At 41.8% G+C, this 255,436-nt stretch overlaps 8 protein-coding genes across 10 annotated transcripts; 4 read left to right on the top strand and 4 right to left on the bottom strand.

The window, feature by feature from the left end:
* Nucleotides 1-3,746: 3,746 nt before the first annotated feature.
* Nucleotides 3,747-18,430, top strand: LOC306694489 (GRAM domain-containing protein 2B). 3 transcript variants are annotated; one of them, XM_079157368.1, is made up of 13 exons: nucleotides 3,747-3,896; nucleotides 11,954-12,124; nucleotides 12,720-12,786; nucleotides 12,913-12,985; nucleotides 13,075-13,178; nucleotides 13,284-13,382; nucleotides 13,545-13,616; nucleotides 13,911-13,979; nucleotides 14,154-14,250; nucleotides 14,561-14,650; nucleotides 14,958-15,063; nucleotides 15,564-15,671; nucleotides 16,112-18,430. In XM_079157368.1, the coding sequence occupies exons 1-13, from the start codon at nucleotides 3,805-3,807 to the stop codon at nucleotides 16,125-16,127; spliced, it is 1,164 nt and encodes a 387-aa protein (XP_079013494.1). In that variant the 5' UTR covers nucleotides 3,747-3,804; the 3' UTR covers nucleotides 16,128-18,430. The 3 variants fall into 3 exon arrangements, with proteins under 3 accessions (XP_079013494.1, XP_079013496.1, XP_079013495.1); XM_079157370.1 differs by lacking the exon at nucleotides 3,747-3,896 and adding an exon at nucleotides 10,775-11,015 and having other exon boundaries at nucleotides 11,957-12,124; XM_079157369.1 differs by lacking the exon at nucleotides 3,747-3,896 and adding an exon at nucleotides 10,775-11,015.
* A 1,081-nt stretch (nucleotides 18,431-19,511) lies between these two features.
* lim2.2 (lens intrinsic membrane protein 2.2) lies at nucleotides 19,512-21,111 on the bottom strand (the record flags this gene model as incomplete). Its single annotated transcript, XM_079157809.1, has 4 exons — nucleotides 19,512-19,582; nucleotides 19,715-19,849; nucleotides 20,098-20,238; nucleotides 20,934-21,111. The coding sequence occupies 4 exons, from the start codon at nucleotides 21,109-21,111 to the stop codon at nucleotides 19,512-19,514; spliced, it is 525 nt and encodes a 174-aa protein (XP_079013935.1).
* Nucleotides 21,112-24,635: 3,524 nt separating this feature from the next.
* LOC306694661 (WD repeat-containing protein 47-like) lies at nucleotides 24,636-33,319 on the bottom strand (the record flags this gene model as incomplete). Its single annotated transcript, XM_079157594.1, has 15 exons — nucleotides 24,636-24,778; nucleotides 25,015-25,233; nucleotides 25,361-25,492; nucleotides 26,619-26,789; nucleotides 27,014-27,183; nucleotides 27,661-27,818; nucleotides 28,004-28,079; nucleotides 28,403-28,648; nucleotides 28,750-28,922; nucleotides 29,903-29,999; nucleotides 30,949-31,388; nucleotides 31,566-31,874; nucleotides 32,213-32,297; nucleotides 32,853-32,936; nucleotides 33,162-33,319. The coding sequence occupies 15 exons, from the start codon at nucleotides 33,317-33,319 to the stop codon at nucleotides 24,636-24,638; spliced, it is 2,661 nt and encodes an 886-aa protein (XP_079013720.1).
* A 4,347-nt stretch (nucleotides 33,320-37,666) lies between these two features.
* On the bottom strand, nucleotides 37,667-77,100 carry camsap2a (calmodulin regulated spectrin-associated protein family, member 2a). The gene is made up of 19 exons (XM_079158439.1): nucleotides 76,906-77,100; nucleotides 72,404-72,663; nucleotides 60,700-60,861; nucleotides 59,361-59,444; nucleotides 55,011-55,043; nucleotides 53,810-53,951; nucleotides 52,936-53,075; nucleotides 46,970-47,066; nucleotides 46,720-46,816; nucleotides 46,465-46,496; nucleotides 46,263-46,332; nucleotides 44,077-46,108; nucleotides 43,002-43,138; nucleotides 42,477-42,697; nucleotides 41,822-41,918; nucleotides 41,136-41,201; nucleotides 40,073-40,188; nucleotides 39,572-39,690; nucleotides 37,667-39,035 (listed from the first exon to the last, which is right to left on the bottom strand). Exons 1-19 carry the CDS (start codon nucleotides 77,042-77,044, stop codon nucleotides 38,730-38,732), a joined length of 4,350 nt encoding a protein of 1,449 aa, XP_079014565.1. The 5' UTR covers nucleotides 77,045-77,100; the 3' UTR covers nucleotides 37,667-38,729.
* Nucleotides 77,101-78,054: 954 nt separating this feature from the next.
* ddx59 (DEAD (Asp-Glu-Ala-Asp) box polypeptide 59) lies at nucleotides 78,055-82,657 on the top strand. The gene is made up of 8 exons (XM_079158403.1): nucleotides 78,055-78,079; nucleotides 78,245-79,118; nucleotides 79,248-79,430; nucleotides 79,524-79,613; nucleotides 79,847-80,098; nucleotides 81,318-81,470; nucleotides 82,045-82,173; nucleotides 82,262-82,657. The coding sequence occupies exons 2-8, from the start codon at nucleotides 78,258-78,260 to the stop codon at nucleotides 82,520-82,522; spliced, it is 1,929 nt and encodes a 642-aa protein (XP_079014529.1). The 5' UTR covers nucleotides 78,055-78,079; nucleotides 78,245-78,257; the 3' UTR covers nucleotides 82,523-82,657.
* Nucleotides 82,658-83,489: 832 nt separating this feature from the next.
* On the top strand, nucleotides 83,490-99,043 carry kif14 (kinesin family member 14). The gene is made up of 29 exons (XM_079158056.1): nucleotides 83,490-84,542; nucleotides 84,796-85,050; nucleotides 85,172-85,259; nucleotides 85,459-85,557; nucleotides 85,745-85,797; nucleotides 85,900-85,930; nucleotides 86,155-86,262; nucleotides 86,392-86,508; nucleotides 86,904-87,022; nucleotides 87,152-87,324; nucleotides 88,101-88,248; nucleotides 88,691-88,754; nucleotides 88,886-89,070; nucleotides 89,289-89,391; nucleotides 89,583-89,740; nucleotides 89,821-89,968; nucleotides 90,247-90,393; nucleotides 90,978-91,110; nucleotides 91,788-91,881; nucleotides 92,005-92,146; nucleotides 92,652-92,758; nucleotides 93,730-93,830; nucleotides 93,930-94,160; nucleotides 94,275-94,462; nucleotides 94,735-94,887; nucleotides 95,489-95,611; nucleotides 95,702-95,776; nucleotides 97,204-97,351; nucleotides 97,892-99,043. Exons 1-29 carry the CDS (start codon nucleotides 83,560-83,562, stop codon nucleotides 98,239-98,241), a joined length of 4,824 nt encoding a protein of 1,607 aa, XP_079014182.1. The 5' UTR covers nucleotides 83,490-83,559; the 3' UTR covers nucleotides 98,242-99,043.
* Nucleotides 99,044-99,823: 780 nt separating this feature from the next.
* LOC306694526 (adhesion G protein-coupled receptor D2) lies at nucleotides 99,824-185,011 on the top strand. The gene is made up of 25 exons (XM_079157425.1): nucleotides 99,824-99,929; nucleotides 100,041-100,077; nucleotides 100,680-100,704; nucleotides 101,441-101,665; nucleotides 101,987-102,622; nucleotides 104,809-105,006; nucleotides 105,305-105,378; nucleotides 105,875-106,156; nucleotides 106,374-106,485; nucleotides 106,913-107,059; nucleotides 108,275-108,377; nucleotides 108,978-109,089; nucleotides 109,371-109,426; nucleotides 109,739-109,865; nucleotides 110,526-110,629; nucleotides 112,063-112,165; nucleotides 112,907-113,060; nucleotides 113,474-113,607; nucleotides 114,338-114,453; nucleotides 116,439-116,559; nucleotides 143,217-143,258; nucleotides 147,547-147,600; nucleotides 150,908-151,052; nucleotides 167,174-167,256; nucleotides 184,293-185,011. The coding sequence occupies exons 2-25, from the start codon at nucleotides 100,042-100,044 to the stop codon at nucleotides 184,440-184,442; spliced, it is 3,339 nt and encodes a 1,112-aa protein (XP_079013551.1). The 5' UTR covers nucleotides 99,824-99,929; nucleotide 100,041; the 3' UTR covers nucleotides 184,443-185,011.
* Nucleotides 185,012-186,420: 1,409 nt separating this feature from the next.
* Nucleotides 186,421-251,982, bottom strand: nr5a2 (nuclear receptor subfamily 5, group A, member 2). Its single transcript, XM_079157525.1, has 7 exons — nucleotides 251,862-251,982; nucleotides 248,695-248,813; nucleotides 244,940-245,081; nucleotides 236,708-237,420; nucleotides 215,420-215,539; nucleotides 210,367-210,514; nucleotides 186,421-188,446 (listed from the first exon to the last, which is right to left on the bottom strand). The coding sequence occupies exons 1-7, from the start codon at nucleotides 251,941-251,943 to the stop codon at nucleotides 188,199-188,201; spliced, it is 1,572 nt and encodes a 523-aa protein (XP_079013651.1). The 5' UTR covers nucleotides 251,944-251,982; the 3' UTR covers nucleotides 186,421-188,198.
* Nucleotides 251,983-255,436: the final 3,454 nt, after the last annotated feature.

Here is a 255,436-nt window from a genome sequence, read left to right as displayed (position 1 = left end):
GGGCCTTCTCAATTTTGGTCACACTTTGTCCCATGTGATGCATTACTCATGTGCAATACAACGACGCAGTCATACCAGGACACAACAAGATTTCTATCTAGCAACTCTGGAATTTCCACAAAAGTCACAAATTAAAATGCCAGCTGGGATTGTGTCTCCGGTATGTACCAAAAGAGGTTAAAGATGCTCAAGTAATTGGTTAATTTGAATGTCTAAAGTAAAAACTAAATATCTATCCTATTTGAATGGTAATCACGTTTCCAATGCAAGCTACTACATGACTTTACTGTTTTGAATACATGTTTGCATCTGCTGATTTCTCTCAGACATTTACAATGTATTATACTGACATATATTGGGATTTGTTTGGAAATAGAAAATATTATTTGATAAATACATGATGTTAATATTAAGACAGAAATGTACAAATCATCATTGTATAATAGGGACACAGCCTAAGATGTACTTTTTTGTACTGCTTCATAAGCATTCCTACACACCTGTGCTGTAACGTGCGTGGCTGCAGCTGTGTGTGCGTCATAGCCTCGCTTTCCAGGCCAAGGTGTTGTCAGCCTCCCAAGGTCAGTGTTTACACCAGCAGCTGATAATAAGGATCTCACTGACAAAACATTCCTTTTACAACAGATAATCCTCATAGCAAAGGACATCTCACTCTCTCTACTTACATGGCAACTTCTATCTATATTGTCTAAAAGCAAACAGATGCCTGAGTTTGGCAACATCAGAGATGACGGACTGACTGTGGTTTCCCAGATGTGTAACTGGCAGCACTATTACAAATGTATTTGTTGGAACTCAGCTATCATCCTATAGGGCCTTAATTTAAGGCAAAGGCTTTGTTTGCAAATGTTGTAGATAACTGAAAGACAAAAGTCTAAATTAGAGGGATAAATGCAGGTAAAACGGAAACTTTATATTAAGATGCAAAAATAATAAAACATGCAAGATTCACAACAGCAACAGCCTGCCAAAGCTTCCTTTCTCTGCAATTGGTTATGTACTAAAGAGAAGTACAAAAGAAATCAAGAGCCATCAAATGAAAGCTGCAATGATAATTCTACTGTTTGCAAAAGTACATTTTAAATACGCCCTTCTTATGTGACTCTCAGCTCATTGGCCCTGAAGAGATGGTGTGGCATTTACAAATATTGACTATACATCAAGGGTGAATAATTCAGGATTCATGACTCAGAGTGTTAATATTGGCAAAACGTGTGGTCTTATAGGACAAAGAGCATTTGCAGTGATGAATTAACGTTTTTCTTTTATTCTATTTTCTTATTTGTTTTGTTTTGGGGGCTGGTTGACACTTGGAAATACAGTTCTCATTCAGCAGTGACAGCCTACTGCGCTGAATGTAAATTTCGCATCAGTATTACATCCCACTGACACACAGTGTCTTCACTACAAAACAGGGGCCTCATGGTCATGGTATTGTGCATGGTTTAAAAGGACCTCAAACCAATTGACACATGTGATGGGGCTTTCGTGAGCCCTGGATCCTTGCGTAGTACCCCACTTTGTCCAATTATACAGCCAGCTTTCTCACTGATGAATCAACACCGAAAAGCCTGTCATTGCCTACGCTGCATCACCCCCGTGTTGCATCACATACTTCCTTATGAAGCGTGATTTCCTCCTCTCTATCTGCTTTGTTTCCTGCCAGGGGAGACGGAAGGGAAGACCGTGGGGTGACTGGCGTAGGCCAGACTGCGTGAGTGGGTGAGTGGGTGGGTGGTGTGTTCGCTGTGTCATGTGGCAAATAATACCTTTTCTGTTCCTGGTGGCGTGGCAGCGCCTGAGCTGCCTGATCAGAACAAAAGGGCTTTCAATGCTAGGATGTGTGCGCATTTGTCATAACAGCCGCCTGATAATGATTGGTTATCTTTTTTTTAATTATGATCAAGGTCTCCATCAATACAGTAGGGAAATACTGACAGCTGTGTTTTAATCAGAGTGAAATGTGTTTCAACAACCCACTGATTTGTCATGATGTGACGTATCGGTGACGTAAAGACACATTCTCAGAATCAGCTTTATTGAATCAGAATCAGCTTTATTGAATCAGAATCAGCTTTATTGGCCAAGTATGCGTATACGCATACATGGAATTTGACTCCGGTTTTCACTTTGGTCTCAACGTACATACACAACTTTACAAATAAACAAGAGAAATGTAAAAAAAAACATAAAACAAGGACAACTAAAAAAGTAGAACAGATGTAACAATAAACATTCAACGTTTAACGATTATGTACAAATAAATATAAATATATATCCAAAAGTATATATGAACATAAACCTTTGTCTGGGACAATTATTGAAATTTACTAATAAAGTCCATCTCCCAAAGAATGTCATTGCTGAAATATTGCTGTTAAAAATCATGAATATTCAGTACACACATTTGAGGAACTTGATAGCCAAGGTTGTAAAACTTTGTTGGCCAATATAGAAACTTGGAAACATCAACTGAATTCCAACCATAACAGTTACAAAAACAGGATATCCTTCTTCTTCAGCCACGGTCTGTGTTATGTCATTTTATTTTTCAAAGGGGAGCCCGCCTCACGTGGAGGTCAAGGTTCAGGGTCCGCTACAGAAAAACAATCCTTGCTTAAGGACCCTTTGAATAATTGCTGTAAAAAGGAAGCGCAAACCATCTTATGATATTACATCTTGTTTTAATAAAACACCCTTTTGGAGCACATTACATTTTTAGAACACAACATAACATTTTACAAAAACCCATAAGGTAGTCACAAGTAACACACAGACAACCAGTGTGACTACAGTGTGACTTAGCTGACGATTTAGCTGTATTTAGCTGATTGTACGGTCGGCTTGTGACTTTGCCATTTGTTGATGCAGTTATTGCACAAAGCTTAAGTGATTCATGCATTAGAAAAAAAGCCATCAACTGAGCAATTGACTTGCCTTCGGAGTCACTGACCACTTCCCGAGAAAGAGGATTGAGCCTCACTAGTTCTTGGGCTGATTATGATTCATGAGATAATTTCACTTTTTAACTTCATGGATGCTGCCAGCTTATGCGGGGTTCAGTACTTGTTCTACAACTGCTTTTTTTTTTTAGAGGAATATCAAGGTTTAAAAGATCAAATGTAATATCAAACATAACTGACAATAACAGTAGGCTTATACCTTATTCAGATGAGCATGTGTGCTATTTTCCACTGTCATTATTCATATTATTGTATAGCATATGGTATAGGTTAACCCTCTTACAATACAATTCAACTAAGTTTGTAGATGTAAACCAGTATGTAAAGCAGCCCCACCCTGGTGTACCAGTAGTTATTTTTTCTGACCGATAAAGCAGTGTCATGTGACAAATACAATTAAACCATACTGTTAAACCACAACATGTATATATATATATTGTTCACATGTTGAAATTACATATAAGCCCAAATCATTATTTAAAAGGACCTGTGGACACAACACTGTGTTCCCTTCCATTCACATCTCAGAAGGTGACGACATGACTACCATATAAGGTAATGGGCGGTCGGTGAAAGCCAACTACCCCGTTTTGATTGGATAACCGGTATGACATGACCACTTTTCGCAAGTCGTCGGCTACGTTGATTGGACGGCTGACTTGGTCCGATTTGGGGCTCATTATCTTAATCAGCCGTGGATGGAGTGAGGAGGAGAGCAAAAAAAAAAAAAAGAGCCAGAAGCCAAACAAGAACGGTGTGGAGGTCTGGCGTGGAAGCGTCGTTTCTCTACACGAACCGGCGACCACTGGCTGAGGGAAGAATGCTTGAAAACAAGAGAGAGAGATTGAAAACCTTCCTCAGGAAGATCGACGAGAAGGCCATCGTCAAACTCAAGCACTTCATGAAAGAGAGGTGAGTGCAGTGAATGTGGCTGAACCGCTATCTGCCGGGTGAGCAGCATCAACGGGGTGGATGCTAACGGTTAGCATTTATTTCATGACAACAACCGATACGATTTGATAGCTTTACCCTTCTTATAGACAGTCTATGGTGTTACCTCATGTCAATGTAACCGTTTATTTAACACAGAAACGTGAAATGTGTTAACGTACGTAAATGGAGACAAGCGACGTCTTTCAGTTAATTAGTAGATCATGCTAGCAGGTTAGCACACGCCTCGCCGAAGATGTGTTGGCATTTAAATTGTCTTTAGCTAACGGTACAGTGTCACAGTCAATTACATCCTCTACAGTAATGGTTCATCTTTGGATTCTGACTTAAAACACACTCGGGAAGTTAGCCTTATTTCTAAAATATGGCTGTTGCGAGCATCTCTGCATTACAAGTGTAACGTTACATGAATACCACCAATATCGCAGCATCTGCACTGTTTTAGCATTCGCTTAACGTCCTATTGACTCTGCTAACATTGGTAACTGATTGAGGTGTCGCTGACACAATCACCTGACATCGATGGTAGAGCATGCCTCGAGACGGACTTGAATAACTGAGTAAAATGCGTATTGAAGATGGCCATTTATCTTTATTTTAATGTTAACGCGAGGCTTGTCTGCGAGGTGTGGTTACAGACACAATGCTAGGGTTTCTTTTCTTCTTGGTCCATTTCCATACAATGATTGGCCCACGTTATTGCTGTAAAGTGTTGTTTATGTCTATGTTAGTAGCCAACTAAACTAGTCCACGCAGTGTAAATAAACAGCATTACATATAGTAGACTGGCAGAAAGGGGAACTTGGTCCAGATGTGGTCGGTTCTTAATCTCGTCTATGCCTCCTTGCTTAAAAGAGTGCTTAAAATGTGGGTCAGATTGTCATCACCTTTTTGTCCTGGATTATCCAGCCCTGTTGAGATCCAGAGCAGACGAGCCTAGCAGACAACCACATTCAATCGTGCACTCTTTTAAACCTGCACATGTAGTGTTACCCCCAAGGAAACACACACACACACACACACACTTGTCACACACGGGACAAGCAAGTATATGTTTTCCCAGAACGGACTATTTTTAGCTCCCATGAGTCGACCACAGGTGGTACATGGTGTTATATAAATGCTCCCTGCATCTCACTGATGGTGCTCTCCGGCCTCTGAGCTTTGCCTTTCGCTTCCCTCCCCATAGATAGCCAGTACAAGAGCCCCACCAATCAGACTGGCCTGCTGCTTATCAGCAAAGCTATGGTGTGTCTGTAGTATGGTATGTATGGTGATTATCTGTTTCCACAACACACACACACACACACACACACACACACACACACACACACACACACACACACACACACACATATAACTATGTTGTGGCATTGTCAGACCTCATTGAGCCAAGTCTCTGACCATGTATGATCTACCACTATCCACTCTATATTCTAGTCAGTTTGTTCTTACACTTGAATCTCTCCTATGAGGATAAGAAATGCCAGACTAGCCATGTATTTGAACAAATGAGTACACCACATGCTTTAACACCGAGCACCTACTTGCTAGCTCGTCTTTGCATACAGGTTCGCCATGCACACAGTGGTGACATATGAATAGCCTTGTTTCGATAGGGAGGCCTCTTATTGCTGCAAAGCTTGCTTGGATGGAGGAGCCTGGAATAGGCTGGGTGGGGCCGCTATGCAGGCGCTCTGTTGGCTCCGGGAAGATGCTCGTAGTACAGAGCGTCCTTGCTGCTGTGGGCAGTGAAGACTTGTGTGGGTCTAAATTATGAGATGTGCTGCAGGCGCAGAGGAAGAGCTCAAGTTAGAGGTTTGAAAAGCCACATCTGCAGAACTGTTTATCGCTAAATGAAGGGGTGCATGCTGGCCAGTCACGGTTGAAGTTAAGTGCTGCCTCTGTTGGGCTGGTGCTAATGACCACTCCTCTGCTCTGGTCACAGAGCCAAGAAAAAGGCTGTATTCTTCTTGGCCGCTTCACCTTTTGGTACTCTCAGTAGCCTGGTGAATTCCACCACCACGTATTTGCCGTAGGTCAGTCACATGAGGCTATATGCAAGCTTATCTAAACGATTGGTGTTTGGCTAAGCTTTGATCACCAGGATAACAGAATAGTCTGTAAGTGAACTTTTTTTTTTACATAGTGTAATGATTTCAAGATAAGCCCAGTCCTTTTGACAGTGGGAACACTGCGAGTAAAATCACCTGCTGTAGACTACTTTCATTGAAGATATATTTTGTTTTTCCAAGATGGATGGTATTTCAGCCTTACGCAGGCTTATACCAGGTTTTAGAGACTCGTTTAGACTCAGTGGCTTTCGCACACGTCGTACTTGTTGATATGACACAGACGACCTGCTGTTCTGTGGAGCTGAGAGCAACAACATTCTGCTCTAGATTAATTCCAAGACCCCCCCCCCCCCTCCCCCTTGTGACCTTATTTTAAACAATTTCAAAAGTCAGGTGGAATTTTCCAGCCGCCACAACGCACCATGGATGTCCTTGAAAAGTATTTTTGAGCCGCCTTGAAGAAAGACCCTCTCTGTCTCCTGCGTCCAGTTAGCACTGAGGAAGTGGAGGGAGCTGCTGCATGCACGAGGCCACATGACTTCCCACTCGCACACAGTTGTTCTGTAACACATGTACACAGACACGCTCTGTTCCACTTGGCACACATGCACACACACAGTTCTCCTGCAGATTGAGGCCTGGCAGGCCACCACATGGCGTGTTGTTTCGCCACCACTACTAGCTTGCTTCCCTTCCTGGCTGCTCTGTCGAAGCTTACGCACACACTTGTACGTCCAACGTATTCATTTTCAAATGTTGGCTCGTCTTAGTTTCAAAGTAGGTAAAAAATGGAAAACAAACCACATTATCACAGATTAGGACTCTCAGATGCTGTTTGCGTAGTTGATTTTTTTGTTTACGTCTTTACTGTCTCATTTGGAGCAATGAAGCCCAGCTGCAACAATCTGTTGTTTTGCTTTGGAATCGGCTGGTTTTGATTGGCTGATGGGGGAATCGGCTGTTCTCATGACAAAAAAGGATCCACAACTCTCCAGGAGATGGTGCCCTGACGCTATCTGACTCTGCAAAGTCTCAGGTGATCTCACAGAGATTACGTGGAAGTGTAGCCTCGCGTCAGCATAGCGTGTGAACCTGGAGGCTCGTGTTGTTAGACCAGTAATGTTGCCTGTTGCAAAGCTTCTACACAAGCATTCAACACAGAAGCGATTTTGTCTTCCGGGTGAGTTCAGTGAAGCGCTGACGTCTGCAGCAGGACTCCCGGGATCATATGTCTCATCTCGGGACCGCAAACGGAAGCACCGTGACTCCCAGGGGAGTTATTCTGTCGACTGGAATGTCGAGCTAGTTTCCAATGAATTTCAACAAGTATGCCTAACTTTCTGCTTATTACCTTTTTCAATTAATGAAATTAAATGGAAAGAGACGTTTCCTGCCCTGTTTTTATATCGTTAAAGGGCCAGTCTAAGCATTACATGAATTTATTTTGTGCAATCCAGTATCTTAAGTTAAGTATTTCCACCATGAGTGCTTTTTCTAGAACAAAGATGAACATGCTATCAGGTGCCCTTGCACCACCTCACAAGCAATGTGCAAGTTTTATCTGTAGATAAAACGGAGACTTCTCATGGGTATGTACACACAGGCAGTGAAGTGAGGTGAGCGAACAAGGAAGCGTTGTGATGCAGATGTATTATCTGTTCAGTATACTCAGTAATTATCTAACTGGTCCGAGCCAGAAAGGGACCCCTGTGACACCGTCTTCCTGCTTAAATGTCACCGTGATGAACTGGTGTGTTAAGAAATGAATTAGACTTTCCCTCGGTTTGTAGTGATCAAAGCACCTGTCGATAAGCCAGCAGGAGGTTTGCTTTCAGGCTGGAGAACTCATGAGGCCACATGGCTGTAGAAAAGAGCGAACCGGTGCTGTTTTTGATTCTGCCAACATGTATTTATAACCCAGCTGTCTCACAGCATTCCTCCTGCAGATCAACGCCAGGAGGTGTACAGTGAAAACTTGGCAGGTGGTAGTGAGACAGGCGAGGTAAGGAGCAATGCTCGCTGGCTAAATATGGACCGACGTCACCCAGTGCAGTCGTACTTAATCTTTCTGCATGGCGCTCCAGTACAGTGTCACAGGTACAGCACTCAGACGAGGGTTGTGAATGAAACAGTCTGTTGCATTAAGCCTACAGTACGTAGTCTACTGAGTTCCTCTATTTTCATTCTGTAATCTGAGCTTTTCTTCCCATTTTGCCCTCTAGTCAAACACAACTATTCCTGTGTGTTCTGGCTCCATTAGCATGGTACACAAAGAGGATGCACTAGCTATTGTCATGAACATTTCAATGGCTGCTTCTAAAGCCACCCCCCCCCTGTTGTTATTGAGAAAAGGCTGTTGAATGTCGTCGTCGGGCCTTTTAAACTGAGAATAACCTGGCAGTGTTTCTATCATCGACCCCCTACTGGGAGGGCGTTTCAGGCTTAAACCCCAGTCTATTCTTCTTTTTTTACTCTATTCACCTCTCCTTCTCGTTGTCTGTCCTGCTGCGTGTTTCCGGAACCATCTTCACGTTGAACTCTGTGATGCTTTAAAGCGTTGCAGTAAAACAGACCTTTACACCCTTTGTGATTCGGCCGTCGGTGCTCGGGGTCCAAGTGCAAAAGATACAACTGCCGTACTCGTTGAGTTGCCTTGTCCGGTCGTGGTTACAAGCTTTTTAGAGATCGAGGGAGCGAGTGCAGAGAGACCTCCGTTGGTCATGGGCAGAGGGAAAGGCTTGTTGAACCAACAGGGCGCTGAGAATCTGGGAAGGTAAGGCTAGAAAGCAAATCCCCGTTTCTTTATTTTCAAACCGTATCAGATGAGGAAGGACTGACTTGAGCAACATTGATTACATGTAGTCTTATTATTTGGCTATCATTTCTCCCTATTTTAGTTTTTTCACCTGCCTGTGGGAACAACTCTTTAAACTTTCTTTGTGGACTTCTGTCATGGAGTCGTACAGAAACTGGGGATCAACAGTCTTTGTACCTGGAAAAATGTGTTGTTCTTTTCAATAGATCCTTTGTAAATCCAGGAAAATGTGCTAACATGGCAGTGGTCACAGTTCTGTGACTGTGAACGAGTGCTATGTCTAATGTTTTAACTTAACACCAGAGCGAATGCAGATAAAGAAACGTATCAAAGTGTTATGTGTTCGTCATGTGAGACGAGTTGTACTCTGAAGCGAGTCCTGATTCATATGCTCCTGTAACCTCGCGCATGTAACTTTTTAATCCGCTGCTGCTGATAATTTGATATGATTTGAAATGTCAAGGGTGGCAGTGCAACTTTAACCGACATTGATTGCGTCAGGTGGTGTGATGTAGCGCTCCAACAAGGAAGTAGGTCAGAGGTCAAGGCCTTTTGTCTGGCTGTTGCAAACCCATTTCAGGTAGTCCGCCTCCTGCTTTGTAAACATGAAGCAGTCCTTAAGAAACGCCACTTTTATGGAGTAAATCATTCATTTCACAATATGTCTTATTTTGTTTTCTCATGTTGTAACCTTTTAGTGATAACACGGTTCTTGTCACTCACCTGTTAACCTTTTGATTGCTTTGGCCTTGAACACTGTACGTTTTTTTTTAAAGCACATCCTACTGAAAGAAGCGAGGAGTGCAGGTCTAGCCTGAGTGTTACAGGAAGCGGTTTCAACGTGACCGTGTTAATGCTTCTGGTTAGTCCTGAGTAAAGAGAGGAAGTAGTTGAGAAAGTCAGTCAACAGTCTTTAAATACGGCCTATATTGCCCTGCCACTTTAACCCCCTGCCTCGTGGAAATGGCTCACAGACTAACACCTGGTCCCTGATTATGAAACACACATAATCAGTGTTTCATTGAGCCAAACACCAGCTCCACACACCTTAGCAGTTTTACTTGCCCCAAAGTTGAGTTTTAAGCATTTATATTTTAGAATAAAGGATACCTGTGAAAGTGTTGTTTACCTCTCTGGAGACAGCTACAATTAGCCTCCCACAAAGGGTTTTAATTTAGCATGGGTAATAACTGGCTTATTGAGCTTTAATGACTCTTAAAGATGTAAATCGATTCCACTACCCAGGAAAACATCTCTTGAATGGCGAAAGCTCTTTTTGTACTGATGTGAAGAAGTGTTGCTGGTCGGTAAAGACTTATTACGGAGTAGCCATCATTTCATGTTTGCCTCTCCTCCAGTTACTCAGGTGACGCGGTGCAGAAATAGTTTTTTGCAGCAGTGCAGCACCCTATATGCACTATAAGTAATGTGTATTTTATTAATATGCTGCCATCTAGTTGTTGAGTCAGTCGCTTTAATCGAAAGTCTGACTCGTTCTAATCCCCCGAAGTTCATGTAGGGAACACTTGAGGTTGTTCTGTCTCCGTGGTATTTCATTCGTTGCCTTCAGGCACACAGATAATGCACCACTCCTACATCGGTCCAGATGGGCCAGTCTGAGCACCTCACAAGTATGTGACCTCAAGTTTTAAAAGTTTCCAGAACAAATCCCAACAAGACAGGATTTTGATGTTTTTTGTCAGTGGAAAATTTCATTCCTTAAACATGTCGGTGCGTGTGTTGCGCACCGTTGAGTGTGTGTGGGTGTGTGTGTGTGTGAGAGACACGGAGAGATTGTGTGTGTGTGTGTGCGTGAGAGATTGTATACTCTCATGCTTGTCTAACTGTGGGGGAGTGGCCGAGTTTGACGTCAGCCTACGGAGTATCACACCATTCTTAACACAAAGTGGCTTCCTCTTACCAGCACACACTGAAATACAGTGGTTTTCTGGCAGCATGTGGCGAAAGATCTTGACTTAATGAGGACAACAACTCATCTTGGACCATTCAAAACATAAAGATAACTGTAAAAGATCTTTTTTGTGATCTTAGTCTTTTATTTTGTAACTTTTCCACTTCGATGGTGTGAAGCCAGTCTGTACGGCTTTATTCTTTCCTGTAAGAAGAGGAAATGCCTACTGTCAGTAGGTACATGAGTTTCCGTTCATCAAAGCGATTGAAATTCACCAGGTAAGCTGTTCTTTGTTGTTGTCTGTCTTTAGTCGTTGAGGGTGTTTTTTTGCTGAGATGAGGCTTAGTCTTGTGTAGCCTCATATTTGAGCTGCATCGTATTTGTGTCATAAGCTTTCGGTTCGTTGGACTTTTTAATGAATTTTCGGCTCGTTTGTTCCGGGTCAAGGACAGGCCATGGTCTCTTTAAGAGCACGCTGGCTGTAGTAAACCCTGCAACCTTCCTTTTTACAAGCCAGTTTATTCTTTTTTTTTATTGAAATGTAATATGTGCAGCGACTTGTCACTTTTAGAGCAGGAGTCTACCTTGATCAGCCTGTAAAGCAGCGAGGAGGTGGAATCGTACAGCCACAAACGGAGCACTGACGCAAAGGATATCAATAAAACCTTCCCAACACATCGTAAAGATAAACCCCAGGTCTGCTGGATGTCAGTCCAGTCATCACACAGCCTTTCATTTAAGTAGAGTGGAATATTTTTAGCTATTAAGATCTGAAAACAATGATAAGTAACCCAAACCCAAGGCGAGGTAAAGCCTGATACGTGCTGTTGAAGTTCAGAGTGTTTAACTCTGCTAATCTTTGGTGATGGACGATGACTGTGCAGGAAATTGTGCCGGGCGTCTTTGCACAAGAGTCATTTATAGATTATAGATTTATTATTCCGGTTGAGACTGTTGTTGATTTCCCACACTGACTTCCTCCGGTTTAATATGTTCTCATCAGTCAGATCTTTCATTTACGATCTGTGCTTAATGCTTTTAGCTTGGCAGTGTTTTTTCACATAGTAGTGAAATTGCCCGTAATTGTGGTCTCTTTTGCAATAACCTTGCAAGAGAAATTCCGCATGCTCATTGTACGTGCACATTAGACTGGCTGTCAAACAATATCTTGAATGTGGCTCAACCTGCCTTCTTTCTCTCTCCCCGCCATTTCCAGCAGCTACCCGGTAGAGAGCAGTGGTGGCGGGCTGCCAGCCAAAGTGAAGAAAAGCAGGAGCAGCTTAGGCAACGGCAGCATCAGGAAGGCAGAGACCAGGAAAGCCTTGAGTTTGGAGGCTGCCCTGCTCGACCATCAGCACAAAACCATCACCAGACAAGACGCCATCCGGTAGGACTGACGGGAAAATAATAAATGATACAAAATACCAGAAGAAAACAACTTTAAATGTGTTAAAACTGTTGAATATAATCCTGAACAAGCACACACAGAGGGGCCAAACTCAGCATTTTACAGATAATCATGGACCACTTTCATAGAAACACAGATCTACATTCTGACGGGCCAAATTTAGATCTTGAAACTGAAATATAAGTAGTGAATCAGATGTGTATTGCTCAATCTAGAAATGCAGTTAATCACACGTTGGACGTAGTGGAGACACGGCTACTCTGAACACGCATCACAAGACCAACTGGTGTTCAGCTGTGACACACTCATGACTGTGTGAGCGGCTCCTCACATGGTTCACATGTTTGAGGTAGATTTGTGATGTGGTATTCATCCCCACTGCTGCCTCTGTGACCGTGTAACTAGCCAGCCACTTTCAACACACATCATTTTGGATTGAGGAACATCAACACTAACCATAGTTCCAATTATTTTATTATCAAATATTTCTTTGACGCGGCCAGAAGACCCTGAGGTGTCAGGGAGTCATGTAGCGCCTCTAGTAAACTGACGGCTGTGATCGTTGTCTCCGCAGGTCGCAGACGTTCGATGACGACAACATCAGAGGCTTTGAGAGGACGGAAGGCTCCGGATCACAAAGTGTAAGCACACATTTGAAGAAATAGATGTTTATACTTGCCAGGTGGAAGTACAGGCCTCTGTGGTTCTTTTAGGACCTTTCGTTGAAAGATTTTTGCTTCATTTTCTTTTTTCTCTTTCTTTTTTAGAGTTTCATAAAGCACAACAAGACATTCCACAAGTTATTTCCAGACATTCCTACGAGTGAAGACTTGATACACGGTAGGTAAACCCAAAGGAAAGAGAGAATGCACGACTGAATGAAAGAACCACATAAAACTAAAGGTGTGTGTGCTCCTCTCCTCTCCCAGCATACATCTGTGCCCTGCAGAAGGAAGTGCCCTACCACGGTCGACTGTACATCACCGACACCCATGCCTGTTTCTACTCCTCGGTTCTGCTAAAGGACACTAAGGTAGGCTGACGCTCTGCCCTTTTTTACATTTGTTTTGTTGTGATATTTCCCCCCATTATTGCACTTTTCCTAACATTTTCTGTTTGTGGTTGGGCGCTCTTCCAGGTTATTATTCCAGTTTCCTGCATCCACATCGTGAAGAAGCAGAACACAGCTTTACTAGTACCCAACGCCTTGTCCATTCGCACCACAGAGGGAGACAAGGTCAGTTTCTCACCTTCTGCCCCACACAGCCTTCTTCTGATGGCCATACAGTCTATAAGTAGAGATGTTCAAAATCCAATGTATGTAATCTATTCAACGACTGTGTATTTGGTGGTTCCGATGGCTAATATTCCTTTTCTTATTTTCCCTCTCATTGTTTAGTTCCTGTTTGTGTCGCTGCGTAACAGAGAATCATGTTATCAGCTGCTGCGATCAGTATCTCCTCAGCTAGAGGTGAGTTGCTTTTTAGATCTTCAGAAGTTCTGCACTGGTTCATGTGATTTCAAAACAAAAAAATGTACATTTGCTCGTATTATAAGCCAATATTCAGTCAATAATGTAGTTGTGGAACTGTATAGAGTTTTAGAGTGGGAAGAGGGCAGCAACCCTGCTATTGTAACCTTGTTGCATATCTCTTTAGTTTATTTATATTATGATGATGATGATGATGAAACTATCAAAATGAAAGTTGCTTTTCAAAAATACAATGTCGAACAAGTCGAATGGAAACATTTCTCTGTGTTACAGGACGGCAGCACAAACAGCAGCCCTGTCTTCTCCTCAGCTGAGAACAGCTTTGATAAGATCAAACTTGTGGTAAGAGACCGTTTCACAATATAATAAAAACAATGTGTCGACGTTATCTTCATAGCGCGCAAATCCAACATATTTCTCGGAGCACATGTTGTCCTTTTATTAGCACTGAATGTGGATATGGCTGAATTATAGGATAGACCCGCATGTAACGGTGTTTCTCGCTCACCTCAACAGAACTCCAGCCAGTCCAGTCTGGACGACAGCTTCTACCACTTCGATGGCTCCGAGTCCCCATCTGTACAGGACCAGCCTCTGCACAGACCACACAGAGGTGAGAGGCCTTAACATTATGTGTACGTGCCAAACGGCAAAACCTAAATAATAAAATGTTACCTGGACCTAGAATCCTCCTATGATGGAGAAATCCAAACATTTCCAAGTAACCCACGGTGCATTGAAGTGTCTGCAAGAATCCTTTTGGAAAGTACATCAGCTGGATTAAAAACTGTTGTTTTTTCGGTGCAGTTATCTCTCATTCTCATGTCTGTTCAAGCCCGTTGACATGCAAAGTCCAAGGTCTGATAGCCGGCTGTCGCTGATTCCATTTTTTTTTTTTTCCTCTCTCTCTCTCTCTTCCTCAGAGGCGGTGCCTGATGGGAATGACCCGACTTTCAGGAACCTACACATGCAGCAGAGTGATAGCTCATCCTCAGAGGAGCTGTCAGTATCGGGTAAGACACACACACACGCACACACACACACACACACTGCAATTTAATACTAGATTCTTGCTGAGTCCTGGAAAAACTCTGATAAATCGACTAGCCAACCAGTGAAAGTGGCTGCTAGAGTAGACTGTCCTGTTAGGCTCTGCCATAAAACCTGGCTTGTGCTTGTGTTAGTTGGAAGATGTTTATGTTTGAATCTACAAAATGTGCATATATATATATATATATATATATATACACACTGTGCATTCGTAAGCTGCAACCTGCCAACACGAGAATGTTGATATTCATGCTGTATTTCCTTCTCCAGGTTCATATGGATCGTGGGTTTGGAATGTGACCGAAAAGGCCAAGTCCCTGCTGGTTCAGAGAGAGGCCAGCACCCTCAACACTCTACTCTTTATTTACTTGATTTTGTGAGTAGCACTTCCTCTCTATAGCAAGTCCCCTCTTCTTCCTTTAATCCAATGCCTTATCGTCCTTCGGGATTATTTTAACATGCTCCTCACTCTCCTCGCGTCGGTAACAAACTAGGTCATCTTGTCTGATACATGAAAGAAAATCCAAGCCTGACAACTTTTGAATTTGTTCTTGCACACAGTTACTGAACACCAACACACAGCAGCCCCTTAAACTACATTTGACCCCATTAATTATGCCCAAGACTCCTTTTCCCCGCCTGTTTAAATAAGTAGTTCTCCCGTTTGATGTTTGTACACTCTAGTGTTTATTGGCTTTATTAGCAGAGTGACATCCTTTTTTAGTACCTTCTGAAAGGACCATACTAATAAAGTGTTTGGCTATTGTTGGTTCCCTATGTACCTGCAATAAGCCAATATTATTGAACTTTATCACGGCGAACGTGTCTGCAGGAAAAAGACAATAAAGGTGACTCATGTGTGTTTGTCGGTTACAGGGTGGTGCTGCTGCTGCTGTCGTCCGGTTACATCGGTTTACGCATCGTGGCCCTGGAGGAGCAGCTGACCTCGCTAGGAGCTCTGTCTGAGTTCCCTTTACAGAGCGGGTGAGAAAGCCGTCTCTGACTAACAGCAAGCCTTATAGGGTGGCCAAAAAGATGGGAGCACAGAAGTTCTGCCTCACAACTACACAATGTTTTTAAAGATAAATTGAGTATAGTCGGCCTTTTTTTTTGTGCCCAGACAATCCTCCATTGGTGGTCAGTGTATTTATTAGAATACCATGAAAAACAAAAGACTGACTTCTTTCTCTTCCCTGTTACAAACTAATCTCTAATGTTTGATATGTTTGCAGAACATATCTAACGTTGATATTAATCTGGTGTTTACTTTGTTGTGTAATTGGCTTTATTCTCTCGGGGCAAATAGATTCCTGTAATAGGCGGAGCTTTGTTGCTAAGTAACGAAATCATTCGGTATAGTCGGGTGTGTTTAGTTTCCTTTTGATACGCACGCTCTCAACTGGTTCCCTCTTGTCTCTTCACAGGTACCAGGACACATAACACTCAGCGACCCAAGGAGAGATTTGGAGGATTATTTCGACATCTTCCAGCAGAACGCAGCCGGGGGAAATTTAATGTACTCGAGACTGCGCTGCTGGCGAGAGGAACAATGGGGCCAACCTGTGCAATTTCAGAGACTACTTGTTAACTCGAAGGGCTACACCTCCACCCAGTGCAGTAGACAAACGGACATGCCATGACGTGCCAAAAAGCGCACAGACACACTGCCCGGTTGCAGCGCGTCTGAAGTTCAAAAGCCAAACGGCTCTAACTTTAGCAAGGCGCCACGCTTAACCAAGTTGACGGGCGCTTTCTCGACAGAAACTGTTCCACATCTGAAGTTTATGTTATCCACCATCCTTCACACAGACGCCTGTGCGTGCAGTCTGAACAGGGCTATACCGATCAGCATCAGCCTGCTGTAGTACTTATTTATTGCACCTCGGAACACCAGAGACGTAGCGCTATGCATAACCAAAGATGCACCACTGTGCACGTCTTTTGCATGAGTGCACGGAGATGATTTCAAAGATGATTTTCTACTTACCTGTCAATTAATCAGCTCAATGCATCCGTCTCTGTCCCTTCGGTCGTGTTGAGTACTTCTCTCCGATTGGTTCCTGTCTTGAAATGCTGATCGCTGAAACCTCAAAAGCAGATCAGCCTGTGGAGGCTCGACACTCTCCTGATGGTCTCATCCGTTCTCTCTTTCTCCAATCAGCGGCGAACGCAGTATCACTTTCCTCGTCTTTGGCATGATTTAAACCAATTTAATGATCAATGATCAGAGGGTTCCCCCTCCCGCCTTGCAGCCTGAACTGCGGATGAATGCATAATCAATGCACAATTATTTACTACAATAGGACACGAGGAGGTTGTCGTCTCTGAAGCGTCGGTATGTTTTTGTGTTTAGCTTTTCTACGGCTTTGGTCTTCAAGAGTAGACTTAAAATGTGTCCTGTCCGTCAGTCTGGCCAAGTTGTGTTTAAAAGTACAAACCTCTCTCGTCGACGGGCCTCTTGAAGACCAAATGGCAATTCTAGAATTTTCAGGTTATTTAAAGTAGCACAAACGATGTATTTCTAATGTTCATGCATGTGTCTGCAATACCGACACTTGACTGATACTGTATGTGCACATTCTCGCTCCACAAGAGGAGGTTTTGCATCCAACCCTTGCTGTACGGTCCAAGTTTTGAACAAGCAAAACGAGAAATTTCAATATGCAACAAATTGTTATGCATGGCAAAAATGTAATTTATCTTGTGTGTGTGCCGTTTTTTTTTTTTTTTTTTTAAAAGGGGCTTGATGTTTTGTGGGGAAGAAATTGTTTAAGAAAAAAAAAGGTTGAGTGAAAGCAACGGCTCGATCGAGCGAGTGCACTTTAAAAAATGTGTTGTGCCTGTCGCAATCCAAGGCGTTGTGTTTTGGAATGAAAAGAAAATGGCAAAGCTGGCGTTGTGTGGTATCTGACGGTGCTAAGACCTTTTTTTTAAACTGTTATCACTCAGGGGTGGTGGGCACCAACCGCCACAGTCTTTAGGTCGTCATCTTTTCCTTTTCTCAATTTCAAAGTGCTTGTGATGGGTTTCACATGTCATACGTCTTTGGTGATTTCTCAAATGTACCTTTTTGAGAAAGATCACTACTTCTCTTTGAGATTCACCTGACTTCATCCGTTCAGCTGTTCTTTTTTTTTTTCTCCCTCCCTCCCCGTCTTATAACCCTTTTTAAACTAACCCATCCACGCTACATCTCCATGATCTAACATCACCCTTGTTGTGGAAGCTGTTCTCGGCGATGTGTGGCGATATGGTTACTTTTGCTCCATCCCATCTGTAGTCATTCTTATTTTCAGCCGAGGTTTTTGTTAACATGCCACGTACTGTACTGTCAGTTGTTCTAATCCCCCACAAGGGGGCAGCACACACACACACACACACACACACACACACACACACACACACACACACACACACACACACACACACACACACACACACACACACACACACACACACACACACACACACACACACACACACACACACACACACACACACACACACACACACACACACACACACACACACACGTCCACTCTCCTGGATGCAAGAAGCTCAATGATGAGTCAGCATTTGTGTGGGGGCTTTGCACTATTCAAAGTGTTGTAAATAATTTTCTATCAACTGTTCATGTCCTTAATTCGAATGGTCCTATAAATATATTTATTTGCGTTCTGTGTAAATCAAAGTAGTCTCTGTGAGATGACTTTGCTATTGTTCAAAATAAATCGAGTATTGCGAAGTAATTGACCTGTTGTGTTTTGTGTATGGAAAATGAACTTGATCACCTGAAGTTGTTGGGAGTGGCACCGGTAAATAGAAAACATTCACAAAACCCGTAATCCCATTTGTATTTAATTAACATTGCATTTTTTTTTTGTTGGTAATACCGAAACAGTAACTTCTAGAAGTTTTGACAGTTGCTGCAAAGTGTTTGCAGTGCAGATGTTCTGTGGTTTGACGGAAACTTGTTTTGAGTGATTTAAACTCGACTGTGAATCAGACTGAATCTGAAATACTGTGAACACTTGATACTAATTTATACTCTTGCTTTTGATATTTTATCATTCTTACATCTGTAAAAAGAAATCCATATTAATTTAGAAGTACAAATGCATCTGCCTTAAGTTTCCCAAATACATTTGTCTTCTATAAGATCTACATCTTCAAGCAATCTGGAGCTATAGTCCCGTTTCCTTATATGCCATGAATGAGCAAGAGGGGCCGAACCACTTATCTCCTGTTAAATGTGCTGTTTCCAGCTGTGGTGTTTAGAGGCATAAGACCACCATCTAGTGGAGAAACTCTTATACACACATTTCAGTTAAAAAACGACGCTGCGTTTGGAATGGGCATTTTAATTCTGATTAGTGGCACACACCACCCAAGGAATGTCAAAGGAAGTCCTTGTTATAGTTTTAGCAAAAATCAAAAATGGTTAATGTGTCATTTCATTTAGTGGAATTAAAAGTATTATGATTAAGCGTTTCTACCTTTTCATTGTTTTCTCCAAACCTGGAGACATTCAAAAATGTTTTAAAATAACATAAAAATAATCAGTGGCCTAACAAATTACATGTGTCTGGGTCACGTGGTCCTAGATATAAGGAAAATGGTGTTTGCTCGTCTGTGTGGTGTCAAATTAGGGGATCTGACAATTTCCCCTTAAAAGGGTGTGTCAACATAAATAAAATGGTGTCAGTGAATCTGATTTTCAGTGAAACCACACGGGAGTTTATGATTTCTATTTATTCCATTCTTGGTACTCAAACGCAGCAGGGACATCCTATGCAACCGTCCTAGAGCCAATCAGCATCTCGCTCAGCTGTCCGGGTTATTTGAAGGAGCGGGTTCTGCAGTGGTCCGCTGGTAAGCACAGAGCTGAAACACACCTGGAAGAGAAATGCCCATCATTGCAATGCACACCTTTTGATACTCTCATCAAGGATGCTAACAAAGACTTCAGTCCCCCACGGTTTACTCACAATAAACATTTTTTTATAAAATGAAAATACAGTAAATACCCGCAGCGAAAGCCAAAATGATGGCCACCCAGCCGATGATGTAGGACCAGGAAAAGCGCCAGTCCAAGAAGCGCTTGCCAAAGAAAGTGACAGTCACGCCGGTGTAAATGGCCAAAGCCAGCAGAGCAAGAAAACCTGAGAGTGAAGGGTGAGAGGAAAAAATAAAGCATGAATATAAGCAAACCAGACACAGGAAATGAACTCCAACCTGTATAACCTGTCATTTAAACCTACCATCTAAAGTGAAAAAAGGTCTGACAGACAAGTCTGATGCAAGGAAAACGGCAAACCTTTTTACTGACTGTTGATTTCACTAAAATGACTCTGCAATCTTATAATCCCATTGCTTTGAAGAAGTACATCTTGCTTATTGTGAGTGTTACCTGACAGGACCAGGGCGATGCCGCCTGTACGGACCCTCCTGTTCTTGGTGCCGTTCGTGAAGGCGCTCAGGCCGAGCACCACGCCGGCGAAGCAGCTCAGCACCGCCAGTAACATGAAGGCCCGCGTGGCGTCCCAGAAGGCTGGAGACAAGAAGGACAGGACCGCATTCACGTCAACAGATACTTCGACTTAACATACCGCTATTTAAGCTTGAATGTCATGACATTTTTAATGTTTAATGTCAATTTGTCATTTTGCCAGCGTGAGCTTATTTCACACTCACAATGCAAAGTTTCATCTGCAGTAGGGCCTGTAGGCTACTATGTGCAGTTGGGTCTTTTTGACTATTTGAATGTGTTCTCTTTATTTGAAAAGGTTTCTTGTTATTTATGGCGAATTCTCGTCTTCCTTCAATCTGCTCGCCTTTTCTTTTTTCTCTCCTTTCAAACACGTTTGACACAATTGAAGTAAGTGGTTTTTCAATCAGTAAAAAATGAGGTTGCCATGTCTTTAGACAACCTAATTCATGTCGCTATTAAATCTACAGAGATACTTTTAAACAGGTGTAATGTGCTTTGATTTGCAGGAATTACTACCACATTTTATGTCGTTTTCTGGACAGATCAGCATGATATTGGTCTTTGATAAAAAAAAAAAAATTGGCTATGCTGTCAGTGCATTGGATATCATTTGCTTTCACATTTACAGTCTAATTGATCAATAGGACACTAGATCATATCAGATTGTAGAGATAAATGTGTTTATTCACATTCTGAAGGAGTAGTTTCCCCCAGACACACGCAGTTGGTCCAAATGCCACTTCAGAAGTACTCACCTACAGTTATGGTGTGGGCATGACATTTGTGGTTGATGCAGAACCTCCAAAGCCCCTGATTAGCTGAGCTGCCCGAGTATCGATACTGCATCCAGAAGTCCGTAGCCGTAGAAACAATGAGAAGCACCAGGGCAGCCACACCGCAGAGTGTGCCCCCTCCCGCTAAAGTGTACAGCATCTTATAGAAGCCAGGGGAAGCGCTGTCCTCCTAAACATGCAGGAACTGTTCAGGGAAGAGAGGACAGGGTGAGACATCGTGCATCATTTAGACCTCATACTCCATGATTTACTCATTTGATGCCCTGGAAGCCAAAAATAGCCATTATACATTATTATCAATGTTCACTCAAGTTTCCTCGCCAGTTCTACTATCCTCTCTCCCATCCGCCCTTATGCAAATCAAGCCCTTTAGTCAGAGCAGAACTTGAGTGTCCTGGATGTGCAAAACGTTGGTTATGGGAGGTGTCCATGATACCTCCACTGACCTGCTGCACAACTTGCTGCATCTCCTATACTATCTGAGCCAGGTCTAAGCGCGTTTAAGTGCCCGCTGTAGTTTCAGAGCAGACGGATCACACTGACAACACAAAATGTCCAAGATGAAACCAGTTCCTACCCTTTAAAAATGTTTTAAAACAATAGCTAGAGTCACTTTTCTGGTTTAGGAATTACCAGAGGGTCCTTATTAAGCATGTTTCATATTATATAAAAGCCAGAGATTTGACATGAACATTTTCAATCATACATGCCTGCTGCCCATTAGACGAGAGAATGAGTCCTTCTTTGGTGACGCTGTCAAATCAGTCACAGCCAGCAAAGCACTAGACCCAAACCGCTGTAGTACAATAAGCTTGCCTATCAGGCAGTTCAGAGCTATTGTTCAACGCTAATTCCCCTCTACAAACTAATCTTCCAATACTGAGCAACTGACCCGTCAGCAGTGTTGCTCTCTGTCACACAGCCAGCAAAACCAATGGTTTCATCCACTGATTCTCAACTGCCACTGCAGCGCTTGAAAACCCCTAAAGTCCAAAATCACATCCCAATCAGACCGATACATCTGAGTCCCAAATCTGTGTGTTCATGTAGCATGACATGATTAAACAACAACATCGTCAAACACCAGGGACCAGGGTTTGTTAGCAGTAAAGATCTTTTCCCTAGAGAAAGGTCTCCGAACTTCATCTCTTCTTCGTGGTTCCGCTTGTTCTCCAAAGAAGCGGGTTCTTATTTGTTGATTTGCCTTTTAGACCCTCAAAAGAAAGTAGAATCTTCCTGGAAGTAGAATAAAAACAGTGTTCTGTGTAAGTCCAATTTCTTTTTTTCTGGTACCTCAGGGTTGGCTGGTGTCTCTCCGGGGTTGCTGTCTGTGACAGTGTGCGTATCCTTTTTAAGCCCGGTACCCCTAGCGCTCATTGTCCGTCTAACAAAAGAGGGAATGATCCAGCGCAGCATGTGAGTGATGCTAAATCCCTGCTTGCGCTCTTCTCTGCAATTACCTCCATCCCTCTATCACCCCCCTTTCTCTCTAACCTCTTGCACTTTGTCTATCTCTTTGTGTCCTGCATGACTTCTTTTTATTCTTCCCATCTTCAATTTATTTCTCATGTAGCTTATCACACTTTTTTTCTGCCAAAATGCCATGAGCATGTCTCAACCCGTACAGTCTAGCCACGCTGGTGATGGGAGTGTGCAGGACAGTCCTACGCATACCCAACATAGGCAATGACCTGGAGGAGAAACATGTGTGGTGCGCCCGGCATATGTCAGGGAACTAAAAAAAATAATCGTATTTTTGTATTTTAATTTGTGTTTCTAGTTGGCAAAACATAAGACAACAGCGAGCGGTGTGATGACACTTTGTAACTTTATTCCATCAGTTAACTGACAGCTCCAAAGTCCATTCATTCAAAAGCAACAACATGAGGTATTGGACAGCCACCATTTTATTTTTTTTTAACAGATTGAACCCCAATGACCCCTTGGCAGGTCCATCGTTACACATTTGTGTGCACAAACATTGTTTAAAACAGCACAGGTTTCAAACGACACTCAGCATGCCATTGTGAGCTACAGATAATGTGAAACATGAAGCATAACACCCTCTTCTCTCTCTCTCTCTCTCTCTCTCTCATCCATCAGGTGTCTGCATAGCTGCTATGTAAAAGTGAAGATAAAATCAGAGCCTTATTTGTATAAGTTAAAGATGTGACCACAGTTTTCCCTTCACATTGTGCAGTCCAGCAGCATTCCTATCTTTAAAGTGCCTTATAACCATTGTCTTGACTTCAGCCTTCTAACTTCTATGATAATTTTCTATCTTTCTTTTAATAATCTTTTATTTTGTGGGATAACAATTGCATACCTCCTCTCCTAAAGTCTGAGGAGCTGATCAGTGATTGAGCTCTTACCACAACTACTGTTATTTCCCCTTTTACAACTGCACTAAGCTTTGCTTTTACTGTGCTCATCCTTTGGAATTAGCCTGAATCCAGACCTGAATCTACACATCGAATGTGCATTTGATAGAATCCACAAAACCAGGTTTCTGAAGCTCCAGACCCAACCGTCTTCCCATGTTGCAATCTGTCTATTTAGCGTGTTTAGAACACAACATTGAAATGAAATCGTGGGTCTGAGACACAAATGACTCATCACTGAATTTCTTTGTGTAAAGCGCAGATTGCTCTCACTTTTTCAATAGTAACAGACGTTAGGAGAAACACTGGGAATCTATACAGGTGTGCACATTATTATTATGGGTGATCATTTTCTGCATTACAGTGACAATACAAGATTTTACATATGAGACGGCATATGAGAAAATATCAAAATAAAGCTGCAAATAAATAAATAAATCTCTCAATCTATCCACACCCAAATAATCTCTAAAAATGTTACAAAAAGGCACATTATGATATGCATAACCAAACGTGGCTTCTCTCCACAACATGAAGAGCTCAGCTCACTGCTTCCTGTCGAGGCAGCAAACTGCTTTATGTTGCACCAAGTTGGCGTTTTTTTGTACCAGGTTCTGACTATAATGTAGTTTGGCATTGTGAGAAAAACTATTAAACTAACTTGAAGGTGTGCTTGCAGTGAACTTACTCATGGCTTTCAATATCAGTCATCTCTATATTCTAACTACATCTTTGCAGGCTCCATAAGGTTAATCTGTATGCTTTACTAGCCAAAATTATTAGGTATTACACACACACACACACACACACACACACACACACACACCCCCTAAATTGGTACTGAACCTCACATGAAAACTGAAAAGAAAACTTAACACTAAAATGTCATGTTTCCTCATTTACAGCATTTGCAAAATGTTCTTATTAGTTTCCATTAATTATTTTACTTTCAATTACACAAATATTTTCAGAACACACACACACACACACACATATACAGTAGTATGCAAACACACACACACACACAACCAAGAATTTCAACCTCAACACATCGTTCACACAATGTACACGCACACACACACACACTGTTAACTCTAAACTGAGCAGCATATAAACAGCTCGATGCTCACGGTATGTGTACACAAACGCACACCGCAGCAGTTTAGCGATCCCATGCTGCCAAGTGTGGTACACTGTGTTCTTGTGCTTCCTGCTGCTGCTGCTGTTAACCAGCGGCTCTCCAGTGAACAGCTCAGGGGCCCGGTGCTCAGGGGCCCGGTGCTCAGGGGCCCGGTGCCCAGAGGACGACAGTTCGATCTGCGGAGGAGGAGACGAAGGTCCGGTCATGGGGGTGCCACCTACACTGGATCACCTTGTCCCAGTGCTCCCCTGCCACTATCTGAGGGAGGGGCTTTGTTAGGTCACCTGGGGGGGGGGGCAGAGAAAACAAACACGTCACACAGGGGTGGCCAATCCAGTCACAAGACAGTGTTGTGTTGCACTAACACGGTGGCCAAATGATCACATAAATGCGAGTGTATCACTCTTCCAACAGTTACTGGTCGTTGGCCTCCAGGAAGTTTAACCTTTTCAAAACGGGAGTACACAAACTGTACACGATATGTATTCTTTTCTTGGTCTCCCCATGTGGGCGTTGCTACCTTGAAGGTCACTGATGATAACTTTGTTGTCGTACGAGCCGGTGAGAAGATGATGGGCTCCGGGTGAGAAGCGCACTGAGCGGATATCGCTGCTGTGAGGGCGGTACGTCTGAACTATGCGGCCCCCTCTGATGTCGTACAGCATGCAGGTACTGTCCTCCTGACCCGTGGCCAGCAGGCGGCCGCTGGGATCCACCGCCACTGAAGCAACTGCACTTCCTGCGTGAGACACAATGGTAACAAGTAGCAATGTTTGCTGCAGCTTAAAAACGTCGGAGCGTGGTAACAAACCATTTGCAGCCACATATAAGATCCGCCGTCCTTAAAGAGTCGTGATGGAACTCACCTGAGCCGTGCAGCGTGGTGCCCACAACCCGGACACAGCTTGGCACCCGCAGGTCCCAGAAGCGCACCGTCTTGTCCTGGGAGCCGGAGGCAATCATCCACCCTCCCCACGTGTACAGAGTAAGAATGTGACCTGTGCAAACAAAGCGGTGACATATTAAACACTGTGCATGCTATAGCTGTGCTATTTCTTTACGGCTTTGTATAATATAATGATCAGGGAAGCAGTCCAGCTCCCTCCAAAGTCTTAAAACAACGAGGAAGGAAATTGTTCAAAAGCCTTCCTTATAGAGACTTTTTAATCAGCTACTTATAGACATGACAGTCCTGCCCATTCTATCAATTAATTTCAGTCTAGCCTTGTTGTTCTTGTCCCTGGCTGTTATTTCTGTTTTTGTACATTGAAAGAAATGCAAAAATATTGAATCAAATCCCTTGTGCACACGTTCTGCCGATAAAGCAAATTCTGATTCTGTCTTTTTTCTGAAATTCTATTCTATGACTTCAGTGACAATTTGATGAAAAATAATAATAATTGAGAAACACTTTTCATGATATACTACACCATTATATTTTGTATGACATACTAAACCATGGCTTTTTATGACTTTTTCACTACAAACTTGTGTGTTTCATGAGATTTCATGAGATACTATAATTTATTTACTTTTTTATGACATACTGTACTATGGCTTTAAGTTGACATTTCACAAATTAGTGTAATTTAATTTTGTATGACATACTATACATTGGCTTTTCATGATATACATAACTATAACTTTTTCGACGTACTTTATGACTTAACTATTAAAACTATACTATTACTTTTTATGACAAATTACACTATGATTTTCTCATTACATACTAAACAATAACTTTTTATTATTTTTCATGTCATACTATATTATGCCATTTTTATGACATACTATATACTATGATATTTTTCATGTCATACTTTTTAATGATTTTGTTAAAGGCTGTCTATGCCTTTTTATTACATACTTAGGAAATACTATACGACTTGTTATTATATAAAACCTTTTATGACTTACTTTACTATACACATATTTTAATAACATCGTATACTATAGAAGATAGAATATATAGAATGTTCATGACATTATACTATTACTTTTTATGTCAATCCTTAAAGATGTATTTCGGTGATCTACCATATCTGCAAACTCATTTCAAAACCTTTGAATTTCCTCAAGGCTGTTTCTTTCACAATGGCAAGGCATGATCTGTGGTTAACATACCGGTGTGTCCACTCAGGGCGTGAAGCCCCTGTCCTCTCTGACAGTTTGTTGTGTAGATGTTGCAGTCTCCGGCCCCTGCACTGATCAAGATGGATCCTCCGCTCTCAGGGCCCTCCATGAAGGCCAGGTCCCTGATGGTACCGTCATGCATGCTGAACTCCAGGTCTGGGCCTAAATCAGAGACGTTCATTTAGGGTGGAAACAACACCATTGCATTAATATGCGGAGAAAGATGAAATGTTTTTTGATCACAACAGCGGCAACATGCTCTTTATTCAGAAGTTGAAAAATGCAAGTCAGTAAGTAAGTAAGTGATAATTCAAACCAAAGATGAGGTGTGGTTGGGGAAATGGACATTGCTTATCACATACACACTAACACACATACATCAATACCTGTGGCATTGCAGCTCTCTGCATTGAATGGCAGGACTTTGACAAATTTGTCATTGGAGCCAGTGGCCAACAGTTGTCCACAGTGGCTCCAGGCTACGCAGTAGATTGAGCCCTTGTGGTGTTTGTTCCTCCTAAAGCGTACCACCGGCTGTTTGACTGCACCAGAACCACTGGACAAGTCAAGAAAATACAAGACAGACGAGGCGTGAATTCTAAAATGTTATGTAATAATTGTGGGAAGAATTGCGACCTGGATTCAAATATTACGAGGATTGACTTTTCTTGGTGTGAGACAACCGTGTTTCTCAAAGTTTCGTTGACTTTTTGTCAGATTAGAATGAATAGAATTGAAGACACAGAACAGGAATGTAGCAGTTTTTTGCTTTTCGCTTTCCTTGGTCATAAGAGGAAATTGCTCACACAATGTACATATCCCCAGTGTACTTGTATGTACATTTACAGTAATACCCATGCTGCCACCACAAGTTAAGTTGAAACACACTGTAGCTTGTTTTCTGTGTATGAACAAACTTTAGTAACATTTTCTAAGACGCTACCACCATCTATTTTCTAGTGCATAAACAGTTTCTCATCTCGTAAGAATATCTCACGGTTTGGATTTGTAGGCACATGTAAATAGCTCCTACCTGACGTTCAGTGTCTCTGGGTAGCCACAGACTCTCAGGGTTTTTGAGTTGGAGCCGACAGCATAGAGCGCCCCAGAGGGATGGAAGGCCACTGCACGGACAGCCTGTGTGTCCTCCAGCTGGTTCACTCTGACAAACTGGGCTTTGGATTTCTCCAGCTGTACACGTTTAGACAAATTACCTTTAGAACTAGGATCTACCTGTACATCAGCATTGAGGTATTGTACAGCATTTTTTGATAGTTCGGATACATAGGTGGTTACAAAGAACAATGGACCTGGTCAAAAATTTAAAAAAAACTATGAAAATAATATAAAAATAATACTTAAGCAGTTTGCTGTACCTCTTGTGAGTTACGTGTCGCAGAGCAGCCAGAATCCTCTTGGACTGTGGGACAAGATCCTCTTATCCTGTCAACACTGATAATAAAAATGGCCACACACACACACACACAAACACAAACACACACACACACCAGCTAGAAAGGTAAATTCATTCCAAAGCAGTATAATTCATTTTGTACACTTGTCATTTTATAATTGATAACGACTCTTTCATTTAAAGATCAGAATTTTGAAATCAATTTATATGCGGTGTTACAACATTTGCTTAAGAGTTTGAAGAGTGAGTACTAGTCAACATCAAATGACATAAAATCCTATCACAACTGTAGCCAAACAAATAAGTTCCTGGGAGTTGATGTTGTGGTAATGACTTGACCACATGGTCGGCCGGCTCTTACCTCTGACCGGCAGGAACCGGGGACTCGATGAGGGAAGGCAAGCCGTGGCTCCCGGTCCTTACCGGGGTGCTGCTGCCCCCTCCCCCTGGCTTTTCCCTTAGCGGCCCAGTGTCTGGTGTGTGGGAGGTGTTGGTGGTTCTGGGACTGGATGTGCTGGTGCCCTCTGTCAGTCCGTTCCACTGTGTCATCCCCTCATCTCCTCTGTGGTCTATGCCCACATTCATCTCCTCCAACTTCTGAATGGATCTGGACAAAATCAAGATCTCTTTGTCTCAATAAAAAGGTAGCACTGAGGTTGCGCTCTCTTCATTTAACCGATGTTCAATATTTTAATAGGACTAGCTCACCTACTGAGGAAGGTCTCAGTGAGGTTGTTTTGGGCTCCGTCCTGCGGCTTCACCCCTCCCTCCAGCAGCATCTGCTGGTAAATCTGTCTCTGCTGCTGCTTCTGCTCCAGATGCTGCTGCACACGGAGACGCTGCCGGTAATACTCCTGGATGTGCTCCGTGGAGTCAGGATGCTGGACAAACACACGTGCACACAGCGAGTCAAAAATAGACAGCTGTTTTTTTTTTGCAGAAGATATAGAAAACTGTCACACATTTTTGACAGGGTTTGTTTTACCTGAACAAGCCCTGTAACCTGAATGGCAGAATATTTATAATTGCATTTAAGTATTCTCTGCTTGAACACTTGGCAGTGCTCATACACACATGCAATAGCACACACACACACACACTAGATTATAATAGACAAACTCTCTCCCAAGAGCCACTACTGATAACTCTTCAACTCCCAAGGTCTCATCCATCATAAACCCCATAAAAAGTTTTCAAGGACCTCATCTTATCCAGCAGATCTACAGTACATTCCCCTTCACCTCTCTCACCACTTTTCAAAACACACACACACACACACACACACACACACACACACACACACACACACACATACACACAAAACAATCCAATCTCAAGCTACTTTGCTCCTCTGGATGGGATCTGGGGTGCATAAAGATGAACGATGATGGAAGCAGCAGGCCACGTTGGGTGAGACCGCACATCACGCCAGATTATCTGCCTCCAGTGTCCGTGACCTCTGGGCTGGAGGGCGATAGTGCCCCTTGGGCAGGTGTGGTAGAGAATTGGGGAAGGATTTATGAGGCAGTGGAGATGAGGTGGTCCAGGAGGTTCAGGGGGAATCTGTTCTAAATCTCTTTAATCTGGAGTCATAACTGTGGAGGGAAGACAGACTGAAAATCTAACTTTGACTCAAGTGACCAGACAGACAACAACGGCTACTTCTTTTTACAGTCTTCACACGAGTCATGAAACCAATTTAGACTGAGCTACCAAGGTGAGAGACACCACCACCCCCCCCCCCCCCCCCCCCCCCCCCCCCCCCTAATAGGGATCTTGATAACCTTTATTGTCTCTACCACATGAAACACGTATTTACACATTCAGCTAGACACTGCTTAGAGTCTGCAGCTCTTATTACCTCATGTGTTTCTGTGCTGCAGGGTGGCCCACCATCTTTTCCAGGGGTCAGAGGTGTGCGTGTGGGGTTGGGTCCATCCGGCCTTTGTGAGTTCTTCCTATAGTCAGGGAAATATACGTACATGTCAATTGACAACAATTGTGTTTATATTTAAATTAATTTAGGAAGTAGGAAGTAAAACAATACAATATAAGCCGAAAATACTACATGTATAATAAACTTGAGTATTATTCTATGTCGCAAAAGGAAAGGAATAGAACTAATGTGGGCTACTCATTTTGTACGGTTACTTATTAGCAAACATGAGAAATGTGTTTATATTTGTTTTAACTTAAAGAATACGTTTGTTCTTTTGCATATCTGATTCATTGTAATCATGTCTTAAATGCACAACTTACTGCAAGACTATTTCTGTTGTTGAGGATGACAAACTCCTGCACTTCATCACTGATCGTAGAGATCTCCCTTTGTACCAGTTGTTCACATTAATTGTATCCAGCAGGTGGAGTCAGAGAACCTTGCAAAATCCAACAGTCTGGTAACTTCTCAGTTGACAGTATTCCTTTCAATTGATGCCTCAGAACGCTGTCTACACCTTTTCATTAGTGGTGTGACATTGTATTTGTGGTAATCTTGCCTGACTTCCTAAGCGTTTTCTAACCCTAACCCTTGAGGCTGTAGTAATGACCCAATGAGCTCCGGAGAACCTACTAAAAAATTCAGAAAATATCAGCATTTTCATAAGGAAAAGCATCTTAACCTTAATTTAGTCTATGGCTCAGTAGTATATTTTTCAATAAAGGGTTATAAGGTAAAGGCTTTAGATCCTATTGCATCCATCAGCACTCAGAAGCAGTGTAATATGCGTTGTGCAGCACAATAGTTAGTATGTCTCTGTTAAAGCAGTGATAATGGGATTAATTCAGCTACAGAGTGCGTCATACAACAAGACCTACCATGGGTTTAATACCTAATGTTGCACGTTACACATGCTTGGTAAACTACTACCATGTAAAAAGTCATGAGTCTCAGCTTAGAACCCTTACTTTTCTGGCGAATCGTCCTGCTGATGCACATTGTTCTCCACTAGGCTCCGGCTGAGGGCGGACTTCATGTTCGCCTCCATGCCTCTCTTGTCCTGGGCTGCCAGACCGTGGGACAGGCCGTCCAAAGCCGGGTTGAGGGATCTCGACATGTAGGTGTCCGCTGAATGAGGCCTCTGGTGGAAGGGTGAGGTAGGGCAGGGGGACAGGCGGTTGATCAACGGAGTGAGGAGGTCGGCGTGGCCGGCCTTGCTGGGCTTCACCAGGCGGTCCACGTGGATGTTGAGGGTCTTTTGCTGGAAGGCGCAGGAGAAGGCACCCGGAGAGACATTCTGCAGCCAGGAGAGCAGCGACAAGTCCAGTTCATCACAGCCGTTCCCGCACAGCAAATCCACACCGAGCAACACCTCACCCTCTGTGATCGCCTCACCAGTTGCTTTGCTCTAGAAAACACAGAAACAGAGGTGTTTCGACCATCAACCATGACTGAAAGTTTCTGTTCAACTATGATGGTTTTGAAATAAAAGTAGGACGTACCATGTTTTAATACATCAAATAGGACACTTTGCATTAAAATGGACCGTAACACATCTTTGTAACCCTTCTATTTGTCATGTTACCTGACAGAATTCGACACAGCACTCATAAAGAATCCCCTTGATGAGCAGCTGGAACAGGCGGTTCCCACTGGCCCTGAAGCCCGCCTCGCTCAGCTTCCTGTCCGCAGGGATGAACTCGGCCACCATAGCACAGGCTTCTTCAAAGCAATGGACACGTGCCGTGCTCGGGTTCCAGTCTTTGAACTCTGCGTGGGAGGTGAGGCGCGGCAGGGTGAGGAGGAGACACAGCTTGCTGTAGTCGTCCTTGGTCGGACAGAACTCCTCCAGGCTGTGGAGGCACCGGACTGCCGCCTGCATGGTGAGCTCGAGCTATAGTTGACAGAAGATTCGGAGAGAAGTGAGGATGTGGCTGTTGTTAAAGATGCTCTCTCTGAATCTGAGGTCTGTTTTTTTGTAGAACCACACTGGTAGGTGTGTATACGTTTTAGAAGAAGCTTCATATTCACACATAGCTGCATCATATCAATTAAATCACAGGCTTCTTAGGGATTAGGTTGCCATGTTTAAGGGCATTTTGAATGTATTTGGTTTCCCAGCTAGTGACCTTTTAGAGTGAGCCCACTCTAATGAGGCTACTGTACCATCATCCTAACTATTTTTCAAATTGTCACAACTCATACTAATTTCCTCATTACATATTTACGTACATTATGAGGGTCTTCAGCAGCAGACATAGCATTATTTACACACAGAGCTTCCAGAAACTTCTGCTTCAGAATGATGTAGCGAAACCTGGAAACACAAATCTCAGTATTATCAAATACCCTTCATAAAACACAAACGGGTTAACCGGACTGTGACATTTCCTGGTCGGGAATATTTTGATAAACTTGTTATTTAATTAGGTAGGACAACCGAGTTTAAAATATTCTGTTTGTGTTGAGTACTTAGTAAGAAAGAAAGAAGTCAGTAATATGACATGAGTATACTACAATATGACTTTTCTATGACATACTATGCTATACTATACTATGACATTTCTTATGGTATACTACAATACAACTTTATTTTTTATGACACACTGTACTGGGAATTGGCCTAAGGCTACCAGTCTTAGTGAAGAGAAATACTATCAATACTGTACTTATTATTATACTTGAAATACATACAAACAAGCAATACAACTGTACGGAAAATAAGAGATTTTCTAGCTGCAAGCATCCGTCAACTCGAACACATAAAGCTGTGTTTCAGTCAGGCCTAATGTTCTCCTCATAATGCCTCAACAATAAATCAAAACTACTGCTTGCACATTTTTAAGACTAATGCCGTCTATATTTCTCTCACCTTTTCTTGTCAAACTTGTCCATTCCTTCGAGAGGTTGAATGAACTGCATCACCTCCTCCCATTGGCCGTCCAGAATGAGTTGTCTGTTGAAAGCAGCAAATGGACAATTTAAGAGGCCACTGATAAGCAATCGGACATAAGACAAATGCTGGCAAATGCTGGAAAACTGCCAGAGACGTGTACAAACCCAGATCCTAACAAACAGCACAACATGCTACACATTTCTGTAAAGCTGAAAGTCAACTCTTCCCTTTCAGGACACTATGGTCTTCTTCTATGTGCCACAGGTCACTGCTGTACAGTCATACCTGAGGAAGAGCATGTCATCAGAGTAGAGTCCATTGATGATGCCGCTCTCCTTCTCTAGGGCCAGCATGCTGATGTGCAGCTTCCTGGAGTTCAGGAAGTCCAGTACCACCTTGATCACCTCTGCCTCCTTGATGCCGATCGTCTCCTCTGCCGTCATGATTAAAGCTCTGCGGTGGCAGCTTACAGCTGGCTGGAATACAGACAGAGGGAAGACAAGATGGACATGTTGTTGACAAAGGTGCATCAAAGAAGAAAGATGCACATGCTTATGGTTTGTAACCTGAATTCAACGTTTCATTTTAAAATGACTGTACATATCCAAGATTATTGACAGATGTTGCCTACTTCCATATTACATGACGTTGGAACTGATTTGTTGAACCAACAAAGATTATGTCAGTACATAGTTTCTGTGTGAGTCTCATAGTCATTGCTTAAAGACAATCGTTTTCATAGTGCATGGATCTCAAATCATTATTAACATGCAATGGGTTGTTGCCTAATCCAAAATTAAACATTTTATGAAATGTTCTGCTGACAAGTTGTGTAAAAGGAAAAAAAAAATACAAGCTTGTTATTGGATTTAAGAAACATGGTAAGGGATTTGTTGACCAAACAATAATTGATGTAAACAAATGCTCATGCACACCTCTATTGATGCCCACAGGTCTGTTTACAGACGGCATTTACAAGGACTTCTAGTGTCCAGCTGCTCAGTAAAAACACTGACCTCATGTTTCAAATGTCATTTCATATCAACACTTCAACACTTGCTTCTCCTTTAAATACTTTGAAGTGAGTTTATTGTGCTCTTCTCTGGTATCTGTTCACCCCCAGTGGCACAGCATGTCCAAACTGTAGCATCTGTGTAATATTTATCAGTGTGTTGAAAGTGGTTGCATCCACAATAATAACCCTTATGATGGCTTACACTACAAACATTTAACCTTATTGCAACAAAAGGGTGGGTCGCCTCTCTTATGATCCTGGTAAGAAATATGACAGAATGCACTTCTGAATAGTCGGGTTTGTAAATGGTTAATCACAGCAACATCACATCGGCAGCTGTACCAGGACATAAAGAGATCTCTCTCCATTATGCATGAACCACTCACGCGCCCTTGAGATGCCGTGAGAGCAGGGATGCCTCCGGGTGTCTGTGCCTGGTGACACCGCCCTGTTCCTCCCCAGCACACAGGACCAGCATCCAGGTCTGGTCCCGGGGATGTGACAGAAAGGTCTGCGGCCCAAAACCTGACAGCCTCAGCACTTTACCTGAGCGCAAGACACACCTCGAGCATTGGGGCACGTAGCGCACACTCTCACACACGGCCAGTGTAGCGGACCAGCACGCCTGACAAATAAAAGCGAACAATGTTCATTCATTTCCCTTCTCAATGTGCAGGATATCGCGCATGTGCAAGCTGGTGCAAGCTAACACGCCGCCCGTGAATCAGTGCCGAACTCCTCACCTGTCAGTCTGCGCCAACAACACGCCGCATTAAAGTCGCTGCGGTCTTTTTTTGCAGTTTCCAAAAAATGCGACGATGTCTACGAAGAAACGGAGAGGAAAAAAGGCTGTTTGTGTGTCGATATCCCAGTCAGCGTCCCCAGAAAGGTCCCTTCTGCCCTCTTTCTTGTACACAGCTCGCGGTTGCCATGCGGACGCAGCCGCAAACCACCCATCAACTGTAGTGATGACGGCCGGCAGTAGTGATGTTCAACCGCTGTGCCGCGGCACACCAGTGTGCCGTGAGAGATCGCCAGGTGTGCCGTGGGAAAATGTCCAATTTCATTTAATGAGTCCAACAAAATATTATTTAGTTGTTGCAAATAGTTTGCCATTGTTGAGCGCCTGAGCTGCAATATAGTGGCTGGCTAAGTAATACTCTTCCATGCCAGTGGGTGGCAGTAGGTAGCGCAATAATGACCGTGTTAATTTAAGACAACGTCATTTTGTACATTATATGAAATCCAACAATAATAAAATCTGAAATAACACTGCTGTACTATATTTAATTGAAAAAGGGTTCGACAATTATAATATTATCTAATAATAATCTTTGATCTGTAATAAAAACATTTCCTTCATTGGTTAGCTAACATTTCCATTGGAGTTCTGTTCAGAATATATGTCCTTGTCAAATTTAATGTAATTTTACTGTACAGTCTTTGACAAAATTAAAGGCAAAGTTAACTCAAATGGCATTCACAATGTCCCTATATTTGACAGGATATTTCAAAAACATCCTTAACAAATGCACAAATACAATTAATTACAACAACTGCTTCACCAATGGTGTCAAATGGCCAGTGTCACTATCAGCTGCATTCTCCAACACTTCGTGGAAAAATAAGAGATGGTGGGTGTCATTTAGAAGAAAAAAATAAATAATTGTTTTATTTACATTCTAAGATAGTAGCTACATTAAATGCTGAATGACTTTCAGCCTCTTCTTTCGAGCAGTGACTGTTTTCCCGTTGCCGACCCTGCCTGTTTGGACTTCTCCGCCTTGCCTCTGCCCCGGTAAACGACTCAGCCTTCTGTGCCCGACCAAGAGATTCTGCCTTTGCTTCCTCTGGTTTCTGTCTGCCTTCTCCCCTGACGGATTGGCATTCCACTGAGTGGATTTCTACACGTGTGCAGATCCAAGACTGTTGGCCTGTTGTATGTTCTGCCTGGAATAACTTCGTTCCAACTATTCCGTGTGTCCGTCGTACTGCGTCTGGGTCCTTACCACACCCGTTACAAGTTATGAGACCATGAGATAGAAAGTCAAAGTTATGAGATAGAAAGTCAAACTTATGAGATAGAAAGTTAGGAGACTATGAGACAGAGAGTTATGAGACAGAAAGTTACGAGATTCAAAGTTCTACAATAATAACATTTTGCACAAACAATTGATATACAGTGAACCTGGGACTTTTATGTCCACATTAGGTAACTTCATCTCCGCTGAGGTGTCCTCCAAGGCCCACTCTTTTCTCAAGATGTAGTCATTTTTTCAATTTGCATGTGGGTGATATATCATAATTATTTATTGTGAGCTTGTAAACAATGTATTATGTATTATTACCCCGATTACTCATAGAAATTGTTTCTCAAAATGAAGTGTTTGATGTCTCACCATTTTCTCCAGCTCAAGGAGTATACGATTGAGCTTAAAGAAAGACATTTGATACTGCTGCTTCACACAAAAGCTATAATATATTGTTTCTCCAAAATGTATAAAACTGTAAAAAATAAGATGAAGTGGTCTTTACACCTCCTTAATTTCTATCAATCGATCCAAAATGAAACCATACAAATATCAGCCCCCCTGATTTTTCTTTCACTTTGTCTGTGGTGATTGACAGATCCTTTTCTCCTTTACAAGAGACTCTTTGTTTTAAAAAGAAATACAACATAAATGCTGAGGCCATGCTTTGTTTTATTAAATGCCAAAAATAAAAATGACATGTTTCAGCAATATGTTGAATGACAAACAAAACAAAGTAATCTTAGTGAATAGGTATGAGCTCACATGAACACGCTGTACAATATTATTACAGTTAAAATAACCTTTTACCGTGGCCTTAAACAGCCATAAGCAGGTGGACAGAGCTTCTGTGGACAAACCATTCCAATAAGCAAAAGAGAAACACTCCATCATACTAAATTACATTTATAAAAACATGAACATGCTCTCTTTTGGTCATAAATATCCCCCAGCTGAAAACAATGCACCACGTTAGCAGATTTATTTTTGTTGGAAATCGTACCTGCAAATGATGTTGATTTGACATTCGGTGGCAAAAGGAACACGATACTGACACCAATGAAACTCTGTGGTGAGTTTCTACCCGTATGCAGCAACAAGGATCTTCCTTATTCTGGCATTATTTTGTGAAAGTCATTCTCTTAATAATAGAAACAAAAAAAGAAATCTAACAACTGGCCTGTTTAGGGTATGTTGCATCTATAGGCAACAGACAAATATGCTGCTAACGCTCTGCACTTAATGCTTAGTTTGAGTCAATGCAGATTTGTTATGTAAGAGCAACAGCTGTACAGATGTGTTGGAAATAACACCATGGAAACAGTGTGGCCTTTACTGAATCAGAACACTTGCTGTGATGTATGACTGGTTTTTTTTTCAATTGGCTTATCAGCAATCTAAACTTTGTATTTATTACATTTGGTGTTTGGTGGATGCTTTTACCAAAAGTGGCTTAGAGTATCATAAGTGCAGACTTTAAGGTAAGTAAACTCAGTGTGAACTGAAGAATTTAATACTGCCAAGAAAGTACTAGTACAAAAATGTAATGTTAAAATCCTGATATTCATATAAAGAGAATACTTCTGTCTTGAGTCATATTACTGATACCAGTTGGTGAGAGTGTAATCACACATTATATTAACTATCTGTGAAGACAATGGACATGGTTCAGGCATTGTTTAACAATTAAAATAAAAAAAGTACTTTTATTTATTCACAAACTTGCTGTGAACCAGCAGCAGCGTGATCTATAACACTGGTTCTCAACCTTTTTGGCTGAAGCAATGCCTCCTCGTAAACCCCCAAGTGAAAACAAACCCGGTGGTTAACTTAAGGATGATTTTTATTTTCACTGGTCGTCAATTTTACTTCTTGAGGTTGCAACTACTTCTGTGTTTCATGAGGAAAGGGGTTTTTAACAAAACAATCACAAACATGACAGCATATTTGTATATTAGAAATATATTTGTCACACATTATAGATTAAATCGTCTGCAGGTGTCCCGACCCACAGGTTGAGAACCAGTGATCTACAGTAACGTCCTGCATTCTTTAAAATTACTTTCTCAAAAAGGCTTCTGAAAAAGCTGAAACCGCTTGACTTTGTTAAGCTGAGCACACATGTACTGTGTGGCTAGTGCTAGCTGTATGCAATATGTTTTTTGGCCCTTTGTAGTTTTACATACATTAATATACAAACTGTTTTACCCACAGAGACGAAGAAAAAAAAAAAAAAAAGCATTCTCCAATTACAAAATAAAAGCCTCTGTATATGCTGTTTTACAATCACCCCATTGCACTCACACGCCAAAACATGCTTAAGGCCACACATCAACAGCATAATGCTAACAAAAATCAATCTGTACATGAATTAAAAACATTCAGTGTTTCAGTAAAATGTCCGAGCATTCACACTGTCTCTTTTTTGATGTTTGGCACATAGGAGACAATAAACAACACTCACACATGCCTTCATTATTTGACTCAAACATGACAATCTCCAAAAACACAGAAGTGGGAAGCAGTTACATCATTCTTCAACAGTGGCATACATTCCAGGAGTCCATAATCATTGAGTCCTATTGTCCCCAGACTACATTAAGGAGGAAAAACAAGTGACAGGAATGCATTTAGAGGAAAAAACAAACAAACAAACATGAATAGTCAAAGATGCATTCATCTAACTGGCATTGCAGGTGCTTGAATCTTCATGGATATGTACAATGAGGTGCAAATTGAAATGGGTATGTTCCATTTGAGGAGGGGGGGGGGGGGGGGGGATGGTGATGTTTGTGGTGTCAAGTTCCATTAGGACTGGGCAGGCACTACTTTTTTAGGGGTGGCCAGCTTCTTGGTGTGCCAGAGATGGCTGTGGATCGTCACCGCGTCCACGGTGGCCGACATGGTCTTGGCTGGTATCTGACTGAACTGCTTCTTGTCCGAGTTGTACTTGTAGAGGCCGTCGATCATCTTGCGCGTGATGCTCTTGGGGCCGATGCCTGTCAGCTTGTTGATCTCATCCATCTCGGGGCAGTAAGTGTAGAGAGAGCGGAACTGGCAGCCGGAGTCTCGGAACAAAACCAAGAAGTTGTTGGCCTCCGATTTTTCCATTTCCTGTTAATGTCAGCGGAGAAAGGCTCATTAGATACAGTATGAAGGTCATGAATGCTAAAAGGAAGGCAAGGGTTTTGCTGACATTTGACTCATTCTTTGGACTCTCACGAGCATAAATGTAGCCATTTAAAAGTGCTTCAGACTGACTTGAATGCAAAAAATGTTCTGCCCTTCCCTTCTGCAATTATAACACATGCATTTCGACATCACTAATTCTATCAGTACAACAACAAAGTCCTATCATACTTTTTAATTTGAATACGGTTTTGGTTCAATTTGTACATTTAATATCCTGCAGCCTTCCCTTCATTGAGGGGGCTTTAACTGTGATACAACAACGCCATTATTTACAGTCAGTACTTTTGTGAGACATGATGTGCCTTTATTTCATACCAGTAAAAAGCAGACAGGAAAAATGGGAAGAAGGACAATCCACAATGTTAAAGGTCCGTGGCGTTCATAATAAATACAGCCACCGGGACACCCCGACCCCTGCAAGTGTATAGAGCGATATATTAAAAGCCCCCTGCCGGTACCTCCAGGATCTTGTTCTTTGGCCCCTCATTAACCTTGCCTGCGAGGCAGCAGTGGGCCAGAGCGTTTTGGATGATGTGCTTGTTAGATTTGGCACTGGGCTCCTTGTATAGCTTTGGTCCTGAATGAGAACAGAGGAGAAGAACATCAGGATGGGACTGTTGCCACGGTCAAGAGAATTTGAGCCATGAATGCAGCATTTAGATTTAGATCTACTGGGGTAGGAAACCAAAAAGGCAGTGAGACAAGAGGTTGACTTCCCTTTGAAACAATAAATAAATTACACTTTGTGTATGAATATTAGCCGCACTGGGTACAAAGATTCAGAAATTCATAACTATGTTTAGGATGTCATTCCATAACATTAATGCATTGCACCATTTATGCTTTCAAATTACATTTATTCCCCAAACTATTGTTGCTCAACTTAAACTGTAGTCAGCTAGTTTTCACATTTGCATTGACAACCAATGCTAAAGAAGATATGTCTGAAGTTGTCCTACCAGTGTACTCCGTGTTAGATGTAACAGAGGAGGTTGTGGAGCCATTTTCCCAATCCTTCTCTCCATTCCTGCTGCTAGATCGACTCGGGGACAGAAATCCATCTGCAGAATCTGGTCTAGAACCCCCCCCACAAACACAAACACACACACACACACATGGTGTTAGGTTACCTTTCTGCATGGCTGCTGAACACTCAGCAAAGTATACTGTAGACAGGGCAGGAAGCTACTGTACAATTACACAAGCCAACTAGATATCAGGCTGGTGGCTGGTGTCCTCTCTCCCGCCCCGTCTACATCACGTATAGATTCATTCTGTAGAGGAAACTGCGTGCACTATACCAGCACAACGTTTGGTTTTGGTGTCTGTTGTACAGTAACTAGTAAAGAAGCAAAGCTTTGCAAGCACAGGCAGTGAGTGCAGTGATATGAAGCAGTCTGGTGCATTCAAGGTCAACAAAATAGGTCAATTAATTATAGTGCAGCACTCGGCATTTACTTGCTCTTTTTTTCTGAACTGCAACTGCATTATGTGTCCCTTATATACGTGAACAAGTGATTTCCAAGTGAATGCAGCTTATTCCACTGGGGTCATAATGCTTAAAGTCAAACTTCGCTCGAATGTAAACTGCCCACATTAACAAGTCATTTTAGCTTTAATTTCTCAAAAGGCCTGATCATCTTCCAAAGCAAATGATATCCTGAATCTTACGAGCAGATTTCAAGACACAATTTAGGCTTAAATGACTTGATAAAATGGATGTCTTATGCAGGGCGTGTTCTACAGAACCGGTCTGAGACGTAATGACTAAACTAAACAATTCACTTTGATGTTTTATCAGGTGTGAATAAGGCACAGCGGGAAGGCAAGTGGAAAAGGACAAGTGATTGTTTAGTGGTGGAGACAAGCGCTCTGAAGTTAATCATAAGGAAATATGTTACTATTCCTTTAAGATTTTGATCAATCCCTAAAAATCTCAGCGTGGAGACAGGCGTTCAGTGCAGGACTGTGCTCAGGGCAGCGTGAAGAGCCTTCAGGTTTAACTGCCGAGCAGAAACTAACCTTCTCCTTCTCAGTTTAGGAGATCTCAGAAAGAAGAAGAGACCGCCAGAGGCTAAACTAGCACTTCTGACGTTTGTGAAACAGCAGGAAAGAAAGTATCGAAAGAAGGAAGGTAGAAGAATACAGGACACATGTTAAACCTAAGAACCGGAGTTAGTCTGGAGAAAGAAAATATTACCATGCACATGAAGAGAAATTAAAGAATTATGTTTCAAATTCACACCAAAGTAAACATTTCTAAGATTTTTTCAGGTCTCAAATCAAATATTAAAAGTATAATATGCCATAAAATGTCATAACATTGTCATAACAAAAAAAATCACTCTATATATTATACATGGATTTGATGCTCATTTACAATAGCTTAGTAACTGTAATCCTTAAAACAAGTGAACCAGGTTAAAATGATGAATTATTACCAATATTACTATTATTGCAGGGTACCATGTCTAAGTTTTCAGATTTTGTGACTACTATTTTTGATTGTACATCACACAACTAACTGGCATGAATGCACATTTTCACACTTAGCATGTTTAACACATTCCACTTCTATATTCCTGAGTGAATCAGAGTTATGCATCCAAAAGTATGACATCTTGTGTAATCTTAAATTAAAATCAAAAGGCTCCATCATTTATTTAAAACGCCACATGTTACAGCAGCGGCTACAGAAAACATCTCACCTTGGTGATCTCTTCTCAGAGTGAACGCTGTCGCTGTCTCCCAGGTTGAGGGAAGCAAGCGACAAGCTGGAGACTGAAAAGACACGTTGGCGTGAACCTGGATGTGAGACCAGATGTGACACAGCACGACACCATGAATAACAACAACAACAACACCAGGCTGTCCACTGTGTTTTGTGCCAACCCCGTCACAGAGCAATGCAGCCTCAGTGTTACGAATAAAATGAACTCTAACACCTAACATTCACATGGACACACCCTATTATACATGCGTACATATGTATTAACACACTATAAAATGCCTAATATTATTGACCTATAAAAACACATGCAAACACACACTAGCATTACATTGCTCCTTCAGTACATCATCATATTCAAGCTCAAATTTGAAATTCGGCTGTATTATTTTGGGCTTGGTAGACATTAGACGTTATACAAAACATTGCCAATAATAATACAAATATCAAAATGAACCCAATTACATTTTTTAATTGTTATTATTTAAAACAAAAAGAATGTATTATGTAAGAGTTATGTAATAAATATGATTAAGACATTCCCAAGTGGCACAAAGCAAAGTGGCAGCAGCACACCCATTGGACAGATGGGATGACCGTGACCTCACTGAGAGGGGGGTCTTCTCCGTGGTTACCTGTAGCAGCTCTGACAGGGGTTTTGGGGGAGTCCATGCTGTCGCGATGGATGGACTTGGGACGCCCCCGCCTCTGCTTGGTCCCGACTGGTCGCGGTTTGATGACGGTATCCATGTCCGCCATCAGTTTCAGCTGCTTCCTCCTGAGATATTCCTGCTTGATGAACTCCCTCCTGGCCTTGTCTTCCTCCTTCCTGGTGCGCTCCTCCTCTGCTTTCATTCTGAACCGCCAGTCAGGAGTCAGTGCAGACAAATACTGTTTGGGCTTTTTATTCAATAAATGGTGTAATCGCCAAAATAAATAAATAAAGTTCTAAATTGTAAGTTTAAATCTTCATTTAAAAACATTCAGCACTGCGGTCAGACTTTCTGCACAGTAGTGGAGCGATCTAATATACATGTTTCAAGATTTAAAACAACAAAGAAGAAAGAAAATAGAAAAGATGGAAAAGACTAGAAATCATGCTTATACCTAATATACCTGTGTGTTCTGAAAATGTGAATGGACTTATTTCCTGAACATACCGAGCTTCCTCCTTCTTCTGCTCCAACTCGGCCTCCTGCTGCATCTTCCTCTGCTGGCTCTCCTTCTCCCTCCTCATCCTTTTCTCTAACAGTGCAGCCCTCTTCTGAGCCATGTTCTCCTCTGGCTTTCCATCCGCCTGAGTCATTTAGGAAACAAAAGTCAGTCACTTTGAACTGTTTGAGGTACAGTGTGTTCTTTGCAGGGTGAAAATACGATAACCTTTAGTTAATATTATACATTACTGTTTTGTAATTGCTGCTCATTAAGCAAAGCTGACCTGATATCGTTGTGACACAGATTATTGTGTGACGTTATCTAAATCATTGTGAAAGGTCAACTCTCCTTTGTGTAATTAAATGAGACAGTAAAAAGGCTGGCAGAGGAACCACAGTAGAGGTATTCATTTTGTATCCACGTTCTTCATATTATGGGACTGTTTTGATTCCAACACAGGCACACAAAGCTGCTAATTTCAGTACAAATCGGTTTCATCTTAAAGTTGTCTTTCATGTGAACATCCTTTGCTCATCCCCCAGCATCCACCATCTATTCAACCCTTCTCCAGCCCCACATTTCCACAGCTGTGCGTGAATTATTCACAACAGCCCCAGTTTTATGACCTACATCGAAGCCCAGACTGCAGCTAGCAAGCTATCTTACAAACCCACAAATGGGAAGATGGAGCTTTTTTTCAGCTGACTTGTTTCCTGAACCTTTCATCATCTCGTGTTAGCAACGAAACATGGCTGCCTCAGGTTCAAATGCAACTGCCTTTTTTCCCCCAGAAAAGGGACACTACATTTTAAGGCGTGCAGTGGCATTGCATGGCTGCAAGCTGGTTGTTGTTGATGTTATGGTTTCTATAATCTATATTGGTGGTTCTTTGTTCTTATTTGTTGACTCCACCCTTCAGTTCCAGTGCAGAGTCCAAAGAAAATTTGGGGACATATAAAGTACATATCATCTTATCTAAAGAAGCATTGACTGGTACATTTTCATTCAACTCTCTTGAATGTGCAAATAGAGAAAGCGCTTCAAAACATAGACATTGGTGACTTTGAATTACCAGCCTACCTTGAAGAAGAAACCACGAGACATCTTATGTTCGTGATCCGGGCCTTCCACATCCTCCCGCTGCATCTCCAAACCATCATCCAGTGTCAGATCCTCCAGTGGCTTCACCACTGACAGAGGGACCTCAATCAAGCTACTCTTGACTTGGCCTGAGGCTTCTGGTCTGGGAGGAATCTCTGTAGGTGTCACCGTGAAGGTCTCTACCACAGGGTGGGCCAGAACCTCAGGGAATGATGACTCGATAGGTTTCAGGTCTGTAACTGACTTCTGAACTGAATCTGGTTCTGTGTTTTCTAGGTTGGAGGAGCTGGGCGGTAGGCTGGCTACACATGTACTGGCATTCTCCTTCTCTGGGGAAAGGAGGGACTCTGTGTCCTTGTTTTTATCTCCATCCGAGGCTATGGTCTCTGGATTGGCGGTTCCTGGTTTCTCCCCCATGTAAACGAAAGCACTAGCCAAGGGCTGGCAGGGAGAAAATCGCCGTAGCCTGGGGATGCTGTCGACAGAATGTGGGGCAGTTAGGACCCGATTGTACGGGGCCAGCTTTAGCTCGTTGGGTCGAACGGTGCGAGGGTTGCGTGAGTGGAAGGAGGCGGATTTGCGCTTGATGCTGGTTGGAGAGCGGTGGGTGGAACGAGGGGAGTCGGCAGGAGAAGATGGTCCTGAGGACCTAGTAACAGCTCGACTCTGTTTTTGTGGCGATGGGTTCGTATATGGAGGCGGGATTACCCACGCCTGCTGATGTTGTTTCTCCCTCATGGCCATGATCACTTCCTGCTGCTGAGCCAGTCGCTGCATCTCAGTCTGAAGGAAGGCTAGTGAATGGTTGAGTTTGTCAATAGAATGCGTATACTCAGTGAGATCTACCTCTGTTAGCTGAGCATGGCTTTGACCCCCTTCCTCTCCTGCACCAGGGGACTTTGTCCAACAGGAGGCTGTGCTACTTTGCTCTGCCCCATCAGGCGTGTCTGCCTTGCTCCTCCCGAAGCTGAAGGTGGGACTTGTTTTCCCTCCTTCCTCTCCACTGGCAGCCCCGTCTCCTTTCCTCTTAACCACATTGAGGAACACCGAGTGACCCATCTTTTGCCGATGCCTGGTAAAAGCAGCCTCCACTTTCTTCTTCTGCGCTTCGATGGCTTTACGTTTCTCCTCCAGCCTCAACCTCAGCTCTACCATCTCCGTAGCCATGACCTGAGCAGGGTCATTGGCTGGAAGTTGCACGGGTGTGGGCGATGCTTGAGCAGTGAGGGGAGGTGTGGTCTGTTGATGGATGGGGCTGTGCTCAGGGGTCGGGGCCCAGGAGACAGATAACGGGAGGCCTAACTCAGAGCCCTCAGGAGTGGTCTTGAGGGAGCTGCTGCTGCACCTACCCGAGTCTGGCAGTGATGGAGTATGCTTCCACTTCTTCTGGTCGGCAAAGCTTGTCATCTTAAATCCGGAGGGGGATTTGCTCTGACTGCTTGGGCAGGGGCTTGGCGTGTCTATATCCAGGTCCATGTTCACAGAGCAGTCTTTCAGAGAGGAATCCTCATCCAGCATGTCTTCCGTTCGGATATGGATGCCAGTGTCCACCTCGGCGGTGTCTGTGGTGCTCAGAGGCCCTCTGGAGTCCGACTCTGACACTGGCTCCAACAGACCAACACCAGCCCTGTGCTCCTGAGTGTGCAGAAAGAAACTGTTGTTGATCCCCTCCGCTGGGGGCCTATTTGGGCTTTGGATAATCTCAAGGGCTTCCTCAATGGAGGGAGTTGTTGCCTTGACACTTCCATGTCCGTTGGGGTAGGCTCGTCTGCAAGGCTCCTCATCCGCCAGGCTGTCTGGGCAGCCCTCCTCCTCAATGCCGACATTCTGACCGTTCACTGGCTGGAAGGACAGGTTACGCTTCATTCCATGGGGCAAGTGGTGGACCTTGAAACCAGAAGCGTCATCACTGCTGACGGACCGGACCATGCCACGCGTAGAGGACAGACCGGCGGAACCAGAGTCCTCTTTGTCAAAGGGGATGTCAAAAGACACTCCATAAGGCCCAGACCTTAACAGAAAAATAAAAAAGTAATTAAATCTTTTTTTTTTGTCTGGTTTGGCAACATCACAATACGCTTTTCTTAATACCCATGGGGATAATCATTTCTCTTGGGGATTGGATCATTTAAAGGAGCAGCACATAAACAGGACAGTAATGTTACCTCTTTTCTTTGGGCCAGGTGCCGAGGTTGCCATCGACAAAGGACATTGAGGTTGACCTCTTAATCTCTCCTGGATGACACAAATTAGCAAAGTAAGAATCAAAACTGAAGTTGTATTCTACAAGTATTCATATTCTAATATTCGTACCTACTCATATACGTTGGTATAAAAAAAACCTTGAAATAAGTAAACAAAGATTACCTGAGTTTCGAGGCTGGGGACGGAGGGGCAAACTAGAGAAAAAAGAGAAAATGACAGACGTGTTAATGCAAAAATCGTAAATGTAATATATTCTCATCGTCCTTTTTAGCTTTAATTTGTCTAGATAAAGGTGTTGCGGTACAAGCCAATCTTATTTGGCTTAATCATATTCACATCTGCCAGCTGCCCATCAGCCGGACCAAACTACGAGCCAGAGTTTCACAACGAATACCATCATTTTTTGGACGAGCATACCTCGGTCTTTCGGGACTTGGGGGTCTTTCCATGAAGCTCCTCTTGGTGACCTTGGAGATGGGGATAGCTGGTATAGTCTTCAACAAGGATGAGGGCTCTGAGGTGACACAACAGAGACAACTGACCGAACTGTGCTCGGTCCTCTTCGACCAACATTACCTCTAGCATTACCACTACCTCCTTCTACACACATTACAGTTGCTATTTGCTACTATGAAAGTTTTCGTGTCGTCAGAATTCAAGACCTTACCTGCGCCTTCGTCGTTCAGCATTCTGGGTTTCACAAAAGACGGCTTGACCACCTCAAACCACCCAAACAGCTCTGCCATGAACACTAAGTAGTTATTCTGGGAAAATATTCAAACAAGACTAAGATTAAAATCATGAGATTGGGTAATATAGAATCACTCAGTACAACTTCTGTTACAGTGAACAAATTCAATACACCAACTACACCGACAAAAACAATTGCATTGCACCTATTTCTCCAGCAGATGTCTCTGTAAACCCTGATAGAGAATCTGAGTTAATGAGTATTAATATCTCTCAGTCTGCATAAAACAATTGACCAATCTTGCTCCATTTCAGAGTATTCTCTTAAGATTGTATAGTTATATAGTTCAACCTACAGTAGAGTAATTTACAAGGGAACCATTTTCATCAACCTTTTCAGCAAGGGATTTTCCAAAAAATCAGTGACATTTATGTAAAATAAAGAACGGATTTCCTGATGTATTAGGAGTCAGACTTCTCACACTGTAAGAGTTTATGCAGGCCAACATCACGGCTTCTCACATGCTAGATAAGCTAATCTTCCACTTAGCTAATAATGTCAACAGTACCTGTGGCAGTGGAGAGGAGTGATTAAGGCATTAACCTAATTTTGTAAAACAGAGGTCAGCTATTTATTCTGTTCTCAATCTCCAGCATGCAATCCAGCAGCCGACCTGAATTGGGTCGGGGAAGAAATGTTGGGAGGGATTTTTGACACTGCTGAGTCTGGTCGTGTCCGTGTCCTGAATCAGGTCAACGTGCAGCGGGAGGTCAAACTGCTTGAGGACACTGCGCTGCATAAATGCCGATCTTACAAAGTAATTTCCCTCAGTACAACATTTGCGCAAACCCCAATGTTTTCCCCTCTTATAACAGAGGAAATGTGTGTGGACTATGACTGATCATTACACTAGAGGTGCACTGTATAGCGAAAAGATGTTGCCTTTAACTGACAATACTCAAAAACACCACATGGCTCACACTGATTATTTTGTCTGCCTCGTTGTCAGTGTTGAACATCCAGTCAGTCGCATATTCGGTCAAACCACTGCATTTTTAAGATTTGTGCCGTCATGAGTGAAATAAAAACAATATAAACAAAAAGTCATGGTCTTGAAACAAAGCAAAGAATAAGTCAAATTTCCTAAAGTAAAAAAAAAAGAAAAGTTATTTCGTATTGCAAAGGAAGATTTCTTTACCGCAGTCACATCTTTCAAGAATCCATATTTAATCAATTATCGTGCCAAACTGGGCGTTTATGGCTGGGAACATGCCGGCACTCACAAATGCACATGTGCACACAATATGCAAAACGAGTGCAGTGAAGCGGGGGGCGACCTTGAGGAATCCCGCCCCCTCCCCACCCTCAGTCCACGGTCGCCAGACAAAGACAGTGCTGCATGGCTCAGCTCTAAAAGGTACCTGATTTACCTCATCAGCAACATTTCACTCTCCCAAGCACACACACATCATTCATGCAGCCCCCCCCCCCCCCCCCCCCCAAGCCCCCCAAGTACAGCCCCAAAGCACACCAGGAGGGGCAGAGGCAATTAACACCAGTAGCAGTGATCTCCCTTGGGTGTTACTGCAGCATTTTAGCAGGTTTTGTGGACTCTTTTTTTGTTTTATCACATGCAAGAAATTAGAGGTGCAAACGTGTGAAAAGGTGTGTAGATATGACACAATCTAGTTGTGAGGAGCTCTAGCGCACATGGTTACCAAAGCAATTAAAATAAAGCAAAAAAAAAAAGAAAAAAAGAATGAATTCTCATCTTTACGTGCAAATTAAACGTTTGCTTCCTACAGAACGCTTTTCATCAATCAGTCAATTAAGGATTATAATCTTTTCCATCGTGTTTTTCGATGTACAGTATATCACTTTTGCCATTTTCTTACAACTCTCATAACTAACTTAGGTTAAATAACACTTCAGCATCGAATTACTAACAAATAGCTGGTTGAATGCCAAAGTGCAGGTTACCTTTAGGTGTGTTCAGCATGTAAACGCCTTCCTCAAGATGAACAGAAGAAGAGAGAGCCAGAAAAAAAAAGAAAGAAGAAGAAGCAGGAGAGACAAAGATCTCCTATCGTCCGCCCAGATTTGTAGCAAAAGCCCTCCCTGACTTCTCCCTTCCCATCTGCCCGTCTGACTACTACTGACACACCAGGTGTGTGTGTGTGCGTGTTATCGCTTTTTACCACCAGTCAGCAGTCACACCCGCTCACAACGAAGCCCAAACAACCAGCCACCGCTCCACCACTACACCTATCTCCTCACTGACTGGCTTTACTTCCCCTGCCACAGTCTGCAGTGTTGCCAAATCGGTCTTGTCTGGAGATTTGAGTGTCAGAGTGTGTCACTCTCAGGATGAAAACAGGAACCTCATTGGTGATTACGAGAAGAGAGCTCGGGGGTTGGAGGGCGCTAATCCACTGTACATGCACGGGCACAAACAGCCCAAGCCTGCATGTGCTACACATTCAAACACAAACTGTGTATTGCAATACCAATGTACGGGGTTTGAGAGCATAAAAAAAAAAAATTACATTATCCAACTCAGCAAGACACGGAGCTTAGACACACACTGAGCTTTTCTCTGGGCATAAATGTCAACAATCATTGAGCCAGAGGGTTAATTAAAGGATCTAGGTCCTGCAGCCAGACACTCATTCTATTGATTTATCAGGCTGCCCTCAGAGAAACCTTTCTAAGAGTAGAACAAAATAATCTAAAGAACAATGATCTTTTCATGTGAAAATTTGACAGACAAGCAAGCATAACGTGTGTTTTTTACTTAGTTTGTAATACAGTTTCAGCCGATACCTCACAGTGGAACAAATACAGTACACTTCATTGCTGATATCCAACAGTCAGACTGTAGGTGACCCACAGACTTAAAGCCACGTTGAAGAGGCAGCTTATGAATTAGAGTAAGTGTGTTAATTGCCTTCCTCGGGGCAACCTCAGCACGTCTGCTGCCATAAACCTCCTGGTAAAGAATGCTGGCGAAAGCCCAAAGAAGGTGAATTTCATTTCTCCCTTTTGGATCCGCAGATGGTAATTTAGATGTGCTGTGAATTAATTAAATGAAGAGCCAGTAAACGGGAGTGGGTTGGCGTGATTTACTAGCCCGGTGTCCATTAGGAAAGGACGGCCTGAGTAATGTGTGTATGGCTTTGGGGGTTGGGCACTGAAGGCTAGTTTATTGTCTGATTCAGATACATACTGAATATAATGTGGACGGATCCCGCTTTCACCAAACATACAAAACACTGTGTTTTATGTAGACTTTCACCCCCGGAGGGAAGGGAACAAACCCTGAGCTCACATGGAATCCAACACAGGGATGCCACATAACTGTCATTGTTGTATTTATAGGAGACGTGCATAACGATGTGTTATGTTAGTGTATAGCTGAGAGTACACTCTCAGCTGTGTGTGATATTGTCATGGTGTGTGTGTGTGTGTGTGGATGCTTCAGTGATGTCTAAACACATCCTCAAGCTCCCAAAAGATGCGGTACCTCTTTCTCTATTTCCTCCCCTCAGTCCCTCCCGTCTCCCCTCTCACCGTTTCAAAAACTCGCTACTGGTGTAAGTGTTATCGCTCTTCCTCATCTCTTCTCTCCTGTTTCCATGTTCTCCCACATCAACACCTCTCTCACTTCCCCTCCCCACTAATGTCTCGGCTCGATCTCTATAATAAGATCTCCATTAGTATGACGGGCCACCACGTACAGCTACTGACTGCCTGGAAACTGGGTCAAGGTTACAGAATCTAACTGGTTCTGGTCTCAGGGAATAGCGCTGCCCTGCTGGGATGTTTCTTTATCCTTCATGAAATCAGTGTCAGCAGAATACTGCTACTGGCTGGTTCACACGACTCAATTATTTCCTTTTTGATGCCGTGTGTTTTGTCAACGTGTGTGAGTTTTGAGCTGGTCGGGGTACAGTTATCATCTCACTGGAGCTCTATCGTTGATTTACAAATACAGAATATACATATTACTATAATATTAGTACAAATATCAACATTGTCGCTGCTGTTACTGAACTCTATGTCTCTGCTCGAATACTCCAGGACTGTTTCATGACAGAATGAAGTGAAATGATTTGACTTTTTCTCTGTTTCTCTCAAATCTGTTTATATATATATTAAAAAGGGTGTTTCCATCTCTATTACAAAAGTTGTATCAGTGTCTATTGAATCAAGTGTGTGTAAAATGCTCTCAAAGGCAGTGTGGAAACACAGCGATAACTTTTGTGTCAACAGCTTGTTTTTAAATGTAATGTGTCTCGAAAGCTGACGTTGAGTCAGTAGACAGTCTACTGATGTTTGTCCTTTCAGTGGCCTGTGTTCAGTCTGTGCTGAGGACAACAGCTCTCCGTCAGAGGACATGCTGAGGCACAGCCAAAGTCATCCAGACACATCAGCTGTTTTTTACTGATTCTGCAGCTCTCACTGAGATGGACTCAACAGGGACAAGCACAAACACACAGCACTGGAGGGAAAGTTACAACAAACCACCAGACCGATTGTGACTTTGTTGTGGCAGAGTGGTAGGAGTCGCTGTTTTAGACGTTGTGGCTATTTGCTGCTGACAAAAATACATCTACGGACACAAATAGAACGAGATTTTTAGAGCGAACACTAATCTTTTACACACACATATACGAATATATATATATAATCGTCATGCACACCCGCACAATGCATTTATGGAGAATGTGTTTGTCCACTTTAAGACCTTGTTTCCCATAAATATTACAACACGGGTTTTGAGCAAGAAGAAGGATAAGGACAAGGATAAGAACAACCAATAGTGACCCTGATCAAGTAAAACAACATGTAGCTGAAACTACAGGAAAGCTAGAACAAAGCCTGTGTATTACTTGTAATAATCTCCTGAGTCAGTGAGAGACACACAGAGAAAGAAAAGGACAGGACACAGAGAGACAAAGTATGGCAGTAGAAAATCCCAGAGAGTCAGAATGAAGAGGGACAGAAATGACGAAAGAAAGAAAGTAAGAATGGGCAATAAAGTTTTGAAAAGGAAATTAGGAAAGGAAGGCAATGAAATAAAAAGGAAAAGGAAATTAAAAAAAGGATGAAAAAACACTTGCAGACATGTTGGGAGAGCAGTGCAGATCTCCAGGATTGTGGTTTTTCCACAGCATGACTCACCACACTGGCCTACAGAGTTGCTCATTATCCTCTCTCACTGCAGACCGCACCATATGGTTTTATAATCAGATTTGTCGAAAAACCCCATGAATGAATGAACACATACATGGTTTGTATTGGTTCACGGAATCAATCGTCAACTGGATTTTACCTTTACACTTTGATTCATCTGTTGTTGTGTCAATGTGCCAACTGGCATAACTCAAAGGGTTAAAAAAACTTTAACAGCCATTTCAGGTGAGGTCATATTTTTTCAGATGGTGGTTTTTATACTAACTACAATTGGCATTTCTTCTTCCTGCAAGCACACACACACACACACACACACACACACACACACACACACACACACACACACACACACACACACACACACACACACACACACACACACACACACACACACACACACACGGCCTATTATAATAGCTCAGTTTCAACAAGTCTGTAGCTGAGCAGTTTAAATTCTGGGAGATAGATCTCCAAGGCTGTTACGACGATTACACACTAACTGTAATGCACTTTCAGCGTGGAGAATTGGTTTGCAGAGAGAAGCTTTGGACGCCAACCAAACAGGATCAGTATCACAATACAAGCATACAAGCATGGAAGTTCTTTGCAGTCATTGTTTTGACTGGAAAGAACTTAAAGTCTTTTAAAAATGATCATTGAGCTCAATTTACAAGACCACTTTAAAATAAAGAAACTAAATAATGATTACAGCCTGCACAGCTTAGAAGATAAAACAGGTTCAAAGCAATGATGTTGGAGGAGGCGTACAGCATGTCCTCCAGGCTGAAATGGCAGCAGCTGTTCAGGTGGTCTTTGCAGAAGTCCTGTATGAGCTGCAGGTTGTACAGCCGATCAGCCAGCGTCATGTTCTCCTTCAGACAGACATCTGGGAAGGCAGAGGGAGCCATCAGGTGTCAGTATGGATTTGATGGTTAAAAGGGGTTCTGGTTAGAACACACACCTCCGGGGTTTTCACTGCGCTTTAAGATCAGAGATTAGTGCAGCGTGTTAAGTACAATGTTGAGGAACTTTAAGTAAGGAACTGCTGAGGTGTCAAAGCACAATGGTTTGTGACTGACCAATCGTGACATCATGCCTCTGTGTGTCATCAATCTGCAGGCGGAGCTGTGTGTTAATACGGCATCTTGTGAGTGATCTTTTGTCCCTGATGTGTGTGTGTGTGTGTGTTGGCCACACTGTCAACACACTTCATTAGCAAAGTGATGTGATTATGTTGCATCTTTTGTTCATGATTGATCTTTGATCTAATGAATAAATCATTCGGGGCAGGAGCCAAAATGGCACAAATCAAATCCCCAAACATTGTAACTACTGTAAAAAAAAAGAAAATCTAAATAAACTGTTTCCGATTTTGTCTTCCATGCTAAAAATGAAAACAAACAATGTATAAAAAAAGAGAGAATCACCCTAAGCTCAGCTATTTGCTTTGGGTTTGAAAATTGTGTTTTTTTTAGCGTGTAGTTGAAATGTGTTCTGAAAGCAGATGTTTAGCATTTTTGGTTTCAATGGGCAGAAACAGTATAAGAGCCACACACACACACACACACACACACACACACACACCCTTACTTCAGCCCACACCAACTGTAAGCTCCTTACCCTCCAATGGCAGCAGCTGAGGGCAGTAGAAGTGTAGCAGAGCGCCCAGGGCCGAGCCGTCTGTGCTGTCTTTCAGCAGGTTGTCCACTGGGGGGATCCAGGGAACCAGCTGGGTCGACGCCTGCTCCTTCCTGTAGCGAGCCTGCGTTACATAAAATACACGCCTATAAATCAAACCGCACTGTGCAACATTAACCTGCCTACATCTGTAGTACCCATTGGGCCTACTATTGTTTCTCTTTCAATCATTAATTACAGCTGTTAAATTAGTCATGTACAGTAGTTTAACCACCATAACAGCTGTATCTTTATTGTCTCGTTAAACACTTTAGAACACATTTTGGGGCTTCATTAGATTTACTCATGAATGAAGGTAATTGAATTCTTGCGGTGCTTTACAGTGAGAGTTGTAAAATGTTGAGAGGGAACAAAACCCACTATGGTAAACATTTGTTCTGCACAAAAAATTATTTTTTGAGGTGTTGTGATCTTTGTTAGTCCTAATGGTATAACAGAAAACTATTATCTACAGTACATGTTGAGCATTTTCAATTAAACTTAAATATCGATTTACAAACAGCACTCTAAATAAACAGGTGTCAACATTTCATATGGATGTGCCAGTTGTTTACGTGTGGTTTTGTGTTTTAATGGCATTAATATTTACATATGGCTTTCCACTAAAACCCACACTATGTTTGAGGCAAAGAGAGACAATGTTACACGAGGGCCTACAACGAGAGCTGGTGCAGGGAGTCTGAAACAATTAACAATGCCAAATGCTCCCAGAGCTCCCAACTCTGAAATTAAATTCTACTAAAATTAAACATTTATTTCATTTTTTTTGGCTAATCCCCTCGGGACCTCTTCAGCAATTCCCCAAGGGCGTCTAGTTCCACTGACAAGGACCTTCACAATGCTAAACTGCAATGAATAGAGACAGCAGACTAGAGCTGATTCATAATGTAGTTCACACTCTACTGCTTTAATAATTAAATGTGTAACATTTTCACAATTTCTTTTCACATTTGTACTGTATAGTATAGCACATGGATGCAGAATTAAGGGAACACTTGATAATCGAAATAGGGGAAGAAAGAGAAAAGCTGTGTTCACGTCACAGAGAGATGTGTGAGGGAGCAGAGACGGTCACTATGGACACATATAGATGAAAGAGCGTAGCACAGATTAGTTGACTCACGGGCACAAGCTTCATGTACCACTTGGTTGGAGACTGCAGCAGCAAAGAAATAGAAAAAGACAACAACAGAGAAATACCTGTTAGTGAGATTAGTTGCTAATGCGATTAGTAATACAAGAAAAGACATGACAGCAGTGAGATCAAAAGGAAGAGAGAACCTGTGTGCTACTGAGAGCGCACGAATAGCAGCCAACACAACCCAAATAACCCTGAAATGTTGTTAAGTGTAATGAAGTGTTAAGTTTAAAGTGTGTATTTTAGGCTTTTGCTGCTTATACATCTACAGAATAAGAGTTTAGTTACGACCAGATCAAATAAAGGTTACTTCATACTCATAGTCATACTGCGTGACAAGAAATTGGATCATTAGACCTGCATGTAATCTGTAATGCATGTAGGACTTTGTCCATCAATAGGCATGCGTCCTTGTCACATGTCTTAAAGATACGCTCCCTGATTTTGTTAGTGTCCAAAGTGTCCCTAAATCCACACAAATCCACTGCTAATGTGTTAAAACAAACAAAACTCTGAATTGTGCGACTTTAAATTGCTGAGATGAAGCTTAGAATTAAGAAACACCTGTATGACACCAACAAAATCAGGAAATGTATCTGATCGTCGCTGAAGAGGGGAGCCTCAGCTCGACATCCAGAGTAGCTCAAATAAACTGAATAACAATCCCGCCGCACGAATGTAGTCAAGCTGTCAGCTATCCACTGGCAATGTAAGCTGATTCTAAAAAGAGGAGAGGCTTGGCTCGGTTAATAGCTAATTCCCACACTACCTAGAAGCATCAAAGAACCGAATGTGAGTGCCACTCAAACCGGCTGGCAGGTGCTCAACTTCAAACGGTGAGCCATGACTTGTGAGAAGAACGCGGCCGCTTTGTACTGAAACTGACAAAATAAATAATAAAAAGAAAAAAAAAGGGAGGAACAGATCAGCTGTAGCTTTCTTGGATTTTCCTGATTTGATTAACGTCACGGCTCTCTGAATGCTAATTTCAGTCAATAGTAGGAGTCTGATGCCATCAGAGGAACACACGTGATGTAATCTAATCAATTCATTAGTTAATCAGGTTTATCTGTCTGCCGGTGAACGGACTGCCTTTGAAACCGGAGCATGAATGTGACTCTCTTGATGTGAATGCGTGGCTTGCTTGTGATAAAAATGTAAAGAGTATTGTTGCATCAGATCACAGTGGATTGCAGAAATGATCCCCGATCCACAACACTCTCTCAGTACAACATTGGGAAGAGTGAAGAAATACTGCAGGGTATATTAAGTATGATTTAATATATTGTTCGAAGTGAGCATGTTTCATTATTGAGCCACGTATGTTAACAGATATTCATAGTTAGAAAATCATAATTACATACATGATTTTATCCTCTCCTTCCATACTGTACATCGTGTTTATATTCCACAACTTATGGTCTGTTGACCACTTTCAATGCATTAGGTATCTTGATTTAACCCGTCAAAGCCAAATTACATCAAATATATGAATGGATGTAAATACAGGACTAATATTTAAACAAAAAAAGGTTTACTCAAACAAAAACATAAATGATAACAGCTCAACAGATACCTATAAAACTATTTGTTGCAATCCTGATGATTTTCTAACTTCCTACTCTTTTTTTTTTTATTAACTATGATGAATCTTGAAGCACTTTTATTTATTATCCAGCGGAAGAAGCAATGAGTGAGCTGGAGGTGAGTTTGAGGTTTTGACAAAGGGTGCTCTGATGACCTAACCACTACTATTGCCCAACAATTGACATGAACTTGCATTGACTGTGTATTCTCGAAACCTGGCTGCCCCAGTTAGTTTGAGGAGAAGATGGAGGAGATGAAGACTGCACATCTAAAGAGATGATCTCAGACTGTGGGTTAAGCAGGGTCGAACAGAGTTTAAAATCTGTTATAACCACCAATCGAACCCCTGGGGAGAGGTAAGGCATTCATCATCTGCTTACAGAAGAACACGCACATGCATATTATACTGTGTGTGTATGTGCACACTCATGCACCCCATCCATCTGCACTTCAATCATCCTGAAACTATTCCCATCAAAGTTCATCCTGTGAAGCCAGACGTGTCCGTCCGGCTGTGCTGCGGCTCAGCTTCTGCAACTTAACAGGATTCGTCCTCACTCGTCCGTCCTGACGTTGCTTTTACAGTCACTGACCACAACCCGTCCACCCTCCACCCACCCGGCCTCACCTCAGGGTACAGTACAGTGGGTTAAAATAAAAGACACTCGCTACACAGTGTTGTCGCGTCTCTGTCTAACTGAGGAAGAGGTTGCATGCGTGACTCACACTGCAGTCATACTGCAAAGACAGAAGGGGGGAGGTCTTGAGGGGGCGTGATGGAGGGATAGAGAGAGGATAGATGGAGCTGCTAGACATCAGTAAAAAGAAAGAAAAATCAAAAAAAAACGGTAGTGCACTATTTTTTTGCAGTTTGAGTTACTTTGTGTTTTCGCCATGTAAAGAAGTTATTATTACATTCATATATTCAAGACGCTGACTGTGCCTGCCTACGTCTGCCAACGCAGCAGCAGTTGTTATGCAACGTCTCCTGTCTGAGGCAGCAAGACTGTAAAGTTAGACACTAATTAAAGTTCAAAAACTGTCCCGTAATCAATACGCAGAGAGGTTTCATCATATAATTCATTATTTCCATCAAATTTCACAACTGAAATGCAATGAACAATACTGTTCTTGCTGATAGTTACAGAGCGCTTCTGATTATAATGAAACTTTAAGCAGACAGACAGACAGACAGACAGCTGCAGCCTCGCAACACTAACGTGCACACACACACCAATCGGCGTGAGCCACCCTGCCGTTAGGGATGATGTTATTGCGGGGCCAACTCTCAGGCCCCGGGGGCCAAACAAACGGATGTGTTAACATTCACATCATGGCCATCAGTCAGTTTACACTGTAAAAAAAAAAAAGCCTTCACTTTTGACATGAAGTTTTGGAAAGCTTTAAAAAAAACCTAAAGATGAAATGATTGTTCACTTATTTTTGATCCAACTTCACCAATCAAAAGTGTGTGTGTGTTGATGTGGGACAGCTGAGGCATGCACTGCTGCGTCTGCACACTGACTGATCGGATCAGCATCAAACTCAGTGGAAGTCTGAACAGCCCTGGGACTAGGAAGGGCACCACACACCCACACCCACACACACACACACACACATGCACGCACACACGCGCGCACGCACGCATGCACTGCATTGCTCAATTTCAACTTTCTGCAGGCTAAAACACAAGAGACAGGGTTTCAATATGTTCCCTCAGGTAGACTTTCTAACTCACTTAACATTTCTACAAAGCAGCATCACTGACGGTGTCGTGTCATAGTGTGTTGCCCGACATAAACCGTGAGAGAGGAAGGTGGGAAAGGAGGCAGTGAGTGTGAGGAAATGTCTAAATGGGAGAAGAGACTAGAGTGGAGGAGTGGAGTAGAGATCGAGGGCTGGGCGTAATTCAAATATAGATAAAATAAATGAATAGTAGAAGAGAGAGGAGACCGAAAAGCTGCTGATGGACGTGAACTGAAGTTTCTCAGGGTTATCTAACATATGTTGAGGGGGTTCATGAAACTTGCAAAAAAACATTGAATCATTCAAAACCCACACAAAGGTGACTTTGTTTCTGAAAAATTGCCAATGGTGCACTATAAATGACATAGAGGTGAGAGGCGGAAGAAGCATGAAGGATGAGTATGACATCACTTGCTCCTCCCCCTCCCCTCTGTGTCTACAGAAGCCAAACAGAGATTACATCAGTTACTCAAATACATAACGCACACATACACAGCAACACACACACACACACACTAGAAATCACTGCTGATACTGGAATTAGTTATATAACAGATTTGGACTGAACGTGGCTGAACTCGCACTAAATGACTGCTGGCCTAATGAGACCAGAGAGCACTGATCTGCTGGTTAAGGCAAATGAAGTGAGTGAAGCTTGTGCAGTCATCAGGGTGGATAAACTCATTATGATGTTTAAGATGTAGCCTCTTATCAAAAGCTCAGACATATGCAAGTGAGATTTTCTTCGATGCTAGCCGGGTTTTAAGGGCTTAAGATCTTCTCGAGGAAAACCCGTCTCAGATATTAAAGTGACGCAGAGGTCTGGGACAAATGTCTGCCAGTCAAACGCAGACTGCTCTGCAAAATCCATTAAGTGGAGCCAATGATTTCACTTCAGTTTGTTTGAAAGTGTCCGTCAAACCGGGGACATCTGTATGTTGGTGTGCGGTAGCTAGTGAAGTGTTAAAAGCTGGGATTGAAAGGAAAAGGAAAACAACCCACCCGAGGACTCCCAGCAGGCTCGGCGCTCGGCGTCTCCCTCTTCCTTTGCTCCTGAGCCACGACGTCTTTCAGATACTCGTTGACCTGAAAGACAAAGAGGACAAACAAGAGTCAACTTCACTGAGCCGGCAGCAGCTTCAATAAGACAAATTCACTATAAGGAACAGAGTATGACTAATGCTTCGTCTTCAGCTTTTACTGCTTTGATATATGTTACTTTAGCATCATGGTTTAAGGAATACAAATATTCAACTGTGCTTTTGTTGTGTGTCAAGTTACTTTCTCTCCCATATGGGATCATGATAGAGGTCTAGGTTTAACGGCGTACACTGTAGGAGTTTGGGGATTTTCTGAATTAATTGGAATTTAAATTGAATCAGAAGTAAGTCCAGTCAAGTGAATCAAATCAAATATCACTGAATCCTGCACAATTTACAGTACGTCTCCTCAAATTCATATGGATCCAGTTAAAGCAGGAATCAGCAGTAAAGCGGGTGCATTTTGGACCTTTGGAACACAAAGGGACTCCAACAGAGAGCCATATGTCCGACCAGTAGGACTCCACGACCACACCTGTTAGCTATTGTGAGTGTGTGTAGGTGTGTGTGCGTGTGTGTGTGTGTTAAGCTCAGAGTTGGCAGCAGCCCAGTGTTCCTACTAGAAGAATGTAAACAGACTGGGGCCTGTAGAACTGTATGGAGGAGCCAGAGCCATCTGCACAGGCAGGCCATGTAGCCAACCACTTACTACATAACGTTAAAAGAAGCTGCATGTAGTCAGCTGTTTGGTAAAACAGGTAAAACTTTGGAAAAGGGAGAAAATTGTGATCTGGGAAGAAGCCGGGAGAGGGCAAGAAAAATCTGAAGTCTCTCGGGAAAATCGGGAGGGTTGATCCTTGTATCAATAACGCTCAGTTGAAAAGGTTAGAAAGGCAGTGCAAGTAAGGAATTGGATAATCCCACCTTTCTTATACCCACAGGGATGTTTTCTTAAGTGTTGGAGTTCACCTGTACACGTCATACGGCCTAGCTTCAGGGCATGAAGAAAGCGTGGTGTACATGGAACAGATTTTATGGTATTCAGGTCAGTGTTTTTGACTGGAATATCTTGCGACCCCCACTGTGCACTGTGGAATTTCAGCACTCAAGCTACAAGAGCCTGACATTGATGAAATGCCTCTGAGCGACTTGCAACACGTCAAACTGCGACTTGCGATACTGAACAAGGTGACTTACTTCAAGTTTATGATACGATACAACCCCCATGACCAGTGTCCTACAGTCTGTCCTTGTGTAGTTACAGTAAATCTGTCATTTTAAAAAGAGGTACCATATCCCACCTTGTTGATCCAGGTGTTCACTGCATCCTCTGTGTCATAAGGCGTTTCCACCTCAGGGTCGCAAGACGAGTACTGCCGAATGCAGGCCACCACCTTCTCGACGCTCACCGTCTCCACTGTGTACGCCATCATCAGAGTGTCGATCATCGCCAGGTGAGCGCTCTGGAAGTGAAACAAGGACAGAGAAAGATTTAGAGGGTGAAGAGCAGCGGCTTCGTTTACTGCAGATAGTATACTTGAAGTGTTTTTAGCCAATGCTCTCAGTCACCAGCTTAAAAAGGTCAAACCCAACTGCAAAGATCAACACCGTGGTCAAGGTTAAATGGTGCACGACAAGAGACGGACGGATGAGAAAGTAAGCCGGGTTTGTTTGCCTGACACTGGATCTGAAGAGACGGATCACTTTCCTCTGAGATGAACTGAACCATGACAGCCGGTTAATCTCAGTTTACAGATTGAGCTGTCAGACTACAAGAACTCTGATACTTTAACAGAATCAAGATAATACAACGAGCATTTCTCCTGCACGTATAAGAAATGCATGAGCTAGACTGCAAACATGTTTCTGAGCAGCTTAAAGGACATCTTCCTGACAACTGAGTCCAATTAATAGAATTTGCATCATTTTTTTTTTTTTAAACTACTTATATAAATCCATTTTGGACACATGAAGTCCATCATACAACAGTCTGTAACTGTGAACATCTTTTCATCGGGTACGACTGTGGTTGATTCAGTTTTGTGTCAGTTTGTGAGTAAATCTAAGACAAATGTCAGACTCTGAAGTCGTCTATTATGTATTATTAGCAGCATGTTCTATGACCGGACTACTCCTGAACTTTGGCAGCGCTCCCAAAAGGAACTCTTTGGACACGTTTCAATCTGACATTAAACGCGATACGAGGAACAGAACAAGGAAAGGCGTGGTTCGCAGTTCTACACCGCAATATGCAGATAAGTTTACACAATCATTTTCAGTATAATATAAAAAAAACCTAATATAGCAGTAAGTCTATGTCATACCTTTATCTCTCTTTTCTACTGTCCAGGTGGTGGGTATCAGTTTTTGTGATGAAACCGGTCACATATTCCTCAATAATGATCCACAATGATGCCATGTTCTTGTCATTACTATACTATTTCCTGCAATCATTACTAGATGTGTCATTGGTCGGGGTTCCAACAAAAAACAAGGACTGAAACTTCATAGGGAGGAGTCTGTGGTACGGGATGAGTATATGACTTTGACACCTGAGACAGGTGAAACAGTCGATCTTTGCTTCCTTTAACGACCGGTCTTTAGTTTCCCCAAACTGAACTTCCCTATTCACGACTTCTACAACTATAAATGCAGCTATAAATCGTTTTACTTTTGAAGACTGATGCCTAATAATCCCATAGTAACCAGCTATGTTACATCGTGATACAGACGCTATGTGACATAACAACATTATTTCTCTAAACACAGACCAGTAACAGAGGTTCAGAGCCTCACAGACAGAAATCATATCAACTCCAATACGCGTTTACATCCTTTAAGCAAGACTGCACTGACATATAATGGATCCCTTTAATTTGCAAAGCGAGTAAGCTAAATGTGGACAATCTTAAAGTAAAATAAAACATTGCTTTATTACACCATGGTGAAATGGTGTAATCTGTGTATTTTAGCTCTTCTATTCGTCTATACTGTCTTGTGTAACCACCACACACATCCAGGAAACAAAATATTTGTACTTGAGCGGTAGGTTTTCCATGAGCTAACCCAATTAATGAGCCGTACATTTAACAAGCGGCGCCTTGAAGGTCCTCTGTGATGCAGTGCAGTGCACATGAGTCACAGAACAGGAACAATGTCTGAAACAAATCACTGGAGGGTGTTATGGTGAGAGTGAATGCTGGCGAGCCGTGATGTTCGCTCACTCTGTCGCGAACAAACAACTTGTGATTTTGTGCTAATAATAAGGCAGGGCTTGACTCCATTTTGGACTACTCATTTATGCGTATCATTCCTTCATGTGTTTTGGTTTTGTTTTTCTCACTGTGTGACATTTCTGTGATGGCAGCTGGAGAAGCCAAGAGATTTTCTTTCCCCAAATATATAGCATGATATATTGGCTGTCAAGTTTGCAACTAGAAGTGCATTTTAGCTCTGAAATGGATTTGCTGTGTTACTGTAGCTTAATGCTTAATTTCCTCTATCTCTGATCAGGCAACCGAGTGGCAAACCAATCCCATTTAATAACATACTGCCAAGATGTTTCCTATCGCCCTTCATTTAGCCTGTCCAAACATTGTACAATATTATCCCAGAGACAGACAACCAAATGCACAAACATGAACATCCTGTTATCAGTACAAACAAATCTGCTCTGTTTTTCCACAACAAACGATCAACTCCAGACAAGATCAATTTTAAAAGGGCCAAGGGACCAGCGTCATTCCTCCAAGGCCTCTTCTGCCTCCTGCCTCCTGTTTCCTCCCTTCTGCCGAGCAACTTGAGGCTATTGATTTGGATCTGCTGTGGTCTGATGGGATAAAATGACTACCAGGTGAACAAACCTCGTTTACTAGACCACAGACCCGCAGCCTCGAATGATACCCGGCCATTGTGTGTGGAGCAAGAGGCTTAGTGTAGGACCACATCCTCATTTTCTGCATGTCCTTTTTTTAATGCCCCAAATTTACAAAACTTAAAATGTTGAAGCTCTGACTTTATGGCAGGATAGAGTCCTGTGGCTAAAATGGTACTCGGGACACTTAAGACTCCTCACTAATATAATCTAATCTAGCGGTGGTTGTGGTGTGTGGCTGTGTAAATTGATGTCAACCTGATTGGTTACAGATCTGCTGTAAATAAGCAATATGCAATGCCATCATATGACAATGAGATGTTGTTTCTTCATATCAGCTGACCCTATGATAGAGCTTCAATGTTGCCCCATTATATTTGAACACGTGTCGAAAATGCCTCTTTAAAGATCCTCTGCATTCAGTGCTCACCAAGCTAATGCAGCAGATGCTGTAACTGAATTACTTCAGAGCTTCTGTACTGTGTAACACTCACAGAAAGATGGTCAGTGGAAGGATCAGCTGACCATCTTTAAATGTCAGATGAGAGCTAGATGAATGAATAAAGGCTCCAGTGACCAGATGAATGCACAGTGGTAGTGGTGGTTGGACGGTGAAAGAAGAGAATGAAAAGCAAGAAAACGATTCTTCACTGCCCAAAGAAAGGGTTAGCCTTTTACTCAGAGCAGACCTGCCAGTCGTCCGCACTAAGATGTGATGTCCAATAACGTCGTGCTTTCTAACCTTTAGGTTTGCTGAGCATGTGTGCTTTCCTTCAGCATCGCTTTACTTTATATTCATACATTTATATATATATACACACATCTTCAAGCTGCCCAGCGCGACCTCTGTCTTCCACTGTTGGCCCCACTGGAGCGTTCAGGGATTAAATGCCTTGCTTGAGGGTATCTATATGGCTGCAAGAGGGGAAAAATGTTACTAATTCATTCAAAATGGAAAAATATAAGACTGCTTTTAGTCTCTGCTTCCCCCGGGATACTGCCTTCGTCATAGGATGATGCCATAGGATGATGCCATAGGATGATGCCATAGGATGCAGTGAGCTGTTCTGTAGCCAAGACACACAATCATTTTTGCTCTCTCATCGAAGCTGATTAGGTCCACGAATCTTATTTTGATTTCTCATGAGGTAAGAAAATGCTCCTTCACGGTCAATATCCTGTTTTTATCGTACCGCCAAATGAATGTCTGTCTGTATTTCCACTCGGGGAGATAAACAAACACTGTTCATCTTTGGTACGGCCTCTTGGTGAAAGAGGAGGGAGGAAAATCCACCGCAGAAGCCTGATTTAACGTTGCACAAAAGAAATGAGCAAAAACAAACCACAGCGGCCTACAAAAAGACAGCGTGACGTGTGTTTCACCTCAGTGTTGTGTGTCTGTTGTAAATAAACTCAAATCTCCATTGTTAGAGCTGTGAGCTGCTTGTTGTGGCCTGAACCAGGTAGCGGAAGACGCTTACTGCTCCAGTACCTCACCATTACTGCAAACTATGAAAAATGTTTGTGAAATCATTACAATGACTTTATTCCACTGCAACATGATCTGAACTGAGGTAATGACGACAGTAATGTCTTTACCACAACTTACAGCCAAAGCTTTAAGGGGCTTCAGTGGCTTGTGGTGCAAGGCTTCAGCGGTTATTTATGATAATCCCAACGTTTTTATATCAACTTCCATCAAATAACAGTAGGTGCAGAAAATGGCCCGAAGCGGGACAAAACCTAAATCACCCGACTGCAGCCTCACAGGAAATGCAGTCTGCTTTTAGTATTACAGCTCTCCTGTCCAGGCCCACAGGCGCCATGCTGGGGCACATGGCGAAGAATGTAACTGCCGAGCGTCAGGTAACTTCACGCCAACTCAGCTGGACACGGAAAAGCTTTCAGCTGTACCTCTCTCTGCTCTCTGCTCTCTTCTGAAGGTCACCACAAGCACTTAAAATAAAGAAAAAACAGTGCCGCCTCTTCATATAAATTATATATATATATATTCTTTGCTTTAGTGAAAAAGAAAGTGATGATAGCGTACAACAAAGGTCAAGAGCTAATCTAGTTTGGAGAATCACAGGAGGGGATGTGAGAGCCAATATAGAGCACTGTTCTGTGGCACCTTCACTAAAAAAGAATCAACTTTATTTCTGAAATGTTGCCTTTGTTTTCCCAGGATAGTCCATAACGAACTAACTAACTTTATCGAACTCGAGAGAATGGAAGTTAAAATAGCAGTACAGCTTTCTTACAATACAAACTTTTATTTCATGCACTTGCTGATGTTTACTAAAACTCGGTGACGTTTTGCCTCAGCCAGCTATAGCAGAAAAATCCTTGAATTTAAATCTCTGGAAATTACAACTAACACACATACCCGCGCACACTTTCGGATGCACAAAATACCAACCGTGAGGTCTGGCATCACTTGTGGGAGTGGAGCTTTTAAGCAGAATACCTTCCCCCTCCATATGCTCCAAAACCCAGCCTAGCAATTATGTGGAAACCTCAAAGCTAACCTTAGAACACTATCTGGGGACACGGCCGCGGCTACCAGCCAGCCAGCGCTGACCCAGCCTGCAGATACGCCTGCACTCCAAATACTTCCATCGTGTTTGAAAAGGCCGTCTGGGTTGAAGCTGTTTTATGTGTGTACAGGGATAAAAGAGTGTTTGCTTTCATTTGAAGGGAAATACCACTCATTTCACATAAACACGATCTGCGTTTATTTTACTGCTCAGACCCAATCCCTGTGAGAATGCGTATAGGACCACAGTAGGACATTTGCTTTTAGCTAAATCTGGTATTTTTTTCAAAAAGTTAGGAATGCCTTTGTCCAAAAACCTGCATTTCTCTTTATGGGTTTGTCTCCATTTCACACAATATGAGATCTCAGCGCTCCAGAACTGGGTCTTCAACGAAGCAGAACACAATGCTGCAGATTATCTGCAGAGCGTTGGATCCTGGTTGTCTTCTGTCTGCACACGGTCCTAAATGTCTATTTATGTGTAGAGACAGAGAGAACTCTACACTATGTTAACGTTTCAATGAACATTTGTATCCAACAATCCAGGCTAGTGCAGTCAATGTACAATTCATTTAAATTACGAATCAATCAAATTTTGCCATATTATTATTATTATGTTGTTGTTATTGTACCTGTTTGGGACATTTCAAAATCCTGTTTGGTGTTTCCTTCACAAGTGCAGAGGAATCGCAATAAAAAAACCTTTACAATAGTATAAACATATAACGCTTGTTTAATTTAATCGTAGAAAATGAGATTCCTGTATGAAGCTGCGCACAGGGCCAACATCTGTGGCAGCATAAATTCATGGATTAAGTGCTATTATAGCTTAACCAACACGTATTAATGTCAGTAATAAGGAGAGCCAGGTGAATCATTTAAGATATGTAGAGTGAGAATGATTTATTACTAAAATCCCCCGCTCTATATTCTAAAGAAATAAATGACATAGGTTTTCTCTATTGGTGTAATAAGCTTATGGTGCCATTTAAACCAGATCAGAATATATAGCATTCAATAATAACATCTGCACGTTCAACAGAGCATTTTACTTTCTTCTTCTTCTTCTTCGTGTATGACGTAAAGGGACCAAAGACGCTGATCTTCAGAGTCGATGTCTTTCCATTATTCTTACGTTGGCTCCTCACCTGGGATCAATGGGCCTCAGGTTACTCTACCCGGAGCTGTTTAATCTGAACACACAGCTCCCAGGAACACACACACTCCTTCATTACAACAGACACATTTGGTTTCACTTACTGCATTTTGAAAATATTTCCGCATACGACCAGGGAATGTTTTCTAACAGAATCATTGGCTACTGAGCTGTGTTTTATCAGCTCATATGGAACATAAGCTGAATGTTTTCTCTCTCCCTACACTATGTGTCTAGACAAATGTAGTCCCGTTGTCAGGTTTAACGCCTGAACCCTTAACGTGTGGACTCAGCACCACTGATTTTTCTTTGCAGATAAAATATTTTCAGTGAAAAACACAAGCAAACAAAACATATCAGCCTGAAACACAGTCTAACTTGAGCCAGTGCAGAAAGACGCTCTGGACTCATCATCACACGATGTGCTCGCGCTGCCCATCCATCCATACTGTGCTGCCTGGGAGTCGCCGCCGGCATAGAGCGTAACTGGCTGTGACTTCATCGAAGCAGAGACACAGAAACTACTTGGATGGGCTTCCCTTCCACCATGCTGCTTCAGCTCGTCTTTGTTCGTAAGATCAAGCGAAGAGGAAGAGAATCGGGACAGAGGAAGCTAGTTTGAAGTATTCTTTTTCTGGCACTGAGGTTAGCTTTCCGTACTTCCCTGTACGTGTGTGTGTGTGTGTGTGTGTGTGTGTGTGTGTGTGTGTGATGCAGCGTCTTAGAAATGCCATCTGCCTGCTCCTACGCATCCAGCATTTCAGTATTCTCTGCCTCAGAGCGTGGCAGTGTTCTCACAGTACATGACAAGCTCAGGCTGCACATACGACATATGCAAGCATGAGTACCCCCACTCTTGCACCCACCTACAGACACACACACACACACACACACCACCCTGCCTACTGGAGTGTAACCATGGAAACGGCGCGCCTGCCCAATAGGGGTTGTGATGGAGGAAGCAGAAGAGAGGAAATTAGCAGCAGGAAGCAAATTCACCCCTATTCATCCATATGCAATACAGGAAATGATGAATCAATCCGTCATACAGACACTTTTTATCGATACAGAATGTTAAATATGTAATCATCTTTGTATTAACATGTATATGTAGTGACTGTTCACCTTTTTACATATACAACTCATATCATAAATGATGCTGTTTGCATTTACTGTTGCACAATGCAATACATTCTTGCTAATAGGTTAGAACACGCATAAAAGCAGAATAAGTGCTTCATATAATAAAGTGTTAATAGAACATTATCTAACCAAGAATATGAAATGTATTTTTAGGGGGAATTTACATGTATTTATGCCTTCATGTTGGCTTTTTTACATTCACGTCTATTGAATTCCATTCCATCATATTACATCCAGGGGGGACATCTGATATTGACAAGTCATAACATCATTCAGTAATAATAACTAACACAAGAGGGACTTCTGATGTTGATGGCGTTGTTGTCGGGAGCTGCTGCACTGACTGTGTGTACACATGTTCAGTTTTGCTGCACAGCTAATGCTACGTTGTCATACGTCAGCAACAATGAACCCGCTCACATTCCTTTGTTGGCATGGTCCTCATTACACAAGGCGCGCTTAAAACATATTTTTAAGCGTTTATTTTCGAACTACAGAATAAATGGCTTATTGTACACAATAGAGATGCATTTGTCATTATGGTTGGATTTGAAAGCATTCTCTAACATATGTGTGAGTATAAACCGGAGTCTGCTTTGTAGCTTTTCTGACATACAGTCCCATAGAAAGCCATCAACATATAAGATGCTATACGTCTTACTCTCAGCAGTTCACAGCATACAGCCATGATAAGAGTCGGATTTAAAACAGGGCATTCAAAACTCTTGGCAGCAACATGACCTATTTAATACAACTTTATTAAATATTCAAGTGGACATTCAAGGTTCAGCAGCTTGGAAGAATACATCAATCCTCACTGTGACGAGGTCAAGGAAGTAGAGAGTACATCTCCAGGTTACTTCCTGTAACTTCCTGGCTGATCGACAGGAAACTGTGAAGCACTGGTGGCAACGCAGGTTGTGGCACATTTTGTCATGCGACTAGTTCATTCAGTAGACGATGGTGTAAACAACAGCTGTACGGATTCTATTACTGGTATTTGTTTTGTGATATAGAGATTTTTTATAAATAAATCATATTTTGTATTCATTATGTCTATAAATCCTACTGTGATATCCGAAGAAAAGTCTGGATTTACTCACTTGTACTTAAAGTATAAAAGATTTCACCTGAAATCCACAACCACAGTCCGACATCTTTGCAAAGGTAATTTGAACCCAGTGAGGGGAAAGAAAACGGTGTTCCCTTTCCTTATTATCACTGCAGAGGTGCCCTTGAGCCAGACAATTAAGCATCAGTGCTCCAGTGGGTCTGCTCGGTACCCAGCAGATTGTTTGAATGTGGAGCAGAGTGTAGTTGCAAAAGACTTCTCATGTTGATCAAAAAAGAAATGAATGAAGTAAAATAGAAAATGCCGAACAAAGCTGAACTCACAGCAGTGACACTTTGAAAATAACTCAAATCTGGAACTAGTATTATCAAACTTAGCAATTACAGCCTTTTGATCAAATAATTTGAGCTATTATAATTGCTGGCAGCGGCGCTTCATGTGGGCCGTAACGCGTAATGCTAGAGTAATGTTTTCAGATCCTCAGCCCACCTCCACATCTCTCCCTCGTTCTCTGTGAGCACCACAGGTGGAGGAGGAGAGCGTCAGCGGTACAGAATGTGTGTGGGCGACTGCGTGGGGGGGGGGGGCGGCAACTGCGATCATCTTCACATGTGGGAATCCGTCACATGGCCGAATACAGACGGATGAGTGGGCAGTACAGTGACAGAAGGGGACAGGAAGCATGAGATGAAAATGCGAAGTCAGTCGGCAACCCGGTCGAAAACGTCAGTGACTGTTCTCAGTTATGACACGTGTCACACGAGCCATCATCAGCATCTAACTCTGCCGCTGACTGACCTGCTACAAGCTCCCTCGAACATCCCCTGAAGTTGATTATTCTGTAAATTCCTGTACCTTATGCAAACCGCTGAGTTAAAGAAAACGCTTGGCTTAAAATACCACGAAGCAGCGTTTTAATGGCATCGCTGCGCCGTGATCCCGAGCAGCTTAGAGCTGCAGGTAGGTGCTCAGCCTCTTGCTCTATCACGGTCTGCTTCAGGAGTAGACCCAGGGATGTTTTCCGGCATCGCTAACTATTGCAGAGGAAAAAAAACAAAATGTTCTTCCTGCCCTTCAAGCAGACTCTGCACACGCCCACAGAGCTCAGCCTTTACAGCTTCTGGCCACCTCGTCAACCCTTAGTTAGATGTTGAAGCAGTGTCTAAATAATAGATGAGCTGTCATTTCAATGTGCAGCAGGTTATCCACATGAACCGTCTCAAGTGTGTAGTGTCCTGAACAGAAAACTATTATTACACAGTGTTGCTGCATCTTTCTTTTTCTCACCTCATTCAACATTAAAACTCATTTAAAAAAAAAGGGACGAACGAATCCATCGAACATCAGTTCAGTTAGTATAAAGCTACTGCAATTTATCCGATCACGCTGCTGTAGCTATCATGCTAATGATGTAATTTGAGGGCAATTGAATGGGAATGATGGATGATAAAGGAATGGATGAATGCTAAAAAAGAGGAGGAATGAGAGCAGAGTTGTGGCTCTGTGAATGAAAAGTGAGGGATCAAGGCAGGTGTTTGGGAAATGTCATGGATTGAGGGGCAAGATGGGGAGGAAGGGAGGCCGGGGATGATGTGATGGCGGTGAAAGAGGGGGGAGAGTGAAAGGACGGATGCAGAATATAAGGATGAAAGACAGAAAAATGAAAGATAGAATCAGGACGAGTACAATATACTGAGAAAATAAGGAAAAACCAGTACACAGGGATACATAGGAATCCCTCAGGTGCATGGACACACACAAGCACGTACACAAAATGTGAGATGAGCTCGTATTAAATCCCTTGTCGTCTTTACAAAACAACGAGCTTGAAATGCAAACCCCTAACACAACTTAAATACATTTTGAATTTGCATAGAAGGGAAATTAAAACTAGCGAGACTCTACAAACAGACTGCAGGCAAACTGTGTGCTAATCGTGTCTCAATTGCAATTCACTGGAGCAGTAAAGCCTCCTATCGAGACTTTGCCCCCAAAATAATGAGGATCCCTCACTCTCACTCAGCGGGACGCCTGCAGAGTCATCTCTGAAGTGAGCTCCAACAACAAAGACATGGAGAGAGAAGCCATGAAGACAGTGAGAGATGAGAGACGCACACAGGGCAGTGAGTGGATGCCTTCAGGTCTATAGTCAGCTTGTACTGTTAAAATGTCGGTTTCATCCCCAGACAGGCTTGAAAAATCTGGGAAAGGGAATAAATAACTTCCCTTCTGTCTTGTGCATTTTCACTGGTTAACCGTTGATTTTGTAATATATTTTGAATCAAATTAGAATTAAAGAAATTGTTGTTATTATGCGCAGTTATTGGCCATTAAGAAACAATGGGATTCACACACTTCTGACGTGTTTTTTTCCCACAGACTGCTGTCTAGCAAATGTCCAATGGATGGGAACCAGGAGGGGAGAGTAGATTGAATTTCTTGCCGGTACTACTCCCCCAACCTTCATCGCTTCATATTGTTCTCCTCCCACCTCGAGCTGCAGCCTCTGCAGTTTTAATATATTATCATGTGCTCGGCCTGTTTTCGTTTGACAAAATAAGAAAATGAACTAACTTTGCTCAAATGATGATAGTCTTTTAGTGGTACGGACTATGGGTACGGAGTACCTGACCGTACCGGCCGACTTTCACCCCTGATGGAAACCCCTTTTTAGCAATCCCTACCAGCAGAGTAACTTCATTCATCACTGTCAATAGTAAGCCTGAAGGTCAACTGAATAAGGTTTATTAAATTCTTTTACTATTTCTATTGATTCAGCTCTTTGTAGACACCTGTGCTGACCTTTCAAAATAAAATACCTTGACTGAAAGACACATTAAAGTACCCCAAAAAACGATAAGATCTTCCTTAGCTGAACAGTGTTGCTCAGTTAGGATGCAGCAACATACACTATCAACCGACTTGTACATGAGTGCGTGCAAGCAGAAGAGTGTGAGTGGTGGTAAAACGTCCTCTTTCCTGGTTAACTTAAGTTTAAAAGACACGCTGGGTGGAATGCTGGAATGAGGAAAGATGAAATATGCCTCAGGGATTGTCACTATCACTGTAAGGGAGTGTCAAATTCATCTCAAAATGTCTATGACATAATAATAACTTGATGCTCACAAGGCAGGAACTTGAGTGTTTTTGCGTATTAGCCAACACAACTATTACTGTATATAGTAACCACAACCTTCAGAAAAGGGTTTCCAAATCTCTCTTACCATTTGCAGAGGCCTCTTCCGAAGGTCCCTTTCAGTTACCAGCCTCTCTTGGTCGGTGACGTAGAGTCCGCGCTGAGCCAGCGCCTGAATGACGGCATCGTGGCCCAGCAGGGGCTTCGGAGCGTCGCTCTTCAGGACGAGGCTGCCGGCCCGGCAGTAGAGGTCTGCGGACAGCAGGAGGCTGCTCACGGGAGGCTTCAGGTGCTCCTGCTCATACTGGTCTGTGTAGAAGGGGTCCTTCAAGTCTGCCGGGATGCTGTCTGTTCGATGGAGGGGAGAAAGTGGGATGTGTGGTAAGAGACTGCACTAACTTCCATGGGAAGCCTAATTGAGAAGAACACTGTGCGGCACACAGAGATATAAACTGGGGATGAACATTTTTAATTCATGTTTTAATATATGAAAACAACACCCCTTCATCATACCTTTCACCCACTTCTCACATGAATTTAAATTCTGTCGCAAAGCTATGGAATAAACAAGTGAGCTGAAGTACAGCGGTGGCAGCTTTGCTCCAAACCTGCATCAGAGTTTGGCTTTTTTTTTTTTTTTTGGGGTAAGTCCGCTTCATTTTTCATTGCCGTGCTTTGTTGGTGTTTTGACGTCGATGTGTGTGTGGATAGACCTCGGCGTTGCTATAGCAACTGCAGGAGGAGAGGAACCCGATCGATGCATCTCGTCTGTATCGCTGCAGCTTCCAGCTCTCTGGGAACACCCCTCTCACTGCCGGCCTCATCAAAGAGAGAGCCTGCAAGTGTGTGTGTGTGTGTGTGTGTCCACTGCAAGGGGATAGTCCATAATTCAAAAACATTGCCTTTTTTTTATTGCTTTTGTCTTGCACCTTTCTTGACTGTGTTTGCTGAGCTGGGAAGCTTTTTTATAAACCATTGCTTGAAAAGAGAAAGCTTCGAGTCTACTGTACAGAAAATATCATCCAGAGCCGAGCAAACGCAAGACCTTCGTTTTCCAACAACAGACTGAAAAATTATGATGAATTGTTTTCAAACAAAAGAGGCGGCGCACACTCCAGATGCAGAGCTCATCACTGTGCCAGCAGCAGGAGAATAGATGTAAATTCTGATAACAGCCTGGGTGTACACAGAGGGAAATGTGGCATGTGGGGACAGCTTTACATTCCCCCTCACCGCTGCCCATCCTCCAACACGCACGCACGCACGCACGCACGCACGCACGCACGCACACACACAGCGACCGCAGCAACTATCCAGGTTATATCCTTTTCCTTTAAGTACCTTATTCATGTTGTGGATCGCAAACAAAGGAATAAATCTTTTCTCTAGCACTCCCCCTTCGTCCTCCACAGGGAGGTCAGAGGTCAGGCTGAGCTCCAGGGAAACTCGCCTGAAGCTGGTAAAATGCTCTGGAAATTTACAATTTTATTTCATGTTATTTTTCACCACGCAGGCTTTTCTGAAGCCCCAACGGTGTCTTCCACTATTTGTTGGCCGTGGCTCCCATTGTCAGTGTCATGAATCTGCTCAGTAAAGAAGACAGGAACAAGTCCGGATACTCGTTCAGGGAACGTGGAGAGAATCAAACGTACTCACTTTCGCCCCCCCCCCAAAACATTTTACCCATCACTCTGGTCACAGTGCATCTACTCTGAGCTCTGCTCATGAACCCGTGGTTGTCTCGCACATTAAACTCCGGTATCGGTTTGTGCTTCGTAGTATTTTTTTCTGCTGCACAGGCTCCATCTTGCTCCATCTACTAGACTGTATATATGCTTGATGCGGCTCTGCATTGGCGTAAAGGAGGCAGATGCATGTGAAGTACTGGGAGCAGCGTCGGCAGGGATCTGTGGATGAGCCCGCTCTCTCTCTCTCTCTCTCTCTCTCTCTCTCTTCCCTGCACTCTCCCTCACCCGCTCTCTGGAGAGAGCTGTATTTTTGGAATCAGCCCATTTCATTCAGCCCTGGTTGAAAATACACAAGAGGATCTGCAAGGAATCACATGTTTGCTGGGCTATTACAACACAGTGCAAAGGGATGATGCGCTCAGTGGCGACAGCAGCAGGATATCTTTGTCTGTACTGCTCAGACAAACAGAGCTGTATTGGTTATTTTAGAGCAGAATTAAGCACAGGGGCAAAGCATCTGAAATATATTCTCATCAGGTGGGAAACCTGTTTTTGAATTGATTTTGTTTTGTCTGGGCAGACAAAAGAAATGCTGCTATTAAAACATGAATAATCACAGATTGTTTCACAGCACAAGCACACTGACTGTACTGTATGTCTGAGGTCTCTCACAAGGTGATCTGCCTCAGGACTCAACTTTAGACCAAAATCGTTTCCACTTCAGTGTAAGTGAATGGAGCAAGGCCTCATTTAAGGCCAAACTGCCGCTCATTGTATTGTATTCATAGTGACATATTTAGTTTCTGATGTTCCAAATGATTTGATGCATCTCTCCAAACCAATCAAAGTGGCTGTTAAGCCAACATTATGACTCCGATTACAGTTAATTATTACATTAAGTAGGATCAAATGTCAATGATCAAGAAGGATCAATGATGGGAAACTCAACTACGGTAGGCATAGTGGCAGTGCAACACACACACACACAGGTATTTCTTTTTGAGGTAGACTTTATATGCTATGAGAGCATTTATTGAGATGTTTAAGAATCCAATATTTCACTGTGCTTAATGTGAAATTAGGTTTTTTTTATCAGCAAGGTATCTCTTACAAAACACTCTAAATTGAATACAAAGAAAATGTTGATTAATAAGACCTAAAATGAGCTGTGCCAGTGGTATTATAAGAGCGATAGCAGAACTGATCTAAGTGACTTCATGTAATGTAATACTGGGTTGGGTTTTGGCCAGGGGCCATTGGCTATGCAGTGTAGAAAACAAGATGTCAATCATACCAGTTTTACCACATTTATGGCTCAGAACATCTCACACGTTCAGAACATCTCACACGTTCAGAACGTCTCACACGTTTACTCGTGTTACCTGATCAGCCCAGGCTCAGTCACCGAGCACATCACGATGTCATGTGCAGTGGGGTAATGCCCAGAGTTTGAAGAGACTGCGGAGTTATGCCTCTGAAGGGTAAGAATCCTCTTTCTCCCTCAAATGTGTGTGTGTGCGTAACATGCCACCAGTCCAAAGTCACAACAATACGAAGGAGATTGTGAGATCATGAGTTACTTTTACTGTGAATCCATGTTGTTGTAATTGCCACTGATGGACAACAGAGGGTGACAAGAGTTGTATTTACCACCAAAAACACCTTTGGTAATTTGATTATGTATAAAAGAGCACATCCACCCGTCAATCCCAGGTCAAAATGACACAATACGGTTGTGGTTGTACAGTCAAATACATTTTAATTGTGCAGTATTTTAAAAAGCTGCCGGTGAATGTGCATCACATTTTAATTTGCAATTATTTCATACGGTAAGACTTCATAAAAGCCTATTTATAATCATTCAAATCGTTATTTATTCTCAGCATCAGTGCTTTGCAGTACAGTCTAACAAAATCAAAAGAAAAGGATATTCCTGCTGAAGTCAACAACCACAGCACTACATTGTCTCCTTTGAATACATTTTGATCTCTAGGATGATGACGAGGTGTGAGGTGAGCCTCCGAGCCCCCGTGTAACAAGCCTCCTCTCTGTGAGCCACACTGGCCAGATACTCACACTGAATTGCCATTTTGTTTTCACGGCACTGTTCAAAATGTAGGTGGCGATCACATTCCCTGTATTAGGTCTCAATTAAGTTTAATACCCATTTAACACATACTTGTGTTCACCGTGTTAGTTCATTTTTCACTACTAATAAAAATAAATGACTTTAAATGATTTTAAAGTTGATTTTTGTCCTATGATGATCCAACAAACCTTTTCATTTACCCCACAATCCCTGTTAACAAGTACATCATGTGTGTGCTATAGAACCTGCTCACCATGCATAATACAGATCTCATGAGATGAATCTCTTTCTAAATGTGTTCCCTAAAGGTGACGTCATTTGGGACACCTTCCCACCTCCACGTTTCTACACTGAATAGGTACAATAATAACGACTCCCTTTCCATTCAGTGGGACTAGATAATGTACTGATCACTGGGATCCAACACAGGAACCTGTTTTTTTTTTTATCGCTCCCCTTGGGATGATATTTATTGCCTTTCCAATAGGCAATTCATGTATTCAATGGGGCGATGTTGTTTGTGGGCCACACAGTTTGAACTCTGATGGAAAATCACTGTGCGATTTCTAGAATACTGCCTCGTGTAATCAAGGATGAGTCTATTTAGGCTATGCAGTATAACGCTTTTGTTTGTTTTGAGGACTGTTTTTTGGTGTCTTCACCTATGACAATGAACCACGGGTATATTGGCCATGTATTGCATCAGGTAATTAATTAAAATGCTTACAAACATGCATTGGGGGAAGAAAAAAAAAAGAAAAACTCTTCATGCAGCGTGCAGGTAATTCTATGGAGGTCCAGTAATGCACCTACCTGTGCCGTATGCTTTGGCCACCAGCCACGTGAGGCTGCAACAGATTTTGGCTCGGGAGAAGTCGTAGTGCTCAAAGGACTTTATTGATGGAGCGACGAAGGTCTTCTTAACGTCCCTGACGTCTTGAACTTCGCCCATGTTTCTCCCCTTTATTGTATTCGTGAAGCCTATGAAGCGACACAGCGCGAAAGCATCCCACCACTCCGGAATGTGTTAGAAAACGAGCTGTAAATTAGGAGATGCAGTGTCTTTGCGCAGACAATTCACAAGTCCTTTCAGTCATAAAATGCTAGATCGGCTGCGGGTTTTGTAGACTCTTTTTGACACAATGAGTCGCTATTCTTGGCGTTTTTCATCCATACTGCTGTTTATCAGTTGAAGTGGGCTTCGTCAGACCAAGCTGGGAAGGTTTCCTCGGATCTCAGAGGAAAAACTGCTCTTCAGCTGGAATGGAAACTGAACTATTTCCATTGTTTGCGTTCTTTGGAGGCAGGCAGCTTCTCCCTTTCACGTCCATTTACTCTTGAATTGATAACCTATATGTTTGTCTTTCTATCCCTTGGTGCCGCGGTGCGGTTTTCCTGCCGCACTGTGGCTCCCCAAGCCTAGCGCCTTTGTAGCGCAGTGCGCATGCGCGGAAGGTATCTTCCAAACTGTCAGGAATATTAACAGTTTGGTTTAGGGGTATGTTGTTTTGGCCCTGTAGTGTAATGTATATTCCTACAATAAGTTTAAAGTGGTATATTATTGACCCATGACGGCAGGCTTGTTCAAATGTTGTCATTTAACATCCTTATAGCACGTGACTGCACAGCTTAGTTCTAATGTTTGAATTTTCGATGAGCATTTGAATGTCACATGAATAGAGGACAGCGTGCCCACGTACACTTGGCCAGAAAACAAGAAAAAGCTGAAATTAAACATGCCGTCGTAGAAGACTTATATAAAACTAAAGTGTTTCATTTCGTTTTATTTGATTTAATCAAAACACGTAAATTGGACGGTCTGTTATAAAGGAGCCCAACGACCCACGTAATGTAGAGAAAAAATACGCTGTTGTCCTACGAACCACATTTCCCAGCGTGCAACACAACATTAATAACGTCATAAGTCTGCGTCGGGAGATTGTTTTGAACCGTTGAAAGAAAGCGCGTTGGAAGCTGTTCGAAGGAGGTATGTGTAACGTTATTGCTAATCATTTATATGAATCACTGTATGCTGTACAAGCCCAAGTCAGCCTTCCCACCATTTTGAGAAGTTGTTGTTTCTATCAAAACTATGACATCGAATTCCTTGACACTGGCTTAATGTTTACATCTGTTTCTCTGGTGTTCACAGGTTAACGGTCAACATGTTTATGCCAAGAGCCCTGAAAGTGAAGAGACCTGCCCGGGTCTCAGGCCACACTTTGAGTAAGAAAAGCAAGGTAGGCGAGGGGGAGAGAGAAGATCCAGGCGGGTCAGCAACACCTGTTCAGAAGGAGGACGCATGCGAAGACACCAAACCACAGGAGGAGGCAATACAAGCAGGTGGAGACTCTGCAGGTTTGACGGAGAGCTCAGTGCAAGAAGATGGACATAAGCCTGACTCAAATGATACTGATGAGGAGGTGGAGGAGGAGGAGGAGGAAGAAGAAGAAGAACCTGTCAAATCATTCAAAAAGAGCCAGAGATGGCCAGAGCCAGGAGAGCCTGTCTGTGTAATGTGTGCTCGCTATGGGGAGTACATTTGTGACAGCACTGACAATGATGTTTGCAGTCTTGAGTGCAAAGCCAAACATCTGGTCCAAATGGGGATGGGGACTGGGGCAGATGTGTTTACCCGTAAGGACAAAGATGGAGACAAAAGGACTCAACCTCAACAGCCGGCAGTTGACACTGGTGGAGCGGGTGAAAGGGAGGCCGGCTACTGCTACAGGGACGATCTGTTCATATCGGGCCTTACGGATGAGCAGGTCCAGAGGATTAAACGGGAGCTGGGCATTGAAACCCAGGGGGGAGACGTCAGGAGACCCATCATTGAGTTTGAACACTGTGGCTTCCCCGCCACGCTTGGTGGCAACCTGAAAAAGGCCGGCTACCAGGCGCCAACTCCGGTCCAGATGCAGATGGTCCCTGTTGGCCTCAGTGGCAGGGACGTGATCGTCAGCGCTGACACGGGCTCAGGGAAGACGGTAGCCTTCCTGCTGCCAGTGGTAGTGAGGGCCATGGAGGTACAGTAACGCAACTAACAGCCTAATCTTTGAATGAATTTCTGCTCAAGAGAAACAACTTGATATCATATAAGGCTTTTGGGATTGCCTGTAGTAAGGTGCTGTACATTTTCTTCTTTTCTTTTTTAGAAGCCAGCACACAGTGTAAGTGGCCCTGTGGCTCTCATTCTAACCCCCACCAGGGAGCTGGCCATTCAGATAGAGAGACAGGCCAAGGAGTTGGTACTGGGCCTCCCCAACATGAGAACTGCACTGCTAGTGGGAGGCATGCCGCTTCCCCAACAACTCCACCGCCTCAAAAGCAGCATCAAAGTACAGGTTTTTTTACAGTCATTTCCTCCTCCAACAATCACTGAGTCTTCAACTTTCCACAGCATCATGTTCTTCTGTTATTCCCCTCTTTAGATTATCATAGCCACCCCTGGGCGACTCATTGAGATCCTGAAGCAGAAGGCAGTGCAGCTGGCCAAAGTGAAGGTTGTGGTGGTTGATGAGGTACGACATCACACACTTTGTACACGTCCGATTTGCTGACAGTCCAGCACTCAGGTTTCCACCATTAAACAAACTTTAAAGGGGCTCAGTTGGAAAAAAAATCAGATCATATCTTAAGTCACTTAATATCCCAAAACATGCTGTAAAATTGAGGGTTTCATCAACGGCATGGTAATAGTTTTCAGTTATATGCTTTTAAGTGTGCAGAAATGTATTTGTGATGTATCCTGCAGGTCGACACGATGTTGAAGATGGGCTTCCAGCAGCAGGTGCTGGAGGTTTTGGAGCAAGTCCCAGAAGAACACCAAACTCTGCTGGTGTCGGCCACCATCCCAAAAGGGACGGAGGAGCTGGCTGCCCGATTGGTCCGTGACCCTGTCCGTATTGCTATTGGAGAGAAGAACCAGCCCTGTGCCAACGTGAGGCAGATCCTGCTATGGTTAGAGGAACCCTCCAAGAAGAAGAAGCTGTTTGAGATTCTCAATGTGGGTTGTACACTTGAGGTTTTGATTTTGAACAATGTCTTGAAGAGGTATGTCTCCTTGAAGCTCACTTTCACTGCCAACTTAGGCTTTCTTCGAAAGGTCAGCAGTTTTCTTTGTTCTTGTGTAAAACAAAGATTAATTGTACTGTGGGGAGCCAGAAAGTGGTGGGGGGAAAAAAAACACAGAAAGTGGGTAATTATCTAAATTGTAGTTTAGTTATTCAGTCTCGATACGCAGCTGGCACCACCTTGGTATTTTATTAACTGCCTGTGTAAAGGTGGTAATTCCTCAAGCCAGTCTTCCCACTGCACCATATTTAGACAGCCATTGCTGCAGCCCTGGCCCCTATCTGGAGGAAATGGGTGGGCCTGAGTCATGGCCCCACTCCAGGAGGCAGGACAGGAAGGGTCTGCTGTAGTTAAGTCAGTGAAGAAGTGCTGTTAGGCCATTGTGTGAGCTACTTCTCTGTGTAGCGGGTGTAGTTGTGATGGTGATTTTAAGTACATGTATTTAGGCCGTGTAACGCTGTTCTTTGTCCAGGTATGAATGGAAAGCTATAAATTGGGACCAGATAGAAAATATCGGAAAGCTGTCACTTATCTGTTACAGTTTGTCAAGCTTGAACCTTTTTGTTTGCAGTAAACCCAAAATACAGCCAAACGGGTGAATGTGATCTTTTTGAGCAAGTGTGTGTTGTTTAAAAAGCCACCTTTTGGCAAGGTATCATACAAGCTGCGTTCCAAATCACATACTTTTTACTTTTAAAACATACTGCCCTTACAAAGTACGTACTGTTGCATGCAGTATGCATTCAACTGGGACATTCTACTTCCTCATAGTATCTGCTGTGCAAAGGATTGTGGGTCAGAATAGCCAGAAAAGCGTGCAGGCTTGCGTAGGGCAAAATGCAACAAGATGTTGTAGAATATCGTAGTATTTCTGACACTTAACATACTATGTATTGGGTTACTAAATATTTTCTTGCATACTAAATAGTATGGGTATTAAAATGCAAAGACACAACATTTTAGATATATTTTTTTAATTCCTTGCTGCCTGATCAGCAAGTTATGAAGTGAAAACCTCAGTCAATATACATGAGGAGCTCAATCTGTATAAAGAGTTACTGAAATGTCTGAATATGAAAATATAGAACCGTGTAAGATGTAAGAAATAAAACCTAACACCGCTCCTTTGTTTTTCCCTTGCTGCCTTGCAGGACAGTAAGCTGTACCATCCTCCAGTGGTGGTTTTCGTAGACTGTAAGCTGGGGGCTGATCTACTGTGCGAGGCGGTCGCTAAGGTGACGGACCTTAAAACTGTGGCAATCCACTCCGACAAGAGCCAGCGGGAACGCAACCGCATCCTCCGGGTGAGGCCAGCGGCAGCTAGAACACGCACTGTCAAGTGGAAGTATAGCAGTTGCTCCTCAATAGCTTTTAGCTGGAGGCCACCGACACCTAGAGCTGAGGCGAAACGCACTAAACAGGAAATAAATAACTAAAAGTCTCAGATGAAGGATTCCTCACTACACTGCAGTGCACTTACTGTATGTTCTATTTCTGCTAATTTAAGCTATTCATACTCTTCAGTACACTGAGAAAATATTTAACTTAATGTCATTTTTGTATGGCTGCACCATTGCATCAGGTGCACATTTTGCTGTGATTAAATGTAAACTTGGTATCTTTAGAAACTTTTTGATGTAAAATTGATTTCTGTGGTGCGATTGTTTACAAAGATGGACCGACCATCAGAACCAGCAAAGTTTATAATTACATATGTTAAAGTCCTGCAGCGTACATATTTCCTCCAGTATTTAAGTCCTGACCATGCTAATGTTTATGTCACATTGGTTGGTGAAAATTAAGTAATTCATAACATTTGGGGTTTTGACGATGCTTAACATGTCTGACGGTGTAATATTTGCTCTGTGTCATCCTCAGGGTCTTCTGGATGGAGACTTTGAAGTGGTAATCAGTACAGGTGTGCTGGGCAGAGGATTGGACCTAGTCAACGTCAGACTGGTGGTTAACTTCGACATGCCAAACACAATGGATGAGTATGTCCATCAGGTTGGTAACACCCGGAGTAGAACAGTGGTAAAGTGTAAGAGTGTGTGTGTGTTTTTTAAAGAGACATCCTTCATCTCTTCCCATCCAGGTTGGCAGGGCGGGTCGACTGGGACACCGAGGAACAGCCATCACCTTTCTCAACAACAACAACAAACGTCTATTCATAGAGGTGGTGAAGCGGGTTAAGCCCACTGGGTCCATCCTGCCACCTCAGCTCCTTAATTCACCCCACCTCCACGAGCAGCAGAGGAGGGAAAAACAAAAGGCCAAGCAAGGGTCCGACGACACGCTGGTCACGAAGAACAACCTCTTAGACATCATAAGGAAACACGACCGTCGGAAGAAATAGTCTGTACTTCCAATCATTCCTGCAATGGTGTTGTCTATTTATTTGGTAAATGTTTATTGAAAAAAATAAATGTGAATTTGACATAATCTCAATAAATGGCTTAATGTAAGACTTTTATATATAGAAGAAGTATCCTCTAATCCACAGACTGTCTTTCCTGCCACGGTGTCTTAAGAAATTAAAATAAAATGGCTTTTGAATTTTTATTTTATATTGTTTTTGAACACAAGATCTTGATTATATTTTCAACTTTTATATTGTACATATATACTTTGGTATTGATACTGATATTACACATGAATGAATGAGTAATTTGCCGTGTTTTTTATATGGTATGTGTGTTATTGAGCAAGCCACTGAATCCATCCGACCTCAGAACAGTCTCTAGCTGATGGTACAATCAGTAGGACTGACCAAAACTTGTATTTGAGTGTAAAAGTTAGTTAATTCCTGACAAAAACAAATACATTCTGGAGCTTTTTCAACCGTATCTCGCAGTCTTCCTCAGCAGATAGAGGTTAAGATATTTTTGTTTAAACTATGGAGTGTACGTCACTTTTTTAAACGGCAGAATGCTAATTTTAGAACATGAGTAGCCCAATTTTTCCACTGTGACACAACTTTACTGCCAGCTACAGTTTATATTGTCGCTACACAACATTATAACCGTGGTTATGCTGCCACCTAGCGTCAGCCTTGGGTACTTAAAAGTCGTGACGTAACTATTCTCTAGATTTCAGCCAATCAGCTGTCACTGGCGGAGACGGTTTGAAATTGAAGCGGGCGAAAGCGGAAGAGACGACGGGACAATAACAAACATAGGGAGCTCTGTTGACTGAACACATCGGGTTTTTATTTATATTTTAACCAGCATGCTGAGCTGTCCTCGCGCATGTCTTACATGGGTTTCATAGTGTGTATTGTTGTAGCTAGTTAAAGCAACCGGAGTGAAATTGCCGTTAGCCAACGTTAGCTAACCAGCAACGTTAACGTTTAAGCTCACTTTGACGTTCCTTTATCTTTAACAACCGACTGCCATGTCGTTATTTAGTGTACAAGCGAGGAAGCATACAGCTTATTATGAGCATCTAATGTCAACGCCAGCATCCAGGACACCGGGCAGAGAGCGCCTGGCGGAGCGGAAAGCGACGGACACACCGGTGAGCAAACATGAGAAAACATCCGAGGACTCTGCGTGTGAAGACAGCAGCAGGTCGTCTGATAAAAGTCGACATGTCAACAGGACGTATGTCGTCCAGGCTCCCTGCCGCAGCCGACTCACTCTGCAGAGGAGGTCAAAGAGGAAGAGCGGCTCCGGAAGAGTGGACAAAACTATGGTGGGAAGCAGCCTGGAGACCACACCGGCTCCGGTGGAGAAGAGGCTGACTCTGCAGCGCAGGACCAGGACGCCCTCGATGGATAAAAGCGTACATGGGCACCGTGGGGTGAGCAGCACTGCCCTGCAGACGACGCCGAAAGTTCTCGGTGAACCAAACGGCAGGACAGCTAGTGTGTTCAGGTCGGTAAGTTTAAGAGAAACGGCCTGTAAGGGCAGAGCTGCTGCTTTGGAGACCCAGGGGAGGCTGGCGTCCTATTCTTCTTCCACGAGTAGGCAGCTAGACGACCAGGCCCAAACCTTTAAAACCCCCACCAGAAAGACCCCGTTTGAGAAAATCGCCGCCAAGAGAGACGTGTTCGAGAGACTGGCGGGGAAAGACGCTCCCAAACCAGTGGCAGTCAAGTCTGCAAGTCTGACGAGGCCCAAACCCCAAGCGGAGGACGCAACACCTGTCCCCGCGCCTCGGGTCTGCAAGGCGTCCGCAGTCAAGATGCACTTGAATAAGACCACCTCGACTCAGAAAAGAGACGCGGCCCAGGCCAGGACCTCCACTCCTGCTCCGGCGTCCACCGAGCAGCTCCTTCTGCCCCGGCCCAGCGAGGCTCTGAAGCTGCAGGCTTCATTTAAGATGGAAAACAGCGCAGTGACCGTCGCGGTCCGCGTGCGCCCGTTCAATGCCAGGTGTGTAACGCAATGTTTGTCTTTACTGGCCGAGTCACGTGGTGCAGGAGGAGGTGATGTCTGTCAGCATCTAAAGAGTCCAGTGTCTCCAAAAGTTACTTCATAAGTCATCTATAAATGATGGTGTAATATGAGATAAAAACACATCCTTTTAATTTGGATGTAAGCAGGGAAATGCACTATACACTGGACATGCAGAGACCCCAAACAATGTGATTATTTATCTGAAATGTGTGTGTTTTGTAAATCTTAGGGAGAAGACAGAGAAGGCACTGCAGGTCATCTTCATGGACGGTCAGGAGACTGCTGTCCAGCATCCGGTCTCCAAACAGAGCTACACCTTCAGCTATGACTTCTCCTTCTGCTCGGTGGATGAGTGCGACTCCACCTTCGCCAGCCAGCAGACGGTGTACGAGACTCTGGCCAAACCTCTGTTGTTGAGGGCCTTCGAAGGATTCAACACCTGCCTGTTTGCTTACGGACAAACGGGCTCTGGGAAGTCGTACACGTGAGTGTTTTTAGTTTATTACAGTCATTTCTTTGCCCTTAATTTGTTCTCTTGGTGAGTATTTCATATCTTTTATCAGTCAACCATCAATTTGATTTGTTTGAAATCATTGTTGTTTTAGGATGATGGGCTTTGGAGAAGAGGAAGGGGTGATCCCACGATTCTGCCAGGAGCTTTTTACTAGATTGGCATCCATGATAAATGAAGAGGTACGATCTGTCTGTAAAATGATTTATCCCTGATGCGTCTGACTTATTAGATGTTCTTTCACTCCTTTTTTTTAGTTCATTCATTTTTAGAAAATGTCCAAAGGCTGCAGATTTTCTTCAGAAAACACTATGGCCAAAATCCAAAGAATTGAGCGTTGACATGAATATTTCTCATCATCATTCCGTTGTTATATTTCAGGTCAAGTGTCATGTAGAGATGAGCTATTTTGAAGTGTACAATGAGAAGATCCATGACCTGCTGGTGACCAGAGATGAGCCAAACCAGAGGACGATGCCCGTAAGTAGTTTGGATAAGTTCGTGGAGTTTACTTTAATTCTCTATCAAGACGGCATGGAACACCTGATTAGCCCAGATTTTAGAGATGCACCCTCGCTCATTATGCTTCATGCATGCAATTTATGGTCATTGGTAGGACTGACTTGTTGTACAGCCAAGATAAAACCCTGTTGATTTGCGTTTCTAGCTGAGGGTGAGAGAACATCCAGTCCATGGTCCCTATGTTGCTGACCTCTCTGCGTAAGAAACCTTTTGACTTTCCTTTGCTGTATTACTCTTCAATAAAGAACGTCCTCTACTGCTGTGATTTGCAGAGTTGCTCACTTTGGTATTTCTTCACAGGAATATTGTGAGCTCCTACAATGACATTCGGGTAGGTTCAAACTGCTGTCGCGGTATTTTCTTCTTTTTGATCCTCGCCAGCCTTTTAGTTAAAGCACTTAAGAACAACTTTGAATGGGCGAGCAAGTGATGGTTCAGTGCCGGCACACCACGGAGAGAAGTGCTGAGCGTCAAAGATGTATCCAACACGTAGCATAGAAAACAATAAATGCTGTTGATCCACAAGAGATCATAACTCACACGGTCCTTCTTTAGGGTTGGCTGGGGCTGGGCAACAAGCAGAGAGCCACAGCAGCTACAGGAATGAACGACAAGAGCTCCAGATCTCACTCCGTCTTCACCCTGACTATGACCCAGACTCAGGTAACGCGTCTCAACTCACAATGTACGTTGCCTAATAAATTCTGTAAATAAACCCACTAATTAACTTGGGCCGCCATGTATTCTCTCGTTACACAATGTACCCTTTTGTTTGTGCGTGCTTGTGTGCAGACTGAGTTTGTGGAGGGCGAGGAACACGACCACAGTATCATCAGCCGGATCAACCTGGTGGACCTGGCCGGCAGCGAGCGCTGTAATTCAGCCCAGACAAGTGGAGACCGACTCAGGGTGGGTACACACACACACACACACACAAGTCTTGGTTATTGCTGATTGATCGTGAGAACAGGCTTTTCTCCATTTCACATAATTATTAATCATAATTATTACATTTTGTTGTCATCATAAGACTTCACTTTGGGTCCTGCAATTTGTGATGGCCATTTTTCATTCCGACATTTTGAAACCTAAACAATAAATGAATAAAAAGCAGGCTGCATGAATCAATAACAATCAGTTAATCTTGGTTGTATTTGCCTAAATGTATCAGTTGGGGATTTAGAAGAGATTTGGTTGTATTCAGACCCATTTGCTCAATATTTGGTCATCGACTTACCTCGCAGAAGATTCTTTTTTGGATGCGCTTCAAAACAAGAAATGCCAATTTGTCTGTGTCGTTGCAGGAGGGTGCGAGCATCAACAAGTCCTTGCTTACCCTTGGAAAGGTCATCTCTGCCCTGTCGGAACAAGCGCTGACGAGCAAGAAGGTCTTCACGCCGTACAGAGAGTCTGTGCTGACGTGGTGAGAGATCAGAGTGCACGCGTAGTAGTTTTTAAATCTATTTTCTCCACCTACAGTAGTTAAGCAGATCTCATTTCCAAATTAGAAGGATGATCCTGACCACGTGCATTTTTTTTCCCTCTTCCGCAGGCTGTTGAAAGAGAGCCTCGGTGGTAACTCCAAGACGGCCATGATCGCCACTCTGAGCCCGGCGGGCAGCAATGTGGAGGAAAGCCTCAGCACCCTGCGCTACGCCCAGCAGGCCCGCACCATCATTAACGTGGCCAAAGTCAACGAGGACACCAGCGCCAAGCTCATCAGAGGTCAGCCACTCAAAACATCCACCTTCAAAAAATCTCTGTTGGGCTTATGAGCTCTGACCTATTTTTTATTTTGTAATAACTGCAATAAGCTTTTTAAAGCTATTTTCTTTATACAGCACGTTTGCTCTGTCCATTGTGATCAGCCTCTCTTTGTTTCTGTCTCTGTAGGTTTCTCTTTCTTTCTATGTAAATGTCTTTCTTTCTTTGTGTCTTGCTCTTGATCTCCTTCGCTCGCCCTAACACGCCGGTCTGTCCATCAATCCATCACCAGTTTATGCACTCCCCAGTTCATCTGAGGCCTAACCTTGCCTCCGGGCCTTATTTATGCACTGTCAGCTGCACACGGCAGCTAACTGTCATGCAAGGATTATTTTTCATGAGACGATTGTGCTGCTGTTTGACATTTTTAGCACTAAGGGGAGCTCTTGCTGTGGATTTATTTCTACCACAACCCCTATCAGTGTGTGTGTGCGTGTGTGTGTGTGTGTGTGTGTGTGTGTGTGTGTGTGTGTGTTAGTGTGTGTGTTAGTTAATACGACTCAAACATTACAAATCGGGTCAATGTTGCTCAGTAAATAGTCTTCAATGAGTGACATTGTTTGGCTGTTCACTGACAAATTCAGATTATTATCTGTAGCCTGAAACACTTTCAGGACTTTAACGTCACCCCCTTGAATTCGACATTGACTGGTAATAATTTATGTGTGTATTTGCTCTAAACGGTTTGCCATATTTTATCTTTACAAACAATTTTGGGCAAACTTTGCCGTTTTCAGAGCTGAAGGCGGAAGTGGAGAAGCTGCGGTCGGCCCAGATGAGCTCCCAGGGCGTCCAACCAGAGCGGGTCAGTTTGTTCCAGCAGGAGATCGCTGGCCTGAGGAACAAACTGTGTCAGCAAGAGAGAGAAATGGTCGAGGCCAACCGGTCAGTATCACTGCAACAGTTATCAGAGCTCTTTTTGTTTCATTTATACTGTAAGACGCAACAGACCCAGATATGAGGTGTCTGCTGTTTGAGGAGGTCAGAGTAAAAGCTGTAGCAGATTTGATTCTGTGATTCTGCTTACATTTTTGCTAAATTGTATTTGCAGATATGTTTGCATGTATTTGTTCTGTTTAGTTTTTTCTCATGTTGCGCAGTGTTGCATATATTTTAACATCAACCGCTTCAAATGTGAAAATGGAACGTTACTAACGTACAAAAATGACTTTCTCACTTGTTATTGTGTGTAGGTGAAATAAGCCTCATATTCAAATATTTTCTTTTTTCTCTAAGTTATTGATGAGGGGATACATCTGATCGGATCATGGCATAATTTGATCTGAGGTGATTTCCTTTCTTTATATTTGATCTTATTTTCTGGCAGGGCATGGAGAGAGAAACTGGAGCAGGCTGAAATACGCAAACGGGAAGAGACCAAAGAGTTGCAGGTCATTTTTTCAACACTATATTCATTTTCATTCTATATATATTCTTTTACTCTCCTTCTTGTACATGCATACTTTTTTTTCTTTTCTTGTGTCCACATACTAATAAGAAGAAACGTTCTTGTCGTTTTCAGAAAGCCGGAGGGACATTCAAAGTGGACAATCGTCTCCCTAACCTGGTGAATCTGAACGAGGACCCTCAGCTGTCTGAGATGCTTCTCTACATGATCAGAGAGGGTCGAACCACAGTTGGCAAGCTCAAGTCTGAGTCCAGGCATGACATCCAGCTGACTGGAGCCCTCATCGCTGACCAACACTGGTAAAAAAAACAACAACAACAACGCTGGAGGGGCATATATGTTACCCCATCCATGCGCCACTGCAAGATTTAGTTTTAATACTTAGTGTACAGTGTCTTTTGACATTTAATTAATCCAGCCATCTTTTTAATCTAGCTATCACCCACTTTATTCTTTCTAGCTACAGCATGCATTCAACATGATTATTTCATACATGCATTGTTTCTGTTTGTTTTAGTGTAATAATCAACACCCAGGGCACTGTCAGCATCACTCCCACGGACAATGCCAAGACGTTTGTTAATGGAAACCTCGTATCTGGATCCACCGTGCTACACCATGTAAGTAGATCAGCAAGCTCTCCTAACTCTTTATGCTGTGGAGCGAGTAAGATGTGTGCGCTGGCTTTCTCTCTGCTTATTTATACTTTGCTCTAATCTAAACTCACCAGTTAAATTCAATGAGACCAATGCTTTTATCCCTTTTTATTAATGAATTCAACTCTTCTCATCTCTGTGTTTTTGCTTTGCAGGGCGACAGGGTGATTCTTGGTGGAGACCACTACTTCCGCTTCAATCATCCAGCAGAGGTGCAGTCTGGGAAGCGGGTGTCATGCTGGACAGACGCCGGCGATGGCCGCAAGGACTTTGAATTCGCCAAAAATGAGCTACTTGCGGCTCAAAGAGCTCAGTGAGTGCAAAAGACTAGATAAGAAAGAAATCCCAATATCGAAATCACACCTCCTCTTAAGCCGTCTTTGTGTCCCCCAGGCTGGAGGCAGAAATTGAAGAAGCCCATTTGAAGGCGAAAGAGGAGATGATGCAGGGAATCCAGGTGGCAAAAGAAGTGGCCCAGAAAGAGCTCTCCGACCAGAAGCTGCTTTATGAGGACCGGATCAGAGCCCTGGAGAGAGAGCTGGTACACAAAACCTTCAAGTCTTGTTTTCTACTCAACAGATGTAACATTCTACTTTCCACTCGTACGTAGTTGTTAGTGTGGTGACATTCTGTACGGCTGTTAAAGTCGTTAGAAGTTAATTTGCATAACGGTGTTACAGAACTGACAAAATAAGTATGTTGTCTTAAACTTAGTGTACTATATTGCAGAATAATCTAATAGCTCTTGTCATGTATAAGCTATCCTTTACACCCCGTCAATATGTTCAACCATTACTTAATAAAAATATGATTTTTCAGAACGAGGAGACTGAGCGGAAGCGTCGACAGGAGCTGGACCAGCAGAGGGTGGCCAGCCAGATGGCACATCTGAAGAATGCCAACCTGGAGCTGGAGCAGGAGGTGGACACCCACAAGAAACGAGTCCGCCTGCACATGGAGGCCCAGGTCAGGACCCAGAACACTCTTCTCACCTTTTAATGAAGTTCACCTTTTTAGGTTCCTGTAACATTTTTCTACTTCGCTCATCACGCTTTCAATGTCCATTAGCTGTGGCAAAATGTTTGAATATGAACAATGTCACAGGTCTGTCTTTTTGCTTCCACACTGATGACCTAATTAATCCCCTTTTCACCTGAAAGAGACGGTGTACATTCAGACCACCTGATCTACAGCGAGTGACACAGAGTAGTGGTTGGTAGAACTGCAGGATCTAAGATGGAGTATGACATTTTAAACAGATCTTATTTCTGTTTTTCCACATTTTTCCCTTTTTAGAAATCAGTTTAGTGGAAATCTGGATTATTCCTGTCACCGTAAATCACATCAATTCCTTCATTTGCTCGTTCTCATGATTTCTGGTGATCCTAAAAGTGCTTCAGAAGCTTAAAATATATGCTGACACCAGGTTTTATGTTTATCTGATGGGCTTTGTTGGGGTCTGTTTTGAGTCGTGGTGGAGCTTGACTTTCGGCACGATGTCTTGGTCTGGTGCTTTTTAATATTGTGTACATGACAATGATTCACTCCAGGCGATGGAGGAACACAGCGTGTGTCAAGCGAAGATTGTCGACGCCCTGGAGGCAGAGAAGCGAAAGATCGGCAAAGAGCTCGAGGAGATGCAGAAGAGAAGAGCCTTAAGGGAAAACCACACTCTCCGAAATGGTGAGGGCTTTCTATCACCACTGAGCACAAACTGGAGCTCGGACCCACACTGTGACAGTTCACACCCTGTGCGCTCAGTTCCACATGGGTGGGCTTGTTCTTTTAAACCAGAGACATGAGAGCAGAGAGAGTTTACCAGGACCCCCTATAAACACTGGAGGAGGAGGCAGAGAGGCCATAGAACATGTCTAATTCAGTCATTTATTGTGAGAGCTTTGTTAATCTATAGGTCCACTACACAAAGTATAGAAATAAATGATATCTCCCATTATTCTATAAGTGGTATGTATTGTCCCTACAATAACGTGTCACTCACTGAGGCCAGAGCAGAGGAGTCCAGGATTTGTTATCACTTCCCAGCATTTATAGATGTTTTATGCAGAGTCTTGATATATCGCTATCTCCTATTTCCATTCAATTTAGTGTACGTATAAAGGAAGCAAAGTCAACAACGTAGGGCATATATCCTAGAAGCTGAGAATTTGGGAGCCCCTCTACCTTCACTGACAGAGTAGAGGACTGATGGACACCTTTTAGAATCACAAGTGACGTGTCTTTGAATGATGTCCTTGAATATCAAAAGTTACAGTTATAGTATATATTAGTATTTTTAAACAGTTTTCAGCCAGATGCTCCTGGTTGTGGTGAGGTCAACATGTTTCACTTCTGTATTTCAGTCTCTCCACAATGGGATACCATGAAGTTGTCCCTGATGATTGAGGAAGCTAATAAGATCAGCGCTAAACTGAAGAAAAGCACAGTCTTCAGCAGGTAGGACAATGCATGATATGAGTTTATTAGACATGTTACAAACCCATCAAGATGTCACCATAGCAGGTATCCTCATCAAGTCATTAAGCTGTGCCCAAATAAGTTGACTCTTTTCTGTTGTAGACACGAAAGCTCTGGAAATGAGAACCTGCAGCAGGGTGGTCTGCTACAGGTGCGGGTTCAAAACAAAAAGCTGGGGATCTCCACTTTCTGGAGCCTGGACAAGTTCCAAAACAACATCGCTGCCATGAGGGAACTCGACCAGGTCTGCCTCATACCACTTTTGCCTTTCAAGTCATCCATTTTTCAAGTTAATAAGCGTAAAGAAGAACATCTGAAACCTGACTAGATATACGTTTCCTCTTACTAAAGGGGTTTTTAAATGAAAATGGGAGTAAACGACAAATTGTAAATAAACATACTCAGCTGCATCGACTCAAGCTACCTCTAATTTTTATTGAATAAAGTGATGCAGATAGTATATGGCTGGACTGATCCTTAAGACTGTTTTTATGGAATTTCATGATGTAATACAATAATAAACATATTCATACCCTTAAGGTTCTGATAATGAATAATTTGCACCGAATAATCTCATGATCAGCTGATAAACAAGTCCCAGCTAAATGCTTGAAGATTCACAGGAAGCGTATTCGATCTGATCAGTACTCTAATACTCTGATGTACGAGGCCTGTTGAGTCCTGCGTACTGCATGTGACATCAGCTCAAGTGCCGATTTCCCGTGTCAGCAATAGTTTACTCTCCGCAGGGGGACTCCACCTCTAAAGATGACGATGTGTTTTATGACCCTGATGATGAGTGGGAGCAAGATATATCGGCCTCCTCTGCTTCCACCTCCTCCTTCTCACGCCGAAGGTAATTATCCAGCTCTTCTCCCCCCCTATCCATCAATCCCCCCTTCCAGCACATCACCTGTACATTTACATTAGATATCACGTTAGTATTCTTGTCCAATTATTTGAAATGTGTAAGTAGGCAAGTGTTCAAACCACCTGGGGGTCTCTGAGAGTGTTTCCAGTGCCAGGGTTTGGAGAGACAACACTTTAGCCTGACATTGTGTGGGTCTCCAACTGAACTCACAACCTCTTACACTCTTTTAATGTGAACAATGTGTCCGGCAAAATGGATGAACTGTATATGGAAAGTTGAACGGGATGTGGCTGGAACATGGAAAACTTTTTTTTTGGTTATTTTCACAAAGTCCTCCTTGTTTCCACCAATGTGAATTTACAACCTGGCACATCTTTTTGACAGTCAACACATCTTTCTTTCTCTCGTGAAAAGCTGACGTGAAGTCTCTGCCCACAGAATATTTCCTTCTTTATTATTTTCCCTCTGTTTTATTAATTTCATTTCCATGAAGGCAGGCCAAGGGAAAGGGGTCCCCGTGTGTTTCTCACTCGCACACCTGTGCTGCAAGCAGAACCTCGGACATTTTCCCCTCACATTGTTGTTATTCTTGTCAAGTATGTTTACGGGGCTCCTGGTGGAGCCTGAACTACTAACGGACCCATCCAAATGACACATGGCACAGGCAGGGTGACTCCATTAAACCCGTGCCTGATCCTTATGGCCACAGTCGTTCAGCAATGACACCGTGTTCTCTAGTCCATCTCCAACCCCCCCCCCCTCCAGTAAGGACATCCACACAATTAAAAAAATACGACAGGCTGTGCAGAGAGTAACAGACTTCAACAGTTGGTGTGTTCTCAAAGGCTAAATACACTGAAGCTCCAAGTCATTCTGAATGAGAGCATCAACATGCCTACTATCTCTACATTCTAATGGAAGGGAACTCAGGGTTTTGCTTGTTTGTCTGGCATCAGGAGCAGGAGCTTGTTGAAAAGTAGGAGAATCTCAGGGCGTCTCTACGAGATCCGGGTCCATCCCATTCAGAGCCTCCTCAACGGCTCCTCACAGTCTGCTGGTAAGGCACTGAACACAATCTGGGACACATTGTTGTAAGAATGAGGTCTCGTGAAGTCCGGTCTGCACACCCCAACTCCTCGGTGTGTCTTTGTCCCAGGGTTGATGGGTGTGGCCAAACCGCCCTCCACCCATTCCAGCAGCACGGACTCTGCCCTGCCTGGCATCTGCAAGGAGCTGATTGGTCAGTCGGTGGCCCGTCTGCGAGGTTGCAGTGGGACAGAAGAGAGCTTGGCAGACAGGCTGGCTTCTGATCTACACCTGATGTATGTGGCGGTCCAAACCATATCGGACATATACGATAGTCTGGACGATGACAGCCAAGAGAATGGTGAGATTCAATCGTTCATGAGCTTCAAACATCAAGCTAAATAGTTCATGCTTTTGGGATTTTATGCCAATTCTAGGTGAACAAACATTTGCGTTAAAGCTTTTTCTCCTGCAGTGTTTCTGTGTAACTCGGTGGCCCAGACTCAACTGGTGAAGGCCACCACAGCCGTGGAGAGCATGGTGTTCGTCACCATGCAGTGGTTGGCCATTGTTAGACCCTCCTCCGGCCGGCTCTACAACATCGCTGAGGAACTCAAGAGCCAAGTCAAGAAGATGGGAGGATTCTTCCAGCTGCTCATTCAGGTAAACACTAAATATATACCACACTACATTAAAGGCATTTGCAGTATACAAAAATGAGTTGAAAGGAGTGCTAATCTGAGCTGAAAAATAATTTTCTATTCGGTGTAATTTGGACACGGGATGGCTAATCATTAATGTAGAGCGTTAATTGACGTTTCTTAGCTCATGAATATATGGAAAATAAATCAAAATTCCTTAAACCCAAAACACAAAATTGGGTTGTTTGTGCTGACCTGATTTTGACTGATAATGGGAACGTTTCACGCATCCAGGGTTGTGAATCTGAGATCACATCGATGGTGACGGAGGCACGGAGGAAGAGCAGCCAGTGCCTGGACGCAGCATTGCTTGCACTTGGCCATCTGGCGGCGGTGACGGGCATGCCGCTGAACGCTATGGAGCGGGGAGCCCAGGCCACAGGCAAGGTAACCCCACCATTAATACCGCAGCAGCTACTGTCTCTGTCAGAGCTCTGGGGTCCACTGTAAATAAGCCCCGACTCTGCAATACTTGAGATACACAATGCATAAGCTGTGTGTATCTCAGAGCAAGGAAGCTTGGGGTGGGGGAAGTTATTGAGCTGAATAATGGTTGATTTGTTGATGTGCAAATGTTCTGTGAACGAATGGTGTCGACCAATAAGTAACAAAAAAACGAGTACAGAAATGCCAAATGAGGTCATGTAGAATCGGATCACCATAACATGGTTTGTTGACCAGAGAGAACTAACAAGTGTATTTTTACACCCTAAAATGTACCGCTTAATATATGTCTTGCTCATTATTCTTTAAATATAGAAAACACTATCGGCCGATATATTGTTAATCCGATATTTTTAATTCTTTATTCTCAGTATTAATGTTAGTATCTGCCTCAAACATCCAATGTCAGTCAGGCTATGCTTCTCATAAATCCCACCGGGCATCTTGTATCTTGTAGCTTTTGGTGAAGGACTAGGAAAGTGTTTTTAAAAAATCTGATGATAAAAATCAGATTTATGTTTATTATATGGTTACATCTTTTCAGCAATCATTTGTCATGTGTCTGGTGAGCGGGACCAACATGGGTGTCGGCTCTCTCTTGGAGGAAAGCCTCTCCATCACCAGGGAAATGCTGAGAGAGGCTCAGCTGGCCTACCCCAGGAACCCAGTAAGAGATCAAAACCGGACTTCTCTTTTTACGTTTTCATGGTTATATAAAAATGAGCTTACATCATTGTTAACCTATCTCTGCTTACAGGTCCTGCAGAGCCTAAAATCTCAGGCGCTTGATTTAGCCCGTGCTCTACAGAACTACATGCGTTGCCATATCACGGTGAGTTTCAGCAGCACAGCCATCTTCAGACTAGATAAGTTTGGGGGGGCTCGGCCTCGGCCTCTAATTTTGGCTCATCTTTTTTTCGTCTTAATTTCCTGGTGCCAACATGTGAATTTGAACAGTCATTAATTGCAAAACCAATTGAAATATAGACAACTGTGTTGTGTTGTGTGACATGATGGAGCTGGAGTGTGAGAGACATAATTCTTCCACCAGTCTAAATTAATCATTAACTATAATTTAATTGTAAATACAAATTCTGAACTTTTGGCATTCAAAATGGTCAAAATATATGCATTTGATATATGCCGTATTTGTCTGGGTAAACTGTGGCTGAAAGACCAACTTCATGCTCAGCAAAGCTTCCCTGGATATATAACGGATAAAACAATCTTCCGTCCTGACACGGGCTTAAATGTTACAGATTAATGCCCACACACACAGCAGCCCTGTTAAAGATGCCACTCCGCCTTTATTGCTCCTGTAAAGCTCAATGCTCTGTAGGCTTATCTCTCTGCAGTTGCCCGTTGACGATCGTTCAGGTAATGAATGTGTTGAATGAAGTGGCATCAGTCACAGCTAACAGGCTTGTTTGCTGTTATCTTAGCCACACAAAGTAGCAGTTTTTTTTGTTAAAACCAACCATTGACACATATAGGCGCAGGGGCATTTCGCCGCCGACAATGTTATTGTAGTCAAATAAACCTGAGTTATAGTCTAGAGCAAGACATTTAACACAGGACTGCACATGTGCATAATCATGGATGTAAATGCATCTGGTATAGTTTGCACGGTGCTGTTAGTTTGCAGTCCTTCAGAAAGAGGCAATTCTAGTGTTGGTATAAATGGTGAAAAAGTAGCCTTTTCAAAGAGTGGTGAAAAATGCAATTACATGAATGTGTATGTTATTTTATTTAAAAAAAAAAAAAAAATGTAGAGACAAAAATGTGTTAACTTACATTTGATAATTAAACACAGGATTTTCTATTTTCAGTAGTTAAAGCTGTTAAAAGAAGCTTTTTTTTCTCCATTTTCTTTTATACTGTAGTGAACAAGGTTGTTTATGTCATTGAAAAGAACACATTACCATGGAAGCTCCATTAATTCAGCGACGTCGTCAGTCAGTGATCATTTGCAGGTGTGTGTGTGTGTGTGTGTGTGTGTGTGTGTGTGTGTGTGTGTGTGTGTGTGTGTGTGTGTGTGTGTGTGTGTGTGTGTGTGTGTGTGTGTGTGTGTGTGTGTGTGTGTGTGTTGATGTGCTGTTGGGCTAACTGCTGTATTGTCCAATGGTAGGCCTTTTCTTGTATGTGTGTCTGTTTCAGTGTGTGTTTTTGGTGACGTAATTGTTGGTTACGTTACATTTCGTCCTGTTTATTTGCCCCGTCTTGTATTCATTATTTGGGCGTGTTCATGTTTTCAAACAGAAGAGAGACGAGGGGAGGGAGGAGGAGGGGGAGGAGGGGGAGGCCTCAGCTTCCCATTCGCAGAGACTGAGGACTACAGCGACCAAGCTGTTCCAGCTGAACCAGGCCATTCGACAGCTGCATTCCTGTCTGTCCACTGCTCTGAGAGGTGACTCCTCTGACATACACACAGCCTGGCTGTTAAGCTAAAACTCTTATCCCGTGTAACTTGCATTGTACAGCATCAGTATGCATCCATTGGTCAAAAGCACTAGAAGAAACTGTTTGTCCAAAGCCAATTGTCTTTGCTTTTTGACCGCCACTATTTTAATTCATTAAGATGAATTTCTGAAAGGCCAGTTACTTTACAAAGATGCGATTTCAGGAAAAGCTGAATAGTAAAATATCACTATTAGTTATGTATTAACTTAGTAACTACTAAATACTTTCATTCAACGTTTTGTCAGTACGTATAATGAACTGTTGTGCTGTGACAGGCGTGTCTCAGCCAATCAGATCTTATTTTGTTTTTAGATTATAGCATAGTATTCTGATTTGTGTGTCTTTAAACCATAGTCTGTTTTATTTGTTCATTATCATGCATGGAGCTTTGATGCTGGCAGCATGAACAAAACCACCCACAGCCAGAATGAACCAAATTCTTGTTGAAGGTGTCATTTCCTGTGTCTGACTGTCATCCTCCTTCCAGGAAAAGACACCGACTCCCACCTCAGCCGCTGCAGAGAGCTGATCTCCTCCTCTGCCAAAGCTGTTGATGAGCTAATCACCGGTCTGTCCGAGGAAGAAGCGTTGACGCCGTCCCTGCAGCTTCCCTTTCTTCAGGGTGTCATGGCTGCTCGAGACGAGCTTCATTTTGCCCTCCGGCCCCTGTCCTCCTGGAGCCAACAGGTTGCAGGAGAGAACAGAAGCTCTGCTGCTTCTGATAAAGGCACAGAGGATGACGCATTGAACAAAGACACTCACGGTGCTGTTAGAAATCGAGTCGTGAACTCTCTCGCTCCAGGTGTGTCGTCCAAAGGCAGCCCGCACTGGGTATGATTTATGTGTTATTCTTTACGATGTGCTCCCATCATGTACGATTTACTGTATCAATGAAATTCTGATATAGAGAAAACTTCCGCTAGTAACAACAAATGGGTCGTGGGTATTTTTTTTTTTTGTACACTCCTGTATCACCAACCTGGAATCTCAAGCAACAAACACTGCGGACTGTTGCCATCCAAGTTACAAAACAACACTGCTTTCTAAATGTGAGCAATATCTGCATATTTTTTTCATGTTTTTCCAATGACAAAGAAAATGACCAAGCAAACAAATGAATTCATGTGGAGGCTTTAAACTACAGCAATAATTCCTATCATAAATAGCACTGCTGTCAAGATGTGCTGGAGCTTCCTTTTTTTATTCTAGTGATAGTTTGCTCCTCAGAGCTTTAAAGTATTGGGACAAAGCCTTCAGTCACCAGAAGGTGTAGAGTTTACCGGACTTATTCCTGGTGGATAAACACAGTTAGGAGCAGTAATGGTTTACTCATGCTTTACTAGGCCTTCTCTGTTGTACTGTGCTTTTTTTCAGAGGTCACTAAATTATCTTTTGTAACATTTTCTCTTAATTCAAACATGCAAGATTTCATTATCCAGCAGCTCAGGTAGTGTTTTGTAAATAAATGATAACAGGTTTTCTCCTCTTGCTATGCTGGAAATGATTTCTTTCTTGTACGCATATTTTATTCCTCCATTTACAGAAACTTTCACTTATATGTCTTGTATTACACACTGCAGCTATTTGCACTCAGGAGAGAATTTTTTTTTTTTTTATGTCCTTGTATCACTTGATATGTCAACATAATACAGCAATGTACTAATGCAATAAAGTCACGTGGATTGATTTTACAAGGACTCAATTCTTTTATATTGCATGTCATTCAGTAAACAGTGGACTCCTGTTAAAGACTGTACAGTATAATGATACGATTTTTATTGGTTTTGAATTGGCACTGGGAAACTGCAAAACATTAATATACACTTAACTGGGTTACCTTGTAGTGAATTAAGCAGCGACTGTCCACAGAGGTACACATTGACATCTATAATACATTATGTGGAATTCACACCTGAAAGGATAAGCGTCGGTCTTTGTTGGTATGGGCGATGGAACCTGAAAATGAACACTGTTTTCATTTATAGGGAGTTAAATTGGCATACTTGTAGTGTTATTAATGGTGGGGGGCCCCTGTATCCTATTTTGGGAACAACTGCATTAGACTAAAAGGATCCCAAACTTTATTACATCATGAACTCCTAGTTGATCAACTTTAGGCTGCAACCCTTAACTTGATTAATGGATTTATATTATTTTGTGTATTATGTCATTGAGCTTAACTTGAGGCCCTGGAGCCCACCCGAGGGCCTCCTGTAGGTCCCTGAACCCTACTTTTGGTAACCCTCTGCTGTGCTCGCTGCAGGTTACACCCACTCCTCCTCGCTGCAGCTTCCTCTGCATCCTCCCTTCATGCACTCCGGAGTCAGCTACCGCCAGGGTTCCTTCTGTACTTTAAAGACGGGCTGATAGATCACAAACATCATTGAATCACCTTTACAACTAACCTTAGTGGAATTAAACGGGAAAACGACGTCGCTTTAGTGGTTGAATGCTGCGTTCACAGACACGACGCGATTGGAATGAAAAGACGCGCAAAAAAGTTTTTACCAAGACGACTAATTGAGGTAAAAAATCGATTCGTTTTGCTATTTATGTGTGGCCAATGGGCTTATTTGAATTTCCTACTACGATAAAATAACAGTCTAATCTCAGCTAAAAAATGTTTTTTTTCTCAGGATGCTCTGGTTATTGTTCCTCAACATAGCCTTATTGGTAAGCACTTAATCTTTGTATTTACGTTTTCACTCCTGTGGGATATTTTAGTCAAACACGTGTCGACCTTTAAGCAGGTAACGTAGGCTATATGAGTTGTGCACACATCCCAATAACTTGCATTTTACTAGCTCATATTTCTCTGGCAGAAATGGTTGTTTTCTAAACAGGTCTTATTGGATAAAGTAAAGAAAGCCATAATAATCTGACGATACTATGAATTTCACGTCGTTAAGTTCTTTTTTTCTCCTGTATTTGTATTATATTTGTGGATGTGTAAATAATCCCCATACTAGAGTTATTGCACGTTATCTGTATTGTTTTATTCATGGTTTAAAATGATTATCTCGTTGAATAGCAGGCCAGGCAAATAATTGCAGGAAATAAACATCTTTTATGCTACAGGTGTATATATATATATACATACTGTATATATGTTGCAGGTCCAAAAATATGATGAGTTTATGTTCCTTGGCCCTATATCTAGTCCTATCAGGACTCCTGTCGTGTATTGCTTTATCTTATTAGTAAAGAACAGTAGCTAACACTTATGTTCTCTCCATCATACCTGGTAATGAGCTAAACTTGTACTTATGTTTCAGGTTTGTTTCCACAGCTATATATCAGGTGAGTCACTTTCTGTTTCTCTTTTCAATTGAACACCGTTTAATTTAAAGTTACTACAGTAGGAACTTTTGACTGATCATGAAACCATCTCAATTTAATACCGATGCCTCTATAGGACCTAGATAAGCATACGACTATTTATATATAGGCTAGTTATTCTTCATGCCTGTCTGATTCGGTCTGATTCTCTGCAAAATCGGATGAAACAAATTACGGCAAGCGGGTTCACCAGAATCTCCTTGAGCTCAGACTCCTACAAGGCCTCTGGCCGCAGACAGACCCAAATCCAGCTTTGACCTGCAGTCGGAGCTCCATGTCCGGCAGCTTTGCCTCACTGCTCCGCTGGTCCGTGCTGGGAGCCAACACCACACTGATGGAGACACGGGATAACCAAAAACCTGGACTGCACGGGAAAGGCTGTCAGACCCTGCTGCAGTAAAATTAGTTTTCTAAAGGAACTCTGGTGCTCAGAAACACTACCGCCTTTGTCCGCAGGAACCGCCAAAATCAACACAAATTGAAAGGTTGCAGTAGCTTTAAGGCAGCCGAACCAAGGTGGCAGCTTCTCACACACACATTTGTGTGCTTGTGTGTGTGTGTGTGAGAGAGAGAGAAGCCTTGAGCAAGTCAATGAGGGATTCCTCAGCCAGTGTGGTACAGGTGCCAATGTTCAACAGCATGTTACGTGTCTGTCATAGGTGAATTCTTCTGATCTTCTTTTCTCTTTTTTGAACAGCCTTTACCCTGGAAACTAGAAACCTGACAAATGATGAGTCCTACTATGAGTATGTTCCTGATCACCTGCAATGGCACAATGCAGGGGAACTGTGTATCCAGCGCTCCGGGGCCTTAGCCACTGTCTCCAACCCCGTAGAGAAGCAAGAGCTAACCAACTTTTTAAAATCCTTGAACATCTCTCAGCCTGTGTGGATTGCCAAGAAAGTCATGACCCATCTGACAAGTAGGTTGATTGTGCTATTTGTGATAATTTATATGACTTTATTTGCGCTCTTTCTTTGTAAATAGTCGGCTCATTGTATTTCTTGTCCAAGACATCTTTCTGCCTACTCACTGGCTTAACAAAAGGTGAATAGAAAATAAAATAGGACTGACATGCAACACTCTTTGCCACAGTCAATAAATGTTTCACATGTGTTTACAGGAGGAATAGAACCACACAGTGGAATTTTATGATTAGCTTCCATCTTTTCCGAGAGCTGTGGCAGGATTTTTCCTTCATAGTAATGCCTCTTTCTTCTCTCTATGTGGTGTGAAACCAAAGGTTCCTCGGAGACCCTGATTCTGGAGTTTGCCGGGCGCTCGGACAGGAAGCATGCCCGTCTCCTGCACAAGTTCCCCTCCATGGATTCTGTGACCGTTTGCACCCATGTTCGCTTCGATCCAAATAGCTTTGGAATTTCAACCATCTTTTCTTATTCCATCCCGTCATATATCAATGAGTTCCAGCTCCGTGTGAACCTAGTCAAGGGAAAACTTGTGCAGCTGGCTCTACTGGTCCATGGCGTTCATGGACCTTACCAAGAAGCCTTCGACCAGGACGACTCCTGGCACTCTGTGTGCGTTTCTTGGAGCCATTTTGGTAGCTGGGTACTATTTACTCATGGCCTGGTGGTTTCTAAGGGTGAGGGCCTAAGTTCTAACAGCATTGGACCTGATGGCCTTTTCATTATTGGACAGGAGCAGGACACTTTTGGGGGTTCATTTAAGAAGGATGAGTCATTCTCAGGGAGTATCACAGAGCTGTACATATGGGATCGGGTACTGAACAACAGTGAAATCTACACCATGGAAAAGGAGTGTTCACCCATTTCCTCTGGGCTGGTGTTCAAATGGAGTGGATCAGCCATGGAAATAGAGCCCTCCCTTACGACGCTGTGGAAAGACATCCCATGTCAAGGTACATTTGTTAGGATGCAGCATTTGGAGGGGAAGAAGCTAAGGGGTTACCAGAAACTAAGTCAAGGCTGATTTCGTCATCAAATACAGGATTAGTTTAAACCATAAAAGACAGAAGAGACTCAAATCTATCTGCATGGTCCAGTGGTGTAGTTAAGCATTACTTTTAAATACTGTTTACAGTTTAGATAGTTTGCCGCTAGGGCTGGGTGGGGTTGCTATGCAGAACAAACAATCGCATGGAGTCCATATGAAAGTCATTTTGGATTACACACTTTTCAGTAACATGCCAAAATTTGAGCTGGCCTGATGTGGTAAACCCCACCCGTCTGAAATTCCAAGCAGAGTAAAATAAATGCTGTGAATTAATATCAGATACAACTGGAGCCAAATATGCTCTGTCTCTGTTTCATCTTCCTCCACAAACACACTCTCCTCTTATCGTGATGTAATTTGCATAGATGTTTGGTCTTAAATACTTGAACTAAAATGCTTTAGGTACTTGTCCTAAACAGTGGGATCACTAAAACTGTTGTCAAGTAATCTAAATGAAATAGGGTGACCGTTAAATAGTTAGGGAACTAGTTACAGTGATGAGCACACTGAGAGAAAAGTAGTTCACAAAACTTACTGTAAAACACTTTGACAAGCGCTGTCTTGGCTTTTTCTGAAATATTCCCGATTTTTTGTCCAGATCTGTTCCATACTTAGCATAATTTAACTTGACCCCACAGTGTTTGAAAAGACTGGTAAACTGCTAAGATCCCACATTTTATTATGTTTTAAATTTGCCAACATCACCCTTAAATTCATGTTGCAGTTTCTCTCCAGCTCATGAACTGGCAGCTTGTCATACCAGTCTACAGTTTGAACTCTGTTACCAAGAATTGAAAGAAATAACTTTAATTAACTATATCACATACATGTATTGTATGTGCATGTGTTTTTACATCACTAGAATAAATAAAAAGTGTTAATTGAGTGATAGTATTGAGCCATACCCCCCAAGATATTGTGCTCTCTGAAGCTGTATTATGTAGGAAAATATAAATATCATTTTAGGGCTTTTTATTGGCAGTTACTCATTAAATGACTGGGATTGGAATCAGCAAAAAAGCTTGATCAGCATATCCCTCATCTTTTCTGAATTTGTAGCATGCATTGGCAAACATACATACACACAGTAAAGAAAAACAAACACTATTTTCCTTTCCAACATTAAGCCCTAGTAGTTTAATGAGACTGAAGGAAAGAGGAAACCTGTCTGTGTTGCTCTCCCCCATCAATGAATAGGGTGGATGGTGATCAAGCTGTAGTTGGCAAAGTGTAGGGCTCCTTATGGTTCTCGTGAATGTTTTGTGAACCACGTCACTCTGAATCCCACCCTTCAAAACAAACTTCTCCCGCTCTGACATCATGCTCCCCGATGAGCAATGAGAACCCAAAACACTCACTCCGCCTCCTGGAACTGAACACGCACAAAGGATTTCCAGTTACAATGTAGTGTAGTGTTTATTTCTTTATTTTGTATCTTTCAGTTCGGACATACATATAGGCCACACTACTCCTGCAACTGAACTGCTACAGATTCAACCCTTGTAACAGCTAGTCTATGACGGATCTTTCCATAATCAAGACCACGAATGTTTTATAACTTTTGTGTTATTGTTGCCTCAAGCTGGGATCAGATTAATCAGAATCAGATGTATTGCCCAGTACATGTGGGCTTTCACATACAAGGAATATGCCTTGATATATATAAATATAAATAAAAACCAAATACTGAAAAGTCAAGAAACATAGATATATAATAGGTAATTTCAGGGTAATTTTGAAACATACTAACAACCTGCTTAGTCTGTTGTCTAAGCACAACTTTTGAGCTGGGGGAGTGTTAGCTCAACCATAACTATATGGAGATTATGTTGGGGGAATAATTTAATGAAGGCGCATGAAGTTTATTGCATGTTTACAACAAAACATCATATCTTGGAGCTCTCTTGGCTACGGAAACCTGCCTGATTCTCCTGCCTTGAATTGCAACTTGATGGAATGTGAATTTCCCTTTTGGGTTTCTAAAGTGTAGCATTATCAACTCTACTGTGAATGACATTAAGTCTTGATGTGTCCTTCTTTCATTTTCAAGAATTTAACATTAAGAACACCTTTCACCATTTCCTTTACTAGGAAACGTCACTGTGTTAGCAAATTCGTTCTTGGATCCCCTCCTGGATGGAAATGCTTTGCAGAATCAAACCTTCTCCTTTGAGTTGTTCCACAGCCCTTTGTCTGATGAGGATTGTGGCATCTTTGACCCGCTTATTGGGAGCTTGGGCCTGGCCAAGTGTGACTCGCTCAGGGGGGCCGTCTGCCAGTTTAAGAAAGGTACAAATAATAATAATGTCAATTCATTTGATGGCTTTTATTCTCGATACAATTTGATGATTTGCTCTGCTGCAACCAACCCTGAGAGATACTGAAAATAGAGCATTACCTTAACATTGCCATGCAATCACATACATTAGTCCTGTAATAAATACTACCTTTGCATAATGTGGAGTGTTTTAATTGTTGTTGACACTATGTCCCCATAGCAAAGCGCGTTGAATCTATAGGATTCTCTAAGGCTGTTTGTGCTCATGCTGTAATAAATGGCATTATATGTGTTTCTGTTTGTTTGTAGAAATGCTGGATGTTATCAGTTTACCAAATACACCGTTCTTCAGGAGATTGAGCGAGGATCCTCTGACCAAACCTGTGAGTTGGGACAGTTTTGCTGTCTGTAGCACATTAACACTTAAGTGGTACTGTGCAATAAAGTAATGACAACTCATCTTGACATTGGTGCAAAGGCAGCTCAACAAGCGAGGATACAGCAAAGACAATGCACCCTGGAACAAGGATTTCACAACTTTGCAGCAACAGAGAACATTTCTATCATGAAGTTTAATTTAGGCTGTGTAGTGGAGGAAATGTTGGCCATGTTTAAGGTAGAATTGACATCTTACATGTCTCATACCAGACATGCAAATATTGGCATGCCATAAAGGTAAAGTACTCTCATTGAAAATCATCTTGTTACATTTTTAGTAACTTACTGAGTCAAAATCCTAGAGCTTTGCTTGGTGAACAGACGTGATTGTGATCCCGAAGTGTGTGATAGTGAATCGGTGAAATAGTAGTATTGCTCTGCAACCACCTTGCCCCAGCTAAATAAAGTTCAAGATCTTTATCCATCCCTCTTTGTCCTCAGGGGGTAGTACAGCTGAGCGACTTGGCCTTGCTGCAGCAGCTGACCCAGACTGTTCTGCGTGCGGTGGAGGCCGGTGGCACTCGCCTCCTCACCTCCAGTGATGTCCTCTACCTCACCCAGAGGATTGAGACAGACTTGACTGCACTGGCTACTAGTTCTCCCTCTGCTGGAGCTGACGCGGCAGAAGTCATGGTGTCCATTGCTACCAACTACCTACAGGCGGCGAGTTTGATGCTGGAGCCCCACACGGCTTCACAGTGGATGTTCCTGACAGAGGATTGGGTGACCTGTGTTAATCTGTTTTTGCTTTTTACAAATCTTAAATCTCGTTTAATTTATTTATTTTTTTATTGACCACTTAGCAAGGTATCCTCTATGTTTGTATTGCATATTTGATCCCATTTTAGGGGATTATGTGAAATAATCTTCTCATTTTTCTTAACCCTGGAAAGTCGTTCTTTGTGCTCGATTAATCTCAATTTTTGTTTTTCTTGTGCAGGTCAGCGTGGGACCATTTACTATTGTCCAGAGTATTGACAGACTCACCGAAACTCTTGCAGACATGCTATCTGTGGAGAGAAGAGGCTTCACTCTTTCTACCAAGAACATAGGTAATTAAAACATATTGGTTTGTGCTCAGTTCAAAATATAGGCACAAGGTGATAGAGAAATTGTAGAAAGATGACAAGTAAGATTCTACGATACATCTCACTGAAAAGAAATGGGCCAGTATTGTGATTCGGAGAATACTATTTCATTTTTTGTTGTTTGTTAATATTAAGGCTAATCTGACTTTTTTTTCATGATATTGCACTTCGTCATCTCCTTGTTTTTGCAGTGGATAAATGTTCAGAATTTATGAAACCATTTTCAATACACTGCTAAGTCTACAACGTGTAATGCTATTGACCGATACCTGGTAGCTCTTGGCTTTGTAACACAGATAAGTGAAGGATATTATTGCATTTATTTTCCCATTTACTATTATTGTTAATCCGTCTCTATTGTCTGGGTGTCCTCTGCTGTCTTTACTTCCAGATGTGTACATGAAGTGGCAGAAGCTGACTGAAGAGAGCTGTAGTCAAGTCTTCAAGCCTTCTGCAGTCGGCTCTCACACTGCCAGCAGCAGTGGTCAAGATGAGTTGCTTATCCCTGACACTGAGCTCCAGAGGATACACACACTGGGTAGGAACACACACACGAAAAGGCACTAGCTTTCATAGATGCTAACCCAACTGAGAATGAAAGTGTGTGTGCCCAAACACTTGTGTATTACATGATGATACAGGATGATGAAACAGCATGCACATGTGTCCTCACAAACGCTTCATAATTACACAGTGTAGTTCTAAGTGTGACTCTGTGTCCAAATAGAATGCATCATTTTCATTCCTAAAAATAACGTGTTTTACACATACTGTAGTTGCCTTGTGCAATGCGCTGACATTGTAACCGGTAGTATATGGACCCAAATGCAACACACAAGATTCCAGGGAACTTTGGCTTTTTATTTCAAACTTCCAGGAACAGCAGGCAGAGTAAAACAGTGTCAGGATCAGAAGGCTGGTGGGTTTACCGGGAGTCAGGCAAGGCAGGCAGAACAGGGACAGGCAGGGTCGGCAACAGGAGATCAGTCCGGGAAAGAGTGCTGGAGAGTCTGGCATGGAAAAACCGAAGAACAATCTGGCAGTGTGTGTCTGGGAGGCAGGAGTCTAAATAGTGGCTTGATTAATGATCAGCGGCAGGTGAGTGAACAGGTGAAGGGAGTTTAGCCTGATAAGGAGGGAGTGAGTGAAAGTAGAGTGAGGAGGGTGTGAAGCTGAACTGTGACAGACATATTCTGCCTGGTGATAGTGTTGTTTGATTAAGGTATTCTAGCTACACTATGAGGCATGTATATCTGTGCAGCACTGATCAGATCATTCTTAAAATCAAGTAAAGGATACAATGCACTCTGCACTCTGTCTTATGGCTAAAGGATTTTAATCAGCTTCCTACATCTTTCAAGTAGTTGTAGATTTAGTTGGTACAAATAATCTATTAATCTAACTCAAGAAAGACTACAGGAAATCAGGAAATACGACATTACAATTAAAGACATGAATACATCATGTTACATTCTTTGACGCAGAGGTTTTGCTTTAAGAGTTTTCTCCAAATGCCTCCAGAATATGGATCTGTAGTTGGGACTACTAAATCTAAAATAATAGACGTACATTTTGGAATCAGATCTTTGAGCAGACGGGTAAATAAAAGTCCTAGTAACTGAGTCGTGTGTGAATGTGTGAAAGTGTTTTTTGAAATGTGACGCTGCGAAACTGAAGTGATGCTCAGCAAAGTAGTTTGTATTATTAATGGACACAAATAAATCAGATCTGCTTCTCCTTTCTCTCGAATCAGGATATGAGGAAGTGATGTTTATTCATACACACTACAGCCATCTGAGTGAGATTGTGTCTGGAGCACAGGAGCCTCCACTGCGTCACCAAGAGAAATTAAAAAGGTATATAGTTATAGTGTAGGATATAGTTGGCCTGTTGTTTTGTCTTGTGACTGAATGTTGCTGACTATTCTGAAGTACAGTCAACTCACAGAAACAAACTGTGTCAATAGCACTTTTTATTCATTAACTCAGCATTACTTGATTTCATTTTATATCGCTTTTGTATATTTTACAATAGCTCATCAGTTCTGGAAATCAGTTGTTACAACCATCTAATGAGCTTAAGATACAGTTTAAGTAATTTCTTCATTAAAATGATCTACAGATACTCAAATCTAAGTGAATACATGTAGAAGCTGTACTAAATTACTTTTCCCTTTCTTATGTGTCGGATTCAGCACTCCTTTTAGATCCCATTCTTTAGGAGATTTGTTTTAACATGCCCGTATTCTCTATTAATTGGTTAAAGTAAAAAAAAATAACCTGTGTGCTCTGGTTTCAACCAAATAAGGTGTGCTTGCACTTTTTCTTTTTTTTTTTTAAAGAGTACGGATAATTCTGACAGTGATCACCAGTAGTTTGGATTGAAGTTTGTTTTGTGTATTCATACCTTTAAATTGTAGGTCAGATGTAAATAATAACCATTTTCTCTCTTCCCAGAATTCTCCCCGGTCACCTGGCTTCTGCTGTCATATCAGCCACCATCCGCGATGCCTCCAAGGCCCAAACCATTCCTGTGGCCATCAAGTACACCCTTTCCTCATCTAACGTGGTATAGTCCATTGTTCAACTGGTGTAACACAGTTTGATTCTGACGCCTAGGGCAACATTCAGTTCTGGCTTGAATCAGAATCCATGCTGATGGCAAACGTTTTGTAAAAAGCAACCGTTGTTTGGGAATAGCAGTTGAGTTACAGTTAACTTGTTGCCCTTTGATAAACTCACCTACATAAGAATTTTCATCTCCCAGGAAGCAGTACTTGTTTTTTATCCATGGTGCTTTTGACTTGTTCGAGAACGGCAACAAGTGCAAACATGTGTTTCTGTTTCTAGGTGGAGTATTCACAGCGAGTTACTCCTGTTTGTGCCTTTTGGAATTTCAGCTTGATGTAAGTTTGACCAACAGCACAGTCACATAGACAGCCCTAGTACATGTGTGTTATTGCAATAGAGATTAAAGCTGATAGGTAAATGGTCATAGGACATATTTTACTCTTTTGATGCTGTCTATATTAATTCTGAACACCACAATCAAATGTGATACATGTATATTTGACATTTCATTAGAAAATTTGAGTTTTAGGTTTTCAAATTTTTTACATATTCTTAATTCTTAATATTTAATACTAAATGTGTCTGCCCTCTGAAACTTTTTGATGAGGGTGTGTTTGTGTGTATTGGGTGTGTGTTGGTGTGTAAAGGCATAATCATACCAGTAGCTGGTCCAGTGATGGTTGCAGGGTGACCTTTGCTGACTCGAGTGTCACTTCCTGCCTCTGTAACCACACCACCAACTTTGCAGTGCTGATGAATTACCTGGAGTCAAAGGTAACTCCTTAGATGTTTCTGATGCAGTGAGTTAAATTACACATGCTGAAAAAGAGGTTGCATGATGGAAAACGTTAACTATAACTTAAACGAATTTAAACTGTGGTCAAAATTATGACTGTTTTTATTTGTATGTGATTTTAAGTTTTGATATAAATCATAACGGTCTAAGGAAGGAAAAAACTAATATTACATAATGACATAACATATAATAAATAAAAAAACTAATGCATTTGACATACTATGTATTGAACATACCAAATAGTATATCAGTGTGACTATTGGAACACACAGTAAATGTTGCTGATGTGAAATTTAAATCCAGGTCTGTGATCTCTAAAATTAGGATTTGTAGTACACTATATTTACCAGCAGGTGTCACTCCCAGTGTGCGTATCCTTTTGCAAAATGCATCTGTAGCACTGTTCTTCCTGTCTCTCCAAAGTGCATAAATGGTTATAAATAAAAACAACACCAACCGCCTTTTAACTTTTTGAAATTGCAAATTATTTTGGTATTTAGTTGCTGCACAAATTAAGCGATGCGGTAGGAATTCAGTGTCTTTGAGTCGGCATTGGATGGGTCAAACCTGTGATATTAACATTCTCCCCTCTCTCTCTCTCTGTCACCCTCACCACTAACCTTTTCCTCCCGTCCCAGTGGAGTCCTGAGGAAGAGCTAATTTTAACCAAGCTGACGTTCATCGGCTCTGGTGCGTCTCTGTGTGCTCTGGTGGTGACCTTGATGCTGTTCACTGTGCTGGAGTGAGTACCTGGTTTTCCTGTCCCGCTTACCTGCGATGCCAATACATCTGCCTGGTTTCTGTCTGTTTGAGTCGATGCAACCCCCCCCCCCCCCCCCCCCCCCAGCCTCAACCCCTTTTTTGAGCTGGTAATTACATTTAGTGTGTGTATATAAGAAAAGTATTGAAAAGCAAGAGAGAACAAGTTGAATTACAAGCTAAGTACAACAGTATTATTGGCGAGGAACATAACAATTGTTCAGCATTTTCAACGCATTTAAGTTAAAAAAAAACAGTTAAAAGTTCACAGTACTGTTTTCCAGATTGACAAAGTCAGCATTCCCCTGTTGACTTCCATACCTCCTCATGGGGTTTGATGTGACACTCTTTCCCATACGCTTAACAGAGAGAGATAACTTATTGGCACTGTATTGCTCGAGCTCTGTTCCTAAGGCTGCAGTGAGTATTGACTAGTGCTAATCCAGTAATTACTGTGGTCTACATGTGAGCCCACTCTGAAGGTTTATGGCGGCATTCTGCAGATGTTAATTAACATAAGGGTCACTGAGGGATCACAATCAGCTGGAGAGGAGCTGCCCTGACAATTTATGACTGTTCTGAAAATCACAGAGTGCAACCATGCACTTCACACACACACACACACATGCTGGTGTATTATGTACATGCATTTGTGTAGTTACATACACACACACACACACACACACACACACAGACAAAGTAGAGGTGCACATGTCCATAGATGGATGCGTAATTGCACCATGAAATGATGGTGGTCACAAGCAGTTATTCAGATATGAAATTAGTCTAAATAGGCTGAACCAATCAGGAGGTAATGAAAGGCTCTTCAGTTCATTTACCTCTCTAGACCAGATCCAGCTGTCCATTTCACTTATGTTACCTTAAATGGAATGGACCTATTGATTCCATCGAAAGACAATACGTGTTGTGGTTGTGGGACGTGAGCCATGAGCCATATATACACTGCCCTCCGGCATAATATGTATTATCAACAATAAAAGGTACTGGAAAACTAATTGAAACAGTAGGTGCCCATTTCAAGATTCAGCGTAATATGTAAAAGTCTCTGAGACAAATCTCACATTGGAACTAACAATAGAAAGTCAGGAATAAATTAAAACCATGATCTGGAATGATGCAGCAGCACAGTCAACAAGGTGGAAAGGTCAGAACAAGTAGAAATCATAAACTGATTAAAGGCACTAATCAGTTTTAGGTCATTTTATAACTTTGGATATTACAATTTGTAGTCACATACATACAGAATTTAAATAACTTGACTACTAAATGTACCATTTATTTGTTAACATTTTAGTTATCACTGTGTTGTAATATATACTGTCACTTCTAACCATATCTAATTTCAAGACAAGGTCTGTCAAAAAACTTGAAGTTTTCCATTGTTTCTGTCCATAGTATCCCCAGATCTGACAGAACGTCCATCCATAAGAACCTCTTCATTGCTCTGATCTGTGCCCAGGTGATCCTGCTCTGCAGCGGCTCAGCCATTCACAACAAGGTACAGGCATCTGATTTTATGTACCAATACATAGGATTTAAAAAAATAATCCAATCAATACCCACTTCACTACTCATGGCATTTACAGTACAAGCTGATGTTTAAGATGGCTGTTAAGCTATGGTCGACCTTCCGATACATTTAAATGAAACCTATAGAACTGTGTTTTAATAGCGACCTTACTGAGACTTGAAATCCAGGATCCTATTGTCGTCTCCATCAGCTAGAACACATGGTGCAGTCCCTCTGTAGTCACCCGATGGCCTGTAGTTGGCTTGACCCCTGGTCCTTTGACCCTGGGTCATGTCAGGGTGGGCTTAACACTGAAGGCTGGTGGCCGCTTGTTGGAAATTCATCAAGTGGTCTCGTATGTACGTAGGCTGACTGATCATCAGGAAGGTCATTTTTCAGATTTTAACAAGGTTTTCAACACATAGTTTCAAGCCAATTCAAAGCTATTTACAATGACTTAGTCTGGAGGGAGTTAGTGTTTTGCAAAGAATTGTTTGTGTGTTTTTTTCCGGACAGAACCCACCTAATTGAGTTAAAACTTTTCATATATTGGTTTATGAAAAATGTCCCTATATACACGAGTAGATTCTAGATGCATATTTCTATAGAATGTATAGTCGGTTCAGCTAAACTTCCTTTTGGTTTCCACAACCGTCCCCGTGTCCATGCAGACTTCGATTTGAAATGCACCGTGTGTCTGTCTGCATGCCTGTGCTGGTGTGTTTGTAGGTGGCTTGTACACTTGTGGCGGCACTGCTCCATCTCTTCTTCATGGCAGCATTTAGCTGGATGCTGGTGGAGGGCCTGCTGCTCTGGAGCAAGGTGGTGGCTGTCAACCTAAGCGAAGATCGTCACATGAAGTATTACTATCTCATCGGCTGGGGTACTACAGCTATCAATACATAGCCAAATCACTTTTCACATGTGCAGTGATTGTTAAGGATATTGTGATCTCTAGGGATAGGATTTGATAAAATCATGAACATAAAACCACACAGAGTCAGATTGATTGATCAGTCGTGTTATGTATTGACATAAATCTGACAATGTGAATTTATTTTATACACCATATTAGTGGGAAGTACAAGATAACACATTTTTGACTGGGGATTTATGACCATTTGTGTTACAATGGTCTTTTGATGTGTCTCCATGTTCTCCTCCCTTCTACATAATGCTTATATCCCTTCCTCTTCCTGATAATATATGTCTTGGTACTTTCATTTTCTCTTATACGCTCCTTATTCTCCCCTCTCTCTCTCTCTGTTTTTCTTTTATGCCCCTCCCTCCCTCCAGGTCTGCCAGTGCTGATAGTCACCATCACGTTGGCGTCAGCCTCAGGCAAATACTCGGCCGACAGCTACTGTTGGCTCAGTGTCCAGAATGGCGTCATCTGGGGCTTTGCTGGGCCCGTCATCTTCATCATCATGGTCAGAAAATGTAATCCTAATCATACCATGTAGGGCGACAATTCAGTATGATAACTTATCGTCTTTCAACGGAATCATATCGTGATTAAATCATAAACCGAGATATTGCGATACACAATTATATTGTCTAAATTGATAATAACACATTTTATATTAACTAAAATGTCTCCAGATATCTGATTACTTTGCACTAAAGTTCTTAATTATATGAGAAACTACTCTTATACCACACAAGTATACTATGCCATGTGGTTATTTGATATAGAAATTAATTAATTATGAATTACCAGAACACATGCTATATCTTAATATATTTTATTGTCGAGATATGAAATGACCTGTATCGTGATAGAATATTTTGGCTGTATCTCCCTGCCCTAATACCGTGTAGTCTGTTCAGGCTGAAGTAGTTAAAACTAGAAAATACAAAGCGCATTCAGCCATTTGGACTTTCCTGTAGTGCTCCACATTAGGTTTGACTGGAAGCTAAAGTTACCAATCAAACAGGAAACGGTGATGTTTCAATCTATGTTGCACAACATTTCTTTTAAACAGCGATAGTTTGTAACTTGTGTCTTTATTTCTTTACTCTTTCCTCTACCACAATCTCAGACCCGTAGATATGTTTTGATCAGTATTTTCTTCGCTCTCTTATTTTAGTATGCCTCTCATCTGCTTATCTCTCTGTCATTTTGCCTCCCTCATTTCTTTATCCTTCCTTTTTCCCCAGGTGAACGTCATGGTACTGACTAGGGTGGTGATCATCACCCTCTCCACTGCCAAGAGAAGGTCCATCATGTTGGCCATGGGCACCAGTCCTGTGGATCAAGCCTATGAGCAAATCAGGTACAAACCACAAGGTGGCACTATTTGTCCTCTTTTTCTAATTTTTTAAGGTTATTCACCCGGCCCACAGGCCTTGGAGCAGACAAGCTGTAGTCAGGGGGCGTAAAAAAAAAAGCAGCTGGAAGATTTTATATTGGATTTGTCATTTTAGAACAGAAAACCTCATTTATCAAAATATCAGAACTTAGTGTTTTGTTATTATTCAGTGTTGATAAGATACAGAAATAATTCAGATATGAGTTCTCTGATATGTTGGGCCAGTATTTTACCTTTCTTTTTTATTATTATTATTTCTGAAACCTTGCATCAATAGAGTTGATTCATAATTAATAATATTGTTAATAATAATAATAATAATACATGTTATTTATGTAGCGCTTTAAAAAGTACTCAAAGGCACTTTACATGGTAAAAACAGAAACAGTAAAAGCAATAACAATATAAACAAAGCAGATAAATGACATTATAAAAAAGCATTGCATAACTAGCATCAAAGGTAAAAGCAGATTTAAAGAGGCGAGGTTTGAGTGCAGTTTTGAAAGAGGCTGGTGACGGAGAATGTCTGAGGTGCTGGGGGAGAGACTTCCAGAGGGATTAGGACCGTAGCAGTTGTAGGGGCGTTATTAATATTATAATGAAGATTTTGAATTTTTGGGTGAACCTCTGAGAATGGGTTAGAGACCTATAATATAAGTTAAATATCATCTCTCAGCAGCTTCAGTCCAAAATAATCATCAGCACTGTCTTTTAAGAAAACCGTATTGATCAAACCCTCATGTTGGGATGCAATATATACATTTGTATTTTTTTATTTATTATTTAATAATCTAACTCTTGTTCTTGCCTAGGGTTGAATGATGAATAAATAACTATTAAACTGCAGTATTTTTGGTTTTGCTATATACAATGAAATTAATTTTAAAACTCGGTTTCTGTAACATGTGACTTCTGTAGCTCTGTGTGCTCCATATAAATCCACACAATACGCTTGTTTCATTTGTTCTGTTTCTGTCCGTTGAATTATTGAGAAGGATTGTGATTGGTCATTTGAAGTACAGGCAGACCAGTTTGTAAAATGCAATTCAACAGACTTATTGTTATTTATCGGATTGGCTGTAGGATTACTCATGAAAAGTTGACTTTACTAGTTTAGTGTTTAACGTGGCTAAACATACCTTGTTACATTGTGTTCTTTGTGACTATTGCATTGCAATGTTATTGCAAAAACAATATCTTGTTGAGCCCTACGACTGCTGTCTTTGCTAATGTGTTTCTTTTTTGGCACTGGTGTTAACTCATCGGGGTGAAACTCTGCTGTAAGTGATCCAGTACATTTCCCCCAGCAGGCTTGTATATGATCCTATCGGTGAAAATCGTGTTAAAGTGTATATATTCGTTCACTACCTCAGCCCACCGGGGCTCACAGTAGGTGCTTTATGAAGCTTCTCAAAGCAGGCCTTGAACCATTGGCACCCCTGGGTGGCAGCCCTCTCGGAAACTCAAACACATTCCTCCGCAGAATAAACTAGGGCTTGCCGCCCGCCATGTCACACACACACACGAACACACACACAGCTGGTGCGGTTTGGCGGTCACCTGAGCGGGAAGATAATTCAACTCTAAACAGAATTAAGGTGGATTTAAGGTGGGAAGTTGTCACCCCATGAGCTTTTCCAGCCGCACAGTGTTGTATATGGAACAACCAGCCTGCCAAAGCCGCTCAGTTTTGTCCAAAAAAACTGAAAAGTTGAGAAACACAGAATTGAGCTCAGGACGATCAGGGAGGAAGTACAATTTTTAGGGAATATTTAAATTAATTTAATCTGGTGTGGTGAAAGTTCAGCTCAGTCAACCAATTCAGAGTCTGTGTGGTGTGTGTGGTTGATAATAATTTTATGTTTGTGTGATAGCCATATGTATTTGTGTACACTAACATTCTGGTGCTGTGATTGTGTGTGTTGGTGCGTCTGTGCGTGTGAGCACAGGGCAGCAGTGAAAGCAGTGCTGGTGTTGCTGCCCATCCTCGGATTGACTTGGCTGTGTGGTGTCTTGGTGCCTTTCTCCATTGTTATGGCCTACATCTTCATCCTCCTCAACTCCCTGCAGGTACACACACACACACACACACACACACACACACGGCCATCATTGAATGAAAAATTACATTTTCCATTATTTAGGAATTTCTGTGCCCGTGAGGTTTTACAAAAAAAGTTTTAAAACCTCTTTAAAGACAATAAACCTTACTGGTCAGGTGAAGGCGAAATTATTTAAGCTTGTCATATAAAGTATTGACATTTTGGTTTTTGCTTCTATCAATGTGAACAGATTCCTAAAAGACACGGGATATCCATGATGATAACTAGAAAATGTTCTCAAACCTCCGCCAAGGAGTCAATTCACTGAGGAGCGATGGTTAAATTCTGTAGAAACATAATAGCAGAATGCAGTCCTATAATTCCTGATCTGCAGCTTGTAGTAATTTTCACCGGGCAGGCACAACAGACTGAATACAATGCACGCATGAATGCACATTGTAGCAGGGCTCAAGCACTTTGACCATAAGTTTCCATTCGGTATTGTCTATGATCGAGTGTAGTAGCATACATGCGGCAATAAACTCTCTTATAGCATTAGTTATTGCTTTGGCACGATGTGAATCTGCAGTGGGAGGCTGCCTGAACGCTGTGTTGTCTTTTTTAGTTTTGTTCTGCTAATCGACACATTCGGGTGATGCCGTCTTAAATTAAATTGTTTGAAGTGTATCCACAGATAGACCTGACTTCAGTTGAACAGTGTCGGAATACAGTTTGACACAAGTCGTTGTCAGTTGAGCTTGGCTGACCGGGCTAAGCCAACTGGCACGCTGCAGCTGGCAACAACTGGTGTGCTGCGAACACTCTCCTGGTTAAACTCGCCCTCAAGAATTTCTGTTCTACACGTGCAAGTTGTAGGCACAAACGGACTCTCCTGAGAGCTCAAAGGCTGCACCTGCAGCGGTCGCGGTGATTTCATTATTTCTCTGCGAGCCGGATGGAAAGCTTTGGCAGGCCGTATGTGGCCCGCGGGCAGCCAATTGTCGGTCGCTAACCTGTGATCCAAATGTAAACATAAGGGTTGCCTCAACACTAGAATTCCTCAAATGCATGACTGGAACATTATTATTGATTTATTTCAATACATGTACTAACAATAAGGAAACTAGGATAGCAGGATTACATATTTTACAAATATGAATAATCTTCTGACGTCAAAAATGACTGACTGGGCTTTTGAATTACCTGAATCCAAGCATGCATCACTCACTCTCAGATGGAGCACTATTGGTGACAAAAATACAACTTAAATTCATCAGCCGTTCGTCTGTTGTAGAACAAATATAAGACTAAATAATGCCACAGCTAAAACTTGTGGGCAACTTCAAATAAACTCTCAACAGTTTATAAACAGTAAACTGCTTTATTTTTCTTCAATGAGGAACAGAAAGGTTTTCCATTATACATTGTAATTCTTCCCTTCTCTCGTGGTGAGGGCACACAGACTGTCAAGGTTTTTATTTGTCAGTGACAAGGCTGAAGTAGAGAGGGGGGGGAAAAAGAGCCTTGGTCTGGCTTGTGTTAAGCAGGTGCTTCGTTTTAACAAGGAAAGTTGATTTGTATTGTTTGTTTAATTATTTTTACTTTATGTATTCAGAGGTCAGCATTATTGTCGTTGTTTGTGGCTCATCAGCGTTGATTTTCTGCTCTTAGTGCTCAAATTCAACGGGTTTTGTTTTTTCAAAAGTTTTGAGAAATTAATATTTGTAGGCCCTCTATAGATAGATAGTACATATTAAAATTCTAACAAATTCTGCCACGAGTAATATACCTGTGGGCATCGTATCTCCATTTGAAAATGGTCACAACTTTGTGAAATATTGGTTTTCACATGGAAAAAGAATAATACCTCTGTAGCCTATTTCCCCCCTGCACTGCAGTGATGGAGGAGGAGGTGAGGATGAAATCATGTAATTCTCTGACTGCGGCAGGCAGTCCAGATCCGCCACTGCAATTTGTACTCGTCTTTTAATCAGCTGTATCTTTAATTGAGCTGTATATTTAACGAGAAAATCAATAGAGGTTTTAGCTGCAGCCCGATCATTAAGCAAGGCCCCTTGGTTGCCATAAATAGTTTCTGTTTCCCCCCTCATATCTAATTATATTTCTTCCATGTCGACAGTAATTAATACTGAAAGATTTTCTGGGCGCTTATTATACGACTTCACATGTTAACACGTCATATGGATTTCTATTCTGTTTCATGCATTTTGTCTGCCACCTGTCTGTCAGCGGTTTCTTCCGTTTGCCTATTTTCTTACCTCTCTTGGTCTGTTACCTGTCTGTTAATCTGTCTTTCTGACAGCCTGTTTGACTCTGTTGGTTTAATTGTAAGTTATTATCTTCAACAAGCACCGCTTTTTTTCAAACATGTTAGAGAGATGTTGATGGATGCAACTGTGGCTTTGTTTTAAGACCTGGTCCTCAAATATCTCTTCTCAGGACAACATTAACGACCCAGTTTTAAGAAAATACGAACATCTTGCCTCGCGCTTCCTCTTTTGCATACCATTGCATATTGCTTATTCCATCCTTTGGACATGCACGATGCGCAGGTCAAGAAAATGCAGATAAATTCCTCAACAACGAAAAAAAAAGACAGTAAAATAAGCCTAATGTGTTTTGTGAGTGTGTTGACTGGGTTTTCGGGTAGCTGTAGGAGGCCTGACCAGCTGCTCTGGCATAATAGAGCTACATAATGTGTCTTTAGGCCTCAACAGGTCAGGACACAAAAGAAGCCCTGCCAGGCACCAAGCTGCTCCAGTGACACACTCTGTTGACCTCGCTGCTCTCTAGTCTGCATGGGGTGTAGTGACGCTCGTAGTGGCGATCCTCAAGATCCTGTCTGTTCTGGGGGAATTTCTATACATTTTGAGCTTAAGTGCTCATTGCTGTGCTCTGGCTGTGTTTCCGTTCACTAATTCAAATGGTGTGTGCAGGACTGCGACATTCCCCTTTTGATTTGATTTGGCTAATACATTTTTGTCTTTTCTTTGCCTGTTCAGCATTGATAGTGACATAACGGCTTCTAGTTACAACTATAGAAATCCCTTTTCAAACTAAATGGTAATGTGAAATACAAATGCACATGCATTCAGGATTTTTCCCATGAAATAATCTACCAGACACCATGCCAAATAAGAACAAGAAAGTATAGTCAAAATAGATTTGAATATACTTTTCTTTGCTTTTCCAGACCATATTGTGAAACAGCTTTTACACTGAAAAGTGCTCAGAAGTCTGCGCTGTCCATGTTTGCTTTTTAATCTTTTGCATTGATCAGAAAATCCATTGGTTACTTATCGGGCCTGCAGGGCACAGGCCCAGGGGCGCAAAGTTCCAGGACCCCCGCTGGCCTTCACCTACAAAATGTCACAGACATGTACCAACCAGCAAGAGACTTCATTACTAAAGAGACAAAAAGATGCAAAACAACTACAAAAAGAGGTTGAACAACCATAAAAGTCTGTGTGTTTTGCTTCTATGTGGGAAAGGTAGTGGGGCCTTTTGCATGTCCAGGGGCCAATTGTCTCATAATTCACCCATGAGAAAACCTGTGCAGGAAGGAGTATTGACATTGCTGTAAAATCTGGTACAGAGATTAATGCCCTCTCAGGATCCTACTGAATTTGGTGATCCCGTGACTTTTCCCTCAGTGCCACAATGACGTTTACATTTCTTTTAAATGAATGTCTTCACAACTATCAGATATATTGCACTGACATTTAACACAGACGTTCATGGTTCCCAGAGGATGAATTGTAAAAATATTGATGCTGTAACCTTCCATCTAGTGCCATCATCTGGTTACATCCCTACTTTTTGGTGAGAGCTAATAGCAAATACTAGCATGCTAACACATTCAATTAATATGATTTATTAACATTAACATTATAGCAACTAAACATCAACATGCTAGCATTATGTTAGCATGCTGCCTAGCTGAAAGCACTGCTGGGTTTAACAGATCTGTAAGCTGTAATCTCATAGTGTTGTTGGAATGTTTTTTTCTCCCTTTTCCTTAATGATCCAATATGTTAATTAGACTCCGCATTAAAATAGACCACCGTTGTCATATAGAGGACAGTCTTGCCCTCTTTAATGCTATTGATTCCTTTGAGAGAGAGAGAGCAGCGTTGAACATTGTCCCAACTTCATGGCTACTCATAAAGATGATGAAATGTGTGAAACCTTAACAATAATGCATGCAAAACCCGAGCTGGTAGGCAGGAGATAAAAATAAAAATAAAAATGCTCAAGTTTTTTAGGAAATCGTTTTTTATTTGCAGCTGTTGTATTTTCAATGGGGCCAGCCAAAGCAACATAAAGCTTAAGCGGCAAGCCTTTACTGTTAAATCAATAAAACAGATAATGTTGACAAGCCTTTTTCATTGCACTCCCTCATGCCCTTCCCACTCCTCTTTGCCCTCCATCCTCACAGCACTGTCTGAAGTGTCTCTGCTTTTGTTGTTATTTTTCTCAATAGAGACCTGAGCCGGCCGTTTTGAGCAAATATACTGTAGACATGGCATAAATGCATCTCTGCTGCACTGACCTCAGCAACCAGGGCTTTTGATTTGTCCTTGTGTTCCATTAACTGATGGCCGATGATGCTCAGTTTCTGTTTACCAGCATCCAGGAAATACGTGTATATATATTAAACTTCATCACCACTTATATACAAAAGTTGTTTAAGTTGTTAAATCTTTGGCATTGACGAGACATGAAGACAACAGAGCATGCTTGCTTTTTTTTCTTAGCCAGTCTGCTGATCATTGTCGGCCACTTTATTTGCATCGATTGTTCCTGCAGCTTAAGAGATACGCTATTATTTTTAAAGGTTCTCTTTATGATATTCACAGAATTAATATAAAACAAACAACTATTTGCAAAATAGTGGAGTAACGTCTACCTGCCCAGAGAATGAAGTTGCTTTCCCTCTGTGTGTAATCAGATTTTCTCAATGCTTTTATTGCGTAGCCGGGCTGGCCGTGTGTGCATTTTAGTGCCTGTTAGTGCATGTGAGTGTGCCCCACTGGCTAGCTCATGGACGCAGCTCTGCACCGCTCTCATACGACGATTCCAGCTGATAACGCTGTCCCGATAACAGCAGCATGATGTTTTTTGCACTGTTAGCACCGTTAGCTCCCAGCCTTCTTATGTTGAGAGCCGTGTGGAAGCTCTCAACAGAAGAAGTCAAAAGACACTTTGTTTTTTTTAGGAAGAAGTAAAATATTTGTTTCTTCAACATCCATACATTGTTGAAATTAGTGAGTTCCAAAGATACTTCAAAAGCCCAATGGTCGAAAAATCATAATACAGTAATGTCAGTCATGTCAAACTGTATTCATGTAGCTTGCATTGGACAATATGAAAGAGGTGCATACAGAGTTTTTGAGTTGTTCCTCTGAGTCGATTCTAACTTTTTACTCTGAGCCAGTAGTTTTTATGAACGTCTTCACCATAAATACAGGCATGCCTCATCTGCTTCCTTATCAAGCTAGAGATAAATAGCACGGGGTGCTGTGTGTGCGTGTGGGAGGGAAGAGGGACGGGGGGCTCTTTGGGTGGCCCATAAATCGCTCCACCCTTCGTCATCCAATCTCTGGGCAATGTCATTCAAAACCCCTGCACTATCCATTACCTGGGTATAATAGGCTCCTGGCCATGCAGTGTCCATCTTATTATTAGCCCATAACTTTAAACTATCAATAACTTTGAGCTGCAGCGGGAGAGGTGGTGGGGAAAAGAAAAAAGAGGAGAGGGAGAATTCAAAGTAGAGAGGTGAGGGAAGTAAGAGAGTCAGAAAGAAAATGTTAGGGTAACGTTCGTCCTCCGCAAGTTGTTGAGAGTGCAAGAGAGTCCCTGTGTTCTGGTAGCTTTGCAGGCGAGGTATTTGTTAAGAATGTATCCTTTTATTCCTGTTATGTCAGTTTTCCTCCTGTGGAGGGCAACCCTGTGCCTTGTCATTACAGTGTGGAAATATAGAGAAATCAAACGAGAGAATTAAGCTGAGCTGTTTCATTCATATCGCATTAAGGTCTTTTATATCACAGGAACAGATGACAATGATGTTTTTGTATTTCTTATGAACAGGCTGGCGAGTGGTAATGAGATTTTACAGGCATTCAGTAAAGCTTTAGAAGTGAAATTCATCATTTCACTCAGGGTTAAATCTGACTTAAGGAAAGATCCTGTATATGTCTATGAAGAATGTAGTAATTATATATTAGTTTAGTAATTCAGAATTTCAAAAGAAAATGGTACACAGTGTTGACCTGACATCACTTTCTGGTGTCACCAGCTTAAAGCTGTAACACTATTTTAATAAGCACGTTGTGAAAGGACAGCTTTCTTTCAGGTTTACAATAAACAAGCACTATTTGTCAATTGGTATAATTAGCACTCCATTTGAAAATCTCTCTTTGAAAATATACAGTTTTTTATATTTGCATGACAGTTTGTCCGTGCTTTATTTTTATTTCCATCAATGTGTCTGCTGTCATAAGTGGAAAGTGTGTATACAAATAATGCACTGGTTCACATCAGACCATCCAAAGCAATAGACAAATCCATAGACACCCAATAATGAAAAAAATGGCTGTAAAAGTAGCCTTTTACTTAAGGAACAGATTTAACTTATGGCTTCAAAATGACGTTTCAATGTTTTCCACTGAAACAAATGCAGAACCCCCATCTTCCATAAACACACACTCACACACTTGACTAGTGGAGCATGACATCAGAGTGTATCCACGATATAGATGTGATCAATACAGTCTTGCTCTGTTTATTGATTTTTGCCATATGGGAGATTTGTTGTGTGAGTAAGGAATGCTTTTACAGCATCAGAAGTTATTGTTTGAGAAGGGGTGATTTTTCTTTTTTCTCGGTCCTGTAGCTTAGATACTACAAAATTGTTTTCGTACTATGGGAGTCAGTGGTTCTATTCCCAGTTGAGCTCAAGCCAGATAAGGAAAAGCTTGTTTTGTCAGTGTAATATAAACTACAGCCCAGTAATATACTTGACATTAGACCACGCACAGACCCATTTCAGTTGTTAAAGAATTATCTTGCCCTTGCAGAGCTAAAAACAGAGGTGGTCTGCACATTGAACTCAACAAACATTTCAAACAGCAACGCCTTTGCCAGGTAAAAGAAAAGTGGGTTATATTCATACACACATACAAATCACAGCTCACGTTTCAGTTAGAGGATCTCATGACACAATAACTGCAATATTATCAATACTATCAACTGTATTCATAAAAAACGTACAGTACTTGTGTTAAAGAAAACCTACCCCCATAAAAGACACAATGAATGAGTGAAAGGACAAGTGTCCCATGAGATACATTATGATTGCCACCCTTAAATCAAATGTCGGTTGGTGCTCACTTCTGCTAATGATAAATTTACAACTACTAATGACATGTCTCTATTTTTTAAGATTTGTACATGTAAGAACCAGTCAGTGATCTGTCCAGATGTGGGATTTTTTTTATACTGCTGTGGTTTTTGCAAATAGAATAAAAATCACAAAATATCTGAGGCCAGATCATATTTACGGGGAGCTCTTATTTAGGTATTTAGGCCTTAACAGGTGGTAGGCAGGAGTGAAAACTTTCCTATATACCATAAGTGGCAGAAAGTGTGCCCTTAATATTACCTTGAGTCAACCTGCATTTTTGAGGCTCTTGTAAAAGCCAGAGTAAAGCCATCTCCATCCATGTTGTTGATCTAGAAAACTAAATAAATCTATAGTGGGGTCTCTGTTTTGCCTGACATTGGCACATATTAATCAGGTGTGATTTGAATTTGTTATTGTTTTGTAGCAGTGTGGTTCATACGTCTTAAAAAGCGGGCGCATCAAAAATATTCCACCTACAAATTATGATTTCAACCTTTTATTCAACAATAACCCCATACTGTCAATATAGAATTATAGAGCATTTTCTGATATAAAGGCCAGGAAAGTAATAAAACAAATGCAGAGTGCAGAAGTAGAGAATAAACCAGTGGATGAAAAGAGGTTTTGGCAGACTTGTGCTGAGCATCAGCCAAAAGCCTCCAAGGGACGGTGGGGTTTGTGTCCGTGCGTGTGATCCTGTGAACCTGAATCTTTTTAATGTAATGCCCTTATAAGTATAGTAACTGTGTGTGTGTGCGTGTGAATAGTGTGTGTAACCACTTGTCACCACTACCCACAACCCCCTACAGACAAAGGAGTTAGAAGTTATTTTAATTTCTCATTTGGCAGAAGAAACAAAAACAAAATAACTTGACTCCAGTTTCCCAGTCAGTCATCTCAAGTCCACTCGTCTGGACCTGCATAACCGGCCCATTCAAACTCTTATTTTTCCTTTCCTGCTTCACCTCCCGATTTCTTCTTTCCTGCTATACCATGTTGTAGCTAAGGACCCCCCCGATTCATAATAATACTTAATAAATGAGATGCATTGGCTGATATTTTTTTGTCATTTATTTAATGCTCAGAAATGACAAGGATTCCTAAAAAAAAGCCAATGAAATATCTTTTTGACCATCATGGACAAAACGAGCAATGTTATGCATACGTGTTCTTTCTTCCTTGTTTTATATGAATTATTTTAGGGTAACTAACAAGTGGCAGTGCTGTGCTTATTGCCAGTAAACAAGAGATGAACAACAAATATAATGAAACAACCAAATGAAAGAAAGACACGCAAAAAACACACATTAATGTGCATGTTTTAATGTTGACTTATTATTAGCTGATATTAAAATAAGGGAAAATTGGATTCATGAATTTTGGATTGAATGTTGTCCAACATTGTTCACAGACGTATAAGGAATCTCATTTTGATGTCAAATTTGAGGGTTTTCCCTTTTAACTAAGGTTATTTTTCATATATCAGCAAAGCTTCTATCTGTACAACCTTGGTTGTTACCCGGTCCTTTGCCGCCTACTCACACACTGAACATGTATACATCCGAATACAGGGAGGGACACGTGCAGGAGCATACACACACGCACACATGGCAAACCTCTCATCGGTCAGATTATGGAGGGAAATGTTTTTCATTTTGGATTGTTTGAGAAAGCAGGAACCATATTCCCTTGACGTTCTCATTCAGAGTGGGCTGTGTCTCACATTACGCAATTTAAAACGACGTCCATCTTTACTAGTGGAGTGGAGTTTACTGCATGTACTGGGACAGTAAGAGATTCTGGATATTATGCTCTTTTTTTGAGGAATATCTTGATCAGAGGCAAAGATACATTTTAGCTGGCCTCTGTTGACATGCTTTATGTTGACTAATATATGTTGACTAACACTTGACTGACAAAAGTACACTTGGGAATGAAATACTTTATTTATATACTATATACACAATGGTTTATATTTTCACAGTATATATGCTTGATATACTAACAGTTGCTTCTGGGTAGTTTTTAGTTTTACTAAATTAAAAACTACAGCACTAAATTAACTTATAATTTGTGCTTTCTCATACTACACAATTTATTTTGTATTTAATATATTTTAAAATACACAATTTGAAAATATTATTTCAAATAATAATAAAGGACACAAACTTTATTCTTTAAAAATAATAAATAAAACAAAAACTGTACAAGGATGATGAAAACTTTTAAGTTAATGTAGTCATAGGTAAAATCATGGAGATTTATTTATAAATCCACATTTTAATTAGTGTCTCGGATAATTATGAGGTGGGGTTGAAAAACAAACAAATAAATGCACGACATGATTGTTTGCATTCCCATTGCCTGGGAAAATAACTTTCCCTTTGAAAAAGACTCTGTTTGCGTTGCATCTTCAATTACCAGCCGCGGCATTAAAACAATATTCAAACGGGATACCAAGGTCAACACTGACTCCCACCACGCTTCTCTAAGATGGCACTTATAATGAGGATGTAGCACAGATTTTCTAAGTAGTATATTTATAGTGTATTTTGTCTCAACTTGTACTAATTTTTTTTTCCTTTTTGTCTCTTTTCATCTTTTGCTGTATTTTTTTTTTTTTAAGTTTGAGCAGCATTAATATTAGAGCTCTGTTGAACATTTCATAACGCTGTATGTTCACCTACTTGAAGGGATGATTTTCGTACAAACTTGATTTCGGGCTTAATCCAAGATATTAGCATCAAGGTTTTTGTACGGAAAAAACTCCCCGTAAAAATGGTCACCAAAGTACCCTTAAAACTAACTGAAAAGAAGTCAATGAAAGAAGCTGTTTAAGAATATCAAACTATATTCTCTTCTACTGTAAATATGAAGTCAGAGAGTGAAGAAACGGGCAAGCAAAAGTGAGCAAGTAGGGCCTGTTATTCAGAAGAGAAAGGACAGATTTTTTTTTTCTGTGGGGTGGGGGGTGAAATACTATCAGAGAGATCAGTTTTAAAAAAACTGGCCTGGGAAAATAAAGCGGTGAGAATAATAGGCTTCCTGTCAAAAGAGGCGAGAGAATTCCTGTCATTGCTCACGCCGGCACCCCTAAGACCTCTCCTTGTGTTAAACCTGCTGGCATTTATTTGCCTTAGAATTACCTGCCAGCTCAATTTTGTAATAGGCTGTGTCATAAGAAAGCAAACCATCCCCTTTGCCCCTTCCCTACCATACCTGTATGTCTGCACTTCTGTGTGTGTGTGTGCGAGTGTGTGTGTGTGGACGAGAGAGAAAAGGAGAGAGAGAGAGAGCGTACTGTCATTTGCCTACTTTTTTCACTCTTTTGTTTGTATTTTCCTCCGTGCTTTGATTTAGTTTGTGATACGTGTTTGTTTCTATGATATTATGTTTGGCATGTCAGCGGGCGTGTTATCCCATCAGCTGACTCCCAACTTCATGACCTCACTTTTTCTCATCCCTTCCTCTCAATTGTGGAACCCACACAGGAACAACTGCGACACCCGAAATTACCCACGTCGAAACAATGACCGTTCTATTTATAAGTTCACCGCCTCGCCTTTTGTATCGGCTGACACCACTTCACATGTGTGCGCACACAGCTCACACACATATCAGTGATGGCTGGTGGGGGCTAGCTTAGGGATAGTCCTGGATTCCCTTACCCTGCCACGTTGCAGCAGATCTGTAGATTTGCCCGGCTTTGATGTGTACTTTGTGGGTAATTAGTGAGAACTGGGTCAGCACAGGGCAAGAAAGCAAAAACCCTGTTGTTCTTCTAGTGGGTGGGTGGCAGGGAGGTGGTTGGATGGGGTGGAGGAGGGGGTAGAGGGTGTCGGGAGGTTAAAAGGCTGTCAAATATCAGTTCAAGTTTACATGAGAGCCATTTTCTTTTTTTGCTGCAGGAGCAAATAAACGCTGCTGCCTCTCTTCTCCTTCTAGATTATTTCAATAGATGGCTTTTTATCATGATAGATTACGAATGAGTTCATTGTCTTACAAACTGTTTCATAAAGTGAGAGAGGTATAGTTTAACTAAACACATGAAGCAGATGAATTGATCCCCATGAAGTGAAGGTCTACTGTTCATTCTTTATGATTTTTTGTGATCATCAAATCTACCAGTGATTAAATTGATATTATATGGTTTATACCAAAAATACTTGAGACAACTTACTGTTTATTTAATGAATTTTAACACTTCATTTAAACTTAATGACTTATTATTGTTGTTACTGTACATTTATAAATGTATATTGTCAAAAACTGTCAGACAGTTTGATTTGATATTTAGTCACTATGATAATACTTTGGTTAGCCGGCAAAATAAGTGAGATCAATATTGTTGTCTGAATGACTAATCAAATGACTTCTATACTCATTTATGAATAAAAAGGCTGAACGTTGGAGAGGTTAAGTGGGGCAAGATGTGAAATATCATCCTTTGTTGAGAGGCAGCTGTCAGGAGCTCCAAGCATAAGTTAAGCTAAGGACCTCACCTAAAGAATAGTCACAATAAATCCTGATTAACCGTTGTTTGCCAAACAATTGACGAGTGTACAGTATATCACGCCCGAACTAAATCATCATGTGTTGAGTGTTGAAACACACACAGACACACACACACATCTTTTTAAATGAACATCTTTTTGAGAATGCAATAAAGTAATTTTACCAGTCAAACAATTCATTTTTTTGACAGTAACTCCATTTAAACTGGCCCCCTTTAAAACTTTGATTTACGGCACTACCGTTAGACAACAATCAAGATCAATTCCTGTAAACATGGGCGGATCATTAAGAGACCGTTTAGCACAATGTAAATCCCATGCAGAGATGATTTATTGGCAGCGTTCGGAGGTGCCTGGGGAGCAGCGCGGCTACCTGTGTGTTTTGCTACCATTACAGCATTGTGTGAAAGTAAACAAAACAGTGGCGATGGGAGCTGGGGAACAACAGCTCGGGCAGCAGGACACTGATTGGGATGTTGATGTTGATCGTCTCCACTGGCCTCTTGCCCTTCCTGCTGTGGCCCCTGGCTTGTCCCCGACAGATACCCCGTGGGTCATTTCCCATGCGTGTCGGCGCACATACATATACACTCTTCCCTGTGAGTGTTTACAGCCACATGCTGATTCCTATTAATCTGCTTCTTGTCGGGACGGGGCAGAGGGAGGGTCCTGTTGGGTTTTGTGTTGGGACTGGGAGGCAGCTGTAGGTGGGTTAAACATTCACACACACACAACCTGAAAGCCCCATCTGACAGATTGCGCCAGGCCTGGACTTCTTTTTACACTGAGCAGATGTGGTCTCCCACTTGTTTTCCTTAGTAATTATCCCTCATTAAGTGAAAGCATGTGCCAATCAAACAGCTTGGAGAGTGAGAGCAGGGCCTGGGCCAGGGCACAGAGAGAGGGAGGGAGGGAGGGAGGGAGAGAGACCTATAGCCTCATCTCCACAGTTTTTTAAAGCACAGTGTCATTTCAGAGTCATTACTAGATTAAAGGCAAGCCTCTCCGTGGTGCGAGAGAGCTGCGGCAGCTGCAGCACTGGCGTTTGTTATGGCTCATTTGACTTTCTAGTGGTTACAAATTTGATGATTATCACATTTAACACTTGCCATGTTCAATTAAAGCTTAATGGCGTGTAGACTTTTCAATCTTAAAAGGCCGGCCACTGTAATTATCCGCATTACCATGAAGGCATTTATTTGATTTATAATTTGATCATGTCAACATTATTACACTTAATTGATATTCAATAGGGCCCTTTTCTTTTAGAAGTATTGAAGCTATTTTTAAATGTATATTGACATCTAATCACATGACTTCCTGTAATCTGAAAGTGTTTTTTATTTTTGTGCCAGTCGAAGTGAAAAACAACAATCTTCAGCCCTTTCGCCCCACTGCTAAACCAAAACACAAACCTGTTTTTCTTTTTAAATCATAAGCAGCCACCCGCACAAAAGCCAGTTTTACATTAATAGTCCAGTATCTCACAAGCCAAAGAGACACAACAAGAATAAAACAAGACAAAAATGTGAGTTAATTAAAAAACGACAGGTGGTAATACATAGGGATGCCCATGTTTCTCTGTTTGCCAAAACATGAGCCAAAATAACTTAATACAGTGAAATATCTTATCATGACTCATGGCTCTCTAGTGGTCACACAAAGCCTAAATGCAGCTTTAAATCCACCACAACTTCCCTCATACATTCTCTATCCCTTATGTAAATGTAGTCTTAATTGTGAACTGTGGAAATATTGGGAAAGCAAAGCTCAATTCCTGAAAAGCTTTTCAATGCAAACTGTCGGATTTAAGTGGAAACCTGAGAGTTATCCTTTTTAAATTCGCTGATAGAAAATGATGGATGGATTCATTCCCACCATGCATTTCAGACGGTGACAAAAACACAAGTGATCCTCACAACAAAAGGGGGCTGGGAGAAGTCTCCTCCAAAAAATAAAAGAGAAAAAGCACAAAAAAAAATAAAACGAAGATATATGAAGTCTTCATGTCGATGAACTACCATTCATTTTCACTTTGAAGTCCTGCGAACCGTAGTGAAGTGTGATTGCATGTGACAGTCGCCGAGTCTGCCGGTTTATCATGATGGATACACACTGCCACCATGGTGCTGCTGTAGCACACAGGTACGCACATGCACACACTCGTGTACGCACGTACATACACAATTACATGGATACAGAGACACACAGACGTGGTTTTAAGCAGGAGTGTGTACAAGAACACAGACATAGAACCACACATGAGACCCAAATGCACTCTCAAACTCGCATGCAAGGTTGTTTCAGATCCTCTTTTAACTTGTACATTTTTGTAAATGTCAGTACTTAATTTTTCTTTCTGTGTAGTCTTCTAAGCTACTGAACACTCACTTTTTAGTTCAAAAGTTTTCTGACTTAAATTAGTGTAAATTGTTGGAACCTTTTTGGTTTTACTCACATTTTTCATTTCCGTTCAATGTTTATGGTACATTGGAAAAAAGGCCACTTCAAAATACGTTTAAAAAAAAACAACCAAACAATGAATACAAGGTGTTTTTGCGAGTCAAATGTAAAAAAAAAGTGAAAATGTGCTTTGTAAGATTTGTTGAAATGAAATGTAATATTTCGGCATTTCATTTAGCTGGGAAAACTAATTTTGACCTATATCTCTCTCTCTCTCTCTCTCTCTCACACCTCCATGAACGCATATCACACACACACACACACTCTCTCCCACATACTTCTTGATCTTGACACATGCCATTAACATCAGCTCGGCTCACCTCAGCTGGGAAGCAGGAGAGCAAACGCATCCCATAATGGTAGCTGGAGCAATCTTTTTCCTGTTTTGTACCCCAAAAAAGCAACTTGCTCAGACTTTGCATATTGCATCCATTTGTCATTGTTAGTCAAGGGCACTGCAACACAGTCTTGTCAGCGGTGCAATTTTAGATGTTCTGTTCAAACCTTACTGTGTATGCGTACGGTGTGTGTTTGTGTGTGTGTGTGTGTGCACATGTATCTTGTCAGGTGATGTTGAATTTGTTTTTCATACCTACGAATGTATGCATATGATTAACTGGACACATGGCACACCGGCTCAAAAAGAATGGACCAAGGGTAAACATCCCATTGTTCCCCAAGCAAAGCGTACACTCTTTATGCAAAAAAAAAAAATGGTGCCACATATTTGTCTTCACAGGTTAGGCACACTTGCAATGAAAAATTGTAAGCTGAGGCTCAGTTGGCATGTAAGGGCAACTTTATATCCCACCACCACCACAGAACTCTTACATTTGTTGAACCTGTACCTTTGTCTGAATTGTACATTCTTAATAATGCAATAAGTGTTTGGAGGTCGGAAGTCAGCGAGGGCGCCTGTGCAAGTGTTGGTATCTTTGGGGGGTAGTGTGTGTTAAGTGCGTGAAAAAAACGCTGTTCAATACCATCTGTCATGAAGGTAGTATGTGTCCGCTACCGCCTCCCGTCAGAGTGTAGTAATAAGTACAGTAATAATACCTCAGCATGCTGTATGTCGAAGCAGCCACAGGAAGCTAATGCATGAGAACTACGAGGAGAGGAAGAGGCAGTGAGTCAGTGTATGAATGACCCAAAACCAGGTTACTTTGGTTTATAATAATGCAGGTCAGTGAGAATACAGCCATTTCATACCGGAGATGTACAAGGATCTACTGATACACATTAAACCCCATGGCGGTTATAAGACAGTGAAAATAATTATTGTTTTATTTTGAGGCCTTCAGAAAAAAAGGTGCTGCAGCAGCTTCAGCTCCCCCGCTCTCAGTGCCGATGCTCTTTTCCTCTCTGTAACAATATTCAAAGCTTTGCATATTGCAGAACAGCCCTAATATGTGGTATCTGCCTGACTGAAGTATTTGAAATGGTAACTTGTAGGTTTACAAGTGGAAGATTATAATACCTTTTTTACCTAGAAAAAGCATGACTCTTCATGGATGTGTGTAAGTTTAGGTGGATGGGATTGTGCACACTAGATTTCTTTGTGTGTGTGTGTGTGTGTGTGCGCTTGTGTTTCTGTTGGAAGAATTGCTGCTTGGGGATGATTGTACCCGGTTGAATAAATTCTTTCTTAACATGCTTTAGTCAAAGGTATAATTTTCCACCTTTATTAATGTGGATGCCCAATCAGTGTTGATGGTAAATGTAGTCAATTGAAGCAATGAATTCCTCAGTGCGTGCTATATTGATCTAGAAAGCCAAGTTCTCTTGCTCACGGAGCCGTTTCAGCGGTGCCTATGTGTACCACATGCATTGTGACGCCCGTAGGGTCCCTTTCAACATACACGGTTAATGCAGCCCCGCAACCTCTGCCTCGCCGCTGCATTTGTTTGGCTTGGATAAATACGGCTGAATATCTAAGTCAGCCAAAACACCGTAGTTCTTCCTCTTCTCCATGTACGTCAAATGACGGCACTGGATGCAGGAAGAACGACAGATTTTGTAGCTGCAACCTGAGGAATTTATTGTTTCAATTGACTACATTAACCATCAATTCTGATTGGACATCCACATAAAAGGTGGCAAAATGTCTCTTTAAGGCTTCTGTATCCTGCAAATGAACAGCATGTTGACAGTGTGTAGTGGAAGTGTCTGTGTATCAATTTATGTATTTCAGTGCTTTGTATTGTACTGTAAAGATATCTGTACGTATACACAGATGTGTGAATATATATATATATATATATATATATATATATATTTGTGTGTGTATATGTGTCTATACAGTATATATGTTGGTGTCAGTAATTCGAGCACTTTATGTAGTACAACAGAGCATGTGTATACACAAGTGTGTGTACTCACATGTGTGTCCATGAATACAGTTTCTATAAACCAAACCCAGTCCCCAGCTGCTGTTTCTCAGGACTTGTTCTCCTCCAACACTTCTTTTCTTCTCTGTCAGTGGAAAACTATGCAATTAGAAAACACCCTCAGAGATTGACAGTGGGATCGCATACAATTTGACAAGGGGGCGCCACAGAAAGGCCCGTTGGATACCTAAGTATTTTTAATTAAACAGCTCTTTGCACTTGCAGCGTGCTTTCCCTCACCAGTTCAAAGACTCCTGCTTCGACCCATGTGTTAAAAGTTTGTATCAGTTTTCCATGGCTGTGTTTTGCTTGGCGCCTAAGACACGCAAGCCTAAATTGTCTTGTTTAAAAGCTAGTTTGTTTACAGTTCACTCTCTTTCTCGTGCTCTCTTTACACCCCCCCCCCCCCCCCCCCCCCCCCATTACATTACCACATGTGTGCAGTGTGATCAGGTTCAGGGTGTAGTTACCCACTCCCAACAGGCCCGGTTTTTGTAAATGCCTAAGAATTGAGTACATTTTAAAGGAAAAGAAAAATCAAAAATTACGTGTATTAGCAAATGGAAAGATCCGCTACACAAGTCCACCCCTCACTCCCCATCAGTCTGGTTTATTTAAACGTTAAAAGAAGTAAAATAGAGTGCTCATCTGTTACTTGGGCGCTTCATCAATAACATTTGTCCGTCTGATGTAAAATCGATATGACAAACACTGACACAATGCCAGAGCAATGGCAAATGTGCCGTCATTTGTCATCGACTGGCAATAAAGATATGTCAGAATTGATTTTAGCCCCCCCCCCCCCCCCCCCTCCTCTCTCTCTATCGCGCTCTACCTCTCCCCTCTCTTCCTTGCTCTTTTGCAGTAGCGGTAATAGAAAAAAATAAATGAATGTTATTATGATTGAGGCATGGTCAGCCTTGCCAAACTCAATTAATATTGGAGCAAGGGGCTGTAATGATTTGAGGTCCTGCGCGTTATGTTTTCATTGAAATGCCCTGCCAGAGATGTAAAAAAAAAGAAAAGGAGCGGGATAGATAGATGGATTGATGTTTGGGTGGGTGTATTCTCTGAGGGAAAGGTTTTTGTTTTGGCCTCCGCTCAATATATATGTTTTTAACAGACTTACAAATTCTTTACTGATTTTTTCTTTTCTCTTTTTACTTTTCCTCTTAATTCCTTTTTTTGGGGTTAGCTGCCAGAGTGTTTTGTACTCTACCATGAACGAAAGAATCTAACCTTGGATTGATGGAGGTTATGGATCCTTAATTCATGTTCAAACTGGAGGGAAATGCCTAGTATGTGTGTTTGTGTGTTCGTCGCTTGGTGGTGTGTTTTATTCTTTTGGGATGATGTTTTATTTGAATTAAAAGTTCTTTATACGACAGTTAGACCACCCTCTGTTCTCTTTCAGGTTAGCACTGTTAGCTCTGTCAGCACTTTCTCCATAGTTTGCACTGTTAGCACAGTTAGCACCGTAAGCAGCGAGCTGCTGGCTCAGCCATTAGAGGCAATATATATGCTTTGAATTCATCATCTTTAAAGATTTTGATTTCATTTATTTTTTAATTGTATTGTGTTATTTACTATTGTTTAATGTATTGCTATTCCTATATGTTAAATATAAGGGCTTTAGAGCTCATTATATGTGTTACTTATTAAAAATATAAAACATTAGATGATATATATTAGTATTTTTTCATATTAAATGACAGGTGACATTTTTTTGTAACTTTTTTTTTTTAGTTTCAAGTGGCCCTACAGTATATGTGTGTGTGCTCCCCTCTGTGTCCGCTGTGTGTATGTTTGTGTGTCAGATTTGCCATCGCGGTTTGTTGCCGCTGGGTTGTGTGTACCCAAGTTGTGCCGGTGGTAGCGAGCAACATCTGTTTCGGGGTTGTTGTTCCTCTTGGCTGCTTTTCAATTGGATTTCCTCAAGCAGGGCCAAAAGCTGTCACCTCTGCCAGGCTCTGTTAGCAATCACCGCCGGCCCCTATATTAAGTAGGTGGTTCAGGGCTAAGCTAATAACTCTCTCTCCTCTCCTGAGCCATCACACACCAGTACTGGTGTTGCTGCCGGCCTCAGTGTGTGCCTGTTTGTATGTGTGCGTGTGTGTATGTGTGTGTGTACACACACACTCGGTTTTCCTCTGTAGCTATACACCCTGTAGAGGCAGGCTGGCTTGGAGGTCCCCTCCTCAAAGTGACAGCCCAACTGACTGGATGTGTGTGTGGGAAAGAAACAGGGAGAGTCCTAATAGCTCTTCTCAAAGAATGACTGATCCGCTCTCCCTAATATTGTACAACAGGATGGAAACAGGAAGAAAACCAAACCCCGTCCCCACCCTCATACACAGACTACATACTGTAATGTGTCATTGTTAAGAGAACCAAATACGGAGTTTAATGATACTGGATGGTTATTATGGCCTGTGCATTTTTTTGCAGCCAATCCCAGTTTGCCAGGATTGTACGTATTTACTTGCAATTTTACCAGCAATGTGGATTCAAGTTTCAGGTTGACAATATAAATTCCTCTCTTTGAAGATGTATAACATTCCTAGCTGCACATATAATAAACACAGCATAACATTTATACATGGGTTTATTAAACATCAATGTATAATGTATTATACATTATATCTGTATCTGTAGAAAGACTATGGCTGCACTTATGGCAATATTATGCATGTTCATATTTACTTGAACAGCATGACATTGCTTCAAATGCAGCATTTTTTAACGACTTCAGCGATGATGTTGATGTCACCTGGATTTTTAGAAGCTGAATAAAAAGTTGCAATGAGTTCGTCTATGTTTGGTTTGTATTTTGTTTTTCCACTGAAAACTGTTTTGACTCCTGCCTGAGTTGAGCAAAGCTCAGCTGGGTGTTACAAAGCTTTTATTGGGAGGTATTTACCTCATCAAACTGACACAGTGGCAGGCTGCCCCTCTACCTGCCTGCCTGTCTGTCTTTATGTCTTATTGCCAGCTTCTCTGGCCAGCTGGAGCAGTTACACAGAGCTGGATTTGAACTGAGGACCTGCAAAGTATCAACTCCTTGTTTCACAGCTTTGACAGACACTTTGATTTGACATGCCATGAGCAGTTAAAGTGAAAGTTATGTATACATGTTAATTAAACTGTTTATGCGTGGAGGGGTCAGAGACATTAGCAAGCCCCAGCGCAGAAGTGTGAATTTCTTTTCTTTTCCCCCCATCACAGCGTTTTAACCTCTTCTGTCTCTCATTTCCGTAATGATTACCAGGTGCAAGGGTAGAATTTTTCCTCCCCCTTTTTTTGCCAAGTGGGGATGCAGATAGCTCTATTTGTGAAAAGTGTCTCTGTGTGTTTGAATTTAGGCTGGGGTATTTGACGTTGGGTTCAACTTGTTCAAATAGCTCTCATTTTTGGCATTGGGTGACACCGAAGCCTGGAATTCTCTTAAAGGATGTGGAGGTTGCGGTCTTCAGCTACTTAAGAGAAAGCTGTCAGCCCAATTGAAAAATGTCATTTGTGAAAAGTATATCTATCTTGATTTTTGATGTTGGATTAGACAATTACAAATAATTTTTGACACTGAGCAGTGGCAGTGCCTGAAGTTCTTCTAAAATCTGTGTGGAACATGTGGTCTACAAAAACGTTCATTGTTAGCGAAATACAGCCATCTCATTTATGAACGGTTTTATTTAGACATGGGACGCTGAGATGGAGTGAAACCTTTTATTTTTGTGCTATACCAATAGAGGAAAGATTCTTTAAAACTTGTTTCTTTGTTTTAGTGCTTTGCCTAGAGCAACTTAATTTACTATAGACTCGCCTACATTTCTGACAATGTATGTTTGTAAAGGCTGAATTTACGTCAGTCAATGTAAAGCTTAAGGTTTTAAAAGACGATGCCTGTGTTTAAAGTTTTCACTCATTTACTACCAATCATATTAATGTTACTTTCTGCAAACCATATTGAACTGCTTACCAAATCAGACATGGGATGGGCATAATGTAATTTAAGTAAACTTTGAGCTTTAAAAACAGAGGTTGCTGATCACAAAACATTGAAGGCCTGTAAATATTGTAAAAGAGACTTTTTTTTTGGGGATCCATATGTGGAATTAAATGTATTGATGGAGAAAGCAACTTGGATACATTACCAAACAGGCTAACCTGTACCACAGATAAGGGCTCAAGGGGTGAGGGGTCCCCGGCCACAGACACTGTGTTAAGTGTTTTTTATTAAATATCTTGTTGAGAGTCAAAGGGCTCAGTATTTGTGTACATAATAGAAAGCCTTGAGTTGCTATCCTGCACTACTGGTTTGACGTTGAGGACATCTTATTGGATGTGACCAACCATATCTAGCTACACGCCTGGTACTAGTGTAACATTTCTTTTGATTAGTGGAGCTGATGAAATTATTACATTGTGTTCAGTCATTGCAGTGACTGCCAATATAGACTTTAAGGATGATTGCAGTTTATTTCAACCTGGCGTATTTCCCATTAATGTTGCTATTTGTCGCTCTCTGAGTCGTGCTACCTTTGTACTCGCCACCGCCATTATAGAGATTTTGGGATCCAAGGAATCAATTTTGACACGATTATTTCAAACTCTCGTCTGAATGAAAGTAAACGCAGGAAGTCGACTTAAATGACCATTATTGCTAACTGTAGGAGGCCTACACAGGATGACATAAATTATCCTTAAAACATACATTTTACTTACAACAAAAAAAATGTTTTGCACAGAAGTTCTTATAACTCTCATCACTGTATTATTGTTTACAATTTACAGAAACATCAATCAATCACATTGCTGCTATAGAGCAGCAATATATTCAAAGAAAGAAAGAAAGAGAAAACTGCCATGCGAGCCGTTCTCTTCTTGCTAGGACACTATACCCTCCCTCCTTAATCATAGTTTTCACATCTTTACATACAAAATGGGTTTCCCAATGACAATATAATAAACTTGCTGTTTTCTGATGCCAGTGCTCCCTTACTTAACACATTTGTGAGGTTTTTATATAGGAGTAAAGAGGGCTGCAGAAAGGTAAGAGAGGGGGCTAAATACAGACGCAATGTTTTTAGCCCTGGATTTATCAATGTCAACGGCCAAGCTTGTGGAAGTTTGTGTGACTGCTGGACATGTACAAGGATGAAGTCTATTAGCCCTGACTCTCTACTTCTGCCTGAGTCTCAGACGCAGTAAATAACCAGAAAATGGGGGACATTTTCCCATCTGGTATTTTTTTTTTCTTCCCTTTAACTCTCTTAACAAGAGACAAGTTATATGTGGAGGTCTCGTGTAATTAATTACTTAAAGCAGAACAGCATTCACTAAATTGCTAAAATGATCAGTTCCAATTATACAGTTTTCCAATATAGCAATACTTGGATGAGCATCTTTCAAAATTATGCAAAACCAATTACAGCAGGGATATTGAAATAATGCTTGTAGAAATAGAAAGAGTAGAGGGAATTGTGTATACACTGCAAGTTATAGCAGAAATGATGGGTCAGTCAAAAAGTGAATAGGGCTTAAATCATTATCCATCAAATTCATATTTGTGTCCGCTTTTTAAAATAGAAATAAAAAAACATTACATTTTGTTGAACCTGAAATGTGCTTGAATATTAATATCTATGCCCATTCATTGTAACTGAAAGGCCACAGGCTCGATCCTGGCAGCTACAAGTGCATCCATCCACCTCCTTGTATTCTGTGGAAATGATCCCTGTGCTAAACACTGACATCCTCATTCACATTGTCTCCTTCTAACATTACATGACCACATATGTGAAAGGTCTCCAATCAGTTCTGCTCTCTGGCAACTAATTGAAAACGGGAATTCAAACTGCATCTAACTTAATAATACCTGTATATCTAAATAGCCAGGGAATAAGAACCTTGTTATTTGAGGAAAATATGCTTTTTATGCATTTCCACGTATGTTGAAGCTATTAAATAGAAACATTTACACAAACACTGTAATACAACCTTTCTCATTAGTATCACCTGTGGTTGATGGATTGCATTTATTGCATTTTACGCACTCAGTTGACGCTTTTAGGAAGAGTGAGTTACAAGGACAGAAGAGGGAGGATGTGGTGAACTTCCAAGAGGAGCTTGTCAACATTACAAACAGCCAGTAGTACAAGGGTTAGAACCCCATTATCCTGCTTTAATTGAATTGACTTAGATCGTGTAAGTAAATCGATCGCTGACTTTGATTTGTTCTTTCTGCTTTCTCATTTAAACAAATGCTATTTTCTGTCTTGTGTTGCAGCATAGTACATCTCTCTGGGGTAATAATGTTTTTGGTCAAACACAGTGTTTGTTGGCTTTAACTTTTTAAACATACAATTGTTCCCTAATTAGCTGGATACTAATTAATTTATGCTCCCCTGTTTGATGTACAGTATAGCAATACTTTGAAAGCAATTGCATCCATTCTTTGCATAAATTTGTAGCATTTGCCGCTGAGTTCAAAAGAAACAGGACTGAGTTTAGAAAAGCACACATGCATTTAAATAATGCGGCCCATTTTTCGTCTCTGTTTGTTTTTAGCGGGAATATTAATGAATTAACATTTTAAAACAATCCATCATTATTGTTGTGCTGCCACTTATTTTTAACTCAATTATAATCTAATAGATCATTTTTCCTAATGTGCACAGTATGTTCTCCCCACTTTGTTCACTACACAACAAAAGATGATTTACAAATAAGAGGAATGATCAAAAACATGATAATCAAATTGCAACAATAAGTTGGAAATTGCAATTCTAATGCAATACAATAGGGTCTGTGTTGCAAATTAACCACCCACTGTCTATTATTATGTGTGTGCGTGTGTATGTGTGTCGGTGAAAAGAGCGTATTACACAATATGTTACGATAAACTATATACAACACTTTGTTTCTGTTTAAAAAATGCCAATGGATATTATAGGTTGTGATTGTAAATGCAATGATTTAAAATAAAAAGTAAGTCATATTTTATCAATGGAGTCCTTTAAATGCCATTATTACAGTCAGCCTATATCACATACAAAAATGACAAAGGAGCCAACTTCCTTGAAGTTTATTTCAAAGACAAGGGGAGCAGTAGGCACTATTTTCTGAAGATTTAGTTTGTTTGATATCATGGAGACCTGCCTTCTGAAATAAAGTATATGTGGCGTTAAAAGGTCCATTATCTCAATCGATCTAATAATATTTACTTGTGTTGGTATTCAGGATTTGGTGAAAAAGGTCAGAACTTATCGTGTTTTCAAAGTGTCTGTGACAGCTTCCCACTTTGCTGCCCTTTAGAGTCTTTGAGCTACATTGGCCTGTAGCTGACCCAACAATAGCATTGCATGTTAACAGCCGACGACGAGGCTAATAACTGAATAATGGAAGAAAGATGAAACCCAGTAAAAAAGATAACATGTATTCTATCCACACACTTGAAAAATACCAAAGCTTTGTCAATGATATTTGTAGCTTGAGAAAAAGGATCTGTAGCCTAAACATGTTGTATGGTGATTGTTTGTATACTACTGGATTTTTGGAAAAGTGAAATGTTTTGTTACTTGCTGAGTATGATTTAGAACAGTGGTCCCCAAACAACGGCCCGCGGGCCGGATGCGGCCCGCCTCCACATTTGGTCCGGCCCCCTGAACAATACCAGAGACGCATTATGATTTTTTTTCAGTCTGCACAATTAATCGAATCGCGATCACGATTTTGGCTGCCACAATTAAATGAGCATGACCGTCTGCGATATTGACGTTTAAAATACGTGCTCTGCTACATATCAAATCAAACGCTTCCTGAATCAGCCAACCACCAGGGGGTGAACGAGATGAGAGCTGTCATGCGCGCACCCTGTAGAAGTAGAAGAGTAGAAGAAGTAGAAGCAGAGAGACGGGAGCTGGAAGGACGAGTACTTGTGCTTAATTTAATTACACGCCGGCATGTCATGTCTGTCACTACATGGTCGCGCGTTTTCAATTCCCCTGCTCTCTGTATCGCGCACGGCGGTGTTCCGCCCCGATCCGCGCACACGATGCAACAGTCGCTCACCTGCGAGTAGCACGCACGTAGCACCCCCCCCCCCCCCCCCCCCCCCCATAATCGTGCGGCCCCAGGTCAAACGATATGTTCAGTGATGTGGCCCTCACAGGAAAAAGTTTGGGGACCCCTGATTTAGAAGATGAGTTTTTAAAGCCGGAGATCTCATATTTAGTATTACTTGTGCAATTTCTGGTATTTTTAACAACCGTGGCAATCCCCTCATGGTCATATTGTGCTGTTGATCAGCCAGAATCTTTTTTTTTTGTCTCACATTTATCACATTCTGCACCACATTAGGTTGCAGCCAACATTACATGCAATTGAAAGTAAGAAGTGTAGAGCTAAAATCGCAGGTCTGAGCTTGAGATCCCTTGTTATGCCTGTTGTCTTCACCATGTCAGAGACCAGCGGAGTTGTCAGTTTAAAGAGGATGGATGTCCTAAGATGTCACCTGACAGCCCGACAGACAGGGCAATTCAGTCCCCGGAGGACAGGAGAGCAGCCAGTAGGAGGTGGATGGGCAGAGGCTTGGGCTAGAGGTCGTCGCCGTCGCCATCGTCGGCCTGTCACTCTGAATGGGCCCCCAAATCATGTTGTCAATGGTGATGCATCGAGATCTCCCTCTGGCAAAAATTGGATGCTCCAAACTCGACTTGATTGATGCATTGACCAGGTTGTGCCTGCCTGTCCTCAGGATGTGTCCTCACCTTCGTTTGAAGATGAAGCAACACAGACACATACTGAGCGGTGAAAGGGGGGAGAGGTGTACTTTTGAAAGTTTTTTTTTTTTGTGATAGCTAGACCCACTGTGGACATACTGTTTGGCTTGTCAAAGAATCTACTGTTTCTATCAGCCTTGAAATTTATAGGATTTTACCTGCCTTTTCAGTTTTCTCAGTACATCTTTTGTGGCACCGTTCAATTGGTGCTCTGAGAATGTTGTTCTTACTGTTTCCATTGAGGCAACAGTATTACATTATGGCTCGAAGGCGAATGCACAGCTTGTACATTCAATGGATGCCACAATGGATTGGAATGAAAAATAGATGTTTTTCTGTGACCAAAAGTGCTGCCTTTATGCATCCAAGGGCATGGCATTCTTGGGCCATGGGTACTAGCCGTGGAGGTTTGTGAACATGAAATATCTTCTTTTATGTGGCATTTTTTTCATTATGCTCCCTCTGTCTCTCTCTTTCTACGCTTTCCTCCAATGGGTTTCCTTGATAGTCTCGTCTGGCCCCAGTTGCTCTCTTTATGTGCCTGTGTGTGTGCCTTTAACATGTGTTTGTGTTCACACTCTCTTTGTTGCCTCCTAATTTATTTGTGTCTGTTGCATTTGCTTGTGAATACATGGACTTTGTGTGGTTATGTATATATGTCTGAGCCTGAACTCTGTGTCATTTGTATGTTTTTTGGCTTCTGTATAGATATGTGTCCGTGTCTTTCTGTTCAGAAGAGAGCACACGCTGAACAGGCATTAACAGATTTTTTATTTTGATAAAGCTATATGGAACCTTGGGTTTGAGCCTTTGATGGCTTAGTGGGGGCTGAAATGAGGAGCGTGAATAGAGTAGACGAAGCAAACGCTCATTGGACTCTTTCAAGTCCTAATTCTTCTCTCGTTACTTTTCACCAAAGTCTGCTTCAGCTCTGTGTAGCCATGAAAGACAAAAAATCAACCTAACTCGTACATGTCGCTTCACTCTTTACCTTTTGTCTTTTAATAGAGGATAAGAGAGAAAACAACTGTAACAACTTTATCTTCCTCTTTTTCTCTCTCTCTCTCTTTCTTTCTTTCTTTCTCTCACTCTTTCTTTGTCTGTGTTTGCAGGGCCTGTTCATCTTCCTGATATATGGGGTGTACAACACAGAGGTAAGTCTGCATTGTGTCTCAAGGCTGTCGGAGTGAATGAGAGAAATGACAAGTTTCTGATGGGCTCCTTGCTTAAAAGCTGTGTGTGTGGGGGGGGGTGACAGTACGAGTGTGTATGTGTGTGAACGAGTGTCTGTGGATGGGAGGAGGGATGGGAAGGAGGGGAGGCGACATCGTTTCCACGCGAGCATCCCACTGCCCTTCATGCTTGGACTAACTTATATGCATCCGAGTCCGACCATTAAACACTGACACGCCGCGGTTCTCAGCCACTCATTCCTCACCCACATTGGCTAATATTTCACTGCCTCTTTAAGTTTTTAAACTCACGGCCCTCCATTTAGCATCCTGACAAAGCCGCTGGCCAGGGCTTCGCGGAGCCCCTAGCAGTAACCATAGTAGGACAAAAAAATAAAAGCAATATGCAACCAACAATATGCAACGAAGGAGGACATATTGTATAGAGATGCTGCTTTATTACCATTTAGATACGCCGCAGCTGTGGGGGTGGAGGGTTTGGTTGAGTGGCGAGACACAGAGAGATATGATTTAATGGATGAGACTCAAGTGATGAAAATCACTCTTAGTCAATGTAAATAGGGTTAACTTACATGCATTACGTGCATAAGTGATATTGCATCTGTGCCTTCTTAAAATACAGCACTATTTTTTTAAACTTGTGGTCTATTTGTCATGTTTAGACACATCCCATTGCAAACTTTGAGGAGAAATTGGAAATCTGCCCTGTAGCACAGTTAACAATTCAAATAAACAGATTAAACAAAAATCTCTGAAATGCAGAAGTCTATTTTAAAAATAGTATTTGAGCCAAGCACACATGTTTAGTTTTCTGGAGAAACATACAAGATGTTAGATATATAAAAAGATAGTTGATATCACAGCTATGAATACAGTATGTTGAATTAATTCAACAAACGGTCTCCTCTGTGTGTGGAATGAACCTTGCTTGACGAGTCTTCAGTTGTGATGAATACAAACATAATTCATCTTTTCATTTGCCTCTTGTTGCTTTGAGTTAATGCACAAGGTCATTGTCACTGTATACTGTACACACAGCTTTGAAGAGCTGAGTAATGTAGTTATATTATTCCCAGATCTTTATAAAGTATTACAATTATTATTATTTATATAAGTATGACATTAGCCGACCCCCCCCCCCTTCCCCTGTCAATGTCTTATCTTTTTTTTGTCTCGCTATCGAAGAGGAAAATCTCACATGTAACATTTGCATTTCCTGTCTTTTGTTATTTCCCAATTTGTCTTTCTTTTCATCCTCCATGTCTTCTCCAGAGCGTGAAGAGCTGTCCCTGAGTCCTAGGCAATGCACCGACAATGCAGAGCCAAGGAGGGTTGACCTTTTGCACTGTAAAATAAATCCACACAGCATTCTTGCTTAAGTGGCTTTTTTAGTGCCTGGGAATTCATTTTCATTGCCCTTGACCATGGGAGCATCTCATGTACATGTTTCGTTTTTTCAAAAGGACCACACTTCTCTGTTGACATTTGGAAAAAAAAAAAGAATCTATAATTTTGCCATTATTCAGATCTACACGTTTCTCTTTTTTTCCTCTGAACCCTCAGCACCTTTCCGGGGCGCTGCTTTGGTTCTCCCCAACCTGCTCAACCTTTTGGTTCGTGCCTTTAACTGGTATAGCGCGTGGCACAACACTGGCTTCAGGTTTCACACTCTTAGATACCTGAAAGGAAATATTTGCTTAATTGAAAAGAAACACTATTTGGGGAATGATGAGGAAAAGGCCGATGTGAGACAGGAAGGTTCCCGCTCTGTCTGGATTTATTGAGGCGAACCTGCTTTGATGGCTGGGGCCGTATCACACACATGATTCTAAAGAGTGAGGAAAAAACTTTGCAAAGTCGCTGTTAGTTGTTAACTTGGTACAAATCAGTCTTTAACCATCGTATGGTGAAGAAATTTTACTTAGATATGCTAAAGAAAGGCGTGGAGAAATGCTCCATTCATGAGGCTGGTTTCCAGGCTCAATAATTACCAATATGGCATGGAGGACAGACTGCGTCTGCTGCTATTGCACTCAAAATGCAGCGTTTTAATTGCTAATTACCTGACAATAGCTTTCCATTATTCATTGCAATTAGCTTTTCCTTGGTGGTCACCTTGTAATCCCGTGCTTTGATGACCTTTTATTTCCATCAGCTCCAAGGATGTCGGCAGGTGTTGTCGGGCGCCGCTGCTTTCATATGATAATCGCTTAGCGCCCATTTACATGGGAACCACGCTTTGCATCATTCGAAACCTTGAGTGTGCGCAAAACCCCTTAAACACATAACGATCATCTAAAACAATGCCCTTCCCCTCATTGTCAAATGATTAATTAAGTTGTGTCATGTAATTGCCTCAGCACGCCGGCTGCTTTTGATATCAATGAAATCCCCAGGACTTACTTTCCCCATTAGATTGTGTTTAGACGTTGTCTCTTCAACATCTGCATCGCGTTGAAGGTCTTCTGCGGATCTTGTCAGAAATAATAGGAGGATTTTGGAAACATGATGCAGGTGCTGTTGATTTTTGCCCTGTCACAATGCTCGGGCTCTCTTCATTATGTGGCCCTTCAACGTTGGTATGTATGCAAAACATCCTCTGTATACACATGTCGTCTTCGAGACTGTGTGTGTGTGTGTGTGTGTTCAGTGTGGTGTCATAATTTATAACACGCTGCGACTTAATGAAGCCATAAGCCATAATGCATATTCACTAACGTGGTGGGCTGGGCTGGGACGGGCTGTAGTGATGAGTGCCCATCCGCTACAAATTTACAGTGAGCGCTGACAACGTGCACAGACATATGCACGCGCGCACACACACACACACACACACACACACACTCACACACACAGACCTCTTAAGTGCCAGAGGCTGTTCATAGAAGACTTCATCCTACTTGACTGAAAACACACTGAGTAATTCCTGCTGCTCTGTATGTTTTTTTTCTTTTTCCTTTCTGATATTTTGTTCTTGTTGTTGTAGCAAATTGATCATAGAAAAAATAATATGAAAGATGTTCCAGCATTCAATTAATGATAGCGTCATTTTTCTGAATTTTTTAATAAAAAGAAAAAATCAGCAGACCTATGACATTGTATTAGTAATTAAAAGCATCAAAAGATTTTAGCAGGGAAATAAATTAATTCATAGCTGCTGCTGTGTGACAAAGTAATCATTTTATTCTCACATTTTAGATTGATTCCTAAGTTTTTAATTTTGTTTTCTACCAAAGGTATTTCTAGTAACACTTATTTAATTGTATATCACATTATTTTTGGAATAAAATATGTTTTTGTTTTTAATTCTAACAAAGATTTTTGACAGCTTTTTTCCAAAGGTTAATTAATTTTAATATAATTTTATTCAAGCGACAGAGTAAATTGCTAGATTACTGTCTTTCATCCCGTTATATTATTTACACAATATTTGCATAGAAATGTTTCTTGATACTATTAATCATTAGTCACTTGTCATATCTACGTGGATCAGTTTAATTACAAATGGTTATTTATCAGTTCAAAAGAAAGACTGATACATAAGATGTATCAATATATTACAATAAATATAATATATATATATATATATGTATATATATATATTAATTGTTTATCTCATTTTAAATGGAGTTTAATGTAAATTACAAATTAGGTTTGGGGGTTAGTTTAGTTACAAGTCTCTACTGAAACTGTATGCTGTATATCTCTAATATCTATGAAATCTGTGTCTGGTCTTGTATGTGTTAAATGAAGGCGTCCAGTACACTGTTTCATCCGGAGTGTAAAAATGTAATCTGTTCTGCTAGGGCGGTCCCTTCTCCTCCAATAGCTCCATTTGTTGGTCCCGGCGCTCTATGCTGACAGATGATAGCTTGAAGTCGTCTCCTTAGTTTGCTAGCTCTATGTGTCACTTTCAAGTCCCATTAGCCACTGGGACATACTGGAACACGCGTACACGTGCACATACTCACACGTACACGCACACACACACACACACACACACACACACACACACACACACACACACACACACACACACACACACATACACACACCTCCCCATCTGCACCTGCAAACCAATGTTCAAAATGTGTTGTTTCCCTTCCACTCCCCTTCTCCTTTCTCCATTTTACACTTTATGTGCTTGCAGTTGTTTGCTGTGAAAGATTTTTTGTTTTAATCCATTGCAAGTGTGTTTCATTGAGCGTTGTGTCAGATACACTTATCTCATTCTCCTCTTTTCTTTCAGGTTCGGAGCACGGTCAACAGGATCAAGGAGAGAAGAAAAGCGCTCAATTTTTCAGTATGTTATCCTCTATATTTTGTTTTTAAGTGTGTGAGTGTTCATATGTCTTTGTGTCTATGATACACACTGGTGCGACAGACTAAATTTTCCTTGCCAATGAAAGCTGGCCACTAGGCAACATTGTGCATCCGCATGTCGACAGTTCATGTTAGATGCCCTTATACATCAAACAGAGACCCACCGTAATAGCTCTCCCCCTTCCTCACTCTGCCTATTGCAGCACCTTCATCCCAGCAATGTCAAGCTCCGTGGTGGGTTACAAGTTTCTAATCCAGGACAAGCCGTCCCCTGACATTAAAGTGTCAAGCCAGTATTTATACCTTGTTGGACGCTGCTGTTTGGCTGAGGTGGTGGGACGCTGCGTGTGTGTGTGTGTGTGTGTGTGTGTGTGTGTGTGTGTGTGCCTAGGAAGCTTATACTCTACACAAAGCACTTTAAAAGTACTTAATAGTCTCGGCCACACAAACACATACGCACATAACGCACACACACACGGACAATTATAGACCCTAGCACCTTGACAAACCTAGACTCTCATCATTCCACTCTCCTTTGCCCCGTCTCACAGACACACACACACACACACACACCTACACACACACACACACACAAAATGCATCTAGTCCCTTATGAGTGATCCCATTAACTCCACTCCTCTTTGGCCGGCAACACTTTGTCCTGCCCCTCCCTCTGCACCCTGACCCACACATATGCGCCCCCCAATATTCCCCAACCTCACGCTTCAGGTCATTGAAGAAGGAATGAAATCATTTTGACGGCAGATTGATTTTTAAAATATCAGGGTTCCCCTACTTCCTCTTGACCCCCCACCTCAGAGATGGACACTGTAAGGATGGGAAGAAATGAAATAAATAAATAGATAAATTAGAGTGTTGAGTGTGTCTCGGTGTTGGGCGTTTTGGCTGGGGGGGGCCCCCTTGGGGCCCCTTGTTGCCAGGTGCAGTCTGATATATTGGCTGCTCATGTTATCAGTGAGCCCCCCCCATCTACCGTCATTTTTACTGCTTCCTCTCCCCTCTGGTGGTGGCAATTTTCCAATCTTGTTGGGTTCCGCTACCAGAATGCGTTTTTTAGCCATCACTGCCGCCTGACGGTTTTTAGCTAATGCTATTTTGTGCCATAAATCCTGCTTGAAATACTGTATCTACCTGTCCTTTGGTTAGATAGGAGACATTTGGCTCTAGATGACCGCACATGCCCCTATATATCCCCTTGTTGTAAAACATAGGATTGGGTATCGTGCCTTGCCGGCTGAGGGATAAAGAGGCTTTGGCGGTGTTACTGCATATGGGGTCATTTGAAGACGAATGGCACTTGTCGGATATAGAGGGGTTTATATGTTGTATTATTTGCAACGACTGAAGGGTTAACCCAATGGGATATTTCACCGCAACTGCAATTTAAGAATTTATATTGAATTAAATTAAATTATGACAAATCATTTGAAACTTTCCTCTACTGTTTTTTTTCTTGATCACCGACATTGCAAGCAGCCAATACTAAGCCTTGCTAAGGTCATCTGATTGGTCAGATCTGATCGGATCATCGCATGTGAAACCGATTTTTTTAAGAAGGTCAAGCACCAGACTGATATAGTATATATACTGTGTATGTATATATATATATATATATATATATATAAAAATATATAGTGTCATTTTCTGCATATCTAATCAGTGCACATGGCATCATACTAAATGTGTTTCATATAACTTAGCCCACAACATGAAAATCTTTCGAAAATTGAGGGAACAATTTAAGTACATATTGCTCTTGGCACAGTAACTTGACACACCTCTGACCTTAACGACCTCACATATAAATTCCACCAAACCTAATCACACACTCTTCCCTCTTAAATTCCACACTTCTGTCTACCTCTGTAGCCCTCTTCCTTGTGGTAGCCCTCTACATGGGCGTGGGTCGCACACACAGCTTTTTTAGCCTCAGGGGGTGGAGTTTTATACACACATACACACACTCTGACCATTGTAGACTGCCTGTTTGATACCAAGTATCTCTTGACACACCCTGACCTCCCTCACACACACACACACACACACACACATACACACACACACACCGCCAGATTGCTTTGTGAAATAAAGCTGTCAGTTGCAAGACCTGTATAAAAAACACCCCTCCCCAATACTCCATGCCCCTGACACCACTGAAATATAGAAATAAATTGGAAGCAGATTAGTTGTTTTGATCTTAATTCAAGTCTTGACAACATAGGAAGCAAGGAGTTGGTTGGAATCAGTCTTGGTGTAGGAAAACATTTATAGAACAAGAATTTGATTTTCACAGTAGAGAGTAGAGAGCGGATGTTTCTGTCTGTTAACTGTGGAATAGCTGCATGTTGTTTAATACAATACTTTATACTCATTTCTGTTGCTAAGACCCCTGGTTGGAGTGACTTACAATGGTGTTTAGCAGTGCATGTATTTGTCTCTTTCCACTCTTGTGTGTATGTGTCGTGTTCACTGAAGCTCGACATCAACGACACACAAAAGCAGCCAGAATGGCAGGCCCAAGTGTTGAGGCATTCCTGCCTGATAGATGTACAGTATGAAATATAAGATGCCTTGGAGCCTGTTGAAGCCCCCCAGTCTGTTTGAGAGCTGTGCAAACAAATGGGTTTTCTGTGATTGCCGTTTATTTTGGTCTGGCTGGAAGATGCGTGTGTGAAACAAGGAGCTCTCTGAGTTTAATTCAAAGAGCAGCTGCGCAGGTTTGGTCCTGGTCTTGTTGGATCGACAATACTGTAGTCTGCAAATAGCCCATGACATCTATTCACGTTTGTTACTGATTGTGACTGCTTAATAAGACGTTCCTTATTGCTGATCGGAGAAAAACCTTTATCAACAAAATGAAAATGTAAAAAATGAATTAGTCATTATTACTGATGAGTTCTTCAGTGCCTGAATGAGTCCTGAAACCAGCATTTTGCACTTCCAGTTCCCTTGTCCCAAAGTCAATGTGTTTTTTGAATAAAGGGCAGAGCAAACGCTACAGTGACTCACTATCGCCTCTTGGAGTACAAGTGGTACAACAAGAGTGGACAGGCCGGCGTTAGCTGTTTAGCATGCTCATTTTAGTAGATCTCTCTGCAACAAAACACATAGACGTCAATATCGTAACCTCTTCACATTCTGTTGATAATGTTTTAAAACATTTTTTTAGTAAAATTCCATCCAGACCTTACACATTGTACCGTAAGCAATAAATAAAACCCTTCAGTGATCTACTGCAGCTTACAAACCCTTCTCATTTCTTACAGAACTGCGCCAGTTCCCGACCATCCAGCTCAGTTACCAGCTCTCGTCCTGTCAGTTTCCCACTAGGGAATACCCCGAGTCAGGAGGAGGAGGAGGCAACTCGCTGCAACAGCCCCGGCCTGGCGGAGGAGGAAGAGAGAACCAGAGGTGAGTCAGACCAATACAAACCCGGTTCTCGGCCTCTCCACTAGTAACCCTGTGTTGGCAACATTGTCTTTTTGGCCCTTTATTTACTAGTCACTGACTTAATCATTGGTGTTAATAGTCATGCCTGTGATTTTCCTGCTTTGAAATGAAAATATGTTTAATAAATAAATAATAATAAATAAAATGAAGGTCTATAGTAAGACCCAGAAATGTCATTCTCATTTTAAAGTTGAAGGTGCAGTGATAATACAAAGCCTGGAACACTGGAATGCTAATGATAGTTCTGTGCAGCATTGAAAGACATACACTTTTTACTCTGGTAAAACATAGGTCCACACAAATGCGGAAGAAGGGTCATGTCTTTTCACTTATTAATTTGTAACTTAATTAAAATATCTAATGGAAACCTTAAATTATGTTTCGGCCCTAACTGTGTTACACCTAATTCAAATGAGCTGCCACTGAACTATTACTTTTAGACTTCTGTCTGACTTTTGAATGCAGTTACAGTTGGGGATTTTGTGCTTTAACCATATTACTACTATCTCTTATTCACTTTTCCCACACAGTTTTTCATATTGAACGGATTTGAACCAGATCTCTTTGGAACTGAAGATAATATAGCAAGTTACAAGATTGCTTGCTAATTTGATTACTCTGCTGGCCTTTCTTCTCAAAAAGCACAACCAATCCACCCTCACTTAAAAAGAACATGGAAGGCCACCCATATATTTTTTAATTAGAATGAAAGATGAAATCTGAATATATAAGAACAAGTGAAGTATTTAGTGAGTTGCGTACCTTTTTTCTCTCGATGTACGCTCTCTTTTGAAGAGGAGAGCACCTGCAGCCTTGCTTTTTGAGTATTTTCAGATCAGAAGTGGTAGTTTTGCCCGTGAAGGATTTTCATTTCTCTGTATAGTTTAGTACCTCAAATGCAGCCAAGCCTTTTTACTGATTAATTCAATGGCATTATCAAGTGTTGACAGTTCATGTGTCTGTACACAGTATGTGGCTGACTAGTTAAGCTGCACCAAATTCATCCAAACATCTAAAGCTTTCCCACTTGATGACATGAGTTCCAATGAAACCCTCCTCTCACATTTTTAGAGGTAATATATTTTCATAAGGACTTTTATTTATTTATATTTACTTACTTATATACTTGCACAAATTCCTTTTTTTTTCTCTGCATAAACTTTTTCTCTGCACTCAGTTTCGGTTTATTTGGCACACCCAACTCGATCTAATGCAGTCTAATACAACCGCTCTGCCTTCATTAAGTTTATAATATTGCATTTTTGTTGAAGCTCTTTTGGATACGTGTTGATTATTCAGTTTGTGATGCTTTCAATTGTGTTGTGTTATTCAGAGAGGTTACTCAAGTTTGTCTTTGCACTCCTATCCCCTCACTGTTCCCCCACTGGCATATCTGCAAGACATTACTGCGAGGCACTCTGAAACAGAGAGTAGCGTCTGGCCTGTTGAGTGAAATCAGACATCAGAAATCTCCTGTTAAACCTGAACATTAACCAGACACCCTGGCTTCAATCTAGCTGCCTGACCCACGCTGCACTCAGCAGAGTTAAGAGTCATTTGGTTGTGGAAAAGAGTGGAGACACCAGTTTCAAAGCAGGAAAAGAAAGAGGGAGAGGTCGATCCCTGGTTTCATTCTGTAATTCTAAGCCGGTCTTAGTGTCACTTGCTCTGTTGCTCTAGTTGATGCAGCATTTAAAGCGTTAAATCATTTTTATTTTTAACTAGGATTATTTGTGTGCAAAAACTGAAATAAGGGACAAAAAAACTATGCAGAGGTTTATGAAAATTATTTTCTTCGTTAAAAAAAAGTATATCGCTGACTTTTTATTTAGAATTGAATAATTAACACACTAAATCTTGTTGTTAAATACTATGTGTGTTATGGTTTCTGACTTGTACAATAATGACATTCACATTTGAATAGTACACGTGCTGTGTGTTATTGCTCCTTGTTGCCGCTCTGTGCACCTCTCGGACTGTGATTTACAGCGTTTCCTTTGCAGTTGATTTGCATGGTCCTCAACAATATTACTGTCGCTTTCATTCAGTAGTAGTTAAATCAGTTCCTCCGTCACATTTACATGACGGAACCTCCAATGCAACCTGACAAATCAAACTTGGCAGCAGAAATCATGTTTCTTATGTAACACAATTGCAGCAATAATTGATTGTCAGATGATATTATTCAGCCCATTTGCTACTCGTCCAATCTGCTCCTGTCTCAATGCAACAACATGCAAATGCCGTCGGCTCCGTGTGATTAAGTGCTGGGAATGGGTTGTTGGCCGAGTGCTCACACACTACAAACTAGTACTACTGTATGCGTATCATCATCCAGCAGGGCAGACACAGGCAAACATGCACTCTCAATTTGCTATAACAAATCATCATGTTTGATTAATTCAAGTTCTCATGCCGAATCTCTGAAATATAAAAATGAATCTTGGCTTCAGCGTGCAGGGCAATACATTAAAATGTTTGCCGTATCTGTCATTTTCCATCAAATAACCAAAAAAATAAGAATAAATCTGGCCAAACCATGCCAGGACCAGCATGAGCAGAATGTTGCCGTTTTACAATATTGATTTATTTCAACAGTACGCTACACTTAAGGTACTAAATGCCTTCTTATCGTGAAGCACAAACAACATACAAACAGATGGGCCCCATTTTTCTTAACAATAACCACACCATCTTCTAAGTGATAGCGGTAGCTTGCATGTACAAGGTCAGCCCCTTCTTATGCCTTTTCCGTATTTCTGTTTACTCAAGTTGGTTGGCACACATGTCCAAGGCAGACAGTGGATTATGTTGAGGGTACACGGTGAAAAATGTGAACAAAGTAAAGCACATATTTGCCGTGAGCACACGAGAAGGACAAGTGCATAATGAAGGAATAGGGCTGAAGTGTGGGGGGGATTTGATTTGAAAGGGGAATGGTTGTGTGGGTGTTTGTGTATGTGCATGAGTGTTGCATTCCTGATGAGATGGCCCCACACAATGGCTGAGTTGAAGGTTGTAAGCCCTTTTAGGCAGGAATAAATGCTGGATCACTAGTGTTAACTCACATCATGTTCTCGCTTTGTTTAAGCCTCCTTCTCAACAAACAAAGATGGTCAAGTAGTTATCTTTCTCTTGTGGTTCACTAAAGGTCACTCAGTTTTTTTCCCTGTGGGGTCTCTTTTGCTTCAAACAGTGTTTGACTGGACCATCGGTATTGTTTTACTTCCAGTGAAATTTGTGTTTCACATCCAATTTGTGTCCGTATTAGATGGCACGTGTCTTGTCTTCTTAACATCTTAGTGTTTCTAAATGTCACAATCGTGTGTGGGATTTCAGTGGTGTGATGTCAACATACTGTAACCTGTTCCAATAGGAACAATTTAACAAAGAAAAGATACTGCATGCGGAGTATAATGCAGTCCTCACAAGTTCATCGTAGCAAACCGGATTTTTGGTGTCATTTCCAGTTTACGTAACCCAACTTGTAAGAACCATATGGCTGACATCTGACATCTGACACTCCTCCCCTTTCCTCTTTTTCTAACATGTGTTCTTCAGCATCCCTCGCAATTAGGGGCCTTGTAGATAAAGTAGTGTGCCGGTCTATTGCATGCATCTTCTGCAGATTATGCACAGATCCTTCGTTGACACCACCGTGGGGTTGACTCCCCTCTTGCCTCCTTCCACCCACACGCCATCACTTGTCATGCATGTTTAGCCCAGTTCATTGACATGCAACAGGTTCCCCTGCTCCAAAAAGAAAGAAAGAAATACTCCCTTGTGTAATGACAGCATCGTTGTAGCAATTTCATTTGGGTATTGCTTTCTTCTATTTCCAAGTCCATTTCTGAAGACCAGGAATTGTCAAGTGTCACAATATTTTCAATACATGACCTCAATATCACTATATATCAAGGAAGGTGATTATGATTTATGGATAAATATTGGTGGTGTCAGAAAATTCATTATTCACAAGAAACATTGGTAGAGGCATATAATGTCCAGCTAGAACACTGTGAAAGGCTCAACTCTGTGCCACCTTTACCAGTCGGATATTACAATACTATAGTAACTAAAACTCTAAATGATATGTTGTCTCATATCACAGTATCTTTCAGTGTCTACAGATGTATCCTCATGCTCCATTAGTATTTTTTGAAATATTTTTAGGAATGGGCATGTAGAAAAGCTCATAATTTAAGTTAAACAAAATGGAAGCAGCTGATAGATGACTGCTGCTTGACCTTTCTGTTTCTTTTCTGTATGACTATTACTCATTTGAATGTGCATGTCATGTTATTGTGGCAGAATGCTTTATGATTTCAGATATCCTTGATTGTCATTTAAGTTTACTAAATGCATAAATGTGTGATTTAACTTGTATGTCTTGCCCAGAGTGTTAAGTGATGGTATCCTTGTACTATATGCACGTATCCTTGTACTGATACCTCTTCTTATTTTTTATAAGAGCTACACCTCTAGTATGGAACCTGCTTGATGGATTAAGTGTATTGTTATTGTTATTATTATTATTATTAGTAGTACTAGTAGTAGAAGTAGAATTACTATGTGCACACATTTTTCAGTGCAACTTGTAATTACAATGTGTTTCACTTCTAAGACTTGTAACATTATGAAGTACTATCCTACAGTACTGTTTCTTTTAACCAAATGATTACTGTATTCACACATGAATGGAGTGTCTGTCCAAAGTTGTTTTGAACATTGCAGACAATGTTTGCTGTAAAGTGTGACCTATTTTACTGGTTAATTTATCCTGCATTTAAAGGTCAATTTAATGAAACAGAAGTTAAAATTCACATGCTGGCTGAAGGTGGCCGTAGTAAAAGTTTATTTATTTTTCCTAGCTTTAAAGTGGAATAAAAGTGCTTGTGCTTTATATTAGCTTCTACTGGTTGTAACAGGCCACTGGTATTTTGAGACACCAAACTTGCTTTAGGAAGAATAAAAATAAGAATTTGTTGCTGTGGGAATTGACATCACTTTGATAATTACACGGACACTTGAGGTGAGTTGTGCCTTTGTGTCTATGTGACAGAGAGGTATTTCGCCTCTGAGCAGCAGCCTGTGTTCAATGTCTTGCTGATGCAAAGTGATGTGTACTAATTCTACATCTGCTCAAACCAAACAGGGCTTGAAAGTTCAGCCAAGTCCCAAAAACATCACTTCCTCACAACTGATCTTCCCCTGCCCTCCCTCTGTGCGCAAATTACATTTTGACGATTTTCCCTGCATCTTTTTTGCATTTTGAAGTGATGGACAAATAAGTGGATATGACTTTGGGGTTTTGTGTGTGTGAGTGTGAACTGAGATTTGGCTTGGCTGTTTAGAGGATATGTGGCCCTGAAATGGGCTCTTGTCATGTGGGTTGAAGCTTTGAGGACTTGATTGTAGCCTCAGTGTAAATACCCAAACAAACAGGCAACAGTCAAAATGTGCTATGGGTTTGCCATGTATTTACATTCCTCTTCCTCCCTCCCACTTGATTTCTTTCACTCTCTCTTCCCCATGTGTCTGATTTGTTCATTTTAATTACTCGCTAGCTGTCCTTTCTTCTTTCTTGTGCTCCCTTTTCTTCCTCTGACACACATTTCTTCCATTCCCTTTATTTTCTCAGTTTGTGAATGATACTTGTGCTATCTGTGCCTCCATGTGTCATGGCTAAATTATGAGGAGAACTTTGTGACAGGAAGTAAGATTTAAATTGTCAGTTAAAGCGCCTACCCACCATTTCTCACTGTTGTGTGAAAAATCTCAGAAACATTCTTCGATCATTTGAAACACTTACACGACTGCATTAACTGCATTCGTACTACATTCTGGCATTTGATATTCATCACACCCAATGAAACAAAAAACAAAAAGATGAAATATTGTGCCCATTTGGTTGTTCTTAAGTGGCTGTAAGCGTAACTGTTTATGCATAGTCGCCCAGCCGCTACAAAGCATACCGGGCTACTCAAATTTGTTTTCCGCAGCTGTTCTGCATACCCACGCCACGCTACCACGCACAGGCGAAAGTCTGGTGAAGGGAATCTATTCATAATTCAAAGAAACAACAAGGCACAAGCTGTAGCGTTGTCAGATATAACAAATTGAGGAGGAAAAGAGTTGAATTTGTATCTGCTTACAGAGGTTGACTGCATTATACATACTGTAGGTGCCGCTGAGTGCGTGGTAATAGGATATATGATGGATGGCCAAGCCGCATGGGCTCCCATTTCTCTGGGTTATTCATCTATTTATCTGCTTATTTATTTCTTCCTTCACCCAGAGAGACCCTCACGAACTCAGGATTTGCCTGAGGTGCAATAGTGCCCAAAAGAGGCCGACCATTGGCCAGTATGGAAATGGGGCTGAGCAGTCCGTGGTCTGGAAGTCCTCTGTTGAGCATGTGTCAGGTGAACTGATATCTGTTCTGATGTTCGTTAGTGGTGTTGAAGGTATAACGTTGCCGTCAGTTTGTTAAATCGTGATTTTTAACCATAATGGTATTCCACCAAAATCTCCTTCATTGTGTCTGCCTAATGTATTTAGCTCCACTCAGATATACTGTTTAAGAAATACAAGCTCCACCATGTGAATTTATACAACATAGTCATGAAATTGAAGCCAAACGGACAAATATTGGATTGATAAAATTCAATTGTAGCAGACAGCCACCCAACTTGAAACCAAACCTACAGGGACAGGCACCCTTTGATCCCACACTACCGTCAGCTAACTGCCTTTCATGTTTAACCCTGTCACTGCTCCCCTATCAAGGGTGTCACACAAAGACCTGCATGTGCCCTGGGACAGGTCACCTCTCCTGGGCCGAGCTGTCTCACAGTTTACCACTCCCCCCGCCGCCCCACGTCATCCCACTTTCTCCAGCAAAGAGAGGACACTACAATCTATCTTAGTACATGTGCCTTGTATAAAGCAGCACATCAGCCTAAATCACAAATTTAGCAAACTTTGTCAATCTGTGCATTTTCATACACACACACACACACACACACACACACACACACACACACACACACACACAGCAATTTTCCTGCTAGTGTCTTAACTCAGAACTAAAGCATTCCCCACTACTAACATCGTGCAGCTGCCAACAGCACCTCTAAACCAATATCAGCATCCCCACCACCCCCCTAGAACATTTTTTCATCGTCCTCATCTCAACAGCCCATGGCAACGACATAGCCGGCAGCTTACGACGAAGCAAAGTGGGGAAGAGGGAGGGAGGAATGGGGTAAGGGGGGGGAGTCAGGCCGTAGATCAGGGCAGGGAGGATGGCGGCGCGACCAGGGGGTGACAGGGGAATAACATCCCTTTCTCCTCAATCGACAAGGACCATAACTCCTGCCTCTCCAGGGACAGATTGAGAAAGGCAATAGCCCAAGGGGCTGTGAAGCACGGATGCTTAGGAGAATTGAAAGTTAAAAGAAAAACGCAGTTTGCCGAGCTACTGCCACTGATTCAGCCGACAGCACCGCTCTTCGCTACTGGAATTTTCTTATTCCTTGAAATATTTTTATTTTTTAAGACGGCAGTAGAAAGGCTCAAGTGGCATACTGTCTATATACAGGTTATCAACCAATACATCTCCAAGGGTGTTCATCTAGTATTTCCCCCAGTTTTGGAGAGTTGTTGTCACTGTTTTACGGACCTACGGTGTTGACCAAAATTGGCCTTCATCATTTACATTTTTCTTGGGTGGGTGGGTGGGAGAGGTTGATGAGATGAAAATTATCTCTGTAGAGATCAACTTTCTCCTTTGATTTCATTGCCACTAGTTTGCGATGAACTGTCACAGTTGCCCCATCACACCTTGGCACTATGTTTTCAGTAACAGAATCTGTTATAGTGCCAAACATGTGTGTCACGTTGGGTGTGGCAATCCAGATGTGGATGGGCCATGAATATTCCACTGACAGTGTTCAAATTTTACTAGTGCATCACAGGCTTTGATAGTCAGCAGAAAAAGCAGATATTTTACATTCAGTTGGATAAAATGTCTGACTTTATTTAAAAAAGACACTCATTTAGTAATGTAAGGTTTCTGATACAATCCCACCAGAGCTGTGGCATCTCTGAAGTCAAGTTGATAAGGCCTCTAGGGGGCCCTATTACCCACGATGCAGGTGTATTTATATGGAGCTGGTATAAAGTAATAGAATATTCTCTGTTTGGTTTACCCTATAACTATATATAAATGATGGAATTGGAAAAAGAAGACAGGAAACTGTATGTCGTGGAGTGTTAGGGCGTGTGTGGGTGTGTTCTGCAGAATACCTTATATAGTGACCGGTGAGTTATACGTGTAATGGTTTAATGGTAGTTTAATATGGCAAATCCCACTGTTTAACTACGAAATGACTTTACACTGAGTGCTGTGTCAGGAAAGAAATCACAGCTCCCCTCTTTTTCTGTTTTATCTTGTTTGTTGCAAACGCTCTGCCTGTTGTCTCCCTTTTATAATTTCTCTCTTTCTGCTCCTTAAAACTTCTCTTTACTTTCAGCTTCAGTCTCTCTCTTTCTTCCCCTTTCCTTTTTCTTTTCTCTCTCTCTCTCTTTGCTTCATCTCTCTCTCTCTCCCTCTCTGTCCTTTTTCCATACTCCCCGTCACTCACTCTACTCCTCCACAGCCACATTCCCCTGTTTGGAGTGGGTGGGGAGCAGGCGAGTAGCAGCTTTTATAGCCTGATCAATTTTACAGTGGCTTATTGAATAGCTTCTAATGCCCTCCTTTACTTTCAGTTGTAACCCGCAGAGTGTCGATCGCTCCAGGGCTGATGTGATGGCTCACCAGAGAGAGAGCGAGACAATAAATTTTAATACATCGTCTCTGGAAAATTACACATGTTTAATCATTGATTTTTATTGGATCATCATGATAACATTATCCCAGTGGGCGAGGGTGGACAAGAGAGCGGCTCATAAAAGAAAAGAGGTTGAATTAGTCATGCCAATGTAAAGAGTGAAGTAGCCGAAATGAAATGCTGGCATAACCAACTTACTTTATCTAATTTACAAGGTATTGATTGGGACTGTAACCGTTTTATGCATGGGCAATTTGATGCAGTAACCATTTAAACAAGTGGAGCCTTCTCCATAGATTTTTCAGTGTGTCAGCTTGTTGTGACAAAAGATAAGATTTAATATCAACTATGACTGTGTTTTTTTTGTAGCTAAGAAATTAAAAGCAAAAAGACTATTATAGGTTAAAATTATGCACAGACCAAAATCATGATGTGAACGTGTACGTCATTTTTCTCTTGGACTTTCAGACATAGTCTACTCTTAAATGGCCATATATCTGGATGTCTAGCTCTACTTTCCTGAAGTCAAAGTTAGTTTTTCCTCCAATGCACTTGCTATCTTCCACAGACACCATTTATCCGTAAGTTATTCTTTCACTTCTCCTTTCACTTCTCTTCCTTTACCCCCTCCTCTCTGTTGCTTGCTTTTTAAATTTTTTAATGATATGTAACAAAAGATTAAAAATATATTAATTAGATTTAATTAAAGTAATGCAGGTTTCTTGTTTTGTATTGCTCAAAACTTTAGCAATAAACTGCTAATGTATATCTAATTTACTAATGTATATCTAATTTACTAATGTATATCTTATCTGATCTACTTTGCTCCATTGTGATTTCACCTCAACAGCATGAGTGCAAGAAAGGTGAAATTTGAATGTGTGTGCACCAAGATTTATCGTCTGCATATAAAATAAATATCAGGGTCATTAAGTCCAACTCTGCTGCCATCAAGCTGATGAAAGCTGGCAAACACACAGACTTCATAATGCCTGGTGTGTGTGTATGTGTAAGGGATGTGATAAGGTAGATTGACTTCTAATATAAATGGTAGAGGTGTCTACTGACATCCGTATAGCAGTGCCCTTTCTGTCCCTGCCTGGCAACCTCATTTTCTCCTTGTATGTGTGTGTGTGTGTGTGTGTGTGTGTGTGTGTGTGTCTCAGCGAGGGTATGAGAGAAGGGGGAGATTGTTGTTGAGTGTGTGCAAAGATACAATATTTGTATGTCTTTGTGTTTGAAAGATTGCAATAGGTTCTCATTCTGTGATGTTGTTTGCAAATACTATATTACAGCTTTTGTGTGTGTGTGTGAAGGTCTGTGGGTGTGAGACAAATAGTTTGGGTTGGTGAAGGAGCAAGCCAGCGGACCAACGTATCTCCCTCTCTCTCACACACACCACCCCACATCGAACACACACACAAACACATACTGGGGCAGGTTAGCCCTCCTCCACACCGGCAACTGCTCCGTTGAAGGTGAAAGAAGTGCTCACTTGAGCTCATTGAAAAGTAGATGTGACAGTAAATTTTTCAGGCCCTTGTGAGATGGGAGATCTTGTTATAGCAGTCAGGATGGGGGTCAGGGCAGTGGCTGCTTGATGATTGAGGAAAAGAGAAGTAAATTCATTCTGCTTCGGGCACTTTGTCAAGTGCCAGTAGCTTACTGTTGAGAGCCACTCACCCATCACCGTGTTACGGCCCCAGAGGTCACCTCCACCGCCATAAATCTGCCTCGCCTACTAAACCTACTGCCGCTACCGGCTGAGCACAAGCAGGGAGAGAGAGAGGCTGCAGCTGCTGCTGCTGCTGCTGTTCCACATAGTCACTCAAATGAAAAAAAGACAGACGGGAGGATATAGATTCTCCTTTTGATGCTGCTGATGGTGTTAGAGCAGGACACTGGGTGTGCTGTTCCACAGGGGGGATGTGTACGTTTGGACTAATGGTCGTGTTGTGTGCGAGAGGATGGATGGATTGCACATATGTTTGTAGCGAGGGATATTTTTGGTGTGTGTTACAATCGTGGCTTGCATGTGTTTGCATATACTTTTTTTGTCACGGAGACATACAGTGCGTTTGTGTATTTGCTGCTTTTCTGTTATTCCACTTCAGTGTGTTTTTTAAGACCACCGAAAATGATGATGATTGAAAAAAAACATCACTGGGCAGGAAAATGTAACTAGAGAAGGCTGATGTTGCAAGCACTTCTTTGCGTTTCACATGTCTTTGCAGACAAAGAAAGAACTAAAGCTAATAATCATTTAGCATACAAGCCAAAACTCCAAAGAAGGAGTATTAGGAAGATAAAACCAAGAGATGTGCAAATGAAATTAAGCAACTATTCATACAAGAGAGGGAAGGTAAAGTCCACATACTATCACAGTGCTACATTTTCTATCACTCGACTGAACAAAGTACACAAATATTGAAAACTTAAGCAGTGTCTGTGCAACATTACCTGTTGCCTTTGCAGTCTTTTATTTGCTTAAATATTATACACAGAGTGGTACCGTTCTGCATCACACAATTAAGGGAACGGCTGCCTTAAAGCAAGGCAAATAAAAGTATTTTGTGTTAGCAGCAGCACTCTCAAATGTTGTACACTGCAGCTGTGCTCATTTACATAGTCAGTGTTCGTAAATGCACCGCTAAATGTATCAACCTGCATGAGTGTGAAAGGGTGCAGCCAAAATCAGCCTGTTAGTGTCCAAAAAACCTGTAGTGACACATGATGAAAACATATGTTCACTGCTGTAATACTCATGGAACAGTGGAGCACAGTAGTGCCACACTTTTTTTTTTTTTAATGGTGCTGATTTCAGTTTGGGCTGAAGTCCACCAACGCCGGTTGATGTTGAGCCATTTTTCTCTGATGAAATGTAAGACTGGTGGTCAGCAGATTTTGTCTCGTTTTTTTTTTGCACTGCCAACATACTCATCAGAAGTTGCTCCAAGATACTCAGGAAGCAAAAAACAACTTTTAACACTTAATGAGGGCCAAAAAAAGACATTGTATATCACAAGTCAAAAACTGTGGGCTCATGAGCCATTTATAGAGAGTTCTCCGTCAATACGTTTTTTTTGGGGTCAACCTTGTCTGCAACATTTAGAATCCCAAAGAAATTCTGTCGCTTTTCTTAAGAGTGTGGGTAGGACTACAGTTTCTATGCTTCGCCTCATATTATTCCATAGGGTCACACCAAAAACAGACACCAACCATACACAAAACCAGAGGGGATCCTGTTCTGTCTCGCTAAATTGATAATTGGTATATCACAAAATTATTCATATCTTTTGCCATGTGCTAACATTTTTCTAGGATGGCGGTAGAGGACTAAAGTCAGAAGAAGGAAAAAGGATCTGGCCTGTGTGTTTATATGTGAGTGTGATGTTTTTTGTACACATGCTTGTCCACATGTGTACAGATTGCAAGCGATCGCTTCTTTCTGAAGTGTGTCATAACGCACCATAATTACACCTGCCCTGACTATGTGTGTGCATATGTCTCGTCTGTACGTGTGGTCAGTGTGTATTAGTGTGCACATGCCTTTCAAGCTTGTAGTGTATGAGCGCCAGCCTGCTTTCAATATAGCCTCTTATTAGGTGGTGATTATCCTGCCTGCATCTGGCTTCTTTCAGCCTTTGACTGGAAGTTGGAAAGGCCAGGGGCACCCTGGGAAGAAAGGAGTGAAAACTTCCTGAACCCAGCTTTCACCCCCCCCCCTCAACTCCAGTGTACCCCTCAACCTCTCAAGGAACCTTCTTACATTCACGGCTATTTTTTTTTATAAACAAGAAAACATTCTGAATTGAGCGGAGGAATGTGTAAGTGGTGCTCACACTATGGTTTGCGTGATGTAGGCCGGTAAGGGTATTGTAGAAGTTTAAATTATGTTATTCCTGTTTTACAATAGCGCTCACTGTATCATACCACTGTCCTGAATTAACCCTGGAATTAGTGGTCAACACTTTTTCACTGTCCGGCATTTCTACTTAAGAAAACTCTTTTAATGCAAAATTGTCTGTATTTTATGTTACTAGGTATCAGTTTACGGACTTGTCGCTGTATCTTCTTATGGCTGTAAAGTGCTGTGACATTGTACATGTGTTCCACTTTTAGAGATTGGATGAAATCACAATACAATAGTATTATAGCAACCAACTTACACAATGGCTGCATTTGTGTGACGCCATTGCATTAACTTGGTCACATTCAACCACAAGCTAGTGGAAAAGTGCAAGAATACATTACCTTAGCCTAGCCGCAAAAAAAAACACAATTGATAAGCCCTACTTTTGGCGCTGATCCTCAACATGCCCCTTCAACACTCCTACCGCTACTAAACTGACATTACGCCACTGGAAAACACTGAGTGAAGCAGAAAAGGGACAAACAAAAGAACAAAGACAAAACAGAAGAAATAGATAGTATACGGGGAGAAAACAGTATGGCAGGATCCCGAGGGCCTTGCTGGGGGCTTTGTAAGAGCCCATACATCAGCTGTCACCTAATGGGCTTCCAAAGAGCCACAGCAGAGAAACACAATGGACTGGACAGATGGTACCAAACAAACTGCAGTGGGTTTGATGCTATTAAAAGCTGTTTACCTCATGCCAGACGTGTAGTGGATGCATTGTGTGATCATTTCTGAATGACCAAGTATGTGTGTGTGTGTGTGTGTTTGAGCACCGGCTTCTGGTGTTTCAATAAACCCTCTGGTGTGTTTTTAGCCACCAAATGACCATTCGTAGATATGTCTGTATGTGTAGTTTCTCATAATTAAGATGCAATCAAAGACAACAAGTGATAGTGAAACCCAGTTTAATGATTGATTCGCACAAAGTGGATGCCAGACAACTCCGTAGGCCATGACGAACTTTTGGCTTAAAACCAATAACTGGACAAATATAAAACAGCCCCCCCACACCCCCTCTTTCTCTGATACTCCCTCTCATCCTCACCCCTTCATCTGCTCTCCTAAAGAGCGGCTCTGACACCTCAGAATGATGAACTCCTTCAATGCGCTGACCTTTGTCCTTCGGACTAGTCAACCGCCCTCCTGCCCTCTTCCATGTAGATGAGACGGAGACAGATGAAGATATTTTGCAGCGTGCGTGCATGTGTGAGTGTCGGCGGGGATGGTGGGCGGGGATGTCATGCAGTGACACAGTGAAATTAGTTTTGGTGTTGGTGGATGGCGACCGACCCACCTTCAGATCAGCAGTCAACCAGAGAGATTAATCCAGACACAGGAGGCCTGTTGGAGAGCAGTCGTGACAGGCCGTGAACGAGAGGAGAGAGACAGGCAGGTAGACAGACAGATGGGGCGGATGGGTTTGTGACAATGATATACCTACTGAGATTGTGTCCATATATCTATCTGTGTAACTTTCAGGTTTAACATACAGATTGTTGGACTGCTGTGGACATGAATAATGTAAAGACCAAGTTTTTTTTCACCCTGACATGTAAAAATGGCCCACATTTTGCATGGTTCCCAAACTCTGAGTCATTAACCAATTGATGTTGGTCTGGTGTCGCGCTAGCGCAGTTCCATTCCCAAAGACTGGGGTCGGGACCCACAAGTGGGTCGCAGGAGATTTTATTCGTGTTGCCAAAATAATCAAATAGATTAAAGACTTTATTTGTCTCATTCATAAAGTTATTTTAATAACACGTGTATCTCTTCAAAATGGCTGGTTTATCCATTCAATATAGTATAATGTGATGTGGAAATGGCAGTAAAAATGATCAGGAATGTTCACAAATTCGCTCCTCTCATGATTAATAGATATCCCCGGAAAAATAGTTTGGGAAACACTGCTGTTGTGGGTGATTCCTCTGGTTGGGAAAGCAATCAACCCAATCAAAGCCTTTGCAAATTGGACATTAGGAAGCTGTGTCAGACAGATCAGGACATCCTACAGTCAGCAGTTTTAATGCTGCTTATGTTTTAAACCTCCTATTCTTCCTCACTTTATTACAAGTAATATGCTCCTTGTCATTCAACCCTAGAAACATGAGAAACTGACTCATGCTAAGGTGGGAGGACGAACAATATCTAAGGAATTAGCTGCAGTAAATGTCCTAGTTAGGGTGCAAATGTTACTCAGCCAGCTAGCCAGAATCTAAACTCACCCTGGTGACCGTCAGCAGTCATCTGGCCCTGGACACATGGAGTCCTTGAACAACCCTTACAGATCCTGCTCAGTCATTGTAAGACGACCCAGATCAGAGCATCAGCTAAGTGCCTGAAATGTAAAAAGAATGTCAGAAGTTGATGAATATGGTATCATTAGCCACGCTTGTCTTGCCTTCTTCGTTTTCTGCTTTAATTGGCTCCAATTTATAATTCCATCCTTTATAAATCTGTCTTGTTTCCCTCTCTAATTGGTTGAAATGAATGCATCTTACAGGTCGCATAAAGGGGAGAAATCTTTGGATCATTTTTATTCTATTTTAACTTCACTCATGGTTCAAATACATCCTGAAATACCTTTGTGTTGTCAGTTATTTACAGTTTTGCTCCATTTTTGCCATTTTATACCATCTATATTCATATCTTGCCATATTAAATAATAAGCGTAATGTAATTCAAGGTCCTGAATGAATAATTTTGGAAGAGAACTCTTCATTTTTACTCAACGCTTCAATGACAAATGATGAGGAATGACTCGAAAGTAGTTAAATTGCTAAAAACCCTCCCTCCCTCTCGTACTTTTTTACTGATTGCAGTGGTGTGGTCCATTTCTAGATGACACAATTACAAAAGAATATGAGCAATTATTGCATTTAATTGATGCTCTGGTTCAAGTGCACGTGTTTGGGGGCATATAGCAAATAATCAGCAAGACCACATCTAGCCTCTGTTGAATGTTGCTTTTCGATGGCTTCTCTATCATTATTCAGTACAAATATGAAAAAGAAAAATCACACCCACAATGTTAGGATTTTTCAGGGGAAATATTAGAGTAGTAAAATATGCATGCAATTCTGACATGTCTCATTGACTTCAAATATGTAAATAATAGTCTTTTATATGTTATTATTCATTGGAACATGACTTATTGCTTGTGCATGTGTGTGTATTCAGTTACTTTTTCAGTGGAGCTGAACACTGTTGGCAGACCTAACTGTGTGTATGTGTGTGTGTGTGTGTGTGTGTGTGTGTGTGTGTGTGTGTGTGTGTGTGTGTGTGTGTGGGCGTGTCTGTTGTGTGTGCGTATGTATGTCTGTCTTCAGGTCAGCTGTCCATTCCTTGTGTTCCAGAGAGACCAGAAAATTCCTTGAGCCAAACCTCCAAAGGCACTCATCTGCATAGAAAGGTAACTGACTCCTTACACACACATCCACACAGCAGGGGGGATCAGTCACTTTAGTGGGATGTTGAGCTTTGGGTAACAGGGCAGTTTAGGGAGTCAACGGCAGCATTTGATCTTTGACCATATGACAAAAACAGACTGAAGTCATGGGCTGTGTTGGGTTAACACATTCAACAGCAGCAGGTCTGTTAGTCCTCTCACTCAGTTAGTGCAGATCAGTTTGATTCAATTCATTTCTCCACTTGTAATGCTGTGCATGAGTAACTTACTTAAAAAAACGTAAAACAAAAATCATGTGGCTGTATAGAAATGTATTCATTAGAAAGGTAATTAATTAAAAGAAATGCTGCACTACTCACTCAGAAAAGTCCTTTTAGTCTTATTTTCAATAGGCCACATCTTTATTTCATTTAAATTTCATATTGTTGAATAAAAAAAATAGTATTGACATAATTTAGTTTGTGAAGTAATTGCTTTAAAAAAATATATATATATATATATGTTGTTCCAAACAATCTCTTATGTAAAACAAAACTATTTCCAGGGCTTAGAAGATGTTCCTTTATTTCTCTATCAAACACACACACACACACACACACACACACACACACACACACACACACACACACACACTTACCAATGCTTGACTGACTTGTCTTTCCACTGAAAACAAATCCTAGACTCAAACTCCCTGATCACTCTCTGCATATCTCGTCCCCCTGGTGGTCAACATAGGAACAACATCACCTTAATATATCCTTTAACAAGTTACTCTCATTAAGTTAAGTTACTTTTATTTAAGTGTTTTGTATCAGACATTATAAAAAAAGAGAAGATATCAAGAGTAATTCTGATAATGTATGACCTTCATATTGTAGGACGTTGCTGAAATAACTGTTTTATTAAATAAGAGAGAGCACTTTATACATTTTATTTGAGAACATATTGCATTAGCCTTTGTTTACCTAGAAGAGAGTGAACTGAGCATCCTTTGTGCTTTTGAATCATACACTAAGAGGTTAAGTACCTTGATAAAGGGCACATGGTTATTCTGAAAGGAGGTGAGGTCACTTTACCTTCTGAGGCTTTTCCAGTTGATCGAGTGATTCAAAGCCAGCCATAAGCCCACTTCTTGAACCCTCCAGTGCAGTGTTGTTGTTTTTTCAGCATTTAGTAGTTACATTAATTGTTCATCAGGGTGTGTACAATGTTGGAAAAAGATAGACATCTGTAGTTAATTGTTAATATGTGTATAGTGTTAATTGTTTGATCAGCTATGTCCAGATAATCACAACATAAAACTCAATTCAATCTCATTTAGGAATTCTGAATCAAAGCGCAGTTTTTATTTTGTATATCCTGGAATAAGAAGTCTTGAGATCAGAATTCTAAGCGAACGTGGGATAAATGTCTGAAATATAAAACAGCAGTGTTCAAGACGGAGGACACGACTGCTCATGTGTACATCCACCCCCTTGATAACACAGGAAAGGATCACACAACTGGGTCATCATTTCAGCCACATTAAGAAAAAGAAGTCTCAATAACCAATTATTATACATTTAAAGAGGCATTATCGAAAACAAAACAGCAGATTGTGCTACTAAATACAGACTAAAAGATCAGATTACTTTTTCAGCTTTCCACTTTCTCCGTCTCTCCGCCTCTTTCACCCTTGGAGGACTGCTACCACACAACAATGTCCAACTGTCCTGCCTCCAATGTGATCGAAGCTGACTCTGCTCTCCACCCAGCTTTGTTTTTCTTCTTCGCAGCCGTTGGGTGGTCCGTGTCTGCTGCTCCGTCTCTCTCTCTCTCTCTCTCTCTCTCATTGTCAAGTTCACAACGCCTGTTTCTCTTTGAGCGCTACGGGACCCAGGCAATGGTCCGAAACTCAATACCAGAGTATACACAATTAAGTTCACACCAGAGGTTATTGAGTGGAAGTGCGGTCTCATTCCAAAAAGTGTGCGAGTCAGTCAAAGGATAAGAGGGTGTGAGTGTTTATGTGTGGCTGGTTAGTTGGTCAAGGTTAGCTAAATGATGGGAGGTGTGCGTCTGTTATCGGGGCGGTCCTCTGGTTTCAGCACAGACAGGAGTACTGGCTTGCTGTTGCCATTTGAGACTTTCTCTTGACAGGTTGCGCTGTCCAGTCGCAATCAAATATTAGGTTTTAGGGCGGGTTGTGGTTGTTTATAGCTGCGTTTTATGAGTGATTTGATTCATTATGTGAGATTGTTGTTGTGCCTTAAGCAAAGTTGATATACTTCAGCTTTTCACCTGCTGCAATGTTGGGAAAGTCAAATAGTACGTTGTTTATGATCAGTCTTATATTGTGGTATCAGAATAAAAGCATTATGCTGTTTCGGCCCCCTGATCACTGAACTGTGAGCAATGCAGTGGCACCATGTTGTGGTTTAAAATAAAAATGGCATTTGTTCTTCGCTCAGGATGGTTCATAAAGTCTCTAGGGTGCTTAACGTTTCAGAAATGTACTGTAATGAATTTATTAATTACTTAGTCATTTTTAGTAGTTTTCCAAATATTAGGATTTGGAAGCAAGGGGGAAGTAATGACAGTAAAACCAAACACTATAGAAGATATGTCTTTTTTTTATCTTGTTCTCATAATATAACATAATCTATTATTTTTTCACTTTTTAAAATCCAAATTAGAAACGTAACAGTTTTCAATCGACCACACATTTTCCAAAGCATCCACAGGCTCTTGTGATCTGTTGCGTAAGACATATTCCTGATTTTGCCATGCTGAAATCACCCCAGTTGACCTTTCCAGCCTGTTGAGTGTTTCAGTGTTGGACCTGCTAGCCATAGCTCCCTCTGAGTACTATTCACACGCGATTGGGAGTCCCATGACAGGCCAGCTGGAACCTTCAATCCACCCTCCTCAAACACACACAAATTCTCCATGGAACCACCACTGGCCAGCCAGCCTGTCAGTCATTCAATGGGAGGGTTACTGTATGAATGTGTGTGTGTGTGTGTGTGTGTGTGTGTGTGTGTGTGTGTGTGTGTGTGTGTGTGTGTGTGTGTGTGTGTGTGTGTGATGGGGGTGTTGTTGGGGCTTCCTGTTTTGGCCTGTGTGCTTCAGTCCTTCCTGGCAGGAGGACTGCCGGTGTCATGTCTGCCAGCTATGGGACCAGCAGCAAGACACGTAAAATACACATGCATTTAATAATTGTTCATGTCAAAAACCTATTATATCTGTATCATATTCCTGCCAATGTGGAAAATTCTCTAGAACAGCATTTAGGCTAGAGCATGTGACTCAAACGCTCTGCGTAGAAATCCAGACTAATTTTCCTGGATAGGTTAGCAGATCTTTAAACCAAGGTGAGGTTATATTCTATTTTTTTACAGACTGTTAAACTCTCCCATACCACAATGGAAAGATTTCTGGACAAACAATAAAACATGGTTCTCCACCTGTGGCCAGCATTTCCATCGTATCAGTTTATCAAAAACCCGAAGAGAGCCCTACCACTTCTTCTTCTCTCAGGCTCACTCTACAACCCACGAAAAAGCTGTAAAATTACCTTCCAAAACATCTCCAATATTTTAAAACATTTTGTAACTTGTAAAGCATATTGAAACCATTAAAAGACCCACACACATTCACATACGTGGGTGAAAAGTTATTCATGACAAATGCTTTGATATGGTAACTGAAAAGCTTTTTGTAAACGTGTACATTACATTATAAAAAACAACAATTCTACTTTCATTTCAGTAAATGTTCGATGAAGTATTATATTCCCCATGAAGGAAAAATGCCCTTCTCTTTAGTAAGCACCAGAGTACAGACCCCGGGATTCGCCATAGAGAGAACAAATATACATATTTAGGCCAACATTTGCTAATTTGTGCACACAAGATATAATTTGTTCCCTCTATTTAATTAAATCTTTCCCGTGTTTTGATTAATTCGTGCGCACAAGATAGTAATTCATGGCTTCAATTTAATTCAGTTCCCATGCTTTGTTTTTTTGTACGCACAAGATAAGTGTATATACATAGAGCCAGCACAGCGCATCCCGCTGGGGTCTCTAACTGGAGTAATGTTGCATTTTGTCAAACAGCAATTACGCACGGCAGATCTGCTGGTTACATTCTGTAAAACCAGCATCAGACTGTTGTAAAATAAATACAGAATCCCCGTGCTCATGTGCACATCAAACCGTCGATTTGATTCATTATGCTACACAGATTCTTCTGCACATCAACAGGCATGTAGGGGGAAAATTGTGTATCACTTAAAACACCTCACTCCGCTTATTACTCCCTCATGACCGTCTGTTCCTGCCAGTCTTTCACCTGCATGTCATCTTTTTTTAAACGAGGCTGGCTGGCTGCAGCTCCACATTTTTATTTTATAATAGCCTACAGGTACATGTGTGGCTGGCGGTGAGCAACATGATGTGAGAGAGATTGTTCGGGATCAAAACTGTCAGTGCGTCATGACGTGCAGAGCTCTGTGATTGAAGAAGGTGAAAGTAATGAATGTGATAAGCCATGATTGTCCAGCGTCTAATGCACCCACCTATTATAGCACCTCCTTTCTGATCCCGCCCAGGTGCAAGTGAGTAGAGGTGTGGACATTTCTCGATCCTAAGATGCAGAGGTGATCGACTCTGCATTTCTGCAGTGACAGAATATCATCGGGAGTTTGGTTTTGAAACCATCAGCTCTTTATTGGGTTTTGCTGTCATTTACCGTTGGTTGCGTTTGTTTCTCTCCTCTCCTCTGATCTCTGTGTTTCTCGAAGGGCGGACCTTACACACACAGTGTTCGCGGAGCTGAGAGACGGCACTCAGCATACCATTAACATGATGCGCTCGCTACCAATGTAACAATGTTGGGCTGTGCATGCAGGCTGACTTTAAACATGGTGTTGTTAACCCTGTTGGGAGATACAATGACTTTCAACCAAGTAATGGTAGAAAAACTATGAGAAAGGAAAAATCTGCTATCCAGTGAGGATTCACACTTACTAGTGAGCTGGCCAGGAAATTACCAAAAGTGCGTTTGGCATGCTCCACATGCACTTGGCAGTGCCCACCATGACTGCAATCTGGTCACGCCACTGGAAGAGTTACCATTCCAAAAAGTCCTTCAACCAAAACGTGGGAACAATTTAATTTAATTATCATCTTGTTCACACAACGTAGTAAATTAAGGCCTCGGTATATACAGTATATATATATATATATATATTGTATCTCTATGGCCACTCCAGAGCTCTGTTACAAAGAGATTTGGTGTATTATGGTAAAATGCCTTTCACAGAGAATATAATCTAGTACTTTTTCCACTCCTGCTCACTCACATACTCCAATATCCACATAAACATATGCACAATCTGTTGTTTATATCACACACACTCACATACACGCATACACTAACTCATGCCTCTTCATGAGAGGTGGGTATGTCTTGGGGGGGAGCACCAGTCATGTTCCATTAATCCGAAGCAACCAGTGGTGATTGATCAATTAGCCCTGCTTAAAGCTGGGGCTCAGGCTGATCAATAGCACTGATCACCAGCCAAAGGTTTTTCATTAAGACCTGCTGCTCTGCATGAGCAGACTCCATTAGCATAGACCAAATGGACTGCGAGGAATGCAAATGCTAGAGTGAAAACGTACACACACACACACACACATAGGCTACATAGCTTTGCCCCATAACTAGTGTATATATGTGTGGATGAAGGAGAAATAAATATATAGAATCATCATTATTATAGTGTGTGTCACATATTACCGAACTAAATTCTATTGGATTATACAATTATTGTGTCTACCTTTCTTATAGCAAAAGTAATGATAGTTTAATTTATAAATTAGTTGTTCCCCTTTTCCCTTGAATTTACCTCCATAAAATTCCACAAATTTAACTCCAGCATTACATTTTACTACAATGTGGAGTTATCTGGTCTTTAAAAAACATTTTTTTTAATTTGTAAATATTGAATGGTGAATTAATTTGCCTTATGGTATGATCTATGATATAGCGAAGACTTGGGTCCAGCTGATACTTCCATGTTGTTTAGTATATGCTGCTAGCTATTTGTCTTCTAATTGATTATGGGTGGATTATAAGTGAAACTCTTCCTTTCTACATGGTTAGGATGTTCTGGATAAGAATGGCCCCAAAAAATTATGTGCTAAAATATAAACATGCAGTATATGAGTCACTGCCTCAAAAATAGTCTTTATAGTACCATAATGAGCATGCCTGGCAGTATTTCCCTTCCAGCCCACTCATTGTCAGTCTTTTTGTTAGTTACCTGAACAACAGCGGATGTTGGCGCACAACAGCGACATTTCTCATCCACGCCCCGATCAAACCCACGGGATCATCCGCAGCTTAAAACAGAAACACGTCGGCCAGCAACCACTGACAAACTCACCTTTCTCACCCTTTCTTAACCCTCAGTGGGGTCGAGAGCCATTGTTTCACAGAAACAATCCTCATTGAATTAGAAACTGGCTGCCTGCTTTGTTCAGTGAGGCCGATGCGTACTGCTGTCATGGGTCCTATCGTTAATGTGCCATCACTGCACCTCACATCCTCAGCAGACACAGGCAGCGCTGAGCTTATTTCCTCCATCTGTAGGTGAATATGTGCGCACATACGCATCTGTGTGTGTGTGTGTGTGCGCGCACATGAAACAGTGACAGTGTATAAGTGTGTTGGTTGATGGGGTGAATGAGCGAGAGAGGAGGTTGGCGGGCGGGTCATTGTGTTTGTGTGTGCGTGTGTGTGTGTGTGTGTGTGTGATAGTCAGCATTAAATCTCTCAACAGAGAAGAGAGCAAATAAGCTTTGTGGCATAGGGTGCTTTGCTCACTGGTTTACACACCCACACAATCTGTTTCTAGTCCAACCGAATCTATGACAGACTGTAACAAAAGATGATAGTAAGGATGAGGATAGTAATGAATTATATCACTGGATTCTTTATTTATTTTGAATTTTTTGTCAAACATCACTTTGTTTTCATTTTTATCCATAGGAATGTTTTCAAGTCAACTTTTATCCTTTTGAATGTTAATTAGTATTTATTGTTGAATATCCGTATGTTTCAATCAAATTCCTTAGTGGACATAGAACGTTGGAACTTACGTGATTGGTTGTTTATCCATCATTTCTGGGTGAGATGCCCACTGTTACCACTGATAAGGAAAGTGTGCAAATGACAGATTTACCTTTTTAGGGCACGAAACAAGCAAGTTACAGGGAGTGGAAAAATAACTAATGAATACTAAAATAATACTACCTTTGTAAAGCTTAACATTTTTGTGTTGATACTGTTTCTTTAAGGCATTAAAATCACCTTGACAGTAGGTTACGTTTGTGGTGTTTGTATTGGATTTCATAATTTGTACCAAGAGAGGTCATTAGAGTTAGAACAAGGTTAAGGGTTGGGTAAGGCTAAGGGATAGAGAGAGAGAGAGAATCAAGAATCTTCAAGAGGAGATGCCCAGAAGTATGGTAACACAAACGTGTGTGTGTGCTTGTAACTATGTGTGTTTTAACGGAAAGGAAGGGAGTTGGTCTCAGAGATACTGAGGCAGACAGGAAGAGATCATCCTGGTGTTACCATTGCTGGGGTTGAGGCCTCTGGCTCTCCAGGCCCATACATAGTGCATACGCAGGTTATTGCTCATACGCTCACACACACACACACACACACACACGCAGATACAAATGGTTGGGGATGTCAGTGTGCATGAAGTTACAAACATGAATGTTATGTCTCCTTCCTCTTGGCCTCTCACCTCTTGACTCTTTTACTTCTCTGGTTGTTGTCATTTTCATGATCTTAAGATTGCACCTTTTGAAACCGCTTAACTGTCCAAAGTGTCCACCCCGCCTGCCCAGCTTACAGATGTAACATAAACACTATTTGCGCTGACTTCCAAAGAGTTTGATGAGCTTTTTCTCAGGAATGGTGTGGCAGCAGAACGATATTTCCGTGTGGGTGGGGGTGGGTGGGATGGATGGACGGATGACACCCGTATCCATCCCCACTGGGGAGAGGAAGTCCCTATCAGAACACAACAGGAAAGAGACAGAGCAAAAACAAGTGCATGTCTTTTTGGACATTAAATCACTTCCTATAGGGCCCTGGGCCGCCTCCCCCACCATCCACAGCCTCCACCTCTCAGCCCAGTTTAACCACCCTTTTTGGCTGACAGAGAAATTGATCAGGCCTCTTCATCTGTACGTGTAAAAAGTGTGCGTGTTCCTGTGCGTACGTCTCTACGGTATTGCACTGATGAATGAAATATCTCATCAATAACAGAAAGAAGAGTCCTGAGACCCCGTCTAGAGCAACTGTATCTGGAAAAAATCTTTTAACAATATTAAAGAAAAACCCTTTTTTCTTCAAAAGTCAAATCTGTTGCCTTTTGGCCACAGCATATATACTATATGTAATGCCGTGCAGCCTGCCAATCTGATTTATCGCTGTGACTTGCAGATGTGATGAGTATCGTAGGATGCAAGTGCCATATAAATCCCTGCACCCTGACAGATCACAAGCCCCGAGTCTGGACCTGGTGCTTTGATCTCCATCCAAGAGCAAAAACAAAGAGACACAAAGGTTTATCTGTAGCTGGTGCAGGAAAAGGCCTTTTTAATGGCGACAGGAAAAGACAATGACCACCGTTTTCATTTACAACAAAAACACCAGCCTCACTCTGCCTGCCTTGTCATTCTTACAAGTTTGGTGTTGTACTGAATGGCTCATTGCAGACATCAGACGTATATTGATAATGCAGCTCGCACACAATGTCGCCACGTCCAGGGCACAGCTGTGAAAAATATGACTTCCTTCCTGTAGGCAATTTCCTGTTTGCCTGTCTGAATTCAGGTCAGGAGAGGGGGATAGTGGTCGCTACCTCTTCCACTCTTATCCTTCCCCAGAGGTGACCTGATGATGCAGGATGCCGTGGAGCCCAGTGACATTATTTTGAACGAAATAGCTATCCCTCTACTTCTCTAGTTCTTCTCTCCGCCACTAATAGAAATAATCACAAACTCATCTTTATCTTCCTCCGTCCCTCCCTTGCAACGCATGGAAAGAAATGCATGGGCAACGATAAACTCTTCTTTCACTCTTTCTTCCAACATCCAAAATGGGTAACATTGGAGAGCAGCCTCTTTTATCCACAAAACACAAAAAAAGGAGATATGACATTATTTGCGTTTTCTGCTCTCCGCAAGGCTTAAGAGACCCCACCACTCTCCCGAAAAATACGTCTCAATTGCACACATATGGATCTTCCTGAGGCGCCCTGTGTGTTTCATTTTCTGCTGATTTGCCTAAAACAGGCAGCAGTGCTGTGAATGTTTAATTTAAGAGCTCGTGTTCCCCTCTGTACGATATGTGGCGGGAGGGAGCATGGACGGGTTTGACGAGGGGGGTCCGATGGTTTGGTTGGGGGAAATGTGTGTGTGGGGGGGGGGGGGGGCTGATGGAGACCCCCAGGTCTCCGGGCACAGTCATTAAGATGGCTCCTCGGTCTGGAGATGAGAAAGCGTGCTCGGCACTCTGGGCTCATTGAAGATGCTCCCCAGCCTACTTGGTGCATCCATTATTTATGAGTTTTTACAAATTCCAACTGACATTTATATCAGTTGTGGATGTCTGTTTCTGATTTGGCTGTACTGGGTGTGTCTGTCCTCCCACCGACAAGATGAAAATATTGGTCAGATACAACTGCTTGGTATTACAAGGCAACAATTCTACTGTCGGTTGCAGGTGCTTTATTACTTTACTTGTGCGCTTACTTTTTTCGCTTTGTTGAAAGTGGTTTCAGAGTTGAATGGTTGAATAATGTCCACATATTAGGTGGTGACTAGTGATGTGAGGTCGATCCACAACCCGCAGGTCTGACGGGTTCGGGTAAGCTTATTCTAAAATATCACTGGTTCGGTCAGCCGGGTTATCGCGTTAGTTATTACTAACTTACAGAAGCTTTTGATGCAACAGTCCAACATCTCTTCTGTCACTCTCTCTCACTCAAACACACACACACACACACAGCAAGCGCCACAGCGCTCAGTCCTGACAATTGTGCCACTATGATGCACAAAGTTGCAGCTTGTGGTTGATTTAGGCATATTTCTGCTGGTTGGGTGGTGTGGATCGGCTCTCATAATGGGCAGGGTGGGTGTGGGTATTAAAAAACCCTGACCCGTGCATTCTTAGTGGTGACGCAAAGAACAGGCTTTAATTCACCTCCATTTCATCACATCGGACAGTGAGTTACTGGTATTGTTTTCACTTTGTCAGTCTGTGTATGTGTGTGTCATGTGGACAGATTTTGGCGACGTGATAGCTTCGCAACAGTGCAAGATGCAAAATAAATGCAAGACTAGGAAGATGGGTTTGGTTTGAGCAATTGTGGAATCCCCCCTACCACACACACACACACACACACACTCACACACAATTTACGCCCCTTTTGCTATCCAGTCATCATTTGGTTAATTTATACCTAACAATTACTTAGTAATTGATTATACATGTTATCTTTAACGTAAACCACTAAAGAAAATGCATGATGAAGGCAAAATAGAAGCGTGTCTTTGCTGCCTACAACCCCAACCTTGTTCCACCGTGGCTGAGCCAGTATTGATCCGATCGCTGCCCTGTGCTTTGGTGTGCAGCCTCAGGCTTCACACAGCCTCCCCTCACCTTACATCACTCACCTCACATTAGACTCTGAGCTTGATATGCACTGTTAGGCTCTGGTACACTCTCCCAGAGAGAGAACTTGTCAAATGCCAGTTAACATGAGCTCGACCAGAAGACTGCCCACTTGCTGTCAATCTTGCATTGGGTGCTGGAGGTCAATTCAACAATGCTGTTCCATCTATTGTGTGTTTTTTTTTCCTAGAGTTGTATTTGGAAATTTGCTAAATTTGTTGTTGGTTATTGTCAGTAGAACCTTGATTAGACACAGAACATTTGTATTCTCTGTTTTCTCTATCGCTGTCATTTTTTCACCAATTCTGATCTTGTGGGAAAATAGTTACAGAATGGATAACGCAGAATTTATAACCTTTACTTATCAGGAGATTATTAGATTGCGTTTTATTTTCCAGCTTTATTATGTGCATTATTTTGTCTGTCTCTGACCAGGGGTTTTATTGTTTAACCCAGCAGATAGTGTTCGTCTCTCCCTGTACCGTACCCACTTATTTTATACCTGGCAGTAAGATGGTATTCATAGAGTACAAATATACACTGCCTTTTAGGACTGGGCCGTGGTCTTGTGGTGTGGGTTGCAGCTGCCTCAGCAACTAGCACCAGGCCTTTTAATGATATACAACAGAGGTCCAGCCAAAACAAAGCCTGTACACACACACATTGTTCCTGTTAGCTCCCAGACCAGAATGCACAGGATGGCAACAGTCAAATGTTAACATTATTGATTTAATAGAGGTGAAAATTAGTGATTCAGTGGAGCGGATCCAGGCCTTGTCAGGTATAGCTTGATCAACACCAGCTCGGCAAACTTAGAACTCCAGGTGATGAGAGACAGTCTTTTCCCTGTTACACTTAACTCTTGGCCTCTCTGAGGCAAAGCCACAGCTCCAAACAGATGCTGACGTTATGTTCCCAAAAGGTCTTTCCTGGGGCTCACACTCTCCTTTTTCACCGCTATGTTTAAGTCTGTGATGTTCATTTATAGGAACCACTATTACAGTGTTATTGCTGCCTCTGGCAAAGGACCCAGCCTCTCAAGAGTCCTCAGTAGCTTACAGAAACTGTTGCTGTCCCAGAGGAGGGACAGCAGACTAAATAATCAGTTTCCCATCACAGTGACAATCTGAGAACAGCTGTTTGCATCTGAAGGCCTGCCAGCAATTGTCTGTGACGCTCTGAAACAGAGAAGGAAAGAAAGGAGGTATGGAGGGAGGGAAAGAAGAAAGGAAGGTTTCTAACTGCTTGATTCAGTCCTCTGAAGGGTTTTGATATTGATCTCACCAACAGACCGGCAGATGTATGTGTAGAGACACATGCACAAATACTTACATCCATCTGTGGACACACACATGTACACATTAGCAGAGACACACATTGACACACACTTAATTGAGGCTGAATGTTTTGCTTTTGTCATAGGTATGGAATGCAGTACATTCAAGGATATACAGTATTTGATTTATGATGCAGATGTACTTCTTTCTTTGTTTTGAAACATTTATGTGGCACTTTGCAGTAGACAAAAACAAAAAGTGCTTATGATTGCAAACAAACACTGATTTTAAAGCCAGTTTGGGAGTGAAGACAGTCCACCGAGAACTCTTACATTAGTCTGCAATTGGTGTGTTTTCAAATACTGTGCATCACCTCCTCAGGCATCTGGTTGAAATTTCACAGGGCCTTGATGGAAAGCATTCAGTCTTCAGTAAAAGCAGTGTTGGCCAAATCATTTGCCGCCTTTTGTTTGACACCGGGCATGTCTCTCAGCTCGTTAATGTTTGCACAAAAGGCATCATTAAGTATGTGTATGTACTCTCACTTCAATTTATTTCTGCAGATGAATAGCTAAATAGATCCTTGTATGTGAGCAGTTGGAACAAAGAGTGACGCAGGTGGAATCAAACGCAGGAGACGACAGGCGATAGTAACTTGGAGAAACAACTTTAAATCAAGGCTCGGTGCGGGCGAGGCAGAACTCCGACGAGAGTGCGAAGTGCAGGTGAAGAGATGGGCAGAGAAGCTCAGGTGAAGGGAATGATGTGATTAGGCAGGCAAACGGGTTAGTGGCTGGGAAATACAGTACATGAACACAGGAGGAAGAACACAGCACAGAAAACACAAAAAAACAACGTTGTACTGTATGTCTACACTGTATTAATGACATCGTCGGGACACAAATCTGCTCACACCATAACTTGTGAGTAATTACCTGACATCTGGGGACAGAAATCTGGAAAGAAATCAGAAAACATCTAAAATGTTAGATGTTGCAGGGACTGTGAAACATTTAAATGCAGATCCTACTATTTTGACGGCATTGCTTTCTTTCTTCTGCTCAGATTTTACATGTAGCATATGCGATGTGGTCTTTATACTATGACAAAATCGCAATATATATCGTAATATTTCGAAATATATGGAATCGTAACGACTGTGTCATGACACGTATCGAATCAACAGATTCATGCCAATACACCGCCCTGCATGTAGCTACTAGATTTTCCCTCCGCTTCTTGCTGTAATTGAATCGTTTTTTTTTCATATTGTCTCTACTTCCAAAAATATAATATTCTGTTCTTGTAAAAATATAGTGTTTACCGGGATTGTGACATTAAGGTTGTCATGTTATTACAGACGCTCCTCTTTCTTTGACGTTCCCGTAGAGCTCTCTTTTTGACACTGTCGAAGCAAAGGTCAAGATTTCACGTGCAGTCAAGCGTTCACCTTCGCCACTTGGCTGAGGTCTGGCAAGATTAATTCTTTGTGTCATCTCTCTACAGTATGTGCCAGGTTCATCTTCCCTACAATGGAGCCAAACAAACAGAGGAGAAACGTGTGTGCCTGAAAGTGTGTGTGTGTGTGTGTGTGTGTGTTTGTATGTGTTTTTAAAAGACATTGGCGCAACCGTTTTAACAGGGCGACTCTGTTTGAATTAGATGTTCTAACCCCCCGCTTGCTAAATGGATTTCTGAAGTGGCTGTAGTTGGAGGCTTTCAATCGGATGCAACCTTGAGTCCTTTTTTATGTGAGCTGTGTAGGATTTAAGTGCTGGTATAACATGAGCACGACTGAATGAACGCTCCTCATTTTTTTAAATTGAAAAATCTCCAAAGGCTCTCCCCATTGTGCAGGCAATTAATGGAATGCTGGCAGCGAGGTTCAGGTGCTTAAAAGTTGTATTTTTTCTCTCTCTCTCGCTCTCTTTTTAATGACTAATAAAGGATAATCATCGTGGAAAAAAAACATCATAATGCTGTAGGCTTTCTCTTTATGCACAATGATGTATAATGCATGCTTTGAAATGAAACGGCAGCGGCCTTCGAACCATTCCATCTCCAAACCGTAGTGTATTTGCTTTGCATGCCACAGTGAGGCTTTTGCATTACAATAGTGAGTGTTCCCATTAACAATGCTAGCCTATTAATTTGATCTTTACATTTTTAAAGTTTGTCCATCAGGCCGCCAAACAATGGGTCCCCCAGTTGCTGTTTGGTATAAGTGATTAGAAAGTTGACTAATTGCCTCTCTGAAGATTTGTGCTGTTTCTCTCTAGCTTCCTTGTTCTTCACTTGTGAGCCTCCACCAGTTTTACCCCTCAAAAAACGGATGAGTAAACCATTTTATTCATAAATAAATGCTTTCTTCCCATTGTTTATGAGATGAATTCATTTCAGACAACCATTAACAGAGAGTACGGTGATATACAAGGCAGAATCTAAATAAAACGCCAGTTACAGTTAATTTTTCATCACTGCTTCCTTTTTTAAATCAGGACCAACACCAAGCAATAACTGCCAATGCTCTCACGTTGATTTATGATGAATGGCAGTAACTAAAAATAGCTTTGTCTGAACTTCCCAGAACTGAGCTACAGTTCCAGTAATAACTCATGGTCACTCAATAATGAACAATAGGAAGATGGTCAGTGCTTATTGCATAACTGCGTTCAAATGGAGTTTTCTCAGCAGTGGCAGTGCTCGTTCTGGTGGTGCGCTTTTATGCGATAATGTTTCAATTAATTAGCTTGGAAGGTCTTTTTATTTTGAGGGAACTTCTTGGTTTAGCATTAAAAAAATACAGAGCTGTGAGAATAAAAAAAGAAAAAGTAGCCTACGGTCAACTTGATGACGTAGAATGACACAGTAAACAAGAATCAAGTCCTTTTTATTTAAACTTATGGTGGTCGCTTGTAGAACGTTCTAAATAAGGAAGAATTTAAATTGCATATACAGTAAGTGTGTTGTGTTCAAACGTTAGGTTACCCTTGTTGATTATTCCACCAGTTTTACCACCGTGTGGCGCTGGGTGGGTGTTCATTACATAGAAAATGGTTATGCTTTTCTCAGACCTCCTGAGCCTCCGGTCCTGCCTGACACTGGACTGAATACCATTCAGCCTATTCCCGTGTTCAGTTGCACCTTTTTCTTCAATCTTGGAACACTTCCAAATGCTTTTGTTTTTTCTTGTGCCCTCAATCTCTTTCTCTTTGACTGTGCTTTGACAATGCAGGGAAACATACAAGCACATCTCGGTAAACACGAGTGATGTGGTTCCAGAGTTTAAAAGCTTCACACATAACACTGGCAGACACAACTTCAGGCTGTTTGTGTGACGGAAAGGAAAACTTGCTAAGAAACTGACAGCACTGCATTTGTATGTGTGTGTGTGTGTGTGTAAAAAAAAAAAAAGAAACTGTGTGTGTGTTTATGTTGCTTTTGGCAAGTTATTCATTTGTGTTTTTCTTTTTTTTTTCCTGCTCTCTGTGTGGTTATCTTTTGAGTTGGTCGGTTTGGAGCTGATGTCCACCTTCGGGGATGCGCATAGCATGCATTTCTGAGTATTTTCACCTGGGGCTGCACTTGTTAGAGTCCGTGGATAAATGTATATACATTATTTATACAAATTCAGGGTGAGTGAAAGCAGGTTTAACACATTTACAGACAGGAGGCCAGGCACTGCAAGCCAAGCTCCAAGTGAGGATTGCTACGCTGTGCGCCGGGGATCGAGCTGGCCTCTTGCCCGGCTGTGACCAGCATCCTTAATGCTGCACGAGAACACTATCATCAACACCTCAGCTATCCAATACTCCCTCATATCATTTGCTTCATGAAGAAAAAATGAAGAAGAATAGATGTCAAAAGTTTGGTTTGTTATTACAAATACAAGAGACATTAAAACATTTACAGAAACAATTTCAGCAGTTTCTGCTGCACTGTGGTTCCTTCAGATTGAGTTTGCAGTGACTCTTACAATCCCAGTGTTATTACACTTATAGGATTGGCAACCTTTTAACACCTTGCTTATTTCAGAAGAACAAAATGTTCATTTTAACCTCAACATGGATGTATTGGGTATCAAAAAAAACATTAGAAGACATGAATATATCTGATTGAGCAGGTTAGATAATTCAAAGGAACACGGCTTTGTAGAGTTTGACATTTGATCAGTCAATCGAGTTTGATGTTGTGTCTTGTGAATATGAATTACAAAAAGAATATGAAAATGATTCTTCGTTTGTTGATTCCATGTATTTTTTCACAAAACTGTACCTGTTAAAAAAAAGTCATTAGATCATTCATTAACCTTGTGTCACTGAGTAGATGTATGTTTCAGTAAATGATGGAGGTCTAATTTGTATTAAAACCAACATTTGTGCTGTTGAAGGTTGAGACGGGGTGAACCGAGCTGCTCTTTAAATTTGGATTGCTTTTGATATAAAATTGTTAAAAACCAAGCTTGAAGACTTCAATTGAAGACTATTTTCACCCTGGTTAATAAGGTTGTAAATATTTCTCTATTTCATCAATTTAAAAAGACTTCTTTAGTTATTTAACTTAATCTAACTGAGGCAGTTTGATAACAAGAGCCAAACAAAAGATTCAAAGAGTCACAAGCAGTAAAGGTCACTGTCATGAGAAGTAAGACAGGCTTACTGAATGCCGAAGTAAATGTAAATCAAGGTTACAGTAAAAAAAAAAGCAGGACACAATGTTTAAAGACATTTATGTGTCATTCAACCACAGGGGCAGGATTTTAAAGAGGAACGTTTGGACTAGTGACCAAATTCAATGACAAAATGTGCTTTTAGAAAACCTTAAAGATACGATGACTAAGAATACTGTATTCTGTAATTTAACTTTCTCCTAAAACAAAGTGGAAACTGTTCCCGCCCTCTCCTAAATCTACCAGTGAATTGTATGGCCTCAGTCTTTACTGTTATTGCAGTGTAAACAGATATTGTTTTCCTAATTTGACTTGACACTCCCCGCTTACCAATCCCTGTCTCCCATCCAGGAGCCTCCTCCCTCAGAGGCGGATGCCTTGCCGGCTGGTTGTAGTCTTCATGTTCCCATGGAGCTGGAGTTTACAGCTTCCTGTTTCCCTCGCAGCCCTGTGCCTCAGAAAAGCTTCGGCCTCGTCCACGTTGACAGACCTGGATGTTGACGGTGATTGTAGTTTCATATTGGGATTCTTTTTTTTTTTCTTCTTTGTTGTTGACATTTTTTCTTTGTATTTTAGCTCCCTTTTCTTTAACAAACGTTCAGCTACGATCACTGTGGAGATGCAGTGTTGCAAACCTTATTGTCACATTTCTAGGAAGGGACTCAATCTTCTTTCAACTTTGCCTTTATTTTAAGATACAGTGCATGATAATGAAAGCTAAATGCCTCAATTATGGTTTTAATCTTAACTTAATTTTCTATGGTTTCACTAAAGTTTGTTTGTTTTTATTTGGTTTGTATGTTTTTCGTGGTATATTCTCTTTCATGGCTTCACTTGCTGTACATTTGCTTGTAAAAGCATTACTTTAAGTTGTCAAATTGTTTAAGTGTGCGGCAGTACTGCAGTCTGTTACATGAACTAAGTGATGGAGCGTATATGTGACCCATTAGTGTGATATTGGATTCAGGTGGACACTTTTACCACATGCCACCCCCCTTTCTCTCCACTGGTTTACTGTCACTCTACTGTCAAACTATCAATAAAGGACAGAAAGGATTAAGCAGAACAACTGATTCCTCGTTTGATCTCATTCCTGTATGTTTTACTAAAATGATATTTAAGGGATGTTGGAATAGCTTTTCATTTTTTCCCCACAAAAAAAAACACATATAATGGAACTGGACAGAGTTAGTGTGTGCAGGAAGCGAGATTCTGGTGTTATAAGCATAATAATTATTTATTGAAGTATGAGGAAAAATTCATTTAGCCTCAGAGAGACACTCCCCGTGACAGGGGCAGTGGTAAGGGGCAACTAGAATGTCAGCAGGAGGGGCAAAGTCAAGACAAGCGGGAGGAAAATAGCATTTTGATCCTTTGTGTATCCATGTGTGACATGTGACAGCATACATGAGCATGTGAATGCACAAAGGTAGTCATTGTTTAAGTCCGTGGTAAAGTATTGATCCTGTATACAAGTCTGTGCGGACAGTTACTCTTAAGCTACAGATTGTAAAGCAAACAGTTGAATTTCACACCATTCCCTTTAACTTCTGACAGCTGAAGTGACAGAAAACTGTTTCTCCAAACTTTTACTAAACTTCATCTCAAGACAAGCTCCTGTCGGGGATTGGAGCCGGACTGCAGCAGTTTCATAAACCATGCAGTAAAAAAATGGGATTTCTGCATGAAGGCATGCACTATATTAATGTGCATGACTGTATAGCCTGTGTGGGGTACAGAGTCCACCTGTATGTTATAGGAAGTCCAAGGCAGCTGCAGAAACTGAACGGAGAATTTGAAAAAGTGGGTGATAAAAGATTGTCTGATCGATAGACACAGTTAATGAGAGTGTCAGAAAATGGAGCTCGGGACCAGGAACTGCTTCTTGAAATGGGGGTTTTAAGGGAATTCTTCTGTACATTAAACATGCCATTGAAAGACTTTTGATCGTTCTATGACTTACAGTAATTGACAAATGCTGACAGGTAAACAAATAAACACCACAGGTGGTTGTGGGAGGCAAGTGTTGGGACATTTTGAAAACAAAAACAGTAACAACAACTACAGTACATGTGAAAAACTCCACATGAAAATAATTTAGGGTGGCACTCTTTAAGAAGAATTAAAATAAAACAAGTCAGTTTTGTTCATCTTGGACGCAATACTAGAAGTCACAGCTCACAGAGGAAAAGATGCAGTCTTTGGTATAAGAGCAAACCGGAAAGAACAATGATGATGATGATCAGGTTAAAAAGAAAAACCGATGTGGCACAAACATCTTTCACACATACTTGCTTAAATACAATACTCTTTTCAATGTACTGACTTGCATAAACATTTAAAAGACAAAGAAATTGCCGTGATTATTTTTTTTTTCTTCCTTTTTTTGAAAGCCCATTATTTTGCTCCAGACCTGCATCACTGAACTACTTGTGGAAACAAAACAAGAACATGCTACAGTAAACAAATTTATTCTGGTGCGGACACCTCACGTCATGTAACACAAAGATGGAAACCCAGAGAAGCAATAAATTATCTTCATTAATAAGCGTAACCAGTGACATACTGTACATAAAAAAAGGTCAAAGCACTGTAAATAAAAAAGGAAAAAAAGTCTACAAAAAAGGTTGAAAGTGAAACGGAATTCTTATACAGCAATGCTTAAGAAACAAATGTTTTGAATGCCAGCAGACACAGATAGAAATTAATATTTTAAGTGTGATTCCTTTTTGATTTTAGTGTCTCACGACATAATTTAAGTACTGCTAAAAACAAATAAAAAAGAAAACACTGTACACACACCAAAGAAATCAAACCAGAGGGATCTTTTTTTTCATTTCGTTGTTTTCATTTTTTAGGAAATCATTGCTTTGCAATTTATGCTTATTCATCACAGTTCTCTCCCATATGACCATATTAATGTAAACACCTGTTGAATTATTCTTTTTTTTATTTTTACAACATTAATACTTTATATATATATTTGTACATATTTTCATTCACATCTGCACGGTTATCTAGCATGGTAATGAAATAAGGCAAGACTCACATAACTGTGACATCAAAAATCTTTTTTTTTTCTCTTATAATACTGATTATTAAGGTTTTTGTAATTTACTTCTTCTGTTCTGCAGCAAGCTTTGGTCTTTCCGGACAAAGGCAGGGTCGATCCTTCCCCGTCTCCAGAATCACACTTTGTTTGAAATAATAAAACAGGAGGGTTTGTTTTTGTTTTGTTTTTGCAGGAAAAGGGCTATAAATACAATTGTTTCAGCTGACATTTTTAATTGAATTTATTTAACACTGGTCTTTCTGAGGTACATAGTTTAAGATGATTCGGGGTGGTGGAATAAGAAAGGGGAACCACAAGGTGACCATGAGGAGCAAATGACTACCATTTCATGAGAAAAAACAACATCTTAGTATTTTTCTTCTTATCGGCCTATTTATCATTTTGTTCATTAAAGAATCTTCCTCTTTTGGACGTTTATTTTTGAAACCGTCGATTCACCCTTCTAAATCAGATCGAGCTGCCGTGGCAGGCGTCTTATGTGAGTTCAAGGAACCGATGTGACGGTAGGTGAGAGTCCCTGGCCTGGTGGACTGCTTATCCGTTTGTCTTCACGGTACCAACGGAAGCTAAAAGCCGGTTTCAGTGAGAGAGCACACTGGAGGATCGTCGACCAAAATAAGCCACCACTGTAGTCTCAAAGCTGTCTGAAAGATGGCCTGGGTTACTCAGTTTCCTTTCTCAGCACAAAAAGCCTCTCACAATGTCACCAGCTCTAAAACACCCAAGGGTTGTTAATTCTTTAAGTTGCAGCCCGCCAGTCTTGATAGTCTGTGCTCGTACAGACGATTAGATCCCATCTCGTGCCAAATGCAGTGTTTGTTTCAAGTGTTTGTTTACTTCTTTTTTCCTTTCAGTACTTTTTCTGTGTGGTTGAGGAGATGTAGCTGTTCTTTCAGACTTTTTTTATTTATTTTTTTTTAGAATGAAGGGATCCATATGCTGTTTGTGTGTGCATATGATCTGTCTCTACGCACGTGTATGTCCAAATCTGTACTCCCAAGTTGTAACTTAAAGATCAAAATGAGCTTAATGTAGACAAGAGTTGCTAACACTCTCTGCTCTCCATCCACCAGGTCATCACTCAGTCAAATCTGAGCTGGAGGTTTAGTCATTAGGAGTTTTTGGGCTGCAACAAAACTTTCAGGATGTCTGCTCAGCTGCATTATGGGCAGCGCAGTCCCCTCCTAAGCTCTCTTGGCGTGAAGCATTTCAATGAGCAGGTTGTTGCAGGGCACGTCGCCGTTCAGGTGTTTGTAGTAAAGGTATTCTTCGGCCTGCAGGCTGATGGCTCGGATCTCTGGCAGCCGGAGGAGCAGCTGGCCAAACTTGTCTGTTTGCTGCGGGTAGTTACACATGACGTAGTCCAGCAGCGCTGCGTTGACCTGCTCCTGGACACTTTCTACCAGGTGGAAGTTCTCCAGGTTCTTCACATCTACGGGAGCAAGCAAATCAAGAGGTTAGATAAGTTGACCTTTAAGCATTCTCTGTGAGTGCTGTTGAGAAGTATAAGGATAAAGAAATTAAAAATAATAACAGAGCCTAAACATAGACATAATGGCCAAGAATTACAAGCCATGGTATCTCACACAACAGCTGATTGAGTTTCAAAAGGCAACAACAATAGAATCCGATCACCATGGTTAGATTGGATCCAGTCCTATATTTCGGCAAAGTTATGCTAGCAAACTTTTTAACATCTGCTGCCTTCATGTCTCATGTTTTTTATGGCAGCAACTATAACTCAAGACAGTTTTATAGTGTTACAGTATCCTCATGGAGACAAATACATGGGTCATAATGGTTCATATTTCAAAGAAAAGGTTGGAATAATTAGTATTCTCAGGGGACACTGCTACAATGTGACATGTTTGGTTTTTTTTATTCTAAAAAGGACTTAAAAATGAACCGCATGACGAAATATCCCTCCATCCACTTTTTTTTTCCCTGTGAATCATCTCTTGAGACGGCGATGTAGAGGGAATCAGGTAAAGGCAAAAAAAAAAAATGGTCCTCCACCCAAGAGATTCATTCCCCAGGAGTCAATGAATTATGTAGGGCAGAGTTACAGTCATATTAGTACCAGAGCTGCTCCTTAACCTAATGGCTTCACCTCGTCTTTTATATCATAACAAAACAGAATGTGCTGTAAATGTTATTGAAAAAAAAAAGATATTTAGTGTTTTAAAAAGCATCAATCTTGTGCGAAACAGTAATCACTTAAACAGCAGGGTGCAATAAAAGCGCTGGAATTCATAATAGTGGGAAGTCTTTTTTTCACTATTAATTCCTTTTTAAAAATGAATTTTGCATCTTTCCAAAGTATTACCTTTACGTGCAGCTATAAGCTCTTTTCCTTGACAATAATAAGCTCACTGGGGGCTCGAACAGATTATTGCAAGACAAGACAAAAATTTCCTAAATGGATAATGGTGAACAAAAGCGCTGTGTGTACTTGTCATGATTATGGAGCGCAGTGCTGCAGAATATTTAATCAGATAGTAGCTCTGTGTGTGTATGTGTGTGTGATAATTTATTAATCTGTTTGACCCCAGGTTGAGTGTGCTCACAGTAGGCTAATGTGGAATGACAGAGTCCCTGTGTCTAGTTGACACCTCCGGACCAACACATACACACCAACCCTCACTAAAATATACCATCTTTAACGCTAAAGGTCTGCCTGTCTCTCAGACACACACACACATACACAGACACTAATCCATGGAAATACACATCATTTTTCTCACACGGTACCCCCTTCCCACACTCACACACACCATCCACCCACCTAGAGCATTAGGAGGAAGGAGGGGGAGATAAATCAGCAGCTAATGAGGTCTAGAGAATGAGAAGCAGGTCCTTGAAGGCACTTCCATCTATGATGCACTCTACCATGCTATTACAATATGTATGTGAGTGTGTGTGTGTGTGTGTGTCTGTTTGTTCCTGTGTTGCCTGTGTATGTGTGAGCTGGCGTGTAGCATGTGATCACCGTGACCTCTGGGTGACACGGAGGGGGCTAAATAAGGCCAAGAGAAGGGCAGGAAAAGGGGGAGGGGGTGCGGCCGGTGACAAAGAAGGCTCCAAACAAACATGGCATGTGCTTTTTCCTGCTGCCACTCAGCTGTCTGACCCCCTATCAGACTCCTGAACCGGCTTTCACGTTAGCAACACCTCCGAGAAGCATTGATATAGCCTTACATAAGCTAACCCAGTAGACTGAGGGCTTTAGGCTTTAACACACAGACGTCCTACGCAGGTCAACAAGAAAAATAATGCACTTGTTCTTATCTGCACAATAAACTAAATATAGCAAAGACGTGGATATAAAAGTTTCTGAGTTGCTCAAAAAAGTCTTTTAAAAATGTGGAGATCGTGTTTATGCATTTTGCTGATTTCAGAAGAATTCACAACCCTCCACTGCACCTCCCCTCACCCCTTATTTTTCAACTTCATTCAGATTTGTTCTACATTCCCTAAATACTGTCTCAAAGCATAGTCATTTGAGTCTAAACCTGGAATCAACACACAAAATCCCCATCATGTGTTAAGTTTTTAACTGTAGAACATACAACTCTTTATTGTCTAAACCCCCAAATTCCCAGAAAAAAACCCAGAAGACATGACCTCAGTGTCCTCAGTTACAGCCCTGGTAGTTTTTGGAATACAATATATGTTGGTATGAGGGATCATTTCTGCCATAAAATGATGATAGTTTTGTTGACCAACCACTGATTAATGGTCATAAATTAAAGGGAAAAGCCTTCAAATGCAACGCCAAACTAAAAGTCTGAAAATGTATTATAACGGCATACTTTTACAAATGTACTTTGTAGGCATTTATTTCATCTAATAAAAGTACAATTTGTAATGTAATCTGATACAATAAAGGCCAAGTCTCCTCTGCAGTACAGGCGTCGTCAATAACATCTCATGCTGCAATATAATCAATTCAGCAATGTCAGAGTCTGCAGCAACATGACAAGGTGAGCCCAGATCACAGCAGAAAACATATGAGGTGTTGCCATGGTTTCTCAGAAAGATTTTGACTGTGTTTGTGTGTGTATCCATGTGGAGGAGAGTTTGATGGGTGTATGTGTGGACGTTTGAGGGGGGGGGGGGAAACTACAGACAATTTGTACCCAACATCTCTGTCAAGCTAATTAGTGGAAAGTGAGGCAAAAAGACAGCATTTTAATTGCTAATTATTACCAGAGTCCCTTTTGAGACAAAAAAAGAGGCCTTACGAAAAAGAAAGAAAAAGCACAAATGATAAGAGTTCGATACCTAGTCCCGTTTGCAAACCAGACAAAAACTAAATAAAAAACACTGAGGTTGATGAGAAATGTTGCTTCATTTTGTTGCTAATCACATCAGACGAGTGATTTGATTGCAATTTACTGATCATTCAAAGGCAGGAGAGGGGTGATGAAGGAGAGAAAAGGGTTAGGGGCAAAAAAACAATTGATCAATGATTCCCAGACAGTGTCAGGTCGGAGCATTAAGTGTGCTAAGCGCCCCCCCCCCCCCCTCTATCTCTTTCGCTCTCCATCTCATTGTTCAGTCACTGTGGGACTAATTATCAACTTTTTTTTCACATAAAACAGCCACAGCTCGTTGCAGCGCCGTGTCTGAATACTCAAATGGAAACCCTGAGGTCCCGCAGAATACATTGTTTCTTTTGACGGGCGATCATGCTGAAGCCAACGACCTACACACACACAAACACACACACACACACATCCATTCTATCACAGAGCCCCTGAAATCACTGCTGTGCTTTTTAATTAGACAAGATTTGCTCTGTGCTGTGAGTGCGTGTGTGTGAGTGCGTGTCCGCATGTGCTTTCACACTCTTTCACAGCCCCTTGTAATCCACCTGCTCCAGGGACACATACAACATTTAGACACACTGCACATTCACTCATGCAAATACTCGCTCCATTACTACACTATGATCTCACTGATGCCTCACAGACTGGACACTGTGGTGTGCAAAAACTCTGATCGGAAAAAATAAAATGAAAAAAACATCACTTGGTGTCAAAGTTCAAGAAAACATGCATCACTTTGTTTACTGCTTTAAGACACGAAAGCATACTGCACTGTGCAGTAAGACAGCCTGGTAACAGATACTAGGTGGTTAAGACCTGACACTTGAGCCAAATTGTAATAACAAGAGGGGTGAAAAAGATCAGAAAGGGCTGATTAAGTGTTGTGCACATAAATGATAATTTTCTACATTTGAAGTTAAACTCTACTTGCTTAGATTTAATCACATAAAACACCTTTTGTGAAGACAAAAATGTGTTGCAGTTAAAGTCATGTTTTATGAATAAAGACAAAACTCATGTGGTATAAGGCATTCACCTGACATGTCAGACATACCTTTTACTACCTCCACACCTCTTTTTTCCATCATGCTATTTCCTCGTCACACTATCACCTATTTTCAGTCATGTCATCTTGCCGTCATGTTATGCATTGCAAAATAACACCATGGTCTCTCAACAGTACACTTTTAGTGCCCCAATCAATAAACCTCAGTCACATGCTGCCAAGTCACTATGCCTTTCAAACTTCACAACATATGTTTCCTGCTTTGTCCAAAAACAACACATAAAACTCTTGGGTCATAAACAGTTATTGAGTCAAGTGCTGTCAGTAAACTTGACCAATTAAACGTGAGTAGAAGACAAACTGGTCACTTCCTGGAAAGGCGGGAATTGGAGGCTCCTGCTCTTCCAATAGGGACTTTCACAGGCGTGTATACGAGCCAAAACGATCAAAGCTGAAGCACCTTTTACTACAGCAGCGGTGCTTCAAAGAACGAGGAGTTGAACCCATGTCCAGGCCAAGTCCTCTTTATTGCACCCTACTGGATTGTTATCAAGTCAGCATTGTCAACTGCTACTTTATCCATTATTAATCTGCCTCACAGCTCGGCTCCAATCAGAGACAGGGGCGTTGAAAGAACAGAACCCAATAACCTTTGACTCTGGGTGGGTTGACGGCACAAAGTGAGGACTAAAGACTGCCAACAATAAGCTACATGTAGAGCTGTGCCTTCACTTGGAGAATTCGGCTGTGTGAGTGTGTATGAGTGTGGTGTTAAAAAACAGGGCAGCAAGGGCAATCAAAGCAAATAAGGTTCACGGGGCAAGGGGCAATGGCCCCGTGGTTAACAGTATCACTTAGGCTATAATCTGAGTTACAGTGCACAGCTGGGCTTTGTATTGGAGAAAAGCAACCTCCCTTACCCCCATTTTACCCTCAAACCACAATAAAGTCATGCAAACCCGCACTAACAGCTACACACACACACATACAGCAGCTCGCATCAATACTCCACTGACAGCATTTCACGTGGAAGTGTGTGTCTGATTTTTTTCCTCTACGGGAGACTCTGCTTCCCTCATCTATCTACGCTTGCCAGCAAACAAGTTTCCCTTCTCCCCGGAGATCTCAGCTTCCTTGTTTTCCTCCAAGTCCCGTTTGGGGAATTCCCTTTTCTCAGATACAACGCCTCCACATTAGAGGCGAATAAAAATACAGGGGAGGGTAAACTGATGTTGATTGCCCCTTAACATTAAATGGTTGTTTTTTGAGACCGATACAAAAGGCTAAAAGGATAACTAGCATCATACAGTGATTATCCTATCACAGGATGTATCAGCTGAATGTTGATCTCTAATAACAATGACTTGACGCACAGACAAATACTGCTACATGCTGCAAAACATGACTGTTTGTAGATGCGGGGGTTAAAAAGCCGGCTGTCATTAACAGAAGCGAGACGCGATAATCACTTAGATATGGGGGATAATGCTGCACACTTTCTGACAGTCTCTCCCGACAGACATTCATAGAGCTTCACTCATTTGCACGTTTGAAAAGTGACAGAAATAGTTGTGTAAATAATGAAGAAAGAGCTCGAGAGAGAAAAGTTCTCACCTCTGCTCACCAGGCCAATCATGATGTGAAGTGGGTTGTCATTATCAGAAATTGTCGGACACAGCCCCCTTATTCTGACGTGGGTGATAGAGATTTTAGATGCTGTTCGACCAGTCATACTGGCATACAGGTGCCCTAGGGCTATAATATAGGGTTAGGCTTGGATTTACATTGAAACACCTCATCCACGTTGTTTTTAATTATTATTTTTAGACTTTTTTTCATGTGACAAGAATGTATTTAATGTTATTGTGAAGTGGGGTTCAATGTAATATCAGCATATTTTTCATTCTGGTTATTTCTTCTCACATCATTATATATATATATATATTGTAACAACAACAACATACCCAACATATACCTCTTGGTGGACAGTTTTATCTGAGCATACAGAGCAACCATTGGCCATAGTTAATTAGTACATTTCTTTTCTTCAGTATCTAATGACGTGAAAGGATCTCAGGAAGTATCCTTTGCACTCATTAACGGTTTAATCATTTAACAAAGGCCTCACTAAGCCACGAACAGTGACCCTTCATCTTGAAAAGTGACCCTTTGTTTCACCAACATAGAGTGATATACTGTAGCTACATGCCCTCAAGCTAACATAGAGCCCAGTGTCCAGAGGCCAAATATCCTCCAGCGCTAACAATACATAATATCAACTGTTTCACAGTTCCTGGAAACCTGTGGCCACCAATGGGGACGAACTATTGTCAGTGTGTTAGAATAGAGCATGAAGGCTCAATTTGCCCTCCGACTCATCAACCCCTCCCTTTTGCCACTCAGGGGGACCAAACGCCATGTGGCTGTGAAAGAGAATTACGCAGGAACGGTCCAGTTGGGGATATATTAAGTCAAATCTTAACCTCCTCCGACAACATTGCTATTGTTGTTAAGCTGCACAGGTAGTGGCCGGTTCAGTCCTGTCGCCCAAGGACGGGTCGGCGGGCTCGGCGGGGCGATGGAGAGAGGTCGAGAGATATTGAGAGGAAAGGAAAAGTGCCTTAGGTCCCATAAAATAAACAAGAGAAAAGGCGCTCCGAGCAGGAAGGAGACAAGCTTAGCTCATTGACTATGCTGGCTGGAAGATACTGGGGGTTTATCCTGGGGTGAAGGGGAAAACGAATGTACATCCTGTATCAGTTGGCTCTCTGTGTAGCTGTGGACTTAAAGGCCTTCAACAGATGGGCACAGCCAGGGAGGATAATATCAGTGGGAATATGTATTAAAGGGATAGTTCAGACTTTTTGACATAGGATGGTATGTGTTACTCTACTTTAAAGGTGGTAATTATTTGCTGTCATATTGATAAAATGAAGCTGCTACAATTAGTCAATTAATCGATTAGTTGATCCCTTACCAAGCAGAATAGCCAATATTTTCTGGTTCCAGCTTCTCACACGTCAAGAGTTCAATGATTTTTCTGTTTTGTGGCTTAAAATATTTTTACTGGCCCCATTTGCTGCTGTTGGTGTTATCAAGCTGCGGACTCACTGGGATGAAAATAATATTGCTGGGGAGAAAAAAATCTCATTGTCTCAGCATTATGAAAATCCATTTGCCAGAGGGATACTGAGAGATTTGAATCAGCAATGAATCTGTGGTCCCCCTAGTCCCCCCATGCCCCCCACCCCTCCGTTTCTCATTGCCCCTTTCTTTAGTCCCCCTGGAGGCTGAAACAAACGCCTTTCAATGAGCTGACCTCGGACGGCACAGTGCACCCACAGGTCCCTGCTCTTTCACCTTGCTAATGCCATCTGGATTTTACAGACAGTTAACCCCCCCCCCCCCAGCAAAACAGCTCCCAGTCACGTAGCTATATGCAGCTAATGACGCTAACACTTGACTGACTGGCTCCAATCTAATGACCGACGATCCAGAAGAAAAGTCACTGTTTGGTGTAATCTGAGGTAATGGAGCAGTGCAATGGAACAACATCTAATTTGAATGAATTAGAAATCAATATGGCTGTACCTGTGTGGGGACTCTTCAGAGTCCTCTGGACTTTAACCCCCTCACTTCATTTGTACCTGTCAGCAACAGTAGAAGCGGCTGCAACTTATAATGCGTGTGTGTGTGTGTGTGTAGTTGCTGTCTCTTTCTATCAATGCACGCGTGTGAACCTCGTTTACATTCACTGCACTTTTGCACCCCTTGGCTAATTACACACAGGGTTTGTTTGGTGGTGGAGGGAAAGCATTGGGGAGTGGAGGGGCATGTCAACCTTTCTTGTTTATGATAAAGTGACAGAAAATCATTGGGGGGTCAAGTACCCCCCCTCCAACCCTCCATCGCCCCGAAAACTCCTGCAGCAGTACAGAAGGTGCCTAGTGTGGGAAGCCTCCCCTTTAATGAGACCATTAAAGGGCCCGTCTCCCCGTCAATAGATTTCTCTCATTCTTTCTCTGACAAATTTGAATTAATAATTCAGTGCCAAGCGCCTGGGGATGTATATTTTCAGCATGAAGGACAGTTAATCCATAGCGTCATTTTCCCCCCTCTCCCTCTCACTCCTTCCTCTCCTGCACTCTCTCTTTTTAAATCTACCCCACTCTCTCCCTCCTCTTTTGCCTCGTTCTTGTTTGATGATGGAAGCCAGCCGGTAGAGTGCGGACTAAAGAGTGTGCAGCATGTTTTCCACACCTTCTTTTTACTTCTCTGTGTGATTTCCTTCCCCTGTCATGTGACAAGTGGAGTCAACTTAAGTGCAAATTGGGGTTTAATTTATTCGAATGTATTGCATGGCGGTGTCCGTTCTGTCTTCCACCTCAGGGCTAATGTAAGATGGCATGTTTGCACACTGCCTCTCAAAGCTGGAGTTGATTTGGAGGACTGGGGTTTCACTAGTTGTTTCTTCTGTGCCAAATGTAAAGACTTTCAAATACACATTACAAGGGAATTAGAGGAAATGAGTAATTTTGAGGATAAACCACAAAGATACAAAAGTGTGGAGTGGTGTTTGTTGGGTGTATGTTTGGCGCAATTTCTAACTGCAAAAGTACAAAAGATGAAAAGAAAAAAAAACTGAAGAAGAGAAATAACTAGATAAGATCCTGGATGTTTAAATTCCCTAAGTATTGATGTTTTTACCAATCTGCGCCCAATCTGAAGAAGAAGAAGAAGAAGCAGGCACAGAAGAAGAAGAAGAAGCATAAGAAGAAGAAAAAGAAGAATCATTCTATTTTATCAGATCTTTGTTTGTGGGCAGTTGTAAAGTTGTTGAGTTTCCATGTGTCAGTCATCACATGAGCACTAAACAAATGTACAGTTGTGCCAGGTGGCACTGAAGTACAACTTTATTGTCTGAATACATCCAAGGGCTGGCATGACAAATGTCTGGCAGTGCCCAGGAATATTCCTTTTCATTACACATTTTATTCTGATGATGTGTTTGTGTGCAAAGAAGTGCTTGTGTTTCAACATGTGTTGGCTCCCTGACCCTTATTTCCAACACTTGCAAGCATGCTCTAAAGTTTTTACCGTTTTTATAATGCAATAAAAGGATTAGCTGTGCTCAACATGTATGTCTCGTTGTGGGTAAGACAGTAGACTCACAGGGCTTTGTTGCTTAAAATATCCTTCAGCACAAGAACGAAGTGACAAGAAAGGAGCTGCGATGGTTCAGGAGTGGGGGTCACAGAGAGGGTGGGGGCTCAAAGTAGAGAATGAGAGAGAGAGAAAGGCCGGGAGGACAAGGGACAGCGAGCACCTGTTGGATCATCTGTGCTTTAAAACGTTTAATCACTGTCTCTGGTTACACGTGCACACATGCCACAGCATGCACACACACATCACCTTAAAGCTCTGCTGTTCTCTGCCCTGCCAGAAGTATCTCGTAACCACATTGTCCAAAGACAAGCATGCATACACAGAAGCTCAAAGAGCAAAGGGAAGAGGGTGTATAATCTTATAGCAGCCACCTGACCACCGTATAGCTTACCGCCACCAGTTTAAACACATGCCTCTTCACTGTACACATTCAAACAGGAACACAATGGCTGACAACCAATATGCCAGACATTTCTGTGATGCCAGTGAGCTCAATTTGTGATATCAGGGCGGCAGGTGAATGTAGAGGATTATTTTTACTTCTACTGTAATCGTCAGTGTTTTCATGTGTAGGCTCACGAGTTTGAAAGGGTAAAGTCAGTCAGAATGTCAGTGAAAATGGAAAGTTTCATTCTAAAAACAAGATTTCTTTTTACAATAGAAAGGGAGGAATTTGATTTACAGTAGTATTCTGAATGGGCATTAAGTCTTTTCCTATAAGTTTGTGTGTCTTCCTTTTTATTTTGCTCAACCAGTAGGCTACACCGCTGAGTTTATTTCATTCCTTTGTCTTTTACATTACTGTAGTAATGATTGTCCATTGAGTAACACTAACGACACATCATGAGCTATAGTGGCCATAAATGCTTTGTCATAAAGATGTGTCTTTGCTGCGGAAACAACAGTCGCAGCACTAATTCTGTTGCTCCTACTGATTGACGGAGTGAAGCCATTCACATTTACAACTTAACAAATGATTGACAAAGTGTGTGTGTGTAAAGCTGGAGGTCCATCTGATTACATATTTTATTTTTTGAACATTTGACCTGTGATACGCTTAAAGAAGTCTTAAGCCTATCGCAGCCTATATATATATATATATATAAATATATATATATATATGTGTGTTTGTCAGAGGATGAAAGTAAACAAAATACCCTCACTCTCACCAAAAAAGTCATTATTGTGTGTACTTCTACTTTTTTGAGTAATTATTTTTAAATTGGTAATTTTACTTTTACTAAAGTAGCCTACTATGTATTACAAATATTGTACTGCCATACATTTCGAGTCGCATCTGTTACAGAGTAAAAACAAAAGTCACATGAGAGAGAGGAGACTCTCTGCACTCCGGAAATGATACATGTTGCGTTCATGGTCCGTCGAGTTCACGGGCCGGGGCGCACTTCAAGCACAATCAAATCAATAAGGGTCCCTATGGGGTGTGATTATAATTACAATTACTGTACCTCAGCATAGTTAGCATGATACAATGCTGCATCTATCTTCTAATAACTGATTAAACGCACCACTTGGTTGTGTGACACACCACGATGTTTGTGACCTGAACAGTAGGGGCACGCTGGCTCTGGCTAACATGCTAAATGCCAACATGCCCGCGGTGGGTCCTCCAGGACTGACGGAATTCAGTGAGGTGTGTTGGGCCCAGAGGGACCGAATGGACTGGTTGTACTTGGACAGTGAGGCCGTGTGGACTGGATGTATTATTCTATGAGAACGAACGAGTGGGGGAATCTGAGCAGATTTCGCGGTGCCCGTCAGAAAAGTGAGTACAATAACACACTGACATCGTTGCGTCGCAACATTGCGTGTGCGCCCTTCGCAGTGCGTAACAACGGCGCAGTCTCTCCTTTACTGCAATATGTGTGTACGAGTTGCTGCAATCGCTGTGGAGTTGATATATTGTTTTATATGATGTTTTATTTATTATCCATCATTTTGGTGTGATTATCTGACTTTTGTTTCTGATCAAATCCTGCACATTCATAATTGATAAAGTTGTATTTATGCACAGACTGTAAAGTGCCCCTCTGTTGGTTTTGGCAGAAGGGTTCCTTTTGCTGTTGCTTTTGCAACACCTGTGTATAAGTTGAGATTCATTCGACCTATTTTGCTGACGAAAGATTTTTAATTTAAAAATCGTATAATATGTGATTATCGCCCCCTCTTTTTTTTAAATGCAAAAAAAGGAACGTTTATCAGTGTTAACTGTTAACTTATACATATAGACATTTTTGACACAAGTGTTTTTACTGTTATTTGAGTAATATATATTTAAAGTAACAGTACTTTTACTTGAGTACAATATTCTAGTATTCTTTCCACCTCTGGTGTGTGTGTGTGTGTGTGTGTGTGTGTGTGTCAGTGAGGGCTTCTGAGAGCAACCAAGACAGAATGATCACTGATTGAGAGGGCTGTGTGGAGGGTTGTGTAACTCTTTGTTGCTGTTTGTATGTAATGTTTAGGTAAGGTCGAGGCAGGCGATCTGATCAATAGGTGTATGATTGTGGCAGTTCCCCCCCCCCCCCCCCCCCCCCCCTGCTGCCATACACGCATAGACACACAGTCCTCAGAGTAGATGTGTGGGGCAGGAGTTTCTCCGTGACATCCCTTGGCCTCTGTTAATAAATTGAATGACATAGATGAGTCCCAATCAGTCGACTCTATGTCAGCATTAGCTTTGCAAGGTTCCGATTTAAAACAGCCAGCTTAAGCCCTTTTAGCCTTTTGAAATGCTGATTTTTATACATTTGTTAAGAAACAGCAACATCAGCATTGATGTGTTTCATCACATTGCAGTCATGTCGTTTACAGTTCAAAAACAGGTGTAAGTGTGCAGTACCTCCTTTAAAAAAAAAAAAAAAAAAAAGTCCCCTAAACTGAATAGATCACGTGAAATCACCACCAGCGAGTAGATGGTCTCAAATCATTTAAATCAAGAGTGGGATTTTCCAATGTATGCAGAATTTGTAGTCTGAGTCTGTTTTCTTCGACTAATGTGAGTCCTCCCTACCCCAAACAGACATCCCTCAGCATCTAATTGGAGAGGAATAGCAACCCAGCTAGCACAGCGCTGGGACCCAAACTGTGGCCACTGAGAATGCATTAGCATTAGCATTGCAGCGGACCGACAGGTACATAATGATAACCTCAAGCTCTGGCCGCTGGGAACAGCTCCTGTTCACACACACACACACACACACGCATGTGCACACCGGTACACACTCCCTGCCCCCGTCTTCCCCTTTACACGCAGTCACGTAAACAAGCAAGTGTAATGCAGCCCCAGCGGTGGGCTGCTCGACGATCAGGGGAGGAGGGGGGGGAGGGAAAATGTTGCTGCCGTTCGGCTGAAAAGTGTGTGTAATGAACTTGAGTTCCATTGATCGGGACTGAGAGTACAGGACCGGGGGCTGTTTGTCCCAGAAGGGCTGCCGTACCACTGCTCGCTAGCTCCTCATAAATGTTTGAGAGGCCTCAGCCGCTCTAGATCCACGCTACCTGGGTTACAGCCCACACACATCCACGTTGGATGGATGGACAGTCGTTGGTGGTGGTTGAAGAGATCGATCGTCATTTTAGCTTGATGACACTAAAGTATACTATGTGAGTGTTTTTGTGGCGGAGAACTGGAGGTGCGTTGACGGCAGTGTTCAAAGAGATTCAAGAAAAGTGTCTATTTTGTTGTAGTTTTTCAATATAAAGAAACTTCCCTCCCTGTCATACATTCACACTTTCAAATCTCTGTTCAGGTGCAGACATTGATATTTGCAAGCGTGTGCTAATTTGTTTGGCGAGCTATACTTTCCTATGCTGTACCCCTAAGCTCTTAGTCCCTCAACTGCCCCCTGAAATCCCCATTATGCTGTACACAGGATTTATATTACTGCAGATATCACTTAGAAAACACCTGACGTGCCGGGCGGACCGTCCGCGCCGCCTTTTGACTGCTAAGTACCAGCTGGCGGGAGGTCCTCTGCGTTATGCAGCTGGTAATAAAAGTTGAACATTGATTTTCTGTAGCAGCTTGTAACTGTTAATGTTGAGACATCAATAGCAAAAGCAAAGCGCTGGTGCCTTAATAGGAGACCGAGTATGTGGAGGGCGCGGGCAGAGGCGGACTCTAAATCACAGAATCTATCCCTGCCGATCGATAGGACAGTAACTGCAAGTGTCCCTCTGCTTTCCTAATGTTTTATAATAAACTGACAGCCTGTAATAAGGCCAAGGGAGAGGGAGAATGAGAGGGGGGAGGGGGGGGGAGAGATGGAGGGCAACAGTTTCTCCATAGCTTGCCCATCTTAAATCACACCACATGGGAGTGCAGGAGAGGAGCAGAGGAGGAGGCAGAATGGAAGAAACGTTTTTTTTCTTTAGTGAAAAAAACAACTTTTACAGGAGCATTTGTCTAGGTGTGCTCACTGCTCCGGTAGTTAGTGTGTGTATTGATGGAGGGGAGGAGGAGTTTAAGGGATATGTCCTGTATTGCTTCGGCAGGGGCAGTGAGTTAAAGTGTGTATTAAATCCAACTGCCACCTTGCAGATGGTAGCTGAGCTGCACGTGTTATGACTGTTACCGGGTGTGGCTAGTGCTGAAATTAATAGAAAGACGACTAGTCTTGTAATACTACTTGTTGCAGGAGCACTCTGTTGTGATAAAGTTGCATTTGTTGGATTCATATTAGTGTACTTGAGCAGTGATAGTGCTTGTTAAAAAAAAAAAAAAAGTTGTGTTACTCTATTGTATGCTTGCTCCTTATAAAGTTCTTGCCATAAGAATGTTTTCTTGAGTTACAGGGTTACGTTGAACATTTAATATTCTCTTACAACATTTGAAGACCGGGTCTCTTTGGTTTTACATTCACCACATTTGAGCCTTGATAAACATATGAAACATAACAAATATACCTCTTTATTACACTGTGGTAAGATGCACATCATACAAATGTCCAAATGTAGACAAGTCAAGATTTGTGAGGCTATACTGTGTTCACTTTAAGGTTTCTCTGGACTATTGAAAATAGTAATCTATGTGGTTATTATGTGTACTTTATTCCCATAAATATGTTTAATTATGTTACTCATTCAGTCACTATAGGACTTAGGACCCAGTAATAGACTATGCTCTCTATCTACCAGATCTGCCACGAAGAACAACACTGAACCCTTATTTATCACTTAATTGCTTGTTAGGGTCTGTCAATTTATCAATCCCCAAGTAAACGTAGGGCCCCTATTATGTTTCTTTACCCTCTGATAACGGGGCTTGTTTTGAACCAGATAAAGAACAGTGTCAATCCTGGTAAATCCTTGTAAGTATGTGATAAGACCTAAAAAGAGAAGAAAAGAAGGCAAGCTTGAGCTGTAGACTGTAAACATACTTTGGAGATAATCTGGGAAATGTCGAAATCCATCAGAAAACTGTAACGTATATCAGGCGAGATATAAGGCGGAGGATAAAGGGGGAGTCGGGTCAAGGGTGAGAGGGGATCCTAAATATCCCCATCACCACCACAACTCACCCCAACTGCTGCTTAATGGCAACATCCTGCAGTATTGCCAGGTAATAGTGGTAGGCTGGAGACCTGGCGCTTTTATTGCTTGATAAAGTCTGAAAGCCTTTTAGGCAGCCTCATTACATGGCATTCCCTACAAAGTGGTGGCCGGCATCAGGAGCTGACTGCACACCATGTTACATTTCTTAGGCTAAAATTGACAGAAAATAGGCGGAAGTATTAGGTTCATTGCTTAAGGGCACACTCCCGACTACTCCTGATGAGATGAAAGAAAAGTCGGGACACTCAAACTTGATTAGCTGGGTTTGGCTCTTCTGTCGCGGACAAAGTTTGAGCAAATATTTTGTGTTTCTGTCCGGCGTCACATTGATGCCCGACGGATGCTGATGGGGGGGTAAAAAGATTTGTTTGAAAAAAATGAGAGTCCAATACTTGTCAATCAGCACGTGTTTGCCGAGCACTTCACCAAGTTTCCAAACAGAGTGATGAAAAAGCACTAGACGCAGTCGCTCGGTGCATGGATTGCACTTTATGAACTATATACTATATTATATAGTGTTAGCCCAACTGCAATCACTGCTACTTTATTTCACATTACTGCTGTGATTGCACCAATCCAGTTCCTGAGTCTGTAATTTGTGGGACATGCAAACATTAGTGAAGCATAGGGGCTGCTTGTCTGTATACACACACACACACGGAAACACATGCTGTGACGCATGATTCGTGCCACATTTCACACATATGCGTCACACAGTATCTGGGTACATCTTTGCATGAACTTCTCGTGTGGGTAAATATGAAATGCGAAATTGAATATAAGCTAAGGCGTTTGAAATGTCTGCAAAAGCTGTGTATCTACTTCAAGTCCACTGTCTCCACATGTAACTTTATCTCAGAACTTGAGCGGTCCTCATTTGGGAGGGTTGGATGCGAGTCCCCACAATGGTAATAGATTTTTGTTCCCACAGTGTACACATACACTGTAATTGTACTATTTTACTATTGTAAATAATCACAGTTACTACCTAGTAGCAGTCTTGGGGGATGTAGGCGTTGGTAGTCCTTTTTTTACACCTGTGATTTCTGCTGTTTCTTTTAGTTAAATGTGCTTTATTTTATATGTTTCCTGGTCCCTCTTGAGAGCAGGAAAAGACAGTTACATTTCATATTGAGTCAAGGTCTCTCGTAAGCCAGAGCAATCCATACACACACTAACCGTACCTTTATACACGTATTGATCAGGTCAAATGTACTGATGATGACTCCATTTTGTTGACTTACAGCCCTGTAAAAAGCTTTGGTCCCACACAGCAAGCAGCTCAAAAACAGGGGGGGAAAAAAGTCCCTATTTTGCTTTTAATTAATTAGTATGTGAAGCGTTGTTCCAGTTAAATGCTCCATAATTTGGCCCCTTCCTTATTCTCAATGGGTATAAATATTGAACCGTCACTGCCTCACAATGTTAATCAATCCCCGACCAAATTCTAAATGATTCGGTTCGTTTCAGGAAAATGGATATTGGCCAGGCTTTATGGGGGAGAGGGCGGGCGGTGTGCATGAATTAGCCAGCTCCCTTGCTCGCTGGCCAGGGATCAGGGCATTGATTCTGAGCTGCCTCGGCTGTTGCTTAATTAGGACGTACCTGTCTGGGAATTACATGTTTTTTTTTCTCTCTTCATTGTGTGGAGAAACAAATGTGATACAGAGAGAGAGAGAGAGAGAGAGAGAGAGAGTAAGAAGAAAGATAGAATCATTTTTTTCATCAAGGTTAATCACGTTTGCTGTGTTTGTGTTGTTGTCAGCAGATTGGTGTCTGACCTCGTGGTGCACAAAACCATTCTTCGGTGTGTGTGGCGCACTAAACATGCTAATGAGAGATCCCAGCATAGGAGTACAGGTGGTGAAGGTGGTTGGTAGTGTAGGAATGGAAAGGTAAACAGAAAGGTGAGTTAAAGCAAGAGCGGGAAAAAAAAATCAATATTGAGTCACTTATGAAATGTTTTTGTGACACAATTTCACTTGTTTTCAATAAGATCCTTATTTCTTTTTTTTTAAATATACTTCAATATAACTTATTCCAAAGTCATGTTACTTGTCATTTACAGTATTTAGAGATATCATAGTGAAATCATCTCAGGCCTGTATTATACTTGATGTCAAAGGTTTTAAGAGGAAATTACAGACAGACACTCAACACAAGTTTAAATGATTGTAGTTAAGACATTTAAAAGAAGGAAAGGGGTGGAGGAAAAGCTGAGGAAGGGAGGAAAAGAGATAAATGGCGGTTCAGATGTGGGTGAAGATAAACGAGGAGCAAAGGAGGTGGATGGGAGGATGGAGTTGTGATAGATCGAGGCATACAAAGATGGATGTGAAAAAAGGAGAGAGAGAAAGGGCAGAGCAATGAGAGGAGAGACAATGCAGAGGGGCTGATGATGGTGAGGGATGGAAGGCAGGAGGGATGGATAGGTGGGTGTCTCTAAGCTCCAACCTCAGAGCCTGACTAATCACTTGACAGACAGTTAATGTGGTGCTGAGGCAGCTCTTGAATCACTGGCTGTCTTGGTTTCTTAAGAATGGACAAAAGAACAGATTTTTGATCACCGACCTTGAATAAAGAACAGCCACATTACTGACCACATCATTTCATCATGTTTTTAATATTTCTTTCATTGAATTAATAGGGTTTATATTGTGAAAATCAATAGTAGTTTTGTGTTCTATTCTGTTATTTAGAGATAAACTTATTGGTTTGACTTTTAAACAGCATATTACGAAACCAACAATCTTGTTGTGTCCTACAGGCAATGTAAATCATTTTCTATCCTAGTGTTTGAAGGCAAGCAAGAACCTGATACTGGAGCTGCGGCTATTTTGTTCTGGAGGCCATTATTTACTATTTCTTTCTGACATGTTTTGGACGGAATGATTCATCAATTATTTGAGGTAAATAATCACTAATTTAATCAATAATAGAAGAAGAAAATATCCGTCGCCGCCTTAATTGATACTAAAATGATATAGTTCAAATAAACGGCTGGAATGTGCAGAATAAATAAACATGCATGACATCATGGATTAGTGCATTCCCAGTGTTTGGGGTTCTAGACTAAAGATAACATCACTTTCAGTACTGTGATCCTTAAAACGAATGTATAATGTAGTTTTTGACCCATGCCTTCATTTAAAGCAACATAACGGCCAACACGTAGAAATTACATTTACACATTCAAGAGAAGGACCAATGTGACTTTGTGAAATAAACCTTTGCTTCAGAGGAATCAAACACAAGCCTAAATCCTCTACATTTCTAGCAGATTTTCCACTTACTTTGTTCCTTCTAAAGGCTTCAATATGGGAGCATTATTTAGGGCTATGTCCACAAATCTGCTCTCTCCGCTGGGAGCATTTACCACCCCGCGCTGCTCTGGCAGCTACTCTGGTTCTCCTCTCGGCTGACAAGGACTGGCAGCGCCTGTCTCACCCAATTACACCTGATGGGGTCTGACCTGTAGAGCTGGGTTAACTGGTTGCTGGCTGAACACTCTCTGACCTCTGTCACTGCATCTGCTTTGCCAGTATGGCAACTGTCTGTGTTCGTGCATCAGCACACATCTGTGTGAGTTTTGGGGAAAGTTGATCAGTAAAGCTCGTCATTGCTTTTCTCATACTACCTGGAAGATGCCTAGTACAAACTCAGATTTTTACTGAGCATACTGTAGAGTGCAGTTTTGAGTAAACTCCCCCAAAGTGGAAGGAGAGTCTTTTTTTTTTTTCACCTTCCTCCTTTTGACCCGTTTCTCACCTCTGGGCTTTCATGACCGCAGTCTTTCTATTAGGCCTGTAAGCCTTTTAAAGGAAATCAAAGTCCCATTAACAGTGTTGTGACACCATACAACTACTAGTGATCCTTTACTGAACTCTGACCCACACAGCACTCACTCTCTCTATCTCTGCCATTCTGTGTTGCTCAACACCCACCTCACACAATCATTGCTCACGGTCCTACAAACACTTACGAGATCAATGCTCTGAGAGTGATAATCTCCTCCCTGATAGAGGGTGAAAGCCCTCACCTAAGACGAGCAAAGAGTGACTGGGGACAGAGAGAGAAAGAGAGCAGAGCTATTGATAAAGACAAACACACACACACACACACACACACACACACACAGATCAGGACAAGTGTCTCCTCTCAGCTGGAGTGACATCTATATCTCTGTCTGTATCGACACCTGGCCTCACTAAGAGCTCTTCTGGCAGGGAGGAGGTGACCGCTCCATCCACAGAAAGAGAGAGGGATGACGATCGAGATAGGGGGAGAAATACCAAGACACAAAAAAGATAGGGAAATATAAAAGAGGCAGGGAAATGGAGGGAGTAAAACCACTACCTCCATGGCTCACATAGGACAGCAGTAGTTTATGTATGTTCAACAACTACAAATCTTTACGTCCAAATGCTTGCGTTCTACAAACTATTGTGCAGACATGGGTCTGCTATGCCCAATAAAAGTATTTCTATTTTTTTTGGACATATTCAAACAGTATACATTAACTTAGAACAAACAGTAACTTCCCCGTATTAAACCAGGGTCATGATGAACATACCCCATTAGCCCCAGCTGAGAATACAGCGACCAGTGTTGATTGAATGAAGCTAATAAAAAGGGTCTAATGTTTTAGTTCGGCAGTCAGAGCAGAGCTACTTTCATGCCTTATTTCACCGCAATCCATATTAATTTCCAGTAGCAACAGCAACGCTGCTATTGTGAGTGTGCATGTGTGAGTTGATTCCTGTCTGTGGTACGCAACCGTGTAAGTTGCAGTCACGAAACTTTACAGGTGTGTAGTTGAGATCAAAATGAAGGCGAAGTTCTAAGACGGGTGTGGTCGGTGCAAGAGGAGGGGGCCAAAGTCTCAATTGGCGTTCAAGCTGGTGTGGTCCCCTCGTTGTGTCTGCTTGTAGTTCAAAAGCAGATGTGTGGACATACACACAGATGCGTGAATGCACTCCCGCTCTCTCGTTGCCACACACGTGATGCCCTTTCCTTCAGGTAAATGTATGTATCTCAACCTCACATCTCTATTCAGCTGTGTGAGATACTCATCAGATCAATTCTAAATCTCCTGGCTTTACATTACTCTAGCCCCTCCCCCTCCCCCAACCCCAGCGCCTCCACCAACACTGATCCCCTCAGCCGGCGCTACGCCGTCTGTGTCGGGCTTCTTTCACAGGAGGCCTGAACAGGCACTGCCGGGGGCGATACACATCCCTCAGGTGAGCCTTTCATTATGGATGATGTTTCTGCCAAATTATTTAGACCCTGAGCCCCAGCAACACCCCTGCCCCATAAAAACCCCCCACACAAACAAAACGCACACATACAGACTCCAAAGCCCCACTGCAGTCCCCCCCCATCCCTCCCTCTTTCCTCGCTGTACCACAAACACCACTAACACAAACGTTAATCCTGCCTGATCACCTCAGTGTGTGTGTTTGTGTGTGTGTACTGTGTGCGCTTTTGCAGTTCATTAGTCCCTCTTTCTTTGTTTAGAGAAGGTAAAGAAGTGAAAGTATGACCCCTGTGGATTACAGTTGGATGGAGGGAGGGGTAGCTAAGGATGAGGAAAATATTCATCATATGTATGCCACTGGTGCTGCTCTCAGTGCCATAGAGGGGCCAGGTTGAGCGAAGCTACCTTGACATCATTGGCCTCAGTAATGTAGGATGTTAAAATAGGTTTGGTCAAGTGTGTGTGTGTGTGTGTGTGTGTGTATTCCTCAGAGGCCATTTGCTGCAGACTTGTTAGGTAAGAGACAGAGATGACAGTCTCCTGGCAATGTCTGACCTCGGCTTAGAGAGTGGAGAGCAGCTTTGGGAGCTGAACACACACACACACACACACACACACACACATCAATGTACCCCTTCTCTTCGTCCCTTAACTTATTTGGCTACATATCCCTCCACTTCCCTCCACTCCCAAATCCCCTGATCCCTCTCTCTTCCCTGCCTCGGCTCCCTCCCACCTGTCCATCCCAAATGCTTCATGGTACCTGCCTTCCACCAATTTCTACTCTCTTCCACTTCATCATCCTCCTGTCTCCTTCTTCAGCCTTTCTCCCTTCTTCACTTGACCCCCAACTCCCTTATTTCCATTCTCACCCACCAAAGCTCAATCTGGGAGAAAAAAAAAAATCCCATTTCCCCAAAGATCTCACATCCTTGCTGGTTCCTACATACTTAAGCTAAATAAAATGGCTTTATTCGTTTTCTTAAAATGTTGCATACCTGAAAGGGATAGTTTGGGTGTTTTTAAAGTGGGGTTATGTGAGTAATGTATTGCTGTGGACGGGGGCAGCAGCCAAACGTAATTTAGTCTTCTAAAAGAAAGACCCACCTGAAAGTTTAAGTGAACACTATATCTAGAATATTTTCCAACATGGACCTGAACAAAAAGTGAAACTTATCTATACTGTTTTTGCCGGTGGCTTTGAAGATAGCATTGATAAGTTTCACTTTTAGTGCAGTTCCCTGTCAGAAACGGCTGTCTGATGGTAAGATATAAAAATATATATCAAAATATAGCGTTCAATTAAAAGGATATCGATTTACATTTTTGTAGGTTGGCCTTTAGGCCTTTATGTGGTTAAAATACATCTTGCTGCTGCCACTGTCCACAACAGCTCCTGTGCCAGTACTCCTGACCGCCATCTACATTAGGTTAAACACTGAACTTCAGTTCAAAACACCCAAAATAACCCTTTTAATTATGCATAGTTTATCATTTATTGCTTCTAATATTAGAATTCATGCTTACTCTACAACTTCTGCACCCATTGTTCAACACTAGAGAGCGACAGCTGAATTACAAAAATGTAAACTCTCGACATTAATTTCACGTATTTGCAGTTGCTTTGCATAAAGGGGAACTTTAATTGCATAGTTGTGTATAAAAGCTTGCCTTCTCCCTTTCTGTGTTGGAAGAGCAACATACTTCCCCGATTTCCTTCCTTCCTCACTTTCTCCTTTGTCCCTTCCAGACCACTGGTCCCTTCCTGCCCCACCTCCTTTCCTCCTTCCTTCCTTTCCACACCCTCCCTCTTTCCACTTTCTTACTTCCGTTTCCTTTCTCTCTCATCCTTCCTGCCTCTCTCTCTCTCTCTCACCTGCATCACTGTGATCATCCTCCACCACTCATACCTCAGGAGTAGCAACTTGAAAGGGGGCAAGAACAATTACCCAGGACCCTTTTACCGTATCTCCCCCTCAAATCTTTCCGCTTCAGGGATTTCATAGACTCACCCAGGCTGAATAGGACCAGGAACTTGAGGCAGACGAACTCCCGTTGGTCCATCTGCAGGGAGCGTAGCTTGGCCACCAGCTCCTGGGCGTGGCTCAACAGGTTGTTGAGGGTGGCTCCCGCCTGTGAAGCAATCACTGCATAGTCCACCTGGAATAAGCAGGGAGAGAGGGATGTGAAGAGATGCTCTGAAGGCAGAAAATTATGGATTGAAGGTACTCTGTGGAGTCTTTCTTGATGAATTGATTAAATTGAATGTCTAGCTAGCTATAGCTTGTCAGCAACTTGTAGTGTAGAAAGGATAGCCAGCTACATATAAATCAGTATGTTTGGATCAGTGGAGGCTGGTGACTCAAAGATTGGGAGAACAGGAGGAAAACCCACCCATGGCGTCATGTTAATTTACATTATTGGCTACTTAGCTCTACTTTCTTTTGTTCAATGACAAATTAAGATTAAGCAGTAAAACAATAGCTTACAATAAATCTTAAAAACAATCGGTGCAGGCTCTGGATGGGAAGGAATATTGTGTCGTTTGTGTGTAATGTTGCCTCATTTCAATGAGGGGTGAGCAGCAGCACGTCCGGCCGCCGTACGCCTCCGTAGTCCCGCTGCAGCCCGGACACCTGAGGCAGCTCCATTTGCATTTGAAAATAGGAAATTTGGACTGTTGAAAAAGCCTAAATAAATTGTAATTTTTTTTGTGATGTTTTTAAAAGTAGTTAGCAATATTTACTTTAAAATGTATCTTCTTAATATGCTACTGTATGAATCTATCTACTGCTTTACTGCCAGTTTGTCACTCTCACATTCAATACATTGGTAGAGAATTGATGAAATTTGGAAATCATCATTGGACCAATCATGTCAATATTGTATTCTGGTTGTTGATTTGTTAGGGAGGACATGGAGCATCACTTTTACATATCATTAAATTATTTATCATACTGACACTTAGTAATGGTTTATTTCAACCAATTACTCTTTAAAAATGAAGAGGATGAGCAACCTCCTCTGGTTTAGATACAGCAGACTTAATAGATATGAGCTTCCCCTCTCTTACTTGTTGTCTATTCACTTGGTTTCAGTATGTCTAACTGTGGATATTTCTTTGGGATTCTTATGCCCATTCGAGGGTTATTTCAATCAATGAAAGTATATCTAAAATCCCAATACGCAAACATGATTGATAACTATGCAACTGTACCCTGAACACATCAGCACCATGAACATAATGTAATGATTTTTTCATCCCTGTACCTGCTCTCCTGCACTCTCAACACAAAGTCAGAAGCTTTGGTCTGTCTGTCAGAGATGTGTCAAAAAGGCAGCTGCAGGCAGTGGTTTTTTTTTCAGTTTAATTGTTTTTTATGACAACATGCTGTAGGCAGAGAGCATGGGAGTTCACCTCCATCTGACTAGACCTGCCAGACTTGACTTATCTCTCTGTTCTCTGTTACACAGCAAAATAAAAAAACGTGCATGCTGAGAAACGACAAAACTAGATAGATAGATAGATTACCCATAAACCCATTTTTCTTGGGTCCAACCCATCTGTCCAAACACACGCACACACACTCACAAACACAAACACACACACACACACACACAGTCCTTTCTGCAGCCGCAGCACATTTGTCTGGGAGGCAAGTCCTTAGCTGCCACTCAAAGTAAGCAAGACCATATTAAATTTTTATATTTATTGACAATTCATTACCATAATTGACTGTGCTAGGGTTTCCTGGGGAAGGTAGATGTTGGCGTGTGCAGTTCCTAAAGCTCAGGGAGGAAGAGGGTCCCCGTGAGCCTCCATTTGCAATTAAAAACACCCTCGGATTTGGAATTAATTTATTGTGTAAAGAGAATGATTGGAGCATGTTTCTCATCTGTGAAGCCGGTAAAGGGTCAAAGGAAAGTAAATGTTTACAATACATCATGTTTTACTCTCTTCTCCTATCCTGCTTTTCTTATCTTTCTCTTTTACTACACTACTGTACCTCCTCTCCCGATTTATCCTTAACTCCTTTGTCTCTCTCTCTCTTTCCTCCTTCCCTCCTTCGAGACGGTTAAGAGTTATGACTCGGTGAAAAGCAGACACTGCCCCCCTTCCAAGATGTCAATCAATTTACATAAAATCAACTGTGCATGAAATAACTTCATTGAAGGATTGGACTGTTGATGGTGATGCCTTGGGTTATTGCCTTCTAGCCTCAAGTAAAACGAGAGAAGGAAAAAAAATGCTATAATGTCACTATAGCAGACTAACCCTGGTGACCTGCGCATCAGTCAATCAATCAATACTACTTTATTATCCCTCCTGGAGAGACATAGAGAGTAAATATATGAATAAACCTTCAAATCTTAACCCATCATGAATACGATAAACAGCCTGAGCAGAACATTAAAGCGGAATATGGAAGGTGAGCTCGGTTTGATGGGTAGAGGGCTTTGATGTGTGTGGAAGACAGGGATGGAAAATGTACCTTGTTTGAAAGCACCGAAATCTAGTATTGGCCAAGAAACTTCTGTTTTTGCATTTCTTTTCTTTTCTTCATTTGAATTTCATCTACACCAGGAGCGTAGTGCTATCAAAATATCAGGATTTTCACATTCCGAAAACTGGCTGCCAAGCTGTGAGGCCTTGCTTAATCATTCAACAGTTCAGTCCAATCTTTGTCACTTCATGTTTGCACACATTTGTACGTTTGATGCTGTGACAGGATAAAGAACAAGCCTCTTTTCTTCCACCCACAACCCCCCCCCCCCCCAGAAAACCCACTCATGGCCATTGCTCTCACTGCTGTTGGTGACATGACCGCATGAAGCAGTTCAGAGAAAGACAGAAAATAAGAAAGAAGACAGAAATTAGCAAGTGAAGAGCTTGAAGACAAAAGAGACAGAGGACAGAGACTGTGACAGGCTACAACAGTAAATTTGCAGGCACCAGGGATTTCCTTTCAAGTAGCGTTTGACTGACGAGAGCAAAGAAGAGGCTTGATTCAAAGCAAAAGGGGAGAAAAATCTGTCCAGATTTCCTGATCCAAATCCAAGGAGGACATTTAAGTTGTTCCCAACACAAACTTTATCAACTTCAACTTTAACGATATAAGTAGCCTGATCTGCCTTATTGGAATATATGAAGAAAATTAATAGAAAATGACAACACACTGAGTCATGTCTTTTGTCACTGGGCCTGACATATGGATCCGACCAAAATCATTAACTTAGCTATGTTCAACAAAAACGTCCATTTCATCACAAATAACTCACTGAACATGGTGTTTTGTTTTTTGGAATATCCCATTGGCTAATATCATAAGCATATTGTAGCAATTGAGTTAGCACATTACAGACCAGTGTGGCCAATGAACGTCATTATGTGATCTGTTATGCGTGTGTAGCATTTGCTTTGGGTAATGCTGCTACTGTGTTCTAAATATCCCTGGTGTTATCGCTGCGCTGTCACCCCTGGCCAGGCAGAGAATAATAGGAAATAATGAACTGTTTCAGAGCCACACACACACACACACACACACACACACACACACACACACACACACACACACACACACACACACACACACACACACACACACACACCCCAACACCAGCTGTTCATTAACCACAGTATGCAAACGAAACTGCAGTCCTGTGCCTCCCCTGATTATCAGGCCCTCCTCCTCCTCCTCCTCCTTACTGCTCTGGTCTCTACAAACTGCTCTCATCATCTCCCTTTTTCTCCTTTCTTGTCCCCTACCACCTTTCACTTCTCCTCCTGTCCTCCCTAGTCTGCCCTTCCTTATGTCCTGCCTCTCCCGTCTCCTTTCTTCATGCCAGCACCTCCTTATCTCCTTCACTTCTTCCTTAGTACCATTGTCTTTTTCTTTCCTTCTCATTCCGCACATCTTTTCTTCCTTTGCCTATTCCTCCCTTCTTCCTTTGCTTTTCTCAACAGACCTCTTTAGCACTTTCCTCTCTGCCGTGTTCTTTCATTGACATTCCTCCATCTCTCTGCTCATTTTCTCCTCTTCGCTCCCCATCTTTTCTGTTCCATCGATACTTCTCCTTCTCTTTGGCTTTTCCTTCTTCCTTTTCTTTGTGTTTTCTCTTCACCTATTTCTGTGCATATTGGCCCGATGTACATGCCAAGTACACACTTCTACTACCGTTAACCATGGTTTGTACTACTCAACACTAAAAAGTACTAAATGCTTATTTACCACAGCCAGTTCTTCTTCAGCTGCTCTGAAAATCTACCCCCCCCTACCCTGTCTTCATTCAGAATCATGGAACTAAAGCAGGACTTCCCTGTATACAGTGCACTTGCCTTGCTTCAATATTTATACCAGCATCTGTTGTGGTAAAACATTTTGTTGAAGAGCAATGTTTTGAAGAGCCAGCCAATCTATAATGTATGACTTCTCCTCTCACTGACAGCCATGCCACTGGTCAGAGGCATATTCATGATGAGCGGTCTTATGTCTTTGTGTGTGCATGAGATTATGAAAATCACTGAATGCTGAAGGAGTCTTCCCTGCCTGCTCAGGGTTTGTGTGTTTACTGTTTGACAGTGTGTGTGTGTGTGTGTGTGTGTGTGTGTGCGTGTGTGTGAAGCGAAACAGAATCGCAGTATCCTGAGGCTTTGAGGACCTCGATTTGGGCCTCAGGCATCAGCTCCCACCAAGTTCCTTAAGGGCCCCAGTAAAACAAAATAACATACTTAGCCACATTCTTTATCTGTCCGCCCACTCACTATGCTGCACCATGCGTAACCGAGTGCTTTATTTATGCACTGGCAGAGTCTTTATGCACTTAGAAAAAAAATGCTAAATTGATTATTCTAGTGACATTAGTATATATCTATAAAGCATTATCTATTTTTAATGAAGCGGGGACTCCTGTGCGCCTGAGTGATCGATAAGGCTTTAAGGGAAATGTTGAGGTGTTGCAGGTTCCCCTGAGGAGCAAAGGGAAGCATGGTTGGCAGGGCTTTGAAAGGAAGGGGAAAGGGTGGAGGTAGCTGGACGTTTCCAGGGTGGGTTTAAACCAACTCACCTGCTGGCCAGTGACCAATAGGATGGAGCCCTCCTTGGCATGCATCACCTGCCGGAAGACGTGGTCGAGGATGAGTAGTTCGCTCCAGCAGTTCTGCAGCAGCTTCATCTGGTCGTCCACCTGGTTAAAAAAACAAAAAAACCCATCAGGTTAACTACTTGAGCAAACAAACCAGAGGAGATCAACATGAGGAGCTACTGCGCATTCAACTTTACAAAAGTGAACTAAAACGGTCCCTAAAAAGCTGTCCGGGCATTGTGGCATCATCTACCATCTCTGATCGATTGTATTTCGCTCTCACAGGAAAAATCAAGTATCCCACCCTCAAAACAAAAGGTCAAAGCCCTGTGTCAGCCTCAGCGACTTGTAAATATCACAGGCAGCTGTGTGCAAGGTAAGAACCTTGCACACAGCTCAAAAGTCCGCTGTACACACTCTAAAGCGTTCTCATCACTCATTTAAGCACTTTGCTCCGTGCCTGATTTCACAATTTTGCCAGGTTTATCTGTTTGCCCATTGCCAGCAGTTTCTGAGTGATTCCACAGATGATAATGATTAAGTAGCTTTTTTTTTTTTTTTTTTTTTTCTCCTCCTGAATGCCAGCCGCTGGCTCCCAGGGACCTGCCAGGTGAGCTTGGGAAGCTGAGGCAGGTCAATCGGTGGTTCTCTACACCAAAACAACCCCTTCCATTGTAACCGTTAGCCTCTTCCCATGCCCGGCACAGTTAATCATTACTCTGCGTAGCCAGACGCAGACAAAAAAAGGCCACATTGAGAAGGAAGGAATGAGGAAAACGTATGAGAGGCTCTTTCTTTCTCCTCACTCCAGACCCCCCTTTTCTTTCTGTCAACAAACATTGTCCTCTGTGTGGTATCATTGGGAATAATGTGTCTTTCTGGGCACACCGCGGTTTCGTGGTGATGTGAATTACTTTGTTGCTTTGAGTCTGTGAGAACAGTCCGTGACGTTCATCACCAATGTCAACCACAACTCGTCGGGTGAAGAATGTGGATCGATGTTAGAACTTTGCGACACAGGCAGGTGCGGCATGAACACTGCTGAAAGGAATCTCTTTTTGTGCTGTCTGGAAATTGAACAGGGGTCCGTTTGTTGAAATCTACAATGACCTTATAAGAAAAACAACTTTATTACCATGTATGATGGTGTCTGTGTCTGAAGTCTATTGCTTGTTGATTAGGATTGTTATGACTGGTGATTGGGGCTGGTGTCAAACAGTGTGTCTTTTAATTCTCAGGCAGACAAAACAATAGCTGTGCATTAACATTGACCTGGCACACACTGTTGGAGGGCAGAGCTGCCAGACTATTGTCTTAACAGCTGCCATTTAGTTGCTGTACTGGCTCCGATGTACGTAGGTAACCCTTCAGATCATCAGGGTTCATCTGGAGCAGTACCAAAGTTCCATCATGCCGTTATCATGCTTTCTACACTTAAATAAACCGTTTACAATATGTAATGAATAAAAAGCAAATTGCAGCAAAGAATAAACCCCAAAAGTACCCAATCTTTGAATGCCATTTCTTTTTTGTCAGTGAAAGTGAAGTGACAAAATGCAACAACGCTTCTGTGACCTTTTCAAAAAAATGTGGACATCAAGGTCTCACTCCTATTTTTTTTGTAGTCACACACTGAAGGCGTCTCAAGCACAGGATGAACAAATTCAAATGCCTTCATTAAAACCATCAGAGAGCAAGAAATACAGTCATTTTTTTCTTCTTCGTGTCTCCATATACCCTGTAACAGTGTGTGTGTGTGGACGGATGGGTACATGTAAGGCCCAGGCTCTTCAAAGGACCCCCCCTGCATGTCAGCAGTGCTGGCAAGTGTCGGGGTCCTCATCAAAGGGCTGTCCTCACTCTGCCTGCCTGGAAGCTCTTCTCTGACAAGAGGCCCGGGTCATCAAAGGGGGCCAGCTCAGAGGGGATGACGGCGGGTGATGGCAGCCTAGACGAGGGCTGGGGACACCCGCCTGGAAATGGTGAACTGGTGACAGACCGACAGGCGTGAGGGTGGACCAGGGGTTGGGGTTCAGTTCGCTGACCTTTTTAAGTGCCAGCGACACGAGCTGTTTCCCTGACAAGCTCTTCCTTTGCTCTGTCAAATGAGCAACGTTCATGGCGCCTGATCTTACAAGATGTGCTGCCTGCTCTCTCAGATAATATGAACTTTCTGACATGGAGCTGACAAGTGCTTCGTATTGTGTTTTTTTTATGCAAGCAAGTCCTGAGTACTATTTCAAGGCTCTCGATACAGTCCAACACTGGCTGATTGCATTCCCGAATTTTGATGTGTTCACAATATGTCACAACAAAGTTCAAATGAGCGGTTTGTTGAGCTCACCAGGAGCAATAAAACAGCTGATTTGTTTAGTCAGTTCATTCTTATCTCACGGTGTCGTCATGGAAAGTTTAGATAACTGCTAATTTACTGTTTCCAGTAATGTCGACTGAGTAGGAAACAAACTTGTTGTGTTGCTGTTCCCTGAGGGTTTCTCACTTCCCCAAGTGATACACATTGTGCTTGTTAACACTGCTATCACTGGCTGCTAACAATGAATTCTGAAATAAGATAATTCAATGCTAAATGTTTTGAGTCAGTGTTTTTGAAAATGTCTCTCTGGACATCAAAATAGCAAAATGGAAAGTCAGGATGAGGAGGTACGTTTGGTGGATAAGCTTATTTCAGTTCTACATCTAGGAAGATATTTCTTTTTTATTTTAGCTGAAGTATCTTGGGAACGTCACTTTTGGATTATTTAAAAAATATGAAACCACATATTTTATTTGATCATATAATTCAACATACGTCGAACTATATCTGCTACTCGCCATAGGACAGAGATGTTACACATGGTCCTGATTGTTATTTTTCTACACTTAACTACACTAGTTAGTAACATTATTTTCCCCCAGCACAACGGTTGCCTCTACACACAAACTAAACCAGCATTGCCTTTATTCCTCAAATGCATCCTATTTATTTGGTTTCTATATCTATATACACTTCTACATGTCACTAGATGGATCAACCAAATTACCCAAAAGCTGAAAGTGTCAACTTCTCCTTTCTGCGGTTCTCATTAGTTTTGTTCAAAGAAATTAAATTTGTTAAATGAGCAGCAACTAGAGGCTTTTAGTCTTGTCCTATGATGACGAACCTTTACTCTGAAATAGTCTATACATGTTAGCTGGCCATGACACATTATCATTTTGTGGTTAAAAACCATCATTTTGCATTTGGTGTCAAATGTACCATTTGAGTTACACAGTGTAGCAACATAGGTGAAGGAGTTTCTTTACTTTTGCTTCCACTTAACACATTTGGACAATCCCAAGTCTCTACCAGTCCTTGGATGGAGCACAACTCATTATAAGGATTTAGCTTCTAAGGTTCACGCTGATGCAGAAAACACGCTCCCCAGAAAACTGGCTTCAAAATCCACATTTAAGGCGTTTCAAGGTGTGATCTATTTAATATTTTAATATCATCACCAGTGTTTGGTTAAAGAATTGCGAGAAATTCCAAGCAGGAACTTCTACTTGCAGCAGCCAGCAATGAAAAATACATATCCTCCAAGAAACCAATTTAACACCTTTATGATCGTTCAGGCGAATGGGATCAATGCCAGGATCAATCGCTTAGCCCATAGCTTTTGTTCAAAACCACTGGCTGAGATTAATGGGATTTTCCAGAGAGAGAGGTAGAAAAAGAAAGAGAGCGTGGGTGAGAGGGGGAATGAAAGTGCCAGACAGGGAATGAGAGAATGAGAAAAGACTTGGGGGAAATTGAGAAAATAAAACATAGTGATTAAGAGCAGATATTCCCTCCATTTCTGGGTAAATGTAAATTAATTGGAAATGGAGCATTCAGATGCTCGCTGACTAAAGTAATGTTTATTCATAGCCCCCTGCTAAGAGTAGAGCAATTATCATGGTGTGTTGAGTCAAAGCAGGCCAATGTAGTAGAATCTTTTCCCCCCTTTCTTGTGGCCGGGTTTTGGTCTAGTGCCACGAGCATTGTTGAGCTTCGTACGGCACGCTTTAACGAGAGTACACAGCTGGATCTGGTTTTAATAAGTAGTTCCATTTTTGATGTGGCCTAATGAACAGATTAATGGAATCTCCTTCTGTGGAGCCTTAATGAATGGAGAGAATCATGCTATTTTTTTAAGACAGGGGGGAGAACACCCACACACACACACCCACACACACACACAGAAACCATGAGTTTATCTGCCTCAAACGTCTTGTACATAAACAATAGCTGTGCTTCTCTCTTCCCGTCTCTCTCTGCTGGACAAGAATCAATGCTGTCTCGAAATACTACAGGTGAGGTTTGAAGCTGACATCAATGCTGGTGCATCTCTTGCAGCCGCCCTTTGGTGCAGTCCTGTCTTGGCATCTGTTCGCCTTGAGCCAAACAGGTCCTGTATTCACCTGGGAACAGGCATTAATTCACCTAGAACAGCGGCTGTTGTTCTCAGAGCGTTTCGAACACTTAATTATGCTGAACTTGAATGTACTGTAGCTCATTTTTTGTTCATAGTTTGGTAATTTAATTGAAAAGAGTCTCAGTGTGTGGTTTCATTGCCAACAATAGGATTTTCTTCAACTAATTGGTCATCAATGTATCACAAATCATGGAGTGGTTGGTACTTTTTTCCTAGCACATGCTACCCTGCTGACCAATTTTACCATGTGTCTGTTTATTTCTGGATTACCCTTCCTATTGTCTTAAAGACCAAATTACATGGAAGGTCTCTATTGACTCATGACACAACAAATGCCTCTTGAATCCTACCTCAAATCATTTTTGGCAGGCATAACATTTTTTAAAGCCACAAATAGAGTTGCATCCATTGGGGAAAAACAACAACAGAGTGAGTGACACAATCCCCAGGGTGTTCCAGCTATGTGACCTGCTGGTAGGGAGAGGTGAGCTTTGGGTGTCCATGTTCCGAACTATGTCTGGCTTTTCTCTATGCGCTGCAGAAGCGGATGAAAATAAAATCATTATCCCTCCCCCTCACTTCTCCAAACCAACTCTTGTTTGTCATGGCATACAGTTTGTGTGGGCCTCGATCCTACGGCTGGCGGGGTGATAAGAATGCTGGGAAAATGAGCAGGTGGCAGGTGGCACTGCTAGTCTAGGGGGAGGGGGTCTGAGGAGAGGAATGATAATAATAGAGATAATATAGTGAGCGACTATAGCTTCAGTCAAACTGACTGTCAGCCAGCAGACAAGGTTGAAGATTGAAGCTGTTTTTTGCTAGTTGTACACCTGCTGGTTACCTGCCATTTTCCCTGACTTTTAGGGTTCAGCTCTGCTGATGTTCTGTGAATCAACATGATTAGCAAAGTATTTGAAATCCATCCATTTCCTTTAGAGCTGAGCCGCCAGGGAAACTCAATACATCCACAGTAAAATGGCCAAAAGCTGAACTTTCTTAATTTTCTATAAATGTGAATAAATATACAAATATTATTATTATTATTAGTATTACAAACATTCTCATAAGATAAGACTGACGTTGGGAAGGAAACTATGTCATTTATTCAGTTTGTCTGCAGTCTGAGTGGTCACTCTAGTCTCCTGAATGTATTACGATCCAGTTTGATCATAAGCCAATATGGACCCAAAGCAAAAATCAGAAACAAAACATCTGGCATTCAGAGACGCATTAATGCATATCTCTCTAAAAGACCAACAGCTGGCAGACTTAACATCAGCTTGATAGTCAAAGTGGTCTGTACTATGAATGTATGTGACATTATATGTATATCATTGCGTGCATGCTCATCAACACCTCGTGTCACTGGCACCTGTTTGTTGGTTGCATGTATATCTAATCCGACATATCAGGTAGTGCAGATGCCTGTGGGTTTATGTCCGACAGAAACTCTAGACTGCTATTATGTCCCTAAACAGCCATAGAGATGCCTCCGGCCATCTGTGAGCACATAAAATATAACCATTGTCACAAGAAGGTCTTGTATCCACAAACCTTTTTTTTTTTTGCTGTTTGCAATTTTGTGTATTTTTCTGTTTCTAAATCTCACTTTAGTAGCACCTACTCTACATCTACTCAGGTTACCGCGGAGCATGTTGAATGTCATTTATAATGTGGATTTTCTTAGGCGTCAAAGAGAAATACCAGGCAATATGAAGAATACAATCCCTCTTTCTACGAAAGAATATCAGTGTGCAGTTGCTGGCGATGTGTAGCGCTTTTGTTACTGACAAGAATGTAATCCGAAAAATGTAGTCAAAGAAAGTACTTTTTTGCTACTTTTTGTTCAAGTGAACTTTTTCTGTTCTGAAAAGTATTGGGCACATTGTTCAGAGTGAGTGTGTGTGTGTGTCGATGCATATGAACTCACTGTGCTGGCCTGAGAGCAGAAACCGCTTTGTAAGAATGAATGAATGCTGTATTGTGTGTGTCAGAAAGAATGCTGTGCGTGTGTCCTCGTCTGATCGATATTGCTGCGGCACTGAGATTGATCGGTTCCCACGGTGACGGCATTAACAGACTCTGGAGGCTGACCTCTGACCCTGGGAACACTCTGCTTTCGATTGACCATGCTCTCTCTCCCTCTCCCCCCATCTTCACATCTTGTTTTTTACCGTCTCCACATCCTGAAATTCTAATTCTTGTCCCAGGGTCGTGGTAGAAAGGGAAAACATAAAAACCCAGCTAATCATTTTACATGCCCTCTTCCTCTCCTCGTCGCCCAAAGGATACAGCATCCTTTTGTCCCAAGCCTTGTCGAGACGAGAGGAAAAAAGACGTGGGCCCAACAAGGTCTACTCTGCCTGGGCCTCAGTAATATGAGACCACTACAGATACAGGAAATGTATCTGTCTACGGTGGCAAACCAGTGTAGTATTGTGAGCGCTTAACAAATACGTAAATAGATAATGAATAAATAACGATGACGCAGAAGATACAACAGCTGTGACGGGTACACATAATAGATCACGGCACGTAAGGTAACGTTGTTAGCTGAAGCCAGCTAAGCACGCATACACAAATGCAAACACACATCTGTGAGAATCCACAAGAAGCGGCACAACATTCATGCGGAAAAGCAAAGTGTGTGTGTGTGTGTGTGTGTGTGTGTGTGTGTGTGTGTGTGTGTGTGTGTGTGTGTGTGTGTGTGTGTGTGTGTGTGTGTGTGTGTGTGTGTGTGTGTGTGTGTGTGTGTGTGTGTTGCAGTGGGAAGAACATCTTGTTTTCTCAAGGTCGCTGACGATGGCAACAAACCCTCTCGTCTGTCTGATATTAGCGCAGGGATCCGAGGATGAACCAAGCACGGCCAAACTTTCCTATTCTGTTTTTACTTGATGGATAAGCATATGAAAGATAGACAAATCAATAAGGCAAGAGAACGGCCCACTGAGGGGCCAGTCATGAATTTCAATTGATATCTTTTCATGCATGCAATGTTTATTGTCCGGTCTGCACCTGGTCTGTTTAATAGATATGTACAAAATCAGAACTTTCCAGGTAAAGTTTTATTATGATCCTGTATGACATAATCAATCCAGGTGGTACAATGTCTAAAGAAAAGTGAGCCCAACTCATTGGTGAGGCAACACATGAAAGAGATCTCCAGATAGGCTATGAGAACTAAATGTATGTACAGTTGCCTCATTTATGAAGAAAGTTAATCCATGAGTGCGTGGCTTAGAGGAAAGGAGTTTTTTTCTTTTCATTTTGAGAGCTATTGTTTTAAAGATACCCCCCCCCCACACACACTCTCATACTCACTCACACACTTGAAATCTCAGGGCTTAGAGCGAAGAAGCTATCATCTAATTATCAAAAACACAGAGAGGCCCTAATCAATTATTCACATGAACATTAGACCGCTAATACACATGCAGCCCAGGGAATGGCATCTCCCAAAAGTAACCCTTCCTCCTCCTCCACTCCAACACAAGACACACACACACATGCACAAACAAACGCAATCATGTCAAGACCTGGATACTTACACAGAGACACACAGTCATTTCTATACCTGCATACACACACTTACATGTGCAGCCTCCTGCTCCCTTCCCGTCACACCACTCTCCTCTTTGCAGACTGAGAAAATGCATGCCATCCAAAATGCAAAATGAGTTGTGCAAGTGGACTGTCTAAGGTTCCTGGCTGATAGGTGCTGAACATAGAACTCCTATTGATCCATCAAACACCCCCCCTTATAGACTCCCCAAGCACACACAAACGCACACCCAGATCTTAATCTACCAGGCAATTCCAGGGCATTAAGCCCCATCCATTGAATTTTCATGCCGTGCAATCATTATTTGAGTTAATGCTGCAATTTATGACTTGGTGTTTGTGTGCTGAGTGTGAAAGGTGTGTGGAGGGGATGCAATATAAGGAGGTGAGGAGGGGAGTGTGTGTGTGTGTGTGTGTATGCAGATTTCTGCGTGAGTTGGTTAAAAGTAGGGCTTTGCATTCACTTTATTGTACGGTTATTATGACTGTCAGACGTGAGTAAGAGAGGATTTATGTACATGCATATATGTACACGTGTGTGTGTGTCTGCGTGTTTGTACTATTGTGTGTGTTTGTGTCTGTGTGACTTTCGTTGACAGACAGTGGGAAATGACCCCATAATTCCTGTCTGGCTGTCTGTCTTTTAAGAGGAAGCGAAGACAAGAAAGAGAGGAGACAGAGAGGACAGGCTAAAGGCTTCCCCCTTCTGTATTATTTAGAACAGTCGAGACAGTCCTCCATAACTCTGTCTCACACACACACACACATACAGACATACCCACAGACACACACTGTATATGCAATATACCTTAACAAAGCTTAGACTAAAGCTGTTTTAAAATGCAGAACGACGCAGTGATGCTTCTTGTCTGAGAGGGCGGGAGACAGATTCCCATTAGCGTTTGACGCGCTGGGATGGGTGTGTTTTTTTTTTTTTTTTTTAAGGGGGGGGGGGGGGGGGGGGGCTGTGAGGGGGTTTAGTTGGTGGGTTTTTTAGAGCAGACAGCTGTGAAACCACATCCAAATATGGCACAGCTCCAGAGATCACTGGGATCACAGCCCTTGATGTACAAATTAAATATCTGAATTAGCTAATTGAGCATTTCCGGAGCTCCTGTTGTATATAAACAGTCAAAGTACAAGGAAGAGGAGGCATCAAAACCACAACGCAGCAGAACAGATGGAGCCCTGCTTCTCCCTGAAGTGTATCGCCAGGACTCGTCTGACAGAAACTGCCATGAATGCATCTGTATTAGGAGAGAGAAATCTCTCTATAGCACTGCTGCGGCAGTATGAGGCCTAGTGGTGCTGCTGCTGATGGTGGTGGGAAGTGCAGTGCAACATGTGGCGTATAAAGTAATAGCCTAAGGGAAGGTGAGACTGCGGCTTGCCACCTGAAAACCTTGTCTTTTTTTTTTCTCAGCATTTCTGGTTCATTTCCAGAAGTTCAGTGTGTTGTAGACACCCTTTTCAGAAAGTACCCCTTTCAGCATATTTGGTTTATTGCTCGTCATTGTTTTCAGCTTGCTTGAAAAGCCTCTTTTCATCTTCCTCTAAGTGGGCGCAATCCTAAAAGCACGCGGGACTGTAAATGCCTATTATTAGTGCCATGCCTTTTTATTTCACATGTATGGAATCATTTATATGTAGCTCGTGCCAGGTTTGCAGTCACGGCGCTTTGGGAGAAATGAAGAAAGAGACTGACAGATTGAGAGGTGAGGAAGAGGGAATGGTGTGAGAGTAATGAAAAAGTCCTGGTGTAGTGTAAAAGAAATGAGCAAGAGCAAAATCAAAACCAGCAAAGAAAGGAACGCTTAAAGTAAGGATAGAGAACAGGTGTCTTTGTCCTACTTTGCCGGCGGGGCTGAAGCCATTTTCTCGTCTGGGTCGTTGTTTGCCGTGCGGCCCCAATGAAATTTCTCGCTCGTCGTCACAACACAACCACAGTGTCTAGTGTTACCCCTATGAAATGCATGCATCAGTCATCACTGTGCAAATTCAATCACCCGCCTTCCCAGTTGAATATAAATACCCCTCTACTCTTTAAGTGTAAAACTAGAAGGCAAGCTGTCGGCTCTGCTCCGCCACTGTCTTGTCTATTGTCTCCCGGACCCCCGACCCCACCAAGCTTCCCCACTCCCTGTCCAGAATAGGCGAGCCGTAAATAAGCATCAGAAATAGACATTGGGGGACAACTGTTGACAGCCCAGTGACGAAAGCAGCAGACACAGTCACAACCTCTAGGCAGGCTGGATTACACGCAGATAATTGAGGCCACGCAACATCGGAACATTAGAAGCTATAGGGCTCTTTGAGTTTCTTTTATTGTTTTTTTTTAACTTACTTGGAAAGCCAGTTGAGCATTGTGTTTCAGAGTGCAGTTTGAGGAATACAATCTTTGCCTGAAGAAGTTTGCTGTTCAGTATCCCTTAAGATACACACGATACGTCACTGCAAATGTCTCATTTTTTTAATACATTTTTTCTATTTAAACATATATTACCATAATTGTTTAATGGAGTCATTGTCAAGTGGAAAATACAACTTCTTCTGTTATTTACCCCATAAACCTTCACTGAACATTCCCTTAGTTGAAGTATTAGAGGAATAGCTGGCTAATTGTTGCTCAGTGACATGTTCAGTTTTCAATGTTATTATTTTTCAAACTGAGTAATTGTGCGCTGATAAAGTGAATAGATGTCATCATCAACAGATTTCAATGTGAAATGGGATTTCAATGTGAGCTTTAATGTTTTCTAAACTGTGTCATTTACAGAGGCCACATGTAGGAAGATGTAAAAGAGGAAGATGAATTAGCTGACAGGTTTGCATAGTTTTGTGTGGTGAGTTTAGTTTAGAGGTTGAGGGTCGGCATAAGGCAGCGGCAGCCACACCTCGGCCCCTCTGACCTCTAGGAAACTCTATAGCCAGGAGCTATTTAGAAGCGAAATGCCGGCACTTCTGTCTGTATATTTACCACTCGCCTGACAACATATCGGCACCCTCAGCCACCGAGCCCGCCGGCAGATAACGATACTTTTTTACGAGGATCACTTCTAATTTGTCCTTTGCCGCAGCAAACTGTGAGCACCACATTTTTGTCTCGCAGTTTCTGATGGGAGGCACTTTGGAAAGGTTCCCTGCTTACACTTTAACACGACTCATAACTACAAGCACAGTAGAGAGGAGGATAGGGAGAAAGCTACTTTGTACTTTGGTGGAGTGTGTAAAGTGTTCGCACGCTGTTGAGTTGATTACTTTAGCACCCTGGCCAACTACATCAATTCCCCATATCCACTTTGTTTACTTATTTTCTTTGTCTTTCATGCCCACATCCTCTAAACCTTTCAATCACTCTCGCTCTCTCTCTCTCTCTCTCTCCCTGCTGATTTGACTGACTGTTGCCAACTTGTGAAACAACAACCCTGTTAGTTCGGGGCCACCGAGGCTAACCGCACAGCCTATAGTCACCTGCGTCACCATCTTAACAAGCGGCAGGACCTGCCAATAAAAAAGGCTTTTACCCTGATCGTCCTCAAACGAGACTTAAACACGACCTGCTCTTTCTCCTGCCGAATGCCCAAAGTGCTCGCAAATGCGAATCAGGCTGTGTTAACTTGCTTGAAAATGAAAAACTTAGGTGGAGGTATTTTTTATTTTTTTTTTGCTTTTCTTTACTGCATCATCAGCAGTGGTTTGTAGGGGAGGGTGAGATGGAGAAAGGCAGCGATAGATGGCAGTTATAAAAACACTTCTCTTCTACAGGTTTAGGGGTGGTGCGGACACTTGATCCATCTGTCAACAGTTGCATGTCTTGTCAGTGTCCAAGTGTGCTCCCCTACCTGCTCTCACGTATTGAGTGAGGATTTCAGTTAAATGTTGAAACAGTGAAAACATTCCTTGAGTGAGGAGAAAGACGCTACAAGGAAGAGGAAATGTTCTTGAGGACAGTTGAGTCTATCATGTCCGGGAGCTCTGTAAACTCGTACTTCATGACAGCCTTTCATCCCTCATCAAAGCAACAAGTAGATGAGCAGACTTTGTGCATGCTAAAACCTCCTAACCCCCGTCGTCTCCTTGTAGCTGCCGCTCCTCTGGGACGGGCGACTTTAAATCTTCTCTTTTAACAAGTTTCCTGTTCTTCCTTCCGGCTTCCTGCGGTCCCCTGGGGTTCAACCTACGGGACCATTCCAGTATTTGGAAAGGCTCTTAAAGCTCATTCTACAACCATCGGGGGGGGATGTGAGGAGGACATTGGAAAATTTGATCAGTGGTCGCCTCCAGTCAAACAGCCAAAGCATGACAGATGCTATTGGAAAATACAGACGTTGGCGATGCCAGGAAATTAATACTGACCTAGCGAGAAAAAAAAAGATTACACCATAAGAGCTTCTGCTAAACACATGCCTGCACACAGTGGAATAAGGACTCTTTAATTTACCAGTGTCCCTCTGACACCCCTACAGTTTGTATGTTTGTACATTTCACCTGTGGGCCGTGTTTTTGACTGACCACATGCTGTGTCTTTTTAAAACGGATCTTAAATTGACTTTTTCCATTTCATATCGGTATTATTGGAAAAAAATGGGTGGGGGTTTAAAGTATTTATGAAAAAGAAAGAGTGAAGTCTTGAGCAATGGTCAATAATTTATGAATGAAAAGAGGCCTTTGTGAAACCAACCCCCCTCTCCCTCCCCCGTACCCCCCCCTCCACAAAACTCCTGCTCCTTCCCAGTGCTACTGATCAAACAGATATTGTTACCACTAAAATAGCAACTTAAAAAAACACACAGGCGGCCATAGGACCTGCCTGCAGACTGGGAGAAAGACTGACAGCCGGGAGGGGGCGAGGAAGGCTGGAGGGAAGAAGGGGGTGAGGAAGGCAAAGAGGGAAAGAAATGAAGAAAGAGGGAAGGAAAGAAAGAGAAAGAAAATGTAGTCTCCTGACAGAATTTCTGAGTGTGTGTTGGGAGGGACAATACTGTACGTGTATTTTTGTGTGTATGTTGAGGTGTTGGGGGGGGGGCGTGTCATCTATCACTGGACAAATGCTGGGCTGTGGGGGGTGGAGGCGGGGGTGAGGGGGGGGGGTTGTCGGCCAGAATGGTGCTGCTCCTCAAATGAAATAATATATCTTTGAAAGCCTACGCCCCGCGCCAGGCCCTGGGCCCATATATCAAGCCCAAGAGCGTCTGGTGGATCTGCTCCAGGCCTATTAACCTTCCACCTGTTCCCCCCTTACCCCCCCCCCCCCCCCCCCCCCCCCCCCCCCCACACACACACACACACACACACACACACACACACACACACACCTACCGGTCCTCTTTTCACCCCACCACACCCTCCCTTGTTGTCCTTCACCATGCCCCCTCTCCTCCTCCTCCTCATGCCCTTGGTTGTTGCCTCTTGCAGCCCCTTGTTCATCTTCCCATTTAACCCCCCCCCCACACACACACACACACACACTTTCCTCTCTTCCTTACTTCCCTCTTTCTGTCCTTCTCTGGCTGTCCCTCGTTATCTCCTTCTCATGTTCTCTTTCTCTCTCTCTTCTATCTCTCTTTATATCTCGCTGTCAACTCTTCTTTTCTCCCTCCCTCTTTGCTGCGATATCTCTGTCTCAAACTCCATCTCCGACTCTGTCCTCTCTTTCTCTCACGGTCACTTTCTCACTCTAAATCAGTCACTATGTTTCTTTTTCTTTCTCTGCCACTCAATCTCATGTCACCTTCTTAGCGCTTCTCTCTCTTTTCTTTTTCTGTAACTCATTTGAACTCCCCATCTCCTTACGTCCCTCGTTCTTTCTCCGTCATTCCATGCACCTTCTTTCTTCCCAACTAAGGTAAAGAAAGCATGCTATGGTGTGTGTGTGTGTGTGGGTTGGGGGGGTGCAACACAGCCTGCCGAATAATTCAAATGCAATGGACCAGGGACACATACAAATCTCTGCCAACTGCGCGCTGCCGCCAACCCCATCACGCTTGCAGTTTGTCAGGATTGGGGTGTCGGGAGGGGAGGTTGTTGCGCGGGGGGATCGTTGACCTCTATGACAAGACAGACATTGCAGCCTGAGGCTCTGAATCTGTGTGTGTGTGTGTGTGTGTGTGTGTGTGTCTAGGAGCTAGTATAGATATACCGCTTCCCAGGGTTCACAGATCACGCCTAAAACGGCTTATTAATTTCCACTCAGTTATGGAGTGTGAAGAAAAAAAAGCAAAGGTGCAATCAGCGGTCAAAGCAGGGCAGGAGCAATACACACACCCCCTATCCAACATAGACACACTCACACACACACACACACATTTATACATGCACAAACATGCACACACGCGCTTGGTTGCACCTTGGAAATTAGACTGCTCTTGGATAGGTCATGGAAAGAAGGTGTGTGTGTGTGTGTGTGTGTGTGTGTGTGAGAGCACGAGGAGCATCAGACTATAGAAAAAGACTGTCCGGTCTGACCTGGGCGGGAGGGTGGTGTAACTGTAATTTCACCAAAGTAAATTCATGTATTATTCATGAGTGTAGATAGAGGGAAGGTGAGGAAGGGGGGAAATTATGCAGCAGGGCAGAGTGTGGCGTATCAGAGGACCTTACATTATTCACTCAGGTAAATCTATAAGTGGAGAATATTCAGGTGTGGGATGTGAACACCACCCCTGTTCTTGCCCCTAACCCAGGGATCTGTCATACCGCGGGATTGACGGACACGCTGCCGCTTAGAGGCGTCGAATAAACGGGCAAGAAAGAGTCTCTGCTGTAAATAATTCTACTGCTTAAAATGCTTGTGGATTTCTTTGAATTTTGTGAGGTTTTAAGACCTTTTGAAATTTGTGTTGGAAGAGAATTAATGACCAGTATCTTTCTGAAAATATCTGACTGCAGGGATGGCGCACAGGTAAAACATGTTTTGTAGATTCTTGATTTGTTTGAATTTATTAGTTTGTGGTTCATGATATTGGGATTGATGTGCTGAAAAGTAAAATATATAAAATATCGAAATAAAAAGAATATATATCAGAAAAGATACTTTTGATGGAAAAACTGTCCACATTTTATTAAAATAAGGACTCAATTGTAGTTTTACTAAATATTTAGACAGTCTGAACTACACATATATCTACATTTATTTTTATGTTTATATATTTCTGTGTGTAAACATTACAGATCTTGTTCCATGTAGATTACCTCATCGCTTTCCTGCCCCTTTGCCCTTCCTGTTGACTTTTTTTTTAACTCTCAGCTCTCTTTCTGTGTTTATATTTATATTTTGTCTTTTAGCATCCTCCACTCCCCTCCTTCATCAAATCACCTTTTATATTTTCTCCCTGCCTTACTTCTTCCTCTTTGTTAGTCCCTCTTCTTTCCTTCCCTCTTCACATTCCTCCTCCACTCGTCCCCTCTCTCATCTCCCCTCTTTGTTTCACCTCTGTTCTGCTCGCCTGTCCTTTCCTTTCCCCAGCCATCTGTTTATCCAATATGGCCGTCCCATCTCAGCTGGGAGCTTTCCCAGGGAACAAGACTTCTAATACAGTTCCTCCTCAACTTAATGGCCCTCAGTTCTGCTTTTGCCATTCCCGCTACATGCAGAGAGACAAAATAGGGGAAAAAAACGAAAGAGACATAGAAGCACAAAAACCTGTCTGGATCCCCCCAAAAAAACGGTCCCTGGATGACTAAAATAAACAGCGAAGCCACATTTCAAAACGCCACGGCTATTTTCCTCCCTGCTCCACTTTTATCAGGTGGACGGACTAAATATATGTATAACGTTACACAACATTTGACTCAAGACAGATTCTTAACAACATGTCATCTCTTGTTACTGTGAATTAAACATTTAGTAAGGAGAAGGAAGGTGACGCTTTTCCTCCACAGCTGCTTGAATCCTCTTTGAAATGTCGTGATACACTTCTCAAACTGTGCGGTTTTGAGGCTAAATTCTTTTTGATGCTGTAATTTGATTTTCATGCAACTTTTCTATTCTAGTGTCCCTGCCCCAGAGCCCAGTCATGCAAACACTGTTTCACATTTTTGATGCATCTGTGGTGCACTTGCAAGAAAGGAAGAAGGACGGAAAGAAAAGAAAGTGGGTTTATATAGCTTCAAACACAAAACAATGTTGTCAGGCCTCATTTGTTGACAGGAGATGGCACACACTGTTGGTATTTGGCAGTTCTCCCAAAACCCTTTACCAACACTTATTGCTGAGAATAAATGAACATGCAAATACCAAGGGGGATCATATTTGCTAAATAATCACAGCATCACCAGCTTTAGTGTCAGTCCGTTAGAATGGAGAAGCAAAGGTTTCTATCACACCATTTTACCCCGATTGCAGTGTAAAGACGTGTTCTTTTAGGGGAAAGGTCAAGGCTGTAGATTCAAACATGCATCAAGGAACAAAAACTAACTACGCAATTCATACGTTTGTTTTGTCCATGTCTGATTAGCTCTTTTCTGGGTGTTGTTTAAAGGCATTCTGGCAAATTACTGCCTGGAGAAGTGATAGTGCATGTGTAAAAAAGTTAAGGTTAAAGGAGGTAAAGAAAGAAAAAGAAAGAAAGAAAGAAAGAAAGAGAAAGATTATGAAAAAGTCATTGAATGGTCATGACAGCGTAGCATATCTAAAGATGTATTTTTGCTTTACTGTAGCCAAACAGTAAACTGTAGCAGCCTTAATACGTTGGATTTTTTAAAAGTATTTTTTGACGCGCTCCCTCCTCTCCAGGTTGAGTGTTGACAAGGCACACAAAAGTGCTCGCTGTCCCAACATCAGACACACATCCTTTTTATGAAAAGGTGCAGAGAGGAAGGGGGGGGGGGGGGTTGTGAAAAGGGAGTATAGTTAGGAAGGTAAGATATAAACATGAATCAATAGTCCCAATTGCCCTGCTAAAATCTCCCTCTCATTGTGTTTGGGCTGGGAGTCAGGCCAGCCATCCCAACACTGGAACAATGGAGGAGAGGGTAACAGAGGACCAGCTACAGTATGAGTCACCCCCACACACGCACACAGACACCGTGTAAATGGACATCTCATATCTCATCTCATTTCATAATCGGCACAAACAGGAACATTAGAAGAGGTGTTTTTAAGAAGGCTGTGTTTACACATATTTTTTATTCCAAAGGTTCAAGTAATAATAATGTTATAATTTATCTGAGTTGTGTACAAGGCCAGCTTAATTTGTTTCTACATTTTTTGTCTTATTTGCAACATTTTTTTATCTCCAATATGTCAATTTACTTGCCTCTTTACTTTAATTTCTTTTGTTTTTGTTTTCAGTTAGATGTTTTTGCTAAGTACTGGATTTTTCAATTTCTGCTTCAGTCACTTCCTAGAATGCCTTACAATTCGATTTTTTCTTTTTTTTCTTCTCCATTTTTAAATCAAGAATACTCAAAACACAGCATCCATTTGGCTGCAGTCGATGGAGAAACTGCTATCCAGGATTTTTAATACCTCCTAAGGACAAAATTAATGCAGGAGTCCAATCATTGCCAGTAGCTGCCTTTTAAAAATCATTTTTGAGTATATTTATCCTTTAACACGCAAAGCTGACTAGTCGACGGTTGGCACCAGAGTGGGCGGAAGGGTTCATGGCAGGACAGAGGACAGGAGAGGATGAGAAGGGGAGGGGTGGCAGAGTACCCTGCGCTAGCAAATGTCACTGCGAGACAAACCTCCTTAGAACACACTCAAATACTGATGCAGTGTAAACAACTCACACACTCATCTACTGGTTCAAGCCCTGCTAATATACTTTCATATGCAGAATACAAACTACGAAACACGTCCACACATTTAAAAATACCTGCTGATTAATATGTATCCGTGCATCGTCATTTTAAAATTACGTTTTGAGGAAGCCGATCATCTGCAAAATGTAAGTTGTTCAAAGATAAGGTTTTAAAATTGTAATTTTTCCAAAGTCATCGGTATATTTGAAAAAAACTAAAAGGAAAATAAATAATTAAAAATGCCCTAAATTAATTAACAACAACAATCCAATCTTTCGTAAAAAAAAATACAATCCATACATTAACAACTGACCTAAGTCTGTAGGAAAACATACTCAAACTCTGATTAAAAACGCAAACTAAGGCTCGGTAAACTTAGCAGGTGCATTGAAAAAAAATAGGCTTTGGTGCAAGTGCAAACCTAGACATACATAAAGTTATAGACATAAACTCTCATATAAACATACAATACACACCTGTTCCAAATTTTATTAAAACAAATTGATCGTGACCTCAACCCTGCCAAAACCTTCTCTCATCACGCCACTTTGCCTCTGATTTCAAAACCAGTGCACCAGACCTGAATTGCGATGTGTTAAACCAATCAAAACTGGGGTAGGTTGGCGGTAACTTAGGAGCCCACCCCATCTTCTCAGATCCAAGGTGTTAGAAATAAACGTCCCTCAAGTACCTCATACCTCGTTTCCAGAAAGAGGGGGAGAAAGAGAGAGGCGACGTGCTGCGTTGGAAAAGAATGGGGAGAGCTTTTTAGAAGGTTCTCCTAATGGCTAAATATTTATGAGTCCTGTGACCGACGCCAACTTATGGAAACTAAATCTTTAAACACTTTTTTTGGCAGACGCCCCGCACGCACCCTCCCAGCTTGGCTCTATTACCAGAGAAATTCTTTTGTTCTTACGGCGCTAATAATAGTGAGAGGGGCTGTGTGTTATGTGTGAGCGGTGTCTGTGTCTTAATGTGGGTATATGTGTGTGCGTGAGATGAAAGTGTATTCATAGCTTCCTACAGCGCCACACTACTCCTGTGACAAACCTTCAATTCTGCTCTGAATCCTGTCTCTCTGGTCCCAGGCTCGATCTCACATTTATTAGTCAGATCCATGTTAAAAGGAGATGTCGAAGGTCTGGCGGATTCAAAAGCATGACATCTTAAAACAACGGGACACACACCATTTGCAGTAGGTAGTTGTATCCTTAACACCATATGGTAAGAAAAGTGTATACATTTTTAGTATTAAAGGAAATAAATCCTCTAACATTGGCAATGTTTTGTAATGCTTGAACAGTACAAGACCATTAGCCTGCATGTGCTCCTATGAACACACACATAAACAAAAGGAGACGTATTCGCAGGGAGATGAAGTGGAGATGGCAGTGGTCCTGGGCGGGTTTTTCTTTGTAATTTAGTGTTGAACTGCAGTAGCAAACGCATAAAAGCTGGCAGCAGAACAGACGAGCAACACATTTACACACACTCAACACTCAATTATGATCGATAAACAAATTAAACCTTAAAGCTCAGCTGAAGATAAATCCTCTAAGGCAAACAATTTGAGGGAGATGTTTCAAAACCAGAAGTCTATCACAACAATGCTAGTTAAAATGTGTTCAATATCAGTCTGGCCTGCTCACGTTTTGCTTACTCCCATCACCAACACTCAGCCTTGCTCAGCAGTTCTCCCAGTATTTACTAATGAGAAACGAGCAAGGAAGGACTTTATCAATCCCCCTTGTGCTTTACGTAGGTGGCTCTTTAAAAATACTGCAGGAGGGTTCAGTTCAATTATCTCCCTTGTTCAAGTGAAATGCGCTCCCACCTTCCCTAAACCTATGAGGACTGTGCAACCGCAACTGCATTGAGCTCAGGTCATTTTCTACCTTTGTATACGGGCACCCAGCCCAATTACTATTCATTAGGCAAACATAATGACATTTCATTCAGCAGCAAATCAGGGAGTGACGAACACAAGTGGGAGAGATAATTGAATTAGGACAAGGGTGTGAGAAATAGAGAGTTCAGAGTGGAGCAAAAATGATCGTTCAAAGTTAATGGGCAAACCACACACAATTATTAGCTGTGGCCACACCTTACGGACATGTGTGTGTGTGCATGTGTGTGTGTGTGTGTGTGTATATATATATATATATATATATATATATATATACACGTGTGAAGTACTGCGCACCCCAGTTGAATGCAAATACAGATCTCGAAAATGTCAATAGCGGGGACACGGCGTATGCTAAATGTCAACATGTGTTTTTCAAGGACTCTTTTCAGTGTTGTAATTAGCTCTGTTTTTAATATTACATTTATCTCATTTGTTATTTTCCCCTCTAAAAACAAAATACTATGAAATCTTTGGAGGGAATTTTGCAAACAGGCCCGTGCCCATGAATATGCAGCCGAGCCTTTGGCGATGCACGTGTGAAACAAACAGACAAAGGAGTCAGAGAACGGGAAGAAAAACAGGTGAAGCACAGACTAATCAAACACCTTTCATGTCGCTCCGAACATTAACCTTCATTCAGAGCAAATGAAGCTGCGAGCACACAAACTCTCCCTTGGGCTCTGTGATGAATAAGCGGGAATTATCACAGTTTTACAGTGAGGCGTTAGCGGACGGTTACTATTGGTCAGTTGGGTTTGACGGAGAACACAGTGTTTACCAAGCTCAGATTTTGTTGTCTTAATAGACTTTGCAGATGACACGTACCAAATGAAAATGCCTTTAAAAGAACGTCCATCACAAATAACTGAAGGTTAAAAAAAAAAATCTTAAAATTAAACCAATAGACAATTCGTTGTCATTGTGACACTATTCTCTGCGTGATTTCGTCAGCTCTCAGTCAGATGTTACGTCTCTTATCATCACAGAGTGTGTGCCCACTTAGATCTGAGGGATATTTCAAGGGGAGATGGGCAGTATGCAGTTCACATAAAGCCCTCAGACTATAGGACCCTGTTAGTATGAAAAGTGCCTGAAGCTTGTAGTCAGTTTTCACAACCCCTAGCCAAAATGTGTCACACACAGGGTAAATGTGGCTGGCTGCTGTATTTTGATCAGGCAGTGGGACAGAGAGAGGTGGCAGCTACGAGCAACCCCCCCCCCACACACACGCACACACACGCACACACACACCTACACACAGCCCTGTGTACTCTGCATTAGTGTTGAGCCAGTGCATAAAAGAGGAAGATTAAAGGCCTATTGAAGATAAAGGATTGAGCACATGATGTTCATGAACTGTGTAAAGTACTGTCAATTATGGATGACAACGTGGTGAAAGTTTTATCATTGAAACAAAATGCAGGATGACTTATTGAAGGCCTGCAGAGCATCTGCAAATATTATTAAAGATTAAATAGTAGCATGCTCATAATTAATAGGAAGGATTGCCAGAACCATGAAAATAAGAAAATTCATGAATATTTCTCCTCACTTACAAATGTAATCCCTCTCATCACACGGATCGTGCGAACCTACCTTGAGTTCACGGAAGAAGATGCTGCTGCGTGCCCACTCCACGATGGAGAAGAGCGTCTGGTCGGCCATCTTGCACATGAGGCCGAAGGTGTTGAGCTTCTCGTGTTTGTTTCGGCTGGCCTGCTCCTGCTGCAGGTAGGCCATGATCTTGGCCTGAACCTGTGGCTCGTCTGGCTCACACTTGAGCAGCTCCACGATCAAGTGAGGGAAGCTGGGCGGCGAGCCTGTCTGGTAGGCATCGACGTAGGCGTAGCCCATGATGGACTCCGGCGAGCTGGTATACGGGTCTGGGTACTCGGACTTGATGGTGCGCGTGCCCTGGAAGTGTCCATAGGCCGCCTGGTAGCCCTGCAGGCTGCCGGCGTGTGGTGGCATTGCCATGCTGACCGGCGAAGTAACAAATGGACTGCGGTCGTAGTCTGTGGGGGGCAGGGCGGTTGCGTGATGATGATGGTGGTGGTGATGGTGGTGGCCTGCGTGGTGGCCCGGGTGGTGGCTCAGTGGAAGGCCCTTGGATGCGGCCGAGTGGATGTTCTGGATGGCTGAGGAGATGGTGAGGTCGGTGGGCACGGCTTGCATCACCTGAGTCATGGCCTCAATCTTCAGGCCGTTGGCTCGGATCAGCGCCTTCTTTTGCTGCTTGAGGGCCCGGTCGCGTTTGTACATCGGGCCAAACTTGTTGCGACCGCCTCGCATGCGATCCGCCCGCACAGCTGACAGACAGATGGAAAGAGAGATGAAAAAGGAGACGAGAAGGAAGAAGACAATATTAGCTCTGTAGTAGGTACATCTTTTGTCTTGAATGCACTCATTATTGACAGTGTTCATGCACAAGAACGCACGATTATTACTAAGCAAGTTAGCGTTTTATACGGAATGACATGTATACAAAAGGTTTCATAACCTGAAAAAATTCAAAATGTGTTTGTCGAGGATTGCAGGTGACTGACAGGAAAATGCTAAAAATGCTTTTACGTATCAAATCCTCTGTACTATAGCGATGCTGTGAGATGTGTCCATGTATGTACAAGCATGGCGTTATGGAAGTAACTTGTATGTAGGGCAAAGGTTTACCTGTGGTGATTACACTTGACATTTACCTGTTGACTCGTAAACCCCACAGGTCTAACAGATAGTGTCGTTACTCATTGACCAGAGACTCAAGCTTCTATGAACCGCTCAGCTAAGTGATCATTGTACAGCTGGCTATCTCTGTCTACCACTCAGGAAACGCACACCTCAAAAGCTAGATATTTGTATGGACTCAAAGAAAGCTCTCTTTCATAAATTTAAAAAGACTTATTTTCAACTGTTATCTGATTTTGTAATATCTAAAAACTTTGAAATGTCACTGTCCATTAGCAGAAAACCTTTTTCTATACAAAAACCTCAAAGGCTGAAAAGAATGACAATAAGCAAATTGTTTTTTTTTTCTGATGAACCAAACATGATGCCCCCTGCCCCCCCCCCCCCCCTCAGTGCAGGATCCTGTGGTGAGGATCACAACGAGTCTGTGTCGTGGGTATTTCTAATGAACGAGATGGGCACACAGTGGACTGCTACGAGGGCCATGTGTGATCTGGCCGACTGCTGCCACGGGGAAGCTGCTCTGCTGTCTCCCAGTCGGGGGGCCCTGGTGTTAATTATTCATACTTAATTACCTCTTACTCTGACGAGGCTCGCCGAGCCCAGCGTGAAACGAGCTAACCGTCGTCTGGGAGGCTATGCAACAGAAAAAAATCTCCCTAATACCAATACTGTAGACTATTAGATATTATTTTCATTGTATTCAATATAAAGAAAGCCACATATTTAACTGAATATGCAAGTACATGTGCAAATGTTTGCCGTGATCATACATAGTAAATAGTCAGATAACATGACAAGTCAGCCTGAGTCCACTGCAGCTCACGATGTCTTGACTTATGAATGAAACAACAGAAGAAGAAAATTGAAGAGATGTGTAGAGGGAGGGGGGGGGGTCAGAGTTTGGGGGTGAGGAGGGGCACACACACACACACCACACTCACACACTCACACTCTCCGAGCTGCCTTGGGAGTGATTTTAATGACCTCCGTCACAAAAGTGTCTGCCATTGATCTGAGCCGAGAGTGGAGACACACGCATGCAAACACGCACGCACTCACACCCACATGCTGACTCTTTCTCGGACATTCTTAGAGAAAACGCACACACACACACACACACACACGCACACACACACACACACACACACACACACACACACAGGAAGCATCACACACTGTTACAGATCACACAGCGAGAGATAGTAGCAGACCAGACGCTTGGCCACCTCTGAGAGCCCCCGACGACTCAAATGGAATGCAATTCATACACACACACACACACACACACACACAACCATTTCCCCACATGCTTGAGGTCAACTCCACTGCCCACTCAACGAGGCCCGGAGATTGTCATGACCATTAAAAAATTGATCACATATCAAAGGAAAGAATAAGGAATCAGGAGCCGTCAAATATATCCATTATACATTATTGTAGGGCGACTTTAACTATTAATGATTTCTCCACAACAGCGTACTGTAATTAATGAGCTGAGAAACTAATAGTTGGCCCTACTGGGAAAACAAAATTAGGCCCCGACTGCCTGCATGCCTGCCTCGGACCCGGGGACCCACATCATCATGAATATCACACAAACACACACAGATTCTTTGTCTCTAATTAAACAAGGTGATTTGCATGCATGTAACACAGATTAATATGGACGGGGGAGGGGAAGAGGGGAGCAGCACGGTGTATGCGTGAGTGTTGGGGGAGAAGATGAATGTGTGCGTTTGACTGAGGTGGAGACATGTTAATGAGTTAGATAGATGCTGCAGCTTTAGCTGATGATGACAAAGTTGCCATATGACACTGCAGCTTAAGAAGGTTACAAGGTTAAAACAAATTAGTAGTATGGTAGTCATTTGTAAATGTTTTCATGCATGAAAAGAGAAAACATTTTACATGTTATAACGGCAGTAATTGAATTTCCCTTTCATAAAATCTTGTGTCTGTTCCACTTCTTAAACTCACTGGTAGGTTTCTGTGGTGCCAAGACAGTTTTGTGTTTGATGTTTGTGGTTTGTCTGGCACAAACAACACAAACTGAATAGTTAGCTTGGCAATGACGGCCACCACTGCTGAACAGGCAAACAAGAAACACAGCCAACTACACAAATGAAACAAACTTCATCAACAGCAAGCAAAAAAGACTACAGTGCTGCACACTCGGCTTGATTGACAGGAGTTGTCTGGAAAGTGCAGCAAGGAGTACTTAGCTCAGCGCAAAAAGGCCAAAAGAAAAAAAGGACACATTTATTTATTTATTTATATATATATATATATATATATATATATATATATATGAACGGATAAAATCCCAAAGGAAAAAGTTTGAATATATGAGAATAAACTTTTATTTGTGTGAAAATGATTTGGTTTGGGGATACTGTGGGTTAGCAGTGAGGCTTTGGGGCTTAAGCCAGGCTGAAATGCTAAAAGGCTGACGCTGTCTTCCACTCTGAATTCCCCCGACTTACTGTCGGAGAGCACGTCCACACAAAAACATACTCGGGCACACACACACATTCATAAATTCAGAAACTGACCCAACCAAAAAAATCTTGTTCCTCTTTCCCAAAAGTATCCAGTACCCCGTGTACACACCATCTCAAACATGTACGAACACAAACAACCACACACACACACACACACACACACTTTCTCTGCACACATCACCCTTAACACACTGAAACACATCACACACACAACCTTCCTCAGCGCTTATATCCTCTGATTTATGGTTGTTTAATATACAGGAATATTAAGCGCGCGTAGGTGAGGATCCCTGTCGACCGCCAGCATATTAATGGGTCCCGCGGAGCCTTGCTGACACCCTGTTTGTCATGTCGGGGCCCCGGCCCCTGCTCCGGATGCGCCCTATCCCATGCACACACATGAATACCTATGATACCTATGCATAAGTAATGGGACAGCTCCCTGGCTTCTACTGCAGGTACTGGGAGGCTGATGGAAGACAAATCAGAGTAAGAAAGATGGAGACAGGGAGGAAATAAAAAGTGGACGCAGAGGGAGAGAGACACAGTGAAGAATATACAAACACTCAGATGGTGTCGATAATTTGTACTGAATGGTTTTGCATTTATAGTAATTGATTACTTTAGATTTGATGATGGGTTAACTGCATGAGAACACACAAAATATCTGAAATGCAGCATCTCAAAACTGTAAAGGAACCAGAGCGTAGAACAATAAGCATTTAGTTCTTTGTTGTTGTTTGAATATTGTAATCATTACCATTTTTCACGTTGTGCCCTCAACTTACATTTTCAATGGTTATTAAGAAAACAATGATTTAACTTCTGCTTGGTTGAATAGCGCACAGTGGAACCAGAGTGTACTGATACCACTGTTCCGCTCTGTCTTTCAGATGATACACAAGTGAAGGAAAATATTAGGCAGCTCAGTGAAGCATGTGATGCGAGGCAACTTCTAGCGAGCATAAAAAGAAAATCATGCCAGTGGGAGCAGTTCAGAATCGTCACGCTTCATCAGCTTTAGTGAATGACGTGCTAATGGGTCAAACCTTAGTGGGATGTGGCTTTTTTTTCTTTTTTTCCTCAATGAGTCAACAGTGAGAGCTGAGACGCTACAGTGCATATCAAGATGCAAGAGTTTCTTACAGCACCAAAGCGTGTGTGTGTGTGTGTTTGTGTGGTGAAATGAGAGCGTGGCCGCCAGGGTCAGTCATCATTGTGTGTCTGTATATGAAAGAGAGAGAGTGTGTGTGTGTGCTCCAGACAGTAACTGGAAAAGATAAATTAGCAGGTTAAACAAGTTTTTATAGACAAATATTAATACCAAATATAGTCGTATATTTAACTTTTTATAATTTCATGATAACGATAAAAAAAAGTAAAATAAAACTGGCAAATGTTAAAACTGATGGCATGTAGTTTAATTGATGCTATAGGTTAAAGAGTGTTCATTTTGGGGATACACCTGTGCCTTCTTAGACTCTCAAAGTCAATGCAGTAACTGGAAAGAGTTTTTTTTATTTTATTTTGGAAAACACTAGGTCAGAGGTAAGTCGTTTATCCTGTGGCACACAGAGGAGGATATGATATGCCTCTGAAGCATTCCTTCGTTACGCAAAGACAGGCGTCAAGTTTAACAATTTCTGTTGTCAACTCAAGATAATACGACTGATCTCTTAATGCTGGGATGGGGTGATAGACACATTCACGCCATTGTTTACTGTATATCACTCTGATATGAGCCCGTCTGCCATATCACCTTGTTTCGCTGCCTTCCCACAACTTTTGAGACATCAACACACGCACAGACACACACTTCTTTACTGCTAAAACCCCCACAGCAAACTGCACAGACCGCCCCATGGGTGGGCAGACTTATCAACAAACAGGAAGGACATAGAGCAACACCAGAAAGGCAAAAGTAAACAGTGAAAAAAAACACTTTTAGTCAACTTGAAAGTTTTCCTCACATTTTTTTTGTCCACATTTGGTCTCGATATCTTGAATTCACATGTTGCTGCAAGCTGCTGTGTAATGGTATGAAAAGATTGCAATAACAAGGCACATGACCCCAAACCTCCTTTCCTCTTTCACCGCTATTGTACACACTTTTTTTTAGGTCAAATGACAGCTTCTTCCTCTTGCCCGTGGCCTTCTGAACACCTTTTTGGGCTTCTCATGAATATATGTATGTGTTTACCAGGGCGAGCTGTATGTGTGTGTGTGTGTGTGTGTGTGTGTGTGTGTGTGTGTGTGTGCTGAGGGGAGGGTTGTCAGCCTTTCTGTATCGGACGTCTTTACTGGTTGTGGCAGGAGTCGCCCACTGGAGCTTCTGGCCCCTGACAGAGTGCTGCAGGGCCCATCTTGCCCCCGAGCTGAAAGCTACCACCAGCGAAACAAATCAAACGCTACCCACTCCCCACCCGTGTCAGCTGGAAAATGACAGGCCGGGACATTCTGCCCAGCGGCCATTCACAATTAACAGCAATTAATTACACCACAAAAGGCAGCAAAAGGGAAAAAGCCTCCGGAAAGATTTTAGCTAGGCTGTCTTTGCTCTACTTTCACCCTCCCAGGGTCTTACTTATTTATTACATTCACTTTTCTCAATTGTATGTGATCATTCCAGGAGCCTAGGGATTTTTAATTTGGCTTGAATTACAAATGTGTGAAGAATTTTGTTTCAGTATCAGACTGAAACTGTATGAATAACAACACCTACTCCTAAAGACTACACAAAGAAAAAGAAATTGCAGTATTTTTTTAGAAGACAGTATTGGAACAGCTTCATGGTTAACGGAATAAAAATGATTATCTTTAGCTTTTTGAATCCCCTATTTTACACGTATTGAAAGATGACCTTCGGGTTGCTTTATTCACTCCAAAATTTGCGATTTCAGAATAAAACTTGTCAACTCATGTGTGGAAAACCTATAAAATTTTAAATATTATCTTTGACCATTGGAAGAATGTTTCTTGCCCTGCCGTCCTGTCACTTCTGGATAGCCGTGTTTGAACAAGCTTCTGAGCCGCGTTCAAATTAAACAAAGAGGCCTCGAAACGGCCGGCCAAAAGTATCATCATTACCATTCTCGCCCTGCCGCCAAGTTTAATATTTTATCTATTACTCTGTCTGGCAAGTTTAAGTGCACAGCAGCTACAAGATACCCCCTAACTCCCCCTGACCCCATCTAAAATACTAATAAGCAATGCTGGATTTCAACGCTTTGGTAGTAATGAAAGGTTTCACTTCACAAAGTTCTAGGTAGAACGAGAGCGAGAACAGATATTACTGAGATGTTCATTGTTAAATGTTTAAATAAATATAATATTCTCCCTCCATACAGGCAATCATTATGTCAGAGCAGGTATCAACCTTTCCTAAATGGTGGTCATGTCTATTTAGAAGGAAACTATTCACATGCAAATTGATCATGGGAAGAATATTTTCACCAAAAAAGTCCTAATAGGTGAATGTGCTGTGATTAACTGTGTTCAATTGTGGATCAAAGGAAAAGGCTAACTCTGTCATTTCACTCAGACTGTTAAAGCACCTCTGTGGAAATCCAGAAGCAATCAACCTCCAACTATATTTTCCCTCCCAAACTATCAGCAACAGTAATTGCAAACAGGCATCATATAAAAAGATATATAATGCAGCACACAGAATGCAATAACTGGATCTGCTTTTCCACTCCTGCAAATGCATACTGTAAATTCTAGATCATATTTTTGTGATTGGTGTTTGGTGTAATAGCCCAGAATATAAAAAAATATATAAAATATAAAAAAACAAAACAGTATCATGAATGTGCACTTTAAAAAACAAATATTCTCCTGTACTTAAGTACACACTTGAGGTACTTCATTTGAGTATTTCCATTTTATTGTACTTTATCCTTCTACACTGCTGCAGTTCAGAGAAAAATATAGTAGTTTTTACTCCACTACATTTATCTGACCGCTTTAGTTACTAAAATTGTTACTTTACATATAATTTGATAAGCATTTACAATATATTGCACTTTTAAAGATGAAACTACCCAACAGTAGCCTATATAACATATTTGAAATCAGCTCCAACTCTTACAACAGTAAAATAGTACATCCATATTATCACTCACATGGGACATTTTTCTGTATTATAATTACTTTAGCTTTTGATACTTTTAGCGTGTTTGATTCATAATGGGTAATTTAAAATCTATAATGTTGATACTTTTACTCAAGCAAACAATATGAGTACTTCCTCCAGCACTGGTTACGGTACGTTGCATGTTAAGTACTATTAACAGCCATCTGTTCTGTCTGAGAGCCTTTGAGCAACACATTGCAATCCTAGTGGCGAGTCTGTCATCATCACAGGTAGTTTAGACATGAAACCCCTTTCTCTGTTATGCAACAACTGTGTCCTATTTATCTATTTAGAAGAATCCCAAACTTTTGACAGTCGCACATTATCTACCAGTCATTGCTGCACTTTGAAACACTGTTGAACATTTCTCCCTAGGTTATAGCTCATTGTTTACCTCATGTTTAAACTGGAAACACGTTGAATTACAGAGGCAAAACTGAAGTTTCGAAAGTCATTGAGCCATGAGCCAAACACCTGAACTGTAGAAAAGTAAACATGTTGCCGTACCTTCTAGCTTCATGCCGACGGTGAGGCACTTTTGGAAGCGGCAGTACGGGCAGCGCTTCCTCTGGGTCTTGTCAATCTGGCAGCTCTGGTTCTCTATACATGTGTAGCGCTTGTTGTTCTGGACGGTGCGCTTGAAGAAGCCCTGCGGAGAGAACCAATTAAGACGTCAACCCGCTTGACCCCTGCAATGCGATGGTAATTGGCCCATTCACACTCCCAGACAGATGGAGAGGACAGGCTTAATGGATACACACACACACACACACACATAGGGGGAAGTTTAGAAAGCTACACTCCAATTGATGTTGGGATGCTTTACGGACATGCACATGCAGAATAAAGCAGAGCATGAATACGCACGTCTTACAAATGAAACAAACAACATTTTTTTCACAATGATGTGGAAAACTTAAAGTCACGGAAAGTCAAGGAAATTATTTATGAATTTGCATATTTACACCATACCTTTTTATTTAAATTAGGTTCTAACAAATAAGCAAAACAGAAATACCTGCCTCACTTAGTGTTTTCACAGCATTATTATACTGCTTTATAAAGTGTACAAAATCTCATTTGTGTCCTGTCAAAGTGACATTACTTTTCTCAGTATTATTAATATCTCATCATATTCAGGCAGCGACTCCAGAATTTACGGGGAAAGCATCTTTTTTAACTCTCCACTTAATTATTGAAAAACATGAGCACAGGAGTCCAAAAAATCCAATAAATTATATCCATAATTCACAGTTCCGGGATTACAGAGATTCATACCTGCAGCATGTAATTAATTATAGGCAGCAGCAGTGAAAATCAAACGAGGGGAAGATGGTATTAAAGTATTCCCGATCTATAACCAAGGAGGAGAATCCTTAAACCTGGTCCTAAAAAATAAAAAGAATGTGCTGCTGTCAATATCTCACCAAACCCAAATTTAATTGACAATCTGCATTGCCTGATCCCTCCAAAAAGAAAAAATCTGCTGCGCTCGTTTTTGGATTATCGACTTCTCAGTGCTAAAAAATCCATGCTTCAAAGAGAACTTTCTCTCCAATTTTCCATTTAGTGCACAGCATGCGCTATAAATATCTGAACCAAACTGGATTCTAACGTGCTCTAAAAACCACACAACATCACGCCTGGAGATTAAGCGGACAACATCCCTGAAAAGCTTTCATTTGACCGCCAGTTCAAACCAAGAAAAGGCACTCAAAAAGGCCCATTTCTGTTTTTGTAATGGGATTGCTGCAAGCAACTTTTGCATATTTGTCTTGTCATTACAAATAGCAACCCGTCTCATTCACCCAAACATGTGACACAAATTAAAATACAGTCTGAAATCATCACAATAATCTGAAATGGTTGTCTGCAATTATTATTCAGAAAAGTAAAGTCTAATTTTAATTTGGCAAAATAATCTGAGTAATTGGGTATTCCTGACCTTGGAATTCCATCCTCAAATACTGCACTCTCTGCACAAATACAGCAACCAAGAAACAGCTTTTACCTAACCCAACAAAGAAGCAGTAGAAACATGATTCACATCACCACTTTATCTCCCCTGATCCCTGTCTCCCATGCTCTTCACTTGCTGTAATATGTGTTCTGTCTAGCTTTGAAATAAAGACAAAATCCCTGGCTTTGCTCATATTTATTTTCCTTAAACTTCTGCAGATCTTAAATATATGTTTGATATGTCCACTGTGCACTTTAGCTCTGACCTTGACCTTCTTACTAGTTGCTTGTAATGCGAGCATTTTAGGATTATTCTGCTGTTGCTCTCTCAGTCTCAGTCTACCAAAATGAAGCACGCTGGGAATGACCTGTTTGTGTACAATGAGGTCCATGAAGCCCGTTTCGGCTTGTTATTGGTATTCCAGCAGGTATGCGGTACCATGTTTACTTTATGTGTGTAGTAGAGTGAACTAACACTGTCTGGTGTGTATGAGGTGGTAGGATCATGAGGTTAAAGAATCTTGCGTTTCAAAACTGGCAACACAACCAAAGCACCAACACATTTTGACTGGGTTTAAATGGTAAGAGGACGGGGTAGAGGAAATTCACAAAATGATAAACTGAAACTTACTCCGGTAGCGCATTACACAAACTCAAACAAAGGTATTTTTTATGTTAATAGAAAACTAAGAATTAAATGTAGCTTTTTTCGTGGAGCTGAGGAACCTCCATTATTACACTGGAGATGGATTGTACTGCCTAACTGATAACGAGTATTTAATACCAATAAGAGCCTGCGACATGTCAACATACTGATATATCAGTCCAGCTCCGACAATTTCATGCCTGCATTCTAGAGATAATCAATGATGTGCTTCAGGTAATTATCAATATCATTCATGTTTCAACAAGGATATGCAGCACTTTTTAAAACCCTTCATCTACATCCTGCATGAGTGCGCACACACGCGCACCAACACACCAGAGCGTTTCAACTAAACTGGGAAATGTGTTTGTGGATTGGCTCTCCGACACCAGCTTGTGCTGAGTCTGAAAAGCAGCAGAGATGCCACTGACGTCTCCCTTCAAGCAAGTGCTTAGCATCTCAAGGTCATAATATGGGATAAAATCTATAACATCTGCTTTGAATAATGACCACATAGGCAAGAAATGTGCGCCGCGGCATCAATACTGTGAGCGGCACTTTTACAGCGAATAGTGTTAACACAGAGACAGTTGTCTTTGCTTAATTTTGTGCTGACAGCTTTACTGGGCTAACCAAAGAACTTGGGCAAAGCCTAATAGCTCAGTGTTGAGGAGAACAGTGGAAATAGGCAGGAAGGGACAAATAGGTTGTTGATAGAACTCAAAATAATAGCAGCAACAGTTTACTTTGCGGTATAGCCTCATTATTAACCTGGAAACATTTTGCAGCCAGACAATGTTGCTGTTCTCTTAATGAACTTGTGATGAGAGTTTAGACAGTAGGATCCAGGCGAGTCCAAACAGAGACGGCATTATTGTGTACTCTGCTTCCTGGGTTAAAACCTCCTCCCCCACCTCCTGTTTTTGGTGGTTGCCAAAATTGCAACAAAAAAAAAAAAACACACACTTTGCCTACTTTTGAACCCGTGTTTCTTTCCGCTTTTTTCCGTTTACCGCTTTACAAAATCCTCCAACACTCACAGGAAAAGTTTGTTACATCAATTGTCACAACAATATTTGAACCTTGGCCTTTTTACATCTGTTTAGCTTTTTTCTCTTTAATGTTAATGACGAGGAACTGAATCTTTACTGTACGGCCACACTTGTTTGCAGGTCACTCTGGACAAGAATGTTAAATGCTAAATGCCAAGCGTGCAAAAATATAACCGCAAAAATACATCTTCACAGATGAACAGAGAGATTAATACACTAAAGTAAAAAAATATTTAAGATCCATAGTATTACTATGTATAGATTGTATTTTAAAATTGCATAGTAAACATGGCTGTTTGAGTATTCAAGTAAAATAAAAGTGAATGAAAATGCCAAACAGCACATAAACACATCACAGCTTCACTGAATACACACAGGCGGCAATCAAACCATGCTCAGCCACTGTAAACCTATACTGACAGGCTTCCATGCTCTACAGGAACTTTATAATAACACCAATAATTAGAAACCTCACTGCCAAAAACTAATTTAGACACTGGCATATTGTAGATATCAAAGCAGATACAGGAAGGCCCCCATGATCACAATATTATTGCAATAGTGTAATGCTTTTCCACTGGGGAGTGGGGAATGAGGGCACTAACCTTGCAGCTCTCGCAGGTCAGTAGTCCGTAGTGATACCCTGAAACCTTGTCTCCGCAAACGGGACACATCTCGTCCAAGTCTTCGTCATAGGTGTAGTCCATCATTTTGAACTGGTGGGCTGAGGATGAGACACGGACACACAGACAGCAGTCAGTGCTGAGAAATCTCTTTTCCCAAAGCCCACTTCCATCCGTCAAGATGAACCGCGGGAAACCACGCGACGCAACTGGATGAGATTTTGTTTAAGTTCTGTTGGACTTGTAGAGGTTTAATTCGAGTAGGGGGGAAGACGGTGAATAGTCGGTTTTGGAGTGAGTTGAAAGGACGCAACCATTTATTTCGCCTTGTTGCCGCCCTCTTTTCTGCATGCGTTGCGGACAGAAGCCAACAAATAAAAAAAAGCGAGTCTCATAAATATGCATGCATCTAAGTCGTGAAATCACTGGGGGAAATGGTGAGATATTAGAGTTAAGGATTGGAGGAGAATATGTTACCGCCCACAGACAAATGAAGACACACAGAGAAGCCCTTATCTCTGCAGGCGAGGAGAAAAACATGCAAAACCAACTTGAGCCAACATTATTTTCCTGTCTTAGAATCTTGCAATGCTAAAGGCCAATTGCTGCTTTTATGTGTTCTGGTGATGCAAAAGCCGAGGCAACCGTTTAATGCGACTTTCTGCGTGTGCTGGGGAAAAAAATAGTCAATTTAACAGCTCGTCAATATAATTTGACATGGTTGTTTCTATTTATAATCAATTACTGTAATTTGAAAATCAATTTAGAAATAATTGAAACTCAGCAACATTGGCACATTTTGCCATTTATTTTATCATGATTTAAGACTGATTACACTTCGATTTGATTATAATTGCAGTGTATTTGTTGTACTCCCCTTTGCCTTGCGTATTAGAAATACTTGCATTGATAAGACGGTGTGTGACAGCGCTAAGCAAACAGCTAGGCTGACATTTACAACAGTTACAAAAGCATTTATGGTTGTAATCATAAAAAGCAGCCAGGATCAAACAGGAAAGCCTCAGTGGATGTGGCTGTAAAAGTGGAAATATTTAGTCATCTAGACGCCTTCCAATGCCTCCACATATATTAGCCCACTGCTCTACTTCAAAATGCACTCATCTGCTAACCGAGACCTTTTAATTAGACATGATTTCTGGTTTGTTAACGCGTTGCCCTGCTGGGATCCGCGCTGCATATTCCAGCTGAAGCAACAAGTTCCACCGAGCTGCCGGTTTTTCCACAGAATCTCAAAGAAAACTCCGAACTTTCTTCTGCCTATGAGCGCATAAAGGAGAACATTTGGGCTGTTATCAGGCTGCAGATTTGGACACATTTTAATAAAGAAGATTAACATAACCGGCGCACTGGTGGCAGTTACGCAGTGGACGAGGCCGTGGCAAAGGAAAATACATTGGTAGCTCTTGTTGGACATTGTACTAATGCCACAAATAAAGAATATTTCCAGAAAAAGCCAGATATTTTCTCCAGCTAATAATCAATGCTTCTGCTATTTCAATGAATTATAAAAGCGCAATAAACTGGGTTATGTCTGTATCGCTCAAGATAAACATAATTTATTTGATGGAAATATTTGGCCAAATTGAGTTTAGTTGAACCCTCCTGCAGCCCTGCTTCAAACGCGCGGAGGTGCGCACAGTGTGTGCAGGTTACATTGCTTTAGAAGGTGCAGAAACATACCGGGACAACACGGTCTCTCACCTGCTGGCTCTCACCTTGACGGCCACTTGCTCAAATTTGCAAAAAGCTAGAACATTTGTAGAAAATGCTGCTTATTCCAAAGGAAAACCTCTTCCAGTCCGAGCTACCTTGTTTTTAGCTCTGCGCAAAAGTAGATAACGGGCTCTCTAACAAGACACTCCTTGACTTGTGAGTGTATGTTATCAGCGTCTCGTAAACCAAGACCGGGCTAATTGACTGCCAGTTTATATTGCTGTGAAATGACGTGAGGGGAATTAGGGGGATACGTGAGTTTATCTTGGCAGAGGAGTCATCCCCTTTTTTTTAATTCACGCTGCTTTATGTGTTTTTTATTTTAGAAACAGATCAAGAAAAATATTATTATATATGCCGTATGGAAGTTTTATATATATGCCCAATCTGATTTGTTTCCCCCTCAATCAGAGCTGCACATTTTTTTAAATCATAAACCTAATTTCGCACATTCAAAGATCAAAAGCAACTAAAAGATTTACGTTCATTTGTGAGATGTTAAAAAAATAAAATAAATACTTGCATCGTAAAAGCGATATTTGGTGCCCCCTTTGAATTTAGTGAAACCTAATTTTAAAATTGCATTAACTTTTAGGCATTTTTCCATAAATTACAGAATAGAAATGTGTTAAAAAATATCAATTAGTTTAGCTTAATTTGTCACACAATTATAACCATTTTACAATGGCTATACATTAGACCAGGGTTCTTAGACTAAAGTTCACTGTCCCTAGGTCAAATATTGGAAGGGGGCAAATCACTAAATGAAACCTGTGCTCTGCTTTTTTTTCGTTCTTTTTGATAAATTGGCAAAAGCTTTGTCTTAACTAATGTTTGTATACAGACAAACTCGAGACTAAATTCTGAACATTATACTAAGACACTTCACACTAAGTTCATTCCAATACTGCAGATATTAAAAAGTTAAATACACAGGTCCCCTCTGCTCTGTTTCGCCGTTTTTACGCACCAGGCGCACGCACACTTCCAGCATGAGTGACTGGGTATAATCATTGTTTGATCACCGGCCAAACCATTGAAAAGTGTGTCCAGGTTTGATCTGCATTCATGCTTTCTAATTGTTATCACAGTAAAGATAGTATCGTAGTAAAGATTCAGAGAAAACAACACCTATCCCCAAACCATGATAAGAGAAATTCCCAAAATCTCAAAAACGAATGAGCTCCAAATACCTGATAACTTTACACGTTCATCATACAATAATAGCCTACATTGTCTTATCATTATTCATTTTCCTACTTTGTCCTACGCAGAAAATGTGTTGGATACACGCGTATTCAAAACTTTTGGTGACATACGCGCTGAGGACTTCCATTCCGATAACGTTCTGGAAAGTGGAAGTGTATGAAGACACGTTGTAGTCTTACGAGATGAAAATGAATGACAGCTCTTACCTTGCATATTCCTTGGCATGCGCCCTTGTTCTCCATACGATCGAGAGAGTCCCAGTGATTCAGTATCGACTTTGGGCAGCATGTCAGCGCTGCCGGCCTGAGCTGGAGACTCCGCACCGCTCGGCGGGACACCTGGACGTGAGAGGCAGATGTCCCCACAAACAACTGAAAGTGTTCCAAATCTCTATTAAGCTCTTTATTTCTTACTTTTTGTCTCTTTTCTGTCGTCCACTTATCGGACCATGCTCCGAATCCGAAGTCTGATTCGAACGATTCAGACTGGCTTCAAACGCCCGGGTTGCATAGCCGGTGCGTATGATTTAGCTTGATTTATGTAATTTCTCAAAATTGCATTTTCGCACGGAAGAGCAATACTAACGCAGTGCAGACACGAGTGATTCTTTCGATTGTTATTCAGGAATAGTTGCGTGCTGACTTAGGGAATCGGTCTCTTACTCAAATGAGAAAACTGCACAGCGTCCGGATTGAAATACGATGGTTTCCCTTTAGCTTTTCCAAAAGTCTTTTTTTAGCGCGTCACCCATGAAAGTGGGACCTTCAATGCAACTTTCAGGCTTTAGCAGACGAGTATGCGCCACCGGGGCCGCCCCCTTCTGTGCGTAAAATCGGATTCGGTGTGCCGGTCGGACTGTCTGGAGATGTGGAGACCTCTCCTCCTCCTCCTCCTCGCGGCTTTGTTTACTCCTCTCCCTCCAATCCGGGGCTCATGCGGTCCTCTGACATCATCCTTCCCTGATCCAATCAGGCTGGGAGACCGGGAAACATCGCCACAAACCCTCCAGTTCCGTCTCTCAGAAATCTCAGCTGTTTAATCCCGATAATGATGGACTTTAAAAGTGGAAGGAGAACAAGGAAATCAAGCAAGGTGATGCAACTGCATGTGAGAGCAGACTCACGAGCGCACGGAGCGCAAAGGCAGCGCGCGAGGTACGTGGGTTGGAGCGTGTTATAACAGGGTCTGCAACGCACTCATGCACACATGCACGCCGGTACGCATAATTCTAAAACGTAAAGTTATTGTTTTTTATGACATTCTATATATTTTTGTATCTGTAGCAATTTAATGCAATGTTTAGTTTATCTCAATAATCAATTTTAGCATCATGTCCTCTGCTTCTGTGATCATAGTAACGGTCCCACTGATCATTAGAACGTGATAAAATATAATTAAATAAAATGTACTTACCATTTTCTTTCTTTCTGAAAGGGGTATCTCATTTTATAAATCAAAATTCTGCCCAAAAGCTATTACAAAAAGTAATATAACCGAGTAGCTTTTGGGTTTGTTTGCTCAATTATAGAAAACGTGAGCAGGCCCAGCCTCAGGCTTATAACGGCCTTTATTTTCGGGTATTACGCAATAAATTATGCCGTTGCTTCTGAATAAGTATCAGTAATTGGCTGAGCAGGGATCAATTAGTGATCTGACGTCAAGCGCAGGCTGTTTCGTCTATTCCAAATGAATTACACTAAGACAAGAAATTATTTTGTTAATATTTTGATTATTCGTCCCCTCAACCCTCTCCACGCGCTCCACATACAAACACATACACACTTATTTTACTTTACAGAGACACAATATCTCGGGGAGGACGAGCAGGGGCAGACGCGGAAAAGTCCCGGGGCAGACCGCCAGACACACCTGAAGGGTCGCAGAGGGCACGCTCCACGCACACACTTGTAGTCGCGTCCAGTATAACAAGGGCAACCAGCAGAGATAATTATGATAGTATATATGATCATTTATTAGTCTTATCGACCTATAAAATGTTGGTATTATTTGGATGGAAAATCACCACCGAGCACAGTAAGGGGAACAAACCACTGTTACATTCCTCAACGCACTTTCTCTTCTTTTTTACTATTTCTATAATTTGTAAGCATACAATTTAAATTCTAAGGGAAATGTTTACTGAAACAGTTTCGTTTAATTAATGTATCTGTAAGACCTATGCACAAGCAAGCATCATCTTTTGAAGCTATTGAAAAGCAGGACAAATAGAACCACATTATTTAAGCTCAGGTAGAAAAATAACAGGCTTTGTCTAGACACAGCCCGACCTGTTGCATTTCATTTTAAATTAAATTGCAGGTAATTATATATAAATACATATGATTTATGTGTGCATACTGTTTTTTTTTTTTTAGATATCATGATATGTGATCCGGATTGTATTTCAGTCTTTTCAATAAAAAATGTCAAAAGTTTGACTTTGGCAACATTGGCAACGGGAAATTATTGGTTATATCCAAAAGAAATGTTGTAATGTGCTTGTGCTGCAAATACTGTTTTACATAAAAGCTCAAACATGGTCAGCACATATAAAACAGGCGTACCTGACCTGATTATGTCCACTGTGGAGCTAACCTGATCCTGTTGTCATAGTTTACCACTCTTTGTTTTCAGTCAGTTCCCAGCTTCATTAATGTCTCCCTAGAAAAATGCAATTTCACCCCAGTGCAATGATTTCCTTCACAATTTCACCTATAACAGTAAGGCCAAACAAGTGGGTTACAAGCCATTTAATGACAATACATTATAACAACAAAATAAAATAACAGATTAGTAAACTTGCTGTGGACTCAAATACAATGAAAATAATTGAATTCTCCTCCTATTCCAGTACCAGTAACTACTCAACCTCCCTTCAAAAATAAACACTGATACAGATTCTTCTTGTCATCATTGAGTGACCAGCACATCAACCACAATTTGGACAAGGTGCAGAAGCTTCCACCAATCAGCAGCATGCTCTTAATGCTGTGGTGTGATTGGTTAAAGATGGGTTACTTGCAGTAGTGGGGGGCGGAGTAGGGGGATGACAAGAGGGAGGACAAGTAGGGGCAGGAGGCTCAGAGGGGGGATGCAGGTTAGGTTATAAAATGACACAGACTGATAAGACCTGCTCTGGCGAAATAGCCACACTGGAATGATTAACCTGTATGGAGAGAGAGAGAGAGAAGAGAGAGAGAGAGCAGGAGAGAGGGGAGAGGGGAGAGGAGAGGAGAGGGGAGGGGGGGACTGTGGTGAAATGAAATGAGGGGCACGGGAAAAAGGAATCTATGAAAGACCGGTCATAAGGTTCAAACATGAAAAGACAGACAACAGACAAACGAACAGTATGGAGAGCGCTAGGCTTGTTTATTATTCACAACTACAATAAAATCATTGACACCTGAAACTGTATATATATATATATATATATATATATAGAGAGAGAGAGAGAGAGAGAGAGAGAGAGAGAGAGAGAGAGAGAGAGAGAGAGAGAGAGAGAGAGAGAGAGAGAGAGAGAGAGAGAGAGAGAGAGAGAGAGAGAGAGAGAGAGAGAGGTTCTTAAGTGACACTTTATCTACAGTTTACAGTTTGAGGTGGTAAAAGTAACATAAATAAAAAGTCATGCCGACCCTGTTACTCAAACTTTGGACTAATTCTCAGCCACGTTTCACTTCCAAGTTTGGATTTTTCTGAATGGCTCTCACGCACACACACATACACACACACACGCTGACTATACTTTCAGATACAATATGCAAGGCTGTACAACAAATATCTT

The sequence above is a fragment of the Pholis gunnellus genome, assembly GCF_910591455.1.
Source record: "Pholis gunnellus genome assembly, chromosome: 4".
Taxonomy (NCBI): Eukaryota; Metazoa; Chordata; class Actinopteri; order Perciformes; family Pholidae; genus Pholis; species Pholis gunnellus.
Note: the sequence above shows the minus strand (reverse complement) of the source record. Positions and strands in the feature narration are given on the sequence as shown.

Bases quoted from the DNA above. Each gene is read 5' to 3' on its own strand.
- LOC306694489 (XM_079157368.1), top strand. From the start codon at position 3,805: ATGCTTGAAAACAAGAGAGAGAGATTGAAAACCTTCCTCAGGAAGATC. The intron at 12,787-12,912 runs GTAAGCACACAT...TTTCTTTTTTAG, and splicing joins AAGGCTCCGGATCACAAAGT to AGTTTCATAAAGCACAACAA. The intron at 13,179-13,283 runs GTAGGCTGACGC...GCGCTCTTCCAG, and splicing joins TTCTGCTAAAGGACACTAAG to GTTATTATTCCAGTTTCCTG.
- camsap2a (XM_079158439.1), bottom strand. From the start codon at position 77,044: ATGGGCGAAGTTCAAGACGTCAGGGACGTTAAGAAGACCTTCGTCGCT. The intron at 60,862-72,403 runs GTAAGAGAGATT...TTTCACTTCCAG, and splicing joins GGAAGAGGCCTCTGCAAATG to AGCGCTCACCTGGCGATGAT. The intron at 43,139-44,076 runs GTAGGCTGGTAA...TAAATGACTCAG, and splicing joins CTCGTGGTTTCTTCTTCAAG to GCGGATGGAAAGCCAGAGGA.
- ddx59 (XM_079158403.1), top strand. From the start codon at position 78,258: ATGTTTATGCCAAGAGCCCTGAAAGTGAAGAGACCTGCCCGGGTCTCA. The intron at 79,119-79,247 runs GTACAGTAACGC...TTTCTTTTTTAG, and splicing joins TGGTAGTGAGGGCCATGGAG to AAGCCAGCACACAGTGTAAG. The intron at 79,614-79,846 runs GTACGACATCAC...TGTATCCTGCAG, and splicing joins AGGTTGTGGTGGTTGATGAG to GTCGACACGATGTTGAAGAT.
- kif14 (XM_079158056.1), top strand. From the start codon at position 83,560: ATGTCGTTATTTAGTGTACAAGCGAGGAAGCATACAGCTTATTATGAG. The intron at 85,051-85,171 runs GTGAGTGTTTTT...TTGTTGTTTTAG, and splicing joins GGCTCTGGGAAGTCGTACAC to GATGATGGGCTTTGGAGAAG. The intron at 85,931-86,154 runs GTAGGTTCAAAC...GTCCTTCTTTAG, and splicing joins GCTCCTACAATGACATTCGG to GGTTGGCTGGGGCTGGGCAA.
- LOC306694526 (XM_079157425.1), top strand. From the start codon at position 100,042: ATGCTCTGGTTATTGTTCCTCAACATAGCCTTATTG. The intron at 109,427-109,738 runs GTAAGTTTGACC...TGGTGTGTAAAG, and splicing joins TTTTGGAATTTCAGCTTGAT to GCATAATCATACCAGTAGCT. The intron at 113,061-113,473 runs GTACTACAGCTA...CCCTCCCTCCAG, and splicing joins TTACTATCTCATCGGCTGGG to GTCTGCCAGTGCTGATAGTC.
- nr5a2 (XM_079157525.1), bottom strand. From the start codon at position 251,943: ATGCTGCCCAAAGTCGATACTGAATCACTGGGACTCTCTCGATCGTAT. The intron at 210,515-215,419 runs GTGAGTTGGTTT...TGCTTATTCCAG, and splicing joins TATTGGTCACTGGCCAGCAG to GTGGACTATGCAGTGATTGC. The intron at 188,447-210,366 runs GTGAGTCTATGA...TTGCTCCCGTAG, and splicing joins CCTGGTCCTATTCAGCCTGG to ATGTGAAGAACCTGGAGAAC.